This window comes from Salvelinus fontinalis, chromosome 40 (assembly GCF_029448725.1).
Source record: "Salvelinus fontinalis isolate EN_2023a chromosome 40, ASM2944872v1, whole genome shotgun sequence".
Lineage (NCBI taxonomy): Eukaryota > Metazoa > Chordata > Actinopteri > Salmoniformes > Salmonidae > Salvelinus > Salvelinus fontinalis.
The window spans coordinates 6,633,697-6,922,054 of NC_074704.1; the positions used below are offsets into that span (position 1 = coordinate 6,633,697).

A 288,358-nucleotide genomic window follows, 5' to 3' on the forward strand; every position below is an offset into this window, starting at 1 on the left:
CACATTGTATAACCACGATTTGTGCCGCTAAATATGCACATTTTCGAACAAACCCTATATGTATTGTGTAATATGATGTTACAGGACTGTCATCTGATGAAGTTTATGAAGGTTAGTCAAAAATTATATATCTTTTGCTGGTTTGTTACGATCGCTAACCTTTGCTGCTGGTAAATGGCTTGTGTTTCTGGCTATTGTGGTAAGCTAATATAATGCTATATTGTGTTTTCGCTGTAAAACACTTAAAAAATCGGAAATATTGGCTGGATTCACAAGATGTTTGTCTTTCATTTTCTGTACACCATATATTTTTCAGAAATGTTTTATGATGAGTATTTAGGTATTTGACGTTGGTCTCTGTAATTATTCTGGCTGCTTCGGCGCTATTTCAGATTGCAGCTGCAATGTAAAACTGTGATTTATACCTGAAATATGCACATTTTTCTAACAAAACATATACTATACAATAAATCTATTATAAGACTGTCATCTGATGAAGTTGTTTCTTGGTTAGTGACTATTTATATCTTTATTTGGTCGAATTTGTGATAGCTACCTATGCAGTAAAAAAATGGTGGAAAAAAAAGTTGTGTCTTTTGCTATCGTGGTTAGCTAATATAAATACATATTGTGTTTTCCCTGTAAAACATTTTAAAAATCGAAATTTATGGCTGGATTCACAAGATGTTTATCTTTCATTTGGTGGCTTGGACTTGTGATTTCATGAACATTTTATTATATGATATCCCTGTCGCTTTAGGCTAGGCTATGCTAGTCAGCTTTTTTGATGGGGGGATCCCGGATCCGGGGTTGTGACTCGTTAGAGGTTAACTTCCTGACTGATGTCTTGAGATGTTGCTTCAATATATCCACATCATTTTCATTCCTCATGATGGCATCTAATTTGTGAAGTGCACCAGTCCCTCCTGCAGCAAAGCACCCCCACTACATGATGCTGCCACCCCCGTGCTTCACGGTTGGGATGGTGTTCTTCGGCTTTCAAGCCTCCCCCTTTTTCCTCCAAACATAATGATGGTCATTAAGGCCAAACAGTTCTATTTTTGTGTCATCAGACCAGAGGACATTTCTCCAAAAAGTACGATCTTTGTCCCCATGTGCAGTTGCAAACCGTAGTCTGGCTTTTTTATGGCGGTTTTAGAGCAGTGGCTTCTTCCTTGCTGAGCGGCCTTTCAGGTTATGTCAATATAGGACTCGTTTTACTGTGGATATAGATACTTTTGTACCTGTTTCCTCCAGCATCTTCACAAGGTCCTTTGCTCTTGTTCTGGGATTGACTTGCACTTTTCACATCAAAGTACGTTCATCTCTAGGAGACAGAACGCGTCTCCTTCCTGAGCGGTATGACGGCTGCGTGGTCCCATGGTGTTTATACTTGTGTACTATTGTTTGTACAGTTGAACGCGGTACTTTCAGGCGTTTGGAAATTCTTCCCAAGGATGAACCAGACTTGTGGAGGTCTACAATTTTTTTTCTGAGGTCTTGGTTGATTTCTTTTGATTTTCCCATGATGTCAAGCAAAGAGGCCCTGAGTTTGAAGATAGGCCTTGAAATACATCCACAGGTACACCTCCAATTGATTCAAATGATGTCAACTAACCTATCAGAAGTATCTAAAGCAATTTCCAAGCTGTTTAAAGGCACAGTCAACTTAGTGTATGTAAACTTCTGACCCACTGTGATACAGTGTGATACATTGAAAGTCCTAACCGACTTGCCAAAACTATAGTCTATTATCAAAAAATTTGTGAAGTGGTTGAAAAACAAGTTTTAATGACTCCAACCTAAGTGTATGTAAACTTCCGACTTCAACTGTATATTTACATCTCACTGAGGATGACATTTCAAGTGGAGTCATGTAAGTTTCAATCTTATCAAAGAACTCAGGCAATCTCAGATTACGGAAAAACTTGAATAGATCTATCTAGACGTCAAATTCATTAATGTATTCAGTGGGTACAAATTATAACCCCTTATTAAGAACACTGAGGTGAGCTGATGTCAGGGTCATAACCCCTTATTGAGAACACTGAGGTGATCTGATGTCAGGGTCAAGACCCCTTATTGAGAACACTGAGGTGAGAGGATGTCAGGGTCATAACCCCTTATTGAGAACACTGAGGTGATCTGATGTCAGGGTCAGAACCTCTTATTGAGAACACTGAGGTGAGAGAATGTCAGGGTCATAACCCCTTATTGAGAACACTGAGGTGAGAGGATGTCAGGGTCAAGACCCCTTATTGAGAACACTGAGGTGAGAGGATGTCAGGGTCAAGACCCCTTATTGAGAACACTGAGGTGAGCTGATGTCAGGGTCATAACCCCTTATTGAGAACACTGAGGTGAGAGGATGTCAGGGTCATAACCCCTTATTGAGAACACTGAGGGGAGCTGATGTCAGGGTCATAACCCCTTATTGAGAACACTGAGGTGAGCTGATGTCAGGGTCATGATCCCTTATTGAGAACACTGAGGGGAGCTGATGTCAGGGTCATAACCCCTCATTGAGAACACTGAGGTGAGAGGATGTCAGGGTCAAGACCACTTATTGAGAACACTGAGGGGAGCTGATGTCAGGGTCATAACCCCTTATTGAGAACACTGAGGTGAGAGGATGTCAGGGTCATGACCCCTTATTAAGAACACTGAGGGGAGCTGATGTCAGGGTCATAACCCCTTATTGAGAACACTGAGGTGATCTGATGTCAGGGTCATAACCCCTTATTGAGAACACTGAGGGGAGCTGATGTCAGGGTCATAACCCCTTATTGAGAACACTGAGGTGAGAGGATGTCAGGGTCAAGACCCCTTATTGAGAACACTGAGTTGATCTGATGTCAGGGTCATAACCCCTTATTGAGAACACTGAGGTGAGCGGATGTCAGGGTCATAACCCCTTATTGAGAACACTGAGGTGAGAGGATGTCAGGGTCTTAACCCCTTATTGAGAACACTGAGTTGAGATGATGTCAGGGTCATAATCCCTTATTGAGAACACTGAGGTGATCTGATGTCAGGGTCATAACCCCTTATTGAGAACGCTGAGGTGAGCTGATGTCAGGGTCAAAACCCCTTATTGAGAACACTGAGGTGAGCTGATGTCAGGGTCAAGACCCCTTATTGAGAACACTGAGGGGAGCTGATGTCAGGGTCATAACCCCTTATTGAGAACACTGAGGTGAGAGGATTTCAGGGTCATAACCCCTTATTGAGAACACTGAGTTGATCTGATGTCAGGGTCATAACCCCTTATTGAGAACACTGAGGTGAGCGGATGTCAGGGTCATAACCCCTTATTGAGAACACTGAGGTGAGAGCATGTCAGGGTCATAACCCCTTATTGAGAACACTGAGGTGAGCTGATGTCAGGGTCATAACCCCTTATTGAGAACACTGAGGTGAGCTGATGTCAGGGTTTTAACCCCTTACTGAGAACACTGAGTTGAGATGATGTCAGGGTCATAATCCCTTATTGAGAACACTGAGGTGAGAGGATGTCAGGGTCATAACCCCTTATTGAGAACACTGAGGTGAGCTGATGTCAGGGTTTTAACCCCTTATTGAGAACACTGAGGTGATCTGATGTCAGGGTCATAACCCCTTATTGAGAACACTGAGGTGAGCTGATGTCAGGGTCATAACCCCTTATTGAGAACACTGAGGTGAGCTGATGTCAGGGTCAAGACCCCTTATTGAGAACACTGAGGTGAGAGGATGTCAGGGTCATAACCCCTTATTGAGAACACTGAGGTGAGCTGATGTCAGGGTCATAACCCCTTATTGAGAACACTGAGGTGAGCTGATGTCAGGGTCATAACCTCTTATTGAGAACACTGAGGTGAGCTGATGTCAGGGTCATAACCCCTTATTGAGAACACTGAGGTGAGAGGATGTCAGGGTCATAACCCCTTATTGAGAACACTGAGGTGAGAGGATGTCAGGGTCTTAACCCCTTATTGAGAATACTGAGGTGAGCTGATGTCAGGGTCATAACCCCTTATTGAGAACACTGAGGTGAGCTGATGTCAGGGTCAAGACCCCTTATTGAGAACACTGAGGTGAGCGGATGTCAGGGTTATAACTCCTTATTGAGAACACTGAGGTGAGCTGATGTCAGGGTCATAACCCCTTATTGAGAACACTGAGGTGAGCTGATGTCAGGGTCATAACCCCTTATTGAGAACACTGAGGTGAGCTGATGTCAGGGTCATAACCCCTTATTGAGAACACTGAGGTGAGAGGATGTCAGGGTCATAACCCCTTATTGAGAACACTGAGGTGAGAGGATTTCAGGGTCATAACCCCTTATTGAGAACACTGAGGTGAGCTGATGTCAGGGTCATAACCCCTTATTGAGAACACTGAGGTGAGAGCATGTCAGGGTCATAACCCCTTATTGAGAACACTGAGGGGAGCTGATGTCAGGGTCATAACCCCTTATTGAGAACACTGAGGGGAGCTGATGTCAGGGTCATAACCCCTTATTGAGAACACTGAGGGGAGCTGATGTCAGGGTCAAGACCCCTTATTGAGAACACTGAGGTGAGAGGATGTCAGGGTCATAACCCCTTATTGAGAACACTGAGGTGAGCTGATGTCAGGGTCATAACCCCTTATTGAGAACACTGAGGTGAGCTGATGTCAGGTTCATAACCCCTTATTGAGAACATTGAGGTGAAAGGATGTCAGAGTCATAACCCCTTATTGAGAACACTGAGGTGAGCTGATGTCAGGGTCATAACCCCTTATTGAGAACACTGAGGTGAGCTGATGTCAGGGTCATAACCCCTTATTGAGAACACTGAGGTGAGCTGATGTCAGGGTTATAACCACTTATTGAGAACACTGAGGTGAGAGGATGTCAGGGTTATAACCCCCTACTGAGAACACTGAGGTGAGAGGATGTCAGGGCCATAACCCCTTATTGAGAACACTGAGGTGAGCTGATGTCAGGGTCTTACTTGATAAGTTGAATACATTTATCTCCTGTTGGACTGGGGGCTCGTCCTGGGTCTCAATTGGTAGGTATCGCGGGGAGGTAGTGGATTTCCTATTCCCCCGACGTATGAGCCGAACCCTCTTACATGCTGGGAGTGTTGTCCCCGGTGTCTCCGCCCTCTGTTGTAGAAAAAATGCTCACCGTAGTTACAGGAGCCAGAGTTAGAGCTGTCTGTGGATACACAGGCACTGAGCATGTTGCTCTACCAAGGAGAGGAGGTAACATCGAGATCCTACTACTACAAAGAGAGGCTTACTGGATATCCTCTCTAAAAACATTGACCCCTAGTGGTCTGAATATTGACTTTGATCTCAGGCTGACTTCTTATGAACAATTCTTTCTTTTATGAACAAGTCTTATAAATGGATATATGATTTCTACAGCTTATCAGCGTAAACCCAATATGTTCCCCCGTTGATGATGCTTATTATACATTAAGGTTGAACCAAAAGATTACATGCAACAAAAAAATGAAATGAAATAGAAACAATTCAATATGTGAAATTGAATTTAACAATAATGTATGTTGATGCTTTTATTATGCACAATATTCAAGTATGTTTCCATAGGATAACAATAGCCTAATATATTCAATATGCCATAAACTATTGTTTTTTTAAACAGTATCACTCAATTAATTATAATTAAAGTAATAATTATGACACACTATTGTCATTGTTTGCTACTAATTGCACTGTTTGTCTACATAACCTGGTTCAAGCATTCATGACATCACCCTGAAGAAGGCACAGAGATGAAGAAACGTTGGTGATTTACCCAATAAATGACTGGGAGTTTGTATATGGAGTGTGTGACTCTCTTTATTTTTATAGCTTATAGTTTATTCGCCATTAGTCAGCACCTCTACATAAAATACGTTTCTCTGGGTGTGCGTCAGCTCATGTTTTTTATTTGACTAATAACAGCTTAATAACATATGATGTGATTTATGAAGACATTTTGAAAAGTTCCATTAAATTAGAAAAACTGTACAGCTATAAATCTGAACCTGATATACAATTAGACATGTATTGTTTTATGTTTACAACAGTTCCTTTACTTGAGGAGGAAGAGATGCCAGACTTCGGTGAGTATGGCTCGTTTTTATTGTCAGAAAGATGGTCAGATAATTAATAAACCCCAATTCCTTCTGTTGTCAAACAGTTGAAAGGTAAAAAATATATATACTAGTGAATACAGTATATGTACAGCGTCACCAAGCCAACCAATGTACAGAAATCCAGATCACATTATTCTCTCATGAATAATACATATTTTAGAGTGTACTATGCAATCCTTGAATCAATGTTGCAAAGCTATTAGGACAAAACATTTCATTTCAGGTTCTGTAAATGGATTCAGCCTACGTGAAAGATCCACAACCATAGGTGTTTCATCACCCTATCCCGTGGAGAATGACAGCTCTGCAGGTAAGATCACAAATACAACTAGTGATGCAATAGCTAGGCTTCACTGTTGCTGTTATAAATAAATGTTGTAAGAAATGAGTAGATCTGTGTAGAGATAGAACATTAGGAAGAAAGAAAGGACAGGTTGTGTGTGTGTGTAGGCAGAGCTTCCAGAAGAGGGAGCGCGCAGCCCTCCTGTGACAGAGTAGAAAGTTGAGGAAGGGTGCCTCTAACTACTGTTAGGCAGAGGTAGCGGAATTAAGAAACATCGAAGTAAAATAAGTTGTAATCAAGGATAAAAACACTGATGTGATAAAGTGGTAAGAGACCGCGGTAAAAATAACAAAAAGGTGTCAAAACAAATAATAAATAAAAATACTTAAAAAGGCGTTAACCGAATAGTATAAATACGGATAGAACAGTGGGTAACAAAAGAGAAAACAGAATTGCCGATAAATTGAAATTATACTATAAAGTTAAAAACGAATCTAGGTTAGTTAAGATAAATAGTGGAATCCAGGAAACTATTACCTGATAAACAGGATGAATAGAATAAGGGAGGCACAGTCGCATGGGACCAAAATGTGAAGCTCGATTTGCAGGCGTTCTGATGTCAACATTCTATCATCAGAAAATACATTGCGATGAGGTACAAATGTGGTTCCTCTAGTCCTCGCAGACGTGCGGGTGATTAGCAGAACTATTGACAATATTTAAGAACGAATAAGAAAATAGCTCTCTGTTTTGAATATGGGTATAGCGGGTATGGGGAAAATTAGTGTAATGTGACACTAGAACTTAGTGCGGTAGCAGGAAATGCCGCTATACAAGAGTTTATATCCTTGTCAAAATAACAAACAACTAATTGGTTTGAGGTTAGTGAGAATGGAATTTTTTACTTGGCGGTGTGTAGTCTCTGAGCGAACAATGAGTGTTTCATAGAGATTACAGTTTATATGTGGTCAAGAAGAAGTATTAGATCACGTTTGACTTGACATCTAGTAGAGTACAGATGGAATTTTAATTGTTAGGCATTCTATACCGTCATTCTCTGAAAACTGTTAAGACGTTTATGGAATAAAAACTATTTGCTGATTAAAAGGTAACATTGTGAATATTAACGATATGTATACTTTCTTTTCCAGAAAAAAAGGGTTTAATCTTCTCTGGTCAAAATGTCATTGGAGACTGCATTACTGTGGAAAGCAGTTCTTAAAGTCAGTTGCTTTAAAAATAAAAATATCTGGATAAGGCTAAAAAATGGAGTTCTGGATGAGTGAGTCCAGTCCCTTTGCGATATTGGCTTATGGTTCACTAGTAAGTACACCATGTACTGGGAATGAATATGCATTAGTAGATTTATTGGAAGGGTTTTTTCCAATTCAGTTTCAAATTGGGTATGCAAAAGGATGGAAATGTTTTTGAAAAATGTATTTAAGTTGTTCCTAAAGAAAGGGGGAGTGGAAACATATTAATGGTGTCAAAATGCCCTGAATCCTACGAATTTCCTGTGAAAGACTGATCACCTTTTACTAGAAATTGTTGGAACAGGTGGGATTTACTTATAAAATGTTTAAAAGACACCAGACTCTATTTAAACTGTATAATTACTTTGAAAAACTATTATGTCCCTGGGAAAATTATGAAGAGTTGTACCCTTAAATTGAATAACTTATTCAAATAGGTTGTATTTTAATTTTAATTTTGATATAACATGAGTTCATAGGAAAAATTATCAGTTCCTTGGGGTTATGGTCTTTGGGTAAATACACAAATGTGCTTTGTTCATTATGCATATAAAAAGTGTTGAAAGTTATTCCAAAGGGTTTATTGGAGTGTGGGTTTCTATGAGGGTTTTGTTGATTAATACCTCATCTGTAATTCATCTGAGAGATCACCAGTAGAATAAGGGAGTTATCATAAAAGGTGACGTCAGAATGCTTTAAGGCATGGGAGAGAATATCACCACAAGTGGGTGTGGAGCTCAAACCCACCCTAACCGACTGAACAGTGAGGGACAACTGTGTCTGATGACCTGTGAACTGTATCTAAAAATAGACATGCTGACATTATATTTGTTGGGAGAATAATGACTTAAAGGAATTGGGGTACTGACCTTTTTATTATCAGGCCACTCATGAGAGAAAAACTGAGACAAAAGGGCTATTGTAAAATAGATAATACTGGTATTTAAAGTGTTTAGTATAAATGTTAATTATTAAAGGGATGTTGTGTATTGAATAGATAAGGTCAAATTTGAGTTAAAGTAAACACTAAGGACTGTTATCCTGAATATTGGGTTGGAAAATGTATTTAAAAAAATAAAAATAAAAATAGCTGTTTAGTTATTTAGATATAGAACTGTTTAAATTAATAGGCCTAGGGAAGCTCTGGAAACTAATCCTGAGACAAGGAGGTTGACAAAACTTACAGAATTTTAGATTAAAGGTTTTTTGTTTCTTTTGTTTTATAATGTCATTGGAATTGTAATGATAAAATGTAATGTTTAATTGAATAAAAAGGTAGTCTGTTATGCGATGATACCCAAGAATGAAGAAGAAAGAGACCTATAGTAACATGGGCATAGAATGAAACAGCTGGACGTTTTCTCCAGGTTTAATTACATTACAAATAGTGGTAATTTCTTGCAAATGAGTAATTATTATAATTTTTTATTTTTTTTTCTCTCTTTTTCTCGTTTGGTCAATTTATTTTTGTTTTGAGGAACATAAGGTTGTGTATATGTTCCTGAGGAGGGACTGATACTGATATAAATGATATATAAATTGACTTAAGGATGTTTTAAGTATGTATCAAACAATGGCTGTTATGGGTTAGGGGACTCATAAATGAAGGTAATGGTAGTGAAGGGGTGTTATTTCTAGAAACTATGTATAAAAATAGAGATAATTCACAGAAAAGGAAAGACAGCTGGCTGTGTAAAATATAGGGACAATTCTAAAGTAAATAGAACAATTCACATATCTAAAGATATGGTAAAAAGAATAAGTGGTGGCATTTTGAACATTAGAGCAAAAGTTTAAGAAACTTATGACTTAGTTTTGTTAGGATTGGATATTAATCCAACTGGAAGACACTTGACTGATTATATGTTATTTTACATTTGACTATCATTATGAATATTTCTGTGGCAGGAGGCCAGGTATTTGAGGCAGAATTGTTACATAGGGCTGTTATTAAAAATTAAGATTTAGTGATCTTGCTATAAGAAGAAAGTCTGTCAGGGAATAACCCATGTGTTAGTGTGTATGTCCTCAGGAAAAAACAGCCAGAAATGGAAGGGCTTGGGCTGCATTCTGGAGACTGAGTGTACATCAAGATACACCAGGCTGGTGGTATACTTCTTACAACACTGCAGTGGTAAAGATCTTCATGTCTCTCTTTGGTGGGTGCATAAGTCTCACGAGAAGTGAGGTCCAGCTGAATAAGGGGTGAGCTTGAAAACACCATGACAGAGGACGTGGAATCAGAGAGAGAGAGAGAGACTAGATTCCACTATAGACATACTGGGTTGAGTTTGGGGGCTACTTGTTTCATTTTTTAATGCATCATGTGAAAAAGAATAGATGATAGGATATTATACTCTAAACAAACATGTTAAAGGAATTGATGTGAAAGCATATATAGTGTTGAATTACGTCAAGAAGAGATCATGTTGATTAAGGTTATGCACATGATTATCAGTTAAAATGGAGCAGATGGGAAACTAAGTAAAAAATGACATGATTTGGGAACACCTCTCAGAACCTGGGGCCGAAAGGGGAAGACTGGGTGGAAGCATGAGGAAGCTTTTTAGGGCTTTTATTTTTGTGGAGTCCAGCAGAAAAGTATCCTGGAGGCATAGAGTCAGGTAAAGAGAGAGTGGGAATTGTCATGGTCTCAGATTTCAGTTTGCATGAATATATTTATGCATAACACATAACATTGTCAATGCTGTTATGTTTTGTCTGTTGTTTTCCAAGTCTTATGTTTAGGAAACCAGAAGGAGAGGGGTTCGCCAGCTTCAGCTGGAATGTCAGTTTGTTGTGTGATGAGTGATGGAAGTAAGAGGATGTATGGTGCAATCATAGAATAGAGGCCATAAGTCTCTAAGTATGAATGCCTCACAGAAAGTAGGCAGAAACCTGAACCAGGACGAGAGGTTCTGCGTCTGATGATCCAAGGGGACCAGAAGGACCTCTTCCAGTGATACCAGGAGATCTAGTCCACGTTCGAGTGTTCCGGAGGAAGTGGGATCAACCGAGGAGAGAAGGACCCTATGAGGTGGCCAAAGCAACAAGAATGGCCGTCCAAGTGAAAAGAAGCCAGACGTGGTACCATCTGAACCACTGCAGCTGAGTCCCAACAGAGAGAAGGATACAACCACATAGAGATGAGGACACAGAGGATGCTGATTCACCAGGAGGGAGCCCGGAGGGAGCAGGAGCAGCGGAAACGATTGAGACGCCAGGGAGGAGCCAAGAAAACAGCAAATCAAGTGAAAGCCAAAATGTGACAGGTGCACCGACTAATGCACCCAGAAGAGGAGGAGAGGCCTCACAAGGAACAGAATGAGAACATTTCTTCCCTAAAATTGAAACCCTTCCAGATGGAAGCTAAGTCCGGCCTGAGGAGGGAGCCTCAGGTGAAGAAAGAGGAGGAAAAGTCCCGCAAGCTGAAGAAAATGGGGATTTCCTCACAATTGACTTTTAAACTTTTGAATGGCCTGCTTTACAGACAATTGAAGGTAGAACAACAAAAGAATAATGACATTGACATAAACAAAAGTAACAGTGAACACTAGTACAGAAACAACAGACTCACGCACAATCAAGATGTATGGTGGAAGCAGGAAGAGAAGAAAGGAATCAGCTGAACAATCCAAAAAGACTGACAAGGTTAGAATCTCTGTTCCACCTCAACTTATAACAGAAGCAGGATAACTGAAGTCTATCTCAATCATAAGGATCAAACCCTTACCGGAGATGGCACTCTGTGGATGGACACATCACCAAACAAAGGGACAAGTCGTTTGGGATCCGAAAGGATGTGACCTGACATTAATCAAAGAAAAAGACGAGAGGGTGCTCATCATGAATCAGATTGAACCAGTTGAAGGTGAAGAATTAATAGTTGAAATAACAAGAACAACAGTGACCGAAGGGAGTAGCACCACGGTCATTAAGATTGATCCTACCCCTGCACCTGAACAGGAAGAACCTGTGACAACAACAAGAGTGGCGGCTGCTGTGACGACCACAGTAGCTACCACTAAGATGACATCGACTGCCCTTACCAAGCAGACCACCGTACCCACAAAGCAACCTGAGACATCAGAGTCAGGAGAATTTTTTACTGACATTTGGAACTTTCTGATAAACTCAAATACAACTAGTGATGCAATAGCTATGCTTCACTGTTGCTGTTAGTGTAGGAGTAAAATGAGACACATGGATGGCATGTGGAGGCATAGGACAGCTGAACATTGAAGTGGCAGACCACATGACGAGAAGAGACACATAGTCTGCTGATTCCACTAAAAGCACACATACCAGACAAATAGGCGCCTAAAACAATTGGACACACTAGACTTATAGTCTACCCATTCCACTAAAAGCACACATACCAGAGAAATATGCCTAAGGCAACTGGACACTAATGATAGAAGAGACACATAGTCTGCCAATTCCAATAAGGACACATACCAGAGAACATGCTGGGGCACTGAGTTAAATACAGGGTTGAGTCATAGGCCTATAGGAGAGATGGACATATATTATTTTTACGACAAGCACGGGTCTGGCCACTATTATAATTTAACTGAAAGCAGATAATGGGCGTTAGTAGGCGTGAACAAGCAGGAAGCCTGAACTAAAAAGATAATAATGGCAGGAAGAATTAGGGGAAGTATGCTTATTTGCATATGGGGTGGACCCATATGCTATTTGTGTATAAATGTTGGAGCCGGGGCTGGGAAGCGGTGTGTGTTTCGCGGGACATGCCAGTTTAATACAATTGTATTAAAAATCACGTTTGAGTTCACAAGTTCTTTTATAGTTATATTTGAATTGATTATCCACGACATTAGCTGAATATGATTCCTGTGATTCCTGTGAATCTAATTTAATTAATTTAGTAACTAACAATGATGAAACTGCATTACAGTTTGTATTTCCACAGATTCAGAGCAGCCAGCTGATCTGAGGATAGTTTTGTTGGGGAAGACTGGAGCAGGGAAGAGTGCAACAGGAAACACCATCCTGTGGAAAGATGCCTTTACAGAAGAGGCCTCTCTTGTGTCTGTAACTGCAAAGTGTGAGAAACAGAGTGGAGTGGTCAATGGGAGTAAGATTGATGTCATCGACACCCCGGGGCTCTATGACACAACAATGTCTAAAGAAGAGATGAAAAGTGAAATAGAAAAGGCCATCTACATGTCAGTCCCAGGACCCCACGCCTTCCTGCTGGTGATCAGACTGGGGAGGTTCACAGAGGAGGAGAGGAACACTGTGAAGTGGATCCAGGAGAACTTTGGAGAAGAAGCCTCAAAGTACACCATCGTTCTGTTCACTGGAGAAGATCAGTTGAAGGGGAGAACAATTGAAAAGTGTCTGAATCCTTGTGTTGCACTTCAGGAACTGATCAAAAGCTGTTTGGGAAGGTACCATTGTCTCAATAATGATCAGAGGGATGACCGTCTTCAGGTCAAAGAGCTGCTGAGGAAGATAGACGAGATGGTGGAGATGAATGGAGGAGAGCACTACACCAATGAGATGTACCAGGAGGTTCAGAGGAAATTGAGAGAGGAGGAGGAGAGAAAGAAACAGGAGATGAAGGAGGAGAGGAGGAAAAGGGAGGAGGAGATACGGGAGCAAGAAAGGAGGAGACAGGAGGAAGAAAGGAGGAGACGGAGAAGAGCAACAAAAGAAAATATTGGGATAGGTTTAACTTCTACAGTAGCTGCTGGGGGAGTAGTAGCTGGGACTGCAGTACTTATTGCTGCTGTAGTCCCAGTGGCTGTGGTAGCAGGACCAATTCTGTTGGTTGGGGCAGCTGGTTTTGGTATAGCAGCTTTTGCCATTTGGGTAAAGAAGAGAGTAAGAAACAGTAGGACCACAGATGGAAATTAGCTTCTGTTTTTTATTTCACCAGGCAAGTCAGTTAAGAACAAATTCTTATTTACAATGACTGCCTAGGATCGACAGATTTTTACATTGTCAGCACAGGGATTCGATCTTGCAACCTTTCGGTGACTTGTCCAACGCTCTATCCACTAGGCTACCTGCCGCCCCTACTGTATGCAGAAGCTGGTATAATATTTACAATACTAATGTTAGGCATGGTCCTTGATTAATTACTAAACACATTAGGCGATAAATATTAACATGTATACTGTAGGTGATTAAAAATAATAAAATTAAATACAACTTTTTGGGGTAATTTAATTAATCTATTTGTGATTTAAAAGGGGTTAAAGAGGTAAAGTTCTAATGTACATAGAAATATGGAAACTTTGTCAGTAGACAATTGTGTTTTTAATCGTCTATGATACATGTATTCTACTCGGCTAAGGAAACTTTATATGTATTTTACATTTGTCAAATAAAATCAATTAATTCATTAAATCTTCATGACTTGATACTGTAACTGTTTAGTAATACCAATTTGGAGCCTTTTGAGAAGTGCAACTTGGTAAAAAAATTATACTTTATATTTCACCAAATTTTAACATTCAAAGTGCCTATTAAGTGCCAAATAAAGTAACAGGGTTGACTAAAACAGGGTTGACTAAAACAGGGTTGACTAAAACAGGGTTGACTAAAACAGGGTTGACTAAAACAGGGTTGACTAAAACAGGGTTGACTAAAAAAGGTTAAATAAAACAGGTTGACTAAACCAGGGTTGACTAAAAAAGGTTAAATAAAAAAGGTTGACTAAACCAGGGTTGACTAAAACAGGGTTGACTAAAACAGGGTTGACTAAACCAGGGTTGACTAAAACAGGGTTGACTAAAACAGGGTTGACTAAAACAGGGTTGACTAAAACAGGGTTGACTAAAACAGGGTTGACTAAACCAGGGTTGACTAAACCAGGGTTGACTAAAACAGGGTTGACTAAAACAGGATTGACTAGAACAGAGTTGACTAAACCAGGGTTGACTAAACCAGGGTTGACTAAACCAGGGTTGACTAAACCAGGGTTGACTAAAACAGGGTTGACTAGAACAGAGTTGACTAAACCAGGGTTGACTAAAACAGGGTTGACTAAAACAGGGTTGACGATTTCATCTTAAATCAGCCATAAATCCCTTTGAGACAGGGGGAATGGATGCATAGTGTGTGCAATTGAATTAAAGCTTCACACATATAATTCATATAATCTAATTAGCATAATAATAAAACAAAATCCCACATAAAAACCTTTCTGTTTAAGGTAGAGATATCTGTTTCTCAATACACGTCAGATGAGTCCTGTGGGGCTTGTGGGGGTCGTAGAGCAAAACGGACAAAAAAAGAGAGTCTTATCCTTTCATAGAGTTTGTAGGCCAAACCGTTCCTATGCTACAGACGTTTTTGTGAGTAGACCGATTATCGGGATGTCTCACGGTCTGACAAACACCGCTGTAGCTCGGCAGCCTTGCAGAAGGGAGATGCAGTGGATTGAAACACATGCATTGCCAAAACACTTATACAAAAAAAACATCTTTAGCTTAAACCGATTTTGATGATTTTTTTTATTATATGACTTAGAATGATGCACCAGTGTGCCAATAGACTCTACGGGGATTTATACACTGAGTATACAAAACATTATGGACACCTGCTCTTTCCATGACAGACTGACCAGATGAATTTAGGTGAAAGCTTTGATCCCTTTTTGATGTCATTTGTTAAATCCACTTCAATCCGTGTAGATGAAGGGGAGGAGACAGGTTAATTAAACAAGGATTTTTAAGACTTGAGATAATTGAGACATGGATTGTGTATGTATGCCATTCAGAGGGTGAAAGTCAAGACAAAAGATTTATATGCCTTTGAACAGGGTATGGCAGTTGGTGCCAGGGTCGCCGGTTTGAGTCAAGAACTGCAACGCTGCTGGGTTTTTCACGCTCAACACTTGCTGTGTGTATCAAGAATGGTCCATCACCCAAAGGACATCCAGCCAACTTGACCCAACTGTGGGAAGCATTGGAGTCAACATGGGCCAGCATCCCTGTGGAATGCTTTTAACACCTTGTAGAATCCAAACCCTTGAGGCTGTTCTGAGGGCAAAAGGGGGTGGAACACAATATTAGGAAGGTGTTCCTAATGTTTTGGACACTCAGTGTATCATTTATAGTTGGACAGAGAATTAAAAGTATTAGGTGTAAAAATATTTCCTAATCACAATACTTCAACTATGGCCTTTTAATGATTCATATAATTTTTTCACCACTAAGTTATTTGCCTAGAGCAGGCTGATTCCGCCAAATTGGGAAACTTGGGATCCGAAATTCCGTCTAGGTTTGCAAAGTTTACTAGTTCCGACTGACACGTGAACACTGCAATTCAATAAGAGGTCAGGAGTCAGGGTACTTAAGGTCAAAGAGTCAAAAGTTCATAATCACTGTCAGTGGTCTCTCCTCATAGACAGTTAGTATCCAGACAGACAGTGGTCTCTCCTCATAGATAGTTAGTATCCAGACAGTGGTCTCTCCTCATATATAGTTAGTATCCAGACAGTGGTCTCTCCTCATAGATAGTTAGTATCCAGACAGACAGTGGTCTCTCCTCATAGATAGTTAGTATCCAGACAGACAGTGGTCTCTCCTCATAGATAGTTAGTATCCAGACAGACAGTGGTCACTCCTCATATATAGCTAGTATCCAGACAGTGGTCTCTCCTCATAGATAGTTAGTATCCAGACAGTGGTCTCTCCTCATATATAGATAGTATCCAGACAGACAGTGGTCTCTCCTCATAGATAGTTAGTATCCAGACAGTGGTCTCTCCTCATATATAGTTAGTATCCAGACAGACAGTGGTCTCTCCTCATAGATAGTTAGTATCCAGACAGACAGTGGTCTCTCCTCATAGATAGTTAGTATCCAGACAGTGGTCTCTCCTCATAGATAGTTAGTATCCAGACAGACAGTGGTCTCTCCTCATTGATAGTTAGTATCCAGACAGACAGTGGTCTCTCCTCATAGATAGTTAGTATCCAGACAGACAGTGGTCTCTCCTCATAGATAGTTAGTATCCAGACAGACAGTGGTCTCTCCTCATAGATAGTTAGTATCCAGACAGACAGTGGTCTCTCCTCATAGATAGTTAGTATCCAGACAGTGGTCTCTCCTCATAGATAGTTAGTATCCAGACAGACAGTGGTCTCTCCTCATAGATAGTTAGTATCCAGACAGTGGTCTCTCCTCATAGATAGTTAGTATCCAGACAGACAGTGGTCTCTCCTCATAGATAGTTAGTATCCAGACAGTGGTCTCTCCTCATAGATAGTTAGTATCCAGACAGACAGTGGTCTCTCCTCATAGATAGTTAGTATCCAGACAGACAGTGGTCTCTCCTCATAGATAGTTAGTATCCAGACAGACAGTGGTCTCTCCTCATAGATAGTTAGTATCCAGACAGACAGTGGTCTCTCCTCATAGATAGTTAGTATCCAGACAGACAGTGGTCTCTCCTCATAGATAGTTAGTATCCAGACAGACAGTGGTCTCTCCTCATAGATAGTTAGTATCCAGAAAGACAGTGGTCTCTCCTCATATATAGTTAGTATCCAGACAGTGGTCTCTCCTCATAGATAGTTAGTATCCAGACAGACAGTGGTCTCTCCTCATATATAGTTAGTATGCAGACAGACAGTGGTCTCTCCTCATAGATAGTTAGTATCCAGACAGTGGTCTCTCCTCATAGATAGTTAGTATCCAGACAGACAGTGGTCTCTCCTCATAGATAGTTAGTATCCAGACAGACAGTGGTCTCTCCTCATAGATAGTTAGTATCCAGACAGTGGTCTCTCCTCATAGATAGTTAGTATCCAGACAGTGGTCTCTCCTCATAGATAGTTAGTATCCAGACAGACAGTGGTCACTCCTCATAGATAGTTAGTATCCAGACAGACAGTGGTCTCTCCTCATATATAGTTGGTATGCAGACAGACAGTGGTCACTCCTCATAGATAGTTAGTATCCAGACAGACAGTGGTCTCTCCTCATAGATAGTTAGTATCCAGACAGACAGTGGTCTCTCCTCATAGATAGTTAGTATCCAGACAGACAGTGGTCTCTCCTCATAGATAGTTAGTATCCAGACAGACAGTGGTCTCTCCTCATATATAGTTAGTATCCAGACAGTGGTCTCTCCTCATATATAGCTAGTATCCAGACAGTGGTCTCTCCTCATAGATAGTTAGTATCCAGACAGTGGTCTCTCCTCATAGATAGTTAGTATCCAGACAGACAGTGGTCACTCCTCATAGATAGTTAGTATCCAGACAGTGGTCTCTCCTCATAGATAGTTAGTATCCAGACAGTGGTCTCTCCTCATAGATAGTTAGTATCCAGACAGACAGTGGTCACTCCTCATAGATAGTTAGTATCCAGACAGACAGTGGTCACTCCTCATATATAGTTAGTATCCAGACAGACAGTGGTCACTCCTCATAGATAGTTAGTATCCAGACAGTGGTCTCTCCTCATAGATAGTTAGTATCCAGACAGTGGTCTCTCCTCATAGATAGTTAGTATCCAGACAGACAGTGGTCTCTCCTCATAGATAGTTAGTATCCAGACAGACAGTGGTCTCTCCTCATAGATAGTTAGTATCCAGACAGACAGTGGTCTCTCCTCATAGATAGTTAGTATCCAGACAGACAGTGGTCACTCCTCATAGATAGTTAGTATCCAGACAGACAGTGGTCACTCCTCATAGATAGTTAGTATCCAGACAGTGGTCTCTCCTCATAGATAGTTAGTATCCAGACAGACAGTGGTCTCTCCTCATATATAGTTAGTATCCAGACAGACAGTGGTCTCTCCTCATAGATAGTTAGTATCCAGACAGACAGTGGTCTCTCCTCATATATAGTTAGTATCCAGACAGTGGTCTCTCCTCATAGATAGTTAGTATCCAGACAGACAGTGGTCTCTCCTCATAGATAGTTAGTATCCAGACAGACAGTGGTCTCTCCTCATAGATAGTTAGTATCCAGACAGACAGTGGTCTCTCCTCATAGATAGTTAGTATCCAGACAGACAGTGGTCACTCCTCATAGATAGTTAGTATCCAGACAGTGGTCTCTCCTCATAGATAGTTAGTATCCAGACAGACAGTGGTCTCTCCTCATAGATAGTTAGTATCCAGACAGACAGTGGTCTCTCCTCATAGATAGTTAGTATCCAGACAGTGGTCTCTCCTCATAGATAGTTAGTATCCAGACAGACAGTGGTCACTCCTCATAGATAGTTAGTATCCAGACAGTGGTCTCTCCTCATAGATAGTTAGTATCCAGACAGACAGTGGTCTCTCCTCATAGATAGTTAGTATCCAGACAGACAGTGGTCTCTCCTCATAGATAGTTAGTATCCAGACAGACAGTGGTCTCTCCTCATAGATAGTTAGTATCCAGACAGTGGTCTCTCCTCATAGATAGTTAGTATCCAGACAGACAGTGGTCTCTCCTCATAGATAGTTAGTATCCAGACAGTGGTCTCTCCTCATATATAGTTAGTATCCAGACAGACAGTGGTCTCTCCTCATAGATAGTTAGTATCCAGACAGACAGTGGTCTCTCCTCATAGATAGTTAGTATCCAGACAGACAGTGGTCTCTCCTCATAGATAGTTAGTATCCAGACAGTGGTCTCTCCTCATAGATAGTTAGTATCCAGACAGACAGTGGTCTCTCCTCATAGATAGTTAGTATCCAGACAGTGGTCTCTCCTCATAGATAGTTAGTATGCAGACAGACAGTGGTCTCTCCTCATAGATAGTTAGTATCCAGACAGACAGTGGTCTCTCCTCATAGATAGTTAGTATCCAGACAGTGGTCACTCCTCATAGATAGTTAGTATCCAGACAGTGGTCACTCCTCATATATAGTTAGTATCCAGACAGACAGTGGTCTCTCCTCATAGATAGTTAGTATCCAGACAGACAGTGGTCACTCCTCATATATAGTTAGTATCCAGACAGACAGTGGTCTCTCCTCATATATAGTTAGTATCCAGACAGACAGTGGTCTCTCCTCATAGATAGTTAGTATCCAGACAGACAGTGGTCTCTCCTCATAGATAATTAGTATCCAGACAGACAGTGGTCTCTCCTCATAGATAGTTAGTATGCAGACAGACAGTGGTCACTCCTCATATATAGTTAGTATCCAGACAGACAGTGGTCTCTCCTCATAGATAGTAAGTATCCAGACAGACAGTGGTCTCTCCTCATAGATAGTTAGTATCCAGACAGTGGTCTCTCCTCATATATAGTTAGTATCCAGACAGACAGTGGTCTCTCCTCATAGATAGTTAGTATCCAGACAGACAGTGGTCTCTCCTCATAGATAGTTAGTATCCAGACAGACAGTGGTCACTCCTCATAGATAGTTAGTATCCAGACAGACAGTGGTCTCTCCTCATAGATAGTTAGTATCCAGACAGTGGTCTCTCCTCATAGATAGTTAGTATCCAGACAGTGGTCTCTCCTCATAGATAGTTAGTATCCAGACAGACAGTTGTCTCTCCTCATAGATAGTTAGTATCCAGACAGTGGTCTCTCCTCATAGATAGTTAGTATCCAGACAGACAGTGGTCACTCCTCATAGATAGTTAGTGTCCAGACAGTGGTCTCTCCTCATAGATAGTTAGTATCCAGACAGACAGTGGTCACTCCTCATAGATAGTTAGTATCCAGACAGACAGTGGTCTCTCCTCATAGATAGTTAGTATCCAGACAGACAGTGGTCACTCCTCATAGATAGTTAGTATCCAGACAGACAGTGGTCACTCCTCATAGATAGTTAGTGTCCAGACAGTGGTCTCTCCTCATAGATAGTTAGTATCCAGACAGACAGTGGTCACTCCTCATAGATAGTTAGTATCCAGACAGACAGTGGTCTCTCCTCATAGATAGTTAGTATCCAGACAGACAGTGGTCACTCCTCATAGATAGTTAGTGTCCAGACAGTGGTCTCTCCTCATAGATAGTTAGTATCCAGACAGACAGTGGTCACTCCTCATAGATAGTTAGTATCCAGACAGACAGTGGTCTCTCCTCATAGATAGTTAGTATCCAGACAGACAGTGGTCTCTCCTCATAGATAGTTAGTATCCAGACAGACAGTGGTCTCTCCTCATAGATAGTTAGTATCCAGACAGACAGTGGTCTCTCCTCATAGATAGTTAGTATCCAGACAGTGGTCACTCCTCATAGATAGTTAGTATCCAGACAGTGGTCACTCCTCATAGATAGTTAGTATCCAGACAGACAGTGGTCTCTCCTCATAGATAGTTAGTATCCAGACAGACAGTGGTCTCTCCTCATAGATAGTTAGTATCCAGACAGTGGTCTCTCCTCATAGATAGTTAGTATCCAGACAGTGGTCTCTCCTCATAGATAGTTAGTATCCAGACAGACAGTGGTCACTCCTCATAGATAGTTAGTATCCAGACAGACAGTGGTCACTCCTCATAGATAGTTAGTATCCAGACAGACAGTGGTCTCTCCTCATAGATAGTTAGTATCCAGACAGTGGTCACTCCTCATAGATAGTTAGTATCCAGACAGACAGTGGTCTCTCCTCATAGATAGTTAGTATCCAGACAGTGGTCACTCCTCATAGATAGTTAGTATCCAGACAGACAGTGGTCTCTCCTCATAGATAGTTAGTATCCAGACAGACAGTGGTCTCTCCTCATAGATAGTTAGTATCCAGACAGTGGTCTCTCCTCATAGATAGTTAGTATCCAGACAGTGGTCTCTCCTCATAGATAGTTAGTATCCAGACAGACAGTGGTCACTCCTCATAGATAGTTAGTATCCAGACAGACAGTGGTCTCTCCTCATAGATAGTTAGTATCCAGACAGTGGTCTCTCCTCATAGATAGTTAGTATCCAGACAGTGGTCTCTCCTCATAGATAGTTAGTATCCAGACAGACAGTGGTCTCTCCTCATATATAGATAGTATCCAGACAGTGGTCTCTCCTCATAGATAATTAGTATCCAGACAGACAGTGGTCTCTCCTCATATATAGATAGTATCCAGACAGTGGTCTCTCCTCATAGATAGTTAGTATCCAGACAGACAGTGGTCACTCCTCATATATAGCTAGTATCCAGACAGTGGTCTCTCCTCATATATAGTTAGTATCCAGACAGTGGTCTCTCCTCATAGATAGTTAGTATCCAGACAGACAGTGGTCACTCCTCATAGATAGTTAGTATCCAGACAGACAGTGGTCACTCCTCATATATAGTTAGTATCCAGACAGACAGTGGTCACTCCTCATATATAGTTAGTATCCAGAAAGACAGTGGTCTCTCCTCATAGATAGTTAGTATCCAGACAGTGGTCTCTCCTCATAGATAGTTAGTATCCAGACAGACAGTGGTCTCTCCTCATAGATAGTTAGTATCCAGACAGACAGTGGTCACTCCTCATATATAGTTAGTATCCAGACAGACAGTGGTCTCTCCTCATAGATAGTTAGTATCCAGACAGACAGTGGTCTCTCCTCATAGATAGTTAGTATCCAGACAGACAGTGGTCTCTCCTCATAGATAGTTAGTATCCAGACAGACAGTGGTCTCTCCTCATAGATAGTTAGTATCCAGACAGACAGTGGTCTCTCCTCATAGATAGTTAGTATCCAGACAGTGGTCTCTCCTCATAGATAGTTAGTATCCAGACAGACAGTGGTCTCTCCTCATAGATAGTTAGTATCCAGACAGACAGTGGTCTCTCCTCATAGATAGTTAGTATCCAGACAGACAGTGGTCTCTCCTCATAGATAGTTAGTATCCAGACAGACAGTGGTCTCTCCTCATAGATAGTTAGTATCCAGACAGTGGTCTCTCCTCATAGATAGTTAGTATCCAGACAGACAGTGGTCTCTCCTCATAGATAGTTAGTATCCAGACAGTGGTCTCTCCTCATAGATAGTTAGTATCCAGACAGACAGTGGTCTCTCCTCATAGATAGTTAGTATCCAGAAAGACAGTGGTCTCTCCTCATAGATAGTTAGTATCCAGACAGACAGTGGTCTCTCCTCATAGATAGTTAGTATCCAGACAGACAGTGGTCACTCCTCATAGATAGTTAGTATCCAGACAGTGGTCTCTCCTCATAGATAGTTAGTATCCAGACAGTGGTCTCTCCTCATAGATAGTTAGTATCCAGACAGTGGTCTCTCCTCATAGATAGTTAGTATCCAGACAGACAGTGGTCTCTCCTCATAGATAGTTAGTATCCAGACAGTGGTCTCTCCTCATAGATAGTTAGTATCCAGACAGTGGTCTCTCCTCATAGATAGTTAGTATCCAGACAGACAGTGGTCTCTCCTCATAGATAGTTAGTATCCAGACAGACAGTGGTCTCTCCTCATAGATAGTTAGTATCCAGACAGACAGTGGTCTCTCCTCATAGATAGTTAGTATCCAGACAGACAGTGGTCTCTCCTCATAGATAGTTAGTATCCAGACAGTGGTCTCTCCTCATAGATAGTTAGTATCCAGACAGTGGTCTCTCCTCATAGATAGTTAGTATCCAGACAGTGGTCTCTCCTCATAGATAGTTAGTATCCAGACAGACAGTGGTCACTCCTCATAGATAGTTAGTATCCAGACAGACAGTGGTCTCTCCTCATAGATAGTTAGTATCCAGACAGACAGTGGTCTCTCCTCATAGATAGTTAGTATCCAGACAGACAGTGGTCTCTCCTCATAGATAGTTAGTATCCAGACAGACAGTGGTCTCTCCTCATAGATAGATAGTATCCAGACAGACAGTGGTCTCTCCTCATAGATAGTTAGTATCCAGACAGACAGTGGTCTCTCCTCATAGATAGTTAGTATCCAGACAGTGGTCTCTCCTCATAGATAGTTAGTATCCAGACAGACAGTGGTCTCTCCTCATAGATAGTTAGTATCCAGACAGTGGTCACTCCTCATAGATAGTTAGTATCCAGACAGACAGTGGTCTCTCCTCATAGATAGTTAGTATCCAGACAGACAGTGGTCTCTCCTCATAGATAGATAGTATCCAGACAGACAGTGGTCACTCCTCATAGATAGTTAGTATCCAGACAGTGGTCTCTCCTCATAGATAGTTAGTATCCAGACAGACAGTGGTCTCTCCTCATAGATAGTTAGTATGCAGACAGACAGTGGTCTCTCCTCATAGATAGTTAGTATCCAGACAGACAGTGGTCTCTCCTCATAGATAGTTAGTATGCAGACAGACAGTGGTCTCTCCTCATAGATAGTTAGTATCCAGACAGTGGTCTCTCCTCATAGATAGTTAGTATGCAGACAGACAGTGGTCACTCCTCATAGATAGTTAGTATCCAGACAGACAGTGGTCTCTCCTCAAAGATAGTTAGTATCCAGACAGACAGTGGTCTCTCCTCATAGATAGTTAGTATCCAGACAGTGGTCTCTCCTCATAGATAGTTAGTATGCAGACAGACAGTGGTCACTCCTCATAGATAGTTAGTATGCAGACAGACAGTGGTCTCTCCTCATAGATAGTTAGTATCCAGACAGTGGTTTCTCCTCATAGATAGTTAGTATCCAGACAGTGGTCTCTCCTCATAGATAGTTAGTATCCAGACAGTGGTCTCTCCTCATAGATAGTTAGTATCCAGACAGACAGTGGTCTCTCCTCATAGATAGTTAGTATCCAGACAGTGGTCTCTCCTCATAGATAGTTAGTATCCAGACAGACAGTGGTCTCTCCTCATAGATAGTTAGTATCCAGACAGACAGTGGTCACTCCTCATAGATAGTTAGTATCCAGACAGTGGTCTCTCCTCATAGATAGTTAGTATCCAGACAGACAGTGGTCACTCCTCATAGATAGTTAGTATCCAGACAGACAGTGGTCTCTCCTCATAGATAGTTAGTATCCAGACAGACAGTGGTCTCTCCTCATAGATAATTAGTATCTCACACCCCCAGCTGGTCCTGACAGTAACCCCTCAACAACCTGCCAACCTCCTGATTGACCCTCTCCACCTGTCCATTAGCTTCAGGACTGTACCCAGAGGTGAGACTGACGAGACCCCTAGGCGTTCCATGAATGCTATCCATACATGTGAGGTGAACTGAAGGCCATGGTCTGACACAATGTCCTCCGGGATCCTGTAGTGCCGGAAGACATGTGTAAAAATAGCCTCCGCAGTTTGCCTAGCTGACGGGAGCCCAGGCAGAAGAATGGTGAGAATGGTGGAGTTCCCCTGGGAAGGGGGAAGATCAGTGACAAAGTTCACCAAGAGGTGAGACCAGGGTCATTGTGGAACCAGCAGGGGAAGGAGCTTTCTATAAGGGAGGTGTCTGGGTGTCTCTTAGACTGGACACAGATGGAGCAGGAAGAGACGTAAACCCGGGAGTCCCTAGCCAAGGTGGGCCACGATTACCTCTCCGTCAGGCAAGCGATGGTATGGCTTATCCCAGGATGACCCGACACAGTCACCGTGTGAGCCCAGGCAGGCAGTCCCGCATAACTGTGGGCACATAGGTGCGGTTCTCCAGGCGCTGGGTTCCATGCCGTATATCGCTGTATATCGGCGTCCACGGTCCCACACCACTGGCGCAATGTTATGGAATGGAGGGATGATGGGGGTCTCTCCCTCTCTCTACTCCATGTCATAGAGGCGAGACAGGACGTCCGCCTTCACGTTCTTCAAGCCTGGCCTATAAGAAAGTGTCAATTGGAACCTGACGAAGAAAAGAGCCCACCTGGCCTGTCTTGTGTTTAGCCTTTTCGCTGGCCTGATGTGTACCAGGTTGCGGTGGTCTGTCCACACCAGGACAGGGTGTTTGGACCCCTCCAGCCAGTGCCTCCACACCTTCAGAGCCTTCTTGAACGCCAAGTGTTCCCGGTCCCCAACATCGTAGTTCTTCTGGGCGGGGCTCAGCTGCTTGGAGTAGAAGGCGCAAGGCCGCAGCTTTGGAGGGGTTCACCACTGCCAGCACAGGAGCAGTGGTGAAGCGTGCCTTCAGTGTCTCGAAAGCCCTCTTTGCCTCCACCGTCCAACAAAACCGCTGGGGACCTCCTCTCAGCAGGGAGGTAAGAGGCGCAACAGCTGTGCTGAAGCCCTGGATGAACCTCCTGAAATAGTTGGCGTACCCCAGGAATCACTGGACTGCTTTCACGGAGTTGGGGATGGGCCATAACCTGACTGCGCCGACGCATTGCTCTTCCATCTCCACTCCCTCCGTGGATATGAGGTAGCCCATAAAGGACACAGACCGCTGGAAAAAACAAACACTTCTTTTGTTTAACCTCTTGCGGATCGAATCCCGTTCGAATCCCGGGATAGATTGGACAACATCCGGTGAAATTGCAGGGCGCCATATTCAAAAATACTAAATTCGTAATATTAAACAGTTATGAAAATACGTGTCTTACATCATTTAAAAGCTTAACCTGTCTCACTCCCCCGTTCCGCTAGCGGAACTCCTCCCACATTCCACTGAAAAGGCAGAGCGCGAAATTCAAAATCTATTTTTAAAAAATATTTAACTTTCACACATTAACAAGTCCAATACAGCATATGAAAGGTAAACATCTTGTGAATCAAGCCAACATGTCCGATTTTTAAAATGTTTTACAGGGAAGACAAAATATGTAAATCTATTAGCTAACCACGTTAGCAAAAGACACCACTTTTCTAACTACATCAGTTTTTTACTCCATCACCAGCTATCACTAATTCGACCAAATAAAGATATATATAGCCACTAACCAAGAAACAACTTCATAAGATGACAGTCTGATAACATATTTATTGCATAGCATATGTTTTTTTTGAAAAATGTGCATATTTATGGTATAAATCATAAATTACATTTCAGCTACAATCAGAAATTGCACCGAAAGCAGCCATAACATTTACAGACACCAACGTCAAATACCTAATTACTCCTCATAAAACATTTCTGAGAAATACATACTGTGCAATAATTGAAAATCAGGATTCTTGTGATTCCAGACATTATTTCCGATTTATTAAATGTTTTACAGCGAAAACAAAATGTAGCGCTATATCAGCATAGCCACAATAGCCAGACACACTTGGGCGCGCACGACCAGTTGACATGCACGACAGATATATGAAATAACATTATAAATTGGGTCTTACTTTTGATGATCTTTCATCAGAATGTTGATCAATGTGTCCTTTGTCCAGATGAGTCGTTGTTTGGATTCAGAATGGCAACTTTCCCTCTTCATATAGCATAGGTACTGGTCGACTGGCACGGATCTGTCCAACGTAAAAAAGTCAGAGAACGGAACACGGCAAAACTCCCGAAAAAAATTCAAATAATCTGATTAACCTGTTGGGGATGGGGGCGCTGTTTAGACTATTTATGCTAATGTGGCTAATTTTTTAAACGGCTTCCCACAAAATCCTTGATCGTACAATATGCATATTATTATTATTATTGGATAGAAAACAGTCTATAGTTTCTATAGGAGTTGAAATTTTGTCTCTAAGTGGAACAGAGCCCATTCTACAGCAATTTCCCTGACATGGAGTCAGATTTGAGAAATGTTGGCCACTTTTCTGAAGTCAGTTAAAAGGGCACTGTCGTTGCTATGACTATACGGACACTTCTTACGTCTTCCCCTGGATGCCTTTACGTGATGACGATTCCAACGGGCTCGATTGCTCGTTCACAGGCCCTACAAATGAAAAAAACCTTTAGCTAGCAAGTCTTTTCTTGCTGCGTAACGCGCGTGGAAGACACCGACCCTCTCCTGTTCCAAGCGTTAGTTTAGCCTGTTATATTTCTCCGGTCATCTTTTCACTCGTTATAGGAGTTACAAACATCATAAAGTAGTTAATTTAAAGCGTTTTATAGCAATTTATATCCGTTTAGTGCGATTTTGGGACATTTATTTTTGCAACGATGTGAAAAGTTGGGCACGCTTTTCAGTTCATCCCGAACGTAGTTGACATTTCCACATGGCAAGAGGACAGCTTTCCACCAAAAGACGATTTCTCCCAAGAAAGGATCCTTTGCCCAAGATACTGATGGAAGAACAGCTCAAGGTAGGACATTTTTATTATGATAAATCGTGTTTCTGTCGAAACATTTTAGTGGCTTAGGACGCCATGTTTTTTGACGTAGCTTCGCTTGGCGCAAATTGTATTGAAAAGTAAGGATAAATTAAAAAATGTAATAACGCAATTGTATTAAGAATTAAATTGTCTATCAATCCCTGTCCACCCTATATTTTTTAGTCACGTTTATGAGTATTTATGTATAAGAGTAGATCACTGTCTAAGTGGCGCAAGGACAAATTCTGACCAGCTGAGTTACATTTCACATTGTCTAACCATGATTTTGGTGGCTAAATATAAACATTTTCGATCAAACTGTATATGCATGTTGTAATGTGATGTTACAGGAGTGTCATCGGAAGAATTCTGAGAAGGTTAGTGAAAAAATTAATATCTTTTGGCGATGTTGACTTTTATCGCTCACTTTGGCTAGAATCAATGCTGGGCTGCTAATTGCTATGTGCTAAGCTAATATAACGATTTATTGTGTTTTCGCTGTAAGACACTTAGAAAATCTGAAATATTGTCTGTATTCACAGGATCTGTGTCTTTCGATTCGTGTATGCTGTGTATTTTTACGAAATGTTTGATGATTAGTAGTTAGGTAAACACGTTGCTCATTGTAATTATTCTAGTCCATTTGTGATGGTGGGTGCAATTGTAAACTATGCCATCTACCTGAAATATGCACTTTTTTCTAACAAAACCTATCCCATACCATAAATATGTTATCAGACTGTCATCTAATGAGTTTTTTTGTTGGTTAGGGGCTATAAATATCTTAGTTTAGCCGAATTGGTGATGGCTACTGGTGTTGGTGGACAAATAAAAGATGGTGGATTATGCTAATGTGTTTTTAGGTAATAGATGTACATCTTTACATATTGTGTCTTCCCTGTAAAACATTTTAAAAATCGGAAATGTTGACTGGATTCACAAGATCTGTGTCTTTCATTAGCTGTATTGGACTTTAATGTGTGAAAGTTAAATATTTTAAAAAGATATTTTTTTTGAATTTCGCGGCACTGGTTTTTCAGTGGGGGGGGGGGGGGTGTGCCGCTAGCGCCACGCTGATCCTAGACAGGTTAAACTATATTGAAAAAACATACATTACGATGATATGGTCACATTTATCAAATAAAATCCGAGCAGGAGATTGTTGACGTCCGAAACGGCAGCAAAACAGAACGCAATCTTACTTCCAAGTCGCGCGCTTCAGAGTTCCGGAAGTGGACGGTCACGTCAAAGAAATAGCTTTTATTCCACCTCAGAACAAGATGAACACAAAATTTCTTCTCTCACATCCTCTTGAGACCCAGAGGAAGGCGTATGAAGTGTACGTAGGGTCATACGTATCATGACCATGTATAGGCATAACGTTGAAGAGAGCATAGATTTCTGACATTCTACTTCCTGGTCAGGGAAGGTGCTGCCAAATGACTTCTGTTCCACTCAGAGAAAAAATTCAAACGTTTTTAGAAACTAGAGGTTGTTTTCTATCCAATAGTAATAATAATATGCATATTGTACGAGCAAGAATTGAGTACGAGGCCCTTTAAATTGCATACGATTTTTCCCAAAGTGAAAACAGCACCCCCTGGTCCTGATCAGGTTAACTTCTTGTTAATCCAGCCGCTTTGTCAGATTCTAAAAAGGCTTTACGACGAAAGCGATTATATGAGGACAGCTCCCCGCATACATTACATTCATTTTCCAATAAAGCAGATGCATCGCGAAAGTCAGAAATAGCGATAAAATAAAAAATTCTCCAAACAAGTCAAACAACGTTTCTAATCAAACCTCAGGTACCCTAATACGTAAATTAACGATAAAATTTAAAACGGAGAATAGTTATTGTCATTACTGGAGATAAACAAGGAAGTATGCGCATTCACCGGAACACGTAAACAAACACTACAGCCAAAATGGGAGCCTCTTAGAAAACTACAAATTCTAGCAAATTTTTCCACAAACGAGGCTGAAACTCGTTATAAAGACTGTTGACATCTAGTGGAAGCCCTAGGAACTCCAATCTGGGAGGATTTCCCTTCATATTAAAAAAGACAGCTATTGGATTCAATCGTGGGCTGAATTTTATTTTATGGTTTGTCCTTGGGTTTTCGCCTGCCATATCAGTTCTGTTATACTCACAGACATTATTCTAACATTTTTGGAAACTTTAGAGTGTTTTCTATCCAATACTGCCATGCATATGCATATCCTAGCTTCTGGACCCGAGTAAGAGGCAGTGTACTTTAGGCACCTCATTCATCCAAACTTCCAAATACTGCCCCCTAGCCTTAAGAAGTTAACATATAGATCATGCTCCAACAGTCTTCCCAGCACAAACCTGACTAACGAGACATGCTGGGCGCGGTCAGTAGAATAGACCACTATGCCCCGTCCCAGCATGTCCCGAAAAACCTTGTTGATAAAGGCCTGGAAGACTGAAGGAACATTAGATAGTCCAAAAGGTATCACGGGATACTCGTAATGGCCCGTGGTTGTGTAAAAGGCCGTTTTCCATTTGTCACCTGAACGAATGTGCACAGATTGTAGGCGCTGCTCATGTCCAGTTTTGTGAAGTACTGCACCCCGTGCATTTGTTTGATAATGTTTGGGATGAGGGGTAAAGGATAGCTGAACTTGAAGGTAAATTTATTCAGAGTTTGATAATCAATGCAGGGGCGCAGTCCCCCATCTTTCCTTTTAACAAAGAAGATGCTTGAGGGAGACTGGGGGCATAGAGAGGCAGATAAAACTCTGATGGAGGCTCTCCTGTACGTAGGTCTCCATTGCCTCGGTCTCCGCATAGGAGAGGGGGTAGATGTGTCCACTCCGGAGGGCTGCGTCAGACAGCAGGTCAATGGCACAGTCACAGGGGCGATGAGGAGGCAGGCGTGTAGCCTGGGTCTTAGAGAAAACCCGGTGCAGATCCTGGTATTCCTCCGGTAACTCCACTTGAGGGGCGTGGTCCGGACTTTCCACCGTGTTGGACACCGCCAGACACCTCCACTGACACTCCTGGGTTGGTGCAGGAGAATTCCCTGGCTTGTCACCTCCTCGCCTATTTGTGGATAGATGGCAGTTCGGGGAGAAATGACCCCTTTCTCCACAATAGGAGCTGAGGCCCAGATTCCTCCTCCTTATCCTACACTCTGCTTCGGGCAAAACGTGCAGAGCCCACCTCCATCGGCTCTGGCCACGAAGCAGATGTAGCCATAAGCTCCAGATTCTGCGCATGTCTTCGTCGGGACCGCAGGAGGTTGTCCAAATGAATCGCGATGCTGTTGAGCTGGTCGAGTGCCAGGTTGTCATCAGAGCAGGCTAATTCAATCTGTACCTCCTCCTGCAGTCCGCTGCGGAACACGGTGACCAGAGCCGACTCATTCCATCCGATGGAGGCAGCGATGGTCAGGAACTCCAGGAAAACCACTGAGGCAGTCCTAGATTCCTGGCGTAGTTGGAGTAGGCGCTCATCCCCCTCTTGGCTCTCCACAACATGATCAAACACCGAGCAGAAGAGGTGGATGAAGTGCTCGTAGGACTCGACCTCGGGTCCCCCCATTTCCCAGACCACGGCCCCCCAGTTTAGGGCTCATCCGGTCAGTGCCGAGATGACAGTGGAAACCCTGTCTCTCCTTGAGACAGCCTCGTCGTGGCGAGTGAGGTACAGGTTGCATTGCAGAAGGAATCCCTTGCATCTCGCTGGCGTGCCGTCAAAGCGCTCAGGGAGGGACAGGGGTATTCAGCGGGCCGGCTCAGATGGGACGGAGGCAGGTCGTGGTGTGGGGGCTGGTGCCGGAACCGGTGCTGGAGACTGGAGGCACTGCACACTTCCCTCACGACGCAGGATGGTTGCCAGCACGCTCTCCATGGAGCTGCCGAGTCTGGATAGACAGTCCTCGTGATGCTGGACTGTCCCTCCGATGGTCTCCAGCTCGGCCTTTCCCGCTGTCTCCATTAGATGGGTTGGTTATTCTGTCACGTTGTCTAAAGATTGGAGACATGCACAGGAATACATAATAGGGTTTTTTATTTTCTCCACCCAAACAAAACAGAGAGGTGTAAACCTCTAAATAATACAAAGGACGAGACCTGGGGGAGATATTTTTTATTACGTTACTTAGATTGACACAGGCGGATCAATTGACTATTATTAGTATATTATTAATGACCTTGAAGAGATCAGAGTACTTGATCCTGAATCGATAACCGTCACAGCCATTCTCCAATCACAAAGGTTATGCAAATATTAGAACTATATCAGATTTTTTTTTGCTCCATGGAACTCGTTGGTGTCTGGTTGCGAGGGTGTGGAGGATATAATGGCACAGATGAGATAAAGTCAAGGACCGGTAAACCATGCCTGTATATCCTCCAAACACCAGCTTCGAGGGTATTATCACTTTTATACAACTGGTTACCAACATATTCACATTTTGATTCACATATTTTCATTTAAAAAGGTTATTTTGATGAATTTATTCATACTATTTAATCTTTCCACAATATATAGTTCCGACACAAATCTAGGGTTGCTACCCAAGCCGGCTGGACGTTTGTTCTATCGCTTTTGTTGCTAGAGACAACCAACTGGCTGGCAACGTTCTTATCCCTTGCTTGCTAGCTAGCAAACTACGGCTAACTTATAGTCACGTCAAAAATTGCAAGCAGAATAACAGCAAAGTAGCTGCATTTGCATTTGCTTAAAGTCACGCCCTGGCCGTAGAGAGTTTTTTTCCCTCTATTTTGGTTAGGCCAGGGTTTGACTAGGGTGGGCATTCTATGTTCTATTTTCTATGTTCTTGTATTACTTTGTTATGGCCAGGTATGGTTCTCAATCAGGGACAGCTGTCTATCGTTGTCTCTGATTGGGAACCATACTTAGGTAGCCCTTTTTCCCTCCTTTCTTTGTGGGATCTTGTCTTTGTGTTGTGTGCATTAGTTTACACAACAAAGCTGTTTGTTCGTCGTACTGTTTATTGTTTTTGGTGGACGTCTTAATAAAGAAGAATGTACGCCTACAACGTTGCACCTTGGTCTCATCATTCCGACAAACAACGTGACACTTAAGTTGTTTTCTTGAGACATTTATTTGGATACATCCATAACAATGAGCTAATGCTCACTCGTCAGGACACTTTTGTTCAGGTGAGAAAGATGTAGAGTTTGAGAGCAGCATGTTATTAGGCACACCTGTTTAAAATGGTATGCATGTGTTCAGTGCGTGATATTGGAAATACAGTGGGGAGAACAAGTATTTGATACACTGCCGATTTTGCAGGTTTTCCTACTTACAAAGCATGTAGAGGTCTGTAATTATCATAGGTACACTTCAACTGTGAGAGACGGAATCTAAAACAAAAAAACAGAAAATCACATTGTATGATTTTTAAGTAATTAATTTGCATTTTATTGCATGACATAAGTATTTGATCACCTACCAACCAGTAAGAATTCCGGCTCTCACAGACCTGTTAGTTTTTCTTTAAGAAGCCCTCCTGTTCTCCACTCATTACCTGTATTAACTGCACCTGTTTGAACTCGTTACCTGTATAAAAGACACCTGTCCACACACTCAATCAAACAGACTCCAACCTCTCCACAATGGCCAAGACCAGAGAGCTGTGTAAGGACATCAGGGATAAATTGTAGACCTGTACAAGGCTGGGATGGGCTACAGGACAATAGCCAAGCAGCTTGGTGAGAAGGCAACAACTGTTGGCACAATTATTAGAAAATGGAAGAAGTTCAAGATGACGGTCAATCACCCTCGGTCTGGGGCTCCATGCAAGATCTCACCTCGTGGGGCATCAATGATCATGAGGAATGTGAGGGATCAGCCCAGAACTACACGGAAGGACCTGGTCAATGACCTGAAGAGAGCTGGGACCACAGTCTCAAAGAAAACCATTAGTAACACACTACGCCGTCATGGATTAAAATCCTGCAGCGCACGCAAGGTCCCCCTGCTCAAGCCAGCGCATGTCCAGGCCCGTCTGAAGTTTGCCAATGACCATCTGGATGATCCAGAAGAGGAATGGGAGAAGGTCATGTGGTCTGATGAGACAAAAATAGAGCTTTTTGCTCTAAACTCCACTCGCCGTGTTTGGAGGAATAGAAGGATGAGTACAACCCCAAGAACACCATCCCAACCGTGAAGCATGGAGGTGGAAACATCATTCTTTGGGGATGCTTTTCTGCAAAGGGGACAGGACGACTGCACCGTATTGAGGGGAGGATGGATGGGGCCATGTATCGCGAGATCTTGACCAACAACCTCCTTCCCTCAGTAAGAGCATTGAAGATGGGTCGTGGCTGGGTCTTCCAGCATGACAACGACCCGAAACACACAGCCAGGGCAACTAAGGAGTGGCTCCGTAAGAAGCATCTCAAGGTCCTGGAGTGGCCTAGCCAGTCTCCAGACCTGAACCCAATAGAAAATCTTTGGAGGGAGCCGAAAGTCCGTATTGCCCAGCGACACCCCCGAAACCTGAAGGATCTGGAGAAGGTCTGTATGGAGGAGTGGGCCAAAATCCCTGCTGCAGTGTGTGCAAACCTGGTCAAGAACTACAGGAAACGTATGATCTCTGTAATTGCAAACTAAGGTTTCTGTACCAAATATTCAGTTCTGCTTTTCTGATGTATCAAATACTTATGTCATGCAATAAAATGCAAATTAATTACTTAAAAATCATACAATGTGATTTTCTGGATTTTTGTTTTAGATTCCTTCTCTCACAGTTGAAGTGTACCTATGATAAAAATTACAGACCTCTACATGCTTTGTAAGTAGGAAAACCTGCAAAATTGTCAGTGTATCAAATACTTGTTCTCCCCACTGTATGTATCTGATTGGATGCGCATGGTTTTATTGGCAGGCCTCATTGATTGTTGGCCATGGTATTCAATTGTTTTTCCTTTGAACAGGTGCAGATGGACTCAGCTTGGAATCTGCTATGTAGAATACACTGTCATCTTGGAAATTAACCTCTTTGTGATGTTAATGCTTATACTGACAAATTTCTCTTTACAATAACTAGAACGAACCCGCTTATCTTAACCTGTCTAGGATCAGCGTGGCGCTAGCGGCACTCCCCCCCCCCCCCCCCACTGAAAAACCAGTGCCGCGAAATTCAAAAAAAATATTTTTTTAAAATATTTAACTTTCACACATTAAAGTCCAATACAGCTAATGAAAGACACAGATCTTATGAATCCAGTCAACATTTCCGATTTTTAAAATGTTTTACAGGGAAGACACAATATGTAAAGATGTACATCTATTACCTAAAAACACATTAGCATAATCCACCATCTTTTATTTGTCCACCAACACCAGTAGCCATCACCAATTCGGCTAAACTAAGATATTTATAGCCCCTAACCAACAAAAAAACTCATTAGATGACAGTCTGATAACATATTTATGGTATGGGATAGGTTTTGTTAGAAAAAAGTGCATATTTCAGGTATATGGCATAGTTTACAATTGCACCCACCATCACAAATGGACTAGAATAATTACAATGAGCAACGTGTTTACCTAACTACTAATCATCAAACATTTCGTAAAAATACACAGCATACACGAATCGAAAGACACAGATCCTGTGAATACAGACAATATTTCAGATTTTCTAAGTGTCTTACAGCGAAAACACAATAAATCGTTATATTAGCTTAGCACATAGCAATTAGCAGCCCAGCATTGATTCTAGCCAAAGTGAGCGATAAAAGTCAACATCGCCAAAAGATATTAATTTTTTCACTAACCTTCTCAGAATTCTTCCGATGACACTCCTGTAACATCACATTACAACATGCATATACAGTTTGATCGAAAATGTTTATATTTAGCCACCAAAATCATGGTTAGACAATGTGAAATGTAGACAAGCTGGTAAAGAAAACGTCCTTGCGCCACTTAGACAGTGATCTACTCTTATACATAAATACTCATAAACGTGACTAAAAAATATAGGGTGGACAGGGATTGATAGACAATTTAATTCTTAATACAATTGCGTTATTACATTTTTTAATTTATCCTTACTTTTCAATACAGTTTGCGCCAAGCGAAGCTACGTCAAAAAACATGGCGTCCTAAGCCACTAAAATGTTTCGACAGAAACACGATTTATCATAATAAAAATGTCCTACCTTGAGCTGTTCTTCCATCAGTATCTTGGGCAAAGGATCCTTTCTTGGGAGAAATCGTCTTTTGGTGGAAAGCTGTCCTCTTGCCATGTGGAAATGTCAACTACGTTCGGGATGAACTGAAAAGCGTGCCCAACTTTTCACATCGTTGCAAAAATAAATGTCCCAAAATCGCACTAAACGGATATAAATTGCTATAAAACGCTTTAAATTAACTACTTTGTGATGTTTGTAACTCCTATAACGAGTGAAAAGATGACCGGAGAAATATAACAGGCTAAACTAACGCTTGGAACAGGAGAGGGTCGGTGTCTTCCACGCGCGTTACGCAGCAAGAAAAGACTTGCTAGCTAAAGGTTTTTTTCATTTGTAGGGCCTGTGAACGAGCAATCGAGCCCGTTGGAATCGTCATCACGTAAAGGCATCCAGGGGAAGACGTAAGAAGTGTCCGTATAGTCATAGCAACGACAGTGCCCGTTTAAATGACTTCAGAAAAGTGGCCAACGTTTCTCAAATCTGACTCCATGTCAGGGAAATTGCTGTAGAATGGGCTCTGTTCCACTTAGAGACAAAATTTCAACTCCTATAGAAACTATAGACTGTTTTCTATCCAATAATAATAATAATATGCATATTGTACGATCAAGGATTTTGTGGGAAGCCGTTTAAAAAATTAGCCACATTAGCATAAATAGTCTAAACAGCGCCCCCATCCCCAACAGGTTAACCGGAGATGCAACACTAGCCAACAACACAGTTAAATGAATCACTTCAAACTGATGCTGGAAAGACGGCAAACTAGTTTCATTTTACCTTTTTTAATTGACATTTCTTTGTATAAATCCATAATAATTATGCCAGCTGATTCATGAATTCGACTCATTGATAAACGCTGCCTGTCTGTCTTGTCCCGACTCCAAACACGTTCAATATTATGGGACAGCTGGAGATCGAATTTGAATATTGAAACAATGTTGCAAATGTCAGAGAGACAGACAGCAACGTTTATACAAATCTCCACTGTTGAAAACCAAATGTCTACTATACATGTGACATAATGTGTAGATAATATCTAGGTTAGTAAAATGGCGGCGGAGCAGGAAGCAGACGTTTTACGTGCCCCCAACCGACCTTATTCTTATCAGTATTTTTGAAACTGCTGTTGGTTAGGAACTCCTAAGTAAGAATTTCACTGGAAGGTCTCTACACCTGTTGTATTCGGCGCATGTGACTATTAACATTTGATTTGATTTGATGCTTTTAATGGTGGATATCAAGTTTACTAATTGCTTGTCTGGGCTGATGTGACAGTCAGATGGAACAGAGTAAAAAGGAATTTTAATGTCACAGATTTAGCCGGTGGTAACACGTGGAATTGGTTTTAATAATCAGCATTTAGGATTAGACCCACCCATTAATATGTAATGTTAGCTAAACAGACTGGTACCAAAGATACACTGCCACACCCTTTACTGGAAATGCACCTCCTTATGAGAAGGACTGTGAGTCTAGAATAAATGAAGTCATTAAATCAAAACCGTGCTCAGCATAAAACCACTGGAGCTGGCAAACTACAGTACAGACTGCAGCTATTTCAAGTGCAGACGCAAGGAAGAAGATGAACAGAAGTGATCCTCCAAGTGAGTACTACTGTTGTGCTTTTATACCTGTCTATTATGTCAGTTTCTAGATTATTTAACTGTTATACTGGTTTACTACTCAGACCATATACCACAGCCCATCGGGCATTATTGCCTAGCCCTTTACAATCGTACCCATATACAGGTTGAATATGGAAGACTTGGGCGCTGATAAGCACCTACATTGGAATGCAGTGGCTGTACAGTAACATGCTGTACATGACATCAGAGCTCAGGGTCTCTGCTTTACAGCTCTGTATTGGTATTGACTGACAGCCGTTCTGAATTGGAGCTCCGTGCAAGACAAGACATTTACCTACTGCTATTTGGGCAACTTTTGTACATTTAGGGGTCAGAGTGAGGGAAATTCTGTAAATTAAGAGGACTCGATGTATTTCGAAAGAGGAGACATTGAGGATTATAATAAATACCACTTTGATGTCTTACAAGCAAGCCAAACATCCGTGAGTCCAAATGTGCACTTCACATTTCCATATCATTAAACTAAACATTTATTAACACTGTTTGCAGTGGACCACACATCTGAATGCACTCATGACTCCATTCTATGCGAACCAAAATTACGATCTGCTTCTCTGAATTGCCTTGTGAAAGACTAACACTAAGATCGTATTTTATCATGTTGGCAATAGAACAAGCTTTTAAATAAAGCCCACCTGACACAGATTGTGATTTATCATGGGGTGTTTTTGAATTGCGTAAACAGTTATTGTGTGAAGGCGGGGATGAGGGGCTGTGTTCCAAACCAAACAACTACAAGTGTCCTTGTTCTAGTTCCTCAACAGACCAGATAGGAGAGAAAAAAATCACCTTATTGTTGATGACTGTTCCTGGAGTCATAAAAGTGCAATGACGTTACTTAGGAACATTGCACATTTTGGAGAGGTGTGTTGCCTCTTGGAAACACCAGATAGACCTCTCACTCAAACCCTTGTAATGTTTTTGTCTCATGTTGCACCTACCCGAATTTCCAATAACATTCTTATGTTACTGAATGTATCCAGAGTATTTCAGATTTAGAAAAGTACAGTAAATGTAAAAAGCACATAAATTCAACAGAGTAATCTCACTGGGAACATTTCAACGTCTACTCCATGTTGGTTCGTCGAAATTTCATTGAAATCATTCCTTTATCCTATCTACCAGTTTGTTCAGTGGTTGATGCAGTTCCAGATATGATGTGGCATGTTTTATTTGGCTTGTTTTATTTGTCTCAGTCTCCACTCAATAGCCCAACCATCAACCACATAGTAAAAGTAGCCATGCAGGTATTACATGGAATCACCAATCTCCTGGAACACAGCGTATACATTATGTCTGTAGTGCAATCATGCTCTTGTTAATTATTTTCACTAACTGTTATAATTTTATATTTTAAAGACCATTTTAAAACCTGTGTGTTTCCACAGATTCAGGGCTGCTCTCTGACCTGAGGATAGTTTTGGTGGGGAAGACTGGAGCAGGGAAGAGTGCAACAGGAAACACCATCCTTGGGAAGGAAGATGCGTTCAATGCAGAGGCTTCTCCAGTGTCTGTCACTGCAGAGACTAAGAAGGAGACTTTAAAATTGGATGGGAGGAAGATTGAAGTCATCGACACCCCAGGGCTCTTTGACACATCAGTGGATGCAGTGACGATGAAGGGAGAAATAGAAAAGTGTATTGAGAAGTCAGTCCCAGGACCCCACGCCTTCCTGCTGGTGATCAGACTGGGGAGGTTCACAGAGGAGGAGCAGAACACTGTGAAGTGGATCCAGGAGAACTTTGGAGAAGAAGCCTCAAAGTACACCATCATTCTGTTCACTGGTGAAGATCAGTTAAATGATAAATCAGTCAATGAGTTCCTTAAAGATAGCAAAGAGCTTCAGGGACTCATCAAGGAAAATGGAGACAGATACCATTCATTAACGATACCACCTCTCATTAACGATGGCAGATGTGACCGTACTCAGGTCTCAGAGCTGCTGAGGAAGATAGAGAAGATGGTGGAGGAGAGCACTACACCCATGAGATGTACCAGAAGGCTCAGAAATGGTTGAAAACCCCACACATCATCAAGATGGTTTTGACAGTTTTAGAAACATTCAGAAATAAAACGAAATCAGTGATTTCAAGTCCAGGACGTTTTTTGAAACGAATGGAAGAGGATTTGACACAACAGTTTAAATATTCAACTCAAGTAATGGTAGCAAAGGCTCTGAAATGGGTGATAGGGGCAGTGGTATTCCTGGTAGTGTGGCAGGCAGCAGAAGCCCCCAACTGGGAAGATGCATTGTGGTCCTTGACAAGAAGACTAGTATTTCTATGTGTAGTTCTGTCTCTATATGCAGTCTATTGTTGGTGGACTGGGAAGATAGACAGACTAAAAAGAAGGTGAATATCCAGGGAGAGGTCAAAAAATGTAGTGTTTCAATAGAGCAAGGTTATAAAGAACTTGTAGATAAAGGTAGATAGGATAAAGGAATGATTATGTTGGTGGCAGCATCACACACTGAAAGAACTGGTAGGCTCCCAGATATCATTCATTCTTAGGTCTAAATCAGTGGTTTTCAAACCTCTCCTCGGGGACCCCCAGATTTTTCACAATATTGTTGTAGTCCTGAACTAGCTAACCTGATTCACATAATGAAGAGCTTGATAACCAGTTGACAAGTACATGGAACAGCTGGGGGTCCCGGAGGAGAGGCTTGAAAATCCCTGTTCCAAATGTCTGTATTCATTTTCTACAAATGCATTCAATAGAACTGTGTCAATTTTATTAGAATAATTTAAAAAATGAATTGTGTCATGTATGTGTCCTTTACAGTATACTACATCCCATTTATCTTGTGATATTCCAATCTTTGATGATTAGATAACAGTTATTTAATGTTAGTGTCATAGTGTGTATTCAGTGTCTGTGATTTCCTTGATAATCAACAAGAATATAATAAAATTATATTATAATTAACTGATGTTGTCAACCGGCCAATTGGCTTGTTTTATTTGTCTCAGTCTCCACTCCATAGCCCAACCATCAACCACATAGTAAAAGTAGCCATGCAGGTATTACATGGAATCACCAATCACCTGGAACACAGCGTTTACATTATGTCTGTAGTGCAATCATGCTCTTGTTAATTATTTTCTTTAACTGTTATAATTTTATATTTTAAAGACATTTTTATAAACCTGTGTGTTTCCACAGATTCAGGAAAGACATCTGGAATAGTTCTGGTGGGGAAGACTGGAGCAGTCTTTCAACAGGAAACACCATCCTGGGGAGAAAGAGGTGTTTAAAGCAGAGGCGTCTCCAGTGTCTAGATAGAGGAGATGGTAGAGGGGAATGGAGGACAACACTACACTAGTGAGGTGTTTGAGAGGGCCCAGGAAATGCTTGTGTGGGTTATCAGTACATTGGTAAAAACGGTAGCATCGTGGTCTAAACCTTATATGATATTCACCCCAAGTAAATACATGTCCCTTGGAGAAAAGGTTAAACATTTGCGCTGATTAATAAATATCAGGGATGTGATGCAAAAAATGAATCAAGAAAATATAGTGGATTCAGGAGCAAATACAGGTTTTGATGTTTTTGTATCAACCCAAACCGTTTCAGTATCAAACCAAGCTGTTTCAGTATCAACCCAAGCTGTTTCAGTATCAACCCAAGCTGTTTCAGTATCAAACCAAGCCAGTTTCAGTTTCAACACAAGCCGTTTCAGTATCAACCAAGCTGTTTCAGTATCAAACCAAGCTGTTTCAGTATCAAACCAAGCTGTTTCAGTATCAACCCAAGCTGTTTCAGTATCAACCCAAGCTGTTTCAGTATTAAACCAAGCCAGTTTCAGTTTCAACACAAGCCGTTTCAGTATCAACCAAGCTGTTTCAGTATCAAACCAAGCTGTTTCAGTATCAAACCAAGCTGTTTCAGTATCAACCCAAGCAGTTTCAGTATCAAACCAAGCCATTTCATTATCAACCCAAGCCGTTTCAGTTTCAACCAAGCCTCCCCAGTTGCCCATATCCCAGCCACCATGGCAGCCACATTTACAAGCAATATTCCACCATTTGCAAGGACATCACTATATCTGACAGTGTGAACTGTTCTAGTAACTGCATATTTGCAGTGAATATAGGCTTAATGTTGATTAGTTAGAAGTACCAATAGATATATTTGCAGTATATACAGGCTTAATGTTGATGGGTTTGAAATACCAATAGATAGGGGAGATAAAATCCTGGTGATTCCACTGGTAATGATTTGATTGTGTTGACGTTGATTAGAGTACTGTACTGTTGATTAGAGTACTCTATTGTTGATTAGAGTACTGTACTGGCAGCGTCATTAAATAGTACCCGCAAAACACCAGTCTCAACGTCGACAGCAAAAAGGCGACTCCGGGATGCTGGCCTTCTAGGCAGAGTTCCTCTGTCCAGTGTCTTTTGCCCATCTTTTATTTTTTGGGGCCCGTCTGAGATATGGCTTTTTCTTTGCAACTCTGCCTAGAAACCAGCATCCCGGAGTCGCCTCTTCACTGTTGATGTTGAGACTGGTGTTTTGCGGGTACATGTCCTCTCACTCAGTTGTACATTGGGGCCTCCCACTTCTCTTTCTATTCTGGTTAGAGACAGTTTGCTCTGTTCTATGAAGGGAGTAGTACACAGTGTTGTACGAGAGCTTCAGTATCTTGGAAATTTCTAGCATGGAATAGCCTTAATTTCTTAGAAGAATAGACTGACGAGTTTCAGAAGAAAGGTCTTTGTTTCTAGCCATTTTGAGCCTGTAATCGATCCCACAAATGCTGATGCTCCAGATATTCAAGTAGTCTAAAGAAGGCCAGTTTTATTGCTTCTTTAATCAGATCAACAGTTTTCAGCTGTGCTAACATAATTGCAAAAGGGTTTTCTAATGATCAGTTAGCCTTATAAAATGCTAAACTTGGATTAGCTAACACAACATGCCATTGGAACACAGGAATGATGGTTGCTGATAATTGGCCTCTGTACGCCAATGTATGTATTCCACATTAAAAATCAGCCATTAACATTAACAATTAACATCAACATTAACAATGTCTAAACTGTATTTCTTGTCATTTTGATGTAATTTTTTTAAAGGACATTTCTAAGTGACCCCAAACTTTTGAACGGTATTAGATAAATGGTTCTATCCACCCCGTCTGATCTCCTGGACCCATATAGTGACAGATTTGAATCTACTTCCAGATACTGCTTTCTTCACCCTAAATGGTTCACAAGCTCCCTCTAGTGTAACACTTGTACCACACCACATGTGTAGGTCTGTAGTGAGTAATGTTATAATGTACTTACTCTATGGTGCATCACCAAAGAGCAGGACTATTATAACTTGACATTGGGAGATCAGCCATGTTGATTACCAGTATCTACATACCAATGGGTTTATTCCAGCATGCAATTGTTCGTGTTTGTTTATGGGGAGTACTTATTTTTTCATCAATCAGTTATTTTTCCATCAAACTTTATTTCAAATATCTACAATGCGTTCGGAAAGTATTCAGACCCCTTGAATTTTTCAATAATCTTCATACAACACCCCATAATAACAAAGCGAAAACAGGTTTTTAGACATTTTAGCAAATTTATTAAAAAATAAACAGAAATAACTTATTTACACATGTATTCAGACCCTTCCCTATGAGACTTGAAACGGAGCTCAGGTGCATCCTGTTTCCACTGATCCTCCTCACACCCCCATCCCTAGTGCCTGCATCAGAGTACGCCACATGGCCTTAAAATGTACCAATTTGCTTTTCTCTGTCACCCATGATATTTCAATAATAAATCATTAGATTTTTCCATTGTGTTAATGATGGCAGATTGACTTCCAAGTCTTTAGTACACATTTTTTTCTCAAGATGAGTGGTGAGAAGAGAATCTTCCAGCCCATTGGCTATCTCACTACACCCCTATATGACATGTCTTGAAATATGCTGGATTAAAGTACGTTTACATTGTAATACTTCTGTCAGCCAACTTTCTAGCTTCGCCCACAACTTTTTAACTTCTTAGCAATCCCAGAAAGCTGTGATTATTGAGTCATTGTCAGTTTTACACTTAAGACTTGACTTTGCCATTGTGTTGTAGAATTTGTGAATTTTGTCTCTTGTATAATAAATTCTATACAATAGTTAATACTGGATTAAGCTTACATTTTTGTTAAACTAATAGCCTGAGTGAAACTAATAGCCTGAGTGTCAGACTGTTTATGCCATCGGTCCAACTCCTTGTCACTCATTGTCATGGCTTGATAGTGAGCATATCAGACCTCAAGATAATACCCAGATGCAGACAGTTCGAATCACAGAGATTTATTTACAAAACAGGGGGCAGGCAAAGGGCAGTAATCCAGGGCAGGGTCCGTAAGGTACAGAACAGCAAGCAGGCTCAGGGACAAGACAGGCAGACTGGTCAAAACCTGGAGGACTAGAAATCAGGGACTGGTAGACTTGACAAGACGAACTGGCAACAGACAAACAGAAAACACAGGTATAAATACACTGGGGATAATGGGGAAGATGGACAACACCTGGAGGGGGGTGGAGACAAGCACAAAGACAGGTGAAACAGATCAGGGTGTGATAGAGCAATAACGTTGGAACGACTACAAACTAATCTGGGACCAGGAAAGACAACTCTATAGTTCCATTTTTAAAAAGCTGTTTGAATTGAAGTTTTTATCCTGAAGAACAAATTTGTCAGACACATTTCATTATTCTGTGGTCTACCTTCTGAATCTGGGAAGACAGCCAACGCTGTGAGGAGGAGGTTGATAACAGTGACCAGTCATCCAATCAGAATTCACTCTGCCTGTCCTGAATAATTATTTTTCTGCCTAGCAACACTCTTTGGTCTGCTGGGTCCCTCTAGAGGTGACCATGAACACAACAATAGATGAGAACAGTGCGTTATGTTGTTGCAATGCGTCTGTGTTTTGAAGGCCAGTGGTTCTCAACCTTTTCTGTTGCTGTACCACCAAATATATTTTGTTCTGCCTGGAGTAGCCCTGAGGTACTCCCTCGTGATTTTACCAGTAAACCTATGGTCTCATGAGTTCTCAAGTACCCCCTGTGGAGAGGCCCAGGGAGTAACCGTAGGGGCCCAATCAGTCCTGGTTGATATCCACTGGTACACTGCTGCCGTCTAGTGACCAAAGTCTAAATTGTGTCTGGGGTCGACTATTTCATGATAGCCTTTCTCTTGCATTTCAAAGATGGTACAATTTTTATTTTTTTAAACGTATGATTATCTTTTACCAGATCTAATGTGTCATTTCCTCCTACATTCATTTCACATTTCCACAAACTTCAACATGTTTATTTTCAAATGGTATCAAGAATATGCTTCATGTCCTGAGCTACAGGCAGTTAGATTTGGACATGTTATTTCATGCAAAAATTGCAAAAATGGGCGGATCCTTATCAAGCACGTAGAGTGACGAGAAGGATTCTTTATACTCACAAGAAAAAGTGATCGCTTTTAACAAAAACATGTGCATTACCATTGAATTGTAGTTAGAAATTCTAACATGTTTTATGGAATAGAGATGTTGTATGTTTTTGAACGATGTTAACATGACTGAGCAGAGTAGATTACTGTTCTATTTTATCTGTTCACGTAACGGGCAAAAGCCCTGTGCACCACGGTTCATGTTAATCAAACTCCCTCAGTGGAGGACTCAGGTAATCAAGACAATGTAACTGAGATCCTCCTTCAGAAGTGTGGACCTTTTAGAAAACACCACCGCCTATTCTGTCCACCACCTCCCTCTTCCTCTATTCACTCCCCTTCTTCTGAATCAGCACCATCTACAGGACAATAAGCAATACTGCAGACCAGCTATGATTTCAGGTCTTTTTGTGTGCTAATTAGGATGACATAAGTTTTAAAATGTAAAGAAATAGCCTAAATTCTTCAGCTTTTGCTCATGGGCGTGGAGAGGTGTGCCCCTTTCTGTCCTATAACGCCCAATTTCTGTGACCCTGTTAATTTGGTCGGGCACTTGTGAGCCAAAAAGGGTCCCAGAAACAGTGCTCCTGTCTTGAGGAGCAGACAGATAGGGAAGCCCTGGCTGCACAGACCAGAGTCTGAGGGACCTTTTCTTGTAAACAAGCTGTTGTTTTAGACACTTCCCCTCTTTCTGGTCTTTTAGAGGTCACTGTAGAGCGTATGTGTGGTCTTTTAGAGGTCACTGTAGAGTGTATGTGTGGTCTTTTAGAGGTCACTGTAGAGTGTATGTGTGGTCATTTAGAGGTCACTGTAGAGTGTATGTGTGCTCTTTTAGAGTTCACTGTAGAGCGTATGTGTGGTCTTTTAGAGGTCACTGTAGTGTAGAGCGTATGTGTGGTCTTTTAGAAGTCACTGTAGAGTGTATGTGTGGTCGTTTAGAGGTCACTGTAGAGTGTATGTGTGGTCATTTAGAGGTCACTGTAGAGAGTATGTGTGGTCTTTTAGAGTTCACTGTAGAGCGTATGTGTGGTCTTTTAGAGGTCACTGTAGAGCAGGGGTGTCAAAGTCAAATGGACGGAGGGCCAAATAAAAAATTTAGCTACAAGCCGAGGGCCGGACTGTTCGAATGTTCATTGAAATTTTTTTAAATGACGCATATAGTCTAGTGAACCTAATTGAACCTACTGAAAACCTAACAAATATATTCCAATATGATCAGATAAATAAAGCAATATTTTCTTATGGCTCTGTCAGTAATCTTTAATTTTCAACAGACACAAAATACAAATTTCCTTTATATAAAAATCCCCATAACATGAACATTAAATGAAAGAAACCGGTATTCAAGGCACCATCAGTAGCCTATATTTTCTATTTTAGCAAAAGTGGGCTAAATTTACTTCAAAGAAAAAAACAATAATAGCAATTTTCTATCATCCACTCAACTGAAATATTTTTAAAATATAATTGGATTGAAATACAATAAAATAAAGTGCAAAAATCTATTAATCAAAAACAACACTTTGTTTAAGGAGAAGTAACATGCAGTGAAAACAAATATTAAACTTTAACTTTTAAACTTGAACTGAGTAAAAACTCTAAATATGTGATTGCACAGTAATGTTCACTTGTTTGAGGTTGAGGGTGATACTTGGTGGTGTCCCATCTTTTCCACAAGTTCATCAATGTTCGGGGTAAGGCTCTGAGCTGAGGAAATCCTCAGAATTGAGTGGAGGTGTTCAGCAGTAAGTCGACTTCTGTGTGATGTTTTGTTCAGGTTCATCAAAGAAAACAGTTGTTCACACAGGTATGTGCTGCCAAACATAGACAACGTTTGAGCAGCCTGGATGCGCAGCTGGGGCATTGTGTCGGGGAGGAAACGGGCGAACTCCGCAGCACCCACTGCCGCATATTTTGCCCTCAGTGCATCATTGCATTGGAGGTCAATCAACTCCATTTGGAGGTTTGGTGGTGAGCTTTCCACGTCAACAGCAAATGGGTTACCGAGCAGTTCCAACCTGCTTTTTTGTGCTTCAAAGTCAGCAAATCGGCGTCGAAAGTCAGCGGCAAGCATACCTATTTTATCAGCCAACTGTGCGCTCGGGAACGCACTGGTAGAGAGCTTCTCTTTCATGGTCTGGCAGCTGGGAAAGTGGCTCAAATTTTCTTTCCGCATCTGCGTCTCCCACAGAGTCAGTTTGGTTTTAAATGCCTTCACTGTACTGTACATATCAGAGATGACATGATCCCGACCCTGCAGCTGCAAGTTCATTGCATTCAGATGACTCGTAATGTCACACAGAAAAGCCATTTCACACAGAAACATTTCGTCTCGGAGTTGTGTTGTGTCTTTCCCTTTGCTGTCCAAGAACAGACAAATCTCCTCACGAAGCTCGAAACATCTTTGAAGCACCTTTCCCTGGCTTAGCCATCGCACCTCTGTGTGATAAGGCAAATCACCATGCTCCGTTTCTAACTCCGTCAGAAATGCCTTGAACTGGCGGTGATTCAAACCTTTGGCTCTGATAAAGTTAACTGTGCGCGTGATGATGCTCATTACATGCTCCATTTTCAAGGCTTTACCGCACAACGCTTCCTGGTGTATGATACAATGATAAGCTGTCAGCTCACCTGTCGCGTTTTCCTCTTGCATCTTTTCCCGTATCTTCGCCACCAGTCCGCTCCTGTGTCCACACATCGCAGGTGCTCCGTCGGTTGTCAAACCCACGAGTTTTTCCCAAGGCAGCTCCATCTCATTTACACATCTTGACACCTCTTCATACAAATCATGCCCCGTAGTTGTGCCATGCATAGGACGTAAAGCCAAAAACTCCTCTGTCACGCTTAGGCTGGAGTCCACTCCGCGGATGAAAATTGACAACTGGGCAATGTCAGAAATGTCGGTGCTCTCATCCACAGCCAAGGAATATGCAATGAAATCTTTTCCCTTTTTCACAAGCTGCTCTTTTAGATTGATGGACAACTGGTCTACTCTCTCGGCAATGGTGTTTCTGCTCAGACTCACATTTAAAAAGAGTTGCCTTTTTTCTGGGCAAACTTCGTCACAAACTTTAATCATGCAGTTTTTGATGAAATCCCCCTCCGTAAATGGCCGGGCTGATTTAGCGATCTCTTCTGCCAAAATAAAACTGGCCTTGACAGCAGCCTGGCCTTGTGATTTGGCTTTTTTGAACAGAGCCTGTCGAGATTTGAGGCCTCGTTTTAATTCCTCTGCCTTTTGTAGCCTTTGTTCCATGTCCATATTCTTGTTTTTGTCCGCATGTTTCGTTTCATAATGTCGTCTCAGATTATACTCTTTCAGTACCGCCACACTTTCTCCACACAGAAGACACACAGGTTTTCCAGCTACCTCCGTGAACATATACTCCGACTCCCACCTTGTTTGAAACCCCCGGTTCTCAGTGTCCACCTTCCGTTTTGCCATTTTTGATGGGTATCTGAAAGTTAATTTTACTGTGATGCTGACGACTGCTGTGCCAATAAATATTGAAATGAAGCAGCCTACTGCTCGGTGCGTCACCGTTGCATTGTGGGAAATGTAGTATTGGTGCGTGTAAAAGATCTGCGGGCTGCCGGCTTGCTGCGGTCTGCGGGCCGGTTCTAATAATAAATCAAGATCATCCCAGGGGCCGTAAAAAACCTTCTCGCGGGCCGGATGTGGCCCGCGGGCCTTGACTCTGACATATGTGCTGTAGAGTGTATGTGTGGTCTTTTAGAGTTCACTGTAGAGCGTATGTGTGGTCATTTAGAGGTGACTGTAGAGCGTATGTGTGGTCATTTAGAGGTCACTGTAGAGCATATGTGTGGTCTTTTAGAGTTCACTGTAGAGCGTATGTGTGGTCTTTTAGAAGTCACTGTAGAGTGTATGTGTGGTCTTTTAGAGGTCACTGTAGAGCGTATGTGTGGTCTTTTAGAGGACCAAACAACAGCTAGAAACCCCCACCTGACATGAAGGTGAGAAATGTTCTGATACCTTCCAACCAGAGAGAGACCTGAGATGTTATGATGACATAGTTGTTATTGTGTTATTATGATGACATAGTTGTTATTGTGTTATTATGATGACATAGTTGTTATTGTGTTATTATGATGACATAGTTATTTTTGTGTTATTATGATGACATAGTTGTTATTGTGTTATTATGATGACATAGTTGTTATTGTGTTGTTATGATGACATAGTTGTTATTGTGTTATTATGATGACATAGTTGTTATTGTGTTGTTATGATGACATAGTTGTTATTGTGTTGTTATGATGACATAGTTGTTATTGTGTTGTTATGATGACATAGTTGTTATTGTGTTCTTATAATGAGATAGTTATCTACTAAGCTGTATGACATTTGACATTTTGATTTGATTTTGAATTTTAAAAACCGTTGAAGTATACCAAAAAAATGAAAATAAATGATTAGCCCATACATAGGCATCGCATAACTGATTCACTACATGGATCTCAAAAATCTAAATGAAGTTTGTTCTGAAGTGTCTGTCCTATATCTGAGAAAGATCAGAAAAATTTTGTTAAGATTTTGTTTTACTTGTATTTAACCCCTTAGTTTTGGAACTAAACAGTCTCCATATATACTTCTATTAATTATTTCAACTGATACCGGGGGACATTCAGATGAGGTGTGTGAGGCCTGTGTGCGTCCTAGAGCAATCCTACCAACATGCACCTGTTCAGAGGGTAGATTACTCGTTAGATATTACTGCATGGTCGGAACTAGAAGCACAAGCATTTCACTACACCCGCAATAACATCTGCTAACCATGTGTATGTGACCAATACATTTGATTTGATTTGAGAGGTGATAATAGTGTGTAGCCAAACTGTTCGGACGCTACAGACAGAAGTTGGCAGATCAGCTGTACCAAGGTCAGACGAGTCCCAAGACGCTTGTGGAGGTCGTAGAGCAAAACGGAGAACATCATTTTGTTCGCCGTGTGAGTCTCATCTTTCTATAGAGGGGTCATAATAGTTTGTTGGTAATACAGGACATTTCCACGACAGGGTCATAATAGTTTGTTGGTAATACAGGACATTTCCACGACAGGGTCATAATAGTTTGTTGGTAATACAGGACATTTCCACGACAGGGTCATAATAGTTTGTAGTTTGTTCGCCGTGTGAGTCTCATCTTTCCATTAAGGGGTCATAATAGTTTGTAGTTTGTTCGGATGCTACAGACGGTGTTGCGAGAAGACCGATTTTCAGGACATCTCATGGTCTGACAAACACTGCTCTAGCTCTGTCACATTTCACAACAGATGGGGAAGTGTGACATAGGCTTTATAAAAAAAACATTGTGTTACACGAGCATTGTATAAAACAATATAAAGCTATCACATATAAAAAAAAATGTTAATAAACAATAGATATATAAATAATAAATAAATCCAGAGAGACACAAAAATTATGCTACGCGACAGACAAGTTACATTTTGACAAATACAGTAGACACTTAGATAGTTGATAATTTGGTATTTATACCTTTGTAGTTGTAACAGACCTCATTCAGTTTGGGTGCATTCATAGGATGGAGCATAATTGGCACAGCATTGTCCAGGGTAGAGTTTGGCCGGGGTGGGACGTAATTTTAAAGAAGAATTTGTTCTTAACTGACTTGCCTAGTTAAATAAAGGTTAAATAAATAAAATAAATATATCTGAATTGACCTAGATTTCACGGCTGTTGAAAGGAGAGGACCAAGGTGGAGCGTGGTGAGCGTTCATTTTCTTTATTTTAATCAAAAATGACGCCGAACAAAAACAATAAACACTACAAAAACAAACCGTGAAGCTCAAAGGCTATGTGCCCTAAACAAAATCAACATCCCACAAAGAAAGGAGGGAAAAAGGGATACCTAAGTATGGTTCCCAATTAGAGACAACGATAGACAGCTGTCCCTGATTGAGTACCATGCCCGTCCAAAACATAGAAATACAAAATCATAGATAACAAACATAGAATGCCCACCCTAGTCACACCCTAGCCTAACCAAAATAGAGAATAAAAACCTCTCTATGGCCAGGGCGTGACACTGTCTTTGTAAATAATATTTTTTCTTATCTGACTTGCCTAGTTAAACAGAGGTCAAATTAAAATTAAAAATAGGCACCAAAACATAAATGTTTAGAGAAGCTTGGAGATTATTCCACAAGTAAGGTGCAAAGAGCTGATTTACCTAACTCTGTACTGACCAAAGTAATTTTCAGAGATAGCCATCCCTGAGAATGTGATGATAACTCCAACTCGTACGTCTAATGGTTTTTGTAGATCTTACCTACAGATGGAGTTTACAGTATGTCAAAGAGCTTTATAAAGGCAAAGAGAGAAAATTATTGACCTACGTCACCTCAAAGAGGGTCAGCCTACTTTATGATAGAGAATGCAGTGATGTGTACTGAACCTGTACCCATAATAATACAAAGTTCTCTATGGTCAAATGCATCTAATGGCTTTAATAAAGTGGCACCTGCATTCATAAAGATGATTTCGCCATAGTCTAGGACCAGTAAGAACATTGATTAAATGATCTGCTTTGTACTATTAAGCAAGAGGCCTGACCTATTTCTATAGAAGACCCTTTTCATACTCAGCATCTTATTAAAACCTGTTAGGGCTGCAAGCCCGAGGCCGGTACACTTATGACAACATCCAGCTCATGTGCAGGGCGCGAAATTCAAAATCTATTTATTTTTAATATTTATTAACTTTCACACATTAACAAGTCCAATACAGCATTTGAAAGATAAACATCTTGTGAATCCAGCCAACATGTCCGATTTTTAAAATGTTTTACAGCGAAAACACCACGTATATTTATGTTAGTTCACCACCAAATACAAAAGAGGACAGACATTTTTCACAGCACAGGTAGCATGCAGGTAGCATGCACAAAGCCAACCTAACTAACCTAGAACCAACCAAACTAACCTAGAAACAACTCCCTCAGATGACAGTCCTATAACATGTTACACAATAAATCTATGTTTTGTTCGAAAAATGTGCATATTTGAGCTATAAATCAGTTTTACATTACTGCTACCATCATAGCTACAGTCAGAAATAGCACGGGAGTAGCCAGAGTAAATACAGACACCAACGTCAACTGCCTAATTACTCATCATAAAACATTTCAGAAAAATATATGGTGGATAGCAAATGAAAGACACAGATCTTGTGAATACAGCCAATATTTCCGATTTTTTAAGTGTTTTACAGCGAAAACCCAATATAGCGTTATATTAGCTTACTGCAATAGCTAACACACAGCAGCATTGATTCCAAGTAATCGGTAGCGATAGCACAGTTCGACAGATATATGAAATAGCATCCCAAATCGGGTCCTACCTTTGTTGATCTTCCATCAGAATGTTGTACAATGGGTCCTTTGTTCAGAACCGTCTTTATTTGGACCCAGAACGAACTCTTTCCCTCTTGAATTAGCAAGCACACTGGCCATGCGACGCTAACCTCTCCTTCCTGAGCAAAGTCATACAACGCATCACGCCTAAACTCCCGAATAAATTTCAATAATATAATAAAACTATATTGAAAAAAACATACTTTAGGATGATATTGTGACATGTATCAAATAAAATCTAAGCCGGAGGTTGTATTCGCCCATAACGACGGGTTTCCAGAAGGTGATTCCAGGTCCTACTTCGCGCTCTCGAAAAAAATAATAATGGCGGACCTCTCATTCCAAGAGGGTGTATTCAATCTCTGAACAAGATAATCAACTAATTTCTGCTCTCACTTCCGCTTGACACCCAGGGGAAGGTGTATGACGTGTATCTATAGTCCTAAGTGACATGCCCTTTTATAAACAAGCTCTTGAACAAGGACCTCGCTTTTGGAAATCTCACTTCCGGATAGGAAATGGGCTGCAGAAAGAGTTCTGTTTCACTTAGAGAAATAATTCAAACGGTTTTAGAAACTAGAGAGTGTTTTCTATACAATAGTAATAATAATATGCATATTGTACGAGCAAGAATTGAGTACGAGGCCGTTTGAAATGGGCACCTCTTTCCAGGTTACTCAATACTGCCCCTTCAGCCATAACAGTTACTAACTCATCAATATGTTTTTAGAAGACAGATTAACGTCTGTATTGTACATATACACCATACTAGGTACATACACTTCAATCAGAATCATTTTGTGAACTCTAGAAAAAAAACATATACTTAGTTTTACATGTCTTCAATAATGATTTAAGATCAATAAAGGTTTCACTGCAAAATAATGTAAGCAAAATGTAGTTCAGATAGAGCATGATCAGCAGGTAACAGGTTATTATTATTATTATTATATTTATATTGTTTTGACCCAAAAATATTGCTAATGTATACAATATAGTTCTTTATTAGACATTCTAACATTTAACACACTGCGTAGGTTGTCACGTTGTCTAAATATTGGAGACAGGTGCAGGAATACGTAATAGGGTTTTTATTTTCTACACCCAAGCAAAAGAGCGAGGTGTAAACCGAGGTGTACACGTAGCATGGAAGCCGATACAATTAACACAGGTACTCACAGGACCAACGGACATGGTAACAGAGGGCACATATATAACATACTATATAACATACTAATCAGGCGGAATGGGAACCAGGTGTGGTAATAACAAGACAGTCCGGGGTCGGTGGTAATGAATCCAGTTCAGTGAAGTACATCTCCTGGAGCTGGTGATTGGTATGAGCAGCAGTACCGGGGGGATCCGTGACAGTACCGCCCACTCCCGCCCCCGACGCGCTGCACTAGCAGGGGGACGACCCCAGGGATGCGGTGCCGGTCGGTCAGGGCGCCGAAGGTGAAAATCCCTGGTCAGTGAAGCGCTCAGGATGTCCACCGCAGGAACCCAGCACCGCTCCTCTGGGCAGTACCCCTCTCAGTCGATGAGGTACTGGAGACGCCCGACACCTCGAATCCAAGTACGCCGGACCTCCCTCAATGTCCAGAGGACGAGGCGGGGCTTCACTGGGACCAGCCTCAGCGAGGACACCAGGCACTAGTGGCCCGAGGAGATGTACATGAAAAGTCGGGTTAATGCAATAATCAGCAGGGAGTTGCAAACGGTACGTTACCTCATTAAGCCTCCTTAAGACATTAAACGGCCCCACAAACCGCAGGCTCAGCTTCCGGCAGGGCAGGCAGTGGGGCAGGTTCTGGGTGGAGAGCCAGACCTGGTCATCTGGAGAGAAGATAGGCGTCTCACTGCGGTGGCTGTCGGCCTATTCCTTGTGCCGATGCACAGCCCACTGGAGACAAGTGTGCTGCCAGCGGTCCAGGTCTCCTCCGCATGCCGAAACCACTTGTCCACCACAGGGGCCTCGGTCTGGCTCGGATGCCAAGGTGCCAGGGCCTGCTGATACCCGAACACACACTGGAAAGGAGTGAGGTTAGTTGAGGAGTGGCGGAGGGAGTTCTGCGCGTACTCAGCCCAAGGTTGATATTCCGCCCACTCCCCCAGCTGGTCCTGACAGTAACCCATCAAGAACCGGCCGACCTCATGACTGACCCTCTCCACCGGCCCATTAGCTTGAGGACGGAACCAAGAGGTGAGACTGACGTGACCCCCAGGCATTCCATGAACGCTTTCCACACGCGTGAGGTGAACTGAGGGCCATGGTCTAACTCAATGTCCTCCGGGATCCTGTTGTGCCGGAAGACATGCGTAAAAAAGAGCCTCCGCAGTTTGCATGGCCGAGCCCAGGCAGAGGAAGGAGGCGACAAGCTTTGGAAAACTGGTCCACAACGACGAGAAAGGTGGTGTTTCCCTGGGAAGAGGGAAGGTCAGTGACAAAGTTCACCGAGGGGTGAGACCAGGGTCATTGTGGAACCAGCAGAGGAAGGAGATTTCCATACGGGAGGTGTATGGGTGTCTTAGACTGGACATAGATGGAGCAGGAAGAGATGTAATCCCGGCAGTCCCTAGCCAAGGTGGGCCACCAGTACCTCTCCGTCAGGCAGGCGATGGAATGGCTAATCCCAGGATGACACGACACAAGCGCAGTGTGCGCCAAGGCAGGCGGTCCCGCATACGTGTGGGCACATAGTCGCGTTTCTCCGGGCACTGTGCAGGTGTGGGTTCCGCGCGCAGGGCCTGCCGTATATCAGCGTCCATGTCCCACAACACTGGCGCAATGATACAGAATGGCGGGATGATGGGGGTTTCTCTCTCTCTCTACTCTACGTCAAAGAGGCGAGACAGGGCTTCCGCCTTCACGTTCTTCAAGCCTGGCCTATAAGAAATTGTGAATTCGAACCTGGCAAAGAAAAGAGCCTCCCTGGCCTGTCTTGGGTTTAGACTTTTCGCTGGCCTGATGTGTTACAGGTTGCGGTGGTTCATCCATACCAGGAAAGGGTGTTTCGACCCCTCCAGCCTGTGTCTCCACACCTTCAGAGCCTTCTTGACTGTCAAGAGTCCCGGTTCTCAACATGGTAGTTCCTCTTGGTGGGGCTCAGCTGCTTGGAGTAGAAGGTGCAAGGCCGTAGCTTTGGAGGGGTTCCGATGCGCTGGGACAGCACAGCCCGACTCCTACTTCGGAGGCATCCACCTCAACGATGAAGGGAAGTGAGGGGTCGGGATGTGCCAGCACGGGAGCAGTGGTGAAGCATGCCTTCAGTGTCTCGAACGCCCCTCTCTGCCTCCACCGTCCAACGAAGCTGCTGGGGACCTCCTTTCAGCAGGGAGGTAAGAGGCGCGACTGCCGTGCTGAAGCCCTGGATGAAACTCCTGAAATAGTTGGCGAAATCCAGGAATTGCTGGAATGCTTTCACGGAGTTGGGGATGGGCCATGACCTAACTACGCCGACACATTGCTCCTCCATCTCCACTCCCTCAGTGGATATGAGGTAGCCCAAAAAGGACCCGTACCTCTGGAAAAACAAACACTTCTCTTGTTTAACATATAGGTCATACTCCAACAGTCTTCCCAGCACAGACCTGACTAACTAGACATGCTGGGCGCGGTCAGCAGAATAGACCACTACGCCCCGTCCCAGCATGTCCCGAAAAACGTTGTTGAGAAAGGCCTGGAAGACTGAAGGAGCATTAGACAGGCCAAAAGGCATCACGGGATACTAGTAATGGCCCGTGGTTTTGGAAAAGGATGTTTTACATTCATCACCTGAACGAATGTGCACCAGATTGTAGGCGCTCCTCAAGTCCAGTTTCGTGAAGTACTGCACACCGTGCATTTGTTTGATGATGTTTGGGATGAGGGATAAAGGATAGCTGAACTTGAAGGTGACATTATTCAGAGTTCGATAATCACTGCAGGGGCGCAGTCACTCATCTTTCTTTTTAACAAAAAATAAGCTTCAGGAGGCTGGTGACGTAGAGGGGCGGATAAAATTCTTGTGGAGGCTCTCCTGTACGTAGGTCTCCATTGCCTCGGTCACCGCATAGGATAGGGGATAGATGTGTCCACTCCGGAGGGCTGCATCAGACAGCAGGTCAATGGCACAGTCCCAGGGTTGATGAGGAGGCAGGCGTGTAGCCTGGGTCTTAGAGAAAACCTAGTACCTAGTATTCCTCCGGTAACTCCACTTGAGGGGCGTGGTCTGGACATTCCACCATGTTGGTGTTGACAGACACAGCCAGACACCTCCACTGACACTCCTGGGTTGGTGCAGGAGAATTCCCTGGCTTGTCACCTCCTCGCCTATTTGTGGATAGATGGCAGTTCGGGGAGAAATGACCCCTTTCTCCACAATAGGAGCCGAGGTCCAGATTCCTCCTCCTTCTCCTACGCTCTGCTTCGGGCAAACGTGCAGAGCCCACCTCCATCGGCTCTGGCCACGGAGCAGATGTAGCCATACGCTCCGGATTCTGCGCATGTCTTCGTCGGGACCGCAGGAGGTTGTCCAAATGAATCGCCATGCTGTTGAGCTGGTCGAGTGCCACGTTGTCATCAGGCTAATTCAATCTGTACCTCCTCCTGCAGTCCGCTGCGGAACATGGTGACCAGAGCCGACTCATTCCATCCGATGGAGGCCGCGATGGTCAGGAACTCCAGGGCAAACACTGAGGCAGTCCTAGATTCCTGGTGTAGTCGGAGTAGGCGCTCATCCCCCTCTTGGCTTTCCACAACATTATCAAACACCGAGTAGAAGAGGAGGATGAAGTACTCGTAGGACTCGACCTCGGGTCCTCCCATTTCCCAGACCAGTTTAGGGCTCATCCGGTCAGTGCCGAGATGACGGTGGCAACCCTGTCTCTCCTGGAGACAGCCTCGTCGTAGCGAGTGAGGTACAGGTCGCATTGCATCTCGCTGGCGTGCCGTCAAAGCGCTCAGAGAGGGACAGGGGTATTCAGCAGGCCGGCTCAGATGGGACGGAGGCAGGTCGTGGTGTGGGGGCTGGTGCCGGAACCGGTGCTGGAGACTGGAGGCACTGCACACTCCCCTCACGACGTAGGATGGTTGCCAGCACGCTGTCCATGGAGCTGCCGAGTCTGGATAGACAGTCCTCGTGATGCTGGACTGTCCCTGCGATGGTCTCCAGCTCGGCCTTTCCCGCTGTCTCCATTAGATGGGTTGGTTATTCTGTCACGTTGTCTAAAGATTGGAGACACGCGCAGGAATACGTAATAGGGTTTTTTATTTTCTCCACCCAAACAACAGTTGTAGTGTTTGAGAGATAAGCAGCATGTTATTATGCACACCTGGTTAACTTCTTGGTGACAAGGGGGCGGTATTGAGTAGTTTGGATGAATAAGGTGCCCAGAGTAAACTGCCTGCTCCTCAGTCCCAGTTGCTAATATATAACATAGTATTATTCGTATTGGATAGAAAACACTCTGAAGTGTCTAAAACTGTTTGAATAATGTCTGTGAGTATAACAGAACTCATATGGCCATCAGAAACCTGAAAAAAATCCAACCAGAAAGTGGGAAATCTGAGCTTTGTAGGTTTTCAACTCATCGCCTATCGAATACACAGTGGAATATGGGTCATGTTTCACTTCCTAAGATGTCAACCGTCTTTAGAACCTTGTCTGAGGCTTCTACTGTGAAGTGGGGCCGAATGAGAGGGGAATGAGTCAGAGGTCTGCCAGCAGCCACGAGCTGGTCACGCGCATTCACATGAGAGGTAGCTCCCGTTCCATTTGCTTTTCTGAAGACAAAGGAATGATGGCAGGCAATGAAAAAAAGTCAGATGGAACAGGGTAAAAAGTAATTTGAATGTCACAGATTTAGCAGGTGGTAACACGTGGAATTGGTTTTAATAAATCAGCAATCAGGATTAGACCCACCTACTTCATCACCCTCCCGGATCCGGGATCCTCCTCATCAAAAAAGCTGACTAGCATAGCCTAGCCTAACGGGACAGGGATATCATATAATATAATTTTCATGAAATCACAAGTCCAATACAGCAAATGTAAGATAAACATCTTGTGAATCCAGCCATCATTTCCGATTTTTAAAAGCGAAAACACAATATGTATTTATATTAGCTAACCACAATAGCCAAAGACTCAACCTCATATTTTCACCATGTTTCTACCGCATAGGTAGCTATCACAAAACCGACCAAATAGAGATATAATTAGTCACTAACCAAGAAACAACTTCATCAGATGACAGTCTTATAACATGTTATACAATACATTTATGTTTTGTTCGAAAATTTGCATATTTGAGGTATAAATCATAGTTTTACATTGCAGCTACCATCAAAAATATCCCCAAAGCAGCCAGAATAATTACAGAGAGCAACGCAAAATACCAAATACTCACCATAAAACATTTATGAAAAATACATGGTGTACAGCAAATGAAAGAAAAACATCTTGTGAATCCAGCCAATATTTCCGATTTTTTAAGTGTTTTACAGCGAAAACACAATATATATTTCTATTAGCTCACTACAGTAGCCAAACACACAACGCAATTTACTCCCCGCCAAAATAGCTTGCGCAAAACCGACAGAATAGAGATAAAATTAATCACTAACCTTGAACAACTTCATCAGATGACAGTCTTATAACATCAGGTTATACAATAAACTTATGTTTTGTTCGAATATGTGCATATTTAGAGCTACAAATACTGATTATACATTGTGAATACGTAGCATCGATTCACCAGAATGTCCGGAGCTATCTTGGACACTCACCTAATCTGACCAAAGAACTCATCATAAACTTTACATACAAATACTTGTTGTATGGCAAATGAAAGATACACTGGTTCTTAATGCAACCGCCGTGTTAGATTAAAAATAATAACTTTACCATAACGTACAGCTTGCGTTATTGTGAGACAGCACCACCAAAACGGCGGAGAATAGGACTCAACAATTTACACAGAAATACGAAATAACATCATAAATGTTTTCTTACTTTTGTTGATGTCACGTTCCTGACCTTATTTCCCTTGATTTGTATTTATTTAGTATGGTCAGGGCGTGAGTTGGGGTGGGCTGTCTATGTGTGTTTTTCTATGTTGGGGTTTTGTGTTCGGCCTGGTATGATTCTCAATCAGAGGCAGCTGTCAATCGTTGTCCCTGATTGAGAATCATACTTAGGCAGCCTGGGTTTCACTTTTGGTTTGTGGGTGATTGTTGCTGTGTCTGTGTTTGTTTCGCCACACGGTACTGTTTCGTTCGTTTGTTCCTGTTCGTGCGTTCATGTTTTATATGTTCTCAAGTTCAGGTCTGTTCACGTCGTTTATTGTTTTGTAGTTTGTTCAAGTGTTTTTTCGTCTTCGTTTAATAAACGATAGTATGTATTCAAACCACGCTGCGCTTTGGTCCGATCCTTGCTCCTCCTCAGACGAGGAGGATTACGACGAACGTTACAGTTGAGCTTCCATCAGAATGTTGTACAAGGAGTCCTTGGTCCAGAATAAATCGTTGTTTGGCTTTAGAATGTCCATTTCTTCTGTCGAATTAGCAACCTTAGCTAGCCATGTGGCGCGAACATGCCCATCTTCTCTTGACGCAAAGAACGGAAAATTCCAAAAGTCCCAATAAACGTTGAATAAACTGATAAAACTCGGTTGAAAAAACCTACTTTATGATGTTATTATCACATGTATCAAATAAAATCAGAGCCGGAGATATTCGCTGTGTATACCGAACGCTTATCAGAAGAAAATGTCGAGGTACTTCGCGCGCCCGAGAAGAGAAAGAAATTTCCAGACCTGTCACTCCAAAAGCTCTTGTTTGGCCTCAGATCAAGCTAGACACCCCATTCCACCTTCCACTGCCGTGTCGACATCTAGTGGAAGGCGTATGAAGTGCATGCATATCGATAAATAATAAGGCATTTGAATAGGCAGGCCCTGGAACAGAGCATCGTTTTCAGATTTTTCACTTCCTGTATGGAAGTTTGCTGCAAAAGGAGTTCTGTTTTACTCACAGATATAATTCAAACAGTTTTAGAAACTTGAGAGTGTTTTCTATCCAATAGTAATAATAATATGCATATTGTATGATCTAGAATAGAGTACGCGGCAGTTTAATTTGGGCACGATTTTTTCCAAAGTGAAAACAGCGCCCCCTATTGACAAGACGTTTTAATATGTAATGTTAGCTAAATAGACTGGTACCAAAGCTACACTGCCACACCCTTTACTGGAAATGCACCTCCTTATTAGAAGGACTGTGAGTCTAGAATAAATGAAGTCATTAAATCAATACCGTGCTCAGCATAAAACCACTGGAGCTGGCAAACTACAGTACAGACTGTAGCTATTTCAAGTGCAGACGCAAGGATGAAGATGAACAGAAGTGATCCTCCAAGTGAGTACTACTGTTGTGCTTTTATACCTGTCTATTATGTCAGTTTCTAGATTATTTAACTGTTATACAGGTTTACTGCTCAGACCATATACTACAGCCCATCGGGCATTATTGCCTAGCCCTTTACAATCGTACCCATATACAGGTTGTATATGGAAGACTTGGGCGCTGATAAACACCTACATTAGAATGCAGTGGCTGTACAGTAACATGCTATACATGACATCAGAGCTCAGGGTCTCCGCTTTACAGCTCTGTACGGGTATTGACTGACAGCCGTTCTGAATTGGAGCACCATGCAGGACAAGACGTATAACTCCTGCTAATTGGGCAACTTTTGTACATTTTTGGGTCACAGTGAGGGAAATGCTGTAATTTAAGAGGACTGAATGTGTTTTGAAAGAGGAGACGTTGAGGATTATAATAAATACCACTTTGATGTCTTACAAGCAAGCCAAACATCCGTGAGTCCAAATGTACACTTCACATTTCCATATCATTAAACTAAACATTTATTAACGCTGTTTGCAGTGGACCACACATCTGAATGCACTCATGACTCCATTCTATGCGAACCAAAATTACGATCTGCTTCTCTAAATTGCCTTGTGAAAGACTAACACTAAGATCGTATTTTATCATTTAGCTTGTCATGTTGGCAATAGAACAAGCTTTTAAATAAAGCCCACCTGACACAGATTGTGATTTATCATGGGGTGTTTTTGAATTGCGTAAACAGTTATTGTGTGAAGGCGGGGATGCAGGGCTGTGTTCCAAACCAAACAACTACGTGTGCTTGTTCTAGTTCCGCAACAGACCAGATAGGAGAGAAAAAAATCACCTTATAGTTGATGACTCTTCTTTAAATCATAAAAGTGCAAAGACGTCATTTAGGAACCATGCACATTTTGGCGAGGTGTGTTGCCACTTGAAAACACCAGATAGACCTCTCACTCAAACCCTTGTAATGTTTTTGTCTTATGTTGCACCTACCCCAATTTCCAATAACATTCGTATGTTAATGAGTGTATCCAGAGTATTTCAGATTTAGAAAAGTACAGTAAATGTAAAAAAGCACATCAAATCAACAGAGTAATCTCACTGGGAACATTTCAACGTCTTCTCCATGTTGGTTCGTCGTAATTTCATTGAAATGATGTGGAAACAACATTGATTCAACCAGTGTGTGTCCAGTGGGATGTTTGGATTCAGTCTTGTTGTCAGGTGAACTGTTAAATCCTCACCTTTAGTCTAATCATTTTCCCATAACATTTCAATTTAGCCCTATTCATATAGGCCAATTCCCACGAGTATAAAGGGCTAAGGTCAATGACATCATGAACTCTACAGTACCTTCTACTAGGACATTCTAGACAAACACCTGGTTGCCTCTACCAGGAACCTAAAACGGGCGTAAGGAGGTAAACAATAGTTATTATACACTGAGTGTAGCAAATATTAAGAACACATTAAGACAGTTGTGGGAAGCATTGTTGTCAACCTGGGCCAGCGTCCCTGTGGAACACTTGGCACCTTGTAGAGTCCATCACCTGACAAATTGAGGCTGTTGTGAGGAAATAAGGACAACTATAGAAGATGTCAATCTGAGCCTGCAAGTAGATACAGTATGAATATATGTGTTTAATGTTGTCTTCTACAGCTCTTCTACATGGGGAGGAAGATGAGGCATCAGGTGTTGGTGAGTATGTCGCAATTATTTTATGGTCGGAAAGATGTTTTTTGATTTCACAGGGAAAGCCAACAAATGCACAGAAATCCAGATCATATTTCATTATTCTGTCATAATTAATCATTAATAACATATAACAAACAGATTATTGTTGGATAAGGTAGTCAAAGCAGACCTCAACTTGGTTCAATGTCGTGGAAACAGATCACGCTACAACAGGATTCATACAAATATATAATTAATCACACAGTTCTGGCAATGTTATTATTACAGTTTCAATAAAAGGAAGGAAGCATAAATGGGAAGCAACATGAAGGTTGTAGCTTCTGTAGATCACAAAGTAAGGAGCTTAATGAATAGAATGGCTTAATGTGCTTAAGTTACAGCAAAGGTAACTCTGGGTCTTCCATTCCTGTGGCGGTCCTCATGAGAGCCAGTTCCATCGTAGCGTTTGATGGTTTTTGTGACTGCACATGAAGAAACTTTCAGAGTTCTTGAAATGTTCCATTTTGACTGACCTTCATGTCTTAAAGTAATGATGGACTGTCATTTCTCTTTGCTTATTTGAGCTGTTCTTGACCTAATATGGACTTGGTCTTTTACCAAATAGGGCTATCTTGTCACGATCGTCTTGCGGTGAGAGATTGGACCAAGGCGCAGCGTGTGAAAAATACATCTTCTTTTATTAGAAGAGAGTAAACACGAAACGAACACTATACACAAACTAACAAAATAACAAACTGACGACCGTGAAGCTATATAGAGAAATAGTGCTCACACAAGCTACTAACGTACAACATAGACAATTACCCACAAACACCTAATGCCTATGGCTGCCTTAAATATGGCTCCCAATCAGAGACAACAATAACCAGCTGTCTTTGATTGAGAACCAAATCAGGCAACCATAGACTTTCCTAAACACCTACACTGAACACAACCCCATACATACTACAAAACCCCCTAAACAATACACACACCCTAAACTAGACAAAACACACAAACATCCCCCATGTCACACCCTGACCTAACTAAACTAATCAAGAAAATATATATAACAAAGGCCAGGGTGTCATCTTGTCACGACACAACTGATTGGTTCAAACACATTAAGGAAAGCAATTCCACAAATTAACTTTTAACAAGGAGGCACACCTGTTCATTGAAATGCATTCCAGGTGACTACCTCATGAAGCTGGTTGAGAGAATGCCAAGTGTGTGCAAAGCTGTCATCAAGGCAAATGGTGGCGAATATATTTTGATTTGTTTAAAAACTTCTTTGGGCTGAAATCCCGTTAACGGGATCGATATGACAACAGCCAGTGAAAGTGCAGGGTGCCAAGTTCAAAACAACAGAAATCTCATAATTAAGATTCCTCAAACATCCATGTGTCTTATGCCGTTTTATAGGTAACCTTGATGTTAATCACACCACAGTGTCCGATTTCAAATAGGCTTTACAGCGAAAGCATCACAAACTATTATGTTAGGTCACCACCAAGCCACAGAAAAACACAGCCATTTTTCCAGCCAAAGATAGGAGTCACAAAAAGCACAAATAGAGATAAAATTCATCACTAACCTTTGATGATCTTCATCAGATGACACTCATAGGACTTCATGTTACACAATACATGTATGTCTTGTTTGATAAAGTTAATATTTTTATAAAAAAATCTGAGTTTACATTGGCGCGTTACTTTCAGTAGTTCCAAAAACATCCAGTGATTTTGCATAGCCACATCAATTTTACCGAAATACTCATCATAAATGTTGATGAAAATACAAGTGTTACACATGGAATTATAGATATACTTCTCCTTAATGCAACCGCTGTGTCAGATTTCAAAAAAGCTTTACGGAAAAAGCAAACCATGCAGAACGGCGCTCAGAAAACAAATACATTTATCCGCCATGTTGGAGTCAACCAAAATCAGAAATAACATTATAAATATTCCCTTACCTTTGATGTTCTTCATTCTGATGATCTTCAGAATGCACTCCCAGGAATCCCAGTTCAACAATAAATGTTTGATTTGTTCGATAATGTCCATCATTTATGTCCAAATAGCTTATTTTGTTAGCTCGTTTAGTCCACAAATCCAATCGCGTGTGCAGGTCCAGCCGAAAGTCGGACGAAAAGTTAAAAAAGTTATATTACAGGTCGTAGAAACATTTCAAACTAAGTATAGAATCAATCTTTAGGATGTTTTTATCATAAATCTTCAATAACGTTCCAACCGGAGAATTCCATTGTCTGTAGAAAAGCAATGGAACGCAGGTCGCTCTCATGTGAAATGCACTTGACCAGCGCGTGACTGTGCCAGACCACTGACTCAAAGAGCTCTCATCTTGCCCCAACTCACAGTAGAAGCCTGAAACAAGTTTCTAAAGACAGTTGACATCTAGTGGAAGCCTTAGGAAGTGTGTTTTTGATAGGGGCTGAGTTGAAAATCAACCAACCTCAGATTTCCCACTTCCTTTTTGGATTTTTTCTTAGGTTTTTGCCTGCCATATGAGTTCTGTTATACTCACAGACATCTTTAAAACAGTTTTAGAAACTTCAGAGTGTTTTCTATCCAGATGTACTAATAATATGCATATATTAGCAACTGGGACTGAGGAGCAGGCCATTTACTCTTGGCACCTCTGGGCACCTTATTCATCCAAGCTACTCAATACTGCCCCCAGCCATAAGAAGTTTTAACACTTTTTTAATTACTATATGATTCCATTTGTGTTCTTTCATAGTTTTGATGTCTTGACTATTATTCTACTATGTAGAAAATATAAAAAATATGAATACCCTTGAATGAGTAGGTGGTCTAAAACTTTTGACCGGTAGCGTATATATTTTTTAGCTGACATGGGCTCAATGAGTGACTGTCAGTGACTGACATAACAAGAGGAAAACTGCTGATGAGCAACCACATTTCGAAATTGTATTCTGCTATTATAACTCTCCACAGTAAGTTGAGACCCCGAGTGAGTTCCTAGTTTTATTTGATTAACTTCTACTTGGTCACAATCCCGGATCAGGGAGCTCCCTCATCAGTAAAAAAGCTGACTAGCATAGCCTAGCAGAGCACCAGAAGTAAATACTAGCATCTAAATATCATGAAATCACAAGTCCAAGACACCAGATGAAAGATACACATCTTGTGAATCCAGCCATCATTTCCGATTTTTAAAATGTTTTACAGTGAAAACACAATATGTATTTCTATTAGCTAACCACGATAGCAAAAGACCCAACTTTGTTTTTCACCATTTTCTTACTGCATAGGTAGCTATCACAAATTCGACCAAATAAAGATATATATAGTCACTAACCAAGAAACAACTTCATCAGATGACAGTCTTATAACAGATTTATTGTATAGCATATGTTTTGTTTGAAAAATGTGCATATTTCAGGTATAAATCATAGTTTTACATTGCAGCCACCATTACATGTCTCACCAAAACAGCTAGAATAACTACAGAAACCAACATGAAATACCTAAATACTCATCATAAAACATTTATGAAAAATACACGGTGTACAGCAAATGAAAGACAAACATCTTGTGAATCCAGCCAATATTTCAGATTTTTTAATTTTTTTACAGCGAAAACACAATATAGCATTATATTAGCTAACTACAATAGCCTACCACACAACCACATTCATTCAAGGCACGTTAGCGATGGCGAATAAACCAGCAAAAGATATACATTTTTATCACAACCTATCCCTCAACATAACCAAGATTAAGGAGATTATTGTGGACTACAGGAAAAGGAGGACCGAGCAGGCCCCCATTCTCATCGACGGGCTGTAGTGGAGCAGGTTGAGAGCTTCAAGTTCCTTGGTGTCCACATCACCAACAAAATAGAATGGTCCAAACACACCAAGACACGACAAAGCCTATTCCCCCCAAGGGAACTAAAAGGATTTGGCATGGGTCCTCAGATCCTCAAAAGGTTCTACAGCTGCAACATTGAGAGCATCCTGACTGGTTCCGTCACTGCCTGGTACGGCAATTGCTCGGCCTCCAACCGCAAGGCACTACAGAGGGTAGTGCGTATGGCCCAGTACATCACTGGGGCTAAGCTGCCTGTCATCCAGGACCTCTACACCAGGCAGAGGAAGGGCCTAAAAATGGTCAAAAACCCCAGCCACCCCAGTCATAGACTGTTCTCTCTGCTACCGCATGGCAAGCGGTATCGGAGTGCCAAGTCTAGGACCAAAAGGCTTCTCAACAGATTTTACCCCCAAGCCATAAGACTCCTGAACAGGTAATCAAATGGCTACCCGTACTATTTGCATTGTGTCCCGACACCCCCCACCCGCCAACCCCTCTTTTACACTGCTGCTACTCTCTGTTTATCATATATGCATAGTCTCCATAACTATACCTACATGTACATATTACCTCAATTAGACCGACTAACCAGTGCCTGTATATAGCCTCGCTACTGTATATAGCCTCGCTACTGTATATAGCCTCGCTACTTTTATAGCCTGTCTTTTTACTATTGTTTTTATTTCTTTACTTATCTATTGTTCACCTAATACCTATTTTTTACTTAAAAATTGCACTGTTGGTAAGTAAGCATTTCACTGTAAGGTCTACAACTGTTGTATTCGGCGCACGTGACAAATACACTTTTATTTGATTTGAAGCTGGAAAACTATAGACTTCCACTATTTCTAGTTACAGAAAAACCACTGGAGCTGGAAAAATATAGACTGTAGCTATTCCAAGTGCATACGCAAGGACGATAATGACAATATGTGACGCAAGTTTGTATTGTTGTTTGTACTATTGTACTTTTATACATGTCTATCCTGTCAGTAATTTGGAAAGTGTTACAAGTTTGTTCTTTTTTGATGTGCTAACTCTTTATTCACCTCTGCTCAGGGAGTCAGTCATCTGAACTAAGATACCAAACTAACTTTAAATCATACCTTGAAACAGTGAAGGCTCTACCATTAGGTTGTTAAGGGTGGAGCTCCACTAGATTTAATCAATGAAATGTTACATATAATTAGTAACAAAAAATTATTTCCCTCAAAAATGTTCCTAAATTTGTTGGAGATATTAAGTTTAAACTCCTCATATGCTATTGTTATCAGTTATTGATCAAATACAGTAAGATATTATCAGTGAACATTGGTGAAATAGAAAGTTATCAACTAGAGTACGATATTATTAATGAACATTTGGGAAATATAATGTTTTCAACTACTGTAAGATATTACGCTCTCACTGGCTGGAGTCTGAACTTGGACACATAGGTTTACATTGAAACCTAGCTGCCACTGTAGGAAAGTTCAGTGGAGAGAAGACTGTTTGTTATTAACTTTGGCTTTATACCTTTTCAAACAACACACTCTAGGTGGCACTGTGCACCCTTTCAGTTTGTTTACTAACTCATAGAAGTAGTAGTAGAAGATTATTGACCACTTCCTAATGGAGATGGCCTCAATGGCACTGCCTAGTTCAGGGGTGGGCAAACTTTTTGGCTCAAGGGCCACATTCAGCTTTTGAAACCAAGTGAAGGGCCACATACTATATGCGAGACAAAGCATATGAATACTTTGTTCAAGTTGACACACAACAGGTAGTGTACTGTAGGTGTACCTATGCTGCTAAGACTGCAGAACAATTATGTCACTGTACTATTTCTACCTACAATCGAACTCACAGCCACAAAAAGTAAGTGCAAACTTTTGAAATATAAAAACATGGTTAATTGACTGGAAACAGCAGATGTCTAATAAAGACCATCTCCATTCGTAAAGTAAAATCTGAGTGACACAAATAATAGCCAAAAGTATATAATTTGAGTTCATATTGAGTGGGCTGTTTATGACAGCATATTACGGAAGAGTTTTCATTTGAACTCCATCCTAAAAAAGAACATTGTGAGCCACATACAGAACATACTCAGAACAACATTTGGCTTCATGTTGATATGTAGATGGTCTATAACTCTTTATATTATTAAAGCAGATTACTGAACAGTTCTCAAATAATCTCAGTCCAAACAAAATACAATTTGAGCCATTGTAGTAAGTGTTCAATGTCAAATGAATGGGGACAAGTGCATTGCTGGTTAATTCTCACTGCAATAACCATCACCATAATAATAATATAAGACAGTTGAAAACAGGCAAAGAAAACTTTAGCCTGACTCTTGGTGCCTGACAATTTCCCTGCAGTTTCACATTTAGATCGTTCAGATGCCCCAATATGTCCATAACGAAAGCAAAGTCGCCCTGCCAGTCTGTGTCTTTCAACTCAGAGAAGTCATCATTTTTACCAACCGTATCAAGGAATATACCGATCTCCCTTCTCAGTTCCCACTCACAGCAAAATACTTTTCCCAGGCTTAGCCAGCGCACATTTGAAGTGTCCTGGTGCTCTGCCTCTGTGACATTGAGCAGCTGAATGAACTGATGATGGTTAAGCCCCCTTGCCATGTAAAGTAGACAAGTTTTACAACCACTTTGACAACATTTTCCAGCTTCCACACAATTTTACACAGGGCTTCCTGATGAATAATCAGTTCCTCCGTTTTAGGGCTTTCTTCTTTTACTCTGTCTTGTAATCTTTCTAGTAGGCCAATGTTTTTACTGGTTAGATTTGCTTATCTGTCTGTTGAAAATCGCACACTTCCTCAACCTGAGACATTGTTGCATTGTGTTGTGACAAAACTGCACATTTTAGACTGTCCTTTTATTGTCCCCAGCACAAGGTGCACCTGTGTAATGATCATGCTGTTTAAACTTCTTCTCTACATGCCACACCTGTCAGGAGGATGGATAATCTTGGCAAAGAAGACATGTTCACTAACAGGGATAATAAGCTTTTTGTGCATATGGACAATTTCTGTGATATTTTATTTCACCTCATTAAACATGGACCAACTCTTTACATGTTGCATTTATATTTTTGTTCATTGTAATATTGTGAGTTGCCTTGTATTAGTTCTGGATTGTCTTTAAGCTTTTTCTAAAATATTTTAATTGAAAGTTGTAATTTGTATTAGTTTCCCAGATATACAGTAACTGACTATTCCTTGGGGAGTATGTTTTGTTGTCATGTACTGTACTATAAGCTGTTTCCCTTTAGATGTTTCTATCATAGTTGCTTAGTTGAGATTTAATTGATGTTAGTGTGTATTCAGTGTCTGTAATTTCCATGATAATACACAATAATTGAACAAAACTAAATTATGATTAACAAAAACATTTCCCTTTCTCAAATTTCCTGTAAAAACAATTATGATGTTGTCGACCGGCCAATTGGCTTGTTCTATTTGTCTCAGTCTCCACTCAATAGCCCAACCATCAACCACATAGTAAAAGTAGTCACGCAGGTATTACATGGAATCACCAATCTCCTGGAACACAGCGTATACATTATGTCTGTAGTGCAATCATGCTCTTGTTAATTATTTTCACTAACTGTTATAATTTTATATTTTAAAGACCATTTTAAATCCTGTGTGTTTCCACAGATTCAGGGCTGCTCTCTGACCTGAGGATAGTTCTGGTGGGGAAGACTGGAGCAGGGAAGAGTGCAACAGGAAACACCATCCTGGGGAGGGAAGATGCGTTTAAAGCAGATGCGTCTCCAGTGTCTGTCACTGCAGAGACTAAGAAGATGAGAGGAGAGATGGAAGGGTGGAAGATTGAAGTCATCGACACCCCAGGGCTCTTTGACACATCAGTGGATGCAGTGACGATGAAAGGAGAAATAGACAAGTGTATTAAGATGTCAGTCCCAGGACCTCATGTGTTCCTGCTGGTGATCGGACTGGGGAGGTTCACAGAGGAGCAGAGGAACACTGTGAAGTGGATCCAGGAGAATTTTGGAGAAGAAGCATCAAAGTACACCATCATTCTGTTCACTGGAGAAGATCAGCTGGGGATGAAATCAGCTGAGGTCTTTGTGAAGGAGAGTGAAGAGCTCCAGGCTCTCATCGCTCAATGTGGCGGCAGATACCACTTTTTCAATAACACTAAGAGAGTTGACACCACTCAGGTCACAGAGCTGCTGAGGATGATAGAGAAGATGGTGAAGGAGAATAAAGAAAAATACTACACCCATGAGATGTTCGAGAAGGCCCAGGAAATACTGGACTGGGAAAATACTACGGTTGTGAAATTTTTAAAATCGTGGCCTGTACCTTTAAAAATAGCAACAACACCAGTATGGATCCTTTTTGTTCTGAAACAGAAAAAGAAAAGAATTAGCATGAAAAAAAAGCTCTATGATCTTCTATGGGGAACAGATAAGATCAGGGATGAGATCAGAGAAATGGCAGATTTATCGAATCAAGATAATATAGTGGACTCAGGAGCAAATACAGGTTCTGATGTTCTTGTTTCAACTCCAGCCGCCACTGCTTCCCCTATCCTAGCCACCCCTACCCCAGCCGCCACCATGTCATCCACCTTTACAATAACCATTCCACCACTTGCAAAAGCATCTCTTTATCTGACAGTGGGAGCTGTTGTAGTGTGCATCTTTGCAGTATTTGTAGGTCTATCTTTGATGGGTTAGAAGTAACAATAGATACAGTGCATTCGGAAAGTATTCAGACCGTTTCTCTTTTTCCACATTTTGTTACGTTACAGCCAGTTTCTAATATGGATAAAAAAAAAAATCCTCATCAATCTACACACAATGCCCCATAAAGACAAAACGAAAACAGGTTTTTAGAATTTTTTTCAAATGTATGAAAAATAAAAAACAAAAATACCTTATTTACATAAGTATTCAGACCCTTTGCTATGAGTCTCAAAATTGAGTTCAGGTGCATCCTGTTTCCATTGATCATCCTTGAGATGTTTCTACAACTTGATTGGAGTCCACCTGTGGTAAATTCAATTGATTGGACATTATTTGGAAAGGCACACATCTGTCTATATAAGGTCCCACAGTTGACAGTGCATGTCAGAGCAAAAACCAAGCTATGAGGTTGAAGGAATTGTCTGTAGAGCTCAGAGTCAGGATTGTGTCGAGGCACAGATCTGGGGATGGGTACCAAAAAACGTCTGCAGCATTGAAGGTCCCCAAAAACACAGTGGACTCCATCATTCTTAATGGAAGAAGTTTGGAACCACCAAGACTCTTCCTAGAGCTGTCCGCCCGGCCAAACTGAGCAATCGGGGGAGAAGGGCCTTGGTGAGGGAGGTGACCAAGAACCCGATGGTCACTCTGACAGAGCTCCTCTGTGGAGATGGGAGAACCTTCCAGAAGGACAACCATCTCTGCAGCACTCCATCAAGCAGGCCTTTATGGTAGAGTGGCCAGACGGACACCACTCCTCAGTAAAAGGCAAACATTTATATTAACATACAATATATTCCTCTTATAATTCTAGCATTAACTTTCTCATCAGATCAGTATCTCAATGCATTCTTAGTCTAAATTACTATACATTATAAAGTGTGTAGACCTCCACAATCAACCTGATACCCCAAAATATACAATTTTAGACAAGTCTAAATCAATGACGGGTACATTTGACCAACCCCCCCCCCCTTCAGCCACTCATTCTTCTGGCGTCTCTTCAATGTCTTCTTCAGATAGCTTCACAGTTCAAAGTGGATGGCCCATGATAATGTCCCAATTCCAATGTCTCACCTGGACCGCCACCACCTTATGTATTTTCCATTTGCTAACCAGTATACCAGCAACATGAGAGAAGTTTGGAACGGATCTCTCTCCATGCTCACTCCACGTGGACTCCTGTCGCACTCTTGAGAGAAAAGGCATGAGAGAAAAGGCAGTTGATACCTTCAACTGGATACTGTGTACAGGTTGCTTGCTCTGACTCAGGTCTCATGGTAGAAGTGGTGAAGGACAGGGCCGTAGTGAACGCCATTGTTGCCCTTACTTCAGCCGGTTAGAGGGGGTTTGAGGCTCACACTGTTCTAGGCCAAATGATCCCTGCCATGCATCTAGATACCACCTGGGGTCCCTATCGCCATAACCAGAACAACAGTTTAGTTTAGGGCATTTCTGATTCAAACAGATCAGATGATACAGTGTCCCTTTTAAGCGGAATAACCACCTTCTATAAAAAAAAACTATCTCAGAGCCCCTTTCAAGTAATCCTATCTTTCCAACCTGTTGGAATTTAGTCAAAATATAATACCTGTTGTTTTTCAAATCTAGGACCTTCAAAAAAGTTGGTGCGGTCTTATCAGCTTAATATTCGGTACTAAAACATTTACTTGGATCTACTTTAACTTGAAACACTGTTCCACATAATGGAAACCAATTATCGTTTTAGATTACATTACCTTCTTGCTTAAATCACTGGTGAAGCTGTAAAAATCATCTCCCATTCTTCTGCACCAAATGTCCCACTGTGTCCCTTACAGCCCACTCGAGCCTAGCAGGCACCACTCGCTTTCACCCGCAGACTAAAACATTTCATTATTAGAGTCTATTCAAAAACCACTAATAACATATTCCCATTCAAATACTGTTAACAATCATTACATTTTAAGTGGCTGCTGGCTGCTGTATCTAGCTAAGCAAACCATAGCAATAGTTGAGTTACAATCAGAAACCCAGGTTTTAGTAACATAGACCCTATGCCTATGGAAATGACAAGTCAAAATGACAAATCCTGCAAATAGACCAATTATAATGGTTTGTAGTTTTAACATCTGGCACATAATAATGACACAATTACCAGAAAATAGCCTTAAAGTTCATCCAAGTGTTTCTTTGCAAAAATTTCACATGCGCAAATGGGATTTAGCAGTCAACAAGTTGAATCGACATTCATTGATTTGGAAACGGATCTGCCGAGTTTAATTAAAGTGGATTGTCTTTTCCTTTTCTCCCCAATGATTATTATTTTGATGTAAAACCTAATTTGGCTTCTTACGTCATTCCAAGTTACACAATATTCTGTGTTAATTCGCTCTAACTTTATGGAAAAAGGGTTTATTTGATAAACATAGCAACTCTTCTCTTGCTGCGGGAATAAATAAACACATTTTCAAGCTTCATGGGCAGGCTTTCTTTCCCCGAAATGTATAACCAGGACAGAGAAAATACCATAAGCGTTTATATTTGTTTTAGTTAGGGGAACCTAAACTGGATATACGCCAATCTTTTTCTGAGCATATTTCCCAGACCTTTTTAGACAGTCATAGAATGTAAAACCTTATTTTTATCGAATGATCCATAAAGGGACCACACTGAATACTTTCACACCCCTTACGTAGGTCTAAGTATGGATGTTCAAGTTCTATATTATTATAATTTTCCCATTGTTACTTTATCAAATCTCTAGTAATCAATTATACCCACATACAATTTCTCATGTGCTCATATCTTCACAGAATAGCCGTATAAGTTATACATCGAAACTTATTATCCAAATTTCAATTAAGTTATTATGTAAATTTCTATATCTTATTATCCAAATTTCTAATGATCCAAATTTCAATCTCTTATTACCCAAACTCCAGGTTAACAATTATTTCCACCCTCACACAACTCTCATATCACATTCACACAGTACTGTTCCCAAACATACACAATCAATATTTTTTCTAACTTCTATGAGTTTCTAATTCAGGACTAGTTCCTGGAATTACATAATTTGCACAGTTGCATCTTACTATACAAACCCAGGGCATTATAATACATTTCACTCCTCTCCTTACAACGGCAGTATGTTCACGACTCTGTGTTTTCTCCTCCTAGGACAGTATCATCATCATTCCTTTTTATTATAACAATATTTTCAGAATCTCATAACCTGAAAGCGGAGGTACGTTCACGACTACATATTTCTACGGTCACGATTTCCTTTCTATTATGACGATTTCTTCCCTCACACAAATCTTATCATTGTAAGCACAGCAGTACGGTCAGGTCTTCTACTCTAGGGCAGTACGGTCACGACTCCCTCATTATTATGACAATACCATCAGGATCTCATAATCTCTAAAACGTCAGTACGTTCACGACTTCGTTTTTATTGAATTGTTTCCGAGAAATGTTACCCTATTGTTACCCTAATGTTACCCTAGTCTCACCCTATTCGATTTGTCTTTGTTTGGGATCCTGTATCCGTCCACCGGCCCCATCTGGAGGACCCTGGGCGGGTTGCCTTGAATCACACCTAGAGTGATTCCCATGCACGGTTGACCCTGGTCCTCAGGAGTGGTCAGCAGACAGATAAGGATTCCATCCTCGTCACCTTGAATGTCGTGGAAAAATCTTCATTAAGTGAGAGAGACTTTGTTAACCCCCCCCCGCCCCCGGCTAAATTTCTCAGATGCAAAGACGATTAGAAACAAAGAGAGATTTGTTATACTCCTACTATCTTTATCTCAGGTTACAAACACCAACTCATTCTATGGAATACAGGCTGTAGGTTTAATCACCAAGCCATCACAGATAAATGTTTAGCGCCAAGTCCCAGAGGCCCAACTAAGTCACACTCACACAGAAGAGAGAGTTCTCATCAAAGCAATTCGATCCACAAACAGTATTAAAACATCATCTTGTATTTTTCTACCATAATGGGGAGAAGGTTCGCCTTCCAACAGGACAACGACTGTAAACGCACAGCCAAGACAATACAATACAGGAGTGGCTTCAAGACAAGTCTCTGAATGTCATTAAGTGACCCAGTCAGAGCCTGGACTTCAACCCGATCTAACATTTCTGGAGAGACCTGAAAGTAGCTGTGTAGCGACACTCCCCATCCAACCTGACAGAGCTTGAGAGGATCTGCAGAGAAGAATGGGAGAAACTCCCCAAATACAGGTGTGCCAAGCTTGTAGCATCATTTGTAAGTCGCTCTGGATAAGAGCGTCTGCTAAATGACTTAAATGTAAATGTAATACCCAAGAAGACTCGAGGCTGTGATCACTGCCAAAGGTGTTTCAACAAAGTACTGAGTAAAGGGTCTGAATACTTATGTAAATGTGATTTTTCAGTGTTTATTTTTTATACATTTGAAAAAGAATCTACACAACTGTTTTTGCTTTGTCATTAAGAGGGCATTGTGTATAGATTGATGAGGGGGAAACAACAATTTAATCAATTTTAGAATATTGCTGTAACGTAACAAAATGTGGAAAAAGTCAAGGGGTCTGAATACTTTATGAATGCCCTGTATATTTACAGTATATACAGGCTTGATGTTGATGGGTTAGAAGTACCAATAAATGGGGGAGGTTGAGAAATCCACTATAGATAATTTAGTGATGCAGTTGATTAGAGTACAGTAGCGAGTAATGTTATAGTGGACTCCATGTGGTCTCTAGTAGTAATGTTATAGTGTACTGTATGTGGTCTGTAGTAGTACTGATATAGTGTACTGTATGTGGTCTCTAGTAGTAATGTTATAGTGTACTGTATGTGGTCTGTAGTAGTACTGATATAGTGTACTGTATGTGGTCTGTAGTAGTACTGATATAGTGTACTGTATGTGGTCTGTAGTAGTACTGATATAGTGTACTGTATGTGGTCTGTAGTAGTACTGATATAGTGTACTGTATGTGGTCTCTAGTAGTAATGTTATAGTGTACTGTATGTGGTCTGTAGTAGTACTGATATAGTGTACTGTATGTGGTCTGTAGTAGTAATGTTATAGTGTACTGTATGTGGTCTGTAGTAGTACTGATATAGTGTACTGTATGTGGTCTGTAGTAGTACTGATATAGTGTACTGTATGTGGTCTGTAGTAGTAATGTTATAGTGTACTGTATGTGGTCTGTAGTAGTACTGATATAGTGTACTGTATGTGGTCTGTAGTAGTACTGATATAGTGTACTGTATGTGGTCTCTAGTAGTAATGTTATAGTGTACTGTATGTGGTCTGTAGTAGTACTGATATAGTGTACTGCATGTGGTCTGTAGTAGTACTGATATAGTGTACTGCATGTGGTCTGTAGTAGTACTGATATAGTGTACTGCATGTGGTCTGTAGTAGTACTGATATAGTGTACTGCATGTGGTCTGTAGTGATAATGTTATAGTGTACTGCATGGGGTAGAGGCTCATCAAAGAGAAGGACAATTTAAATAAAATTGAGCACACAGCCATGCAAACTCCATAGACAAGCTCAGTGATTTTCCATGTGGCACCGTCATAGGATGCATCCTTTCCAACAAGTCAGAGAGCAGGACAATTATAACTTGACCTTGGAAGATCAGCCATTGATTACGAGTATCTATATTTCAATAGGTTTATTCCAGCATGCAATTGTTTGTGTTTGTTTATGGGGAGTATTTTTTTAAATTAATGAGTTCAACTTAATTTCACATATATACTTTTATTATGTATTCAATAATTCTATGATAATAATCTATTTAAAAATAACATACATTTACCAGTTAGCCATCTGTATGTTATGGTTGATTACTTAATTAAGTAGGGTTAAAAAAAAAAGTGTTTTAGATCAATGAAGCTGTTTTGATTTTAATATCTTTGATGATTTGAGGTGACAGTTGTATCTAGTGTTGTATGATGTTTCCATACTGTCAACAAGAATATAATTAAATGAATTGATCTTCTACACTTCATGTATATACTCTTTGTTTATTGCTAAAGTCTGTTTGTTCAGGGAAGTGGAGGAAAGAACAGGAGACAGAATGAGTGGATATGATTACGAATATCCACATTGAGGTCAAGAAATCAAGAAGGTGGATATTTAAGGTGGCTTGTTGACAGCCACTGCAGTAGTTTTGTTGGATGGCAGAAGCACCAGTAGTAGTTCAGACGGTGGTACTGTAGCAGCACCAGTAGTAGTTCAGACGGTGGTACTGTAGCAGCACCAGTAGTAGTTCAGACGGTGGTACTGTAGCAGCACCAGTAGTAGTTCAGATGGTGGTACTGTAGCAGCACCAGTAGTAGTTCAGAAGGTGGTACTGTAGCAGCACCAGTAGTAGTTCAGAAGGTGGTACTGTAGCAGCACCAGCAGTAGTTCAGAAGGTGGTACTGTAGCAGCACCAGTAGTAGTTCAGAAGGTGGTACTGTAGCAGCACCAGCAGTAGTTCAGAAGGTGGTACTGAAGCAGCACCAGTAGTAGTTCAGACGGTGGTACTGTAGCAGCACCAGCAGTAGTTCAGAAGGTGGTACTGTAGCAGCACCAGTAGTAGATCAGATGGTGGTACTGTGGCAGCACCAGTAGTAGATCAGAAGGTGGTACTGTAGCAGTACCAGTAGTAGTTCAGAAGGTGGTACTGTAGTAGCACCAGTAGTAGTTCAGAAGGTGGTACTGTAGCAGCACCAGTAGTAGATCAGAAGGTGGTACTGTAGCAGCACCAGTAGTAGTTCAGAAGGTGGTACTGTAGCAGCACCAGTAGTAGTTCAGAAGGTGGTACTGTAGCAGCACCAGTAGTAGATCAGAAGGTGGTACTGTAGCAGCACCAGTAGTAGTTCAGAAGGTGGTACTGTAGCAGCACCAGTAGTAGACCAGAAGGTGGTACTGTAGCAGCACCAGTAGTAGTTCAGAAGTTGGTACTGTAGCAGCACCAGTAGTAGTTCAGAAGGTGGTACTGTAGCAGCACCAGCAGTAGTTCAGATGGTGGTACTGTAGCAGCACCAGTAGTAGTTCAGAAGGTGGTACTGTAGCAGCACCGGTAGTAGTTCAGAATGTGGTACTGTAGCAGCACCAGTAGTAGATCAGAAGGTGGTACTGTAGCAGCACCAGTAGTAGATCAGAAGGTGGTACTGTAGCAGCACCAGTAGTAGATCAGAAGGTGGTAGCAGCACCAGTAGTAGATCCTCTTGCAGCTTGTTTAACGGGGTACATTTTCATGGTTCAATGCCTTTAAAAAGACTGAAAGACCCTGACATATAAAGATGTGGAAGATAAGAGGTTGGAGTGGGGAAACACTCAGAGTGATTTAAGTGTAGCAGTAGAGTAGATTAATACTGTACAATGAGAATCAACAGACGTCAGATACAATGAGTGCAGACACACGTATTTTCTTTTTCCACACAATGATTGGTAACACTTTACTTGACATTCAGCATCATAACAGGTTATGACACGGTCATAATCATGTATTAATATGTCCTAAAAGCTGACATAACGTGTCATAATAGGGTCATAACACTGTCATCACAGATATATATAGATCTGTTGTAACATATATTGCAATATTTTATGGCTGGTTACGACACCTACATAAGAGTGTCAAAACCCACAAAACCTACCACACAAGACAAACAATACATTACACCATAGCCTACTTGTCAACAGTAGGTTTATGTTAGATAACATTTTCTGAAAGGTACCATATTAAATTATCATTGTAATTGCTCACACGTTGATGTCAGACATGTACCTACCCCAATGCTCTGTTGCTGATGACTGTGATCAAGAGCCTCACAAACAGTATATTATTTGCCACAGAATGAATTGGGAGCAAGGCCTCAAATAATCTTTATATACCAGAGCGGCGAGAAAAGTTTTCTATATTATTGAAACAATGTTGCGATTGTTTGTGAGAATGCCAACAGGTGTGGTTCCCGTTGGGGAAAGATTATATTGGGGAAAGGTTCCCGTGGGGGATGCCATGGAAGCCAAGAAGGGGAGTGAGGTGTGTGTGTGTGTGTGTGTGTGTGTGTGTGTGTGTGTGCGTGTGTGTGTGTGTGTGTGTGTGTGTGTGTGCGTGTGTGCGTGCGTGCGTGCGTGTGTGTGGGGGGGTCTGGGAGAGGAAGTGAGTCCATCTGAGTATGTGCCTGAACTCAATGTTATACACTAGTTGTCGTGTCGCCCATTCATTTCTAATGACCCGTCATTTTTGACTCACTCATTTTTCAAAATAAAAAAAACAAGACAAAACACGTGGAAAATGAAAAATGGATCGATGATGGCTAGAAGACCGGCGACGCCGACCGCTGAGCGCCGCCCGAACAAGGAGAGGACCCGACTTCGGTGGAAGTCGTGACAGTACCCCCCCTTGACGCACGGCTCCAGCAGCGCGCCGACGCCGGCCTCGGGGACGACCCGGAGGGCGAGGCGCAGGGCGATCCGGACGGAGACGGTGGAGATGGTGGCAGGATCCGGGTCGAGAGCCAGACCCGGTCCCCCGGTGCGAACACCTGGGCCTCACTGCGGTGATGGTCTGTGCTGGCTTTTTGGCTCAGCACGTCCCGCTGGAGGTGAACATGGATGGCGTCCCATGTCTCCTCCTCGCACCTGAACCAGTCGTACACTGCAGGAGCGGCTGGTACACACTGGAAGGGGGAGAGGTTAGTGGAGGAGTCGTGGAGCGAGTTCTGAGCCTTCTCGGCCCAGGGCACGAACGCTACCAACTCCCCCGGCCGATCCTGGCAATACGACCGCAGAAACCTGCCAACATCTTGGTTCACTCTCTCCACCTGTCCATTACTCTCGGGATGAAACCCCAAGGTAAGGCTGATCGAGACCCCCAGATGTTCCATGAGCGCCTTCCAGACCCTCGAAGTGAAATGGGGACCTCGATCAGACACTATATCCTCAGGCACCCCGTAGTGCCGGAAGACGTGCGTAAACAAGGCCTCCGCAGTCTGTAGGGCTGTAAGGAGACCGGGCAGAGGGAGGAGACGACAGGACTTAGAGAACCGATAAACAACGACCAGGATCGTGGTGTTTCCCTGTGAGGGGGGAGGTCGGTAACAAAATCCACTGACAGGTGCAACCAAGGCCGCTTGGAACGGGTAAGGGGTATAGCTTCCCTCTGGGCAGGTGCCTAGGAGCCGTACACTGGGCGCACACCGAGTAGGAGGAAACATAAACCCTCACATCCTTGGCCAAGGTAGGCCACCAGTACTTCCCAACAAAACAGCGCACCGTCCGACCGATCCCAGGATGACCAGAGGAGGGTGACGTGTGGGCCCAATCGATCAACCGGTCACGGACAGCAGACGGAATGTACAGACGCCCAGCGGGACACTGGAGGTTACGTGCGGGCTCTGCACGCCTGCTCAATGTCCGCGTCCAGCTCCCACACTACCGGCGCCACCAGGCAGGAGGCCGGGAGTATGGGAGTGGGATCCATGGGCCGCTCCTCTGTGTCATACAGTCGGTACAGTGCGTCTGCCTTCACGTTTTGGGAACCTGGTCTGTAGGAAAGGGAAAAAACAAAAATGGTGAAAAACATGGCCCACCTTGCCTGGTGAGGGTTCAGTCTCTTCGCTGCTCACATGTACTGCAGATTGCGGTGGTCAGTCCAGATTAGAAAAGGGTGTTTAGCCCCCTCAAGCCAATGTCTCCAGGCCTCCAGAGCCTTGACGACAGCCAACAGCTCCCGGTCCCTCACGTCATAGTTTCGCTCCGCAAGGCTGAGCTTTTTCGAGAAGAAGGAACAGGGGTACCACCACTATGAACGCCAAAGAGGGATCCGGATGGGCCAGCACGGGAGCCGAGGTAAACAGAGCCCTCAGGTGACCAAAAGCCCTGTCCACCTCAGCTGACCACTACGAACGTACCGGGCCCCCATTCAGCAGTGAGGTAATGGGAGCCGCTACCTGACCAAAACCCCGGATAAACTTCCGGTAGTAATTGGCAAACCCTAGGAACCGCTTCACTTCCTTTACCGAGGTGGGAGTCGACCAATTACGCACGGCTGAAATGCGGTCACTCTTCATCTCCACCCTCGAGGTGGAAATGCGGTACCCTAGGAAGAAGACGGACTGCTGGAAGAACAGGAATTTCTCAGCCTTGACGTACAGGTCATGCTTCAACAGTCGACCAAGCACCCTGCGCACCAGGGACACATGCTTGGCGCGTGTAGCGGAGTATATCAGAATGTCATCAATATACACCACTACACCCTGCCCGTGCAGGTCCTTGAAAATCTTGTCAACAAAGGCTTGGAAGACTGATGGAGCATTCATCAACCCGTACGGCATGACGAGGTACTCATAATGCTTTGAGGTCGTACTGAACGCCGTCTTCCACTCGTCTCTCTCCCGGATACACAACAGGTTGTTAGCACTTCTGAGATCTAGTTTGGTGAAGAAGCGCGCCCTGTGCATTTACTCAATCGCCGTGGCGATAAGAGGTAGCGGGTAACTGTACCTCACCGTGATCTGATTTAGGCCTCGTTTTTCAATACACGGGAGCAGACCTCCCTCCTTCTTCACAAAAAATAAACTCGAGGAGGCTGGTGATGTGGAGGACCAAATGTACCCCTGACGCAGGGATTCGGAGACATATGTTTCCATAGCCGCCGTCTCCACCACTGAGAGGGGATACACGTGACTCCTGGGAAGTGCAGCGTCTACCAAGAGATTTATCGCACAATCGCCCCGTCGATGGGGTGGTGATTGAGTCGCCTTCTTTTTGGAGAACGCGAGAGCAAAATCTGCATTTTCAGGGGGAATGCGCACAGTGGAGACCTGGTCCAGACTTTCCACTCTAGTAGCACCAACGGAAACCCCTAAACACCTCCCGAGCACTCTCGCGACGACCCCGTGAGAGCCCTCCGTCGCCAAGAAACAATGGGGTCATGACAAGCTAACCAGGGTAGGCCTAGCACCACGGGAAATGCAGGAGAGTCAATGAGGAAGAGACAGATTTTCTCCTCGTGACCCCCCTCCGTCACCATACTCAGAGGAGTGGTGGCCTCCCTAATCAACCCTGACCCTAATGGTTGACTGTCTAAGGCGTGAACGGGGAAGGGCACAGCCACGGGAACAATGGAGATCCCTAAACTAAGGGTGAACAATCTGTCTATAAAATTCCCAGCCACGCCTGAATCGACGTGCGCCTTATGCTGGGAATGCGGGGAAAACTCCGGAAAAGAAACATACAAAAACATGTGTGCAACAGAGGGCTCTGGATGAGAAGGGTGCCGGCTCACCTGGGATGACGCCAGAGTGCCCTGCCTGCTTGCTCGATCCCCAGAGGATCGAACCAGCTTCACCCGCTGCTCTTCCCTCGGGTGGATGGTCGAAATCCTCAAAATGGTCCAGGGCCAGATTTCCTTCTCCCCACACGGTGTTGGCCCACTCCAAGGCTTTCCCAGAGAGGCACCAGACATGGGCGTACACCTTCTCATGACCTGAAGGAGCCGGGTGGACGGATGCCAGGTAGAGGTCGAGCTGCAACAGGAAACCCTGGCAGCGTGCAGCCGTCCCGTCATACTCCCGGGGAAGGGCGAGACGAATCTCACTGGGACCGGGTGATGGGGGGGGGGGGGGGGGGGGGGAATAGTAGAGTCCCTGGTTGTGCAGGTGGAGGCGCTGGAGGAACTCCCTTTCTCTCTACATATTGCCACTTTAACCTAAGTCATCACAATTTTCTATTCATCACTGAGTTAACACTCAGTAAGGAGCACCAGGGCCAAAGCATGCACAGTAATTAGGGCATTCATCATACTCTTATTTTATTCAAAGTAGTGCTACAAATAACCAATAAAGATCTCAGCAGGAAATCGTGCATTACAAACTACACAATATTATTATTCACTGGTGTAGATCAGCGAGAGGGGGAACCAGAAGAGGAAGAAACTTTTCCTCTTGCTGATCTGGAGAGTCAGGAGCTTCAGACACTAGACAATATGTGGAGGCAGATATCATGTCTTCAACAATAGAGAGAAGAGAGACTGTACTCAGGTCAGAGAGCTGCTGAGGAAGATAGAGGAGATGGTGAAGAGGAATGGTGGAAAATACATCACCAATGAGATGTACCAGGAGGTTCAGAGGAAGATCGAAGAGGAGGAGGAGAGGAAGAGAGAGGAGGCGAGGACACACTACACCAATTATGAGAAAGAGATCAAGAAAAATCAGTTGTTAGTGTTGGTTAAACAAGCCGCTATAGGAGTCGTCTGCACAATTACAATAGAAGGACCAGGTCTTATTGCAGCCGCAAAAGAGGTTGCAGTTGTAGGGACAGTGATGGGGGAAGGAGCAATAACAACTATACAGCTATAGGACGAGGGATAACAAACAGGCAACAAAATCGAAACTCTCGGGAGGCGGGATGAGACAGACAGGCAGTGTTTCTCAGCCAGTCAAAATCATGAAACAGCAACATTTTTATGGATATATACAAAGAAATGTCAATTGAAAAAATGTCAAACGAAACGAAGTGCAGCTTGTTTGCAGTCTTTCCAGCTTCAGTATGAAGTGATTGTGTTATCTGTGTTGTTGGCTAGCTCCTCTGTTGTTGGCTAGCTCCTCTGTTGTTGGCTAGCTCCTCTGAACAACAGTGTCCTGATGAGAAAGTACATTTTCTATGCCAGGTAAAATCGCGCATCATTAGCTCATTGTCATGGATGTCTCCAAATAAATATCACTAGAAAAAAGTTTAAACAAATGCAAATGCAGCTACTTTGTTGTTATAAAAGTGATAATGTGTTTGGAGGATATAAACAGCATGTGCACGGTTTGTCTCGGGCCTAACACCCGTACCAGCATCCTCTTAACACGGGAACTTCACGGGAATCACTATACTTCGTTACTATATTTCTACTGTACTTTATTACTGTATTTCAACTGTATCTCATTACTGTATCTCTACTGTACTTCATAATCCAGGGGAAGGGATGGGGGCTCAGAACTGTAGGACAATTATTACTAAAACAATAACATTAGATTAACTTCTATTTGTATTACTATAACAATTGCAATAGAGGGATTTCTACATTGTAAATCTACAGAGAGGGATTTTGTATTGTATACCTACGGAAAGAGAGAGAGAGATTTACATGAAATGAGCCAAAATGTGTTACTGTGTCAAACCTAGGTTCATAATTTTCTGGACTTCAGCTACTCCGACTGCATACACACATCTTTTAATTTTACATACAAAATTACTTTTCAAGAAAATAAAATACCTGATAACAGCTGAACTCAATGTTCTTGGGCTATTTTTCCTATTTGATCTGATACATCCCTCTCGTCGTGACCTTGAACACAACACTCTCTGGTCTGATACATCCCTCTCGTCGAGACCTTGAACACAACACTCTCTGGTCTGATACATCCCTCTCGTCGTGACCTTGAACACAACACTCTCTGGTCTGATACATCCCTCTCGTCGTGACCTTGAACACAAAACCATCTGGTCTGATGTGTCCCTTTAGTGGTGACCTTGAACACAAAACCATCTGGTCTGATGGGTCCCTTTAGTGGTGACCTTGAACACAAAACTCTCTGGTCTTATGGGTCCCTTTAGTGATGACCTTGAACACAAAACTCTTGTCTGATGGGTCCCTTTAGTGGAGACCTTGAACACAAAACTCTCTGGTCTTATGGGTCCCTTTAGTGATGACCTTGAACACAACACTCTTGTCTGATGGGTCCCGTTAGTGGAGACCTTGAACACAAAACTCTCTGGTCTTATGGGTCCCTTTAGTGATGACCTTGAACACAACACTCTCTGGTCTGATGGGTCCCTTTAGTGGTGACCTTGAACACAAAACTCTCTGGTCTGATGGGTCCCTTTAGTGGTGACCTTGAACACAACACTCTCTGGTCTGATGGGTCCCTTTAGTGGTTACCTTGAACACAACACTCTCTGGTCTGATGGGTCCCTTTAGTGGTGACCTTGAACACAAAACTCTCTGGTCTGATGGGTCCCTTTAGTGGTGACCTTTAACACAAAACTCTCTGGTCTGATGGGTCCCTTTAGTGGTGACCTTGAACACAACACTCTCTGGATCAGTGGCGTTGGAAAGAGAACAAACAGATCTGGGAACTGATTCAGGCTTTCAGTCAAAACAGACAGTCATAAAATAAATTATAAGGAACAATATTTTGAAATGTCTGTCCTATATCGAGGCCATATAAGAAAGCTGAAAAAATATATATATTAATTTTGGACACATACTTAGCTTGTTTTTTTGTTGTTAGCACAAAACTACTTCCATTCTTTTTTTAAAACCGGTACGGGGTTACCTTCAGACTAGTCCAATGACACTTGTGGGTGTCGTAGAGCAAAACGGAGAACACCAATGTATAACGCCATAACAAAACCATAATAACAGTGCAATTACAGTTGTGATCACTAATATTGGCACGCTTGCATGATTCAATATTTGTTTTAATTGAGTTGAAATTGAAAAAACGTTGTGTTCACATGTATTTGTTTGACTTACAACTGTACAGGACCAAGAAAAAAATATTCTGAATTAATTAGTTTACAACTTAAACATGCAGAACTAGTTCATCATCGTTCCATTGGATAATAATGGACATGTGGAAACATGCGGAACGAGTTCATCATCGTTCCATTGGATAATAATGGACATGTGTGTCACGTTCCTGACCTGTTTTCTGTTGTTTTTGTATGTGTTTAGTCGGTCAGGGCGTGAGTTGGGGTGGCATTCTATGTTATGTGTATCTATGTTGGTTTATGGGTTACCTGATATGGTTCTCAATTAGAGGCAGGTGGTTTTCATTTCCTCTGATTGAGAACCATATTAAGGTAGGATGTTCTCACTGTTTGTTTGTGGGTGATTGTCTCCTGTGTTTGTATGTTGGTACCACATGGGACTGTATCGTTCGTTCGTTTGTTTTGTAGTCTGTACCTGTTCGTACGTTCTTCGTTGTATGTAAGTTCTAAAGTCCAGGTCTGTCTACGTCGTTTGTTGTTTTTGTAGTTTGTTTAAGAGTTTTTTCGTCTTCGTCTGTTTTTTGTAATAAATTCATTATGTCAACTTACCACGCTGCATTTTGGTCATCTGATCCTTCTCGCCTCTCCTCGTCTGAGGAGGAGGACGAAGTAGACGATCGTTACAATGTGGTAACATGCAGAACTAGTTCATCATCGTTCCATTGGATAATAATGGACATGAGGTAACATGCAGAACTAGTTCATCATCGTTCCATTGGATAATAATGGACATGTGGTAACATGCAGAACTAGTTCATCATCGTTCCATTGGATAATAATGGTCATGTGGTAAAAGATCAGATAAGTATCTAAAGAGACATCGGCACATGTGGCAGGCGTCACAAATGGCACCATTTTCCCTTAATAGTGGACTACTTTAACCAGGACCCTAGTACACTACTTTAACCAGGACCCTAGTGCACTACTTTAACCAGGACCCTAGTGCACTACTATAACCAGGACCCTAGTACACTACTTTCTACCAGGACCCTAGTGCACTACTTTAACCAGGACCCTAGTACACTACTTTAACCAGGAACCTAGTGCACCAGGAAAATAGTGCACTACTTTGACCAGGACCCTAGTGCACTACTTTGACCAGGACCCTAGTACACTACTTTAACCAGGACCCTAGTGCACTACTTTGACCAGGACCCTAGTACACTACTTTAACCAGGACCCTAGTGCACCAGGACCATAGTGCACTACTTTGACCAGGACCCTAGTGCACTACTTTGACCAGGACCCTAGTACACTACTTTAACCAGGACCCTAGTGCACTACTTTGACCAGGACCCTAGTACACTATTTTAACCAGGACCCTAGTGCACTACTTTAACCAGGACCCTAGTACACTACTTTAACCAGGACCCTAGTACACTACTTTGACCAGGACCCTAGTACACTATTTTAACCAGGACCCTAGTGCATTACTTTGACCAGGACCCTAGTGCACTACTTTGACCAGGACCCTAGTGCACTACCATTTAGAGTTTCTGTAATACACATGATATACAGTGTGCTATATATGACACTCAAGGTGCAGGTTTATAGTCACCAGACTTGTTCTGGTTTGTTCTCATATCTGTTGATATAGTGAATGACCATGACATCCAAGACTATACAAAAATGAATTGTTCCTGTTCTACACTTCATGTATATACTCTTTGTTTGTTGGTAAAGTCTGTTTGTTCAGGGAAGTGGAAAGAACAGGAGGCAGAATGAGTGGAAATATAAAGTGAAGAAGGAGATTTAAGATGGCGTGTTGACAATAACAGCAGTTGTTCTGTCGGAGGTAGCAGCACCAGCAGTAGTTCAGAAGGTGGTACTGTAGCAGCACCAGTAGTAGTTCAGAAGGTGGTACTGTAGCAGCACCAGTAGTAGATCAGAAGGTGGTACTGTAGCAGCACCAGTAGTAGTTCAGAAGTTGGTACTGTAGCAGCACCAGTAGTAGTTCAGATGGTGGTACTGTAGCAGCACCAGTAGTAGATCAGAAGGTGGTACTGTAGCAGCACCAGTAGTAGTTCAGAAGGTGGTACTGTAGCAGCACCAGTAGTAGTTCAGATGGTGGTACTGTAGCAGCACCAGTAGTAGTTCAGAAGGTGGTACTGTAGCAGCACCAGTAGTAGTTCAGAAGGTGGTACTGTAGCAGCACCAGTAGTAGATCAGAAGGTGGTACTGTAGCAGCACCAGCAGTAGTTCAGAAGGTGGTACTGTAGCAGCACCAGTAGTAGTTCAGACGGTGGTACTGTCGCAGCACCAGTAGTAGTTCAGAAGGTGGTACTGTAGCAGCACCAGTAGTAGTTCAGAAGGTGGTACTGTAGCAGCACCAGTAGTAGATCAGACGGTGGTACTGTAGCAGCACCAGTAGTAGTTCAGAAGGTGGTACTGTAGCAGCACCAGTAGTAGTTCAGACGGTGGTACTGTAGCAGCACCAGTAGTAGTTCAGAAGGTGGTACTGTAGCAGCACCAGTAGTAGTTCAGACGGTGGTACTGTAGCAGCACCAGTAGTAGTTCAGAAGGTGGTACTGTAGCAGCACCAGTAGTAGTTCAGAAGTTGGTACTGTAGCAGCACCAGTAGTAGTTCAGATGGTGGTACTGTAGCAGCACCAGTAGTAGATCAGAAGGTGGTACTGTAGCAGCACCAGTAGTAGTTCAGAAGGTGGTACTGTAGCAGCACCAGTAGTAGATCAGAAGAAGGTACTGTAGCAGCACCAGCAGTAGTTCAGAAGGTGGTACTGTAGCAGCACCAGTAGTAGATCAGAAGGTGGTACTGTAGCAGCACCAGTAGTAGATCAGAAGGTGGTACTGTAGCAGCACCAGTAGTAGTTCAGAAGGTGGTACTGTAGCAGCACCAGTAGTAGTTCAGAAGGTGGTACTGTAGCAGCACCAGTAGTAGTTCAGAAGGTGGTACTGTAGCAGCACCAGTAGTAGTTCAGAAGGTGGTACTGTAGCAGCACCAGTAGTAGATCAGAAGGTGGTACTGTAGCAGCACCAGTAGTAGATCAGAAGGTGGTACTGTAGCAGCACCAGTAGTAGTTCAGACGGTGGTACTGTAGCAGCACCAGTAGTAGATCAGAAGGTGGTACTGTAGCAGCACCAGTAGTAGATCAGAAGGTGGTACTGTAGCAGCACCAGTAGTAGTTCAGACGGTGGTACTGTAGCAGCACCAGTAGTAGTTCAGATGGTGGTATTGTAGCAGCACCAGTAGTAGTACAGAAGGTGGTACTGTAGCAGCACCAGTAGTAGTTCAGATGGTGGTACTGTAGCAGCACCAGTAGTAGATCAGAAGGTGGTACTGTAGCAGCACCAGTAGTAGATCAGAAGGTGGTACTGTAGCAGCACCAGTAGTAGTTCAGATGGTGGTACTGTAGCAGCACCAGTAGTAGTTCAGAAGGTGGTACTGTAGCAGCACCAGTAGTAGTTCAGAAGGTGGTACTGTAGCAGCACCAGTAGTAGTTCAGAAGGTGGTACTGTAGCAGCACCAGTAGTAGTTCAGAAGGTGGTACTGTAGCAGCACCAGTAGTAGATCAGAAGGTGGTAGCAGCACCAGTAGTAGATCCTCTTGCAGCTTGTTTAACGGGGTACATTTTCATGGTTCAATGCCTTTAAAAAGACTGAAAGACCCTGACATATAAAGATGTGGAAGATAAGAGGTTGGAGTGGGGAAACACTCAGAGTGATTTAAGTGTAGCAGTAGAGTAGATTAATACTGTACAATGAGAATCAACAGACGTCAGATACAATGAGTGCAGACACACGTATTTTCTTTTTACACACAATGATTGGTAACACTTTACTTGACATTCAGCATCATAACAGGTTATGACACGGTCATAATCATGTATTAATATGTCATAAAAGCTGACATAACGTTTCATAATAGGGTCATAACACTGTCATCACAGATATATATAGATCTGTTGTAACATATATTGCAATATTTTATGGCTGGTTACGACACCTACATAAGAGTGTCAAAACCCACAAAACCTACCACACAAGACAAACAATACATTACACCATAGCCTACTTGTCAACAGTAGGTTTATGTTAGATAACATTTTCTGAAAGGTACCATATTAAATTATCATTGTAATTGCTCACACGTTGATGTCAGACATGTACCTACCCCAATGCTCTGTTGCTGATGACTGTGATCAAGAGCCTCACATACAGTATATTATTTGCCACAGAATGAATTGGGAGCAAGGCCTCAAATAATCTTTATATACCAGAGCGGCGAGAAAAGTTTTCTATATTATTGAAACAATGTTGCGATTGTTTGTGAGAATGCCAACAGGTGTGGTTCCCGTTGGGGAAAGATTATATTGGGGAAAGGTTCCCGTGGGGGATGCCATGGAAGCCAAGAAGGGGAGTGAGGTGTGTGTGTGTGTGTGTGTGTGTGTGTGTGTGCGTGTGTGTGTGTGTGTGTGTGCGTGTGTGCGTGCGTGCGTGCGTGTGTGTGGGGGGGTCTGGGAGAGGAAGTGAGTCCATCTGAGTATGTGCCTGAACTCAATGTTATACACTAGTTGTCGTGTCGCCCATTCATTTCTAATGACCCGTCATTTTTGACTCACTCATTTTTCAAAATAAAAAAAACAAGACAAAACACGTGGAAAATGAAAAATGGATCGATGATGGCTAGAAGACCGGCGACGCCGACCGCTGAGCGCTGCCCGAACAAGGAGAGGACCCGACTTCGGTGGAAGTCGTGACAGTACCCCCCCTTGACGCACGGCTCCAGCAGCGCGCCGACGCCGGCCTCGGGGACGACCCGGAGGGCGAGGCGCAGGGCGATCCGGACGGAGACGGTGGAGATGGTGGCAGGATCCGGGTCGAGAGCCAGACCCGGTCCCCCGGTGCGAACACCTGGGCCTCACTGCGGTGATGGTCTGTGCTGGCTTTTTGGCTCAGCACGTCCCGCTGGAGGTGAACATGGATGGCGTCCCATGTCTCCTCCTCGCACCTGAACCAGTCGTACACTGCAGGAGCGGCTGGTACACACTGGAAGGGGGAGAGGTTAGTGGAGGAGTCGTGGAGCGAGTTCTGAGCCTTCTCGGCCCAGGGCACGAACGCTACCAACTCCCCCGGCCGATCCTGGCAATACGACCGCAGAAACCTGCCAACATCTTGGTTCACTCTCTCCACCTGTCCATTACTCTCGGGATGAAACCCCAAGGTAAGGCTGATCGAGACCCCCAGATGTTCCATGAGCGCCTTCCAGACCCTCGAAGTGAAATGGGGACCTCGATCAGACACTATATCCTCAGGCACCCCGTAGTGCCGGAAGACGTGCGTAAACAAGGCCTCCGCAGTCTGTAGGGCTGTAAGGAGACCGGGCAGAGGGAGGAGACGACAGGACTTAGAGAACCGATAAACAACGACCAGGATCGTGGTGTTTCCCTGTGAGGGGGGAGGTCGGTAACAAAATCCACTGACAGGTGCGACCAAGGCCGCTTTGGAACGGGTAAGGGGTATAGCTTCCCTCTGGGCAGGTGCCTAGGAGCCGTACACTGGGCGCACACCGAGTAGGAGGAAACATAAACCCTCACATCCTTGGCCAAGGTAGGCCACCAGTACTTCCCAACAAAACAGCGCACCGTCCGACCGATCCCAGGATGACCAGAGGAGGGTGACGTGTGGGCCCAATCGATCAACCGGTCACGGACAGCAGACGGAATGTACAGACGCCCAGCGGGACACTGGAGGTTACGTGCGGGCTCTGCACGCCTGCTCAATGTCCGCGTCCAGCTCCCACACTACCGGCGCCACCAGGCAGGAGGCCGGGAGTATGGGAGTGGGATCCATGGGCCGCTCCTCTGTGTCATACAGTCGGTACAGTGCGTCTGCCTTCACGTTTTGGGAACCTGGTCTGTAGGAAAGGGAAAAAACAAAAATGGTGAAAAACATGGCCCACCTTGCCTGGTGAGGGTTCAGTCTCTTCGCTGCTCACATGTACTGCAGATTGCGGTGGTCAGTCCAGATTAGAAAAGGGTGTTTAGCCCCCTCAAGCCAATGTCTCCAGGCCTCCAGAACGTTGACGACAGCCAACAGCTCCCGGTCCCTCACGTCATAGTTTCGCTCCGCAAGGCTGAGCTTTTTCGAGAAGAAGGAACAGGGGTACCACCACTATGAACGCCAAAGAGGGATCCGGATGGGCCAGCACGGGAGCCGAGGTAAACAGAGCCCTCAGGTGACCAAAAGCCCTGTCCACCTCAGCTGACCACTACGAACGTACCGGGCCCCCATTCAGCAGTGAGGTAATGGGAGCCGCTACCTGACCAAAACCCCGGATAAACTTCCGGTAGTAATTGGCAAACCCTAGGAACCGCTTCACTTCCTTTACCGAGGTGGGAGTCGACCAATTACGCACGGCTGAAATGCGGTCACTCTTCATCTCCACCCTCGAGGTGGAAATGCGGTACCCTAGGAAGAAGACGGACTGCTGGAAGAACAGGAATTTCTCAGCCTTGACGTACAGGTCATGCTTCAACAGTCGACCAAGCACCCTGCGCACCAGGGACACATGCTTGGCGCGTGTAGCGGAGTATATCAGAATGTCATCAATATACACCACTACACCCTGCCCGTGCAGGTCCTTGAAAATCTTGTCAACAAAGGCTTGGAAGACTGATGGAGCATTCATCAACCCGTACGGCATGACGAGGTACTCATAATGCTCTGAGGTCGTACTGAACGCCGTCTTCCACTCGTCTCTCTCCCGGATACACAACAGGTTGTTAGCACTTCTGAGATCTAGTTTGGTGAAGAAGCGCGCCCTGTGCATTTACTCAATCGCCGTGGCGATAAGAGGTAGCGGGTAACTGTACCTCACCGTGATCTGATTTAGGCCTCGTTTTTCAATACACGGGAGCAGACCTCCCTCCTTCTTCACAAAAAATAAACTCGAGGAGGCTGGTGATGTGGAGGACCAAATGTACCCCTGACGCAGGGATTCGGAGACATATGTTTCCATAGCCGCCGTCTCCACCACTGAGAGGGGATACACGTGACTCCTGGGAAGTGCAGCGTCTACCAAGAGATTTATCGCACAATCGCCCCGTCGATGGGGTGGTGATTGAGTCGCCTTCTTTTTGGAGAACGCGAGAGCAAAATCTGCATTTTCAGGGGGAATGCGCACAGTGGAGACCTGGTCCAGACTTTCCACTCTAGTAGCACCAACGGAAACCCCTAAACACCTCCCGAGCACTCTCGCGACGACCCCGTGAGAGCCCTCCGTCGCCAAGAAACAATGGGGTCATGACAAGCTAACCAGGGTAGGCCTAGCACCACGGGAAATGCAGGAGAGTCAATGAGGAAGAGACAGATTTTCTCCTCGTGACCCCCCTCCGTCACCATACTCAGAGGAGTGGTGGCCTCCCTAATCAACCCTGACCCTAATGGTTGACTGTCTAAGGCGTGAACGGGGAAGGGCACAGCCACGGGAACAATGGAGATCCCTAAACTAAGGGTGAACAATCTGTCTATAAAATTCCCAGCCACGCCTGAATCGACGTGCGCCTTATGCTGGGAATGCGGGGAAAACTCCGGAAAAGAAACATACAAAAACATGTGTGCAACAGAGGGCTCTGGATGAGAAGGGTGCCGGCTCACCTGGGATGACGCCAGAGTGCCCTGCCTGCTTGCTCGATCCCCAGAGGATCGAACCAGCTTCACCCGCTGCTCTTCCCTCGGGTGGATGGTCGAAATCCTCAAAATGGTCCAGGGCCAGATTTCCTTCTCCCCACACGGTGTTGGCCCACTCCAAGGCTTTCCCAGAGAGGCACCAGACATGGGCGTACACCTTCTCATGACCTGAAGGAGCCGGGTGGACGGATGCCAGGTAGAGGTCGAGCTGCAACAGGAAACCCTGGCAGCGTGCAGCCGTCCCGTCATACTCCCGGGGAAGGGCGAGACGAATCTCACTGGGACCGGGTGATGGGGGGGGGGGGGGGGGGGGCGAATAGTAGAGTCCCTGGTTGTGCAGGTGGAGGCGCTGGAGGAACTCCCTTTCTCTCTACATATTGCCACTTTAACCTAAGTCATCACAATTTTCTATTCATCACTGAGTTAACACTCAGTAAGGAGCACCAGGGCCAAAGCATGCACAGTAATTAGGGCATTCATCATACTCTTATTTTATTCAAAGTAGTGCTACAAATAACCAATAAAGATCTCAGCAGGAAATCGTGCATTACAAACTACACAATATTATTATTCACTGGTGTAGATCAGCGAGAGGGGGAACCAGAAGAGGAAGAAACTTTTCCTCTTGCTGATCTGGAGAGTCAGGAGCTTCAGACACTAGACAATATGTGGAGGCAGATATCATGTCTTCAACAATAGAGAGAAGAGAGACTGTACTCAGGTCAGAGAGCTGCTGAGGAAGATAGAGGAGATGGTGAAGAGGAATGGTGGAAAATACATCACCAATGAGATGTACCAGGAGGTTCAGAGGAAGATCGAAGAGGAGGAGGAGAGGAAGAGAGAGGAGGCGAGGACACACTACACCAATTATGAGAAAGAGATCAAGAAAAATCAGTTGTTAGTGTTGGTTAAACAAGCCGCTATAGGAGTCGTCTGCACAATTACAATAGAAGGACCAGGTCTTATTGCAGCCGCAAAAGAGGTTGCAGTTGTAGGGACAGTGATGGGGGAAGGAGCAATAACAACTATACAGCTATAGGACGAGGGATAACAAACAGGCAACAAAATCGAAACTCTCGGGAGGCGGGATGAGACAGACAGGCAGTGTTTCTCAGCCAGTCAAAATCATGAAACAGCAACATTTTTATGGATATATACAAAGAAATGTCAATTGAAAAAATGTCAAACGAAACGAAGTGCAGCTTGTTTGCAGTCTTTCCAGCTTCAGTATGAAGTGATTGTGTTATCTGTGTTGTTGGCTAGCTCCTCTGTTGTTGGCTAGCTCCTCTGTTGTTGGCTAGCTCCTCTGTTGTTGGCTAGCTCCTCTGAACAACAGTGTCCTGATGAGAAAGTACATTTTCTATGCCAGGTAAAATCGCGCATCATTAGCTCATTGTCATGGATGTCTCCAAATAAATATCACTAGAAAAAAGTTTAAACAAATGCAAATGCAGCTACTTTGTTGTTATAAAAGTGATAATGTGTTTGGAGGATATAAACAGCATGTGCACGGTTTGTCTCGGGCCTAACACCCGTACCATCCTCTTAACACGGGAACTTCACGGGAATCACTATACTTCGTTACTATATTTCTACTGTACTTTATTACTGTATTTCAACTGTATCTCATTACTGTATCTCTACTGTACTTCATAATCCAGGGGAAGGGATGGGGGCTCAGAACTGTAGGACAATTATTACTAAAACAATAACATTAGATTAACTTCTATTTGTATTACTATAACAATTGCAATAGAGGGATTTCTACATTGTAAATCTACAGAGAGGGATTTTGTATTGTATACCTACGGAAAGAGAGAGAGAGATTTACATGAAATGAGCCAAAATGTGTTACTGTGTCAAACCTAGGTTCATATATTTTCTGGACTTCAGCTACTCCGACTGCATACACACATCTTTTAATTTTACATACAAAATTACTTTTCAAGAAAATAAAATACCTGATAACAGCTGAACTCAATGTTCTTGGGCTATTTTTCCTATTTGATCTGATACATCCCTCTCGTCGTGACCTTGAACACAACACTCTCTGGTCTGATACATCCCTCTCGTCGTGACCTTGAACACAACACTCTCTGGTCTGATACATCCCTCTCGTCGTGACCTTGAACACAACACTCTCTGGTCTGATACATCCCTCTCGTCGTGACCTTGAACACAAAACCATCTGGTCTGATGTGTCCCTTTAGTGGTGACCTTGAACACAAAACCATCTGGTCTTATGGGTCCCTTTAGTGATGACCTTGAACACAAAACTCTTGTCTGATGGGTCCCTTTAGTGGAGACCTTGAACACAAAACTCTCTGGTCTTATGGGTCCCTTTAGTGATGACCTTGAACACAACACTCTTGTCTGATGGGTCCCGTTAGTGGAGACCTTGAACACAAAACTCTCTGGTCTTATGGGTCCCTTTAGTGATGACCTTGAACACAACACTCTCTGGTCTGATGGGTCCCTTTAGTGGTGACCTTGAACACAAAACTCTCTGGTCTGATGGGTCCCTTTAGTGGTGACCTTGAACACAACACTCTCTGGTCTGATGGGTCCCTTTAGTGGTTACCTTGAACACAAAACTCTTGTCTGATGGGTCCCTTTAGTGGAGACCTTGAACACAAAACTCTCTGGTCTTATTGGTCCCTTTAGTGATGACCTTGAACACAACACTCTTGTCTGATGGGTCCCGTTAGTGGAGACCTTGAACACAAAACTCTCTGGTCTTATGGGTCCCTTTAGTGATGACCTTGAACACAAAACTCTCTGGTCTGATGGGTCCCTTTAGTGGTGACCTTTAACACAAAACTCTCTGGTCTGATGGGTCCCTTTAGTGGTGACCTTGAACACAACACTCTCTGGTCTGATGGGTCCCTTTAGTGGTTACCTTGAACACAAAACTCTTGTCTGATGGGTCCCTTTAGTGGAGACCTTGAACACAAAACTCTCTGGTCTTATGGGTCCCTTTAGTGATGACCTTGAACACAACACTCTTGTCTGATGGGTCCCGTTAGTGGAGACCTTGAACACAAAACTCTCTGGTCTGATGGGTCCCTTTAGTGATGACCTTGAACACAAAACTCTCTGGTCTGATGGGTCCCTTTAGTGGTGACCTTTAACACAAAACTCTCTGGTCTGATGGGTCCCTTTAGTGGTGACCTTGAACACAACACTCTCTGGATCAGTGGCGTTGGAAAGAGAACAAACAGATCTGGGAACTGATTCAGGCTTTCAGTCAAAACAGACAGTCATAAAATAAATTATAAGGAACAATATTTTGAAATGTCTGTCCTATATCGAGGCCATATAAGAAAGCTGAAAAAATATATATATTAATTTTGGACACATACTTAGCTTGTTTTTTTGTTGTTAGCACAAAACTACTTCCATTCTTTTTTTAAAACCGGTACGGGGTTACCTTCAGACTAGTCCAATGACACTTGTGGGTGTCGTAGAGCAAAACGGAGAACACCAATGTATAACGCCATAACAAAACCATAATAACAGTGCAATTACAGTTGTGATCACTAATATTGGCACGCTTGCATGATTCAATATTTGTTTTAATTGAGTTGAAATTGAAAAAACATTGTGTTCACATGTATTTGTTTGACTTACAACTGTACAGGACCAAGAAAAAAATATTCTGAATTAATTAGTTTACAACTTAAACATGCAGAACTAGTTCATCATCGTTCCATTGGATAATAATGGACATGTGGAAACATGCGGAACGAGTTCATCATCGTTCCATTGGATAATAATGGACATGTGTGTCACGTTCCTGACCTGTTTTCTGTTGTTTTTGTATGTGTTTAGTCGGTCAGGGCGTGAGTTGGGGTGGCATTCTATGTTATGTGTATCTATGTTGGTTTATGGGTTACCTGATATGGTTCTCAATTAGAGGCAGGTGGTTTTCATTTCCTCTGATTGAGAACCATATTAAGGTAGGATGTTCTCACTGTTTGTTTGTGGGTGATTGTCTCCTGTGTTTGTATGTTGGTACCACATGGGACTGTATCGTTCGTTCGTTTGTTTTGTAGTCTGTACCTGTTCGTACGTTCTTCGTTGTATGTAAGTTCTAAAGTCCAGGTCTGTCTACGTCGTTTGTTGTTTTTGTAGTTTGTTTAAGAGTTTTTTCGTCTTCGTCTGTTTTTTGTAATAAATTCATTATGTCAACTTACCACGCTGCATTTTGGTCATCTGATCCTTCTCGCCTCTCCTCGTCTGAGGAGGAGGACGAAGTAGACGATCGTTACAATGTGGTAACATGCAGAACTAGTTCATCATCGTTCCATTGGATAATAATGGACATGAGGTAACATGCAGAACTAGTTCATCATCGTTCCATTGGATAATAATGGACATGTGGTAACATGCAGAACTAGTTCATCATCGTTCCATTGGATAATAATGGTCATGTGGTAAAAGATCAGATAAGTATCTAAAGAGACATCGGCACATGTGGCAGGCGTCACAAATGGCACCATTTTCCCTTAATAGTGGACTACTTTAACCAGGACCCTAGTACACTACTTTAACCAGGACCCTAGTGCACTACTTTAACCAGGACCCTAGTGCACTACTATAACCAGGACCCTAGTACACTACTTTCTACCAGGACCCTAGTGCACTACTTTAACCAGGACCCTAGTACACTACTTTAACCAGGAACCTAGTGCACCAGGAAAATAGTGCACTACTTTGACCAGGACCCTAGTGCACTACTTTGACCAGGACCCTAGTACACTACTTTAACCAGGACCCTAGTGCACTACTTTGACCAGGACCCTAGTACACTACTTTAACCAGGACCCTAGTGCACCAGGACCATAGTGCACTACTTTGACCAGGACCCTAGTGCACTACTTTGACCAGGACCCTAGTACACTACTTTAACCAGGACCCTAGTGCACTACTTTGACCAGGACCCTAGTACACTATTTTAACCAGGACCCTAGTGCACTACTTTAACCAGGACCCTAGTACACTACTTTAACCAGGACCCTAGTACACTACTTTGACCAGGACCCTAGTACACTATTTTAACCAGGACCCTAGTGCATTACTTTGACCAGGACCCTAGTGCACTACTTTGACCAGGACCCTAGTGCACTACCATTTAGAGTTTCTGTAATACACATGATATACAGTGTGCTATATATGACACTCAAGGTGCAGGTTTATAGTCACCAGACTTGTTCTGGTTTGTTCTCATATCTGTTGATATAGTGAATGACCATGACATCCAAGACTATACAAAAATGAATTGTTCCTGTTCTACACTTCATGTATATACTCTTTGTTTGTTGGTAAAGTCTGTTTGTTCAGGGAAGTGGAAAGAACAGGAGGCAGAATGAGTGGAAATATAAAGTGAAGAAGGAGATTTAAGATGGCGTGTTGACAATAACAGCAGTTGTTCTGTCGGAGGTAGCAGCACCAGCAGTAGTTCAGAAGGTGGTACTGTAGCAGCACCAGTAGTAGTTCAGAAGGTGGTACTGTAGCAGCACCAGTAGTAGATCAGAAGGTGGTACTGTAGCAGCACCAGTAGTAGTTCAGAAGGTGGTACTGTAGCAGCACCAGTAGTAGTTCAGAAGGTGGTACTGTAGCAGCACCAGTAGTAGTTCAGAAGGTGGTACTGTAGCAGCACCAGTAGTAGTTCAGAAGTTGGTACTGTAGCAGCACCAGTAGTAGTTCAGATGGTGGTACTGTAGCAGCACCAGTAGTAGATCAGAAGGTGGTACTGTAGCAGCACCAGTAGTAGTTCAGACGGTGGTAGCAGCACCAGTAGTAGTTCAGAAGGTGGTACTGTAGCAGCACCAGTAGTAATTCAGAAGGTGGTACTGTAGCAGCACCAGTAGTAATTCAGAAGGTGGTACTGTAGCAGCACCAGATGTAGATCAGACGGTGGTACTGTAGCAGCACCAGTAGTAGATCAGACGGTGGTACTGTAGCAGCACCAGTAGTAGTTCAGAAGGTGGTACTGTAGCAGCACCAGTAGTAGATCAGACGGTGGTACTGTAGCAGCACCAGTAGTAGTTCAGAAGGTGGTACTGTAGCTGCACCAGTAGTAGTTCAGAAGGTGGTACTGTAGCTGCACCAGTAGTAGTTCAGAAGGTGGTACTGTAGCAGCACCAGTAGTAGTTCAGAAGGTGGTACTGTAGCTGCACCAGTAGTAGTTCAGAAGGTGGTACTGTAGCTGCACCAGTAGTAGTTCAGAAGGTGGTACTGTAGCAGCACCAGTAGTAGTTCAGAAGGTGGTACTGTAGCAGCACCAGTAGTAGTTCAGAAGGTGGTACTGTAGCTGCACCAGTAGTAGTTCAGAAGGTGGTACTAAAGCAGCACCAGTAGTAGTTCAGAAGGTGGTACTAAAGCAGCACCAGTAGTAGTTCAGAAGGTGGTACTGTAGTAGCACCAGTAGTAGTTCAGAAGGTGGTACTGTAGCTGCACCAGTAGTAGTTCAGAAGGTGGTACTGTAGCAGCACCAGTAGTAGTTCAGAAGGTGGTACTGTAGCAGCACCAGTAGTAGTTCAGAAGGTGGTACTGTAGCAGCACCAGTAGTAGTTCAGAAGGTGGTACTGTAGCAGCACCAGTAGTAGTTCAGAAGGTGGTACTAAAGCAGCACCAGTAGTAGTTCAGAAGGTGGTACTGTAGCAGCACCAGTAGTAGTTCAGAAGGTGGTACTGTAGCAGCACCAGTAGTAGTTCAGAAGGTGGTACTGTAGCAGCACCAGTAGTAGTTCAGAAGGTGGTACTGTAGCAGCACCAGTAGTAATTCAGAAGGTGGTACTGTAGCAGCACCAGTAGTAGATCAGAAGGTGGTACTGTAGCAGCACCAGTAGTAGATCAGAAGGTGGTACTGTAGCAGCACCAGTAGTAGTTCAGACGGTGGTACTGTAGCAGCACCAGTAGTAGATCAGACAGTGGTACTGTAGTAGCACCAGTAGTAGTTCAGAAGGTGGTACTGTAGCAGCATCAGTAGTAGTTCAGAAGGTGGTACTGTAGCAGCACCAGTAGTAGACCAGAAGGTGGTACTGTAGCAGCACCAGTAGTAGTTCAGAAGGTGGTACTGTAGCAGCACCAGTAGTAGTTCAGATGGTGGTACTGTAGCAGCACCAGCAGTAGTTCAGAAGGTGGTACTGAAGCAGCACCAGTAGTAGATCAGAAGGTGGTACTGTAGCAGCACCAGTAGTAGATCAGATGGTGGTACTGTAACAGCACCAGTAGTAGTTCAGATGGTGGTACTGTAGCAGCACCAGTAGTAGATCAGAAGGTGGTACTGTAGCAGCACCAGTAGTAGTTCAGAAGGTGGTACTGTAGTAGCACCAGTAGTAGATCAGAAGGTGGTACTGTAGCAGCACCAGTAGTAATTCAGAAGGTGGTACTGTAGCAGCACCAGTAGTAGTTCAGAAGGTGGTACTGTAGTAGCACCAGTAGTAGATCAGACGGTGGTACTGTAGCAGCAACAGTAGTAGTTCAGAAGGTGGTACTGTAGCAGCACCAGTAGTAGTTCAGACGGTGGTACTGTAGCAGCACCAGTAGTAGTTCAGACGGTGGTACTGTAGCAGCACCAGTAGTAGTTCAGAAGGTCGTACTGTAGCAGCACCAGTAGTAGTTCAGACGGTGGTACTGTAGCAGCACCAATAGTAGTTCAGAAGGTGGTACTGTAGCAGTACCAGTAGTAGATCCTCTTGCAGCTTGTTTAACAGGGTACATTTTCATGGTTCAATGCCTTTAAAAAGACTGAAAGACTCTGACATATAAAGATGTGGAAGATAAGAGGTTGGAGTGGGGAAACACTCAGAGTGATTTAAGTGTAGCAGTAAAGTAGATTAATACTGTACAATGAGAATCAACAGACGTCAGATACACTGAGTGCAGACACATGTATTTTCTTTTTACACACAACGATTGGTAACACTTTACTTGACATCCAGCATCATAACAGGTTATAACACGATCATAATCATGTATTAATTTGTTATAACAGGTTGTAACACGATCATAATCATGTTTTAATATGTCATAACAGCTGACATAACGTGTCATAATAGGGTCATAACACTGTCATGACACATGTATTTAGATCTCTTGTAACATATATTGCAATATTTTATGGCTGGTTATGACACCTACATAAGAGTGTCAAAACCCACAAAATCTACCACACAAGACAAACATTCCATTACACCATAGCCTACTTTTCAACAGTAGGTTTATGTTAGATAACATTTTCTGAAATGTACCATATTAAATTATCATTGTAATTAGTCACACATTGATGTCAGACATGTACCTACCCCAATGATCTGTTGCTGATGACTGGGATGAATGCAGGAGCAGATTTCAGGAGCAGGACAAAACACACTCTTTTTGACTGATGACTGACATACTGTAAGGGTATGATAGGCCTATCTGGCATAAATGATTATGATGACCATAATGCCTTATCACAGTGTCACAATGCTTTATCACAGTGACATAATGCCTTATCACAGTGTCATAATGCCTTATCACAGTGTCATAATGCCTTATCACAGTGTCACAATGCTTTATCACAGTGACATAATGCCTTATCACAGTGACATAATGCCTTATCACAGTGACACAATGCTTTATCACAGTGACATAATGCCTTATCACAGTGACATAATGCCTTATCACAGTGACATAAAGCCTTATCACAGTGACATAATGCCTTATCACAGTGACATAATGCCTTATCACAGTGTCGCAATGCTTTATCACAGTGACATAATGGCTTATCACAGTGACATAATGCCTTATCACAGTGACATAATGCTTTATCACAGTGACATAATGCTTTTTCACAGTGACATAAAGTGTATTTTCTTAGTCCAAGTAAAGGGACACAGGAGTGACATAATGCTTTATTTTGAGACACTGTTTAATTTAAAATATGATTTAAAAAAATAATTCATTACAACAACAAAGGACTTAAGAAACACTTTCAAACGAAAGGAAACTTCTTGGCAGGGTCATAACCAGTCATTAAATAACGCAATATACGTCACAAGAGGTGAAATTTATGGGTCATAACAGTGTTAAGACCATATTATGACAGGTTATGACAATTTATGTCAGCTGTTATGACATTCTATGACATGGTTATGAACATGTCATAACTTGTTATGATGCTGGGTGTCAAGTAAACTGTTACCAAATTATTTATCAAGAAAATGCAAGCTATGTGCTTGCAATTGTGAGATCAGTGAGTTACAGTGTGTTATTGTACTGTGCTGTGAAGGCCAGTTGTTCTCCAGCTTTAAGTTACTGTGCCACCATCTCCAGGTCCCCCCCCCCCACCCCCCCCCAAAAGGAAAACAGCCAACGTCCTGCATTTCAACACATTTTGACATTGGGCAAAGAGAAAAACATTTCAAATCAAATGTTATTTGTCACATACACATGTTTAGCAGATGTTAATGTGAGTGTAGAGAAATGCTTGTGCTTCTAGTTCTGACCATGCAGTAATATCTAACAAGTAATCTAACAAATTCACAACAACTACCTTATACACACAAGTGTAAAGGAATGATTAAGAATATGTACATATAAATATATGGATGAGTGATGGCCGAACGGCATAGGCAAGATGCAGTAGATGGTGTAGAGTACAGTATATACATATGAGATGAGTAATGTAGGGTATGTAAACATTAAATAAAGTGACATTGTTTAAAGTGACTAGTGATACATTTATTACATCCAATTTTTTATTATTAAAGTGACGAGAGATTTGAGTCAGTATGTTGGCAGGAGCCACTCAATGTTAGTGATGGTTGTTTAACAGTCTGATTGCCTTGAGATAGAAGCTGTTCTTCAGTCTCTCGGTCCCAGCTTTGATGCACCTGTATTGACCTCGTCTTCTGGATGGTAGCGGGGTGAACAGGCAGTAGCTCGGGTGGTTGTTGTCCTTGGTGATCTTTTTGGCATTCCTGTGACATTGGGTGGTGTAGGTGTGCTGGAGGGCAGGTAGTTTGTCCCCGGTGATACGTTGCGCAGACCTCACTACCCTCTGGAGAGCCTTACAGTTGTGGACGGAGCAGTTGCCGTACCAGGCGGTGATACATCCCGACAGGATGCTGTCGATTGTGCACCTGTAAAAGTTTGCGAGTGTTTTTGGTGACTAGCCAAATTTCTTCAGCCTCCTGAGGTTGAAGAGGCTCTGTTACGCCTTCTTCACCACACTGTCTGTGTGGGTGTACCATTTCAGTTTGTCCGTGATGTGTACGCCGAGGAACTTAAAACTTTCCATCTTCACTGCTGTCCCGTCGATGTGGATAGGGGGTGCACCCTCTGCTGTTTCCTGAAGTCCACAATCAGCTCCTTTGTTTTGTTGACGTTGAGTGTGAGGTTATTTTCCTGACACCACACTCCGAGGGCCCTCACCTCCTCCCTGTAGGCCGTCTCGTTGTTGTTGGTAATCAAGCCTATAACTAGTGTTGTGTACTAGTGTAGTGTCGTCTGCAAACTTGATGATTGAGTTGGAGGTGTGCATGGCCACGCAGTCATGGGTGAACAGGGAGTACATGAGAGGGTTGAGAACGCACCCTTGTGGGCCCCAGTGTTGAGGATCAGACGGGTGGAGATGTTGTTTCCTACCCTCACCACCTGGGGGTGTCCCGTCAGAAAGTCCAAGACCCAGTTGCACAGGGCGGGGTCGAGACCCAGGGTCTCGAGCTTAGTGACGAGTTTGGAGGGTACTATGGTGTTAAATGCCTAGCTGTCGTCGATGAACAGCATTCTTACATAGGTATTCCTCTTGTCAAGATGGGTTAGGGCAGTGTGCAGTGTGATTGCGATTGCGTCGTCTGTGGACCTATTGGGGCGGTAAGCAAACTGGAGTGGGTCTAGGGTGTCAGGTAGGGTGGAGATGATTTGATCCTTGACTCGTCTCTCAAAGCACTTCATGATGACGGAAGTGAGTGCTACGGGGCGATAGTCGTTTAGCTCAGTTACCATAGCTTTCTTGGGAACAGGAACAATGGTGGCCCTCTTGAAGCATGTGGGAACAGCAGACTGGGATAGGGATTGATTGAATATGTCCGTAAACACAACAGCCAGCTGGTATGCGCATGCTCTGAGGACACGGCTAGGGATGTCGTCTGGGCCGGCAGCCTTGCGAGGGTTAACATGTTTAAATGTTTTATTCATGTTGGCTGCGGTGAAGTAGAGCCCACAGGTTTTGGTAGCGGGCCATGTCGGTGGCATTGCATTGTCCTCAAAGCGAGCAAAGAAGTTGTTTAGTTTGTCTGGGAGCAAGACATCGTGGTCAGCGACGGGGCTGGTTTTCTTTTTGTAGTCCGTGATTGACTGTAGACCCTGCCACATACCTCTCGTGTCTGAGCCGTTGAATTGCGACTCTACTTGCAGCTATTGTAATGCTATTTTAAACATTTTGTCATGAGGCTGAGAGAAAACAGTCATGTGTTTTCAACATACTCTTATGTAGGTGTCATAAAATAACTACAGTGGTCGGTTCTGTGGGTTTTAAGTCTTATGTAGGTGTCATAACCAGCCTTAAAAGGATGCAATATATGTTACAAACGGGTCTAAATATATGTCATGACAGTGTTATGACCATATTATGACATGACATGATTATGACCGTGTCATAACTGTCACGACTTCTGCCTAAGTCGTTGCCTCTCCTTGTCCGGGCGGTGTTCGGCGGTCAACTTCACCGGCCTTCTAGCCATCATCGATCCATTTTTCATTTTCCATTGGTTTTGTCTTGTCTTCCCACACACCTGCTGTCAATCCCATTCATTACCTGTTGTGTATTTAACCTGTCTAGGATCAGCGTGGCGTTAGCGGCACACCCCCCCCCCCCCCCACTGAAAAACCAGTGCCGCGAAATTCAAAAAAAATATTTTTTTAAAATATTTAACTTTCACACATTAAAGTCCAATACAGCTAATGAAAGACACAGATCTTATGAATCCAGTCAACATTTCCGATTTTTAAAATGTTTTACAGGGAAGACACAATATGTAAAGATGTACATCTATTACCTAAAAACACATTAGCATATTCCACCATCTTTTATTTGTCCACCAACACCAGTAGCCATCACCAATTCGGCTAAACTAAGATATTTATAGCCCCTAACCAACAAAAAAACTCATTAGATGACAGTCTGATAACATATTTATGGTATGGGATAGGTTTTGTTAGAAAAAAGTGCATATTTCAGGTAGATGGCATAGTTTACAATTGCACCCACCATCACAAATGGACTAGAATAATTACAATGAGCAACGTGTTTACCTAACTACTAATCATCAAACATTTCGTAAAAATACACAGCATACACGAATCGAAAGACACAGATCCTGTGAATACAGACAATATTTCAGATTTTCTAAGTGTCTTACAGCGAAAACACAATAAATCGTTATATTAGCTTAGCACATAGCAATTAGCAGCCCAGCATTGATTCTAGCCAAAGTGAGCGATAAAAGTCAACATCGCCAAAAGATATTAATTTTTTCACTAACCTTCTCAGAATTCTTCCGATGACACTCCTGTAACATCACATTACAACATGCATATACAGTTTGATCGAAAATGTTTATATTTAGCCACCAAAATCATGGTTAGACAATGTGAAATGTAGACAAGCTGGTAAAGAAAACGTCCTTGCGCCACTTAGACAGTGATCTACTCTTATACATAAATACTCATAAACGTGACTAAAAAATATAGGGTGGACAGGGATTGATAGACAATTTAATTCTTAATACAATTGCGTTATTACATTTTTTAATTTATCCTTACTTTTCAATACAGTTTGCGCCAAGCGAAGCTACGTCAAAAAACATGGCGTCCTAAGCCACTAAAATGTTTCGACAGAAACACGATTTATCATAATAAAAATGTCCTACCTTGAGCTGTTCTTCCATCAGTATCTTGGGCAAAGGATCCTTTCTTGGGAGAAATCGTCTTTTGGTGGAAAGCTGTCCTCTTGCCATGTGGAAATGTCAACTACGTTCGGGATGAACTGAAAAGCGTGACCAACTTTTCACATCGTTGCAAAAATAAATGTCCCAAAATCGCACTAAACGGATATAAATTGCTATAAAACGCTTTAAATTAACTACTTTGTGATGTTTGTAACTCCTATAACGAGTGAAAAGATGACCGGAGAAATATAACAGGCTAAACTAACGCTTGGAACAGGAGAGGGTCGGTGTCTTCCACGCGCGTTACGCAGCAAGAAAAGACTTGCTAGCTAAAGGTTTTTTTCATTTGTAGGGCCTGTGAACGAGCAATCGAGCCCGTTGGAATCGTCATCACGTAAAGGCATCCAGGGGAAGACGTAAGAAGTGTCCGTATAGTCATAGCAACGACAGAGCCCTTTTAAATGACTTCAGAAAAGTGGCCAACGTTTCTCAAATCTGACTCCATGTCAGGGAAATTGCTGTAGAATGGGCTCTGTTCCACTTAGAGACAAAATTTCAACTCCTATAGAAACTATAGACTGTTTTCTATCCAATAATAATAATAATATGCATATTGTACGATCAAGGATTTTGTGGGAAGCCGTTTAAAAAATTAGCCACATTAGCATAAATAGTCTAAACAGCGCCCCCATCCCCAACAGGTTAACCCTCTGTTTCCCTTCATGTGTTTGTCAGAGATTGTTTTATGTCAAGTGTTGTTTTATTGGTGTATAGGTGCGCGACGGGTCCTCGTACCCATTTTTATTTGATGTATGTATATTTCTCGTGTTTGGAGCATGTCATGGACATTTATTAAAAGTCTCCATCTACACTTCGTTTACTCTCCTGCGCCTGACTTCCCTGCCACCTATACACACGACGTTGACAGAATCTCTGACCTTAAAAATGAAGTCAGCAGGAGGAGGCACTTCGCTAATGGAGGTTGAGGAACGCGTCATGGAACAAGCGGAGGAGATTGACAGTCTGTGCGCTGCCATGGATCGCATTGTCCAGAATATGAACCGCTGGGAGAGACAGGGAGCTTTTCCAGCACCTCCACCACCACCTGGAATTCCTTTGAACGCTTTTTCTCCTCCGGAACAGAACAGGATCCAGTTATCCCTACCCACGGGATACAATGGAGATACTGCCAGCTGCCAGGGTTTTCTCCTAAAACTGAACTTGTATCTGGCCACGGTCTCTCCAGTACCATCAGACCGTGAGAAAAGCTCCGCCCTCGTCTCATGCCTTACCGGGAAAGCCCTGGAGTGGGCCAACGCTGTGTGTGGAGAGGATAAGGCGTTGGACCATTTTGAGGAACTCATCTGCCATTTCCGGAAGGTATTCGACCACCCATCCGAAGGCAGAGCAGCAGGTGAGCTCCTCTATCATCTGAGGCAGGGGACGAGGAGTGCTCAGGAGTTCGCTTTGGAGTTTAGGACTTTGGCTGCCGGCGCTGGATGGAGCGACAGGGCCCTGATCGACCACTACCGTTGTAGTCTACGCGAGGACGTCCGTCGGGAGCTGGCCTGTAGAGACACCACCCTCAACTTCGACCAGCTGGTGGATATGTCCATCAGGCTGGACAACATGCTGGCTACTCGGGGACGTCTAGATCGGGGTCTGGTTGTTCCATCCTCCCGCACTCTCTCTCCCAAACCTATGGAATTGGGAGGGATGGTGCGCAGGGAGACCGGAGGGGGTACCCGCTCGAGCACCATCTATGATCGCAGAGATCACACTGCTGATCGGTGCCGGGTTGGTTCCTCTGGGAATAGAGAAGGCAGGCAGGGCACTCTGGCATCACCCCAGGTGAGTAGGCACCATACTCATCCAGAGCCCTCTGCTGCACTTATGTTTGTCTCTGTCACTTTTCCGGATTTTTCCCTGCATTCCCAGTATAAGGCACTAGTAGATTCAGGCGCGGCTGGGAATTTCATTAATAAAAATTTTGCTCATAGTTTAGGGATTCCTATTGTTTCTGTGGTTATGCCTTTCCCTATTCATGCCTTAGATAGTCGACCAATAGGGTCAGGGTTTATCAGGGAGGTCACCGCACCTTTGTCTATGATAACGCAGGAGGGTCACAAGGAGAAGATTAGTCTTTTCCTTATTGATTCCCCTGCGTATTCTGTGGTGCTAGGCCTACCCTGGTTAACTACTCATAACCCCACTGTTTCTTGGCCACAGAGGGCTCTCACGGGGTGGTCGCGAGAGTGCTCAGGTAGGTGTGTAGGGGTTTCCGTTGGTGCTACTACGGTGGAAAGTCCAGACCAGGTTTCCACCGTGCGCATTCCCCCAGAATATGCCGATTTGGCACTCGCCTTCTGTAAAAAGAAGGCGACTCAATTACCACCCCATCGACAGGGGGATTGTGCGATAGATCTCCTGGTAGACGCTGCATATCCCAGGAGTCACGTGTATCCTCTGTCGCAAGCGGAGACAGTGGCTATGGATAATTATATCTCTGAATCCCTGCGTCAGGGGTTCATTCAGCCATCCATTTCACCCGCCTCTTCGAGTTTCTTTTTTGTGAAGAAGAAGGATGGCGGTTTACGCCCGTGCATTGATTATCGAGACCTTAATAAAATCACGGTAAAATATAGTTACCCGCTACCTTTGATCAGTACAGTAATGGAGTCAATGCGCGGGGCCCGCTTCTTCACAAAATTGGATCTCAGGAGTGCGTACAATCTGGTGCGTATTAGGAGGGGTGATGAGTGGAAGACGGCATTTAGCACCACCTCAGGTCATTATGAGTACCTGGTCATGCCATATGGGTTGATGAATGCTCCATCAGTCTTCCAATCATTTGTAGATGAGATCTTCAGGGACCTGCACGGGCAGGGTGTAGTGGTGTATATCGATGATATTTTGATATACTCTGCTACACGCGCCGAGCATGTGTCCTTGGTGCGCAGGGTGCTTGGTCGCCTGTTGGAGCATGATCTATATGTCAAGGCTGAGAAATGCTTGTTCTTCCAACAATCCATCTCCTTCCTAGGGCATCAGATTTCCACTTCAGGAGTGGAAATGGAGAGCGACCGCATTACAGCCGTGCGTAATTGGCCGACTCCAACCACGGTAAAGGAGGTGCAGCGTTTTTTAGGGTTTGCCAATTACTACCGGAGATTTATCCGGGGTTTTGGTCAGGTTGCAGCTCCCATTACCTCACTGCTAAAGGGGGGACCGGTGCGCTTGCAGTGGTCGGCCGAGGCGAATAGGGCTTTTGGACAACTGAAGGCTCTGTTTACCTCGGCGCCTGTGTTGGCTCATCCGGATCCCTCTTTGCCATTCATAGTAGAGGTGGACGCATCCCAAGCTGGGATAGGAGCAGTGCTCTCTCAGCGTTCGGGTGTGCCACCGAAGCTTCGCCCCTGTGCTTTCTTTTCGAAGAAGCTCAGCCCGGCGGAGCGTAACTATGATGTGGGGGACCGAGAGCTGTTAGCTGTCGTAAAAGCCTTGAAGGTGTGGAGGCATTGGCTTGAGGGGGCTAATCACCCTTTTCTCATCTGGACTGACCACCGCAATCTGGAGTACATCCGGCAGGCGAAGAGACTAAATCCTCGCCAGGCAAGGTGGGCCATGTTTTTCACTCGTTTTGTGTTTACGCTTACTTACAGACCAGGCTCCCAGAACGTCAAGGCAGACGCATTGTCTCGGCTGTATGACACAGAGGAGCGACCCATGGATCCCACTCCCATACTCCCAGAGTCGTGTTTGGTGGCGCAAGTAGTGTGGGAGCTGGACGCGGATATTGAGCGGGCGTCACGTGCAGAGCCCTCTCCTCCTGAGTGTCCAGCTGGTCGTCTGTACGTTCCGTCTGCTGTCCGCGACCGATTGATTTATTGGGCTCACACATCACCCTCCTCTGGTCATCCTGGGATAGGTCGGACGATGCGCTGTCTTGATGGGAGGTACTGGTGGCCCACTTTAGCTAAGGACGTGAGGATTTATGTTTCCTCCTGTTCGGTGTGCGCCCAGTGCAAGGCTCCTAGACACCTGCCTAGAGGTAAGCTTCTACCTTTACCCGTTCCTCAACGGCCGTGGTCGCACCTGTCAGTGGATTTTTTGACTGATCTTCCACCTTCACAGGGTTACACCACGATCCTGGTCGTTGTGGATCGGTTCTCTAAGTCCTGTCGTCTTCTCCCTTTGCCCGGTCTCCCTACGGCCTTACAAACTGCGGAGGCCCTGTTTACACAGGTTTTCCGGCACTATGGGGTGCCTGAGGATATAGTGTCTGATCGGGGTCCCCAGTTCACGTCAAGGGTCTGGAAGGCGTTTATGGAACGTCTGGGGATCTCGGTTAGTCTTACCTCAGGTTTTCACCCCGAGAGTAATGGGCAGGTGGAGAGAGTTAACCAGGATGTGGGCAGGTTTCTGCGGTCCTATTGCCAGGACCGGCCGGGGGAGTGGGCGAAGTTCGTGCCCTGGGCAGAGATGGCCCAGAACTCGCTACGTCACTCCTCCACTAACCTTACCCCTTTTCAATGTGTATTAGGGTATCAGCCGGTTCTGGCTCCTTGGCATCAGAGTCAGACCGAAGCTCCTGCGGTGGACAATTGGTTTCGGCACGCTGAGGAAACCTGGGAGGCAGCCCACGTCCACCTTCAGCGTGCCATAAGGCGCCAGAAAATTGGCGCAGACCGTCGCCGCAGTGAGGCCCCGGTGTTCGTACCAGGGGACAGGGTCTGGCTCTCGACCCGAAACCTGCCCCTCCGCCTGCTCTGCCGGAAGCTGTGTCCGCGGTTTGTGGGGCCGTTTAAAGTCCTGAGGAGAGTGAACGAGGTATGTTATAGGTTACAACTGCCCACTAATTACCGTATTAACCCCTCGTTCCATGTGTCTCTCCTCAGGCCGGTGGTGGCTGGCCCGATCCAGGAGGCTGAAGTGCGTGAAGTTCCTCCGCCTCCTCTAGACATCGAGGGGGTCCCGGCGTACTCTGTTCGATCCATTTTGGATTCGAGACGTCGGGCGAGGGGCCTTCAGTACCTCGTGGACTGGGAGGGATACGGGCCGGAGGAGAGATGCTGGGTTCCGGTGGAGGACGTTTTAGATCCTTCCATGTTAAAAGAATTCCACCGCCTCCATCCGGATCACCCTGCACCTCGCCCTCCGGGTCGTCCCCGAGGCCGGTGTCGACGCGCGGCTGGAGCCGCGCGTCAGGGGGGGGATAATGTCACGACTTCTGCCGAAGTCGTTGCCTCTCCTTGTCCGGGCGGTGTTCGGCGGTCGACTTCACCGGCCTTCTAGCCATCATCGATCCATTTTTCATTTTCCATTGGTTTTGTCTTGTCTTCCCACACACCTGTTGTCAATCCCATTCATTACCTGTTGTGTATTTAACCCTCTGTTTCCCTTCATGTGTTTGTCAGAGATTGTTTTATGTCAAGTGTTGTTTTATTGGTGTATAGGTGCGCGACGGGTCCTCGTACCCATTTTTATTTGATGTATGTATATTTCTCGTGTTTGGAGCATGTCATGGACATTTATTAAAAGTCTCCATCTACACTTCGTTTACTCTCCTGCGCCTGACTTCCCTGCCACCTATACACACGACGTTGACAATAACATGTTATGATGCTAGGTGTAAAGTATAGTGTTACCATTTTAAGTGTTTCTATAATCCTCTATGTGAAAAAAGAATGGTGAAAAAACGATTGGAACCATTTCCGTGTTTGACAGCTGAGTTTTATGGGGATTATGACTCATACTGTGGTAATCTATGGAGTTGGAAGGAGAACAAACAGATCTGGGACCAGGTTAGACAAGTATAACATTATATTTGAAAATGTAGTTTAATTTGTTATTTAATTTGTAACCATTTTCTCCCAGAAGGAGACGTCTATGTTTTTCATTTTACCCAAAGATGTGGCCTATCTTCAGATTCTGGCAAGCAGCAAAGTTTAAAAAGCGACACCCAATCATAATTCAGATCCTTCCTGTCAAGAGTAGAATAATGTTTGCCTAGCAACACTCTCTCATTGGCTAGAAATGACTAGTTGCTGGGAAAATGAAACTTGACAGAAGGTAAGGTGCAGCACATTGGGCGCTTTAGTTTCGCATGAGTTTTAGACCATTCCATTGGTCGTTGAGGTAAATCTCCATCCACCTGTGTCACCTGGCTATGCAAAACCAGCAGGACCACTGCTTCAGCTCTCTGTGACAACAGCAGACAACACTATACAGATCCGTGCAACCACACTAAAAGTGAGTATTCAACTTAACTATCTTACTAATTAAATGTTGTACAACAATCTACTCTACAGTATTTGAATAACTGTAGCGCAATATTAAGTAGACATTTTATTGATACCAGGTCTGTTAACATTTATGCATAAATAATCATATGATTGCATTACTTATCATCAAAATGTCAAAACAAATCATGTAGCTGTTAGCAATCACATTCTGCTATATGTGTGTATTCATACACATGTTTTAAAATTATAGAACAGTGAAAGTAGACAGTACAGTAGGTTTGTATTTATACACGTTTTAATATTGTAGAACAGTGAAAGGAGAAACATGGTTAAACTTTCACCTGAAACATTGACCTTGTTTAGTGCAGAGATAGTGCAGTATACTGTACCTTGTTTAGTGCAGAGATAGTGCAGTATACTGTATCTTGTTTAGTGCAGAGATAGTGCAGTATACTGTACCTTGTTTAGTGCAGAGATAGTGCAGTATACTGTATCTTGTTTAGTGCAGAGATAGTGCAGTATACTGTACCTTGATTAGTGCAGAGGTAGTGCAGTATACTGTATCTTGTTCAAGGGGGGCGATCTTGGGTCAACAGCCATCTTATAGCAGGTTGTTGCTGTGAGGGACACACCTGCAGGTTTTTGTCAGTACTGACTAATGCTTCGAACACACCGACAGCGTCGTTGCATTTTGGTACACCAGAATTACATTCATTTCCAATGAAACGCTGCATTGGCCTTGCAACATTAGCAGAGGCAGATCGAGAGTTATACGTTGCGTTCATCAACCAATGGTTAACTGACAGATTGCTGAAACACATGATGTGGTTAGCTGATATGTAAAATACCTATCCAGGCGTAGTAAGATCTGGTGTCGGCAACGTCTGAGCAGAGAAACAGAGGAACAGAGGAACACGTACTTTGTGTTCAGACACCTCCTGATTTACACGTTGTTTGTGTTCACCTCTAACTGGTCTATCTGGTTTTAACAGCTGCAGCCAGGCAACGGTAGAATAATAACCATGTTTAGAATGTCATTTGATACGCATGTGAGTACGTTATGTTCACCTGATGTAGGCTACTTTGTTAAGGAATGTATTGTGTTTATCCACAGTTATACCACATATCATCACTCTTTTTATAGTTTATAGTTTAATCGTTTTTATTGTTTGAAAGTCAAATAGCTGAGAAAATTATAATTTAGTTCACCCTCATCTATAAACGTTGGAACTTTGCAGAACACTGCATGAGTCACCGAAGAAATGTGGACTTTTTATTTTGTAATGAGGTCATTGTCTGTTTCCATGTTTTTGATTGGCTGCAGTTGTAGTAATGGCACGAGGAAGAGGAAGGACTCTGAGGATTCTGTTCCTGTTGACACTCTGTCTGCAAGACTTCACTGGTGAATGCCAAGGTACAACACACACACACACACACACACACACACACACACACACACACACACACACACACACACACACACACACACACACACACACACACATACACACACACACACACACATACACACACACACACACACACACACACACACACACACACACACACACATACACACACACACACATACACACACATACACACATACACACACATACACACACATACACACACACACACACACACACACACACACACACACACACACACACACACACACATACACACACACACACACACACACACACACACACACACACACACACACACACACACACACACACACACACACACACACACACACACACACATACACACACATACACACACACACACACACACACACACACACACACACACATACACACACACACACATACACACATACACACACATACACACACATACACACACACACACACACACACACACACACACACACGCACACACACACACACACACACACACACACACACACACACACACACACACACACACACACACACATACACACACACACACACACACACACACACACACACACACACACACACACACACATACACACACATACACACACACACACACACACACACACACACACACACACACACACACACACACTTGATGTTTGTTTGTTTGGATCACATGATCTTTTCCAGAGGCAGCAGATTATTTTCCTGGGGTCAACAGAAATCACAAAACATGACAAGTAACAAAACACTGATAGACAAGGACAGTCACACAAATACATGTATAAATAGATATAATAATAATAATACTGTCACGTTCCTGACCTGTTTTCTATTAGTTTTTATGTGTTAGTTGGTCAGGACGTGAGTTTGGGTGGGCAGTCTATGTTTTCTGTTTCTATGTTGGTGAATGGGTACCTAATATGGTTCTCAATTAGAGGCAGGTGGTTTTCATCTCCTCTGATTGAGAATCATATTAAGGTAGGTAGTTTCACAGTGTTTGTTTGTGGGTGGTTGTCTCCTGTGTCTGTGTCTATGTTGCACCATACGGGACTGTTTCGTTCGTTCGTCGTTTTGTGTAGTCAATACTTGTTCGTTCGTTCTGCGTTACATGTAAGTCCTTACGTTCAGGTTTGTCTACTCCGTTTGTTGTTTTTGTTTAGTTAAGTGAAGTTCGTGTTTTCGTCTTTACTTTAATAAATATAATGTCAAATCACAAGTCTGCATTTTGGTTCGATCCCTGCTCCTCCTCTTCGTATGAAGAGGAGGAGGAACGCCGTTACAAATACAATACAATAAAAATAATTATGATTGTGTTCCTGACATTCAATGAGAAGTTGCTTAATCTTTTATTTATTTATTAGGGGCGGCAGGCAGCCTAGTGTTTAGAGCGTTTGGCCAGTAACCAAATGGTTGCTGGATCGAATCCCCGAGCTGACAAGGTCCAAATCTGTCATTCTGCCCCTGAACAAGGCAGCTAATTTACTGTTCCCCGGTAGGCCGTCATTGTAAATAAGAATTTGTTCTTAACTGACTTGTCTAGTTAAAAAAACGTTAAATAAATAAAAAATCTTTTTGGATTTGGGGACTGTGAAGAGACCTCTGGTGGCATGTCTTGTGGGGTATATATGGGTGTAAAAGCTGAATGTTATTTGATTTTTTGACTAGAAGAGAAACAGTTCATGTCTCATCAACCCTCAACCAGGAAAGACACAGACACACACATTAGCCTTTTATCAAGACACTATCAACTCAAGCACTTCTTGTCTGTTTTCACAGATTCAGAGCAGCCCTCTGACCTGAGGATTGTTCTGGTGGGTAAGACTGGATCAGGGAAGAGTACAACAGGAAACAGCATTCTGGAAGGAGATGCATTTACAGCAAAGTCATCTCCAGTGTCTGTGACTGTACAGAGTAAGAAACAGAGTGGAGTGGTGAATGGGAGGAAGATTGATGTCATCGACACCCCGGGGCTCTATGACACAACACTGTCTAAAGAAGAGATGGAAAGTGAAATAGTCAGGTGTATAGAAATGTCAGTCCCAGGACCCCACGCCTTCCTGCTGGTGATCAGACTGGGTGTGAGGTTCACAGAGGAGGAGCAGAACACTGTGAAGTGGATCCAGAAGAACTTTGGAGAAGAAGCCTCAATGTACACCATCTTGCTGTTCACACATGGAGATCAACTGGAGGGTAAATCAGTCAAAGGGTTTCTGGCCGAGAGCCCAGAGCTACGGAAACTCATCAATATCTGTGGGGGCAGATATCACTCCCTAATCAATGACAAGAGAAAAGACAACACTCAGGTTAGAGAGCTGCTGGAGAAGATCGATGAGATGGTGGAGAACAATGGAGGGAAACACTACATCACTGAGATGTACCAGGAGGCCCAGAGGAAGATCGAAGAAGAAAAGCTGAAGAGGAGGAGGCAGGAAGAGAACAAGAGAGAGAGAGAGAGAGAGAGGACTGTGGAGGAAATTCTAATCAGGTGAGAGAGACTTTAATTTCTTCAAATAATCATCTTTTTATATTGTTTAATTATTGCAATAATGAAACTGGTCGACCGCAGACTCTGATCCACGAGCAGAATTGAGCTACAATACTTTATAGCGAAGTCCATCCTCCTGGGTGTGCATGACAGTCAACAGATGTGTAGAATTATAAAAAAGGTACATTGTGATATCAAGTAACAGACAATAAGATTTACATTGCACCATGTTTCTGTCTCTAGGTCATTTACTGCTTGTTTATACATAAATACTAATGTAACATAGACACTAGGTCCTCCCCTCAAATGATGAAGTCCAGAATGAATCTGCCATGTTGGAGAAATAAACTGGAGGGAGGGTCTGCCAGGCACCGGTAGACAGGCGCACATACACTAATCATGGAATGGAATGCAGTCTTGAGGTTTTATCACCAAATCAATTGCCAGCCCAAGCTTCAGAAGCTCAACTCAGTCCCACAGACACAGATGAGACAGTACTAAGGAACCTTATTCGATGCATAAACAGTATTAAAACATAATCTTGTAATTTCTCTACCATAGGATGCAGGAGGAGGAAGAAATAAGAAGAAGAGAAGAGAAATTGAATGACTGCAAGTGGTCAGCACTTGCCAGTACGGCTGCATTGGGGTTGGGAGCCATGTTCAGCTCTCCATGGTCGTTAACAGCAGGGGCTACATTAGCCGCTGTTAAAGGTTATGAATGCATGGGCACCTATTTCAAATCAGGTAGTTCCAACTCAGAAGACCAGAAGAAGTAAAATTTCCACATCCACCATCTCAGATTGTTTTGAAATTAAGATTCATTATGGTGTTATATAATATAAATATAATTTGATCTCTGAGAAATTTTAATTGATAGGACTCATATACTATTCAATAAATATAGTACCCAACATCTGATCTGGATCCAATTGTTCCCCAACAATGATTAAGAACATGGAATGGTCAAAGCCTCAGATCAGATGTTGGCTATTATTTCAAACTAACGCCTTGTTATCTGGAGGGCGGCCATTTGCATCTCCCCAATGGTCCTATTGTGGAATCCGTAACCATGCCGATATCATGGACAGTAATGGTTTGAGAACATTCCAAGATTTGGAAGATACATATACATTACCAGATACATATACATTACCAGATACATATACATTACCAGGTACATACACATTACCAGATACATATACATTACCAGATACATACACATGACCAGATACATATACATTACCAGATACATACACATTACCAGACACATACACATTACCAGATACAAACACATTACCAGATACATACACATTACCAGATACATACACATTACCAGATACATACACATTACCAGATACATACACATTACCAGATACATACACATGACCAGATACATACACATTACCAGATACATACACATTACCAGGTACATATACATTACCAGATACATATACATTACTAGATACATACACATGACCAGATACATACACATTACCAGATACATAAACATTACCAGATACATACACATTACTAGATACATACACATGACCAGATACATACACATTACCAGATACATAAACATTACCAGGTAACTCTTGTTGTTTATATTTACAACTCAGGTCAGGTATGTTAGCCTATAGAGTACCTTGGGAAACCCAACTACCAAACCATCCAATGATTTGATTTATAAATAAATGATCTGGGCTCCTGAAAGGACTGATCTCTATAACACATGTGCTATAAATGCTAACTTCTGTAAAGTGGTAAAATATTTTAAACAACTCCTCCCCCTTGGGGGTGGCAGAGTGCCAAGTGGTTAGAGCATTGGGCCAGTAACTGGAAGGTTACTGGATCAAATCCCTGAGCTGACAAGGTATAAATCTGTTGTTCTGCTCGTGAACAAGGCAGTTAACCCACTGTTCCCCAGGTGCTGAAGATGTGGCTGTTGATTAAGGCAGCCCTCTGCACTTCTCTGATTCTGAAGGGTTAAATGTGGAAGACACATTTCATTTGTACAACTGACTAGTATCCCCCTTTCCCTTGTTGTCCCAGCAGGGTTTCACAGCCTCTGGTCCCATACTAGAATACATTTACATTTGTGGTACTTTTAATAACCATTTATCTTCAGCTGGACAATTATTAGAAAGGATAAACTCTGAAAATGCATATCATTCTACTAGAGTCCCCTAGTCACATGACCTTGTAGAGAACGATGCACTAACAGACTCACAGACTGTATCTTCATTTCCCCATTTGATGTCTATGATGTACTAAGTGTTGTGATAAAGAGTGTAAATATATATATATATATATCCAGAGCTGATTCACATAATCCCTTCTTACTCTGCACCAGTTATCACAGAACCATTGACCTATATATTATATCTTGACAGTTGTTTCTGGTGATGTCCCTAAGTTCTGTAAAGCAGGACATGTCATCCCTCTACATAAAGGAGGAGATCCTTCTGACTTAGATAACTACCGTACAATTTGCTTTTTATCTTGCCTTTCCAAAGTTCTAGAATCCCTGGCCAACTGTCAACTACGAACTTTTTAAACTTCCCACTCTATTATTAATGTGAACCAATCAGGTGTTACAATCCCACTCTATTCTTAATGTGAACCAATCAGGTGTTAGAATCCCACTCTATTCTTAATGTTAACCAATCAGGTGTTAGAATCCCACTCTATTCTTAACGTGAACCGATCAGGTTTTAGAATCCCACTCTATTCTTAATGTGAACCAATCAGGTGTTAGACCTGGACAGAGCAGGTTCAGCTGCTACACTTGTTTTAGATGTTCAATTACTTAGATCAGAAACATGATAAAGACTTGGACACTGTTGACCATCACACTCATTTAAAGGTTGACTGAAATAATCCTGGATCAGGCTTGTTGAAAGTGGTTTGAGAATGATCTGTCAGACAGGACTCAATGTGTGATTTCTGATGGTGTCATGTCCAGTTTCCTGCTACTGGGACCTGTTCTCTTTACTACTAATATAAATAATATTGGTTTATCTGTTAAGACTTGTAATATTCATCTGTATGCAAAGTGGGCTTCTGTTTTAGGACTAGATCTTGCCTCTCCATAAATAGCAGGAAGCAGATTGTGCAGTCAACTTTCCTGACAGTTCTTGACTATGGTGACACCATTTACCAGATTGCAGCAGCCACTACTCTCACCTTTGGCTGCAGTCTACCATAGTGCCCTTTGCTTTATCACAGGTGACAGGTTTAATACTCACCACTACATCCTGTATTAAAAGGTTGGCTGGTCCTCATTAAAGTCCTGTAGATCACTTCATTACTCCCTTTTTGTTTACAAAGCTCTACTACAGCAGCTTCCAACGTACCTAACTGTGTTACTAATGTATGAAAGAATGAGCTACCAAAGCCGCTCGTAAGATTAGTTAACTCTTGAGGTCCCTCTGGTCTCCAACATTTAAGTAAATACTCCTTTAGTTTTATTGCCCCATTGTTGGAATAACCTACAACATTCCGTGCATCTTGTTGCCCTGGTGCCTCTAGTGTAGGTTTGGACTCTGGTGTTGAATTATTTCAATGAAGATTGTATTTTACCCCTTTTTTCTCCACAACTTCGATATTGTCTCATCGCTGCACCTCCCCAATGGGCTCGGGAGGCGAAGGTCGAGTCATGCGCCCTCTGAAACATGACGCACCAAACCGCGCTTCTTAACACCCGCCCGCTTAACCCAGAAGCCAGCCGCACCAACGTGGCGAAGGAAACATTATTCAACTGACGACCGGGGTCAGCCTGTAGGCGCCCGACCCGCCACAAGGAGTCGCTAGAGCGTGATGAGCCAAGTAAAGCCCCCCAGCCAAACCCTCACCTCACCCGGACGACGCCGGCCTATTGTGTGCCGCCCTATGGGGACTCCCGATCACAGCCAGTTGTGATACAGCCTGGGATCGAACCCGGGTCTGTAGCTACACGCCTAGCACCCCTAGGAGGCGGATTGCAGTTCTTTTGATTGATTGTGTTGGTTTGTATGGTTGAGGTTGTTCTTTGTGCTTATTTATATTCTCCTTGTTCTATTTGTCATGTTAGTTTTTCTTCCTGTTTGTATTCAGGGCACCATTGGGAATGAGACCCTGGTCTCATTTGGGCTACCCTCAATAAGTAAAAGTTAATAAAAAAAAATGAATAAACAACTTTTGGAAATGTCTTATTCTGAGCTAACCATTAAAAAAGTATGGTCCACAGATCTAATTGAATCTGAACAACCCTTTAACTGGAACAGAATATGGAAAGAAATGGCATCCTGTAATCTGAAACATCAATTTATACATTGTGTGCAACCCAATCATCACCAAGTTGTACCAGGATGCTGGTGGTATGAACGAAGGCATGACTGGTGGTCCCCAGTGCTGGTGGTATGCCTGAAGGCATGACTGGTGGATTCCCCGGTGCTGGTGGTATGCCTGAAGGCATGGCTGGTGGTCCCCGGTGCTGGTGGTATGCCTGAAGGCATGGCTGGTGGTCCCCGGTGCTGGTGGTATGAACGAAGGCATGGCTGGTGGATTCCCTGGTGCTGGTGGTATGAACGAAGGCATGGCTGGTGGTCCCCGGTGCTGGTGGTATGCCCGAAGGCATGGCTGGTGGATTCCCTGGTGCTGGTGGTATGAACGAAGGCATGACTGGTGGATTCCCTGGTGCTGGTGGTATGCCTGAAGGCATGACTGGTGGATTCCCCGGTGCTGGTGGTATGAACGAAGGCATGGCTGGTGGTCCCCGGTGCTGGTGGTATGCCCGAAGGCATGGCTGGTGGTCCCCGGTGCTGGTGGTATGCCTGAAGGCATGACTGGTGGATTCCCCGGTGCTGGTGGTATGAACGAAGGCATGACTGGTGGATTCCCTGGTGCTGGTGGTATGCCTGAAGGCATGACTGGTGGATTCCCCGGTGCTGGTGGTATGAACGAAGGCATGACTGGTGGTCCCCGGTGCTGGTGGTATGCCTGAAGGCATGACTGGTGGATTCCCCGGTGCTGGTGGCTCTTATCCTGCACGCGGTGTATCATCTGGACCAATTATTGAGGAAGCCAAATAAACCGTTCCAACGTTCCTGCAACTACCTCCCCTAACAAGCAACGTTTGGAATGCTGCTTTGAGTCAATGACTATTATCATTGTGACTCCAGTTCACACTGACTGTGGTAGTAGTCCATCACAACTTGTACCCACTGATCGTTGTCTATAGCGTCTGCTGAATTCAAGGCAGCAATGTTGTTGAGAGCAGTCCATTGCTAACGTTATATCTTTTTAAAAAGCTGCTCAGTATCTTCACATAGTGAGCAGCTCACGTTATAGACAGAAGCATGCTACATGGCAGACCAATCCAAACTCATCGCTCGGCATATCCAGCCCAGCCATTATCTCAGCCAATCATGGCTAGTGGGAAGGTTCCTGGCTTTTTCTGTGGCTAACCCGACTGGGCCTGTATTTGCAGTTGGCATACAAGTTTGTTTTTTTAAGGCATTTCTGTCAAACAAGCAGTGAAGTAGTGCCTAGCTTCTTGAATCGGGTCACATATGAACATTCTATCATTAATGAGCTCGAACAGATAAGAGGATTTATCCTGATTTAAAAACCCTCACATATATCCTTATCACAGGGGTTGTGTAAATACAGTAAGTCTTTCACAGATCACGTTTTGTCCAACAGATCACATTGGTGTCCGGTTACAAAGCAACTGTTTCGTAAGCTAAACTGACTGTTACACACAAAGAAATAGGATCCGGGTTCACACGCTACGTTGCCACACCTTTTACTGGAAATGACATTAGACACACACCTCGTGATGAGAAGGACGTCATTCCATCAAAACACACCTCGTGATGAGAAGGACGTCATTCCATCAAAACACACCTCGTGATGAGAAGGACGTCATTCCATCAAAACACACCTCGTGATGACAAGGACGTCATTCCATCAAAACACACCTCGTGATGAGAAGGACGTCATTCCATCAAAACACACCTCGTGATGAGAAGGACGTCATTCCATCAAAACACACCTCGTGATGAGAAGGACGTCATTCCATCAAAACACACCTCGTGATGACAAGGACGTCATTCCATCAAAACACACCTCGTGATGAGAAGGACGTCATTCCATCAAAACACACCTCGTGATGACAAGGACGTCATTCCATCAAAACACACCTCGTGATGACAAGGACGTCATTCCATCAAAACACACCTCGTGATGAGAAGGACGTCATTCCATCAAAACACACCTCGTGATGACAAGGACCGTGAGGGAAGTCAGTGCATCATGTTGATGACTGCAGAACAAAGCAGACATTTCATACACCTGTGGTAAGAGACAGGTATCTGAATAGGAAGGACAGTCTGAAACACATCAGCACCTGTGGTAAGAGACATGTACCTAAATAGGAAGGACAGTCTGAAACACATCATCACATGTGGTAAGAGACAGGTATCTAAATAGGTAGGACAGTCTGAAACACATCAGCACATGTGGTAAGAGACAGGTATCTAAATAGGAAGGACTGTCTGAAACACATCAGCACATGTGGGATGTGTCACAAATGGCACCCTATTCCCTTTACAATACTTTTCACCAGGACCCTAGTGCACTATAAAGTTTACTGGGTGCCTTTTGGGACAAACCTCACAGGTACCTCCCACAACACAAAGCTAATGGGGAAATGTAAGTTCCCTAAATCTCATATTTAGTATAGAGTGATCATCACAATATTTAGCATATATAAAGTTTCTTTAATACACATTATATACAGTGTTCTATATGTGACACTCAAGGTGCGGGTTTATAGTCACTAGACTTGTTATGGTTTGTTCTCATATCTGTTGACATAGTACATGACACCAGAGCAATAGAACTCAGAGAAGACCAAATAGAACTCAGAGAAGACCAAATAGAACTCAGAGAAGACCAAATAGAACTCAGAGAAGACCAGATAGAACTCAGAGAAGACCAAATAGAACTCAGAGAAGACCAAATAGAACTCAGAGAAGACCAGATAGAACTCAGAGAAGACCAAATAGAACTCAGAGAAGACCAGATAGAACTCAGAGAAGACCAGATAGAACTCAGAGAAGACCAGATAGAACTCAGAGAAGACCAGATAGAACTCAGAGAAGACCAGATAGAACTCAGAGAAAACCAGATAGAACTCAGAGAAGACCAGATAGAACTCAGAGAAGACCAGATAGAACTCAGTGAAGACCAGATAGAACTCAGAGAAGACCAGATAGAACTCAGAGAAGACCAGATAGAACTCAGAGAAGGCCAGATAGAACTCAGAGAAGACCAGATAGAACTCAGAGAAGGCCAGATAGAACTCAGAGAAGACCAGATAGAAGACCAGCTTCTGTGCTGGATGGTGTTTCCCTGTTGTAACTTGTATTAAACCAGATAGACATTTGAGCTGACATCTGCAGTGTTTACAGTAAATGACACCAGAGTAAGTTACTGAAAGTCCAAGTTCAGGAACCGAGGACACTGATTATTCACTGTTGTATTATAGTGATGACATTCTGTGGACACTGTCTGATGATCTGATTAGTTTACAACTACTGTTTGATGTAATTGATTACTAATGATATTTTGACTGTAGTGATTGCTTTAATACTGTTTAATATCTACGTAACAGCTGATGTTTATAACTCTATAACAGCTGATGTTTATAACTCTGTAACAGCTGATGTTTATAACTCTGTAACAGCTGATGTTTATAACTCTGTAACAGCTGATGTTTATAACTCTGTAACAGCTGATGTTTATAACTCTGTAACAGCTGATGTTTATAACTCTGTAACAGCTGATGTTTATAACTCTGTAACAACTGATGTTTATAACTCTATAACAGCTGATGTTTATAACTCTGTAACAGCTGATGTTTATAACTCTGTAACAGCTGATGTTTATAACTCTGTAACAGCTGATGTTTATAACTCTATAACAGCTGATGTTTATAACTCTATAACAACTGATGTTTATTCCTCTGTAACAGCTGATGTTTATTCCTCTGTAACAGCTGATGTTTATAACTCTGTAACAGCTGATGTTTATAACTCTGTTACATCTGATGTTTATAACTCTGTAACAGCTGATGTTTATAACTCTGTAACAGCTGATGTTTATAACTCTGTAACAACTGATTTTATAACTCTGTAACAGCTGATGTTTATAACTCTGTAACAGCTGATGTTTATAACTCTGTAACAGCTGATGTTTATAACTCTGTAACAGCTGATGTTTATAACTCTATAACAGCTGATGTTTATAACTCTGTAACAGCTGATGTTTATAACTCTGTAACAGCTGATGTTTATAACTCTGTAACAGCTGATGTTTATAACTCTATAACAGCTGACGTTTATAACTCTGTAACAGCTGATGTTTAAAACTATGTAAAACTTTCCAAGCATCTGCCTCTAACCCTAGGAAGCTCTTTGCCACCTTCTCCTCCCTCCTGAATCCTCCCCCCCCCCCCTCCCCCCTTTCTGCGGATGACTTCGTCAACCATTTTGAAAAGAAGGTCGACGACATCCGATCCTCATTTGCTAAGTCAAACGACACCACTGGTTCTGCTCACACTGCCCTACCCTGTGCTCTGACCTCTTTCTCCCCTCTCTCTCCACATGAAATCTCGCGTCTTGTGACGGCCGGCCGCCCAACATCCTGCCCGCTTGACCCTATCCCCTCCTCTCTTATCCAGACCATTTCCGGAGACCTTCTCCCTTACCTCACCTCGCTCATCATCTCATCCTTGACCGCTGGCTACGTCCCTTCCATCTTCAAGAGAGCGGGAGTTGCACCCCTTCTGAAAAAACCTACACTCGATCCCTCCGATGTCAACAACTACAGACCAGTATCCCTTCTTTCTTTTCTCTCCAAAACTCTTGAACGTGCCGTCCTTGGCCAGCTCTCCTGCTATCTCTCTCAGAATGACCTTCTTGATCCAAATCAGTCAGGTTTCAAGACTAGTCATTCAACTGAGACTGCTCTTCTCTGTGTCACGGAGGCGCTCCGCACTGCTAAAGCTAACTCTCTCTCCTCTGCTCTCATCCTTCTAGACCTATCGGCTGCCTTTGATACTGTGAACCATCAGATCCTCCTCTCCACCCTCTCCGAGTTGGGCATCTCCGGCGCGGCCCACTCTTGGATTGCGTCCTACCTGACAGGTTGCTCCTACCAGGTGGCGTGGCGAGAATCTGTCTCCGCACCACGTGCTCTCACCACTGGTGTCCCCCAGGGCTCTGTTCTAGGCCCTCTCCTATTCTCGCTATACACCAAGTCACTTGGCTCTGTCATATCCTCACATGGTCTCTCCTATCATTGCTATGCAGACGACACACAATTAATCTTCTCCTTTCCCCCTTCTGATAACCAGGTGGCGAATCGCATCTCTGCATGTCTGGCAGACATATCAGTGTGGATGACGGATCACCACCTCAAGCTGAACCTTGGCAAGACGGAGCTGCTCTTCCTCTCAGGGAAGGACTGCCCGTTCCATGATCTCGCCATCACGGTTGACAACTCCATTGTGTCCTCCTCCCAGAGTGCTAAGAACCTTGGCGTGATCCTGGACAACACCCTGTCGTTCTCAACTAACATCAAGGCGGTGACCCGTTCCTGTAGGTTCATGCTCTACAACATTCGCAGAGTACGACCCTGCCTCACACAGGAAGCGGCGCAGGTCCTAATCCAGGCACTTGTCATCTCCCGTCTGGATTACTGCAACTCGCTGTTGGCTGGGCTCCCTGCCTGTGCCATTAAACCCCTACAACTCATCCAGAACGCCGCAGCCCGTCTGGTGTTCAACCTTCCCAAGTTCTCTCACGTCACCCCGCTCCTCCGCTCTCTCCACTGGCTTCCAGTTGAAGCTTGCATCCGCTACAAGACCATGGTGCTTGCCTACGGAGCTGTGAGGGGAACGGCACCTCCGTACCTTCAGGCTCTGATCAGGCCCTACACCCAAACAAGGGCACTGCGTTCATCCACCTCCTGCCTGCTCGCCTCCCTACCTCTGAGGAAGTACAGTTCACGCTTAGCCCAGTCAAAACTGTTCGCTGCTCTGGCACCCCAATGGTGGAACAAACTCCCTCACGACGCCAGATCAGCGGAGTCAATCACCATTTTCCGGAGACACCTGAAACCCCACCTCTTTAAGGAATACCTAGGATAGGATAAAGTAATCCTTCTAACCCCCCCCCCCCCTCCCCTTAAAAGAGTTAGATGCACTATTGTAAAGTGGTTGTTCCACTGGATATCATAAGGTGAATGCACCATTTTGTAAGTCGCTCTGGATAAGAGCGTCTGCAAAATGACTTAAATGTAAATGTAAATGTAATGTAACAGCTGATGTTTATAACTCTGTAACAGCTGATGTTTATAACTCTGTAACAGCTGATGTTTATAACTCTATAACAGCTGATGTTTATAACTCTGTAACAGCTGATGTTTATAACTCTGTAACAACTGATTTTTATAACTCTGTAACAGCTGATGTTTATAACTCTGTAACAGCTGATGTTTATAACTCTATAACAGCTGATGTTTATAACTCTGTAACAGCTGATGTTTATAACTCTGTAACAACTGATTTTTATAACTCTGTAACAGCTGATGTTTATAACTCTGTAACAGCTGATGTTTATAACTCTATAACAGCTGATGTTTATAACTCTGTAACAGCTGATGTTTATGATGTTTACTGAAGTAAAAGCCACCCATTAAAAAGTTACCCATGTGTGTTTGACACTTATGTAGGTGTCATAACCAACCATAAAATAATGCAAGATATGTCAGGTATGTCAGGTCTAAATATGTGTCATGACAGTGTTATAACCATGTTATGATAGGTTATGACAAGTTATGTCAGTTGTTAATAAGACATATTATGACATAGCATTTTAAGTAAAATTTTTCTAAAATCCTCTATGTGAAAAATGAATGGTGGAAAAATGATTGGAACCATTTCCCTGTTTGACAGCTGGGTTTTATGGGTATTATGACTCATACTGTTGTACTCTATGGAGATGGAAAGAGCAGAAACAGATCTGGGACCAGGTTAGGCAACTATAAAGTTACAGTATACAGTTACATTTCAAAATGCAGTTTTATTTGTTATTTAATTTTTAACCTATTTTTTCCCAGTAGGCTTCTATGTATCCAACACATTCCATTTTATCCAAAGACGTGGCCTATCTTATGATTCTGGCAAGCAGCCATGGTTGAACAGCGAAACCCAATCAAAATTCAGATTTAGCCTATCCTGAGTAGAACAATGTTTGCCTAGCAACATTCTCTCATTGGCTAGAAATTATTAGTTGCTGGGAAAATGAAACTTAACAGAATGTAAGGTGCAGCACATTGGGCGCTTTAGTTTTGCATGAGTTTTAGACCATTCCATTGGTCCTTAAGGTAAATCTCCACCCACTTGGGGCATCTGGCTATGCAAAACCAGCAGGACCACTGCTTCAGCTCTCTGTGACAACAGCAGACAACAATATACAGATCTGTGCAACCACACTAAAAGTGAGTATTCAACTTAACTAATTTACTAATTAAATGTTGTACAACAATCTAAAGTATTTTAATAACTGAAGCACAATATTATGTAGACATTTTATTGATAACAGGTATGTTAATATTTGTGTAAATAATCATATGATTACAATTTGTTTGTATTTATACACATTTTAATATTGTGAACAGTGAATGGAGAACCATGGTTAGACTTTTACCTGAAACATTGACCTTGTTTAGTGCAGAGACAGTGCAGTATACTGTACCTTGGTTAGTGCAGAGATAGTGCAGTATACTGTACCTTGTTTAGTGTGGAGATAGTGCAGTATACTGGACCTTGTTTAGTGCAGAGATAGTGCAGTATACTGTACCTTGTTTAGTGCAGAGATAGTGCAGTATACTGTACCTTGTTTAGTGCAGAGATAGTGCAGTATACTGTACCTTGTTTAGTGCAGAGAGAGTGCAGAATACTATACCTTGTTTAGTGCAGAGATAGTGCAGTATACTGCACCTTGTTTAGTGCAGAGATAGTGCAGTATACTGTACCTTGGTTAGTGCAGAGATAGTGCAGTATACTGTACCTTGTTTAGTGCAGAGATAGTGCAGTATACTGTACCTTGTTTAGTGCAGAGATAGTGCAGTATACTGTATCTTGTTTAGTGCAGAGATAGTGCAGTATATCGTTTAGTGCAGAGATAGTGCAGTATACTGTACCTTGTTTAGTGCAGAGATAGTGCAGTATACTGTACCTTGTTTAGTGCAGAGATAGTGCAGTATACTGTACCTTGTTTAGTGCAGAGAAAGTGCAGTATACTGTACCTTGTTTAGAGATAGTGCAGTATACTGTACCTTGTTTAGTGCAGAGATAGTGCAGTATACTGTACCTTGGTTAGTGCAGAGATAGTGCAGTATACTGTACCTTGTTTAGTGTAGAGATAGTGCAGTATACTGGACCTTGTTTAGTGCAGAGATAGTCCAGTATACTGTATCTTGGGTCAACACCCATCATATAGCAGGTTGTTGCTGTGAAGGACACACCTGCAGGTTTTTATCACTACTGACTAAGGTCACACTGCTTAGAGGTTGCATGCATCAACCAATGGTTGACTGACAGATTGCTGAAACACCTGATGTGGTTAAGCTCTTTATCCTTTATTAGCCTGTGTGTTTATGCAACTTTCAAAATGATTCCACCTATTCACTCTGGGTGGAAGTCAGTGACAGAAACTACCACAAAAGTGTATTTTAAACACTCAAATATCTGGGCACAACAGAGCTTCAGTGTCACGCCCTAACCATGGAGAGCCCTTTGGCTCCAAAAATAAAATGGTATATTTGAAAAAATAAATTTTATCCCATTTTCTCCCCAATTTTCGTGGTATCCAATCGCTAGTAATTACTATCTTGTCTCATCGCTACAACTCCCGTACGGGCTCGGGAGAGACGAAGGTCGAAAGCCATGCGTCCTCCGAAGCACAACCCAACCAAGCCGCGCTGCATCTTAACACAGCGCGCCTCCAACCCGGAAGCCAGCCGCACCAATGTGTCGGAGGAGACACCGTGTACCTGGCCCCCTTGGTTAGCGCGCACTGCGCCCGGCCTGCCACAGGAGTCGCTGGAGAGCGATGAGACAAGGATATCCCTACCGGCCAAACCCTCCCTAACCCAGACGACGCTATGCCAATTGTGCGTCGCCCCACGGACCTCCCGGTCGCGGCCAGCTGCGACAGAGCCTGGGCGCGAACCCAGAGACTCTGGTGGCGCAGCTAGCACGGCGCAGCTAGCACCTTTGGGTTCTCTATGGGGTATAGGTCAGAGTGTGACTAGGGGGGTTTCTAGCATTTGTATTTCTATGTTGGTGGTTTGTATGGTTCCTAATTAGAGGCAGCTGGTAATTGTTACCTCTAATTATTATACCTTTATTTCAACAAGGAACACAGACTGAGACCAATGTCTCTTTTACAGCTGGGCCCTGCGTATACATGTTTACACATACAGTTTAGGTACAATGATTAAAAAAAATAAACAAGACAAACAAAACCATCATATTTAGGTAGCCCTTTTTCCCACCTCCGTTTGTGGGATATTGTTTTGTGTGAGTGCTGCAACACGTAGTTCACGTTCTGTTGTTTGTTTATTGTTTTTGTTTAAGTTTCACTTTGAATAAAGATGTGGAACTCAACTCACGCTGCGCCTTGGTCCGTCCATTATCACGACTGTGACATTCAGAGTAGGTGCGTAGAGAGACTATAACGGGAAACAAGATCCCGGACGAGCCCCCATGTTGTTATATTCCCCAGCAAGAAACCAAAAATTGACGCTCAAAAAAAAGGGGGAACTAACAAAGCGTCAATAACAACAACCCAAACAAAACAGGAAGGGTTCTGAAGGACACACATGTGGGAGTCCACCGAATTGACTAGCAACAACAAATGGGACCTAAAATACACCCTCCATGAGCACCCACTAAATTTGCCCTAGAAGAGGTAAAACAAAAAGAAAAACCCACACCAAACTTAAAAACAGGAAGAAAAACTAAAAGTGGAGTAAAACAAAGACAGGGATGACCAGGTAAAGGACTGTTAATTATTATTCTATTCAAAAAGTGTAAACCCTCCACATCTTTCAAGCCACCTGGAGCTGAAATATCACCTGGCCAGCACAGGTGAAAAACCTTTGGACAAATGACATGACAAGCCAGCACAGATGTAACTCAGACTGACTAAAGACATGAAACCAATCAGATAAATACTTCTTAAAGTCGCAGATGGGCTACTGCAAGAAACGATAAGATACTTTTCCAGTTAACATCCATTATTGCCATTTGTTTTAATTTTAAACACTTTTTTTGAGTTTAGGATCCTTTACTCTGGACACTGGGATTTCCAGGCATAGGGACAAATGGAAATTAATAATATTTAAAGGATTTAGAAAATTCCCTAAACAAATCTTTTCCGTTATAAAATTTGCCTAAATGTATATTTTAAAGTCAAATAATGCAACAAAGTCCCCAAAACTAAACTGAACTATAAAGATGAAGTTTCCCTACCAGACAAGGATTCAACATCAATAATCTCTGAGCTAATTTCTTGCTATTCTACACATTTTTCCATTAGACTGAGAGAAAATTGTGCGCATTTAAAGATCATTTCCTGTAATTCCAAACATGAATTTTATGGTTAATAACATGTTCATATGCTTTCTGGGGGTCCTGACCTCCGCTGGGTGTGAGCTACGCCAGAGTCTGCATTCACATACTAGTGGCAAATTAACATTACTATTGTTTAATGGGACAACATTATCAATGGATGATGATGAGGATTTCTGCTGTTCAAAATACTGACAATTCCAATGCAACTAAATAAATATATTTTGCATTAAGTTACAGCTCGGTTTACTCTGTTCATAATTACATAAATACACCTGTTAAATAAATGGAATGTTAGAAGTTGCTGCTATCTGTTTCTGCTGTGTGTCTTTTTGTAGGACGTTTCTGCCATCTGTTTCTGCTGTCTGTCTTTTTGTAGGACGTTTCTGCCATCTGTTTCTGCTGACTGTCTTTTTGTAGGACGTTTCTGCCATCTGTTTCTGCTGACTGTCTTTTTGTAGGACGTTTCTGCCATCTGTTTCTGCTGTCTGTCTTTTTGTAGGACGTTTCTGCCATCTGTTTCTGCTGTCTGTCTTGTTGCAACATATTCATTCCAGGGTTGGCTCACTGGAAAACCTAAAGCGTTTCTCCTTGGCTTGCTTTATATTGGTTACATGGAAAGTCAAAAGTGTTTATCACCTCATTAAAAAATAAAAACATATCTGAAAAGCCTTAGTGCTTTCTGCAAGAATTTCGTCCGTCTCTAAGTGATAGTGAACAGATTAAGCAGGAAAAGGGGAGGGATGAAATGTAACTCACTTCTACATCATGGTCTAGAGCAGTGACAATCTTGATTAGTGAAAGGCGTCCCCGTTAAACTTCACAGTGTTGTAAGGAGTTTATTATGCTGTCTGTCTTGTTGTACCACATTCATAGTAGTGTTGGCTCACTGGAGAACTTAAAGTAATTGTTCCTGTTTGTCTTTAGTATGATTCTATTCTGTGCCAAGATATGTTCTGTATTTTATAGGCCCCACCTATGTAAGTAGGTCATTATGGGCCCCACCTGTTTATACAGTAGGCCGGTAATGAACTGAACATTCACTGATCGTGTCACCTGAGGTTAGTGGAAGGTGGAATCTTTGCTGCATAGATGTCAGTTTCACAGAAATTTATTATTTTGAGGGAAGAAAACGGGCGGTTTGATTCTCTGCCCCACCCATGACACATCACAATACTGATCATAATAGTCACCAGGCCTGACACCTATCAGATCTCACAACGCCTGGATAGGTGTTTAACCTATCAGGGTCGTTCCATGAAAAGAGTGCCTTTTTATTTTGTGCACCAATTTTGAAAGCCTGTTATATTACAGGAAGTGCCCTTTAATATAGACCACATTGAGAATTCAATCAATCTGAATAATATGAATATTCCTATTATGAGTAAAGTCTTGCTAAATTGCCAGCATTCCCTCTGTCAACCCTGTGTCACTTCTAGGAAGATTTCAACCCACTTAATCAAAAAATGTCTACAAGTTTGACCTTCATTGTGAAAGCCCTGTCACGAGGGGATTGATGGCTGATTTAAGATGAGGTCGTTAACCCTGTTACAGTCAACTTTGTTACAGTCAACACTGTTTTTTTATTTGCCACTTAACAGGCACTTACTATAGTACTTTTCTTGAGATGGGAAAATGTGTTTTTTATGAAGTTGAACATGTGCTCTTTATAACAATTAAGTAAAATCATATATTATTTTACAAAGTAACACTTCTCAAAAGGCACTGAATTGGTGGAACAACACATCAGCTAACCACATCACATGATATAGCAATCTGATGATCGATGCAATGCACCGTCAGCAATATAGTCAGCCTGGAATGTGATGAGTGTTACGCCCATCATACAAGTAAGTATGTCTGGAGGTGTTTTAGGCACACTGCATCCAAACCTCCAGGAGTGTGTGTGTAGAGGACTGAGGACTGCAGGTTTTTCCCTCTCAGGTGAACACAATCAAGGAAGAGACAGATGAAAATGACAGTCAACAGCAATCAAGGTAAAAGGCAGTACTAAAAAGCCAGTACTTAATGCTGTGTATTCTGTCATTTGAAATTAGATAGGGGGGAATATGAAATGTGCTAAGATATTTTCGAGACCAAACAATTGACAAAAATAACATTTAAACAACGTCCTTTGATTGTACTAGTTATTGCATTCATTGAATCCTCATAGTGTGCATTTTCTGGCAATCAACGCATTTTAACTTCCTACTCTGTGTAATTGCAAATAATTCAGTTTTGTCATTGCAATTCTAATGATATAATAACATCTCATTGCAAACATTTTTTTAAATAGAGTTCATCTGTTGAATTCTTTAACTTCAGCATTTGGCTTAGTGCCAAAGCCAAAAGACAATGAGACAGGTTTATCTGGTTTGGCATAACAAACACGTAAATAACAATTCTAATCTGTTAACAGCTTTACATTGACCTTTACACTGTTGTTGACTATCGGCTCATCAGTTTCCCAGGTGCCTCTAAGAGGAGGAAGAAGAGGAGGAAGAAGCTCATGGTTCCCATTCCTGTTGATACTTGCAGGTTAGGAGACATTTTTTTTCAATGTTTGAAAAAAAAAGCAAAACAAAGACAATAGATTAATTATGTGATTCTGGTGATAAGGGGGTGAATCCTAACTTCCACTTAGGTCAGATCTTCTCTTTGTTATGCATTGATTGGCACAAAGTGAAACATTTATTAAAAGAGCAAGTTAAGATTCACCCCTAAAACATGACGATCTTGTATCTGTGGAATTAATTGTCCAAAATAAGTGTATTAATCTCAACCATGTAATATTATTTTGGCTTCAAAGTTCATTCATTTGGCTTTATAACCAAGTTACGTTTGATTGCAGTATTGCTATTCTAATATAGTCAGATACACAATTACTTACATATCATTTCTCATTATGTGTAATTGTTCTGTTCTTGCTATATCTATAGTGTGTGTGTTACACTCAATGAGGACAATTGTAAGGAGTCAGGCGCAGAGAGCAAAGGTAATGGGGAAAACCACTCTTTAATGTCCAACCAGAATAACAACTGGTAACGTCAAAAACATTGGCGTAAAACTCCGACTTGAATAAAGTCCAAAACTGGAAAATAAATCCAGACTGTGGAAAAACCCCAATGAAAATAACAACCTCATATACAAAACAGAGAGACAAGCCCGCACAAACATAAACGGGCTAAACAAACTTAAATAACACCACCCTAACAACCAAACAATAAACAGGTGAAATCAATTAGTCAAAACCAAACGAAAAGGAAAAAGGGATCGGTGGCAGCTAGTAGACCGGCGACGACGACCGCCGAGCGCCACTCGAACAGGAAGGAAGGCCACCTTCGGTAATACTCGTTACAGTACCCCCCTCCTGACGCGCAGCTCCCGCAGCGCGCCGACGCCGGCCTCGAGGACGACCCGGGGGCCGAGGCGCAGGGCGATCCGGATGGAGGCGATGGAACTCTCTCAGCATAGATGGATCCAATATATCCCCCACCGGGACCCTGCACCTCTCCTCCGGACCGTACCCCTCCCAGTCCACGAGGTACTGCAGGCCCCTCACCCCGCGTCTGGAATCCAGAATAGACCTTATCCTGTACGCCGGGGACCCCTCTATATCCAGAGGGGGTGGAGGGACCTCCGGTACCTCACCTTCCTGCATGGGACCAGCTACCACCGGCCTGAGGAGAGACACATGAAATGAGGGGTTAATACGATAATAAGAAGGAAGTAACAATCGGTAACACACCTCATTTATTCTCCTCAGGACTTTAAATGGCCCTACACACTGCGGACCCAGCTTCCGGCAGGGCAAGCGGAGGGGCAGGTTTCGGGTCGAGAGCCAGACCCTATCCCCCGGTGCAAACACGGGGGCCTCACTGCGGTGACGGTCAGTGCTCTTCTTCTGCCGTCTACTCGCCTGACGCAGAGACTCCTGGACGGCTCTCCAAGTCTCCTTAGAGCGCTGTACCCACTCCTCCACCGCAGGAGCCTCGGTCTGACTCTGATGCCATGGTGCCAGAACCGGCTGATACCCCAACACACACTCAAATGGTGACATGTTGGTAGAGGAGTGGCTTAGTGAGTTCTGAGCAATCTCTGCCAAGGGGATGTATCTTGACCACTCCCCTGGCCGGTCCTGGCAATACGACCGCTGAAACCTACCCACCTCCTGGTTCACTCTCTCCACCTGCCCATTACTCTCCGGGTGATACCCCGATGTAAGGCTGACCGAGACCCCCAAATGCTCCATAAACGCCTTCCATACTCTGGAAGTGAACTGGGGACCCCGATCAGAAACAATATCCTCGGGCACCCCGTAGTGCCGGAAGACATGGGTAAATAATGCCTCCGCAGTCTGCAGGGCCGTAGGGAGACCGGGCAACGGGATAAGACGGCAGGACTTAGAGAACCGATCCACAACGACCAGGATCGTAGTGTTCCCCTGAGATGGAGGTAAGTCAGTCAGAAAATCTACCGAAAGATGGGACCACGGCCGTTGTGGAACGGGGAGGGGTTGTAACTTCCCTCGAGGCAGGTGCCTAGGAGCCTTACTCTGAGCGCACACCGAACAGGAAGAGACATAGAATCGCACATCCCTCTCCAAGGTGGGCCACCAGTACTTCCCCCTAAGACCTCGCACTGTCCTCGAAATACCCGGGTGACCTGACGAGAGTATACCATGAGCCCATCGAATCAATTGATCACGAACAGCGAGCGGTACATACCTACGCCCCTCCGGGCACTGTGGAGGCGCAGGTTCCTCCCTTAACGCCCGCTCGATGTCCGCGTCCACCTCCCATACTATCGGTGCCACCAACTTGGCCGCCGGAATGATGGGAGTAGGATCGATGGACCGCTCCTCTGAGTCATAGAGGCGAGACAGCGCGTCGGCCTTAGTGTTAAGGGAACCTGGTCAATACGAGATCGTAAAACGAAATCTGGTGAAATACATGGCCCACCTTGCCTGACGCGGATTCAGTCTCTTAGCTGATCGGATATACTCCAGGTTACGGTGGTCAGTCCAGATGAGGAAAGGGTGCTTAGCCCCCTCAAGCCAGTGTCTCCACACCTTCAGGGCTTTAACCATAGCCAACAACTCCCTATCCCCCACATCATAATTCCGCTCCGCTGGCCCGAGTTTTTTCGAAAAAAAGGCACAAGGGCGGAGTTTTGGTGGCACACCCGAGCGCTGTGAGAGCACCGCTCCAACCCCAGCCTCGGATGCGTCCACCTCTACTATAAACGCCAAAGAAGGGTCCGGATGCGCCAACACTGGCGCCTCGGTAAACAGCACCTTCAATCTACAGAAGGCCCTGTCTGCCTCTGCCGACCACTGCAAACGCACCGCCCCCCCCCTTCAGTAGTGAGGTAATAGGGGCTGCTACCTGACCAAAACCCCGGATAAACCTCCGGTAGTAATTGGCAAACCCTAAGAACCGCTGCACCTCTTTTACCGTGGTCGGAGTCGGCCAATTACGCACGGCTTTTACGCGGTCACCCCCTATATCCACCCCCGAGCTGGAAATGCGGTAACCCAGGAAGGAAACGGCTTGTTTAGAAAACTCACATTTCTCCGCCTTCACGTACAGGTCATGCTCCAGCAGTCGCCCAAGAACCTTGCGCACCAGAGACACATGCGCGGCGCGTGTAGCGGAGTAGATCAAAATATCGTCAATATACACCACCACACCCTGTCCGTGCAGGTCTCTGAGAATCTCGTCAACAAAGGATTGAAAGACAGCTGGAGCATTCTTTAACCCGTACGGCATGACGAGGTACTCATAATGGCCCGATGTAGTACTAAACGCGGTTTTCCACTCATCTCCCTCCCGAATACGCACCAGATTATTCGCGCTCCTGAGATCCAGTTTCGTGAAGAACCGTGCTCCGTGGAATGATTCCATCGCCGTAGCGATGAGAGGTAGTGGGTAACTAAAACCCACCGTGATGGAATTGAGACCTCGATAATCAATACACGGACGCAACCCACCATCCATTTCTTCACAAAAAAGAAACTCGAGGTGACGGGTGACATGGAGGGCCGAATGAGTCCCTGTCCTAGAGCTTCCGTAACATATGTCTCCATAGCCAACGTCTCCTCCTGGGACAAAGGATACACATGACTCCTGGGAAGTGCAGCGTTTACCTGGAGGTTTATCACGCAATCCCCCTGTCGATGGGGAGGTAATTGGGTCGCCTTCTTTTTACTGAAAGCGATAGCCAAATCGGCATACTCAGCGGGAATGCGCACGGTGGAAACCTGGTCTGGACTCTCCACCGTTGTCGCACCGATGGAAACTCCTACACACCTGCCTGAACACTCATCAGACCACCCCTGTAGAGCTCCCTGTTTCCACGAAATCGTCGGATTGTGAATAGCCAGCCAAGGAATCCCCAACACCACCGGAAACGCAGGTGAATCGATAAGAAACAGACTAATCCGTTCCTTATGATTCCCCTGCGTAATCATCTCCAAAGGAATTGTGGCCTCCCTGACCAGCCCTGACCCTAACGGTCGACTATCTAAGGAGTGCACAGGAAAAGGGGGGTCTACCTTAACTAACGGAATCCTCAACCTCTGAGCGAGTCCGCGATCTATAAAGTTCCCAGCTGCGCCTGAATCGACTAGCGCCTTATGCTGGAGAGAGGGAAAAAATTTAAGGAAACATATTAACAAAAACATGTGACCAACAGGAAGCTCTGGGAGAGTGTGGTGCTGACTCACCTGAGGTGACCGAGGAGTGTTCTGCCTGCCCTCTCGATTCCCAGATTAACTCCTCCAGCACCGACCGGAAGTGTGCCCTCTTCGGCCACAACTGGTACAGGAGGAGCCTCCTCCGATCTCCCTAGATGCTGCCCCTCCTAGCTCCATAGGGATGTGAGCAGGAGGGTCAGGAGATGGAACGGACAGGACCCTTTCAGAACGTCCGCGAGCAGCTAGCAGATGGTCTAACCGGATAGACATGTCTATTAGTTCATCCAAGCTGAGCGTAGTGTCCCGATAAGCCAGCTCCCTGCAGACGTCCTCTCTCAGGTTACACCTGTAATGGTCTATCAGGGCCCTGTCGTTCCACCCTGCTCCAGCGGCCAAGGTCCGGAAATCCAGCGCGAAGTCCTGCGCGCTCCTCGTCCCCTGTCGTAGATAGAACAATCTCTCACCCGCCGCTCGGCCATCTGGAGGGTGATCGAACACGGCCCGAAAACGGCGGGTGAACTCCGGGTAGTGGCCCCTCGCTGAGTCGGCCCCGTTCCAGACCGCATTGGCCCACTCTAGGGCTCTACCCGTCAGGCAGGAGACGAGGACACTCACGCTCTCTTCGTCCGAGGGAGCTGGTCGGACGGTGGCCAGGTACAGATCTAATTGTAGCAGGAATCCCTGGCACCCCGCCGCCGCTCCATCGTACTGGCTTGGAGGCGTAATACGCAAAGCGCTGGTACCGGGTCCCGCTGGAGGAGATGGTATAGTTGCTGGAGGGAGGGTAGGTGGGTTAGTAGGGAGACCACTCCTCTCCCAACGATCCATCCTCTCCATCATAAGATCCATAGCTGATCCGATGCGATGGAGGATGGACGTGTGATGAAGGACTCTCTCCTCCATCGTGGGGAGAGGGGTGGTCGCTGCTCCTGCTGGCTCCATAATTAGGTGCGGGCTTCTGTTACACTCAATGAGGACAATTGTAAGGAGTCAGGCGCAGAGAGCAAAGGTAATGGGGAAAACCACTCTTTAATGTCCAACCAGAATAACAACCGGCAACGTCAAAAACATTGGCGTAAAACTCCGACTTGAATAAAGTCCAAAACTGGAAAATAAATCCAGACTGTGGAAAAACCCCAATGAAAATAACAACCTCATACAAAAACAGAGAGACAAGCCCGCACAAACATAAACGGGCTAAACGAACTTAAATAACACCACCCTAACAACCAAACAATAAACAGGTGAAATCAATTAGTCAAAACCAAACGAAAAGGAAAAAGGGATCGGTGGCAGCTAGTAGACCGGCGACGACGACCGCCGAGCGCCACTCGAACAGGAAGGAAGGCCACCTTCGGTAATACTCGTTACAGTGTGTGCATATGTATATATATATATATGTGTGTTGTCAGCTTAATTTCACCAGGTAACATTCCTGGTGCATGTAAATGTACTTCAAATTAAATGTTATTGGTCAAATGCACAGGATACGGGGTAATAAATGGTACAGTGAGATGCTTACTTACAAGCTCTCATCAACAGTGCACTACACATTATCAACAAAAGAAAACACAAACAAGTAATGAGATGTAGTAAACATTTTAAGAAATTGTAATGTTCGGTAGAAATATATACACAATAAGAACATGTATATACTATGATAAGTGCTGAAGTGAATAGTGACATGGTTGAGCAGCTCAGATACGTGGTAATAAATAGTACAGCAATGGTGACTGTGTGTGAGTGATTCTGATTTAAACCCTCTTTTGAAAATGCCCAGGTTCTCTAGTGTCCACTGCTGGGTCAGAACATGAGGACAAGACAAAAGGTAAAATATGGACCCAGCAGACAAAACACAAATGTTGATTTCTGCATGTAAAAGAAGGGAAAGGGGATACTTAGTCAGTTCCACAACTGAATGCATTCAACCAAAAATGTCTTCCGCGTTTAACCCAAACTGTCTAAATCACAGAGGTGTGGGGGGCTGCCTTAATCTACGTCCATGGCACCCGAGCACCCGGTGAACAGTTGTTGCTTGGGGTTAACTGCCTTGCTCGAGGGCAGAACGGCAGATTTTTCCACCTTGCCGGCTCGGGGATTAAAACCAGAGACCTTACAGTTACTTGCTCAACACGTTTAACCACTAGGCTACCTGCTGCCTGAACCAACTAAACCACAGAAAACAAAAAATGAATGGGATAAACTTTATTGATGTTGTACCCTTGTTTTCTTGCACACCACAGCTACATACAGTACTGTATCTCTGTACTTTGCTGTTGATGCTTACAGAGCCTTGGATAAGTCCCACGCAGTCATATCATTCAATAGATATAATCACCTGCATGCAGAGATGCAAATATGTCCTTTTCCAAATCTAAACTTTCTCCTCTTTCCTCTTCATCTATTTAATTCAAAGTTTGAGCATTTCTGTCAGAGTAAAGATCTTATATCTATAAAATCTTAAATATATTTGTTTTACAATTACATATACTGTACGATCAGAGTACAGTGTTTTGTTTTGCCACCAGTGAATGAAAACACAAAATATTGTTATAATGATTTGGGGAAGTTACTTTTTATGGATCTGTTTCATCCTGTCCTTGTGATTGTCTCCACCCCCTCCAGGTGTCGCTTATTATTCCCAGTGTATTTATCCCTATGTTTCCTGTCTCTCTGTGCCAGTGTATTACCCCTGTGTTTCCTGTCTCTCTGTGCCAGTGTATTTATCCCTATGTTTCCTGTCTCTCTGTGCCAGTGTATTTATCCCTGTGTTTCCTGTCTCTCTGTGCCAGTGTATTTATCCCTGTGTTTCCTGTCTCTCTGTGCCAGTGCATTTATCCCTGTGTTTCCTGTCTCTCTGTGCCAGTGTATTTATCCCTGTGTTTCCTGTCTCTCTGGGCCAGTGTATTTATCCCTGTGTTTCCTGTCTCTCTGTGCCAGTGTATTGATCCCTGTGTTTCCTGTCTCTCTGTGCCAGTGTATTTATCCCTGTGTTTCCTGTCTCTCTGTGCCAGTGTATTGATCCCTGTGTTTCCTGTCTCTCTGTGCCAGTGTATTGATCCCTGTGTTTCCTGTCTCTCTGTGCCAGTGTATTTATCCCTGTGTTTCCTGTCTCTCTGTGCCAGTGTATTGATCCCTGTGTTTCCTGTCTCTCTGTGCCAGTGTATTTATCCCTGTGTTTCCTGTCTCTCTGTACCAGTGTATTTATGTATTTGTGTATTTATGTGTATTTAGAGGAGGAGTAGGGATTGGACCAAAGCGCAGCGTGTAGTGAAGACATAATGAAGTTTATTAAGGTAAAGACGAAAGACGAAAACACTTAAACAAACTACAAAACAAAATAAACGATGTAGACAGACCTGGACTTGAGAACTTACAATAAACGAAGAACGCACGAACAGGAACACACCACATACATGAACGACAAAACTAAACAGTCCCGTGTGGTAAACATACAGACACAGGAGACAACCACCCACAAACAAACAGAGTGAAACAGCCTACCTATATATGATTCTCAATCAGAGGAAATGAATAACACCTGTCCCTGATTGAGAACCATATAAGGCTAACAAACAATGAACCTAAACATAGAAACACGTAACGTAGAATTCCCACCCCAACTCACGCCCTGACCAACTAAACACATACAAAAATAAGAGAAAACAGGTCAGGAACGTGACATAACCCCCCCCCTCAAGGTGCGAACTCCGGACGCACCAACATAAAGTCTAGGGGAGGGTCTGGGTGGGCATCTGTCCACGGTGGCGGCTCAGGCTCTGGGCGTGGTCCCCACCCCACCATAGTCAATCCCCGCTTTTGTAGCCCCCTCCCAATGACCACCCTCCAAATAAACCCACCTAAATTAAGGGGCATCAGCGGGATAAATTGCAGCACCGGGATAAGGGGCAGCACCGGGATAAGGGGCAGCACCGGACTGAGGGACGACAGCTCCGGACTGAGGGACGGCAGCTCCGGACTGAGGGACGGCAGCTCCGGACTGAGGGACGGCAGCTCCGGACTGAGGGACAGGAGCTCCGGACTGGCTGACGGCTCTCGCTGCTCATTGTTCGCTGACGGCTCTGGCTGCTCATGGCTCGCTGACGGCTCTGGCTGCTTTTTGGATTTAATAAACTTCAAAGGCTCTACCATCTGCCTCCTGTGTCTGCATCTGGGTCTCGCCTTGTGCCCTTATAGTACAAACTGGCCATGACAGACCCAGCAGACTTGGACCAGCTCAGTCACGCTGTCTCCCTGCAGGGAGCCACCATTGGGAGACATGAGGAGCTTTTACCGTACCTTCTGGACGGGCTCCGTTCTTTGACGGAACGCCACGACCAAGAGTTTAAGGCTATTATGGAGCAAATCAGGGAGTTAGCTCAGAGGCAGCCTGCCACCTCTGAGAAACCCCAACCACCCAGCATCTACTTCCGGCGCCGACGGAGATGGCCGCCTCGCTTCGCGTTCCTAGGAAACTATGCAGTATTTTGTTTTTTTATGTGTTATTCCTTACATTGGTACCCCAGGTAATCTTAGGTTTCATTACATACAGTCGGGAGGAACTACTGAATATAAGAGCAACGTCAACTCACCATCGTTACGACCAGGAATATGACTCTCCCGGTGCGGATCCTTCGTTTTGCCTTCCACCCAGTACAATGGATCTGATCCCAGCCGGCGAACCTAAACAACGACGCCGTAAAAGGGGAAAACGAAGCGGTCTTCTGGTCAGGCTTCGGAGACGAGCACATCGCGCTCCACTCCCTAGCATGCTACTCGCCAATGTCCAGTCTCTTGACAACAAGGTTGATGAAATCCGAGCAAGGGTAACATTCCAGAGAGACATCAGAGATTGTAACGTTCTTTGCTTCACGGAAACATGGCAGCCTGCCACCTCTGAGAAACCCCAACCACCCAGCAACTTTTTCCTATTAGTGGTGAGTTTGTACAGCCTACCCCGGCTCCCCGAGAACCCTGCTTACCTCCTCTGGAGCAATATTCTGGGGATCCTGGTACCTGCTGGGGTTTTCTTTCTCAGTGCTCTCTTATTTTTGAGCTACAGCTTTCTTTGTTTCCTTCAGACCGATCTAAGATAGCGTATATTATTACGCTAATGTCGGGTAAGGGTGCTCTCCTGGGCTATGGCAGTTTGGGAGCAACAATCCGCCATTTGTTGTCATCTGGAGGATTTCATGGCAGAGGTGAGGAAGGTATTCGAGTCTCCGGTATCCGGGAGAGAGGCGGCCAGTAAACTTCTTGAATTACGTCAAACCTCCCATAGCGTGGCAGACTACGCTGTTGATTTCTGCACGTTGGCTGCCAATAGTGCCTGGAATCTGGAGTCTCTTTTCGATACCTTTCTTCACGGATGATATGAGGTGGTAAAAGATGAGCTAGCTGCCCGGGAATTGCTGGTGGACCTCGACTCCCTCATCGCCCTAACCATTAGAATTGATGGACGCCTAAGGGAACGCAGGAGTGAGAGGAGGTCTGGCCTTGGGCACACTCGTTCATCCGCTATGGCTCGCTCACCTTCGAAGGAATTCGGAAGTTCCTAAAGGCAGGTTTTCCGAGAGGATCCGAAGCCACCCGAGTTCCCTCGTGAATCATCAACGACGGGTGAGTTGGATACTCCTGAACCTATGCAATTGGGAAGAACTAGGTTATCGGTTGGGGAACGCTCACGTAGGCTGAGTTCCAACTGTTGTCTGTACTGTGGAGGGGCAGGACATTATTTAGCTACCTGCTCTGTTAGGAAACCCTTGTCTCTGGTACAAGTACTCTGGTGAGCCAGACTGGGAGTTCCCTAATTCCCATCACCCGCACACCTTTTTATGTGCTTTTGCTGTGGGGAGACCAATCTAAGTCTCTTCGAGTGCTCATTGACTCTGGGGCTGATGAGAGTTTTATGGATGCTACTACTGTTTCTAAGCTTGGTATTCCCACTCTACCTCACTCGGTTCCAATGGATGCTAGGGCACTGGACGTCCGCTCAATAGGTGGAGTCACCCATAGTAATGTGCCCGTTCATATACGGGTTTCAGGTAACCACAGTGAGACCATACAGTTCTTCCTCATTGCATCTCCCCAAGTTCCTGTTGTCTTGTGATTTTCCTGGCTCTAAAAACACAACCCTGTTATTGACTGGACCACGAGCGCCATCCTGGGTTGGAGCACATTTAGCCACTCCCACTCTCTTCAAGCTGCACAGCCTTCCCGAGACGTCTTCCTTAGGATGTTAGCAAGGCTTTGGCTGTTTCGTCCATTCTCACAGAATACCATGACCTCCTAGAAGTGTTCAGTAAGGCACGTGCTATTTCCCTTCCCCCGCACCGTCCTTATGATTGTGCCATTGATCTTCTCCCGCACCACACCACCTCGGGGTTGGCTATATTCTCTATCCGGGCCGGAGACCAAGGCTATGGAGGAGCACATAAAGGAGTCTCTGGCTACTGAACTGGTTATGACCTTTTGCCTGTACACGACCATTCTTTTGCCTACCCCTTTTTCGATTTAATAAACTTCAAAGGCTCTACCATATGCCTCCTGTGTCTGTATCAGGGTCTCGCCTTGTGCCCTTATAAAAAGTAAAAAAATTTTTTACACATTTCAGCCCCTAAATTGAAATATTCAATTCAACAACTGAATTGGCTGAACTAAAATGGAATTGACCCGACACTGTTGAATTATTACTCATTGTTATTCTTTATACTTTATATAGTGTCACTACCCTCTGACCTGAGGATAGTTCTGGTGGGGAAGACTGGAGCAGGAAAGAGTGCAACAGGAAACACCATCCTGGGAGGAAAGGTGTTTAAAGCAGAGGCCTCCCCAAAGTCTGTGACCAAACACTGTACGAAAGGTGAAAGGAATGTTGCAGGAACAAAGGTAACAGTAATTGACACCCCAGGCCTCTTTGATACAACACTGTCTGAAAAGGAGATGAAGAGGGAAATGGATGAGTGTATTAAGATGTCAGTCCCAGGACCCCATGTGTTCCTGCTGGTGATCAGGCTGGATAGATACACAAAGGAGGAGAGGAACACTGTGAAGTGGATCCAGGAGAACTTTGGAGCAGACGCTTCACCCTTCACAATCGTACTGTTCACTCGGCCCGATCAGCTGGAGGGCAAACCAGTGATGACATTCCTGTCAGAGAGTGATGAGCTTCAGAAAGTCATCAATGTCTGTGAGAACAGGTTTCATGTCTTTAACAATAGAGAGAGGGAGGACCGTACTCAGGTCACAGAGCTGCTGCAGAAGATAGGGAAGATGGTGGAGAAGAATAGAGGACAACACTACACCAGTAAGATATACGAAGAGTCTCAGAATAAGATAAAAGAGGAGGAGAGAAAGAGACAGGAGGAGGAGAGGAAGAAACAGGAGGATGAGAGGAAGAAACAGGAGGAGCAGGAAAGGATCATAGCACAGTTTAAGGAGAAGGAGAAGAGAGCAGCAAACAAAGATTTTCGAAGTTCTCTATTACAAATAGGTGGTGCAGTTGTTACAGGTCTGGGAGGTATTTTGGGATTTCCACCTTTAATAGCAGCTGGAGTTGCTATATCAGGTACAGTGATAGTTGAGAAAATTGCATCAGATAATGACTAGTAGGGAATTCAGGACACTCACCTAAAGTTGACTTGAGATGTATGAGTCATCAGAAATATAGGGACTCTTTTTCCTGTTTGCCAAAATTCTTGTTGCTTGGTATCATTAAAAAGGTAATGTTGAGGGGTCAACGATCAGGAAATGGTCAAGGGGTAAAGAGGGCAAAATCAGAGCCAGTTGAGGATTAGCTGTCAAGGGAGATGAATGCCAAGTATCTTGCTGTTGTATATCATTGTTATCATTAATATTTTCTTTCAAAATACACTACGTTGCCTCCCGGGTGGCGCAGTGGTCTAGGGCACTGCATCGCAGCGCTAACTGCGCCACCAGAGTCTCTGGGTTCGCGCCCAGGCTCTGTCGCAGTCGGCCGCGACCGGGAGGTCCGTGGGGCGACGCACAATTGGCATAGCGTCGTCCGGGGTAGGGAGGGTTTGGCCGGTAGGGATATCTTTGTCTCATCGCGCTCCAGCGACTCCTGTGGCGGGCCGGGTGCAGTGCGCGCCAACCAAGGGGGGCCAGGTACACAGTGTTTCCTCCGACACATTGGTGCGGCTGGCTTCCGGGTTGGAGGCGCGCTGTGTTAAGAAGCAGTACGGCTGGTTGGGTTGTGCTTCGGAGGACGCATGGCTTTCGACCTTCGTCTCTCCCGTGCCCGTACGGGAGTTGTAGCGATGAGACAAGGTAGTAATTACTAGTGATTGGATACCACGAAAATTGGGGAGAAAATGGGATAAAAAATAAATAAAATAAAAAATAAAAAAAATAAAAATAATACACTACGTTTTAGAACACCTACTCATTGAAGGTTTTTTCTTTATTGTTAACTATTTCATGCATTGTAGAATAATAGTGAAGACATCAAAACTATGAAATAACACGTATGGAATCATGTAGTAACCAAAAAAGTGTTAAACAAATCAAAATATATTTGAGAATTGAGAGTATTCAAATTGCCACCCGTTTCCTTGATGACAGCTTTGCACAGTCTTGGCATTCTCTCAACCAGCTTCATGAGGTAGACACCTGGAATGCATTGCAATTAACAGGTGTGCCTTGTTAAAAGTTAATTTGTGAAATGTCTTTCCTTCTAAATGCATTTGAGCCTATCAGTTCTGTTGTGACAAGGTAGGGGGGTTATATAGAAGATAGCCCTATTTGGTAAAAGACCAAGTCAATATTATGGCAAGAACAGCTCAAATAAGCAAAGAGAAACAACAGTCCATCATTACTTTAAGACATGAAGGTCTGTCAATACGGAAAATGTCAAGAACTTTGAACGTTTCTTCAAGTGCAGTCGCAAAACCATCAAGCACTATGATGAAAGTGGCTCTCATGAGGACTGCCACAGGAATGAAAAACACAGAGTTACCTTTGCTGCAGAGGATAAGTTCATTCGAATTACCAGCCTCAGAAAATGCAGCTCTTCCTCTCAGCATCAGCTGTTCAGAGCTAATTGTGTGAATCAGGCCTTCATGGTCGAATTTCTCCAAAGAAACCACTACCAAAGGACACCAATAATAAGAAGAGACTTGCTTGGGCCAAGAAACATGAGCAATGGATATTAGACCGGTAGACATTTTTCCTTTGGTCTGGAGTCCAAATTGGAGAATTTTGAATGCAACCGCCGTGTCTTTGTGAGATGCGGTGTGGGTGAACGGATGATCTCTGCATGTGTATTTCCCAACGTAAACCATGAAGGAGGAGGTGTTATGGTGTGGGGGTGCTTTGCTGGTGACACTGTCTGTGATTTATTTAGAATTCAAGGCACACTTAACCAGCATGGCTACCACAGCATTCTGCAATGAGCCGCCATCCCATCTGGTTTGGGTTTAGTGGGACTATCATTGTTTTTCAACAGGACAATGACCCAACACACCTCCAGGCTGAGTAAGGGCTATTTTACCAAGAAAGGGAGTGATGGAGTGCTGCATCAGATGACCTGGCCTCCACAATCACCCAACCTGGTTGGGGATGAGTCTAACCGCAGAGTGAAGGAAAAGCAGCTAACAAGTGCTCAGCATATGTGGGAACTCCTTCAAGACTTTTGGAAAAGCATTCCAGGTGAAGCTGGTTGAGAGAATGCCAAGCTGTGATCAAGGCAAAGAGTGGCTATTTGAAGAATATCAAATCTAAAATATATTTTGATTTGTTTAACACTTTTTTGGTTACTACATGATTCCGTATGTGTTATTTCAATCTTTTGATGTCTTCACTATTATTCTACAATGTAGAAAATAGTAAAAATAAAGAAAAACCCTTGAATGAGTAAGTGTTCTAAAACTTTTGACCGGTAGTGTGTGCACTCTACATCCATATACTTTTTCACCAATTTTTAATTGAGATAATATTTTCAAAAAATGTAATGTTTTTTGTTTTATGTTCCTAAAAAAAAATTCCTTATGAATAGATTTTATTGCTTCCTGCTTGTGTTTTATCTCCTGAATTGTATCGTTTTTCCTTTAAAGTGTGTTGAGACTTTAAATTCACTTTAAATTTAAAAAAGTTTGATTTGAGTTTGATTTGGAATTAAGAATTCTTATACAAATGCATTTCCTTTGTTAAAAAAATCGAAAAAATACCTGTTCTTATAGTTCTGTAACTTCAAGGTTTATAAAATTGACCAGGTTTAGATATTTAATAGTAAAAAAACAGAAGCAACTTACAATGAGATAGGCCCCGATTCCGACCCTAGTTAAGCGCATGCAAATGGAACGTGAAATCCATTTTTATGCACGTTCACTCTTTGCATATTCTGACCTTGAACTTAAGCATTGTATTTTTTATTCATCAATATACAATATTTTGTGCGTAAAGGCTCTCCCAAAAAATGTAAGATACTTTCCTCCCCCTAAAATGTGCCTAAATAGTAGTATTTCTAAATCTACAGTACCAGTTGGTACCGAAACAGAGATGAATTTGCATAGATGGCTTTTGTTTGTTGATCCCTATACTCTGTTCCTGTTTTCTGTGTTTTCTATTGAGTCTGTCAAAAAATGTTTAAATTAAAGGTGCACCGTATTTAAAGGGATGGTTTAAGATAAATGAACAAGCAAGTGGGAGTGTTGAATTACGTTTATTCAGAGTGAGCAAGGTAGCCACACCTGCAGAGAGTGTTACACGACTGAAAAAGCTCAATCTGAATACCAAATACTGAGATGTGCATGTGTAGGACAGGCATAGATTAATAAATCGGGATTGGGACGATTTATACATTTTTATCATAGTTTGAACTCAATCACTGGAATCACTTTTTTACGTAAGTCTTTGCACCTCCAATAAGTATGATATGTTATGTTTGGTATGGTTACTAAAGACAGTAGGTTAGTTAAGACAGAAACAATAGTATGATATGTTATGTTTGGTTTGGTTACTAAAGACAGTAGGTTAGTTAAGACAGAAACAATAGGAGGGAGGTTGGGGATTATGGGTGGGCGTATACCACAACCATCTAGCAATGTAAAGGTTGTGTGATCGAGAAGCATCGGGAACAATTGTAACATTTTAGCTAACCCTTCCCCTAACCATTATTCTAACCTTAACCCAGTTCACATAACAACTGATGTTGATTATCTTAGTTATCCTAACCACCACCGTTAATTATTCCCATAATTATCTTTTGTTGTTATGACCCAACACCTCGTCTCAGGAGAGACATCTAATACTGGCTGCGTCACAACCGTCCGTGACCGGAAGCCCCAAAAGACGGCACACAATTGGCCCAGCGGCGTCGTCCGGGGTAGGGGAGGGTTAGGCCGTTGGGGCTTTCCTATGATCATCATGCTCTAGCATCTCCTTGTGACAGGGCTGGGTGCCTGCAAGCTGACACCTGTTGTCAGTCGAACGGTGTTTCCTCCGACATATTAGTGCGGCTGACATCCTGGTTAAGTGAGCAGAAGTAGGCGGTGTCGTGGCAATTTCCTGTATTACCAAATGAGGAGAGTTACAAACCACACAATTCACCTTTAATAATAATTAAGCTTTTGCAATAGCATTTGACTTTCAACAATTCACTATCTCTAATGAAAAGTTGAGAGTGTCAACATAATGGCAACTGAGATCTTTAATAGCAAAGATCCACCCCCTAGTCGACATGACAAACCACAGGAATAGGAACTGTTCAGAAAGAAAGACTTTTACTTGAGAGAGGAGTATCCCATAGCCAGATAGCATTCGCTATAAACTATCGTTCAGTTTGGTCTCTAAGACGAGGTTCTAATCTCGTTCCTGGTACTTCATAGTACAAAAACACCAACTCATCCAATGGCATATATCAATTGTCAACTCTAGATACGCCCATCTCAAGTACACCCCACTCCTGGACAAGCTCACTGAGGGGAGTGAGCCTCTAGGTCAAATACTATCTCAAGATAAGTGCAACATCAAACGGGACATACAATGGTTCCAGACACTGCCATACTCCTCCCCCCAATGGGAAAAGGAGGAAGTGACTGGCGTACAGACATTGTGGAGACAACTAACTGGTTCCCCATTAATCACGCCATCCCTTCGCATGGTTTAAGAATAGGTAAAGACACATTCACATAAGAAGACAATGTTCCATTCTGTCCTCCTCCCCTTCTGATATTCTGCATTGCACCAGATGGTTTAACAGATACATTCACATATGAAGACAAGCCTGACCTCTCCACACTCTGGGCCCCAAGTGACTGAGCCCTAGCTGAGAAGGGATAAGTGCAACTGCCAACCCTATAGTCCAAAGGGAAACATTCCAATGACAAGTATCTCACATAAGCATATTATGAAAATAAAACATCTTATCTATGTTACCCAACTAATTCTGATTCAGCCGCCACAGCGGCCAGGCGGGTCATGTTTCGGAGGACGGATGACTCAACCTTCGCCTCTCCCGAACCCACTGAGAAGATGGTGAGATGAGTCAAGGGACCTAATTCAAGGGAGAAAATGGGGTAACAAAAAAACATACTTGTGGCCGCACCCCCTGAACACACATGTTGGTTAGTACTGGGACGGGAGACCGCCTGGGAATGGGAGGATGTTTTTCAACAACAGGGACTGGGAGACTAGGCAGGATCGAGGGAAAGCTGAACAGAGCAAAATACAGAGAGATCCTTGATGAAAACCTGCTCCAGAGCGCTCAGGACCTCAGACTGGGGCGAAGGTTCACCTTTCAACAGGATAACTACCCTAAGCACACAGCCAACACAACGCAGGACTGGCTTCGGGACAAGTCTCTGAATGTCCTTGAGTGGCCCAGCGAGTGCCCAGACTTGAACCCGATCGAGCATCTGAAGAGACCTGAAAATAGCTGTGCAGCGATGCTCCCCATCCAACCTGACAGAGCTTGAGAGGATCTGCAGAGAAAAATGGCAGAAACTCCCCATATACAGTTGTGCCAAGCTTGTAGCGTCATACCCACTAAGACTCAAGGCAGTAATCGCTGCCAAAGGTGCTTCAACAAAGTACTGAGTAAAGGGTCTGAATACTTACGTAAATGTGGTATTTCATTTATTTATTTTTATTTTTAGTTTGCTAACATTTCTAAAAACCTGTTTTTGCATTTTGTCATTATGGGGTATTAGGTGTATATTTATGAGGGGATCATATTTTTTAGAATCCATTTTAGAATAAGGCTGTGACATAAAAACAAGTTAAGGGGTCTGAATACTTTCCGAATGCACTGTATATCAGTCCTTTGATTATAATGATTAGCAAGACGTGCCGCTCTGTTCTGGGCCAGCTGACTATGTTGCTCTATCACTAGGTCTTTCCTTGCAGCACTCGACCACACGACTGGACAATAATCAAGAAAAGACAAAACTATAGCCTGCAGGACTTGCTTTTTGGAGTGTGCTGTCAAAAAAGCAGAGCATCTCTTTATTACGGACAGACCTCTCCCCATCTTTACAACCATTGAATCTATATGTTTTGACCATTACAGTTTACAATCTAAGGTAACACCAAGTAATTTAGTCTCCTCAACAGCCACACCATTCATTACCAGATTCAGCTGAGGTCTAGAACTTAGGGAATGATTTTTACCAAGTACAATGCTCTTAGTTTTAGAGATGTTCAGGACCATTTTATTACTGGTGACCCGTTCCAAAACAGACTTCAACTCTTTATTAAGGGTTTCAGTGACTTTGTTAGCTTTGGTTGCTGATGTGGAGATGGTTAATTCATCAGCATAAATGGAAACACATGCTTTGTTTAATGCCAGTGGCAGGTCATTGGTAAAAATGGAAAAGAGTAGAGGGCCTAGAGAGCTGCCCTGCGTAACACCACACTTTACTGGTTTGACATTATAGAAGCTTCCATTAAAGAAACCCCTTTGAGTTCTATTAGATAGATAGCTCTGAGTCCATGGTATGGCAGAAATTGAAAAGCCATAACACATAGTTCTTTTCAACAACAGGTTGTGGTCAATAATATCCAGTGGTGGAAAAGGACTCAATTGTCATACTTGTCATACAGTAAAAGTAAAGTAAAGATACCTTAATATAAAATGACTCAAGTAAAAGTGAAAGTCAGCCAGTAAAATACCACTTGAGGAAAAGTCTAAAAGTATTTGGTTTAAATATACTTAAGTATAAAAAGTAAATGTAATTGCTAAAATGTACTTAAGTATCAAAAGTCAAAGTAAAAGTATAAATCATTTAAAAATCCTTATATTTAGCAAACCAGATGGCACAATTTTATTTAAATTTTTTTACTGACGGATAGCCAGGGTCACACTCCAACACAGTCCGCCAGATCAGAGGCAGTAGGGATCAGCGGGGATGTTCTCTTGATAAGTGTGTGAATTGGACCATTTTCCTGTCAAAATGTAACGAGTACTTTTGGGTGTCAGAGAAAATGTACGGAGTAAAAAGTATATTCTTTTTTTTAGGAATGTAGTGAAGTAAATGTACAAGTTGCCAAAAATATAAATAATAATGTTAAGTACAGATACCCCCCAAACGACATAAGATGTACTTTAAAATATTTTTACTGAAGTACTTTAGACCACTGATAATATCAAAGGCTGAACTGAAATCTAACAGTACAGCTCCCACAATCATCGTATTATTAATTTCTTTCAACCAATCATCAGTCATTTGTGTCAGTGCAGTCCATGTTGAGTGCCCTTCTCTATAAGCATGCTGGAAGCCTGTTGTGAATTTGTTTACACAGAAAAAGCATAGTATTTGATCAAACACATTTTTTTCCAACAGTTTGCTCAGAGCTGGGAGCAAGCTGATAGGTCTGCTGTTAGAACCAGAAAATGCTTTTCTTTTACTATTTTTTATTTTATGCAGGAATACGATGGCTCACTGTTCATTGGTGGTATTTCCTGCCTAAATTTGTCGTCTTTGCAAATGAAGTAATCATGAAAATAATTGGCAACATCAAATGGTTTTGTGATGAATAAGCCATGATCCGATGAAAGATGGAGTTGAATTTGTCTTTCACTACTGTTAAAAAGCTCCACCACTATTCAAAACATCTCCATCACTACTGAAAACAGCCCCCATCACTACTCATTACAGGATCTATCACTACTGATATCATTCTCCATCACTACTGAAAACAGCCCCCATCACTACTCATAACAGGATCTATCACAACTGATATCATTCTCCATCACTACTGAAAACAGCCCCCATCACTACTCTTAACAGGATTTATCACTACTGATATCATTCTCCATCACTACTGAAAACAGCCCCCAACACTACTCATAACAGGATCTATCACTACTGATATCATTCTCTATCACTACAGAAAACAGCCCCCATCACTACTGATATCATTCTCCATCACTACTGATATCATTCTCCATCACTACTGAAAACAGCCCCCATCACTACTGATATCATTCTCCATCACTACTGATATCATTCTCCATCACTACTGAAAACAGCCCCCATCACTACTGATATCATTCCCCATCACTACTGATATCATTCTCCATCACTACTGAAAACAGCCCCCATCACTACTGATAACAGGATCTATCACTACTGATATCATTCTCCATCACTACTGAAAACAGCCCCCAACCCTACTCATAACAGGATCTATCACTACTGATATCATTCTCTATCACTACTGAAAACAGCCCCTATCACTACTGATATCATTCTCTATCACTACTGAAAACAGCCCCCATCACTACTGATATCATTCTCTATCACTACTGATAGCCCCCATCACTACTGGGAACAGCACCTGTCACTACTGGCAACAGCCCCCATCACTACTGAAAACAGGCTCCATCACTACTGAAAAAAGGCTCCATCACTATTGATAACAAGCTCCATCACTACTGATAACAGACCCCATCACTACTGATAACAAGCACCATCATTACTGATAACAGTCCCCATCACTGCTGATAACAGGTCCCCATCACTGCTGATAACAGTCCCCATCACTACTGATAACAGTCCCCATCACTGCTGATAACAGTCCCCATCACTACTGATAACAGCCCCCATCACTACTGATAACAGGCCCCATCACTACTGATAACAGCCCCCATCACTACTGATAACAAGCACCATCACTGTTGATAACAGTCCCCATCACTACTGATAACAGTCCCCATCACTACTGATAACAGTCCCCATCACTGCTGATAACAGTCCCCATCACTACTGATAACAGCCCCCATCACTACTGATAACAGTCCCCATCACTACTGATAACAGCCCCCATCACTACTGATAACAGGTCCCATCACTACTGATAACAGCCCCCATCACTACTGATAACAGCCCCCATCACTACTGATAACAAGCACCATCATTACTGATAACAGGTCCCATCACTGCTGATAACAGTCCCCATCACTACTGATAACAGCCCCCATCACTACTGATAACAGCCCCCATCACTACTGATAACAAGCACCATCACTACTGATAACAGTCCCCATCACTACTGATAACAAGCACCATCACTACTGATAACAGTCCCCATCACTACTGATAACAGTCCCCATCACTACTGATGTAGATTGATGACTCCTGACACGTAAGTACGGTTTAGTATTTAATTGTAACTTAGAATAACATTTGCCAATGCACCTGGCTTAAGCTACCTGAAGCTTTCTTAATCACGGTTATATAGGCAGACATAGGAAATGGCTACGGATAGCGGGAAGCAAACCCCCGTTGAGTCAATACCACCATCTATTGGTAAACATAAATATACCTTGTTACTACATTCCCCCCTTTAAAGCTAATAACACAATGTAATTCCATTCTGAGCTATGCTATTTTTCATATTTACATTGTTTCTTTAGGATCGGATATTTAGAGATATTTACAGTCTGGCGGACGTCTCTCTCTAATAGAGCGTCTCAGAGGTGGTGTAGCTGGTGCCACCAGATCGTCACCCCTTGATGGTGAAACAAGGTCTTTTTGTGGAGACTTCACAGGAGGAGGTCTTCCCAGACTGGTGGTCTCAGGAAGTCGAGCATTGTTGGTCTCAGGTGGTTTGTCCAACTGCAACTCTGGTGAACGTTCCAATGTCCTGTCCTGCTCGTTTACGCATTGATCCAGATCCCCAGATGGAACTGGAATTCTAGCTCGGATCTGATCCACGTGTCTCCTTAGTCTTTGTCCATTTCCGATGATCACAGTATAGGACACTGGTCCTGAGCAATCCTCAATGGTAGCTGGAATCCATTTAGGACCAAACCCATAGTTTCTGTATAGACATCATCTCCAGGTGAGAAACTTCTGAGTTTGGCTTGGTTGTCATGATTCCATTTTTGATTCCATTGCCTTTGATGTATTTTCACTTTCAGGTCTAGTCTGATGAGATCCAAGGTTGACCTTAACCTCCTTGACATCAACATTTCTTCAGGTGACAACCCAGTTGTAGCTTGAGGAGTAATCCTGTAGCTAAACAAGAATCTTGAGACATTTGTTTCAATGATGGGCCCTTGCATCTTCCTCATCCCCTCCTTCAAGGTCTGAACCACACGTTCTGCTAATCCGTTTGAAGATGGGTGAAAAGGGGCCGACGTTACATGTTGAATTCCATTTTGTTTCATGAAACTTGTGAAATCAGTGCTTGTAAAACAAGTAGCATTGTCACGAACCAATATTTGAGGCAATCCCATAACACTGAAGCTTTGTCTCAACTTCTCAATCGTAGCGTACGACCTAGGAAAGGTCCAGCATAGTCCACATGTAGTCGTGTCCATGTTTTTCCCGGCCATTCCCATGGATGTAATGGTGCGGTGGGGAGTGACTTCCTGTTACTCTGACAATCTGCTCACCGGCTAACCTCAGTTTCCACATCGTGGTCCATCTTTGGCCACCAGACGTATGACCTCGCTAGGCATTTCATTCTCGACATACCTGGATGCGACTTATGCAACAACTTCAGGGCGGCAGGTAGCCTAGTGGTTCGAGCGCTGGACTAATCACCAAAGGTTGCAAGATCGAATCTCCTAGCTGACAAGGTAAAAATCTGTTGTTCTGCCCCTGAAGAAGGCACTGTTCCTAGAAGGCACTGTTCCTAGGCCGTCATTGAAATAAGAATATTTTCTTAACTGACTTGCCTAGTTAAATAGGCAATCTCACTCCAATAGCTTGACTTTGTTGTCCTTAAGCCATTTTGCCACAACTTTGGAAGTATGCTTGGGGTCATTATCCATTCGGAAGACCAGTTTGCGACCAAACTTTAACTTCCTGACTGATGTCTTGAGATGTTTCTTCAATATATCCATGTAATTTTCCATCCTCATGATGCCATCTATTTTGTGATGTGCACCAGTCCCTCCTGCAGCAAAGCACCCCCACAACATGATGCTGCCACTCCCATGCTACACGGTTGGGATGGTGTTCTTCGGCTTGCAAGCCTCCCCTTTTCCTCCAAACATAACGATGGTCATTTTGGCCAAGCAGTTATATTTTTGTTTCATCAGACCAGAGGACATTTCTCCAAAAAGGACAATCTTTGTCCCCATGTGCAGTTGCAAACTGTAGTCTGGCTTTTTTATGGCGGTTTTGGAGCAGTGGTTTCTTCCTTGCTGAGCGGTCTTTCAGGTTATGTCAATTTAGGACTCGTTTTACTGTGGATATAGATACTTTTGTACCGGTTTCCTCAAGGTTATCTTCACAACGTCCTTTGCTGTTGTTCTGGGATTGATTTGCACTTTTCAGAGTCAAAACCCACAGAACCTACCACACAAGGCAAAACATGGGATGAATGCAGGAGCAGGACAAGACACCCTCTTTTTGACTGATGATTGACATAAGGGCATGATAGGCCTATCTGGCTTATATGATTAGGATGGTCATAATGCTTCTTGATAGTGTCATTAAGTGTATTTTCTACAAGTTTAATTTAAAATATGAGGGAAAAAAACATGACTGTTTCTCTCAGCCTCATGACAAAATTCTGCATTCATCCCAGTCATCAGCAACAGAGCATTGGGGAAGGTGCATGTATGACATCAATGTGTGGGCAATTACAATGATAATTTAATGGTCAAAGGTCAATTTCAAAAAATTATATGCTATGTTGTAATGGAATGTTTTGCCCTGTGTGGTAGGTTCTGACTCTTATGTAGGTGTCATAACCAGCCATAAAATAATGTAAGATATGTCACAACAGGTCTACATATATGTATCATGACAGTGTTGTGACCATATTATGACACATTATGTTAGCTGTTATGACATATGACATGGTTATGACTTTGTCATAACATGTAATGATGCTGGGTGTCAAGTGAAGTGTAACCATTTTAAATGTTTCTAAAATCTATGGGACAAATGAATGGTGGAAAAACGAATGGAACCATTTCCATGTTTGACAGCTAGGCTTTATGGGTAATATGACTCATGCTGTGGTACTCTATGGAGTTGGAAAGAGCAGAAACAGATCTGGGACCAGGTTAGGCAACTATAAAGTTACAACTACAGTATAAAGTTACATTTCAAAATGCAGTTTTATATGTTATTACATTTGTAACCTTTTTTTGTGTCCCATGTGTCCAACACATTTCATCTAACCTAAAGATGTGGCCTATCTTCTGATTCTGGCAAGTAGCCAAGGTTAAAGTTAAAAAGCAACTTCCAATCAGAATTCAGACCCTACCTGTCCTGAGTAGAATAATATTTGCCTAGCAGCACTCTCTCATTGGCTAGAAGTGATTTGTTGCTGAGAAAATGAAACTTAACAGAATGTAAGGTGCAGCACATTGGGCGCTTTAGTTTTGCATGAGTTTTAAACCATTCCATTGGTCCTTAATGTAAATCTCCACCCACCTGCGGCACCTGGCTATGCAAAACCAGCAGGACCACTGCTTCAGCTCTCTGTGACAACAGCAGACAACAATATACAGATCTGTGCAACCACACTAAAAGTGAGTACTCAACTTAACTATCTTACTAATTAAATGTTGTACAACAATCTACTCTACAGTATTTGAATAACTGTAGCACAATATCAAGTAGACCTTTTATTGATACCAGATCTGTTAACATTTATGCATAAATAATCATATGATTACATTACTTATAATCAAAATGTCAAAACAGTAAAATCATGTAGCTGTTAGCAATCACATTCTGCTATGTGTGTATTTATACATACTCTTTAATATTGTTTAACAGTGAAAGGAGAAACATGGTTAGACTTTAACCTGAAATATTTACTGTGTTTAGTGCAGAGATAGTGCAGTATACTGTATCTTGTTTAGTGCAGAGATAGTGCAGTATACTGTACCTTGTTTAGTGCAGAGATAGTGCAGTATACTGTACCTTGTTTAGTGCAGAGATAGTGCAGTATACTGTACCTTGTTTAGTGCAGAGAGAGTGCAGTATACTGTATCTTGTTCAAGTCGGTCGATCTTGGGTCAACACCCATCATATAGCAAGTTGTTGCTGTGAGGGACACACCTGCAGGTTTTTATCAGTACTGACTAAGGTCACACTGCTTAGAGGTTGCATGCATCAACCAATGGTTGACTGACAGATTGCTGAAACACATGATGTGGTTAGCTGATATGTAAAATACCTATCCAGGCGTTGTAGGATCTGATGTCAGCAATGTCTGAGCAGAAGAACAGAGGAACACATGCTTTGTGTTCAGACATCTCCTGATTTACACATTAAGTACTGGTTTCAGTTATACTGATTACACTTAAAAATTGTTTGAACTCTTCCTGTCTGTCTACACAGTAGATGTGATGTAATGTAATGTAATTATTGTCTGAACTCTTCCTGTCTGTCTACACAGTAGATGTGATGTAATGTAATTATTGTCTGAACTCTTCCTGTCTGTCTACACAGTAGATGTGATGTAATGTAATGTAATTATTGTCTGAACTCTTCCTGTCTGTCTACACAGTAGATGTGATGTAATGTAATGTAATTATTGTCTGAACTCTTCCTGTCTGTCTACACAGTAGATGTAATGTAATGTAATGTAATTATTGTCTGAACATTTCCTGTCTGTCTACACAGTAGATGTAATGTAATGTAATGTAATTATTGTCTGAACTCTTCCTGTCTGTCTACACAGTAGATGTGCTGTAATGTAATGTAATTATTGTCTGAACTCTTCCTGTCTGTCTACACAGTAGATGTGATGTAATGTAATGTAATTATTGTCTGAACTCTTCCTGTCTGTCTACACAGTAGATGTAATGTAATGTAATGTAATTATTGTCTGAACTCTTCCTGTCTGTCTACACAGTAGATGTGATGTAATGTAATGTAATTATTGTCTGAACTCTTCCTGTCTGTCTACACAGTAGATGTGATGTAATGTAATGTAATGTAATTATTGTCTGAACTCTTCCTGTCTGTCTACACAGTAGATGTGATGTAATGTAATTATTGTTTGAACTCTTCCTGTCTGTCTACACAGTAGATGTAATGTAATGTAATGTAATTATTGTCTGAACTCTTCCTGTCTGTCTACACAGTAGATGTGATGTAATGTAAAGTAATTATTGTCTGAACTCTTCCTGTCTGTTTACACAGTAGATGTGATGTAATGTAATGTAATTATTGTCTGAACTCTTCCTGTCTGTCTACACAGTAGATGTGATGTAATGTAATGTAATTATTGTCTGAACTCTTCCTGTCTGTCTACACAGTAGATGTGATGTAATGTAATGTAATTATTGTCTCAACTCTTCCTGTCTGTCTACACAGTAGATGTGATGTAATGTAATGTAATTATTGTCTGAACTCTTCCTGTCTGTCTACACAGTAGATGTGATGTAATGTAATGTAATTATTGTTTGAACTCTTCCTGTCTGTCTACACAGTAGATGTGATGTTTGATGGTAATGGGACACCACCTCTAACTGGTTTATCTGGTCTTAACAGCAGCAGCCAGGCAACAGTAGAATAGTAGCCATGTTTAGAATGTCATTTGAAACGCCCTATATAAGTACATTATGTACGTCCTATCTTAGGGAATGTACTGTGTTTCACAACAGTTGTATAGCATATCGTTACTCTTTTTATAGTTTATAGTTTTATAGTTTTTATTATTTAAAAGTCAAATAGCTGAAAAAATAAATTATTTAGTCTTTCCTCATCTGTGAATGTTAGAACTTGGCCAAACACTTTGGATGAGTCACTGAAGAAATGTGGACTTTGTATTTTGTAATGAGGTCATCGTCTGTTTCCATGTGTTTGATTGGCTGCAGTAGTAGAGATGGAACAAGGGACAGGAGGGACTCTGAAGATTCTGTTCCTGTTGACACTCTGTCTGCAAGACTTCACTGGTCAATGCCAAGGTACACACACACACACATACTGTGCATGAACACACATAGTGTCTTGATAAATGGCTACTGAAAACGATCAACTTCTTGTCTGTTTCCAGTTTCAGGGCATCCTTCTAACCTGAGGATAGTTCTGGTGGGGAAGACTGGATCAGGGAAGAGTACAACAGGAAACACAATCCTGGGTAAAAAGGTGTTTAAAGTGGAGGCTTCTCCAGAGTCTGTGACTGCACAGACTGAGAAACAGAGTGGAGTGGTGAATGGGAGGAAGATTGATGTCATCGACACCCCGGGGCTCTATGACACAACAATGTCTCAAGAAGAGATGAAAAGTGAGATAGAAAAGGCCATCTACATGTCAGTTCCAGGACCCCATGTGTTCCTGCTGGTGATCAGACTGGGGAGGTTCACAGAGGAGGAGAGGAACACTGTGAAGTGGATCCAGGACAACTTTGGAGAAGATGCCTCAATGTACACCATCTTGCTGTTCACACATGGAGATCAACTGGAGGGCAAAACAGTCAAAGAGTTTCTGGCTGAGAGCAAAGCGCTACGGAGACTCATCAATATGTGTGGGGGCAGATATCACTCCCTAATCAATGACAAGAGAAGAGACAACACTCAGGTTAGAGAGCTGCTGGAGAAGATCGAGGAGATGGTGGAGGAGGACAATGGAGGACAACACTACACCAGTGCTGACTATGAAGAGGCTCAGAGAAAGATCAACGATATTACTTTTTACTGTAAACTGGCAGCGTATGGCGGTCTAGCCGCAGCAGGACTAGGGATGGTGTTTGCTTCACCAGTATTGGTGGCAGCAGGTGTAGCTGTAGGTGTCAGCCAAGGGTTAGAATGCACTAAGGAGATGCTAGGCTTTTAAAACACCCGGGGTACGTTCAGTTGGTCTTAACGTTTTGCTACGTATGGCAACGGTACTTACTGAATGACATAACAGTTCTTTCAAAACCATTTGCAATGTTATAGATATGCTAGCCGTGTGGCAGGATGGTCCTAGTAGGGTGTGAACGTGGAAAATGTTAACAAAACGCTGCTGCACTGTACACAATCACCCTCTCATCACCTATAGTTACAATGTTCCTCAACTCAAATCATGACCGTTTTTGAAAGCAGCCCAGGTGTTGACCAATTTTATCTTAGTGCATGTATTTAGTGTGGATATATAGTATTGTCGTGTCTTTACTATGGAGTAATAGATATGACATGCTATTTTATCAAATCAATTCTCTGTAATTAATATTACCTGATTAAACTAATCATGTAAATGTAATTATCTAGGAAGTCAGGGCACCACAGAATAATGTTTATAGAGCTGTTGTCTTCCTAATAAACTCTTAAAGACCTGGTAATCTTTTACATCAATAGCAGTCAATTATTAATCGTCACCTTATTCAGTCTTATCTGAACGTCGTAAACTTATTGGTTATCTTCCCGAACCCTGGCTAACAAGTTGAATCTGCAATACAACATGTGGTTTAATTATGTATTTACTAAATACCTAAATAGTCACACAGAACGAGCAGAGATCTATTCTGGGCGGACACATTGTAGTCGTTCGTCTGGTGGTAGAACGGATACGATGTAGTACCCTGTCGTTCCTTAGAGATTCTACGTCCCTTCCCAGGCCACGCATGTCCACAGCTGCTGCTGAAAACTCGAAGGCCAGGATGTATCACTTCTTTAGTGAACATAAGTCCCCCCTTGTTGGGTTCGATCTTGCTATTAACCTGCACGTTGCAAACCAACATAAAAATGACCGTGGGTTGTCCTGGTTGTGGACCATTGTTGTGGTCCCCCTCTGGTGGTTGACCCGGGTAGGGTTTATGCGAATGAAGCAGGCCACTCCAAGGCTGGGCAGCGGATGTCCAGCTGGTGATCACTGTTGCGGTCCCCACTCTGGTGGTCTACCTTGGTAGGTATTCTGGCAGCTGCAAAGCATCACAGGAATCGCCAGGAGATGTCCGGATTGGGGATCGACATTGCAGTCCCCCTCTGGTGGTTGACCCGGGCAGGACTTCTGCAAATGAAGAATTCCGCTCCAAGGCTGGGCAGCGGATGTCTGGATTGGGATCGTCGTTCCGGACCCATCGTCTGGTCGTCCAGACTGGAAGATCTGGGCAGTAACTTAGACAGATGTTAAATAAAGGTGAAATAAAAAATACAAGAATAAAAAAGTACACACCCCTGAGGGGCCCGTGTTGAGGATCAGCGTGCTAGACGTGTTGTTGCCTACCCTTAACACCTGGGGGCGGCCCTTAAGGAAGTCCAGGATCCAGTTGCAGAGGGAAGTATGTCGTCCCAGGGTCCTTAGCTTAGTGATGAGCTTTGTGGGCACTATGGTGTTGAACGCTGAGCTGTAGTCAATGAACAGCATTCTCACATAGGTGTTCCATTTTTCCAGTTGGGAAAGGGCAGTGTGGAGTGCGATTGAGATTGCGTCGTCTGTGGATCTGTCGGGGCGGTATGCGAATTGGAGTGGGTCTAGGGTTTCCTGGAGGATGCTGTTGATATGAGTCAGCCTTTCAAAGCACTTCATGGCTACCGAAGTGAGTGCTACGGGGCGTTCATCATTTAGGCAGGTTACCTTCGCTTCCTTGGGCACTGGGTACATACACGTCTTATCTTTATATATATTAAATTATTGGTAACACTTTACTTGACACCCAGCGTCATAACATGTTATGAGACGGTTATAACCATTTTTTATTTTTATTGATCCTTTATTTAACTAGGCAAGTCAGTTAAGAACAAATTCTTATTTACATTGAAGGCCTACACCGGCCAAACCCGGATGACGATAGGCCAATTGTGGGCCGCCCTATGGGACTCCCAATCACGGCCGGTTGTGTTCCAGCCTGGAATCGAACCAGGGTGTCTGTAGTCTGCACCTGACAATAATGGGCTACTCTCCCTTTTTATTTACCTGTCACTCTCCTGTCATGTCTCTGATATGAGCTGAGACGGCAAGGAAGGAATCCATTGGACTCAATATGATCGATATGACAACAGCCAGTGAAAGTGCAGGGCACCAAATTCAAAACAACAGAAATCTCATAATTAAAATTCCTCAAACATACAAGTTTCTTATACCGTTTTAAAGGTAATCTTGTTGTTAATCCCACCACAGTGTCCGATTTCAAATAGGCTTTACAGCGAAAGCACCACAAACAATTATGTTAGGTCAGAGCCAAGCCGCAGAAAAACAGCCATTTTTCCAGCCAAAGAGAGGAGTCACAAAAAGCACAAATAGAGATAAAATGAATCACTAACCTTTGATGATCTTCATCAGATGACACTCATAGGACTTCATGTTACACAATACATGTATGTTTTGTTTGATAAAGTTCATATTTATATCAAAACATCTGAGTTTACATTGGCGCATTATGTTCAGTAGTTCCAAAAACATCCGGTGATTTGGCAGAGAGCCACATCAATTTACAGAAATACTCATCATAAATGTTGATGAAAATACAAGTGTTATACATGGATCTTTAGATACACTTCTCCTTAATGCAACCGCTGTGTCAGATTTCAAAAAAGCTTTACGGAAAAAGCAAATCATGCAATAATCTGAGATCTGCTACCTCCTTTTCCTCCTCTACCTGTACTACCACTGTCTCGATCAGGTGATCAGGCAAATGTTTTCTTTCATTCACTGCTTTTCTCGTATTGGCTTACTGAGATCGCCTATTTTTATTCACATACTGTCGGTATATTCTTGTAGATTTTCTCCTTTTGTCTCTCTTTACGTGGATTCTTTGCGGGAGATATTTTCAAACAAGAAAGTGCTGCGCGGGACGCGAGGAATTTTAACCAATCAGATTGCCGGAAAGGGCATTTAAATACCAGTAACCAATCGGATATCTGGAAATTACTAGTCTTTCAGTGTGAAGTACTACGTCTACAAAGGATATATCCATTTATGGACCAAAACGCACCTGAAAACTAGCTTTTAAAAATAATGGTTGATATGCTACATGACGTCGTTGGTGGAAGGAGAAGAGGACCAAGGTGCAGCGTGGTAAGTATTCATATTTTTTTATAAAATACGAAACACTTGACAAAACAAAAAAAATTACAAACGAACAGTCCTGAAAGGTGAAACAAACACTAAACAGGAAACAACCACCCACAAACACAGGTGGGAACAGGCTACCTAAGAATGATTCTCAATCAGATACAACGACAGACAGCTGCCTCTGATTGAGAGCCACACACGGCCAAACACAAAGAAATAGACAACATAGAACACCAGACATAGAATGCCCACCCAAACTCACCAACCAAATACCAACCAAAATAGAGACATAAAAAGGATCTCTACGGTCAGGGGGTGACACTACATGAAACATGCTAACAAAAACTAAATGTATGCTAGATGTAGTTGACGGAGTTGGGATACAAATATACAAATCAAGTATTTATATAAATATTTGTCGATTTATTTGTACATTTTATGGAAGTTGTAGTTGCAAAATATCCCCAAATCTGAAAATTGACAGATGGAAGCAAAATCGAAATGTTTGCCTGTGGTGCCTGGCCTTAATATGTCATAACAGCTGACATAACTTGTCATAACCTGTCATAATATGGTCATAAGACTGTCATGATACATATATTTAGACCTGTTGTGACATATCTTACATTATTTTATGGCTGGTTATGACACCTACATATGTGAAAAATGAAAGGTGGAAAAATGAATGGAACCATTTCCCTCTTTGACAGCTAGGTTTTATGGGTAATATGACTCATGCTGTGGTACTCTATGTATAAAGTTACAACTACAGTTACATTTCAAAATGCAGTTTTATTTGTTATTTCATTTTATCCAAAGATGTGGCCTATCTTATGATTCTGGCAAGCAGCCAAGGTTGAACGTCGATACCCAATCAAAATTCAGTTTTTGACTATCCTGAGTAGAATAACGTTTGCCCAGCAACATTCTCTCATTGGCTAGAATTGAGTACGTGCTGGGAAAATGAAACTTAACAGAATGTAAGCTGCAGCACATTGGGCGCTTTAGTTTTGCATGAGTTTTAGACCATTCCATTGGTCCTTAAGGTAAATCTCCACCCACCTGTGGCACCTGGCTCTGTAAAACCAGCAGGACCACTGCTTCAGCTCTCTGTGACAACAGCAGACAACAATATACAGATCTGTGCAACCACACTAAAAGTGAGTACTCAACTTAACTATCTTACTAATTAAATGTTGTACAACAATCTACTTAAAGTATTTGAATAACTGTTGCACAATATTAAGTAGACATTTTATTGATAACATGTCTGTTAATATTTATGTGTAAATAATCATAATCATCATAATCAATCAATCATCATCAATCAATAATCATATTTATGTGTAAATACAGATTGCTGAAACACATGATGTGGTTAGCTGATATGTAAAATACCTATCCAGGCGTTGTAAGATCTGGTGTCAGCAACGTCAGAGCAGAAGAACAGAGGAACACATGCTTTGTGTTCAGACACCTCCTGATTTACACATTAAGTAGTGGTTTCAGTTATACTGATTCCACTTGTTTATTGTCTGAACTCTTCCTGTCTGTCTACACAGTAGATGTACTGTTTGATGGTAATGGGACACCACCTCTAACTGGGCTATCTGGTCTTAACAGCAGCAGCCAGGAAACTGTAGAATAGTAGCCACGTTTAGAATGTCATTTGATACGCCCCATATGAGTACATTATGTTCACCTGATGTAGGCTACTTTGTTAGGGAATGTAATTTTTCTTACAACAGTTATACCACATAACATTACTCTTTTCATAGTTTGTAGTTTAATAGTTTTTATCAGTTGAAAGTCAAATAGCTGAGAAAAATATATAATTTAGTTTATTCTCATCTGTAAACATTGGAACTCTGCCAAACACTCTCAGATGAGTCATTGAAGAAATGTGGACTTTTTATTTTGTAATGAGGTCATCGTCTGTTTCCATGTTTTTGACTGGCTGCAGTAGTAGTAATGGCACGAGGAAGAGGAAGGACTCTGAGGATTATGTTCCTGTTGACACTCTGTCTGCAAGACTTCACTGGTCAATGCCAAGGTACGCACACACACACACAGACACAGACACACAAACACACACACACACAGTGTTCAGAAGCCTTTTATCAAGACACTATCAACTCAAGCACTTCTTGTCTGTTTCCAGTTTCAGGGCAGCTCTCTGACCTGAGGATAGTTCTGGTGGGGAAGACTGGATCAGGGAAGAGTGCAACAGGAAACACCATCCTGGGGAGGGAGGGGTTTAAAGAAGACTCCTCCCCTGAGTCTGTTACCTCACACTGTATGAAGCAGAGTGGAGTGGTGGCTGGAAAGAAGATTAATGTGATTGACACACCAGGACTCTTTGACACAAAATTGACTGATACGGAAATGAAAAGTGAAATAGAAAAGGCCATCTACATGTCAGTCCCAGGACCCCATGTGTTCCTGCTGGTGATCAGACTGGGGGTAAGGTTCACAGAGGAGGAGCAGAACACTGTTAAGTGGATCCAGGAGAACTTTGGAGAAGAAGCCTCAATGTACACCATCTTGCTGTTCACACATGGAGATCAACTGAAGGGAAAATCAGTGGAGGAGTTTCTGGCTGAGAGCAAAGATCTACGGAAACTCATCAATATCTGTGGGGGCAGATATCACTCCCTAAATAATGACAAGAGAAAAGACAACACTCAGGTTACAGAGCTGCTGGAGAAGATAGAGGAGATGGTGAAGAAGAATGGAGGAAAACACTACACCAATGAGATGTACCAGGCGGCCCAGATAAAGATCGAAGAAGAGGAGGAGAGGAAGAAACAGGAAGAGGATAAGATAGAGAAAGAGAGGCAACAGAAGGAGAGAGAAAGGATCAAAAGAGAAGAAATATTGTCTCGATGCAAGATATCAGCATTGGTCAGTTCGGCCGTATTGGGGTGGGGATACAAATTCTCCTCTCCATTGTGGTTAGCAGCAGGGTCTGTATCAGCCATTTTTGAAGGTTATCAATGCATGGACGCCTATTTCAATTGGGGCGGTTCTGACTCAAAAGAGCACGAGGAATAGAACTTCACCATCTCAGATTGTTCTGAAGTTAAGATTAGTTTTCAAGCTATTTTTTTGGGGGGGGTGGAATTATAATTTGATCACTGAGAAATGATGCTAATTGACTGCACCCAAATTGGCTATTTTAATTGATAAGATATTCAATAAATATACACTACATATACAAAAGTATGTGGACACCCTTTCAAATGAGTGGATTCGGCTATTTCAGCCACACCCGTTGCTGACAGATTTATAAAATCGAGCACACAGCCATGCAATCTCTATAGACAAATATTGGCAGTAGAATTGCCTTACTGAAGAGCTCAATGACTTTCAACATGGCACCGTCATAGGATGACACCTTTCCAACAAGTCAGTTCTTGAAATTTCGGCCCTGCTTGAGCTTCCCTGGTCAACTGTAAGTGCTGTTATTGTGAAGTAGAAACGTCTAGGAGCAAAACAACAGCTGAGCCGCGTCTCTGTCCTCGGTTGCTCGTCTCTGTCCGTCTCTGTCCTCGGTTGCTCGTCTCTGTCCTCGGTTGCTCGTCTCTGTCCTCGGTTGCTCGTCTCTGTCCTCGGTTGCTCGTCTCTGTCCTCGGTTGCTCGTCTCTGTCCTCGGTTGCTCGTCTCTGTCCTCGGTTGCTCGTCTCTGTCCTCGGTTGCTCGTCTCTGTCCGTCTCTGTCCTCGGTTGCTCGTCTCTGTCCTCGGTTGCTCGTCTCTGTCCTCGGTTGCTCGTCTCTGTCCTCGGTTGCTCGTCTCTGTCCTCGGTTGCTCGTCTCTGTCCTCGGTTGCTCGTCTCTGTCCTCGGTTGCTCGTCTCCTTACCGAGTTCCAGACGGCCTCTGGAAGCAACGTCAGCACAGGAGCTGTTTGTCGGGAACTTCATGAAATAGGTTTCCATGGCCGAGCATCCGTACACAAGCCTAAGATCACCATACGCAAAGCGTCGGCTGGAGTGGTGTAAAGCTCGCCGACATTAGACTCTGGAGCAGTGGAAACACGTTCTCTGGAGTCTTGAATCAAGCTTCACCATCTGGTAGTCCGACAGATGAATCTGTGTTTGGTGGATGCCAGGAGAACACTACCTGCCCAAATTCTGTTAGAATTTTGTTTGTTTCCATTCCTGTCATAACATTTTTTTATCTGACCTGGACTTTACTTGCATAAAAATGTTGGATATGAAATCAAAGGAATTCACGCCTCGACATCAACCAGAGTTACAGTGACCTAAAATCACAAAACATTACAAATATTCATATCATGTGTAATAGTACAGTATAAACACCATTAATCATATCAACTTTATAAGTCTAAAAACACTATTCTTTACATCTGCCAAGAGAAACAGAGATTCGTCCTCCTCTTTGAAGTGGGGCATCAACAAAAGAATGGCAGAATGGTCTTTTGGCTTTTAAAAATGTTGACAATTTTCTTACTCTTGTTCAGGAGAGCTTGAGTCAGGCGACTGTCAATCACGATGCAAGGGAGGGTTTTGAAGTGGTCGCAGGGCCATAACTTGGTGAAAAGGAAAGGCCACTGTTCCTGGAGGTCACTGATGCTTGGAGGAGGACAAGAGTCCTATCCATTGTTACAGATAATATCCATTCTTCATTTTCTTTTAAAAATTTCAAAGAAAAGAATGTTAGGCTATGTGCTGCACTCCATACCAGCACAAGAAGACAAACAAACAATTTAAAGAAACATTTGTATTTTTTTGTACTTTTATGTATTTTTGGCATTTCTGTCCCTTTCATTACATTTGTCTCGCTCCCTCATAGCATAAACCATTTATTTTGAGGGCAAACAAATTAACTATTTACAGAACCTTTTTAACCTTGTGTGTGTGTGTACACTTAGAAAAAGGGTTCCGAAAGGGTTCTTTGGCTGTCCCCATAGGAGAACCCTTTTTGTTTCCAGGTAGAACCCTTTTGGGTACCATGTAGAACCCTCTGTGGAATGGGTTCTACATGGAACCCAGAATAATTCTACCTGGAACCAAAAGGGTTATACATGTAACGTTACCTGGAATCAAAAAGGGATCTTCAAAGGGTTCTCCTATGGGGACAGCCAAATAACCATTTTACGTTCTAGATACCACCTTTATGTAAATTTGTTACATTCGCCAATCAAGATCTCACCTCTTTGGTTGAAGGACTGAAGCAATTCCCGGCACTATGTTGGCGTCAAATGGTCTTTTATGTCCTCCGGTTGAACATAGTCAAGGTCTTTAATATTCTCCACTCCAACATTTGCCCTCAGATGCTCTGACAAAGATCTCACCGTCTCGGTCTCCAACTTGGGCAATTGGTGTTTTATTGCATCTTGAAGACCCTCCATGCCTACACTGGTTTAAAACCTCTCTGGGATATGTGGGACGGTAGCGTCCCACTTGGCCAATAGCCAGGGAAAATGTAGAGCGCCAAATTCAAAAAAATGATATAAAATCAAACTTTCATTAAATCACGCATGTAAGATACCAAATTAAAGCTACACTCGTTGGGAATCCAGCCACCATGTCAGATGTCAAGAAGGCTTTTCGGCGAAAGCATAAGATGCTATTATCTGATGATAGCACAACAGTAAACAAAGAGAGTGTAGCATATTTCAACACTGCAGGCACGACACAAAACGCAGAAATAAAATATAAATCATGCCTTACCTTTGACGAGATTCTTTTGTTGGCACTCCAATATGTCCCATAAACATCACAAATGGTCCTTTTGTTCGATTAATTCCGTCCATATGTATCCAAATTGTCTATTCATTTGGCGCGGTTGATCCAGAAAAAAACAGCTTCCAATTTGCACAAAGTCACTACAAAATATCAAAAAAATGACCTCTAAACTTTGACAAAACATTTCAAACTACTTTTTTAATACAACTTAAGGTATTTGTAAACGTTAATAATCGATCAAATTGAAGACGGGTCTATCTGTTTTCAATACAGGAGATCAACAAACTAACGCTACTTTTCTAGTCTTGCTCAACTCTCAAACAGTACACATGACGTTACACTGTTTCCAGGTGGCCTTACTTCTTCATTGCACAAAGGAATAACCTCAACCTATTTCCAAAGAGTGGTGACATCCAGTGGAAGCGGTAGGAACTGAAAACAGGGTGATTAGAAATCCACTATTCCAATGAAATCTCATTGAACAGACAGTGACCTAAAAAAAATAAAAAAAATAATGGTTAGTCCTCGGGGTTTTGCCTGCTACATAAGTTCTGTTATACTTACAGACATGATTCAAACAGTTTTAGAAACTTCAGAGTGTTTTCTATCCAAATCTACTAATAATATAAATATCTTATATTCTGGGGATGAGTAGAAGGAAGTTGAAATTGGGCACGCTATTTATCCAATAGTGAATTTGCTGCCCCCTATCCTAGAGTTAAGAAGAACACACTAAGGGATTCAGGGAAACAGAGAAACCTGAAAGATCAATGCAACAGACAACATGTCAACTTGGCTACTGTTGGCTAACACAATCCTAACAAGCTAACGTTAGCTAACACAATCCAAACAAGCTAACGTTAGCTAGCTAGTTAGCAGCTTAGTTAAGAAAACCTGCAGAAGGTATATATAGAAGAATATAGTATATGGAATTACTACATACTAATCAGCTGCACAAAAATATTTAGGCGACTTTTCCACAACAATAAAATAGCTAGAGTAGAACATAGAGCTTATTTTCTCATGAGTCTTCCCTCACAGACCGTTTGGCGAGGCGCATCGCATTAGTGGAAATCAAGTCTTTTATTGAAGTTATTGAAGTTAGTCATTCGATGTTAGCCATATTTGTTCGGTAACATTGAAAATGTTGGCACTGAAGATTATAGTCATTGCGGTTGTATTGATTCATGTGTGGGCAGTAGCAGCAATTTCATTGCAGTGAAAATCTGCTCTACTCAATAAAGGGCAAATAGTTAACCTGTCTAGGATCAGCGTGGCGCTAGCGGCACACCCCCCCCCCCCCCCCACTGAAAAACCAGTGCCGCGAAATTCAAAAAAAATATTTTTTTAAAATATTTAACTTTCACACATTAAAGTCCAATACAGCTAATGAAAGACACAGATCTTATGAATCCAGTCAACATTTCCGATTTTTAAAATGTTTTACAGGGAAGACACAATATGTAAAGATGTACATCTATTACCTAAAAACACATTAGCATAATCCACCATCTTTTATTTGTCCACCAACACCAGTAGCCATCACCAATTCGGCTAAACTAAGATATTTATAGCCCCTAACCAACAAAAAAACTCATTAGATGACAGTCTGATAACATATTTATGGTATGGGATAGGTTTTGTTAGAAAAAAGTGCATATTTCAGGTATATGGCATAGTTTACAATTGCACCCACCATCACAAATGGACTAGAATAATTACAATGAGCAACGTGTTTACCTAACTTCTAATCATCAAACATTTCGTAAAAATACACAGCATACACGAATCGAAAGACACAGATCCTGTGAATACAGACAATATTTCAGATTTTCTAAGTGTCTTACAGCGAAAACACAATAAATCGTTATATTAGCTTAGCACATAGCAATTAGCAGCCCAGCATTGATTCTAGCCAAAGTGAGCGATAAAAGTCAACATCGCCAAAAGATATTAATTTTTTCACTAACCTTCTCAGAATTCTTCCGATGACACTCCTGTAACATCACATTACAACATGCATATACAGTTTGATCGAAAATGTTTATATTTAGCCACCAAAATCATGGTTAGACAATGTGAAATGTAGACAAGCTGGTAAAGAAAAAGTCCTTGCGCCACTTAGACAGTGATCTACTCTTATACATAAATACTCATAAACGTGACTAAAAAATATAGGGTGGACAGGGATTGATAGACAATTTAATTCTTAATACAATTGCGTTATTACATTTTTTAATTTATCCTTACTTTTCAATACAGTTTGCGCCAAGCGAAGCTACGTCAAAAAACATGGCGTCCTAAGCCACTAAAATGTTTCGACAGAAACACGATTTATCATAATAAAAATGTCCTACCTTGAGCTGTTCTTCCATCAGTATCTTGGGCAAAGGATCCTTTCTTGGGAGAAATCGTCTTTTGGTGGAAAGCTGTCCTCTTGCCATGTGGAAATGTCAACTGAGTTCGGGATGAACTGAAAAGCATGCCCAACTTTTCACATCGTTGCAAAAATAAATGTCCCAAAATCGCACTAAACGGATATAAATTGCTATAAAACGCTTTAAATTAACTACTTTATGATGTTTGTAACTCCTATAACGAGTGAAAAGATGACCGGAGAAATATAACAGGCTAAACTAACGCTTGGAACAGGAGAGGGTCGGTGTCTTCCACGCGCGTTACGCAGCTCCCAAAGAATGACTAGCTTCAGAGTTTTTTCATTTGTAGGGCCTGTGAACGCGCAATCGAGCCCGTTGGAATCGTCATCACGTAAAGGCATCCAGGGGAAGACGTAAGAAGTGTCCGTATAGTCATAGCAACGACAGTGCCCTTTTAACTGACTTCAGAAAAGTGGCCAACATTTCTCAAATCTGACTCCATGTCAGGGAAATTGCTGTAGAATGGGCTCTGTTCCACTTAGAGACAAAATTTCAACTCCTATAGAAACTATAGACTGTTTTCTATCCAATAATAATAATAATATGCATATTGTACGATCAAGGATTTTGTGGGAAGCCGTTTAAAAAATTAGCCACATTAGCATAAATAGTCTAAACAGCGCCCCCATCCCCAACAGGTTAACTGACAAAAGCTTTCTACAGCTCAAGGTCTCAGAGTAATATCCTGGCTGATGGTTACCTCATAGCTTGCAATGCCCGTTTCTAATCTCATATGAAAATATATGTACTTAATTAGGGTCAGTTAACCTGCCTGGTTGTAGATAGATTCGAGTCACTTCGGGGACATTGTTAGTATTTTAGCTTTCCCTAACCTTTACCTAATTCTCCTAACCTGCTACGAAAAGTATATTCTGCTAGTCAAATCCGACAGAGCTGCCCTGAGAACAGTCTTGGTTTCAACTATGAGATAACAGCTCTCTTTCTCTCTCTCACACCACAGACCGTTTGGCGCCGCCAACTACAGCAGTGTTCCTGCACTACTGTAAAGAAATACAGTAAGTTAGAGTAATTTTTTACAGGAGGCTTACATTTAAAGTTAACAGTATTTTTCAGCATTTTACCCATGATGCAATGCAATCTACAGTATTAATGCTGTAAAACACATTTAAGTTATTTTACTGTGAATTCTACCGTGTTTTACTGTTGAAATTACAGAAGAGTCTTACAGTGTACAGCATGGTCCAGAAGGTTAATGTTTTCTACAGTTTACTAAACCACTACTGATTTAGAACCATGAAGTTACCTCAAGTCAGCACAAAGACAACAGGAGCACCGCCTCCGCTATTCCAGCACCATTTACACTTAAACATTTAAACGTCATCAAATCAAGAAAGCTATATCTGCATAGTATAATACACAGAAAGCACACTTAAAGGTACCAAAAACAATTTAGTCCAATCAATGTTGCTAAATATCATGTGGCTTCCCTTGGTACTGATTTCTGTGTGCGCAAGTAAAACAAAACATGTTGACTCACCCTACTTGAAGACTAGTTGAACGCCAATGTCATCCTCCTTTCTTTCATGTTGGCTAAACGGTCTATGACTCTGTCATACAGTACACCATTCATTTTTTGTTGTCATATGCTACCTAGCTAAAATGCTTGCTAGCTTAAATTCCTCACATTGGCAACAATGAACCAGCTAAGTTAGCTAGCTAGTTAAAGTGAGCCTACTAGGCTACATCTAGGCTAAGATAGAACTTCAATCTTCTTAGGCCAGTGGCACAACATATTAATTTCTGGTTAGATCAGAATGCTGTCATAATCATTGACCTGTACAGAGAATTAAGTCAAAACTAGTCTCCATCCATGGCTTAGGAAAGGGCCAATTTAGCAAGCTAGCTACTGCAGGACATCAACACAAACAGACCAGAAACAGAGACGTTTTTATGAAGATTAGGTTTTTCTTAGGATGTGATTTGATTGGTGTATCCCTTGGGGCCGTTTTGCTGCACCAGCACAACCCACATTTCAGCTCAACGCTGATCAGCAAATTATTTTATAATGTTTTTATCAAGAGAGGCTAAATGCTTGCTGGCATCAATCAAATTCTATGGCGTCAACATGTTATATATTCTATTTTGGTCCAGACGGCATCAGACACATGGACTACACATCCTGAGACAGAGGGGCATTTTACTCGCTCGGATCATTTCTCTGTTGAGATTCAGCCACTTGCAAATTAACGGAAAATGATGTTGACATGGGTGAAAAGTGATGGCATTCGTTTTAGAAGAGGCTGCTTCCCGGGCCTCACTTTCAACAAAAGTGACGAAAGTTATGCACGTAGAGTTAAGAAAGATGCCCCTCCTTTTCCCCTTTTATCCGTTCACGTCACGGAACAAAGCCCGATGCACCACGGTTCAGGTTAATCAAACTCCCTCAGTGGAGGACTCAGGGAATCAAGCAATGTAACTGAGATCCTCCTTCAGAAGTGTGGGCCTTTTTGAAACCAGCACTGTTCTGTCCTCCACCTCCACCTCCCTCTTCCTCTCTTCTCTTCTTCTTATTCCATCCAGCACCTCCCTCCTCCTCTCTTCCCTCTTATTCCGTCCAGCACCTCCCTCCCCCTCTCTTCCCTCTTAATCTGTCCATCACCTCCCTCCTCCTCTCTTCCCTCTTATTCTGTCCACCACCTCCCTCCTCCTCTCTTCCCTCTTATTCTGTCCATCACCTCCCTCCTCCTCTCTTCCCTCTTATTCCATCCAGCACCTCCCTCTGCCTCTCTTCCCTCTTATTCCGTCCAGCACCTCCCTCCCCCTCTCTTCCCTCTTAATCTGTCCATCACCTCCCTCCTCCTCTCTTCCCTCTTATTCTGTCCACCACCTCGTTCCGCCTTTCTTCTCTTCCCTCTTATTCTGTCCAGCACCTCCCTCCTCCTCTCTTCCCTCTTATTCTGTCCACCACCTCCCTCCTCCTCTCTTCCCTCTTATTCTGTCCACCACCTCCCTCCTCCTCTCTTCCCTCTTATTCTGTCCATCACCTCCCTCCTCCTCTCTTCCCTCTTATTCTGTCCACCACCTCGTTCCGCCTTTCTTCTCTTCCCTCTTATTCTGTCCACCACCTCGTTCCGCATCTCTTCAACACCATCTACAGGACAATAAGAAATACTGCAGGCCAGTTATGGTTTATTTTTCTGTGCTAATTATGATGCCATATTTTTTAAATTTACACAAATAACCTAAATTCTTCAACTTTTGCTCGTGGGCGTGGAGAGGTGTGGCCCTTTCTGTCCAATAAGATCACATTTCTGGGGCCCGATCAAATGAACAGGGTCCCAGTGCTCCTGTCTTGAGGAGCAGACAGATAGGGAAGCCCTGGCTGCACAGACCAGAGTCTCAGGGACCTTTTCCTGTAAACAAACTCTTGTTTTAGACACTTCCCCTCTTTCGGGTCTTTTAGAGGTCACTGTAGAGCGTATGTGTGGTCTTATAGAGGTCACTGTAGAGTGTATGTGTGGTCTTTTAGAGTTCACTGTAGAGCGTATGTGTGGTCTTTTAGAGGTCACTGTAGAGCGTATGTGTGGTCTATTAGAGTTCACTGTAGAGTGTATGTCTGGTCTTTTAGACTTCACTGTAGAGCGTATGTGTGGTCTTATAGAGGTCACTGTAGAGTGTATGTGTGGTCTTATAGAGGTCACTGTAGAGTGTATGTGTGGTCTTATAGAGGTCACTGTAGAGTGTATGTCTGGTCTTATAGAGGTCACTGTAGAGTGTATGTCTGGTCTTTTAGAGGTCACTGTAGAGTGTATGTGTGGTCTTATAGAGGTCACTGTAGAGCGTATGTGTGGTCTTTTAGAGGTCACTGTAGAGCGTATGTGTGGTCTTTTAGAGGTCACTGTAGAGCGTATGTGTGGTCTTTTAGAGGTCACTGTAGAGCGTATGTGTGGTCTTATAGAGGTCACTGTAGAGCGTATGTGTGGTCTTATAGAGGTCACTGTAGAGCGTATGTGTGGTCTTTAAAAACTTGTTACGGCTGTCTGAATACTTTTCGAAGGTACTATAATTATGTGACAACATCTTTGACAGAAATGTCACATATTTTTGGACTCTTTAAGTGTTAAGAGTTCACATTTTACAATATTCACTACCAACCCTGACACTTGAGTGAATTGCTGTACAGTATGTATGGCTACTGGAACCTGATTTTCATTTCTCAAATACAGGGTTGTATCGTCGGCTATCTGGGAAATCTTCACCTCTTAATCACATACAACAATTCCTTCAAATTGACTCTTGGTGACCATTGAACAAAGAGTTAGTGATACTAACAGGAATAGAAAGGGTGATGCTGGACAGCCCTGACGAGTCCCTTCATAATGATCAAGTCTAGGTGAGGATCCATGGGAAAGTTTATTACCACCATTATAAAGAGTTTTAATCATATTGATTAGAAAAAGACAAATTTGAAAGAGTGCAATGTTTAAAAAATGTACTCATGATGACTAACAGTATCAAATGCTTTTTTGAAATCCAATAATAGAATAACAGGATTGTCATCTAATTAATCGTTATATTCCATCAAGTCCAAGACCTGCCTGATATTTGTTTTTAGATTTGACGCTCTTTCAAATATCCAGATTGGCACTCATTAATAAAACTACACAGACCAGATTTCTTGCATTTTGCTGGAATGGAAGCGAGTATCTTATCTTTGTTTAGGAGTGTGATTGGGCCTCAATTATCAAGAAAGAATGTATCCTTATGTGGTTTAGGGGTAAGAGTTATAACACCTTATTTTAATGACGCTGGAAGCTCTCGTTTTCCGATGTCTTTCTTAAATGTGGCAAGTAAGAATTAGAGGTTTGCCCATCAGTACCAGGGGATGTGATATTCTTTAACTGTGTGACATCAAATCTGATCTCCTTTGTGGTCAAATCTTCGCAGAAAACTTTATTGAATTCCTCATCAACAGATTTGCCATCAGGAATGGAGCTGAATAATTGATTTGAATTCAATCAGGCAAGAGTCATATTAGTATCAATTCTTCTAAAAGTTTCCAGTGAAGTCTAATATTGATTTATTATCCACAGTGACTATGGCATCAATGCTAAGTCTCCTAACCATATTCAGGTGACCTCTTCTCATCAATGTTGAGTCTCCTAACCATATTCAGATGACCTCTTCTCATCAATATTGAGTCTCCTAACCATATTCAGATGACCTCTTCTCATCAATGTTGAGTCTCCTAACCATATTCAGTTCACCTCTTCTCATCAATGTTGAGTCTCCTAACCATATTCAGTTCACCTCTTCTCATCAATGTTGAGTCTCCTAACCAAATTCAGTTCACCTCTTCTCATCAATGTTGAGTCTCCTAACCATATTCAGTTGACCTCTTCTCATCAATGTCGAGTCTCCTAACCATATTAAGATGACCTCTTCTCTTTTACAAAATAAATACCTGCTGTTCTTTTCTAACCACTGTTTTCTAGATCTTATAAAAGCACCTCTATCTTTAAACGTGACATAGGAGAATATAGGTTGATTGAGATGCACCCAAAGAAAAAAAGTGCAACATCGGAGAATGCAGAGGATTGAGACGCATCCAATGCAACAAAGAAAACATATATGTCTAGCTTAAATTGAGAGATTTTTATGGGGATTTTGGTATTATGCTAATTTGATTTGCGTGGGGCATTGACCTTAGTGGGTTAAGATCTGAAATGGAAATAAAGTGCAATGAATTTAGGAAAATGTAGGAATCAACTGTCTGCCATACAGGAAGTGCAGATTACTAATAGTTAATGTAGGAATCAACTGTCTGCCATACAGGAAGTGCACATTACTAATAGTTAATGTAGGAATCAACTGTCTGCCATACAGGAAGTACACATTACTAATAATTAATGTAGGAATCAACTGTCTGCCATACAGGAAGTGCACATTGCTAATAGTTAATGTAGGAATCAACTGTCTGCCATACAGGAAGTACACATTACTAATAGTTAATGTAGAAATCAACTGTCTGCCATACAGGAAGTGCACATTACTAATAGTTAATGTAGGAATCAACTGTCTGCCGTACAGGAAGTGCACATGTCACGACTTCTGCCGAAGTCGATGCCTCTCCTTGTTCGGGCGGTGCTCGGCGGTCGACGTCACCGGTCTTCTAGCCATCATTGATCCATTTTTCATTTTCCATTGGTTTTGTCTTGTCTTCCCACACACCTGGTTACAATCCCATTCATTACCTGTTGTGTATTTAACCCTCTGTTTCCCCTCATGTCTTTATCAGAGATTGTTTTATGTCAGTGTTGTTTATGGTTGTATAGGTGCGCGACGGGTCCTCGTACCCATGTTTATTTTATGTATGTACATATTAGTGTTTGGAGCATGTTAAGTGGACATTTATTAAAACACTCCATTTACACTCCGTTTGACTCTCCTGCGCCTGACTTCCCTGCCACCTATACACACGACTCTGACAGCACATTGCTAATAATTAATTATATCTATATGATGTGTATTTTTAGAGAGAGAGAGAGAGAGAGAGAGAAAGAAAAAAAGAGAGAAAAAACAAAACACACATGTCTAGCTACTTCCCTTACAGGTTCAGCAACACCTACCCCAGAAAGTCAGAGAAGTTTGAATCATCATTTTTTTGATGTAAAATCTTAATTTGACCAATATTACTGTAGCAAAATAACACTGCGGCAACAGGATTTAAAAGTTTTGTCGATAATGTTGCTTGATCGGTGGTTAGGCTATTAGCTGGACAAAAGTACTGTAGTACTGAGCAATAGTGTTAATATGACCATGTGTTAGGGTGGGTTTTCAGTTCATTTATGTTAATCACAAAGCAGGACAATTCTCAGCAACAAAACAGTGATTCAATTAAGATCCTACAGCTATATGCATTGTTGTACGTGGCTGAATCAACTCTATATGTATTCAAATCTGTCAATTTTTTAAAATTAATTCTTCAGAACTTGGCCTACATTGTCACTACCCACCCTCTTGGGTCTCCAGGCCCAGTCCAGATTCAATCAACCCCTAGTCTGGCCACTGCCTGCCCACTACAGCCTGGCCCCTAGCCTGGCCTTGGCATGGCCCCTAGAGCCTGGCCCCTTACAACCAACCCCTAGCCTGACCTCAAGCCTGTTCCTTACAGGCTGGCGCCTTACAACCAACCCCTAGCCTCATTACTACAGCCGACATACTTCCTGTAGATCTGGAGGAGTTGGACAGGTATAAGCAACATGGTAGTGACTCTACCTTGCCTTCTGATAGGTTAGGTGGAACTTCCACCATACTGCTGATACCTACCCAAGCCTTTCAGATCTACTCCAGTCCCTGGGGGGTTGGGGCGAGGGGATGCAGAGTGTAGGGCAAGTTTAGAGAAACAGTCCACGTGTTCGTACCAAATGGCACTCTGTTTCCTATACAGTGCACTACTTTTGACCAGGGCCCTGCTCTAAAGTAGCAGACTATGAGGGGAATAGGGTGTCATTTGGGACGCAGGCCATGTTTGTCAGAACTGTAGACAATCCAGGGAAGCAGGAACCTCCCCTCCATTCTGCCAGATGCACAGGATATTCCTTTCTTTGTTTGTGAGAAAACTTCAGTACTCAGACCGCTGGGTCAACACAGGCAGGGGAGCTGAACGAGCTGGTTGAACACAGGCAGGGGAGCTGAGAGAGCTGGTTGAACACAGGCAGGGGAGCTGAGAGAGCTGGTTGAACACAGGCAGGGGAGCTGAGAGAGCTGGTTGAACACAGGCAGAGGAGCTGAACGAGCTGGTTCAACACAGGCAGGGGACCTGAACGAGCTGGTTCAACACAGGCAGGGGAGCTGAAAGAGCTGGTTGAACACAGGCAGGGGAGCTGAACGAGCTGGTTCAACACAGGCAGGGGACCTGAACGAGCTGGTTGAACACAGGCAGGGGACCTGAACGAGCTGGTTCAACACAGGCAGGGGACCTGAACGAGCTGGTTCAACACAGGCAGGGGACCTGAACGAGCTGGTTCAACACAGGCAGGGGAGCTGAAAGAGCTGGTTGAACACAGGCAGGGAAGCTGAGAGAGCTGGTTGAACACAGGCAGGGGAGCTGAACGAGCTGGGTCAACGCAGGCAGGGGGGCTGAGAGAGCTGGTTGAACACAGGCAGGGGAGCTGAACGAGCTGGGTCAACGCAGGCAGGGGAGCTGAGAGAGCTGGTTGAACACAGGGGAGCTGAACGAGCTGGTTCAACACAGGCAGGGGAGCTGAAAGAGCTGGTTGAACACAGGCAGGGGACCTGAACGAGCTGGTTGAACACAGGCAGGGGACCTGAACGAGCTGGTTCAACACAGGCAGGGGACCTGAACGAGCTGGTTGAACACAGGCAGGGGACCTGAACGAGCTGGTTCAACACAGGGGACCTGACGAGCTGGTGACATTTGACAATATATTGGCAAAGAAGGACAGAACCATGACTGAAGGTAAAACTCAATATTTGGTTTAATATCTTATATTATATAATGAAATATCATATACATTAACTGTTTGAGAAGGATGTAGCAGACTGATCTGTTCATTAAACCTGGAACACGTGTAGCTATCACAATGATTCTGTACTTCAAATTCAGCTGTTTAACATTTAACTGAAATATACTTGTTATGTTATCCTAACAGCTATACCACTCAGAGAGATGGAGCTGAAACGGCTGCCTGAGTCTGATGGGTGTGGCTCAACAAATCATGATGGTATGTACTCTGTTTGGACTGTGATGTTATGGTCTCTAATGGTTGAGTCAAATCATAATGGTATGTACTCTGTTTAGACTGTGGTATGTACTCTGTTTGGACTGTGATGTTATGGTCTCTCGTGGTTGAGTCAAATCATGATGGTATGTACTCTGTTTGGACTGTGATGTTATGGTCTCTCGTGGTTGAGTCAAATCATGATGGTATGTACTCTGTTTAGACTGTGATGTTATGGTCTCTAATGGTTGAGTCAAATCATGATGGTATGTACTCTGTTTGGACTGTGATGTTATGGTCTCTCATGGTTGATACTAACTTTACTAGTAACTTATAATACTAACTCTACTAGTAACTTATAATACTAACTCTACTAGTAACTTATAATTCTAACTATACTAGTAACTTATAATACTAACTATACTAGTAACTTATAATACTAACTATACTAGTAACTTATAATACTAACTTTACTAGTAACTTATAATACTAACTCTACTAGTAACTTATAATACTAACTCTACTAGTAACTTATAATACTAACTCTACTAGTAACTTATAATACTAACTCTACTAGTAACTTATAATACTAACTCTACTAGTAACTTATAATACTAACTATACTAGTATCTTATAATACTAACTCTACTAGTAACTTATAATACTAACTATACTAGTAACTTTGAGCAGGATGTTATGGTTAAAATAATCATTGAATGAATCATTGAATCAATTGAATGAATTAAATGAATCAACATACATTATCTCTATTTTACAGTGTGATACTTGAATTACTTTTAATGTTTTGTTGTTGTTATAGTTACTGGTAGCTACATTGACTTTATCTGTGTGGTTTTTACAGGGTCTGGTTTGACTGCTGACCTGAGGATTGTGTTGCTAGGGAAGACTGGAGCAGGGAAGAGTGCAACAGGAAACACCATCCTGGGGAAGAATGTATTTAAAGTCGACTCTTCGCCTGCGTCAGTGACCGGACAGTGTGAGAGACAGAGTGGAGAGGTCAACGGGACGACGGTTCATGTGGTTGACACACCGGGCCTCTTCGACACAGCCAGGTCGGACGAAGAAGTGAAAGAGAAAATAGAGGAGTGCGTTAACATGTCCGTCCCGGGACCCCACGCCTTCCTGCTGGTGATCAGGCTGGGGGTGAGGTTCACAGAGGAGGAGAGGAACGCCGTGAGGTGGATCCAGGAGAACTTTGGAGAGGACGCCTCCATGTACACCATCTTGCTGTTCACCTGTAAAGACCAGCTGAAGGGGAAACAGGTGACAGATTCTCTGAAGATGTGTAAAGAGCTACGGAGACTCTCCATCACTTTAGGCGGCGGGTATCACTCGTTCAACAACGACGCCAAAGACGACCCCGCTCAGGTCCCAGAGCTGCTGGAGAAGATCAAAGAGATGGTGGAGCTGAACGGAGGAGAGCACTACACCAACGAGATGTACCAGAAGGCTCAGAGGAAGATCAGAGAGGCGGAGGAGAGGAGGAAGGAGGAGGAGAAAAGAAGGAAGGAGGAGGAGGAGAGAAAATTAAAAGAAGAGGTAAAAGTAGAGATAGAGAAAGAAAAGGAGGAAGAGAAAAGGGAGAAGGTAGATAAAACGAGGAATCTCCACATCGCTCTCGCAGTAACAGTAGTGTGTGTAGTAGTAGGGGTGATCATAGCAGCTGCTGCTGATACCACAGTGGCCCTGGCTCTAGCTCCACTCTTACTGGTGCTGGGAGCAGCCAGTGGAATAACGGCTATCTGCCTAAAGAATGGAAGGTGTGGAGCTAAAACACCTGTCTCTGTAGCTGTATAACATTCACATACTGTATACCTCATTAAGGCTGTTTTTACACAGGCAACCCAATTCTGATCTTTTGCCACTAATTGGTCTTTTGACCAATCCGATCTATTATCAATAATTGGGCAAAATATCAGCATTTGTCTGCCTGTGTAAAGATCAGAATTAGGCTGCCTGTGTAAAGATCAGAATTAGGCTGCCTGTGTAAAGATCAGAATTAGGTTGCCTGTGTAAACGAAGCCGAACAAGACCAAACAACAGAAACATAGATTGAATGATAGATAGATAGATAGATAGATAGATAAAAATTGTCTTAAATCTGTTCCCTTAAGTATTTCTCTGGGTGTCCAGTGATCTATTTATTTAATCATGTGTTCAGGGATAACATTTATGAACACTTAATAAAGAGAAGTAAAGAGTCTGACTGATGACTAATGTTTTTATTACATTTCTCTGATATGCTTTAGAACATGTTTCATCCCTGTATTATGTCAGAGTGACTGTCTGCCTTATAGTTTCACTATCTAGGTTTCAAACCTCGAGAGGAACCAGGCTCTGAGGGGTGTGCCGGGTGGAGATTATAACAGAACATGGCCAAGATGTTCAAATGTTCATAGATGACCAGCAGGGTCAAATAATAATAATCACAGTGGTTGTAGAGGGTGCAACAGGTCAGCACCTCAGGAGTAAATGTCAGTTCGTTTTTCATAGCCAATCATTGAGAGTGTCTCTACCGCTCCTCTTGTCTCTAGAGACTTGAAAACAGCAGGTCTGGGACAGGTAACACGTCCGGTGAACAGGTGAGGGTTCCATAGCCGCAGGCAGAACAGTTGAAACTGGAGCAGCAGCACGACCAGGTGGACTGGGGACAGCAAGGAGTCATCAGGCCAGGTAGTCCTGAGACATGGTCCTAGGGCTCAGGTCCTCCGAGAGAGAAAGAAAGAAAGAAAGAATTAGAGAGAGCATACTTAAATTCACACTGGATAAGACAGGATAAATACTCCAGATATAACAGACTACCCCTAGCCCCCCGACACATAAACTGTTGCAGCATAAATACTGGAGGCTGAGACAGGAGGGGTCGGGAGACACTGTGGCCCCGTCCGACGATACCCCCGGACAGGGCCAAACAGGCAGGATATAGCCCCACCCACTTTGACAAAGCACAGCCCCCACACCACTAGAGGGATATATATAGCCTGCTATGAGGACAGCAGGAGGAATGAATGGATATCACAACATATATAGCCTGCTATGAGGACAGCAGGAGGAATGAATGGATATCACAACATATATAGGCTGCTATGAGGACAGCAGGAGGAATGAATGATGTCACAACATATATAGCCTGCTATGAGGACAGCAGGAGGAATGAATGGATATCACAACATATATAGCCTGCTATGAGGACAGCAGGAGGAATGAATGGATATCACAACATATATAGGCTGCTATGAGGACAGCAGGAGGAATGAATGATGTCACAACATATATAGCCTGCTATGAGGACAGCAGGAGGAATGAATGGATATCACAACATATATAGGCTGCTATGAGGACAGCAGGAGGAATGAATGGATATCACAACATATATAGCCTGCTATGAGGACAACAGGAGGAATGAATGGATATCACAACATATATAGGCTGCTATGAGGACAGCAGGAGGAATGAATGATGTCACAACATATATAGGCTGCTATGAGGACAGCAGGAGGAATGAATAGATATCACAACATATATAGGCTGCTATGAGGACAGCAGGAGGAATGAATGATATCACAACATATATAGCCTGCTATGAGGACAGCAGGAGGAATGAATGGATATCACAACATATATAGCCTGCTATGAGGACAGCAGGAGGAATGAATGGATATCACAACATATATAGACTGCTATGAGGACAGCAGGAGGAATGAATAGATATCACAACATATATAGGCTGCTATGAGGACAGCAGGAGGAATGAATGGATATCACAACATATATAGCCTGCTATGAGGACAGCAGGATGAATGAATGATATCACAACATATATAGCCTGCTATGAGGACAGCAGGAGGAATGAATGGATATCACAACATATATAGGCTGCTATGAGTACAGCAGGAGGAATGAATGATGTCACAACATATATAGGCTGCTATGAGGACAGCAGGAGGAATGAATGGATATCACAACATATATAGCCTGCTATGAGGACAGCAGGAGGAATGAATGGATATCACAACATATATAGGCTGCTATGAGGACAGCAGGAGGAATGAATGATATCACAACATATATAGGCTGCTATGAGGACAGCAGGAGGAATGAATGATATCACAACATATATAGCCTGCTATGAGGACAGCAGGAGGAATGAATGGATATCACAACATATATAGGCTGCTATGAGTACAGCAGGAGGAATGAATGATGTCACAACATATATAGCCTGCTATGAGGACAGCAGGAGGAATGAATGGATATCACAACATATATAGCCTGCTATGAGGACAGCAGGAGGAATGAATGGATATCACAACATATATAGGCTGCTATGAGGACAGCAGGATGAATGAATGGATATCACAACATATATAGCCTGCTATGAGTACAGCAGGAGGAATGAATGATGTCACAACATATATAGGCTGCTATGAGGACAGCAGGAGGAATGAATGGATATCACAACATATATAGCCTGCTATGAGGACAACAGGAGGAATGAATGGATATCACAACATATATAGCCTGCTATGAGGACAGCAGGAGGAATGAATGGATATCACAACATATATAGGCTGCTATGAGGACAGCAGGAGGAATGAATGGATATCACAACATATATAGCCTGCTATGAGGACAGCAGGAGGAATGAATGGATATCACAACATATATAGCCTGCTATGAGTACAGCAGGAGGAATGAATGGATATCACAACATATAGAGCCTGCTATGAGGACAGCAGGATGAATGAATGGATATCACAACATATATAGGCTGCTATGAGGACACCAGGAGGAATTAATGGATATCACAACATATATAGCCTGCTGTGAGGACAGCAGGAGGAACGAACACATAAGCTCTAAAGCAGGTCACATCAGGGATATTGTCCCTGCGTATTGAAACAGGTAGGATCAGGGATATTGTCTCTGCGTATTGAAACAGGTTGGTATTGTGATGAAATGGAAGAGGAAAGACGATGTACCTGTGTAACTGCTGTGAATGTTGTATTGTCAATTTGTTGTCTGTTGTATTGAAACGGCACTTTAAACGTGTACGTGTACTGCAACGTTTCCCCATGGGGACAGTGAAGTCAGTAAAGTGAAGTATATCACCTCGGAGAGATACATTTTCTCCTCTATTGCCCTTTCTACCACAATATACAATGTGAAATATTGTGATTAGTATATCTGTATAATCACGTATTGTTCCCCTATTATACAGTCTGAACGTAGTGAAAAGTGGATCCTTTTTCGGGGTACATTTGAAACCCCATTGGAGCTCACAGGACTATTTATTCTCTCTTTTCTCATACCTTCTCTCTTTTCTCATACCTTCTCTCCTTTTCTCATACCTTCTCTCTTTTCTCATACCTTCTCTCTTTTCTCATACCTTCTGTCTTTTCTCATACCTTCTGTCTTTTCTCATACCTTCTGTCTTTTCTCATACCTTCTGTCTTTTCTCATACCTTCTGTCTTTTCTCATACCTTCTGTCTTTTCTCATACCTTCTGTCTTTTCTCATACCTTCTGTCTTTTCTCATACCTTCTCTCTTTTCTCATACCTTCTCTCTTTTCTCATACCTTCTCTCCTTGCTCATACCTTCTCTCTTTTCTCATACCTTCTGTCTTTTCTCATACCTTCTGTCTTTTCTCATACCTTCTGTCTTTTCTCATACCTTCTCTCTTTTCTCATACCTTCTGTCTTTTCTCATACCTTCTGTCTTTTCTCATACCTTCTCTCTTTTCTCATACCTTCTCTCCTTGCTCATACCTTCTCTCCTTTCTCATACCTTCTCTCCTTTCTCATACCTCTCCATCCAGAACTGACACCATTCAGCCAGCAGCAAACCACCCTGCATCCCACAGCTGGCTTGCTTCTGATGCTAAGCAGCGTTGGTCCTGGTCAGTCCCTGGATGGGAGACTAGCTCCTGCTGGAAGTGGTGTTGGAGGGCCAGTAGGAGGCAGCCTTTCCTCTGGTCTAAAAAAAAATCCCAATCCCCAGGGCAGTGATTGGGGACATTGCCCTGTGTAGGGTGCTGTCTTTTGGATGGGATGTTAAACGGGTGTCCTGACTCTCTGTGTTCACTAAAATATCCCATGGCACTTATCATAAGAGTAGGCGTGTTAACCCTGGTGTCCTGGCTAAATTCCCAATCTGGCCCTCATACCATCACGGTCACCTAATAATCCCCAGTTTACAATTAGCTCATTCATCCCTGTAACTATTCCACAGGTTGTTGCTGTAAATGAGAATGTGTTCTCATTCAACTTGCCTGATAAAATAAGGGATAAATAAATAAAAGCAGGCAATATTTTAGCTCTGGATATTCAAGATTAGTAACACTGTAAATGCAATTAGGAATGATGAATACATTGTCTTATAAACCAATGTGGGCTGGGCATTCTGAAGACGCTTAATAATACAATCAATCAAATCACATCTACCTTAAGTTTGTGTGTGAGATGAATTCAAACTCAAAGGCTGTCTGTGATGTTCCTGCATCATCATTCCTTAAATCACAGACAGTATTCAGAGCTGGTTACTTGTGGAATAGACACCAACTGGAATGCGGTTTTAACCAATCAGCATTCAGGATTAGACACACCCATTGTATAAAAGGGCATAACTGTCCTGAATCTCTAGTACATCTGTAGTTCTCTGAGTCTCAATAAAATACCAGAGGGGAAAACTCACTAGAATTCTGGATGATTTCATTTGTTTTTACGTCAGCAAGTAGAGAGTGAATTACATCTCATATGTAAATACAAACAAAGTAAGTCTGATGTTGACAAACAAACAGGATGAGACAAGCACAAGTAGCCATGAAACCAGGAAATCAACCAGAAGGTGGGAACCATTCTTTAATAACATTGGTGGACAGTGGACACTAATGAACAGAAAAACATTAGTTTAGGTGGGAGATGGTGCTGGTGACTGAAGCTCAAAGGAGGGTTAGGGTACGTTTATCATTAGCTGAGCCATAAAAAAGATGTCGTGTCTGTGACTATCATTAAATGTGAAGACTGCTTTTTTATCAAATAAATTCTCTATGTGTAATTATTATTACATTGATGATTAAACTAATCATGCACACTTTAATTAACTAGGAAGTCGGGGCACCACGGGAAATGTTTATAGAGTCTCTATTTCCCGAATCGACTCTTCAGATATTTTCATATCTTATCGAGTACAGTCTTGTATTAATGTATTATTATTACCTCATCACTTGTCATTATTGAACATCGCAAACCCATGGATGTCTGCACGAACCCTAGCATAAATTATGAATCAGCGATATACAAATTGGCTTAATTATTTATTTACCGACTAACTAAATAAGCACAGAAATACATAACAAACAGTAGATATTGGTTACTAACACAATGCATTGATAAGTCCCTAGTGGGCTAAACCGGTATGACGGCTTGGTAGACAATGGAAAGGGGTAGGGACAGATAAAAGAGTGGGAAAGACAAAATGGATTCACTACACAGTTGATAATTAATGAATTAAAATGCTAATCGTTTGCACATGAACCGCCGCTCCTTCGAGAATAATTGCAATGTATACATTTACGCCCATATGTCGTTGTTGTCTTCTCTGTTGGAATCCGGTCCGTCTGCTGGAGAGTCAGTTCATCAGAGTCTCTGGTTAACTTCCCCAGAAGTCACAATGTCTTTTGTGGTTGTAACTTCCTCAGTGGCTCTGGATAGTGTACAGTGGGTTAACTGCCTTGTTCAGGGGCAGAACGACAGATGTTTACATTGTCAGATCGGGGATTCAATCTAGCAACCTTTCGGTTAATGGCCCAACGCTCTATCCACTAGGCTACCACACCCCCTTGTGTGTTATTGCTTAAATAACATTGGTGGACAGTGGACAGTAATGACCAGAAAAAAACATTCGTTTAGGTGGGAGATGGTGCAGGTGACTGAAGCTCAAAGGAGGGTTAGGATACGTTTATCATTAGCTGAGCCATATACAGTCATAGAAACAGACAGCATATTTTTTTTATCCAGAGTCAATTACCTTCCTACAGAGAGTAAAGTCTAAAATCAACGACCCAGTTAAGTAATAGTCAGCATGTTTTTGTATTTATTGAATAACAGGGATTTAATGTGAGAGGTAAGTTGAAGATTGGTATGATTATGGAATGTTATGACGGTAAAAGTCTGGTTAATGTTTGTATAAAGATGAAAGTACACACAGTTCCGCTCATTGGGTTAGAGCATGGTGCTGGCCACAACAAGGTTAAAGGTTTAAAACCCGCTCGAACCAATTTCTCCTGCTCCTCTTCCTCCTCTCCTCTTCCATCTTCCCCCTCTCCTCTTCCATCTTCCTCCTCTCCTCTTCCATCTTCCTCCTCTCCTCCTGTCTCTCCTCTTCCATCTTCCTCGTCTCCTCTTCCGTCTTCCTCCTCTCCTCCTGTCTCTCCTCTTCCATCTTCCTTCTCTCCTCCTGTCTCTCCTCTTCTATCTTCCTCAACTCCTCCGCTCTCTTCATTTCCTCCTCTCTCCTCACCTCCTCTTCCCGTTTCCTGATCGCCTCCTCTTGTTTCTTCATTTCTTCCTCTTTTTTCTTCCTCTCCTCCTCTCTCTTCCTTTCCTCCTCCTCTTCGATCTTCCTCTGGACCTCCTGGTACATCTCATTGGTGTAGTGTTGTCCTCCATTCCTCGTCACCATCTCATCTATCTTCTTCAGCAGCTCTGGGACTTGGTCAGGGTTGGCGCTACTGTCACTGTCATTGATGACAGAGTAATATCCACCTCCACATTTGCTGATGAGATCCTGGAGGTTAACACTTTCTCCTACAAACTGCTCAACAGATTTTTTTCTCAGCTGGTCTCCTCCAGTGAACAGCACCATGGTGTACTTTGAGGCTTCTTCTCCAAAGTTCTCCTGGATCCACTTCACAGTGTTCTTCTCTTCAGGTGTGAACCTCCCCAGTCTGATCACCAACAGGAACACGTGGGGTCCTGGGACTGACATATAGAAGCACCTTTCTAGTTCACATTTCATTTTCTCTATAGTGACTGATGTGTCAAAGAGTCCTGGCGTGTCAATCACATCAATCTTCCTTCCATTCACCTCTCCACTCTGTTTTTCACACTGAGCAGTCACAGACTCAGGGGAGGAGTCTTCTTTAAACCCCTCCCCACCCAGGATGGTATTTCCTGTTGCGCTCTTCCCTGCTCCAGTCTTCCCCACCAGAACTATCCTCAGATGAGCTAGACCAGTTTCTGTGAATTAAAAAAAAGAACATAGAGGCACCATTATATGCTGAACAAATTATCAAGTAAAGTATTCAAATAATGTAATTTACAGTACATAGTAATGTTGATGATTATAACAACAAAAAATTTACTTACTCTGTCTCTCTCTCTCCTCCTCCTGTCTCCTCATCCTCTCCTCCTCCTGTCTCTCTCTCTCCTCTTCCTCCTGTCTCCTCATCCTCTCCTCCTCCTGAGAGAGAGAGAGAGAGAGAGAGAGAGAGAAAAGGTGGCACTAAAATGAGGAGTTGATCAGTTCTGTTGCTATAAGTGAATGTTACACATATAGAACGGGAGGCTTTGAATCAGAGTGTCTTGTACAGTACCAGTTTAAGGAGCACTTGATGGACAACGTCGTTTATTGATTGCTTGTGCCTCTCATATGTTCTCTCTGTCACAGTGAGGCAATCTGAATAATAAGCAAAAAGAGTTAACAACCAAATAGTCTCCTGTGACAGACCGCTGACATAAATGTCCAATCAGTATTTGGTCCTGGGATCCAATACGAACAACCAAACAACATACCAATGTATACAAAAAGGTTCATTATCATGATTAATGACACCTGTTACACATCAAGTTACAGGGCAAAGTATAAACAACCTTCCTGTAGTCTCACCCAGGAAATGGGGTCTATTAGAAGGCTGTTGGTCCCAGCAATTCACCATGAGGTCCACCATCTCCCCCAGCCCACTAGCCTGGTCCCTGTCCACTGCCTCCAGAGGGGGCCTGTCGCCCAAGGGGACCCGGAACCTCACCATACTGGACTGGAGATCTACAGGAGAGTGAATTAAGAGAACAAGAAAGTCTAAATAATAGTGAGAAGTGAGGGGTGAGATGGATGAGAGACGGAGAAGATGTGTTAATGTGTGTGTGTTAATGTGTGTGTTAATGTGTGTGTGCTTAACAGTGACACTACCACTTACGAGGGTTATCTGCATAATAGGGCTCTTTTCCAGTGAAGATGGACCACAGCAGTATGCCGTAACTGAGAGAAAAATAGAGAGAGTTATCGAATGCCCACGGTGCTTTCTGAGTGCTGTCTCTCTCTGTGTTGTACCTGTAGATGTCAGTGGTGCTTTCTGAGTGCTGTCTCTCTCTCTGTGCTGTACCTGTAGATGTCAGTGGTGCTTTCTGAGTGCTGTCTCTCTCTGTGGTGTACCTGTAGATGTCAGTGGTGCTTTCTGAGTGCTGTCTCTCTCTGTTGTACCTCTAGATGTCAGTGGTGCTTTCTGAGTGCTGTCTCTCTCTGTTGTACCTCTAGATGTCAGTGGTGCTTTCTGAGTGCTGTCTCTCTCTGTGTTGTACCTGTAGATGTCAGTGGTGCTTTCTGAGTGCTGTCTCTCTGTGTGTTGTACCTGTAGATGTCAGTGGTGCTTTCTGAGTGCTGTCTCTCTGTGTGTTGTACCTGTAGATGTCAGTGGTGCTTTCTGAGTGCTGTCTCTCTGTGTGTTGTACCTGTAGATGTCAGTGGTGCTTTCTGAGTGCTGTCTCTCTGTGTTGTACCTGTAGATGTCAGTGGTGCTTTCTGAGTGCTGTCTCTCTGTGTTGTACCTGTAGATGTCAGTGGTGCTTTCTGAGTGCTGTCTCTCTGTGGTGTACCTGTAGATGTCAGTGGTGCTTTCTGAGTGCTGTCTCTCTCTGTTGTACCTCTAGATGTCAGTGGTGCTTTCTGAGTGCTGTCTCTCTATGTTGTACCTGTAGATGTCAGTGGTGCTTTCTGAGTGCTGTCTCTCTCTGTGTTGTACCTGTAGATGTCAGTGGTGCTTTCTGAGTGCTGTCTCTCTGTGTGTTGTACCTGTAGATGTCAGTGGTGCTTTCTGAGTGCTGTCTCTCTGTGTTGTACCTGTAGATGTCAGTGGTGCTTTCTGAGTGCTGTCTCTCTGTGGTGTACCTGTAGATGTCAGTGGTGCTTTCTGAGTGCTGTCTCTCTCTGTGTTGTACCTGTAGATGTCAGTGGCTCGAGTTGGTTCATATGATGATTCAAAAGCCTCAGGGGGCATGTAGCTTAGAGTGCCTCCTTCTGTCCCAGGCTCCTCTCTGGGCGTCTTCAAAGCACTATGGGAGACTTCAGCAAGGCCAAAATCTGTAAGCTAGAGAGAGAGAGAGAGAGAAAGAGAGTGAGCGTGTGAGAAAGATAGAGAGAGAGAGAGATGGGCTTCACATAGACTAAAGAGAAATAGTCATGTTCAGTAAATATGTATACTGCCAGTTGGTAGTGATGACTGCACATAGTTCAGACGTATCTCACCACTAGTAGAGACTCAGGATCTTGGGACTTGCCTTTGCATTAAGGTTGTCATCCAGCAGCACGTTATTGGGCTTCAGGTCGCGATGCAGAAGTGGCTGAGGGAGGTTGTGAAGGAAGTTAATTCCCAGAGCGATCTGGTGGGCCAGGCGAAAGGCCAGGGGCCAGGGTGGGGGGCCAGAGAGGCTGGCCTGGAGGGTGGCCAGTGAACCTATCTTCATTAACTCCATCACAATACCCAGCTGGGTGGAGAGGCCTCTACCTGGAGATGGAGGGCACCCCTGGTACACCCCCAGAATCCTCACCACGTGGGGGCTCCCTCCCTTCTGCATATTTTTTACCTCCTTAAGCAGGGAAGTGCTAGAGCTGGAATGAGGTGTGTGTGTGTGTGTGTGTGGGGGCGGGGGGGGGGGGGGGGGGGGGGTGATAAAGACAGGGATTATTGTCCATGAGCCAGACCAACTAGTTATTGATCACATACTGCACACCCTTTAAGAAAGATTTGAGTCACAGCTATCCATCAGACTCATTTTCGGGAAAAGTTCAGGTTACATATTAGAATAACCTGTATAAATTGCTTTAAAAAAGAAACATACATTTTAACTTTGTTTGACAAGTGGTACTGAAAGGTCATGAAATTACCTTTCAAATGATATATAACATAACCCACTTTGAAAGGAGCAGCTACAACTATTGTTTAAAAATCAGCCATATTGTGCCATTGACATTAGAATGTTGGAAGCTCAGCCATAGAATTCCACGAAGAGGGGAAGCTATGTTTTTGGATTGTACACTTTGTCGATAGAGGCACCGCATTTCACACACACGGCTAGAACAGGGTTTAAAAAAAGATTTGTAGATACAGGGCCATCACAGGATTTACACAATAACCCGACAGAAGACTCATTCCGATATGACCGCCAAACAACTCAATGGGGTCTTATTGGATTCATTTTGAATGACCATACCTGTATGAAATATAATTGTAGTACGCCCAATAATGTCTTAAAATGTCCATAGTGATGTAGAACACACAACCACATGACCCAGATATATAAAGATGTCACATTATGATGTCACATTATGATGTCATATTATGACGTCACAGTATGCTGTCACATTATGCTGTCACATTAAGATGTCACACTATGACGTCACATTATGATGTCACATTATGATGTCACATTATCCACAGAATTGTGGTAACAAGGTGTCTTAAAAGCTGTACGAATTGATAACTTCTGAATATTTTCCTTCAAACATTTTAAAATGGATATGTACAAGTGAATAGTCATGGATGTGAGCTTATTCAAATGACATACAATGTTATCCTATCAACTGTTTTCATAAAAGGTGAAAGAAAAGAGCAGAAGCTCTGAATGATCCGTTCAGACTCCAGTTCTACCGACCTACAGGTTATGGAAAATGTGCTGCTTTAATATTTCACCAGTCGGTTTCCTCAAGTAGAAAGCCTGCACTTCTATGTAAAAAAAAACCCAACAACAACTAAAACACTTTAGTGAAAGCTACGGTAATGGACGCAATAACAACAACAAATATTAAATACTACAGTATACTACAAATAGCAAAAACACCACATTAATTACTATGGTATATACTACATTTTCTTTCACTACAGTGTTTATACTCTTAGAAAAAAAGGTGCTATCTAGAACCCTAAAATGGTGCTCTACCGACTGAGCTACACTGGACCAGTTTACCCCAGTATTTCACTGAGCTACACGGGACCAGTTTACCCCAGTATTTCACTGAGCTACACGGGACCAGTTTACCCCAGTATTTCACTGAGCTACACGGGACCAGTTTACCCCAGTATTTCACTGAGCTACACGGGACCAGTTTACCCCAGTATTTCACTGAGCTACACGGTACCAGTTTACCCCAGTATTTCACTGAGCTACACGGGACCAGTTTACCTCAGTATTACACTGAGCTACACGGGACCAGTTTACCCCAGTATTACACTGAGCTACACGGGACCAGTTTACCCCAGTATTTCACTGAGCTACACGGGACCAGTTTACCCCAGTATTACACTGAGCTACAAGGGACCAGTTTACCCCAGTATTTCACTGAGCTACACGGGACCAGTTTACCCTAGTATTTCACTGAGCTACACGGGACCAGTTTACCCCAGTATTGCACTGAGCTACACGGAACCAGTTTACCCCAGTATTTCACTGAGCTACACGGGACCAGTATACCCCAGTATTACACTGAGCTACAAGGGACCAGTTTACCCCAGTATTTCACTGAGCTACACGGGACCAGTTTACCCCAGTATTTCACTCAGCTACACGGGACCAGTTTACCCTAGTATTTCACTGAGCTACACGGGACCAGTTTACCCCAGTATTTCACTGAGCTACACGGGACCAGTTTACCCCAGTATTTCACTGAGCTACACGGGACCAGTTTACCCTAGTATTTCACTGAGCTACACGGGACCAGTTTACCCCAGTATTGCACTGAGCTACACGGAACCAGCAGTGACGATGACCGAAGAAGGTTGGGAGGTAATACAGGCGCCGTTTGATGGTGAGGTATTCCAGATCGAGAGAACAAAAGAACTTGACTTCTTGTACGTTACTACGGTGACTTAATCATGAAACAAACACCTTCTATTCTTTTCCCCCAGAGGGTTCTTTCTTCCTGTCCGTGTGATGGACGGAGAACCCCGCTGGCTGAATGGACGGGGACGGTATATCCGGAGAGAGCCATGATTACGTAAAACAGATTCCCTGATATCTTTCTGTACCCTAGGGGAAAATACTGTACCCTAACCGTAACCTCATTTCTAAGAGTGTAGATTCACCCCTTCCACATATTCTAGACTGACCCTTCAGCCCTGCGTCTACAGATGCTTTTTAAACCCTGTTCTAGCTGTGTGTGTGTGAAATGTGGTGCCTCTATCACCAAGGTTACAATACAAAAACCTAGCTTACTCTCTTCGTGGAATGCCAATGGTACAATTTTTGCAATGTTTTAATAGTTGTAGCTGGTATTTTCAAAGTAGGTTATATTACATATAAGTTGAAAGGTAATTTCATGATCTTTTAGAACTACTTGTATGAGGGTTTTTCTTGGTTAAAGCAATTTATACAGGTAATTCTGATGTGTACCCTAGAGGTCAAAGGTAACATTTCTGTTGACCTGAACATTCCGAAAATGTGTCTGACGGATAGCTGTGAATCTTAGCTTTCCAATGATGAGGGAATACGTGATCAGTAACTTCATGTATACTGGCATTGTTTGTCATAGGGTAAAATCCCTATGGGAAAAATGGATGGGATGGATGAATAAAAGAGTGATAACAGAGAAAAGCTCCCATTGCTACACTGCTATCACACATTTTCAAACTTGAGGGAATTAGACCTTCAACAAAAATCTCAGAGATATCGTCACCCCAAGTGAGCCGGTCCGACCCCCCTGGCTCATGAACTAGAGCAGGGGTGTCAAACGCATTCCATGGAGGGCCTAGTGTCTGCAGGTTTTTGTCCTTTCAATGAAGACCTAGACAACCAGGTGTGGGGAGTTCCTTACTAATTAGTGACCTTAATTCATAAATTACGTACAAGGGAGGAGTGAAAACCTACAGACACTCGGCCCTCTGTGGAATGAGTTTGACACGTGGACTAGAGCCTTAACGAATCCTTTACTTCCCCTAGTGGTACCTTGACGTAAATACATTTGACCTAAGATCAACAACAACAACAAAAATATTTAACAAAGACTGCAGGGGCAGCACTTTAAACCAGAAATAAATTACAGATTGCACCTTTAATCAAAATGGTTGACATCATTAACACACTACCGTTCAAAAGTTTGGGGTCACTTAGAAATGTCCTTGTTTTTGAAAGAAAAGCACATTTTTTGTCAGTTAAAATAACATCAAATTGATTAGAAATACAGTGCAGACATTGTTGGACAAATGGACAAAAAATGTGCTGTTCTTTCAAAAACAAGGACATTTCTAAGTGACCCCAAACTTTTGAACGGAACGGTAGTATATATTATTTTTTAAATGTAATTCAGTTCAATTAGTTTTCTTTCATATTGGCCAGGGCCCTTATTTAGAGATTGTGAATGCACCAGAGCAAACAGAATGAACAGATTGTCTTATGTACGGCTGTGGGATGGTCATATTTACCCATCATCATAATGCAGTAACTTGATGGCCACATCAAACCTCCACTTTATATGCCTGGCCTTGTGGATCTGTCCAAATCCCCCTCCACCGATCACTTCCCAGTCCTGCAGGCTGTCATTACCCATCAAGTCCAGTGCCGGGCTGCTGGGCAGTGGCAGCGCCATCTTTCATTCAAAAAAATATTTAAAAACACTGATGTTAAATACTTTAACTCAGACTTATCAAAATAGCATGAAAACATTTACAGTCAAGATATGGAGTTGATACAAAAAGTAGATAACAGACTATTGCAACAGTTATTTGGCCAAATTAGTTTGTTTATATATATATATATATATATATATATATATATATATATATATAGTTTAATTGTTTAGACTCTGTGTTGGGATTCGCATGCCAATAACCTGTGAAATGAACCTTTCGCTTCACTTCAGTATCATGTCCTAAAGGTCGTGTTAACCAGCTCAGCGGTTGCATTCATCAACCAATGGTTGAGTAGCATATCATCAACTGTGCCGTTGGGCACCAGACTGTTATAATATATGATGTGGTTAGCTGATATATAAAATAGCTATCCAGCCGTTGTAAGTTCTGGCACGTGTCAGTAAAGTCTGACCAATGGAACATGACCATAATTTATTTAATATATATATATATATATATATATATATATATATATAAAATTACATTCATATTGGGTGGGGGGGTTCTGAATTAATGTACATTTAGAAAATGCAAAAATATAGTTGTTTTAGACCGGCAAACTGTGGAAAGAGAGACATTATACAGCTGGTGGGAGTTGTAGTTCATGTTTGTAGTTCTAAATAAACAAATGTAACTTTTCGGCTTCGCGTTTCTTCTTGGCAGTCAAATACAGAGTTTCGAAACCCAGAGGTGCAAGACTAGACTTCCGGGAAAGATTGCGATACACACCAAACAGACCAGCCCGGGGTTTGGGGTTTCAGAAGTCAATTAGAGAAGTGAAAGATTCTTCCGAAGTTGTTAACTTTCTCGAAATCTAAAGGCACAACCTAGATTGGAGCCAATGTCTTAAGTAGTTGAACATGGTATTACTCCAACCTCTGAAAGTAAAAACGGACACGTTTTCATTTTCGAAAAAACTTTATATTGAAGTAGTGCCTTTGATTTGACGGTCCGCACATGCGCAGTTTGCCTTAGACTAGACTCATCAGTTTGAATAGCTTCATACTGTACGTCTTTGTCAAATACTTTGAAAACCGGCAAATAAAAGTAAATTCACCCGGAAACACTTACACATTTTAATATTTATCTTAATATGATCGCGTTTTCATGTCTTTGACAATGCAAACTTTTAGACTCATTTTTAGCGTACAAAATAAAAATACGGAAGTTACATTTCAGGATCTGACAGTTTCTTCGACGTAAATAATGTAAATGTTGTTCAATAGAAAATGTTATTAGCGATCATTATGAAACAACCACGTACCTGCATTTGGTGTGATTTGTTGAAACTGTTGGACAATCGTGTGCAAATCGATGTAGACTTCTTTGTTCAGTTTAGCGAAGCGTGAATTACTCACTGACAGTTTATTGGAAAAGAGTCTGGCTGCTCTGTCTGGGATTAGGGGGGATTTCCACTCTTATGCCATTTTCTATCACGTCATTTCTGGTGAAATATAATTCTTATAGGATTTACTGATTCTGTTACACATAAAGGCAACAACAATAACAACATTGTTGAGATTTGTAGTGACCTGATATTAGCCTTTAGCTGTTGGGTGGACAGTCCCTGGGTTCGTGCCCCATTTGGGGCTCACTATTTTTGTGTTCATAAATGATTCTTTGATCGTGTATATTTGGTTGATCTAGACATGCACAGTGCTTCGTAATTGTAAAACGTAGATTTTCAGCCTGCGCCTGATATTCTTAGAATTCATTCGTGTTGGGCCGGCCCGGTCTTATGGTTTGCGCATTATTATAGACTATGTTTTTGAGACCAACGCGTAGCCGTTGCTGCGGTGAGAGAGAGATCTATGATCTCGCTCCCTCTTTCTGCTCTAATAGACACGCAACTCTCATCTCTTATCGGTTGCACTTCATCATTTATACACTTATAGAATCATACCGCGGCAAGGTGCTGGAGGAGCTGCAGCACCCCTGATTCATTTAAATACATTTGCCGAAGTTATAAAATTACTGCTTTCTGTTCAGAAAGAAATTCAATTATTCTGAATACTACACCAGGAGTAGGTCTATAATTTAGCCACAGAGGAACAATAGCTTCTTTAAACAATAGACTAGCTGTGGATTGTGTTTGTGTAGCCCAATCATAAGGCATATAGACCTAACCCAGGAACGCGCTGCAAATCTGTCAGTAAACAGCATGCAGCCAGAACAAACCTTTCCCAGTATTTCAAATAGGCTACAATCGCAGGAAAACACAGGTTGGAAAGCAAATGTCTCCTGCTTAAAACAGAAGACTCTACTCTGACTGTAGGCTAACATAATATTGTAAAAACTTCCAAGTAGGCCTAATGAGCAAACATTGTTTTACAAAGTATTACAAAAGAGAGAGGCTTTTGGCAAGAGACTATTGGCCATCTCCAATGAGTGAGCTGTGCATCATTGAGTGAGTCAGTGAAAGTGGAAAGCTTTTCTAGCTCAGGAGGTTGGTGGCACCTTAAATTAGGGAGGACGGGTTTGTGTTAATGGCTGGAGCGGAATCAGTGGAACGTATCAAATACATCAAACACATGGTTTCCAGGTGTTTGTTGCCATTCCATTTGCTCCGTTCCAGACATTATTATGTGCCGTCCTCCCCTCAGCAGCCTCCACTGTTTTCTAGGACTATCATTTCCTCCTCATATTGTACAGTATGTCACACCTAGGCCTAGGTTATTGATATAGTCAAGACAAGTTTACTTTATTGACCTCAGTTTGCCAGTGTCAAAGTAGCCTGTCATTTAGATCTTTATGCGGAGAAAATATTCTGCTCGTCTCCAGCCATATAAAATGAGTTAGAATTGCATGAAATGTGTTCATAAAAGGCATTTCTTCCCGGACCAAAGTAAAAATGTATAAACGCCATGAGTGCAACTTCTGTAAGTGTAACTCTACTTTAATGCTTTATGCCACGATGCAAATGCTATGATGTGCATTGCTTTATTATAAAGGAAATATATTTTTTAATCTGTTCCATTACCTCAGAGCCCCTCAGGTCATTTTCTGTTCTGGCACCACCCGATGTACAACGTAAACACTGGTCATGTTCTGTTCTGGCACCACCCGATGTACAACTTAAACACTGGTCATGTTCTGTTCTGGCACCACCCAATGTACAACTTAAACACTGGTCATGTTCTGTTCTGGCACCACCCGATGTACAACTTAAACACTGGTCATGTTCTGTTCTGGCACCACCCAATGTACAACTTAAACACTGGTCATGTTCTGTTCTGGCACCACCCAATGTACAACTTAAACACTGGTCATGTTCTGTTCTGGCACCACCCGATGTCCAACTTAAACACTGGTCATGTTCTGTTCTGGCACCACCCGATGTCCAACTTAAACACTGGTCATGTTCTGTTCTGGCACCACCCAATGTACAACTTAAACACTGGTCATGTTCTGTTCTGGCACCACCCGATGTACAACTTAAACACTGGTCATGTTCTGTTCTGGCACCACCCGATGTCCAACTTAAACACTGGTCATGTTCTGTTCTGGCACCACCCGATGTCCAACTTAAACACTGGTCATGTTCTGTTCTGGCACCACCCGATGTCCAACTTAAACACTGGTCATGTTCTGTTCTGGCACCACCCGATGTACAACTTAAACACTGGTCATGTTCTGTTCTGGCACCACCCGATGTACAACTTAAACACCGGTCATGTTCTGTTCTGGCACCACCCGATGTCCAACTTAAACACTGGTCATGTTCTGTTCTGGCACCACCCGATGTACAACTTAAACACTGGTCATGTTCTGTTCTGGCACCACCCAATGTACAACTTAAACACTGGTCATGTTCTGTTCTGGCACCACCCGATGTACAACTTAAACACTGGTCATGTTCTGTTCTGGCACCACCCGATGTACAACTTAAACACCGGTCATGTTCTGTTCTGGCACCACCCGATGTACAACTTAAACACTGGTCATGTTCTGTTCTGGCACCACCCGATGTACAACTTAAACACTGGTCATGTTCTGTTCTGGCACCACCCGATGTACAACTTAAACACTGGTCATGTTCTGTTCTGGCACCACCCGATGTCCAACTTAAACACTGGTCATGTTCTGTTCTGGCACCACCCGATGTACAACTTAAACACTGGTCATGTTCTGTTCTGGCACCACCCGATGTACAACTTAAACACCGGTCATGTTCTGTTCTGGCACCACCCGATGTACAACTTAAACACCGGTCATGTTCTGTTCTGGCACCACCCGATGTCCAACTTAAACACTGGTCATGTTCTGTTCTGGCACCACCCGATGTACAACTTAAACACCGGTCATGTTGTTGTTATTGTTGTTGTTACTGTACAAGTGATGGTTTTACAGGATAGAGGCGTATCATTGGCCTGGCCATAACTCCTGTCACACAATATCTGAATACTTTGAATAATTTAATTTAAGTTAAAGGTCGGGTGAAAACACACCGAAATGCCTTTCACGTCATCCACTTTTTACAAAACCAATCGTTGTTTGCTTGAAATGACGTGGAAACAACGTTGATGCAACCAGTGGGTTGAATCAGGATTATCTGATCATGTGTTTTTGGTGAACTAGTCATCAATTCTGGTTAATGTTATTTTTAAGGATTTTACAGGGTAGGATAAAGGCCTTTAATTCAGTGGCCTGGCCTGTAACTCTCGTCACACAATATCTGAATACTTGGTCAGATGAAAATCAGGGAAAGATATTTCTGGATGAATCTCTGTTTTAATCCCTTCATGACTAACAGGGTCAGACCCATATCAGGACTGACTTCACAGAAGTGGGTTAGCACTGGTGATGAATATGAGAGATCCATCTCTCTTTAAAAAAATAATCAATATATTCTCTGTTTCTTTTCTCTCTTTATTTGGATTTTATTCTCTTCCAAATTATTCATAATTAAAGTTTCATAATTGCATCAAGAAACATGATCCATCACCAAAATCCTTCCATGTATATACATCAGAATAGGTCCGTTTTGTGTTTTTGACCTATGAAGGGGGCCTGATAGAAATGGATAGGGGAAATCAAGGTGTGGGATTGTCCACATACTGTATCCTTTAAAAGAGTAAGGTGAAACTACAGTACAACTTTAATACAGGTCATAATGGTTGTCCTAGGATCAGATTACCCTGACTAAATACTAACCAAACCATTCAAGAGTAAGGTGGAACTACAGTACAGCTTTAATACAGGTCCTAATGGCTGTCCTAGGATCAGATTACCCTGACTAAATACTAACCACACCGTTAAAGAACTAAATCATAGCAGATATATAGGGGCCAATATGAAATGTAGTATGTTGCTTTATGATGAGTCACTCACACACTGTAGGTCTCTGAATCACAGGAGTACTCTGTGCAGCTCTGGCCAGCTTCTCTTTGTAGTAAGTCAGCAGTTGTCTCTGGACTCTTTCTCCCATGATCCTTTGCTGATACTCCTCTGGGTTCTCCCCCAGTGAAACTGGCTGGTGAGGTGGGAAATGTAGTCATTGGAGTTTTGTTCTGCTATGTAACATTCTCCACATTGGAGTTTGGCCTGAGCAAGGCACTACAACAGGATATTTAGTGATCTTTAGTATTGTTTAATATAAGGAAATAAGCAAGTCAAGGAAAGTTCAGAACTTACTCTGGTGAACGTCCATCTCAGCTCAGCCGGGGAAAAGGAGACTCTCACAACAAGTAATGTTATCACACCACACTGAGGAAGTTATGGAAAACACTATTACTGACGTGGTTTTAGTGATCTGCGCTGTATGGCTATCCCCTGTCCATTCTTATAGAACTGTGTGTGTGTGTGTGTGTGTGTGTGTGTGTGTGTGTGTGTGTGTGTGTGTGTGTGTGTGTGTGTGTGTGTGTGTGTGTGTGTGTGTGTGTGTGTAAATCAGCAAGCCGTGCAGCAAGTCAACTAAACACTCACCTAATATTCCTATTGCTGTGTGCTCCAGTCCTTCTCTCTCTCAGGTGAACCAACACTTGTAGGCTACACACATTCTAGACTGGTGCCGTAGTAAGTATGTGAGGTCACCCTCCCTCCCTCCTGGGTCTCTTACCTCAAAGAATCTAAACGTTGTATTATCTCAAATTACCTGTGCCAGTTGTCAAGACAACACCAGATAAAAACCTGTAAGGACACACCCCTCTAATGCTCCAGAGTGAGTTAATATACCATGTGACTACAGATCTCTCTAACAGAATGATATTAATATACCATTTGACTACAGGTCTCCCTAACAGAATGATATTAATATACCATGTGACTACAGATCTCTCTAACAGAATGACATTAATATACCATGTCACTACAGGTCTCTCTAACGGAATGATATTAATATACCATGTGACTACAGATCTCTAACAGAATTATATTAATAGACCATGTCACTACAGATCTCTCTAACAGAATGGTATTAATATATCATGTGACTACAGATCTCTCTAACAAATACAAGAGGAGATAGTGAGTACATGAGAAAAGCAACAAAGTGAAAATAACGTTCTATTGGACATCCCTTCATTTTAGAACAAAAACTGTGACTGAAGGGGACTTCCAGGTTGGTGGAGTCATAACTGTACTGTTTGTGTTTTTATCCTGTGTTAGTAATGGGTTGTATCTGTCACTTAGCAGTAGGTTGGTGTAGTGATAACTGTACTATTTGTGTTATTGTCCTGTGTTAATAATGGTTTGTATCTGTCACTAAGCAGTAGGTTGGTGTAGTGATAACTGTACTGTTTGTGTTATTGTCCTGTGTTAATAATGGTTTGTATCTGTCACTAAGCAGTAGTGAACTATGAATGGGGGTGGTGCCTCTCATCTTGGTTTCAGGTCAGGGAAAATGAAACTTAAATCTTCACCATCACAATATCATCAACTGAGGCAGCAGAGACAAACGAGACAAAGTAACGGGTAGGTGTTGAATGGTTTAGTATGATTCATTTTTTTTAAAAATGGTACCAGTTACTTTAGATGAGTCCCGTCACATACCATCGTGCTTGTGAGAATCTCCCCTTGCCATAGTGGAGTCATATTAGTTTGTAGTCCAAACCATTCAGACGCTACAGACAGAAGTTGGCACATCGGCGGTACAGACTTCAGGCGAGTCTGGTAACACTTGTGGGGGTCGTAGAGCAAAACGAAGAACATCGTTTGTAAGCCAAACCGTTCGGACGCTACAGCCGTTTTAGTGAGAAGACCGATTTTCGCGATGCCTCATGGTCTGGTCTGACAAACATCGCTGTATCTCGGCCACCTTCCTCCACCGCAGATGCAGAAATCCGATATAGCCGGATTTGGTAGATTGAGAAGCAGTGGAAAACAGAAAGGAAAATGCTGCACACTTTTCCATGAGTTTGCCTACAACTCCAGCGCCTGCGGAAAGTGCTTGGACGTGCGTATGTTCTTCCGTTTTGAGTTTGAGAAGCAGCCCATACAAAACAACACACACAGTATCTTTAACTTAAACTGAAGGATTTTAATGGGGATTTTTAAATTATTTTTACTTTGATTGAAGCAAGGATGAATCAATAGACTCGTTGTTTATTGTGAAACAGTCTGTTCTGTTTAAATCTGTTATTGTGTTCTATGTTTATTCTGTTCCATATTTATTATCTTCTGTCCTGTGTTTATTCTGTTCTATGTTAATTATGTTCTGTGTTTATTATGTTCTATGTTTATTCTTCTCTATGATCTATGTTTATTCTGTTCTATTTTCTGTGTTTATTATGTTCTATGTTCTATGTGTATTCTTCTCTGATCTATGTTTATTTTGTTCTATGTTTTATGTTTATTCTGTTCTGTTTTCTATGTTTACTCTGTTCTATGTTCATTGTTTAACTAGTAAACAACCTCACTTCGTTGTCTAATTTCTGTGCTTTATTGTAGACACCCTCTTCATTGAGTTGAATTGAGTTCAGGATCAACAACAGAGGAAAAGTACAACAACATGACGACTTCAGGTGAGTGCTTTACCGTGATTAAAACCCAAACTTCCCTATCCTATAGGAGAGGACAGTTCAGTAGTGATGCTGTACTATTGTAGTGTAACAGCTTCCCTATCATGGAGGAGAGGACAGTTTAGTAGTGATGCTGTACTATTGTAGTGTAACAGCTTCCCTATCCTATAGGAGAGGACAGTTCTGTAGTGATGCTGTACTATTGCAGTGTAACAGCTTCCCTATCATATAGGAGAGGATAGTTCAGTAGTGATGCTGTACTATTGTAGTGTAACAGCTTCCCTATCATATAGGAGAGGACAGTTCAGTAGTGATGCTGTACTATTGCAGTGTAACAGAATGGGGAACATAGAACTGACAGAGATGCCAAAGGAAAAGATAACCACTTGTTTTGTTTTTATTCTTTCAAGAATCATTAAATGACAGATCTGCTGAATAATGTAAAATACAGCAGATTCTAAATGATTAATACTCGGTGTGTATGTGTGTCACAGCTCCTGATAAGCCAGATTGTGGGCCGATGGTGATTACTGTTGGATTGTTGACGTTGGTCATTGGAATCGCTGTTGGAGTGAAACTGAAGGAGGCCACAGACCAGTTCATTCAGCAACATAAATGGAAGCTCATTGCCTTTGTCCCTGTTTTATTTTTTGCTTCTATCATGCTGCTTCTTTCTGTCATGGTGCTTCTGAACTTGAAGAAACAGGAAGTATAGAGGGATACTGAAGCATGGCTCCTACAATTAGCAAACACTTCTCAGTCAGTCACACACAAGTATTGAATGAATGACTGATTTGTACGTTGTTATGTACATTTGTTACACATAGCAGTAAAATACTTTTCCAAAAATGCATGTGTCCATTGTTGATGAAAAGGTGGCGGCAGGTAACCTAGCTGTTGAGATTGTTGGGCCAGTAACTGAAAGGTTGCTGGTTTGAATCCCCAACCCGACTAGGTGAAAAATCTGCCGATGTGCCCTTGAGCAAGGCACCTAATTCCTCCTGCAAGTCGCTCTGGATAAGAACATCTGCTAAATGACTGAACTGTAAACAACATTTGGAAAAAGTGATTCATAGTTGGCTAGATGTATTTGTCTAAGATTGTATTTGTCATCCCATTTTAATGTGAAGAAGATCCCTTTCCATCTCTGGCCATCTGTGTACTCGTACTTTTCTTGTACTTTGTCACTATGTGTGATTTATAGTTGTAAGTGCCTTATAGATCAGTTGAACATAGACTTAGTATGTTTTCTAACCACTCAGTTGAATGCATGTTTCTCTTCAACTCATTTGTTTCTGGTCATCAACATGTCAGTATCTCCAGGGCTCATTGAAACAAATAAAGCAGATTTTAACTAACGTGGTCTATTATTTTAGATATTGACCTTTAAACTTCGACCCAGTGACTAAAGAGATGTAGTAAAAAAAAGCATTTCAATTCTAAAAACACAAATACAAGTATAACAGTATCATGTAGAGTGTGTATCATAGTTTAAACACAATAAACACACGTTGCATTATTCTGACAAGACAAACTCATAGTTGATGATTTGTTAGCACACACACTAGGTTATTTGTTTCAGGAAACAGAAATATACTTGAAAAGTTGTAAATGAAACAAAGAAAATAAACATACAAGGAAGGTTGAGGACTGGTTTGAAAGATGATCCAGTCCCATCAACTACAGCAGATGGCATCATATACAATGCCTTGGGAAAGGATTCAGACCCCTTGACCTTCTCCACATTTTGTTAGGTTACAGACTTATTCTAAAATTGATTGAATTGTTTTTTCCCTCATGAATCTAATCTCATGAATCTACACACAATTATTTTTTGCTAATTTATTGATAATAAAAAACGGAAATATCACCTTTACATAAGAATTAACCAATTACAGCCTTGAGTCTTCTATAATGTGACACTACAAGCTTGGCACACCTGTATTTGGGGAGTTTATCCCATTTTTCTCTGCAGATCCCCATTTTCCCATGCTTCACCGTAGGGATGGTGCCAGTTTTCCTCCAGAAGTGAGGCTTGGCAATCAGGCCAGAGAATCTTGTTTCTCATGGTCTGAGAGTCTTAAGGGGTCTTTTGGTAAACTCCAAGTGGTCACTCTACCATAAAGGCCTGATTGGTGGAGTACTATAGAGATGGTTGTCCTTCTGGAAGGTTCTCCCATCTCTACAGAAGAGCTCTAGAGCTCTGTCAGAGTGACCATTGGATTCTTGGTCACCTCCTTGACCAAGGCCCTTTTCCACTGATTGCTCATTTTGGTCTGGCTGCCAGCTCTAGGAAGAGTCTTGGTGTTTCCAAACTTTTTCCATTTAAGACCTGTTTTCGCTTTGTCTTTATGGGGTATTGTGATGTCATCGTGGGGTATTGTGTGTAGATTGCTGAGGACATGTTTTTATTTAATCCATTTTAGAATAAGTCTGTAACGTAACAAAATGTGGAAAAGTCAAGGGGTCTGAATACTTTCCGAATGCACTGTACCTGTGTAAAAGTCAGTTTAGCTTACAAAACACTTGCTTAGCAACCGGACACCAACACAAAAATGAGGTAAATGTTCCAATATTTGCATAACCCTTGTGATTTAAGGGCATCGATGAGGGTTATTGAATCAAGATCAAATCCTCTGTTCTCTTCCAGCTCATTAATGATAGAATGTTCATATGTGAAGGTTACTGAAAGGCCAGTGTGTTTGGCAATGACACAGATTATAAGCCGGCCTCCTTCAGCTCTCTTGTCTGCCTCACAGATACCTAGGTGAAGTTGACTTTCAGAAGGATGTTTGTGTTGTGGAGGTACATGTGGGTTTCTTCCCAAAAGGCACCCTATTCCCTTTATAGTGCACTAGGGTCCTGGTAGAAAGTAGTGAACTAGGGTCCAGGTAGAAAGTAGTGCACTAGGGTCCAGGTAGAAAGTAGTGCACTAGGGTCCTGGTAGAAAGTAGTGCACTAGGGTCCTGGTAGAAAGTAGTGCACTAGGGTCCTGGTAGAAAGTAGTGCAGTATTAAGGGAATATGGTGCCATTTATGACTCATCCTACATGTGTCACGATCGTGTTGACATGAACGAGAGGACCAAGGCGCAACATGATTTGGATACATCTTCTTTTTAATAACGACGAAGATGAACACGACACACTATTACAACACTAACGAAAAACAACAAACGATCGTGAAAACTTCAAACGTAAGTGCACACACAAACTACTTACGTTGAACTATACATATACACAAACAATGACCCACAAACAGCTAAAGCCTATGGCAGCCTTAAATATGGCTCCCAATTAGAGACAACCGAAATCAGCTGTCTCTAATTGAGAACCCATTCCGGCCACCATAGACTTTCCTAGAACTACACCCAACATAGACACAGCTAGACACATACACTCAACACCAAACCATAAACTACACCAAACACCCCCTCTACCATATAATACCCCAAAATACACACATACCCCATGTCACACCCTGATCTAACTAAAATAATAAATAAAACAAATAATACTAAGGCCAGGGCGTGACATAACCCCCCCCTTAAGGCGCGAACTCCGGACGCACCAACACATAGTCTAGGGGAGGGTCTGGGTGGGCTTCCTTCCACGGCGGCGGCTCCGGCACTGGTCGTGGTCCCCACCCCACCATAGTCATAAGGGGCAGCACCGGGATAAAGGGCAGCACCGGGATAAGGGCCAGCACCGGGATAAGGGGTAGCACCGGGATAAGGGGCAGCACCAGGATAAGGGGCAGCACCAGGATAAGGGGCAGCACCAGGATAATGGGCAGATCCTGGCTGGACGGCTCATGGCTGGCTGACAGATCTGGCTGCTCATGGCTGGCTGACGGATCTGGCTGCTCATGGCTGGCTGACGGATCTGGCTGCTCATGGCTGGCTGACGGATCTGGCTGCTCATGGCTGGCTGACGGGCCTGGCTGCTCATGGCTGGCTGACGGATCTGGCTGCTCATGGCTGGCTGACGGATCTGGCTGCTCATGGCTAGCTGACGGATCTGGCTGCTCATGGCTGGCTGAAGGATCTGGCTGCTCATGGCTAGCTGACGGATCTGGCTGCTCATGGCTAGCTGACGGATCTGGCTGCTCAAGGCTAGCTGACGGGTCTGGCTGCTCATGGCTAGCTGACGGATCTGGCTGCTCATGGCTAGCTGACTGATCTGGCTGCTCATGGCTGGCTGACTGATCTGGCAGATCCTGTCTAGTTGGCGGCTCTGGCAGATCCTATCTGGTTGGCGGCTCTGGCAGATCCTGTCTGGTTGGCGGCTCTGGCAGATCCTGTCTGGTTGGCGGTTCTGGCAGATCCTGTCTGACGTACGGCTCTAGCGGCTCCTGTCTGGCTGGCGGCTCTAGCGGCTCCTGTCTGGCGGACGGCTCAGTAGGCTCATGGCAGACGGGCGGCTTTGCAGGCTCATGGCAGACGGGCGGCTTTGCAGGCTCATGGCAGACGGATGGCTCAGATGGCGCTGGGGAGACGGATGGCTCAGATGGCGCTGGGGAGACGGATGGCTCAGATGGCGCTGGGGAGACGGATGGCTCAGATGACGCCTGGCAGACGAGCAGTTCAGGCATCGCTGTGCAGACGGCAGACTCCTGCCGGCTGAGGCGCACTGTAGGCCTGGTGCGTGGTGCCGGGACTGGTGGCACCGGGCTAAAGGCACGCACTTTCAGGCTAGTGCGGGGAGAAGGAACAGGGCATACTGGACCCTGGGGACGCACATTAGGCCTAGTGCGTGGGGCCGGAACTGGTGGTACCGGACTGGGGACACGCATCTCAGGGCTAATGCGGGGAGCAGCAACAGGATGCACAGGACTCTGGAAACGCACAAGATGCTTAGTGCGTGGTGCCGGAATTGGTGGTACCGGGCTGGAGACACGCACCATAGGACGAGTGCGTGGAGGAGGAACAGGGCTCTGGAGACACACTGGAAGCCTGTTACGTGGTGTAGGCACTGGTGGAACTGAACTGGGGCGGGGAGGTGGCGCCGGAAATACCGGACCGTGCAGGCGTATTGGCTCCCTTGAGCATTGAGCCTGACCAACCTTACCTGGTTGAATGCTCCCCGTTGCCCGACCAGTGCGGGGAGGTGGAATAACCCGCACCGGGCTATGTAGGCGAACCGGGGACACCATGCGTAAGGCTGGTGCCATGTAAACCGGCCCGAGGAGACGCACTGGTGGCCAGATATGTAGGGCCGGCTTCATGACATCCGGCTCAATACTTAATCTAGCCCTGCCAGTGCGGGGAGGTGGAATAACCCGCACCGGGCTATGCACACGTACAGGAGACACCGTGCGCTCTACTGCGTAACACGGTGTCTGCCCGTACTCTCGCTCTCCACGGTAATTACAGGGAGTAGGCGCAGGTTTCCTACCTGACTTCGCCACTCTCCCTTTAAGCCCCTTCCCAAGAAATTTTTGGGGTTTTCCCACAGGCTTCCTACCGCTTCGTCGTGCTGCCTCCATTCGCCGGTATCCCTCCTCGCACTGCGCCAGAGAATCCCAGGCGGGCTCCGGCACTCTCCCTGGGTTGATCGCCCACCTGTCGATCTCCTTCCACGTAGTGTAGCCCAGATCCTTTGTAGGTTCCTTTTCCTGCCTCCTAGCAAGCTCCTCATATCGCCGCCTCTCTGCTTTCGCTGCCTCCAGCTCAGCTTTGGGGCGGTTATATCCTCCTGGTACCTCCCGGTCTAAAATTTCCTCCCATGTCCATGAATCCTTGCATTGCTCCTGTTGCCGCTGGTCATGTTGCTTGGTCGTATATAGGTGGGTCATTCTGTCACGATCGTGTTGACATGAACGAGAGGACCAAGGCGCAACATGATTTGGATACATCTTCTTTTTAATAACGACGAAGATGAACACGACACACTATTACAACACTAGCGAAAAACAACAAACGATCGTGAAAACTTCAAACGTAAGTGCACACACAAACTACTTACGTTGAACTATACATATACACAAACAATGACCAACAAACAGCTAAAGCCTATGGCAGCCTTAAATATGGCTCCCAATTAGAGACAACCGAAATCAGCTGTCTCCAATTGAGAACCCATTCCGGCCACCATAGACTTTCCTAGAACTACACCCAACATAGACACAGCTAGACACATACACTCAACACCAAACCATAAACTACACCAAACACCCCCTCTACCATATAATACCCCAAAATACACACATACCCCATGTCACACCCTGATCTAACTAAAATAATAAATAAAACAAATAATACTAAGGCCAGGGCGTGACAACATGTGCCGATGTCTTTTCTAAATCCAACACAACACATCCCTGAGTAGCACTCTTAATATTTTCAAGCATGGTGATGGTTGCATCATGTTATGAGTATGCTTGTATTTGAATTCACCTTTCAGCAGGACAACAACCTAAAACAAAAGGCCAAATATACCCTGGAGCTGCTCACCAAGTCAACATTAAATGTTCCTCAGTGGCCTAGTTCCAGTTTTCACTTAAACAGGCTGGAAAATCTATAGCAAGACTTGAAAATGGCTGTCTACATCAACCAACTTGACAGAGCTTGAAGAATTAAAAAAACGAATCATGTGTGCAAATAGTATACAATCCAGGTGTGTAAAGCTCTTAAAGACTTACCCAGAAAGACTACAGCTGTAATCGCTGCCAAAGATGATTCGAAAATATATTTACTCAGGGAGCTGAAAACGTATGTATGTGTAATATTTCTACATTTTGTTTTTAATACATTTGCAAAAATCTCTAAAAACAAGTTTTCACTTTGTCATTGTGGGGTAAGTGTGTAGATGGGTGATACAATTTTCAATTCAGTTTTTAATACAACAAAATGTGGAATACTTTCTGAACAGGAAGAGGAGAAGAAGTTAAGAGAAGATCAAAATAAAATGGAAGAAAGAGAAAGTCTGAAGTCGGAAATAACAAACTTTAAAAGCCTTTTTAAAGCTGTATTTAAAAAAACACTATAAGTTTGCATTTTCTGCATTGCAGGAAAATTCTCAGCAATAAAGAGTGATAATATTAAGATCCAATATCTGTGCATAGTTAAATTCTTAAAGTAAACCATGTTTCAAATAGTAGACTAGTTTAATAAAAACCACTGTCCTCTTTATTAGAATATGTTAATGATTCTGGGAAATCAGAGATCAGCAAAGAACAGGAGGAACTATAGAGGTGTGGTTTGCATGTTGCTGGAGGAACTGGTTTTATGGTGACGACATATCAGACGTAGCGAACAACTCTCCAGTTTTGGAGCTGACGGCTTGACACACACACACACACACACACACACACACACACACACACACACACACACACACACACACACACACACACACACACACACACACACACACACACACACACACACACACACACACACACACGCATACACACACACACGCACACACACACACACAAATACAAATACAAATGCCCACAGAGTTTAGGAAAACCCCTAGCTTCGCCTTATTAATAATCTTGTGGTATCTACCTGTAGAGTCATTGTTAGGTATGACAGCAGCATTTCAAGAGAAACAAACCAATACATTTGTCACGTACTCATTTGTGTTGCCTTTAAGTTTGCTACCAACGTGTCAGATGTTTCTGGGCTGATTTTGTTAAAATTACAAAACAAATATGCCTATTTTATTTGACACGATATCCAATATCAATGACTAAGGAGATGCAGTACTACGTATTGTCTACTGAAGAAATGCACGTTGTGTCGTGTGTCAAACACAAAAGTGTTGGTAGAACATGAAACCGTTAATCTGACATAAATTCATATCATACTACATTTGAAGTATTTAGCAGATCATCTTTTCCAGAGCAACTTACAGGAGCATTTAGGGTTAAGTGCCTTGATCAAAGGCACATAGACAGATTTTTCACCTAGTCGACTCAGGGATTCCAACCAGCAACCTTTTGGTTACTGGCCCAACGCTCTTAACAGCTAGGCTACATTTCACCCTCATATCACAATACCTTAAATAACTTCTGTGGTAAGGAGAGATGAAACATTGAATCAGCATTCAGCATTCAATCAAACACCTTCTTCAATCTTCTATTGTTTGGCCGAAAAACACGCTGCAGCTAGTAATGCTAACCCACCTGTAACAGTTGCTAATAACAAGAGTTCCTTCTGCTCCTCTCTCTTCCTCTCTTCTATTTTCTTCTTCTCCTCTCTCTTCTGCTCCTCTCTCTTCCTCTCCTCTATTTGCTTCTTCTCCTCTCTCTTCTGCTCCTCTCTCTTCCTCTCCTCTATTTTCTTCTCCTCCTCTCTCTTCTGCTCCTCTCTCTTCTCCTCCTCTCTCTTCTGCTCCTCTCTCTTCTGCTCCTCTCTCTTCTCCTCCTCTCTCTTCTCCTCCTCTCTCTTCTGCTCCTCTCTATTCTGCTCCTCTATTTTCTTCTCCTCCTCTCTCTTCTGCTCCTCTATTTTCTTCTCCTCCTCTCTCTTCTGCTCCTCTCTCTTCCTTTTGTATATCTCTCTCTTCATCAATTCCACTATTTTCTTCTTCTCCTGTGTACTCTGCTCACTCCTCCTCTGCTCGTCTCTCTTCATCACTTCCTCTATTTCATTCACCTCTCCTGCCATCTTCCTCACATGTTCCTGTGCTAGCTTCAAGTCTTCCTCTATTTCCTTTACTTTGTTCTCTTGCTTCCTTGCCTCTTCCTTTACCTTTTGAAGATTCTCTTCTCTCTTCTGCTGCTCCTTTTCTATCAATTTATCCTCCTCCTCTTGTCTTGTTCTCTTCTCCACTTTCTTAAACTCCTCTCTCTTTTCTTGTAACTCTTTCTGTCTCTCCTTCAAATCTTCTTCTATCCTCTTTACCCCCTCCAGTGACTTCCTCAACTCCTCCTCCATCCTCCTCACCTCTTCTTCTCTCCTCTCTAATTTCCCCTTCCTCTCATTTATCTCCTCCTTTCTCTTCTCCCTCTCCTGCTCCTCTCTGATCTTTCTCTGAGCCTCCTGGCACCTCTCCTCGAGGTAGTGACCTCCTCCATTCCTCCCCACCATCTCTTCTATCTTCCTCAGCAGCTCTGTGACCTGAGTGGTGTGGACCTCTGGCTTACTGTTGAGGACAATATGCCCTCCCCCACACACACTGATTGGTTGTTTAGTTGTTTCAGTCCTCTCAAAGTCCTCCCATTGGTTCCTGGTTAGTTTTTCTCTTCCGGTGAATAAGACCATGGTGTAACTCAAGGCCTCCTCGCCAAAGTTTTTCTGGATCCATGACAAAGCATTCCTGTCTTCCTGTGTGAATCTCTCCAGCCTGATAACCAGAAGGAACACGTGGGGGCCCGGAGAAGTGAGAGAGATGCACCTTCTCATTTCCTCATTCAGTTGTTCTTCAGTCAGTGTTACTGGAGTGTCAATCACAGTGATGCTCCTCCCCTCCACCTCTCTCTTCCCCAACACACTCCTCCCTGATCCAGTCTCTTCTCTAAACACCTCTCTCCCCAGGATGGTGTTTCCTGTTGCACTCTTCCCTGATCCAGGCGTACCCAGCAGAACAATCCTCATGTTGGTGGAATCTGTTGTGGGACCAGTTTATGAAAGGACATAAACGAATGAATAGGTCAATGTGACAGGTATAAACAGGTCCATGTGACAGGTATGAACAGGTCAATGTGACAGGTATGAACAGGTCAATGTGACAGGTATGAACAGGTCAATGTGACAGGTATGAACAGGTCAATGTGACAGGTATGAACACGTCAATGTGACAGGTATGAACAGGTCAATGTGACAGGTATGAACAGGTCAATGTGACAGGTATGAACACGTCAATGTGACAGGTATGAACAGGTCAATGTGACAGGTATGAACAGGTCAATGTGACAGGTATAAACAGGTCAATGTGACAGGTATGAACAGGTCAATGTGACAGGTATGAACAGGTCCATGTGACAGGTATGAACAGGTCAATGTGACAGGTATGAACAGGTCAATGTGACAGGTATAAACAGGTCCATGTGACAGGTATAAACAGGTCAATGTGACAGGTATGAACAGGTCCATGTGACAGGTATGAACAGGTCAATTGGAAAACATAACCTCAATATAGTTTTTTTTGTTTATTCAAAGGCAACACTTAAGTGACTACAAACTAACACGTACCTTTGCTGCATGTTGCCGGCATCTTGTCTTGTGGTCAGATGAGAATAGCTGAAAAAAGTCCAGCAAGTTCCGCTGTAGAATCTGATTATTGCCAGTCTTGGACTGCTGAGGTAACAAATGTATTATACACAATACACAAAGGTGTTGCTGCTTGGCATCTCACATCTCTCTCTCTCTCTATGACAGCACAACAGCGATTCCTGGAAATCACAGACTAGAAAAGAAGAGGAGGCGTTATGCAGATTAGGTGTTTTTCCTGTAACTATAGCGACCTGTACCTGAAGAAGGGCAGAGTACAGGCTTACATACATTCCTGCCATGCCAGTGTCTAATTGGGTGAAGTCAGCACACAGCAGTGATGGCCCTGATGAATCATCTGTGCTTTGTGGTGACTTTAGTGTTAATCTCGGGTTAAAGGGGCAGTCTGGGGTTGGTACATCAACAACAACAAAATATTAGCAATATATCAATTTATTCTTGAATAGTCAAATTCATAATTGCATCATGGTGCCGATTCAGACTTAGTAAATGTATCCCTTTTTTACGCGTTTTGGTTCAAGCACTTCTAAGTATTTGGTATTCAGACTTACAGTTGAAGTCGGAAGTTTACATACACTTAGGTGGGAGTGATTTAAAACTAGTTTTTCAACCACTCCACAAGTTTCTTGTTAACAAACTATAGTTTTGGCAAGTCGGTTAGAACATCTACTTTGTGCATGACACAAGTAATTATTCCAACAATTGTTTACAGACGGATTATTTCACTTCTAATTCACTGTATCACAATTCCAGTGGGTCAGAAGTTTACATCCACTCAATTAGTATTTGGTAGCATTGCCTTTAAATTGTTTAACTTGTGTCAAACGTTTTGGGTAGCCTTCCACAAGCTTCCCACAATAAGTTGGGTGATTTTTGGCCCATTCCTCAGAGCTCATGTAACTGAGTCAGGTTAGTAGGTCTCCTTGCTCGCACACACATTTTCAGTTCTGCACACAAATTTTCTATAGGATTGAGGTCAGGGCTTTGTGATGGCCACTCCAATACCTTGACTTTGTTGTCCATTTTTCCACAACTTTGGAAGTATGCTTGGGGTCATTGTCCATTTGGAAGACCCATTTGCGACCAAGCTTTAACTTCCTGACTGATGTCTTGAGATGTTGCTTCAATATGTCCACATCATTTTCCATCCTCATGATGCCATCTATTTTGTGAAGTGCGCCAGTCCCTCCTGCAGCAAAGCACCCCCACAACATGATGCTGCCACCCTCGTAATTCACGGTTGAGATGGGGTTCTTCGGCTTGCAAGCCTCCCCCTTTTTCATCCAAACATGACAATGGTCATTATGGCCAAACAGTTCAAAAATGTTTTTGTCAGACATTACATTACATTTACATTTAAGTCATTTAGCAGACGCTCTTATCCAGAGCGACTTACAAATTGGTGCATTCACCTTATGACATCCAGTGGAACAGCCACTTTACAATAGTGCATCTGAATCTTTTAAGGGAGGGGGGGGTCAGAAGGATTGCTTTATCCTATCCTAGGTATTCCTTAAAGAGGTGGGGTTTCAGGTGTCTCCGGAAGGTGGTGATTGACTCCGCTGTCCTGGCGTCGTGAGGGAGTTTGTTCCACCATTGGGGTGCCAGAGCAGCGAACAGTTTTGACTGGGCTGAGCGGGACCTGTACTTCCTCAGTGGTAGGGAGGCGAGCAGGCCAGAGGTGGATGAACGCAGTGCCCTTGTTTGGGTGTAGGGCCTGATCAGAGCCTGAAGGTACTGAGGTGCCGTTCCCCTCACAGCTCCGTAGGCAAGCACCATGGTCTTGTAGCGGATGCGAGCTTCAACTGGAAGCCAGTGGAGAGAGCGGAGGAGCGGGGTGACGTGAGAGAACTTGGGAAGGTTGAACACCAGACGGGCTGCGGCGTTCTGGATGAGTTGTAGGGGTTTAATGGCACAGGCAGGGAGCCCAGCCAACAGCGAGTTGCAGTAATCCAGACGGGAGATGACAAGTGCCTGGATTAGGACCTGCGCCGCTTCCTGTGTGAGGCAGGGTCGTACTCTGCGGATGTTGTAGAGCATGAACCTACAGGAACGGGCCACCGCCTTGATGTTAGTTGAGAACGACAGGGTGTTGTCCAGGATCACGCCAAGGTTCTTAGCGCTCTGGGAGGAGGACACAATGGAGTTGTCAACCGTGATGGCGAGATCATGGAACGGGGAGTCCTTGCCCGGGAGGAAGAGCAGCTCCATCTTGCCGAGGTTCAGCTTGAGGTGGTGATCCGTCATCCACACTGATATGTCTGCCAGACATGCAGAGATGCGATTCGCCACCTGGTCATCAGAAGGGGGAAAGGAGAAGATTAATTGTGTGTCGTCTGCATAGCAATGATAGGAGAGACCATGTGAGGTTATGACAGAGCCAAGTGACTTGGTGTAAAGCGAGAACAGGAGAGGGCCTAGAACAGAGCCCTGGGGGACACCAGTGGTGAGAGCGCGTGCTGAGGAGACAGATTCTCGCCACGCCACCTGGTAGGAGCGACCTGTCAGGTAGGACGCAATCCAAGCGTGGGCCGCGCCGGAGATGCCCAACTCGGACAGGGTGGAGAGGAGGATCTGATGGTTCACAGTATCGAAGGCAGCCGATAGGTCTAGAAGAATGAGAGCAGAGGAGAGAGAGTTAGCTTTAGCAGTGCGGAGCGCCTCCGTGATACAGAGAAGAGCAGTCTCAGTTGAATGACTAGTCTTGAAACCTGACTGATTTGGATCAAGAAGGTCATTCTGAGAGAGATAGCAGGAGAGCTGGCCAAGGACGGCACGTTCAAGAGTTTTGGAGAGAAAAGAAAGAAGGGATACTGGTCTGTAGTTGTTGACATCGGAGGGATCGAGTGTAGGTTTTTTCAGGAGGGGTGCAACTCTCGCTCTCTTGAAGACGGAAGGGACGTAGCCAGCGGTCAAGGATGAGTTGATGAGCGAGGTGAGGTAAGGGAGAAGGTCTCCGGAAATGGTCTGGAGAAGAGAGGAGGGGATAGGGTCAAGCGGGCAGGTTGTTGGGCGGCCGGCCATCACAAGACGCGAGATTTCATCTGGAGAGAGAGGGGAGAAAGAGGTCAGAGCACAGGGTAGGGCAGTGTGAGCAGAACCAGCGGTGTCGTTTGACTTAGCAAACGAGGATCGGATGTCGTCGACCTTCTGTTCAAAATGGTTGACGAAGTCATCTGCAGAGAGGGAGGAGGGGGGGGGGGGGGGAGGAGGATTCAGGAGGGAGGAGAAGGTGGCAAAGAGCTTCCTAGGGTTAGAAGCAGATGCTTGGAATTTAGAGTGGTAGAAAGTGGCTTTAGCAGCAGAGACAGAAGAGGAAAATGTAGAGAGGAGGGAGTGAAAGGATGCCAGGTCCGCAGGGAGGCGAGTTTTCCTCCATTTCCGCTCGGCTGCCCGGAGCCCTGTTCTGTGAGCTCGCAATGAGTCGTCGAGCCACGGAGCGGGAGGCGAGGACCGAGCCGGCCTGGAGGATAGGGGACATAGAGAGTCAAAGGATGCAGAAAGGGAGGAGAGGAGGGTTGAGGAGGGAGAATCAGGAGATAGGTTGGAGAAGGTTTGAGCAGAGGGAAGAGATGATAGGATGGAAGAGGAGAGAGTAGCGGGGGAGAGAGAGCGAAGGTTGGGACGGCGCGATACCATCCGAGTAGGGGCAGTGTGGGAAGTGTTGGATGAGAGCGAGAGGGAAAAGGATACAAGGTAGTGGTCGGAGACTTGGAGGGGAGTTGCAGTGAGGTTAGTGGAAGAACAGCATCTAGTAAAGATGAGGTCAAGCATATTGCCTGCCTTGTGAGTAGGGGGGAAGGTGAGAGGGTGAGGTCAAAAGAGGAGAGGAGTGGAAAGAAGGAGGCAGAGAGGAATGAGTCAAAGGTAGACGTGGGGAGGTTAAAGTCACCCAGAACTGTGAGAGGTGAGCCGTCCTCAGGAAAGGAGCTTATCGAGGCATCAAGCTCATTGATGAACTCTCCGAGGGAACCTGGAGGGCGATAAATGATAAGGATGTTAAGCTTGAAAGGGCTGGTAACTGTGACAGCATGGAATTCAAAGGAGGCGATAGACAGATGGGTAAGGGGAGAAAGAGAGAATGACCACTTGGGAGAGATGAGGATCCCGGTGCCACCACCCCGCTGACCAGAAGCTCTCGGGGTGTGCGAGAACACGTGGGCAGACGAAGAGAGAGCAGTAGGAGTAGCAGTGTTATCTGTGGTGATCCATGTTTCCGTCAGTGCCAAGAAGTCGAGGGACTGGAGGGAAGCATAGGCTGAGATGAACTCTGCCTTGTTGGCCGCAGATCGGCAGTTCCAGAGGCTACCGGAGACCTGGAACTCCACGTGGGTCGTGCGCGCTGGGACCACCAGGTTAGGGTGGCCGCGGCCACGCGGTGTGAAGCGTTTGTATGGTCTGTGCAGAGAGGAGAGAACAGGGATAGACAGACACATAGTTGACAGGCTACAGAAGAGGCTACGCTAATGCAAAGGAGATTGGAATGACAAGTGAACTACACGTCTCGAATGTTCAGAAAGTTAAGCTTACGTTGCAAAAATCTTATTGACTAAAATGATACAGTACTGCTGAAGTAGGCTGGCTAGCAGTGGCTGCGTTGTTGGCTTTGTTTGAATGTGTAGCTGGCTAGGTAACCTCGATAGCTGGCTAGGCAACCTCGGTAACTGGCCAGATAATTAGTCTAAAACTACACAATTGTCTTAGATACAAGGACAGCAAAGACAACTATGTAGCTAGCTAACACTAGCTAGCTAACACTACACTATTCAAATCGTTCCGTTGTAATGTAATAGTTTCTACAGTGCTGCTATTCGGTAGAAGTTGGCTAGCTAGCAGTGTTAGCAGTGTTAGCAGTGTTGACTAGCAGTATTGACTAGGTAGGAGAACGGCAGCGCGCCGTACGAAAATAGCTGGCTAGCTAACCGAAAATTACTCTAGACTCCAGTTATCTTAGATACAAGGACAGCAAAGACAACTATGTAGCTAGCTAACACTACACTAATCAAGTCGTTCCGTTGTTCCGTTGAATGTAATAGATTCTACAGTGCTGCTATTCGGTGGCTAGCTGGCTAGCTGGCAGTGTTGATTACGTTACGTTACGTTAAAAGGACGAAAATAGCTGGCTAGCTAACCTAGAAAATCGCTCTAAACTACACAATTATCTTTGATACAAAGACGGCTATGTAGCTAGCTAAGATCAAACAAATCAAACCGTTGTACTGTAATGAAATAAAGTGAAATGTGATACTACCTGTGGAGCGAAGTGGAATGCGACCGGGTTGTTGAATGGCAACACTTCCGCATTCAGACCAGAGGACATTTCTTCAACGATCTTTGTCCCCATGTGCAGTTGCAAAGCAGTGGCTTCTTCCTTGCTGGGCGGCCTTTCAGGTTATGTCAATATAGGACTCGTTTTACTGTGGATATAGATACTTTTGTACCTGTTTCCTCCAGCTTCTTCACATGGTCCTTTGCTGTTTCTTTCGGGGAGAAGTATGTCCAATAGGAAACCGATTTTAGCAGGTGCGTCTTGTCTTCATGGCGTGCGTAATGTCTTCATGACGTGCGTAAACACGAATTTCCAAGACCGTGCCCCTCTACTAAAATTGATATTTCTTATTCATTTATGAAGTTACAAGACTGAAACCTTGAACATAGACTGCTGACACCCTGTAGAAGCCATAGGGAGCTATTTTACAACATTACCTTTCTCTTGCATTTCTAAGAGGATTTTCTCCTACCAAATCTATTGTGTTATATTCTCCTACATTATTTTAACATTTCTACAAACTTCAAAGTGTATTCTCTCCAATGGTACCAATTATATGCATATCCCGGCTTCAGGGCCTGAGCTACAGGCAGTTTCCTTTGGGCACGTCATTCAGGCAGGAAGTGGAGAAAAAAGGGGCCTAGCCCTAAGAAGTTATTAATTAGAATTTGATACGGCAAAATATTAGAATGTAGTCTATGGAGAATATATTCAGAATGGAGACCAATGAAAGGTAGCCATCAAACAACACAATATTAGAATGTAGCCATCAAACAACACGATATTAGAATGTAGCCATCAAAACAACACAATATTAGAATGTAGCCATCAGAACAACACAATATTAGAATATAGCCATCAGAACAACACGATATTAGAATGTAGCCATCAAAACAACACAATATTAGAATGTAACCATCAAACCCACTGGGCACAGACGTACTTCAGTTCAACGTCTAGTTTTGATTTACGTTGGATCGAGTTGTCAACTAACTGTGAATTTGGCGTGAAATCAAAAAACAAATGCCATCATGTCATTCAATTTAAGTTAGAAGTTGGGTGAAAAAAACGACGAAATGCCCTTACGTTTTGCAAATCAAATCGGTCATCCACGTTGAATAAAGGTCATCACATATATTTTTTTACTTGCAATGACATGGAAACAACGTATATTCAACCAGTGGCCACATGCTCCAGGCTGCAGTAGGTCACAGCATTCCATAAGGTCACAGCATTCCATAAGGTCACAGCATTTTTAGGGCCTTCCTCTGACACCGCCTGGTATAGAGGTCCTGGATGGCAGGAAGCTTGGCCCTTGTGATGTACTGGGCCATACGCACTACCCTCTGGAGTGCCTTGCGGTCGGAGGCCGAGCAGTTGCCATACCAGGCAGTGATGCAACCCGTCAGGATGCTCTCGATGGTGCGGCTGTAAAACCCTTTGAGGATCTGAGGGCCCATGCCAAATCTCTTCAGTCTCCTGAGGGGGAATAGGTTCTGTCGTGCCCTCTTCATGACTGTCTTGGTGTGCTTGGACCATGTTAGCTTGCTGGTGATGTGGACGCCAAGGAACTTGAAGCTCTCAACTTGCTCCACTACAGCCTGTCGAGGAGAATGGGGGCGTGCTCGGTCCTCCTTTTCCTGTAGTCCACAATCATCTCCTTTGTCTTGGTCACGTTGAGGGAGAGGTTGTTGTCCTTGCACCACACGGTCAGGTCTCTGACCTCCTCCCTATAGGCTGTCTCATCGTTGTCGGTGATCAAGCCTACCGCTGTTGTGTCATCAGCAAACTTAATGATGGTGTTGGTGTCATGCTTGGCCATGCAGTCATGAGTGAACAGGGAGTACAGGAGGGGACTGAGGGCCCACGTTTTGAGGACCAGCGTGGCGGATGTGTTGTTGCCTAACCTTACCACCTGGCGGCAGGCCGTCAGGAAGTCCAGGATCCAGTTGCAGAGGGAGGTGTTTAGTCCCAGGGTCCTTAGCTTAGTGATGAGCTTGAGGGCACTATGGTGTGAAAGCTGAGTTGTAGTCAATGAATAGAATTCTCACATAGGTGTTCCTTTTGTCCAGGTGTGAAAGGGCAGTGTGGAGTGCAATAGAGATCTGTGGATCTGTTTGTGAGGTATGCAAATTGGAGTGGGTCTAGGGTTTCTGGGATAATGGTGTTGATGTGAGCCATGACCCGCCTTTCAAAGCACTTCATGGCTACAGACATGAGTGCTACAGGTCGGTAGTCATTTAGGCAGGTTACCTTAGTGTTCTTGGGCACAGGGACTATGGTGGTCTGCTTGAAACATGTTGGTATTACAGAGTCAGACAGGAAGAGGTTGAACATGTCAGTGAAGACACTTGCCAGTTGGTCAGCGCATGCTGGCAGTATACGTCTTGGTAATCCGTCTGGCCCTGCGGCCTTGTGAATGTAGACCTGTTTATTAAAACCTGTTAAGGCTAGGGGGTGCTGTTGTCACTATTTCTGGAAATCGTGTAATTTTTAAACGGCTTCCTACTAAATTCTTTATCGTACAATATGCATATTATTATTATTATTGGATAGAAAACAGTCTCTAGTTTCTATAGCCGTTGAAATTTTGTCTCTGAGTGGAACAGAACTCATTCAACAGCAATTTCCCTGACATGGAGTCAGATTTCACACATTTTGGCCCCTGATCTGGAGTCAGTTTAAAGGCCACTGTTATTGCTATGAGTATACGGACACTGCTTACGTCTTCCCCTGGATGTCTTTACGTGATGCCGCTTTGAATGGCTTCGATTGCGCAATCACAGCCACTATAAAACAAAAACACGTGTAGGTAGGAACTCTTTTCCAGATGCGTCGGGCGCACGGTGGCCACCGACCTGCACTTTTTCCAAGCATTAGTGTAGCCAGTTATATTTCTCCGGTCATGTTTCTACTCGTTATAGGAGTTAAAAACATCATAAGGTTGTTAATTTAAACCGTTTTATAGCAATTTATATCCGTTTAGTGCGATTTTGGGACATTTATTTCTGAGACACTGTGAATCTCTGGGCACCAGTTCAATGGGCACGGTTCCAGACGCAATGGGCATTTCTACATGGCAAGAGGACAGCTTTCGACCAAAAGACGATTAGACCCAAGAAAGGATTCTTTGCCAAGATTCTGATGGAAGAACAACTCAAAGTAGGAACAATTTATTATGATAAATCGTGTTTCTGTCGAAAAATGTTAATCGCTTAGGACGCCATCTTGTTAGACGTAGCTTCGCTTGGCGCAAACTGTATTGAAAAGTAAGGATAATTAAAAAAATATAAATCAGCGATTGTATTAAGAATTAAATTGTCTATCAATCGCTGTCCACCCTATATTTTTTAGTCACGTTTATGAGTATTTATGTATACGACTAGATCACTGTCTAATATGGCGCACGACATTGTCTGACCAACTGGGCAACTTTTGTCATTGTCTAACCATGATTTTGGTGGCTAAATATGCACATTTTCGAACAAACTGTATATGTATGTTGTAATGTGATGTTACAGGAGTGTCATCTGAAGAATTCTGAGAAGGTTAGTGAAAAAATTCATATATTTTGGCGATGTTTACGTTATCGCTCTCTTTGGCTAGAATCAATGCTCTGGTAACGTTTGCATATGTGGTATGCTAATATAACGATTTATTGTGTTTTCGCTGTAAGACACTTAGAAAACCTGAAATATTGTCTGTATTCACAGGATCTGTGTCTTTCGATTCGTGTATGCTGTGTATTTTTACGAAATGTTTGATGATTAGTAATTAGGTAAACACGTTGCTCGATGTATTTATTCTAGTCCATTTGTGATGGTGGGTGCAATTGTAAACTATGATATGTACCTGAAATATGCACATTTTTCTAACAAAACCTATCCTATACCATAAATATGTAATCAGACTGTCATCTGATGAGTTTTTTTCTTGGTTAGTGGCTATCAATATCTTAGTTTAGCCGAATTGGTGATAGCTACTGGTGTTGGTGGACAAAGAAAAGATGGTGTCTTATGCTAATGTGTTTAGCTAATAGATTTACATTTTTACATATTGTGTCTTCCCTGTAAAACATTTTAAAAATCGGACATGTTGGCTGGATTCACACGATCTGTGTCTTTCATTAGCTGTATTGGACTTTAATGTGTGAAAGTTAAATATTTAAAAAAATATATTTTTTTTGAATTTCGCGGCTCTGCCTTTTCAGTGGAATGTGGGGGGGGGGTGTGCCGCTAGCGGCACCCCAGTCCTAGACAGGTTTTAAAGGTCTTACTCACATCGGCTGCGGTGAGCATGATCACTCTGTCACTGTGGGGACAACGTTTTTGATGCACTTATTGATAAAGGCAGTGACTGATGTGGTGTACTCCTCAATGCCATCAGAAGAATCTCGGAACATATTCCACTCAGTGCTAGCAAAACAGTCCTGTAGTTTTGCATCTGCTTCATCTGACCACTTTTTTGTAGACCGAGTCACTGCTGCTTCCTGCTTTAATTTTTGCTTGTAAGCAGGAATCAGGAGGATAGAATTATGGTGAGCTTTGACAAATGGAGGGGGAGGGAGAGCTTTGTACGCGTCTCTGTGTGTGGAGTAGAGTTGGTCTAGAGTTTTTTTCCCTCTGGTTGCACATTTAACATGCTGATAGAAATGAGGTAAAACTGATTTAAGTGTTCCTGCATTAACGTCCCCAACCACTAGGAGCACCGCCTCTGGATGAGCATTTTCCTGTTTGCTTATGGCGGTATACATTTCACTGAGTGCTTTTTTAGTGCCAGCATCGGTCTGTGGTGGTTTATAGACAGCTACGAAAAGTACAGATGAAAAGAGTCTAAGTAGATAGTGTGGTCTACAGCTTATCATGAGATACTCTACCTCAGGCGGGCAAAAACTTGAGACTTCCTTAGATATCGTGCCATAGCTGTTTTTTACATAATGTGAGCGGACCAAGTAATTTGGTGTCACTCTAAAGCGGAAATGTGGAATAAACGAGTCAGGAGTAGTTTTTTTTGATTGAACACAGTTCTCTACTGAGGGATTTCGTGGATAGCTCCCGTCTCTTGGTGGCCATCCTCCAGATATAGTTTATCTTCTTCTTCTCTCCTTTTTGCTGGTTCCCTCCTCCCTCTTGTAGGGAAAAGAGAGTAAGTCATTAGTACCGCCAGCTGTGCTTTATTGCCTCTGGTCACGTTGACTCACATGCCTGGTTGGACTACTATCCATGATCCAAGCCTGCCCTCTGGTGGTCCTTCCACAATAAATACATAGGCACACACCATGTCTTACCAGAGGATGCTGTTCTGTCCTGCCGATAGAGTATATAACACGCCAGCTGTATGTTCTTAATGTCATCGTTAAGCCACGACTCGGTGAAACGTAATATATTACAGTTTTTAATGTCCCATTGGACATTAAGGTCACACCATTTCATAAGGTCACAGCATTCCATACTTTACAGTGGAAAAGGGGCACTTGTTGGTAGCCTTGAATGTTCAGTTTTCTTCCATTGATGTTTTCACATTCATCTAAAACAATCTGTTTGTATTTAATCCCCTTCTCCAAACAGATTAGAACCTACTCATTTACCTAGCTGACATTTTACATCTATTTATATATTTTTTAACATTTTAGTCATTTAGCAGACACTCTTATCCAGAATGATTTACAGCAGTGAGTGCATACATTCTCTTACTTCTTGCTAGGTCTTATCAATAGTTCTTATCAATTTATATACACACTAACCCTAACCCATACTCAAGTTTAAGGTCAGAATGTGTCACGTTCTGACCATAAAGAGCACTCAGGGTTCTCTATGGTGTAAGAGGTCAGGGCGTGAATAGGGGGATTTCATGTTAGTTTATTTCTATGTTGGTGTATGTGTGTGGTTCCCAATTAGAGGCAGCTGATAATCGTTACCTCTAATTGGGGATCATACTTAGTGTGTTCTAATTCCCAGCTGCGATGTGGGATATTGTTTTGTGTGAGTGCCTTTGTGTGCTACGTTTTGCATGATCGTTATATCTTTGTTGTTGTTTTTAAGTTTCATGAGAAATAAAATGTGGAACTCTACTCACGCTGCACCTTGGTCCAGTTATTTAAGCAACGATCGTGACAGAATGTGCATAGAGAGAAACGTGCATAACAAGGGAATGAAATTCAATTTACACACGCACAACTCTGGTCTAAATTTTCCCTCATGAGCTTAGTTAAAATAATAATTGTGAACAAACACTATAGCTTGTTTGTTTAAAAATAGCATAACATGGTTAAAACTATAATTGTCATGTCATGGTCAGTCCTTACACCCATAGCCCTGTTTATGAATGTGTGACAGATATCTCCAGACCCATTCCTCAGCTGTTCAACAAAAACGTGGCAGAGTAAGAGCTTTTTTTATCATTTGAATCCAAGATTACACCTTGCGAATGCCTTTAATATCATGAGTTAATAACTCATAATGATTTCAATCAAAGTTTTGTTTGCCTTAAAATCATGTAGATAGTAAATGACATTTCATATACATTAATATAAACACAATAGGTTTGAGGACAAGAACTACGTGATCGGGTAAAACACATTTGGCTTTTGAAGACTTGAATTTGATTTGAAGATGATAATAGTTGAATTAAAGGAAGGTTGGGGACTGGTTCAAAGATCATGTAATCCCATCAACATACAGCAGGGGGCACCAGTCAACTCTTATAACTCAGCAAGCTTCATCTCTACTGATAACAGGCTTTTGGAAATCCTCAAGTCAAAAGTCTTACATCATTTACAGTACCAGTCAAAAGTTTGAACACACCTAGTAATTCTTTACTATTTTCTACATTGTAGAATAAAAGTGAAGACATCAAAACTATGAAAGGACAATCATGTAGTAACCAGAAAAGTGTTAAACAAAGTAGCTACCCTTTGCCTTGATGACAGCTTTGCACATTCTTGGCATTCTCTCAAACAGCTTCATGAGGTACTTGCCTGGAATGCATTTCAATTAACAGGTATGCCTTGTTAAAAGTTAATTAGTGGAATTTATTTGCTTCTTAATGCGTTTGAACCAATCAGTTGTGTTGTGACATGGTAGGGGCGGTACACAGAATATAGCCCTATTTGGTAAAAGTCCATATTATGGAAAGAACAGCTCAAATAAGCAACGAGAAATGACAATCCATCATTACTTTAAGACATGAAGGTCAGTCAACACGGAACATTTCAAGAACTTTGAAAGTTACTTCATGTGCAGTCACAAAAACCATCAAGTGCTGTGATGAAACTGTCTCTCATGAAGACCACTACAGGAATGGAAGACCCAGAGTTACCTCTGCTGCAGAGGATAAGTTCAGTAGAGTCTCCAGCCTCAGAAATTGCAGCCCAAATAAATGCTTCACAGAGTTCAAGTAACAGACACATCAACTGTTCAGAGGAGACTGCGTGGATCAGGCCTTCATGGTCGAATTGCTGCAAAGAAACCCCTACTAAAGGACACCAATAACAAGAAGAGACTTGCTTGGGTCAAGAAACCCGAGCAATGGACATTAGACCGGTGGAAATCAGTCCTTTGGTCTGATGAGTCAAAATTTGAGTATTTTGGTTCCAACCGCTGTGTCTTTTTGAGATGTAGATTATGTGAATGGTGGATTTCTGCATGTGTGGTTCCCACCGTGAAGCATGGAGGAGGAGGTGTGATGGTGTGGGGGTGCTTTACTGGTGACACTGTCAGTGATTTATTTAGAATTCGAGGCACACTTAACCAGCATGGCTTCAACAGCATTCTACAGCGATACGCCTTCCCATCAGGTTTATGTTTAGTGGGACTATCATTTGTTTTTCAACAGGACAATGACCCAACACACCTCCAGGGCTATTTGACCAAGAAGGAGAATGATGGAGTGCTGCATCAGATGACCTGGCCTTCACAATCACCGACCTCAACCAAATTGAGATGGTTTGGGATGATTTGGACTGCAGTGTGAAGGAAAAGCAGACAACAAGTGCTCAGCATATGTGGGCACTGCTTAAAGACTGTTGGAAAAGCATTCCAGGTGAAACTGGTTGAGAGAATGCCAAGAGTGTGTAAAGCTGTCATCTAGGCAAAGGTAGGCTATTTGAAGAATCTAATCTGTAAAATATATTTTGATTTGTTAAACACTTTTTTTGGTTGCTACATAATTCCATATGTGTTATTTCATAGTTTTGATGTTTTGACTATTATTCTACAATGTAGAAAATAGTAAAAATATAGAAAAACCCTTGAATGAGTAGACGTTCTAAAACTTTGGACCGGTAGTGTATATACTTTCTTATCCAAAAATGTACCTAAATAATCTACAGGATTAGAGTATTTTTTTCAGCCAATTGTTGCTGAAACTGAGACAATATGCATATACTTCTTTCATTGATCCCTGTATTCTGAACACGTTCTCTTTATGTATTCTATTGAGTATGTTGACAATATTATTATTAAAGGTACACTGTATTTAAAGGGATGGCTTAAGATAAATGTACTAAAAACCCTATAAAATGAAACTCCATGACAAAATATGTTGGCCAGCAAGTGGGAAAGTTTTCAGCAGTTTAATTAAATCTATTCAGTGAGTCCTGAAACTCGTTATGCACGTTATTAAGGAATGTCTGAATACCAACTACTGAGAAGTGCGTAGGAAAGTCGTGCATAGGAAAGGTGTGCATAGGAAATACATTACCACGACAACCCCAATGTGTGAGAGAGAGCGAGAGCGGGAGAAGATACTTAGAAAAATTAAGTAAACCACCTGGGCTGTTGTATGCATAATGTTTTTTGAACAAAATATGAAATGATAATTTTCTTGATTTCACTTTATTATATATTGTTGAAATCTGGGTAAATTATACTCTAACAATGACTAAATATCCTTTAAGAATCCAAGGTTGGCATCTAAGCACACACTTGCAATGATTAAATCTCCTTTAAACATCCACACAGTTGGCAAATCATGAAACATCATATGCAGCACAAGCATGAAACAAACAAATATATAATAATCGATGTATCTTAAAGCGGCAATCAGCAGTTAAAACAATGAAGTTGGCTCCCCGCCTCTGTTTCAGTAAAAACCTGAGGGATGGAGCTGGAGAAATGTAACCACTATCCCATTCATAGACAGAGCTCTGGATACAAGGACTGACCATCCATGATATCAACATTATAGTTTTGATGTTTTAAGGGCTAGTGTGTGTTTACATTTACTTTGATCACAAACATTAGATTAAAACAAGATTATATTTTTGGTTATTTGATGGGGTATGACAGTTGAACTAAGCTCCTGAGACATTTGTAAGTTCAATTCTTCAAGAACAAATGGGTACGTTTAATTAATTTCTAAGTCTTAAAATGGATGAGGCAGCTGCACATTTCCCCTTTAACCTGGGCATGTTTTATCATTAAATACAGGTCAACACACTTCCCCTTTAACCTGGGCATGTTTTATCATTAAATACAGGTCAACACATTTCCCCTTTAACCTGGGCATGTTTTATCATTAAATACAAGTCAACATCAAGGTTTCAATCAATCAACAAAATCTTACATTTCTCTATTTTGTAAATAATCTAAAAGTATTACAAAGTTTAAATAAATATATTATTATGTAATGAAAGACAGTAAAGATGGGCATCAATATTGATAATTCAATATGATATCATTTGATATCAATATGAGCAAGGCATATCTTGATATAGCCTTATCCTTGCTGTTAACCTTCCTGTATGTTAAAGAGCATACATGACTGTTCCTACAGGCACAATACCGTCTCACAGGCTCTCAACATATCATACATGACTGTTCCTACAGGCACAATACCGTCTCACAGGCTCTCAACATATCATACATGACTGTTTCTACAGGCACAATACCTTCTCACAGGCTCTCAACATATCATACATGACTGTTCCTACAGGCACAATACCTTCTCACAGGCTCTCAACATATCGTACGTGACTGTACCTACAGGCACAATACCTTCTCACAGGCTCTCAACATATCATACTGTTCCTACAGGCACAATACCTTCTCACAGGCTCTCAACTTAGCTTACTGCTGCCTGCTGATGGCCATCAACAAGCTTCATATTGTAATACAACTGGTTGGGTAGGTTGGAAACAATACAACTGGTTGGGTAGGTTAGAAACAGTACAACTGGTTGGGTAGGTTAGAAACAATACAACTGGTTGGGTAGGTTAGAAACAATACAACTGGTTGGGTAGGTTAGAAACAATACAACTGGTTGGGTAGTTTAGAAACAATACAACTGGTTGGGTAGGTTAGAAACAATACAACTGGTTGGGTAGGTTAGAAACAAAACAACTGGTTGGGTAGGTTAGAAACAATACAACTGGTTGGGAAGGTTAGAAACAATACAACTGGTTGGGAAGGTTAGAAACAATACAACTGGTTGGGAAGGTTAGAAACAATACAACTGGTTGGGTAGGTTAGAAACAATACAACTGGTTGGGTAGGTTAGAAACAATACAACTGGTTGGGTAGGTTAGAAACAATACAACTGGTTGGGTAGGTTAGAAACAATACAACTGGTTGGGTAGGTTAGAAACAATACAACTGGTTGGGTAGGTTAGAAACAATACAACTGGTTGGGTAGGTTAGAAACAATACAACTGGTTGGGTAGGTTAGAAACAATACAACTGGTTGGGTAGGTTAGAAACAATACAACTGGTTGGGTAGGTTAGAAACAATATAACTGGTTGGGAAGGTTAGAAACAATACAACTGGTTGGGTAGGTTAGAAACAATACAACTGGTTGGGTAGGTTAGAAACAATACAACTGGTTGGGTAGGTTAGAAACAATACAACTGGTTGGGTAGGTTAGAAACAATACAACTGGTTGGGTAGGTTAGAAACAATACAACTGGTTGGGTAGGTTAGAAACAATACAACTGGTTGGGTAGGTTAGAAACAATACAACTGGTTGGGTAGGTTAGAAACAATACAACTGGTTGGGTAGGTTAGAAACAATACAACTGGTTGGGTAGGTTAGAAACAATACAACTGGTTGGGTAGGTTAGAAACAATACAACTGGTTGGGTAGGTTAGAAACAATACAACTGGTTGGGTAGGTTAGAAACAATACAACTGGTTGGGTAGGTTAGAAACAATACAACTGGTTGGGAAGGTTAGAAACAATACAACTGGTTGGGTAGGTTAGAAACAATACAGCTGGTTGGGTAGGTTAGAAACAATACAACTGGTTGGGTAGGTTAGAAACAATACAACTGGTTGGGAAGGTTAGAAACAATACAACTGGTTGGGTAGGTTAGAAACAATACAACTGGTTGGGTAGGTTAGAAACAATACAACTGGTTGGGTAGGTTAGAAACAATACAACTGACGTCGATATAGATGTTCCATATCAGTGCCCATCATTACCTAACAGCATGTTAAAGGTACTTAACAAAAGACTATAAATAAATGTGATTAGCGAGCAGCACATTAAACTAGATTACAACCATGATTACAGCTTCAACACATCAGGTATGGAAGCCATGTTGTACAAATGTACTGTCTCTTCCTTTATGTGAAGTAAAACAATAATTAACTTAATAACTTTAATGAATGATTTAGTCATTTGGTTAAATGCAGTATGCAGTGACATAACCACATGAGGGTAAAGGTTAAACGATATCAAAGAAATAATAAATCAAACAAAGGAAAAGCAATAATCATTTTGGTTCTTCAGGCCTTATTTACAGACACGAACCCTGCAGTTAATTATTGGTTTTCTTCTTGGTTACATGTTTAGTTATCCCTCCTGCTATAGCTGTTGCTGCTCCTCCTGCAATCACTATCCCTCCAACTACAGCTTTTATTGGGGCTAAGATAAGACCTAGTCCTACTACTGTGGTTGTGCAGCCAACTACTATAGCTTCTTTTGCTGCTTGTTCACCCAACTCCAACAACTGTCTGTTCCTGATCTCTTTCTGAGCCTTCAAATACATCTCATTGGTGTAGTGTCCGTTGAACTTCACCATATTGTCTATCTTCCTCAGTAGCTCTCTGACCTGGGTACTGTCTCTCCGCTCTCTGTTGTTAAAGACATGATATCTCCTTCCACAGCTATTGACCAGTGTCTGAAGACTCTTACTCTCCTTCAGAAACTCCTCTACTGTTGTGTTATCCAGCTGATCTGCACCAGTGAATAATACCATAGTGAAGTCTGAGGCCCCTTTTCCAAAGTTCTCCTGGATGTACTCCACAGCTTTTCTTTGCTCCTCTGTGTATTTATCCAGTCTGATCACCAGAAGGAACACATGGGGTCCTGGGACTGACATCTTGATGCATCTCTCTATTTCTACTTTATCTGTTCTCTGAAACTGTTTCCATATTTTGCCAATCAAATTTGTTTCTGTAAGTGATATGTCACCGATCGCAGAAGTGTCGAGGACATCAATCTTCTTCCCATCCACCACTACACTTTGTTTCTCACACTGTTCAGTCACTGGATTTGGACTTGACTTAGAAGGAAACCCCTCCCTCCCCAGGATGGTGTTTCCTGTTGAACTCTTCCCTGCTCCAGTCTTCCCCAGCAGAACTATCCTCAGATCAGCTGGAAGCAATAAACCTGTGGAAAAACAAAATGTAAAGCAGTTTCATCATTATCATTTACTAAATTCAGAAAATTAGACTCAAATTCACATCATTATCATTTACTAATAATGTCAAATCAAATCAAACGTTATTGGTCACATGCACATATTTAGCAGATGTTATTGCGGGTGTAGTGAAATGCTATTGTTCTTAGCTCCAACAGTGCAGTAGTATCTAACAATTCAGTTGTATCTAAGAAAATAATGGAAGTAAGAAATGTATGAATATTAGGACTGTGACGTATACGCAGTGAGTCAGGAAGCAGGTGCAGAAAGAGAGTTTAATAATCTGTAGCAGACCAGGTGGTTTGGTCAAGACGTTTACATAGATCAGACACGGACAGAGTACGATTAACTCTGTTTCAAGGGTGTTTCTTAAATAATAAATCAAAAAGAAAAGAACAGGTCTCCCCCATGAGACCCTCTCCGGGATACCTTCTCCTGGGCTCCGGGTCTTCCTGCACACAAACTCAACTCCCTCGGGTAACCGTATCCAACCACATGGAAGTCACCTCACTTCCCCTAGTCCTCTCCCTGTGTGCTGCCCTTTTGGCAGATTTATGGGACTCGCACAGCTGGTGAGAAATCCGCCCTTGATTACTCACCAGCTCCCAATCAGCCCCAATTAGTCCTGGGCGGAGAGCCCATGGAGACCTGGCACGTCCAGCAGATGGAGCCATCATCTCGTGATGTATACTCCATCTGTTACCAGGCCTCGACGAGTCTCCCCCAGGTGGCTGACCTGCTCTATGCCACAAATCATACAAGGCAGATGAACAAAACAGGAGTCGCGTACTGAACATGAAAACAAACCAATATTGCCTGATGACTGAGGCTACTGAGGGATAAATAAAGGGAAGGTAATCAAGGTGATGATGAAGTCCAGGCTTGTTTAATGATGGGGAGTAAGTGTATTTAATGATGGGGAGCAGGTATGTTTAATGATGGGGAGCAGGTGTGTAATGATGGGGAGCAGGTGTGTAATGATGAGGAGAAGGTGTGTTTAATGATGGGGAGCAGGTGTGTTTAATGATGGGTAGCAGGTGTGTTTAATGATGGGGAGCAGGTGTGTAATGATGGGAAGCAGGTGTGTTTAGTGATGTGGAGCAGGTGGGTTTAATGATGGGGAGCAGGTGTGTTTAGTGATGTGGAGCAGGTGGGTTTAATGATGGGGAGTAAGTGTATTTAATGATGGGGAGCAGGTATGTTTAATGATGGGGAGCAGGTGTGTTTAATGATGGGGAGCAGGTGTGTTTAATGATGGGGAGCAGGTGTGTTTAATGATGGGGAGCAGGTGTGTTTAATGATGGGGAGCAGGTGTGTTTAATGATGGGGAGCAGGTGTGTTTAGTGATGTGGAGCAGGTGGGTTTAATGATGGGGAGCAGGTGTGTTTAGTGATGTGGAGCAGGTGGGTTTAATGATGGGAAGCAGGTGTGTTTAATGATGGGGAGCAGGTATGTTTAATGATGGGGAGCAGGTGTGTTTAATGATGGGTAGCAGGTGTGTTTAATGATGGGGAGCAGGTGTGTTTAATGATGGGGAGCAGGTGTGTTTAGTGATGTGGAGCAGGTGTGTTTAGTGATGTGGAGCAGGTGGGTTTAATGATGCGGATGGTACAGTGCAGGTGTGTAATGATAGGGTGCAGGTGTGTTTAATGATGGGGAGTAGGTGTGTAATGATGGGGAGCAGGTGTGTGTAATGATGGGGAGATGGTGTGTAATGATGGGGAGTATGTGTGTGTAATGATGGGGAGCAGGTGTGTGTAATGATGGGGAATAGGTTTGTGTAATGATGGGGAGCAGTTGTGTAATGATGGGGAGCAGGTGTGTAATGATGGGGAGCAGGTGTGTAATGATGGGGAGCAGATGTGTAATGATGGGAAGGAGGTGTGTATTGACGGGGAGCAGGTGTGTTTAATGATGGGGAGCAGGTTTGTTTAATGATGGGGATCAGGTTTGTTTAATGATGGGGATCAGGTTTGTTTAATGATGGGGAGCAGGTGTGTTTAATGATGGGGAGCAGGTGTGTAATGATGGGGAGTAGGTGTATAATGATGGGGAGCAGTTGTGTAATGATGGGGAGTAGGTGTGTAATGATGGGGAGCAGGTGTGTAATGATGGGGAGTAGGTGTGTAATGATGGGGAGTAGGTTTGTTTAATGATGGGGAGCAGGTTTGTTTAATGATGGGGAGCAGGTGTGTAATGATGGGGAGCAGGTGTGTAATGATGGGGAGCAGGTGTGTAATGATGGGGAGCAGGTGTGTTTAATGATGGGGAGCAGGTGTGTTTAATGATGGGGAGCAGGTGTGTAATGATGGGGAGAAGGTGTGTTTAATGATTGGGAGCAGATGTGTTTAATGATGGGGAGCAGGTGTGTAATGATGGGGAGCAGGTGTGTAATGATGGGGAGCAGGTGTGTAATGATGGGGAGCCGGTGTTTAATGATGGGGAGCCGGTGTTTAATGATGGGGAGCAGGTGTGTAATGATGGGGAATAGGTGTGTGTAATGATGGGGAGCAGGTGTGTAATGATGGGGAGCAGGTGTGTAATGATGAGGAGAAGGTGTGTATAAATGGGGAGTAGGTGGGTAATGATGGGGAGCAGGTGTGTAATGACTGGGAGCAGGTGTGTAATGACTGGGAGCAGGTGTGTAATGATGGGGAGCAGGTGTGTAATGATGGGGAGCAGATGTGTAATGATGGGGAGCAGATGTGTGTAATGATGGGGAGCAGGTGTGTAATGATGGGGAATAGGTGTGTGTAATGATGGGGAATAGGTGTGTGTAATGATGGGGAATAGGTGTGTGTAATGATGGGGAGCAGGTGTGTAATGATGGGGAGAAGGTGTGTAATGATGGGGAGCAGGTATGTAATGATGGGGAGCAGGTGGGTAATGATGGGGAGGAGGTGTGTAATGATGGGGAGCAGGTGTGTGTAATGGTGGGGAGAAGGTGTGTAATGATGGGGAGCATGTGTTTAATGATGGGGTGCAGGTGTGTAATGATGGGGAGCAGCTGTTTAATGATGGGGAGCAGGTGTGTAATGATGGGGAATAGGTGTGTGTAATGATGGGGAGCAGGTGTGTAATGATGGGGAGCAGGTGTGTAATGATGGGGAGCAGGTGTGTAATGCTGAGGAGCAGGTGTATAATGATGGGGAGTAGGTGTGTAATGATGGGGAGCAGGTGTGTAATGATGAGGAGCAGGTGTGTAATGTTGAGGAGCAGGTGTGTAATGTTGAGGAGCAGGTGTGTGTGTAATGATGAGGAGCAGGTGTGTGTAATGATGAGGAGCAGGTGTGTGTAATGATGGGGAGCAGGTGTGTAATGATGAAGAGCAGGTGTGTAATGATAAGAGCAGGTGTGTATAATGATAAGGAGCAGGTGTGTAATGATGGGGAGCAGGTGTGTAATGATGAAGAGCAGGTGTGTAATGATGTGGAGCAGGTGTGTAATGATAAGGAGCAGGTGTGTGTAATGATGGTTGCAGGAACAGTGGTTAGTAGACCGGCGACGTTGAGTACAGGAGAGGGGGAAAGGGAGTAAGCGTAGCAAGGACGAGCAATGTTGGAGCGGCATTGACTAAAATCCAGTATATACATATGAAATGAGTAAAGCAGTACGTAAACATGATTAAAGTGACTAGTGTTCTATTATTAAAGTGGCCAGTGTTTCCATGTCTATTTATATAGTACAGCAGCCTCTAAGATGCATGGTTGAGTTACCAAGTGGTAGCCGGCTAGGGATGGCCATTTAACAGTCTGATGGCTTTGAGATAGAAGCAGTTTTTCAGTCTCTCGGTCCCTGCTTTGATGCACCTGTACTGACCTCACCTTCTGGATGATAGCGGGGTGAACAGGCAGTGGCTCATGTGGTTGATGTCCTTAATTTTGACATCGGGTGCTGTAGGTGTCCTGGAGGGCAGGCAGTGTGCCCCTGGTGATGCTTTGGGCAGACCGCACTACCTACTGGAGAGCCCTGTAGATGCGGATGGTACAGTTGCCATAGGTGTCCTTAGCGGCCAAGCCGAATTTCTTCAGCCACCTGAAGTTGAAGAGGCGCTGTTGTCTGTGTGGGTGGACCATTTCAGATTGTCAGTGATGTGTACGCAGAGGAACTTGAAGCTTTTGACCTTCTCCACTGCGGTCCCGTCGATGTGGATGGGGGGTGCTCCCTCTGCTGTCTCCTGAAGTCCAGGATCAGCGCCTTCATTTTTTTGACATTGAGGGAGAGGCTATACAGTGGCAAGAAAAGGTATGTGAACCCTTTGGAATTACCTTGATTTCTGCATTAATTGGTCATAAAATTAGATCTGATCTTCATCTAAGTCACAACAACAGACAAAAGGGTTCACATACTTTTTATTGCCACTGTATGTAAGAATGCTGTTCATTGACTATAGCTCATCCTTCAACACCATAGTACCCTCCAAGCTTATCATTAAACTCTGGCCTGGGTCTGAACCCCACCCTGTGCAACTGGGTCCTGGACTTCCTGACGGGCCGCCCCCCAAGTTAGAGGGGTGCGCGCTAATAGTGTTTCAATTGGTGACGTCACCTGCTCGGAGACCTTGAAGTAGTTGTTCCCCTTGCTCTGCAAAGGCTGCGGCTTTTGTGGAGTGATGGGTAACAGTGCTTCGAGGGTGAATGTTGTCGATGTGTGCAGAGGGTCCCTGGTTCGAGCCCAGGTGGGGCGAGGAGAGCGATGGAAGCTATACTGTTACACCACTCTGTGATGAATGTGATAGGTGATCCATTATGTTTGTCTCACTGCTTGCAGGTTAACATGGTGATTGAGCACAGCTCTGCCCTTCCCTTTAAAAGTAGAGCATATGGTGTTCTCTGGGCGCAAGACAGATCAGAGAGAGGTAGCTGCTGGACTCCAAGCTGCCACCTTAAAAGCTCTTGAGTGTAGGGTGCAATATTTAGATTTTTGGATGAAAAACGTACCCAAATTTAACTGCCTATTTCTCAGGCCCAGAATCTAGAATATGAAAATAATTCAGATTAGGATAGAAAACACTCTAAAGTTTCCAAAACTGTCAAAATATTGTCTGTGAGTATAACATAACTGATATTGCAGGCGAAAACCTGAGGAAAATCAAACCAGGAAGTGGCTTCTATTTTGAAAGCTCCATGTTACATAGCCTGCCATCGCTCCATTTAAAGGGATATCAACCAGATTCCTTTTCCTATGGCTTCCCCATGGTGTGAACAGTCTTTAGACATAGTTTTAGGCTTTTATTTTGAAAAATGAGCGAGAAAGATCACATCGCGTCATTGTATGGCTGGGTGCCAGCAGCGTTTTGTATGCGCAACAGAATGGAGCATCCATTTTCTCTCTCTCTCTCTCTGAAGAAGCAACATTCCCGGTTGATATATTATCGATTATATATTGTAAAAACAACCTGAGGATTGATTATAAAAAACGTTTGACATGTTTCCTCGATCATTACGGATACTATTTGAAATTTTCGTCTGCAATGTCGTGACCGCTCGAGCCTGTTGATTTCTGAACATAACGCCAAACCAAATGGAGGTATTTTGGATATAAAAATAATTTTTATGGATCAAAAGGAACATTTATTGTGTAACTGGGAGTCTCGTGAGTGCAAACATCCGAAGATCATCAAAGGTAAGCGATTTAATTTATTGCTTTTCTGACTTTTGTGACCAATCTAGTTGGCTGCTAGCTGTTTGTAATATTTTGTATCCTGAGAGAGATGTGTTTACATAAATGCTTGGATAGCTTTCGCCGAAAAGCTTTATTGAAATCTGACACGCCAGGTGGATTAACAACAAGCTAAGCTGTGTTTTACTATATTGCACTTGTGATTTCATGAAAATTGAATATTTTTAGTGATTTAATTTGAATTTGGCACTTTGCAATTCAGCGGTGGTTGACGAAAATGATCCCGCTAACGGGATGGGTGCATCAAGAAGTTTTTAAAGGTTGGGTTTTATTGAATTGTTGCAGGGTCATTTGGTGAATAAAAATAAAAGGGCAGGAAGGAAGCACAAAGGGAAGGAAGCACAAAGGGAAGGAAGGTAAAGACAACAACAATTGTCAGTTATGAGGTCATATGAGGTGATGGTGGCGGATGAATGTCACAACAATGGACATCAGCAAACCACTTTCCCACACAATGCCATACACGTGGTCTGTGGTTGAGAGGCCGATTGGACGTACTGTCAAATTCTCTAGAACAACAGAGAGGGCTTATTGTAGAGAAATTAACATTTAATTCTCTGGCAACAGCTCTGGTGGACATTCCTGCATTCAGCATGCCAATTGCACACTCCCTCCTCTTGAGACATCTGTGACGTTGTGTTGTGTGACAAAACTGCACATTATAGAGTGGCCTTTTATTGTCCCCAGCACAAGGTGCTCCTTTGTAATGATCATGCTGTTTAATCAGCTTCTTGATATGCCACACCTGTCAGGTGGATGGATTGTCTTGGCAAAGGTGAAATGCTCACTAACAAGAATGTTAACAAATTTGTGCACAAACTGAGAGAAATACATTTTTTTGTGCGCATGGAAAATGTCTGTAATATATTCAGGCTCAGATTGAAATCCTGTATAGTTTTACATATTTAATGGAACTTTTCCAAATGTTTTTTTGTGAATCACATTACCTAATAACTATTGTTCACCCCTTACACTAATTTCAGCCTCTTGGCAGAGGCAACCAGGTTTCTGGCTAATATGACCTGATACTTGGTAGAGTTCATGATGCCGCTGACCTTAACGCTCTACACTCGTGGGAATTGAATTCTTGATTGTATTTTTTCCATATAAAGACACAACCTATGTGTTTTAATAAAATCAACTATTTGCACTGAGCTGATGCTTTAAGCGCACTGTTTTATGAAATTATTAAGACACAAATGACAGTATTTATTTTGTGAAATTGCTTTATCCAACATACTGTGGTTGTGTGAGGCTTGGAGCTCACAGAATCATTAGGCTATTAATCCTTAAGAGTCTATTGATTCACCCGTGCGTCAATCTAAGTAACACAATAAAAATATCCCTATCAAAATCCGTCAGTTTAAGCTAGAGATATGATTTTTTTTGCATGTGGGCTGTGTCTCAATTCACCACATCCCCCGATATCGGCCTTCTGCATCTGCAGTGGAAGGTAGCAGAGCTAGGGCTATTTCAGAGGCAGTCTGGAACTCGGTAGTGAGTGTTGCAACCTGGGACAGACAAATCCACTAATTTAAAAGGGTGTCCACATACTTTTGGTGATGTAGTGTATCCCTAGAAAACTTACGGATTTTGATGGGGATTATTTTATGTTACTTAAATTGACGCAGTGGTGCCGGCCATTACCGTGGGATGGGCCATTACCGTGGTAACTTGGGGCACTCGCTTGTCTGTGATGAAAATAATCTCTAACTACAATGTCCTAGCAGCAGACAGTTGCCGCAAACTCAAACTAACAACTGCGTTGCGTCGTGCCTAAGAACAGCCCTTAGCCGTGGTATATTGGCCATATACTACACATTCCTGAGGTGTCTTATTGCCATTATAAAATGGTTATCAACACAGTTAGAACAGTAAAAATAAATGTTGTCATACCCGTGGAACACAGTTTTCAGCCAATCAGCATTCAGGGCTCGAACCACACAGTTTATAATTATGCCATGATGTGGTCTAGTCATTTCAACTCAGTAAAAACACGTTGTCTAATCTTCTTTTCTTTTTTTTGCCGTTCAACAGTGAAAGTTATGTGTTGTTGCAAATTCCCTTGAACCGCTTATTATTTCAGTGCCATTGGTAGCCAAGTGGTTAGAGCGTTGGATTAGTAACCGAAAGGTTGCTAGAACGAATCCTCGAGCTGACAACTGTCGTTCTGCCCCTGAACAAGGCAGTTAATCCACTGTTCCTAGGCCGTCATTGAAATAAGAATTTGTTCTTAACTTGCCTAGTTAAATAAAGAAACATTGCTGTTACATCTTTATGGTGTTGCTGCTGGAAATGTGTTCATATTTTAATTTAGAAAGATTTGTGAATAAATTTGTGAATAAACGTTCTTACCGTTCTCATCTGACATCTTCTCTTCTTCCTGGATGTACTTAGAAAAGCTGTGCTGTTCTGTAGTTCATCAGCTCCACTTCTCAATAAAACTCTGGTTAGCTGGAGGTGAAGACAAATAATGATCTCAGATTCAACTCTTCAGTCTTTTAATGTTGCTTGAAACTAGTGACTACACCCTCTACTGCTGTTTTACCTGAACAGAGACGTTTCCGAGAAACAGGTGTGTGTGTACGTGCAATTATGAAGGTGTTCATCAACTCCAGTTCTCAATGAAACTCTGGTTAGTTGGAGGTGAAGACAAACAATGATCTCAGATCCCAACTATTCAGTCATCTTTTGATGGTGCTTCAAACTAGTGACTACACCCTCTACTGCTGTTTTACCTGAACAGTGACGTTTCCGAGAAACAGGTGTGTGTGTGTGTATGCTGGTTATGGCTTTCAGCGTAGTCACAGTCTCAAACAACAGGATGTGGTACTCTCAACTGATCTTTTACTAGAACAGAGATGTTTCAGAGAAACATGTGGGTGTGTACATGCAATTACGCAGGTGTGCATACCTGTCCTTATCTCAGTTCTATTCTCTTCCATGCCGCTGTGAACCACAGGCTGATTGGAATGTTGAGTAACATACACTCAAATGCATACAAACACACTTACACATACTGACAGACTCACACACACGCAGACAAAGAAAGGCCTATGTCCCAGATCAGGGTTAGGTTCCCTCGACGTGGTCAGGATCAGAGACATGAGGGTCAGAGACATGAGGGTCAGAGGCATGAGGGTCAGAGGCATGAGGGTCAGAGGCATGAGGGTCAGAGACATGAGACATGAGGATCAGAGACATGAGACATGAGGATCAGAGACATGAGACATGAGGATCAGAGACATGAGACATGAGGATCAGAGACATGAGACATGAGGATCAGAGACATGAGGTTCAGAGATATGGGATGACACTATTCCCTCAGATACACTCCACCTACCACTACACCCACTCCACCTACCTACCCTTTATCTATCCTAGATAGGTGACCCCCTAGCAGCATCTCTGGGTTGGCATTATGCCCATTATCTCAACACCACTGACCCCGGCCTACACCCATTGTTCCCTCAGATACACCCCACCTACCCCTAAACCCCACCCCATTCTAAGTCTCAAGAACAAAACCTGTGGTTTAATGTACAGTTGAAGTCGGAAGTTTACATACACCTTAGCCAAATACATTTAAATATTATCGTTTATTTAGATATTAGAATACCGTAGGATTAATTAGAAACATCGTTTGACTTGTTTGGATGAACTTTACCAGCAACTTTTGGGATTTGTTTGTATGCATGTTGAAGGAGTGGATTACTGAATCAAGCGCCCCAACTAAACTGACATTTTTGGGATATAAAGAAGGACTTTATCGAACAAAACGACCATTCTATGTGTAGCTGGGACCCTTGGAATTGCAAACAGAGGAAGATCTTCAAAGGTAAATGATTTAATGAATCGCTATTTGTGATTTTGTGATGCCTGTGCTGGTTGAAAACGTATTTTGTTGTGGGGCGCTGTCCTCAGATAATCGCATGGTATGCTTTCGCCGTAAAGCCTTTTTGACATCTGACAACGTGGTTGGATTAACAAGAAGTTAAGCTTTTAAATTATGTATGACACTTGTATTTTCATGAATGTTTAGTATTGTTATTTTTGTATTTTCAACTTCGCACTCTTCAATTTCACCGGATGTTGTCGTCGGTGTCCCGCTAGCGGTTCATGCGCTCAAAGAAGATTTAAAAGGTGGAAATAGACCAAATTATTAGGTTGAAGCAAATGGGCTACTAACAGTTTACTACTCAACATACACTTAGTGTTACTTTCTTAGCTACAGTATACTTATCTAATAATTAATTAGATAATTTATGCAGCAGCATATAAGACATTTTTGGACTCACCTTGTTGTGATGTTTTCACTTGAACAGGAAGGTGGCGCGGAGGTCCTTCGTGGGCAAATTTTGTCATCAAAGAAAGAGAAAGATTTACAACTCCGAGTTGCATGACCGTTCAAATCGTGCTTTACCAGTCTGAGCTAATTTATCCCCGACTTTCAAGTTGCAATGCTTGTGGTTAGTCAATGTCACGATTCCTTCCAAACCAATCATTGTTGAATTTGCGATTTCCCACTTGTGTAATGTTTATGTCCAATGGCCGATGAGCACCGATACGTTTTATCTATAATTTCTCTTCATTATTTTTCTTAATTTGGCAAGGATTTAAAAGGATTTGCCAGTAGATTGTTGACTTGATTCATTATGATGACTGCTAGCTAATACTTTGAAAGTAAGATGTTCACATGATCAGTCCAATCACAGCTACTGTACAACGTTATTTGACATCATTTTATCTGTGGCCAATGACCTTGAGTCTTCTTGGAAGGTCACTTGTAATATAACTCTATGGCAGGACCCAAAGGGTTGAAATTTTGTACTTCAACTTGGCGATGATGTTGTGTCCCCATGAGTGACAGAACACTGAGCCAATCACGGCACAATTCTCCTATTTTCTGCTGTCTCGCCCCACCGCCACAGAAAGCACTGAAACACCTGCATTCTGGAGCTGCCTCATTCAAGAAAGCAAAAAAGAGACCATGTTTGTATGTGGCTTTATTAACTCAATTATACATATCATTTTTTGCAAACTGGTATCTGACAGGTATTAATGCCAAAATAGCACGCAAAACTGTCAAGCCTCCCCCAAAAAGGGAGGGAGAACACAGACCAGGGAGGGAGGCTAGAGGAGAGAACACAGACCAGGGAGGGAGGCTAGAGGAGAGAACACAGACCAGGGAGGGAGGCTAGAGGGAGAACACAGACCAGGGAGGGAGGATAGAGGGAGAACACAGACCAGGGAGGGAGGAGAGAGGGAGAACACAGACCAGGGAGGGAGGGTAGAGGGAGAACAGACTAGGGAGGGAGGGTAGAGGGAGAACACAGACCAGGGAGGGAGGATAGAGGGAGAACACAGACCAGGGAGGGAGGATAGAGGGAGAACACAGACCAGGGAGGGAGGGTAGAGGGAGAACACAGACCAGGGAGGGAGGGTAGAGGGAGAACACAGACCAGGGAGGGAGGGTAGAGGGAGAACACAGACCAGGGAGGGAGGATAGAGGGAGAACACAGACCAGGGAGGGAGGATAGAGGGAGAACACAGACCAGGGAGGGAGGGTAGAGGGAGAACACAGACCAGGGAGGGAGGGTAGAGGGAGAACACAGACCAGGGAGGGGGAGTAGAGGGAGAACACAGACCAAGGAGAGAGGGTAGAGGGAGAACACAGACCAGTGAGGAAGAGAAGAGGGAGGATAGAGGGAGAACACAGACCAGGGAGGGAGGGTAGAGGGAGAACACAGACCAGGGAGGGAGGGTAGAGGGAGAACACAGACCAGGGAGGGAGGGTAGAGGGAGAACACAGACCAGGGAGGGAGGGTAGAGGGAGAACACAGACCAGGGAGGGAGGATAGAGGGAGAACACAGACCAGGGAGGGAGGGTAGAGGGAGAACACAGACCAGGGAGGGAGGGTAGAGGGAGAACACAGACCAGGGAGGGGGAGTAGAGGGAGAACACAGACCAAGGAGAGAGGGTAGAGGGAGAACACAGACCAGTGAGGAAGAGAAGAGGGAGGATAGAGGGAGAACACAGACCAGGGAGGGAGGGTAGAGGGAGAACACAGACCAGGGAGGGAGGATAGAGGGAGAACACAGACCAGTGAGGAAGAGAAGAGGGAGGATAGAGGGAGAACACAGACCAAGGAGAGAGGGTAGAGGGAGAACACAGACCAGGAAGGGAGGGTAGAGGGAGAACACAGACCAAGGAGGGAGGGTAGAGGGAGAACACAGACCAGGGAGGGAGGGTAGAGGGAGAACACAGACCAAGGAGAGAGGGTAGAGGGAACACAGACCAGGGAGGGAGGATAGAGGGAGAACACAGACCAGGGAGGGAGGATAGAGAGAGAACACAGACCAAGGAGGGAGGGTAGAGGGAGAACACAGACCAAGGAGAGAGGGTAGAGGGAGAACACAGACCAGTGAGGAAGAGAAGAGGGAGGATAGAGGGAGAACACAGACCAAGGAGAGAGGGTAGAGGGAGAACACAGACCAGGAAGGGAGGGTAGAGGGAGAACACAGACCAAGGAGGGAGGGTAGAGGGAGAACACAGACCAGGGAGGGAGGGTAGAGGGAGAACACAGACCAAGGAGAGAGGGTAGAGGGAACACAGACCAGGGAGGGAGGATAGAGGGAGAACACAGACCAGGGAGGGAGGATAGAGAGAGAACACAGACCAGGGAGGGAGGATAGAGGGAGAACACAGACCAGGGAGGGAGGGTAGAGGGAGGGTAGAGGGAGAACACAGACTAGGGAGGGAGGGTAGAGGGAGAACACAGACCAGGGAGGGAGGATAGAGGGAGAACACAGACCAGGGAGGGAGGGTAGAGGGAGAACACAGACCAGGGAGGGAGGCTAGAGGGAGAACACAGACCAGGGAGGGAGGATACAGAGAGGGTAGAGGGAGAACACAGACCAGGGAGGGAGGATACAGAGAGGGTAGAGGGAGAACACAGACCAGGGAGGGAGGATACAGAGAGGGTAGAGGGAGAACACAGACTAGGGAGGGAGGGTAGAGGGAGAACACAGACCAGGGAGGGAGGATAGAGGGAGAACACAGACCAGGGAGGGAGGATAGAGGGAGAACACAGACCAGGGAGGGAGGGTAGAGGGAGAACACAGACCAGGGAGGGAGGAGAGAGGGAGAACACAGACCAGGGAGGGAGGCTAGAGGGAGAACACAGACCAGGGAGGGAGGCTAGAGGGAGAACACAGACCAGGGAGGGAGGATACAGAGAGGGTAGAGGGAGAACACAGACCAGGGAGGGAGGGTAGAGGGAGAACACAGACCAGGGAGGGAGGATAGAGGGAGGATAGAGGGAGAACACAGACCAGGGAGGGAGGATAGAGGGAGAACACAGACCAGGGAGGGAGGGTAGAGGGAGAACACAGACCAGGGAGAGAGGGTAGAGGGAGAACACAGACCAGGGAGGGAGGATAGAGGGAGAACACAGACCAGGGAGGGAGGGTAGAGGGAGAACACAGACCAGGGAGGGAGGAGAGAGGGAGAACACAGACCAGGGAGGGAGGATAGAGGGAGAACACAGACCACGGAGGGAGGAGAGAGGGAGGATAGAGGGAGAACACAGACCAGGGAGGGAGGATAGAGGGAAGGTAGAGGGAGAACACAGACCAGGGAGGGAGAATAGAGGGAGGGTAGAGGGAGACTAGAGGGATAACACAGACCAGGGAGGGAGGATAGAGAGAGAACACACACCAGGGAGGGAGGATAGAGGGAGAACACAGACCAGGGAGGGAGGATAGAGGGAGAACACAGACCAGGGAGGGAGAGTAGAGGGAGAACACAGACCAGGGAGGGAGGATACAGAGAGGGTAGAGGGAGAACACAGACCAGGAAGGGAGGACAGAGGGAGAACACAGACCAGGGAGGGAGGGTATAGGGAGAACACAGACCAGGGAGGGAAGAGAGAGGGAGAACACAGACCAGGGAGGGAGGGTAGAGGGAGAACACAGACCAGGAAGGGAGGATAGAGGGAGAAAACAGACCAGGGAGGGAGGGTAGAGGGAGAACACAGACCAGGGAGGGAGGATACAGAGAGGGTAGACGGAGAACACAGACCAGGAAGGGAGGACAGAGGGAGAACACAGACCAGTGAGGGAGGAGAGAGGGAGAACACAGACCAGGGAGGTAGGAGAGAGGGAGAACACAGACCAGGGAGGGAGGATAGAGGGAGGGTAGAGGGAGAACACAGACCAGGGAGGGAGGGTAGAGGAAGAACACAGACCAGGGAGGGAGGAGAGAGGGAGTACACAGACCAGGGAGGGAGAGTAGACGGAGGGTAGAGGGAGGGTAGAGGGAGAACACAGACCAGGGAGGGAGAGTAGACGGAGGGTAGAGGGAGGGTAGAGGGAGAACTGTCACAAGCCGGCTCATAGCCTGTGACAAATGAGAGGACACGAACAACAGGTATAGGCCAATTCAAAAGTGTTCTTTATTATTAAGCAAACTATTAACTTAAACTAAGAAATAGGAATGAGGTGTGGATGTATCATAATGTAAGGTGTATGTAAAGTGCATGGGTGCATGAATATGTGTGTGTGAACATGACTGAGTGGAAACTATGCAAAACTAAAAAGGAACAAACAAATCATGAGCATACCTGGAGGAGCAGAGAGAGAGAGCAAGAGAGAGAGGTGATTAGTAAGCAGTTTTATACCCTGAGCCCAGGTGGCTCCAATCACTTAACGACCCTCCTCTGCCTGCAGGAGGAACCGCCCCCTGCACTGCAGAGGAGGAGCCGTGACACCCCCCTCCTTAAAATGAGGGTCCCACCCTCAACCCAACTTCCTCCAACATATTCAAAATAATTCAAATTTCCCAAAAAACAAATAAACAACAAAAATACCAATCCCGGCTCCTAGCAGTAGCCCCGTGTCCCCCAGCTGACTGTCCGTTCCTCAAACTCGGCAGCCCTGGTACCTGGGGAGCAATTTAAGAGGAAAGAGGCACAGACAGCCCGTAGGGGTCAACAGAGAAAAGGTACAAGCTAGGTTAAAGGAGCACGGGACAGAGCATCAGCAATGATATTATCCTTACCCTTAATGTGCCTAATATCAAGGTTGAATGGTTGCAAGAACAAAGCCCAACGCATCAGGCGCTGGTTGGGGTTTTGCAGGGACCTCAGAAAAACCAGTGGGTTGTGGTCAGTGAACACAGTTAAAGGGGTCAAACCAGAACCAACATAGACCTCGAAGTGCTGTAAAGCCCAAATGAGACCTAAAGCCTCCTTTTCAATTACAGAATAGTTTTTCTGATACTTATTAAATTTTCGGGAGAAGAAACTGACTGGACACTCAACCTTGTCGTCATTCTCCTGGAGAAGCACAGCCCCAGCACCGATTTGACTGGCGTCTACCTGCAATTTGAAAGGTTTCCCAAAATTTGGTGCTGCCAACACAGGTGCCAAATACAAAAGAGTCTTAACTGCATCAAATGCCTCTTGACACTGGGTGGACCAGATAAATTCAGCCTTGGCCTTCAACAGATTGGTCAGTGGGGACACTACTACCGAAAAGTTTACAAAAAGCACGGTAGTACCCCGCCATTCCCAGGAAGCGCATCAGTTCTTTCTTTGTAGAGGGCTGTGGGAACTGCCTCACAGCCTGAACCTTGGCTTCCACGGGACAGACAAATCCCTGACCAACAACCTTGCCAAAGTATGTGACTTTGGCAAACTCACTTTGGCAAACTCACATTTTGCCAAATCAATACCTGTGTCCAACATAGACTGCATCTCTGTTTCCAGTTTTAGTCTCTTCTCCTCAGATACACGATAAAATCTGTGTTTGATAGGCTTAGCATCTCCGATGTCTATATCATGTTCAATTAAGTGGGTTTGTGATGGAGTGTCAGAAAACAAAACAGGGTAGTTTCTAATAAGAGCTACCAATTCATCACATTTCTCAGAGTCTAAATGATCTACCAAAACCCCAAGGTTTTGCAAAGTCTGAGAGTTTTTCAACCGACCTTGTAAGACCTGGTTTGGCTTACTTGTACACTGACACGTATGACAAGTTTTAATAAACTGAGATACATCCCGCTTTAAATGTGGCCAGAAAAAATAACGAAGTATACGATCATACGTTTTACGAACACCCATATGACCTGCCACATCACCATGTGAAGTTTGCAACACTTTATTTCGCAAAGTAGTAGGTACAACTATTTGAAAGACTGGTTCTCCTAGACCCTGATCATAGTGTGGAACCCATTTCCTGACCAACAGCCCATCAAGAAGAAAATAACACTGAGCACTATTCCTCACCACTGAATCAGGAACCACTTTATCAAACAGATCAGCCAAAGTAGTATCGGCTTTTTGCTCAGCCATCAATGAATCTCTAGAACTAGTCAACTGTTCTGTCTGGAGTTTGACTGGCAACTCAAGACTTTCTGGCTTACTCTCAATCTCCTTACGAGAGGCTGCGCGGGTAACCGCACAAACTGGAAATACCTCAGGAGACACACAGTTCTGATCCGGAGATTCCCTTGCAGGGGACACTGAAGGTTGCTTCTTACAGATGTTTAATTTGCCATCTGCCCACACCTTACTACCTGCCAAGTCATTCCCCAAAATCATGTGCACTCCCTCTACTGGCAACTGAGGTCTAACCCCAACATCTACATCACCCTCTACCAGACCACATTTTAGGGTAACTTCATGTAAAGGACAAGAGAATGGAACTAAACCCATACCACATACCATTACACAACGGCCAGTATCAGACTCTTTAGAGAACGGCAAAACAGATTCCAGAATAAAAGAATCTAAAGCTCCAGTGTCTCTTAGGATCTTGATTTTAACATTCTGGTTGCCATCTACCAGGGACACTACACCATCTGAAATAAAGGCTGAAAAATCACAGCGGGAAAACTGAGAATCAAACTCAACTAGTGGCTGAAACAGCTCACCCTGGTGGTCAGAGGCTGTAACAGGACTTGCCATCACAACAGGTTTAACTTGAACTGACTGTTTTGATTTAAGCAGAGGACAATTTCTTCCAATGTCCTTCAACTAAACAGTAGCGACAGGTATTAGCATTAACCGGTGCTTTAAGTCCTCCAGACCCAAACTTCTGCTGAGGCCTTTGGAAAGATGCCCCCCAAAAAGGTGACCTACTATTCCTAGGAGTAAAGTTATTCTTATGGTACATATCACTGTTTGACTCAAAATGGCTTTTATGTGTTAGCCTGTACTCATCTGCAAGGATTGCTGCATCACTTGGAGACTTAACTTTACGTTCATTCATGTATGTAGCAACCTGGTCAGGAACAGAATTTTTGAACTGTTCTAACACAATCAAATTAGACAGACCCTCAAAAGTACTAACTTCAGAAGCTGTACACCAACGATTAAATGCAGAAGTTAAATCACAAACAAACTCAGAATAGGTTTGTGAATCTAACTTTTTCCTGTAACGAAAACGTTGACGATATGCCTCTGGCACAAGCTCGTAGACCTTCAGAACTGCTGATTTAACTTTAGCATAAACTTTACTGTCAGCTACACTCAGTGCTGCAAAAGCCTCACGTGCTTTACCTGTAAGTACACATTGCAACAACATAGTCATGTCCAAATCTGACCAAGCTCTAGCTTCCGCAATACGCTCAAATAAAGTAAAGTATGTGTCTGGATCTGACTCATCAAATTTAGGCAACAAACGAAGATTCTGTGAAACATCAAACTGTGGTAGTCTTTCCGGTCTATTAGCATTTCTCAATCGCTCTCTCTAATTGCATTTGCATTTGCTCTAATTGCATTTGCAACAGTTCCCTCTGCTGCTCAAAAGTTAATGAAGGGCTAGCCTGAAAACTTGCACCCTCACTACTAGCAGACTGACCGCCAAAAACACCCATTTCCCTAAGACCCTGCTTTAAGCTAGTTTTAACAGTCTCTAATTTTTTTATCAACAATCTCAATCTGATAATGTTCAGCAATTTCAATTAACTGCTCCTTAGTACACAACTCTAAGGCTACCTCTGAAGGAGCTTGAACAAAACTACTCAAAATGGAAGACATTCTCCTCAACCAATACAACTATTACAAATGCTCAAAAAAAAAACACAACTCACCTGCTGTCAATTTGGGTTCAAGGACAGGAGCCACACCCCACTATCCTCCAAAAACTACTAACTAACTGGCCCTGGTCTTCGTGCAGTCACATGTGGTGGGGTTTTATGCACACAAAACCAGTGGAGTGGAAAAGACAACCAGAAACTGGCGGCCCTCCCATAACCACGGAGGTGCTCCCGAGCCGATGTAGGGGAAAAGGGAAAGGGATGCTCTACCCACGTTCACTGCCACCTAAAACAAAAACACCACAAGCCTCCTATGGACACTTGCTGATATGCCTGAACAGGAGAGGACTCCCACCTGAACAAAACCCAGAAAAACACAGAGTGAATTGCTTAGCTACCAAGCTAACTGAACCAAAAGAACACATGGCTCTCAACTCTCTCTTAAACAAAAATTGGCCCAACCAAAACATCCACTCAAACAAAAAAAATTGTCAAACTAAACTAACCCAAGTTAACTACTATCCCGGATGAGCCCCCACTTGTCACAAGCCGGCTCATAGCCTGTGACAAATGAGAGGACACGAACAACAGGTATAGGCCAATTCAAAAGTGTTCTTTATTATTAAGCAAACTATTAACTTAAACTAAGAAATAGGAATGAGGTGTGGATGTATCATAATGTAAGGTGTATGTAAAGTGCATGGGTGCATGAATATGTGTGTGTGAACATGACTGAGTGGAAACTATGCAAAACTAAAAAGGAACAAACAAATCATGAGCATACCTGGAGGAGCAGAGAGAGAGAGCAAGAGAGAGAGGTGATTAGTAAGCAGTTTTATACCCTGAGCCCAGGTGGCTCCAATCACTTAACGACCCTCCTCTGCCTGCAGGAGGAACCGCCCCCTGCACTGCAGAGGAGGAGCCGTGACAGAACACAGACCAGGGAGGGAGAACACAGACCAGGGAGGGAGGATAGAGGGAGGGTAGAGGGAGAATACAGACCAGGGAGGGAGGGTAGAGAGAGAACACAGACCAGGGAGGGAGGGTAGAGGGAGAACACAGACCAGGGAGGGAGGGTAGAGGGAGAACACAGACCAGGGAGGGAGTGTAGAGGGAGAACACAGACCAGGGAGGGAGGATAGAGGGAGAACACAGACCAGGGAGGGAGGATAGAGAGACTAGAGGGAGTACACAGACCAGGGAGGGAGGAGAGAGGGAGGGTAGAGGGAGAACACAGACCAGGGAGGGAGAGAAGAGGGAGAACACAGACCAGGGAGGGAGTGTAGAGGGAGAACACAGACCAGGGAGGGAGGATAGAGGGAGAACACAGACCAGGGAGGGAGGATAGAGAGACTAGAGGGAGTACACAGACCAGGGAGGGAGGGTAGAGAGTACACAGACCAGGGAGGGAGGATAGAGAGACTAGAGGGAGTACACAGACCAGGGAGGGAGGGTAGAGAGTACACAGACCAGGGATTATTTTTGGGCCTTAATGCTTTTATCCCACAGAAATGCATATATGGAAAAACATATATTTTTTACTATGTAAAGAGGTTTGTTTTTAAGTGTCTGTACTATATCTGAGATATATAAAAAACTTTTTTTTACACATTTTTAACCACTTTTTTAAAACCCTCTAGAGTCTAACCCCTGTCTAAACCAGGGTGACGGGGTTCTAAGCTGACATATGGAATTGTTTTAAGATGATCATACCATGGATCATTTATATATTTGATTTAGAATTTTAAGACCTCTTAAGATATAAAAACATATATATATTTAAAAATTATTGGATGAAACATTGAATCTGGCATTACTGCTATTAGCCAATTGAAACACATTGAATACCAGATTCACTTCATGGAACAACAGATCGTCCCCCAAAAAATGTTAAGGAAGCTATTTCTGAAGTGTCTGTCTGTAACGGCTGTCTAATGCCTCCTCCTCGGATGAGGAGGAGGAGTAAGGGTCGGACCAAATGCAGCGTTGAATGTAGACATAATGAATTTATTTGACAAGACGAACACTGACACGAACTACACTTGAATATAAACAAAATAACAAACAAACGACGTAGACTGACCTGAACATAAGAACTTACATAAACACGAAGAACGCACGAACAGGTACAGACTAGCCAAACGAACGAACAAACGAACGAACGAAACAGTCCCGTGTGGTGCACAGACACAAACACAGGAACAATCACCCACAAACAAACAGTGAGAACAGCCTACCTTAATATGGTTCTCAATCAGAGGAAACGTCAAACACCTGCCTCTAATTGAGAACCATATCAGGCAACGCATTTAACCCAACATAGAAACACATAACATAGAATGCCCACCCCAACTCACGCCCTGACCAACTAAACACATACAAAACCAAAGGAAAACAGGTCAGGAACGTGACACTGTCCTTTATCTGAGAAATTTAAGTTCAGGAACCAATTCCCCCACCCCAAAATTGACATGCACTAAATCTCCATTTAAACTTCTATTTTGTTTTTAAAACTGGTACCGGGGACCTTCAGATTAGTCTTGTGAGGCTTGGGAAAAACAGAGAATACCAACGTGTTCATGAGAGTCTCACCTTTCCACAGAGGGGTCATATTAGTGTGTATCTCAAACCGTTCGGACGCTACAGACAGAAGTTGCAGAAGAGGCTGTACCAACTTCAGACCTGTGTTGTGGGCGTCCTAGGGCAAATGGAGAACACCATTGTGTTCGTGAGAGGAGGCCATACCGTTCGGATGCTACAGACGTTTCAGTGAGAAGACTGAATTTCAGGATGTCTCATGGACTGACAAACCGCTCTAGCTCTGCCACCTTTCACCACAGAAGTGGAAGGGCGATATTGGCGGATGCGGTGGTTTGAGACATGCAGCTTTGGCAAAATAACACGTATCTCTAGGTTAAACAGACAGATTTTGATGGGGATTATTTTATTCTATTCATTATATTGACTCTTAATTAACTTCCTGTTCCTGCTCTTTCCTCCTCCTCTCCCTCTCCTAATGTTGTCTTTTTACCTGCTACTGCTTTTTCCTGCTCAGGTTTCTCGTTCCACTTCCATCTCCTATCTCTCCTCCAATCTCTTATTCATAACATGTGTTATTCCTCCTCCTATAGCTGCTCCTATAGCTGTTGCTGCTCCTACCCCTATCACTGGCCCTGCAACGGCAGGGATTCCAAGAAGACATAGTCCTACTACTGTAGTTGTGCAGCCAACTCCTATAGCTGCTTGTGTACCCAACTCCAATCAATCAATCAATCAATCAATTTTATTTTATATAGCCCTTCGTACATCAGCTAATATCTCGAAGTGCTGTACAGACACCCAGCCTAAAACCCCAAACAGCTAGTAATGCAGGTGTAGAAGCACGGTGGCTAGGAAAAACTCCCTAGAAAGGCCAAAACCTAGGAAGAAACCTAGAGAGGAACCAGGCTATGAGGGGTGGCCAGTCCTCTTCTGGCTGTGCCGGGTGGAGATTATAACAGAACTATGCCAAGATGTTCAAAAATGTTCATAAGTGACAAGCATGGTCAAATAATAATCATGAATAATGTTCAGTTGGCTTTTCATAGCCGATCATCAAGAGTTGAAAAACAACAGGTCTGGGACAGGTGGCGGTTCCATAACCGCAGGCAGAACAGCTGAAACTGGAATAGCAGCAAGGCCAGGCGGACTGGGGACAGCAAGGAGTCACCACGGGCGGCAGTCCCGACGCATGGTCCTAGGGCCCAGGTCCTCCGAGAGAAAGAAAGAGAGAAGGAGAAAATTAGAGAGAGCCAAGATTTTCAAAATGTTCATAAATGACAAGCATGGTCAAATAATAATCAGGAATAAATCTCAGTTGGCTTTTCATAGCCGATCATTAAGAGTTGAAAACAGCAGGTCTGGGACAGGTAGGGGTTCCGTAACCGCAGGCAGAACAGTTGAAACTGGAATAGCAGCAAGGCCAGGCGGACTGGGGACAGCAAGGTGTCATCATGCCCGGTAGTCCTGATGTATGGTCCTAGGGCTCAGGTTCTCAGAGAGAAAGAGAGAACGAGAGAATTAGAGAGAGCATACTTAAATTCACACAGGACACTGGATAAGACAGGAGAAGTACTCCAGGTAACCAACTGACCCTAGCCCCCCGACACATAAACTACTGCAGCATAAATACTGGAGGCTGAGACAGGAGCGGTCAGGAGACACTGTGGCCCCATCCGAAGAAACCCCCGGACAGGGCCAAACAGGAAGGATATAACCCCACCCACTTTGCCAAAGCACAGCCCCCGCACCACTAGAGGGAAATCCTCAACCACCAACTTACAATCCTGAGACAAGGCCGAGTATAGCCCACAAAGGTCTCCACCACAGCACAAACCAAGGGGGGGCGCCAACCCAGACAGGAAGATCACGTCAGTAACTCAACCCACTCAAGTGACGCACCCCTCCTAGGGACGGCATGAAAGAGCACCAGCAAGCCAGTGACTCAGCCCCTGTAACAGGGTTAGAGGCAGAGAATCCCAGTGGAGAGAGGGGAACCGGCCTGGCAGAGACAGCAAGGGTGGTTCGTTGCTCCAGAGCCTTTCCGTTCACCTTCACACTCCTGGGCCAGACTACACTCAATCATATGACCTACTGAAGAGATAAGTCTTCAGTAAAGACTTAAAGGTTGAGACCGAGTCTGCGTCTCTCACATGGGTAGGCAGACTGTTCCATAAAAATGGAGATCTATAGGAGAAAGCCCTGCCTCCCGCTGTATGCTTAGAAATTCTAGGGACAATTAGGAGGCCTGCGTCTTGTGACCGTAGCGTACGTATTGGTATGTACGGCAGGACCAACTCGGAAAGATAGGTAGGAGCAAGCCCATGTAACGCTTTATAGGTTAACAGTAAAACCTTGAAATCAGCCCTTGCCTTAACAGGAAGCCAGTGTAGGGAAGCTAGCACTGGAGTAATATGATCAAATTTCTTGGTTCTAGTCAGGATTCTAGCAGCCGTATTTAGCACTAACTGAAGTTTATTTAGTGCTTTATCCGGGTAGCCGGAAAGTAGAGCATTGCAGTAGTCTAACCTAGAAGTAACAAATGCATGGATTAATTTTTCTGCATCATTTTTGGACAGAAAATTTCTGATTTTTGCAATGTTACGTAGATGGAAAAAAGCTGTCCTTGAAACAGTCTTGATATGTTCGTCAAAAGAGAGATCAGGGTCAAGAGTAACGCCGAGGTCCTTCACAGTTTTATTTGAGACGACTTTACAACCATCAAGATGAATTGTCAGATTTAACAGAAGATCTCTTTGTTTCTTGGGACCTAGAACAAGCATCTCTGTTTTGTCCGAGTTTAAAAGTAGAAAGTTTTCAGCCATCCACTTCCTTATGTCTGAAACACAGGCTGACAACTGACTTCTCTGGATCTCTTTCTGAGCCTTCTCATACATCTCATTGGTGTAGTATCCATTCCCCTCCACCATCTCCTCTATCTTCCTCAGCAGCACCCTGACCTGGGTATGGTCTCTCTGCTCTTTATTGTTAAAGACATAATATCTGCCTCCACAAACTCTGACCAGTTTCTGAAGCTCCTGACACTCTTTCAGAAACTCCTCTACTGGTTTTCCCTCCAGCTGATCTGCACCAGTGAATAATACTATAGTGAAGTCTGAGGCCCCTTTTCCAAAGTTCTCCTGGATGTACTTCACTGCTTTTCTTTGCTCCTCTGTGTATCTATCCATTCTGATCACCAGCAGGAACCCATGGGGTCCTGGGACTGACATCTTGATGCAGCTCTCTATTTCCTTTCTCTCTTTTCCCCCTTTCTTGTTCATCAATTTTATAAGGACATGGGATTCTTTCAATAATATGTCACAGATTCCTGGACTGTCAACCACCTCAATCCTCTTCCCATACACCTCTCCACTCTGTTTCTCACTCTTTGTAGTTACAGGCACTGGAGAAGCATCCACTTTAAACACCCTTGTCCCCAAGATGGTGTTTCCTGTTGCACTTTTCCCTGCTCCAGACTTCCCAACCAAAACTATCCTCAGATCAGCAGACTGTAGTAATTCTGTTGAAACACAAAATACAGTATGTAGCTGAATCATTTTCAATGACACAAGTGGTTAAATTTTGTTCACTTCACTGACCATATTCAGAGCATATTCATTGTAAGGTTAAAGGGCAATTCCACCACTTTTCAAAACTCATATTCAATAAGGGGTGGGTCTACTCAATATTAGGACGGTGTTCTTAATGTTTTGTTCAGTGAGTATATGCATGTCTCCACACATGGGGCGGCAGGTAGCCTAGTGGTTAGAGCGTTGGACTAGTAACCGAGAGGTTGCAAGATCAAATCCCTGAGCTCACAAGGTACAAATCTGTTGATCTGCCCCTGAACAAGGCAGTTAACCCACTGTTCCTAGGACATCATTGAAAATAAGAATGTGTTCTTAACTGACTTGCCTAGTTAAATAAAGGTAAAATGAAAAACATGTTGTGAATATATGTTGCATACATGTTGAAATATACAAACATTTTCAATTTTAATATATGTGTAACATATTTCTGGCTTATTGTCTCGTCTGCTCCTGCTCCTCCCCTCCGGCGTACGATGTCACCAAAGTACCAACCACCGGTCCTGGGTTCATGATTACGCACACCTGGCACTCATCATCACGCGTGATCATCACACGTTAATCATTATGATTCACACCTGGACTCCATTACCTTCATCATCTCTTCCACTTTATATGTCACTCTCCCATGTTCACTCACCAGTTGGTATTGTTTTTGTGCATCGACATTATGTTAGTGTCGTGTTCTTGGTTTTGTTGTTTAATTAAAACATTTCACCTGCACCTGCTTCTGACTCACCGCTCCATCATTATAGAATACCAACTCAAAATATGGAAGCAGCAGGACAACCGGACATCTCCCAGACAATCGATGAACAAGGTGACCTTCTTCGTCAACACCATGATCAGCTGGCTCAACTGGGGACGGCCATGAAAGATGTTCTCTGCAGTCTACAACGTCTCAACAGCGGAGGATAATCTGGAGCCTGTCCGCCCAACGAGCCCGTCCACACACCAGCCCATCCAGCAACCCGCTCAGGTCAGAGATGCCTGCCTTCCCTCCCGGAGAAATATGATGGGACACCATCCAAATGCCATGGCTTCTTCCTTCAGTGCTCCCTCTTTTTCGCACATCAGATGGGAGCCCCCACCACTGATAGGTCTAAGGTTGCAACGATTATTTCTCTGCTGAATGGCCGGGCATTGGAATGGGCTACGGCCATCTAGGAGAGAGGAGAAGAGGAGTTTGAGTCTTATGAGGGGTTCATGTTTAAATGTACTTTCGATCATCCGGCAGAGAGGGAGGTGAGCGTCTGCTTTAACTCCAGCAGGGGAATCAGACGGCCGCTGAGTATGCGCTCACCTTCTGGACAGTAGCAGCTTCCTGTGGATAGAATGAGCCGGCATTCAGCATGTTACTTGGAAGAGGTCTGTGCGAGGAGGTCAAGACGGAACTGGCCTGCTAAGATGACAACCTCACCCTGGACACACTCATTACGATGGGTATCCGTCTGGATAACCTCCTCCGGGAGCGTCGGCATCTTCATCACCTCTCCCTTCTTTGGCGAGTGTTCGGGATCAGAGCCTGAACCCATGGAGGTTCACATGCCTTCCCGCGGCGGAACGACGCAGACGGATACAGCTGGGGCTCTGTCTGTACTGTAGCCAGGGAGGGCTCAAGCACCAGAGGTGTCCTTTACTTCAGAATCCGCAATCCACTAGAGCAGAGGGACGGTCACGTGATGTTACGTCCCCTGGACCAGGAATGAGTATTCCATCTACTACTCTTCCTGTTAGACTCTTTGTAGTACCCATCACCCTGGCTGACTGTCCCTCCTGCCCTGTGTCTACAGCTTTAGTGGATTCCGGAGCCGCGGAACTTAATGGATCAGACCCTTGCCTCTTCTCTCAATATTACTACCTACCCGCTCTCCTCTCCTTTTCAAAGTCTTGACTGTCGGCCTCTAGGATCCGGAACCATCACCCAACCATCACATCACCCAACTACTCACCCTCACCGTGGAGCCCAATCCCCAGGAAAACATCCCCTTCTTCATCAACAGTGCACCAGTTCACAAGATCATCCTCGGCCTACCTTGGTTTCTGTGCCATAACCCCACCATCTCATTGTCGAGGATGAGAATAACCGACTGGTCACCTGAATTCCGGACAACCTGCTTCCCTGTCCCCTGTGGTTCCACGTTGGTTGATTGTCCTGTGGTTGCCCTCCAGCCCAACATCCCACAGGAATATCAGGATCTAAGGGAGGTATCCTCCAAGACCCGCGCTACCCGTCTCCCTCCTCATCGCCCCTGGGACTGAGCCATTGACCTGTTTTCTGGTGCTACACCTCCGTGCAGATGCATCTACCCTGTCGGTAGCTGAGACCCAGGCCATGGAGGACTACATTCAAGAGACGGTCCAATAGGATTTCATCCGCAGGTCCACGCCCCCTGCATCAGCTGATTTCTTCTTCGTGAACAGGTTCCCATGTCTCGACCGGGAAGGTCTCAGCCGGCTCATCAGGCTCTCACGCCTCAGCCGATTCGTAAGGCTTCTGCGCCTCAGCAGAGGCGACCGGTCCGCTCCGGATCCCCGGGATCATCACTTTGGTTGGCGTCCTGCAGCTGGAGCCGAACGTGCCGTGGAGTTGGTACCGTCATGTATGCGCTCTCTCCGGGGCCCTAGGTCGCCATGCTCCCGTGTCTCACCAGGCTGCTTGTTATAGCGCACACCTCTCAGACTCACCTGGACTCCATCACCTCCTTGATTACCTGCCCTATATATGTCACCCCCCTTGGTTCCTTTCCCAGCCGTCAATGTTTCTGTTTCAGTGTCCTGTCTGTGCGTTGTTCGTGTTTCTTGTTTTGTTAATTTGTTTATTAAATTATGCACTCCCTGAACTTGCTTCCCGACTCCCAGCGCACACGTTACACTTATATACATATATGTACATATCAGTGGTGGTCGGTGACATTTAAGATGAGGGAGGAATATTATTTTTTGATGAACATGGGCTTATTTGCATTACAGCATATTGGATGACTCTCATTCATATTCCATTCACCCAGCTCAATGTAACAGTGATAGGTTTAGGCTACTACATGATATTAACATTTTCAATAATACCTATCAATACAACCTAGCCTATGATTGACAGTTTTCAACAGGTGCACAGGTCGAGAGAAAAATGAGAGTAATCAAGGTGAGAGACAGTGATACATTCAATACCGCCTTGCCCACTCTTGCCTGAGTCTAGCTGATCTAGGTTGTAATCATTAGTCCAAAAGTTTGAAATTAGAGTTTCTATTGGACAAATTCCGATGTGTTTGTCCCCGTTCCATTTAAGAAATGTTTTTAAACAGAATCGGCCAATGGCTACTGCAGACCTTCATTGCAAAACAGTGTGTTTTAATCAATTATTGGATGGTATGTGAATATATTTAGTATAGTTTTATCTAAAAAGGAAAACTGCTTAAATGTTTAAAAAAATATATTTTTAGGAAATACACTGAGAAGGATGGTTCTCCCCTTCCTCCTCTGAAGAGCCTCCACTGCATATGTGTATAATACTTATATGGCTGTCACGCTCTGGCCTTAGTTATCTTTGTTTTCGTTATTATTTTAGTTAGGTCAGGGTGAGACATGGGGGATGTTTGTGTGTTTTTGTCTAGTCGAGGGTGTTTGTATTGTCTAGGGGGTTTTGGTAGAGTTTGTGGGGTTGTGTTCAGTGTAGGTGTTTAGGTATGTCTATGGTTGCCTGAGTGGTTCTCAATCAGAGACAGCTGTCTATCGTTGTCTCCGATTGGGAGCCATATTTAAGGCAGCCATATTAGGCAGGTTGTGGGTAATTGTCTATGTCTAAACGTTAGTAGCTTGTGTCTGCACTTTCGTTTTGTAGCTTCACGGTCGTTTGTTGATTTTGTTAGTTTGTAAAAGTGTTTCGTTTCGTGTTCATCTTCTCTCAATAAATAGGAAGATGTATTCGTATCACGCTGCGCCTTGGTCTCCTCACTATGACGGTCGTGACAATGGCAATATATGTAAATTACTTATGTTTTATTTAGGCATATATGGTGGATACTGTATATGTTATTAAAATAGATGATCATATATTTTAAAATGTATGTCACATTTAGAGATGGGTTTAAAATATATTATATCTTTTAAAATATATGTCACGTTCTTTGATATATATGACCATATATTACTTTTCCAGATGGGATTGTAGCGGCAGCAGCAGCCTATCAAGAGAAGAGTTTATTCAGGGTGTGGCTTTAAGTTTGTTATTTTAACCACCTGTCTGACTGAATGTCATTCAAGTTAATCTAGTATGTTGTATTTACCATGCAGAATTTTGATGCACCATGCACTGTCCACACGGAATCTGTAATGATACTAGCATAAGTTCATGTGATTCTTAGGATTTTTGTAAAAATCAATTTGGAATAATTTTTACATGTCAATGAAACATGGAATTGATGGAATTGCTCTTATGCCAGTTGAAATAATTGAAGGAAGGTAGTTCCAAAGTGAAAAATATACTTGCGACAAGATAACAAAAATGGCTGTATTTACAGGAAATATTTATTTGAATTTGTTATTCTTTAGATTTAACCAAAATGAGGAAATTAAGTTGAGTGTTGAAAGAAATAGGTTGCTCCTACTGGAAAAATAGGTTTGGTAATAATCAAATGAAACAGTTGGAATTGAATCCTATGTTAATGTTCAACATATGTAATATTTTCCCTTGAGAACCTAACATATTTACAGGACCAGTCAAAAGTTTGGACACACCGCCTCATTCAAGGGTTTTTCTTAATTCTCACAATTTTCTACATTGTAGAATAATAGTGAAGACATCAAAACTATGAAATAACACATATGGAATCATGTAGTAAACAAAAAAGTTTTAAACAAATCACAATACATTTTATATTTGAGATTCTTCAAAGTAGCCACCCTTTGCCTAGATGACAGATTTGCAAACTCTTGACATTCTCTCAAACAGCTTCACATGGATAATAGCAATAAGGCCCCTCAGGGGTTGGGGTACATGACCAATATACCATGGCTAACTGCACGTTGAGTCGTGCTTAAGAACAGCCCTTAGCTGGGGTATATTGGCCATATACCACACCAGTGGAGGCTCTTCAGAGGAGGAGGTTGAGGACTATCCTCCTCAGTGAATTTCATGAACATAAATTGAGAAACATTTAACAATGTATCCTTTTTAGATAAAACTACACTAAATATAATCATGTTACCAAATAACTGATTAAAACCCATTATTTTGCAAAGAAGGTCTACATTAGCTTCAACAGCACTCTGTAGGGTAGCACCATGGTGTAGCCGGAGGACAGCTAGCTTCCGTCCTCTGGGTACATTGACTTCAATACAAAACCTAGGAGGCTCGTGGTTCTCACCCCCTTCCATAGACTTACACAGTAATTATGCTAACTTCCGGAGGACGTCCTCCAACCTATCAGAGCTCTTGCAGCATGAACTGACATGTTGTCAACCCAATCAAAGGATCAGAGAATGAATTTAGTACTGAAAGCATAAGCTACAGCTAGCTAGCACTGCAGTGTACTGTATACAATGTGGTGAGTAGTTGACTCAGAGAAAGACAATAGTTTTACAGTTTTTATCAAATTAATTTATTCCAAAATGAAGGAGAAGCAAGAGAAAAAGAGAGAGTCATTTTTTTCCACTTTCTGTTTCACTTACTTAGCAAGCAAATTCAGCTAGCTAGTTTAGCCTACTGAAACACCCAGCTCAAACAGAGGTATGCTATGTTAGCTAACGTTAACTAACTCACTTTTGTACATCGCGCTGGTCCACACAATTGACTCTTATTTTAGCGCCAAAAACATAATACTTCCAGATCAATACCATTGTAAAGCACAACTTTTTAAAAAAGCACTCCCTTTTTCAACAAAATCAATGACGAGACCTTCATGATACCCATCTCTGCATGATTCAAGAAGGCAATGAAGAGAAGAGAAGGCTCTTTTTGAAAATGGCGGGTGAGGAAGCGAAACCTATTGCGTGATAGTGAAAAGGAGAGATGTCGTGTTGGGAAACGGCTTTTTTCACTCAATCTGTCCAACTTATCACCTTATCACCTCTAAAATGTAAATAAAACACTATAAAGAGTTTATATGATGTGTCATTACATACGTATTTGAAGGTTTGTGTCGAATTTGAATCAGGTTTTTAGGGCGGTGCTAAAGTGATCTTCAGAAGTAAACAGCGGCTTTTGAGAGTCATGATAACTTGCAGTGATGACGCAGAAAATGACTAGGTATCCCCCTTACCCTGTCCTTGTCCCTTTCTTGTTTTTGTTTTTGGTCATCCCCAAAGCCAACTCTTCCTTTGGCCGCCTTTCCTTCCAGCTCCCTGCTGCCAATGATTGGAATGAATTGCAAAAATCACTGAAGCTGGAGTCTTATATCTCCCTCACTAACTTTAAGCATCAGCTGTCAGAGCAGTTTACCGATCATTGCACCTGTACACAGCCCATCTGTAAATAGCCCACCCAACTACCTCATCCCCATATTGTTATAAATTTTTTTGCTCCTTTGCACCACAGTATCTCTACTTGCACATTCATCTTCTGTATATCTATCACTCCAGTGTTAATTGATAAATTGTAATTATTTCGCCACTGTGGCCTATTTATTGCCTTACCTCCCTAATCTTACCACATTTGCACACACTGTATATAGATGTTTCTATTGTGTTATTGACTGTACATTTGTTCATGTGTAACTTTGTGTTGTTTGTGTCGAACTGCTTTGCTTTATCTTGCCGAGGTCACAGTTGTAAATGAGAACTTGTTCTCAACTGGCCTCAATAAAGGTGAATTAAAATAGAAACATAGTTCACACCCCAGATTTTGACAGTCGCAACAGTCCCATTAGTTTTCATTGCAGCCTTGTTTGAATGTCGCGGTTGTGCAAATTTGTACGGGGTTAGTCACCATTAGCTGGCTATGACTTTCCAACACAACACTGGAACTCTTCCAAGTCAAGGTAAGAGTTTGGTTTTATTAATATATTGCCACCGGGGCCCGACGTTGTAACTGCTTACTGACTGTACACTGACTGTACAATTACTGCATGATTGTAGCATGTTTACTAACGCGTTAGTTCTATTAGCTAAGCTGACTACGACCTTACTTTAGTTAATATGGTGACAACGATGTAGGCTGTGTGTAGCTGTTTGGGCTGGATTTTTTTTCTTCATCTGGTCACATACAGCTGATTTGCTGTCCATTGAAGTCCACATGCGAAGGGAATAGGTGAGAGAAGGAGAGCGCATAGGACGTGGCTGCCATGAAAGTGAACTGTATTTACGCGTGATCAGGGGTGAATTCATTGCACCGATTCTGTTGAAAAAACGTTTCTTAAATGGAAGCAAACGGAAACAAAATGTGTGTGTCACTGTCTGTCACCTCAAATGTATCTCTCAACCCGTTGTAAACTACTTGTTAGGGCTAGGGTCCTTTTTCTCAATTTCCACCTGACTGACGTGCCCAAAGTAAACTGCCTGTTCCTCAGACCCTGAAGCCAGGATATGCATATAATTGGTACCATTGGAAAGAAGACACTTTGAAGTTTGTAGAAATGTTACAATAATGTAGGAGACTATAACACACTTGATATGGTAGGAGAAAATCCAAAGAAAAACCAACCAGAATCTTTTTTTTTGAGAGCACATGCTCTTACAATGGAAAGTATTCGGGCATTCTGAAATCTAGCTCTCAGGATGCAATTCCTATGGCTTCCCCTGGGTGTCAGCACTCAATGTTAAAGGTATCTGGCTTGTTTCTTCCAAAACGAGGAAGAATAACACAGACTTGGAAATTTGTGTATGCGCGCGAGGAGGAGGGCATGCACCTGCTAATATCGTTTTCCTATTGAACATATTTCTTTACGTATTAAATATTATAGTTTAATTACATTTTCGGGTATCTGAGGATTAAATAGAAACGTAGTTTGACTTGTTGAAACAAAGTTTAGGGGAAGATTTTCGGATTCCTATCTTGGCATGTTGAACAAGTGGATTACTCAAATCGATGGCGCCAACTAAACAGACGCTTTTGGGTAATAAAGAAGGATTTTATCTAACAAAACAACACTACATGTTATAGCTGGGACCTTTTGGATGACAAATCAGAGGAAGATTTTCAAAAAGTAAGTGAATATTTAATCGCTATTTGTGAATTTATGAAACATGTGCCGGTGGAAAAATATTTAGATCTGGGGCGCCGTCCTCAAACAATCACATGGAATGCTTTCGCTGTAACTGTAAATCAGACAGTGCAGTTAGATTAACAAGAATTTAAGCTTTTAACGGATATAAGACACTTGTATGTTCCTAAATGTTTAATATCCATAATTTGTATGATTTTCTTAGAATTTTGCGCCCTCCAGTTTCCCCCGGAAGTTGTCCCGCCAATCCTTTTAATTCATAGGCTAGATTGTAGCAACCTCATGATGGCTATAGGGAAAATGATCATGTAGTAGCCTAAACCTATTGCTGTTACATTGAACTGGGTGTATGGAATATGAATGACAATATGAATGACCACTGTAATAGAAATAAGGTCATGCTCATAAAAAACGCCACTGACCACCACTGGTAGAGAGAGGGAACGATTATGAGGTTGAAAATTGGTGTAATTCCACTGCAATTGTTTTATTCTATTGTCCAGCTTGTATCATACCTGCCTTGCTGGCATTCTTGGGTGGAATGTGATTGGGTGAAGCAGGACCAATGGGTGAGGATATTTCACCAAGGTATAATTCATAATTAGAACCTGTAGTGGAAATTGATAAGACTGTAATGAAAATGTGTCAACAGGCCAAATCCTGCCCATTACACATTTCTGTCCGGACCAGGTTGTCAATTCATTTTGTGCAGCTTCCATATTGCCCGCGATGCGCTACACTGCAAGTCAGAGGAAAAACTGCCAACGTGCTCACGTCAAAAGACAGTTACATTGCCACCCACAAACCACTCCTCTCAGACACACCCACTCATGAGCCAGTCAATGTGCTGTATCATACCATCACCAATGCCACTGACCAAATCTTCTACCAACCCCAAAGTTTAATTGTGTTGTAGGCTAAATGCTGATGGCAAGTTTCGGTTCCTACTATTCATTGCCGTAGCCTACAGAAAATGTCATCTTGGTGGTCAAAAAGTTATAAGATAGAGGACAAACAAGCGAGTATACATTTGTCAACAATTAAGTAATCTACTTCATGAAATTTCAGCCTGATGCGCTTGCATTGGTGAAATCAACTTTAATTGCGCTTCTTTTATGTGTCCCGTTTACAGCGTACAGCGGAGGGAAAGTGTACAGGCACTTGATACAGTCCTAGCTAGGCTAAATATTGCTGTCTGGAGTCGCTTTCTAAAGCTTGACAATGAATAACAATAAAACGAAACCTGCAACAAAACACCACACAAAGGAGAAACATTTAGGCCTATTACAGTAACAGAGCTATAGCCTATGTGGCTACTCAACTACAATACATTTTGAGTGCACCATTCAGCAATGCTGCATTCAACCACACTGGTAATTCATGCAGTCTAAAACAATTAAACGTGTTTTAAGTTTAAATGTTACCACAACCTATAGCTATGTTTTTGTTGTTTGGAGTTAATATATACTTTTTGATTAGGGTCGCAGCATATTTAAAAAAATAAATAATTAAACAACAATATTTGTAAAAACAAATCTATGTCTGGCCCACAAATTCATTGTGTTTTTTCAATATGGCTTATGCGCTGATTGATTTTGACACACCTATAATGCATGATAGAAATACAACCATTATTATTTGAAAACAAACTTATTAATTATCAGGTTTTTTTTACTAAACATATAGTAATCAAGCCATACTTACCAGAATCTGATGTAATATCTTCCTCCTGGAGTAAAGGGTCTGTAGTAGACATACAAATAAAGAGACTCATGTCTACTTGCATATCAGGCTCAGAGTGACGTTCTGTATAGTTTAATTTAAGCAAACTTTTCAAAATGTTTTTGGAAATCATATTATATAATAAATACAAAACAATGTGTACTCACTATACTCATAATCATCTGCCATGCTTGTTTTTTGTGTACCGAACATTTGTGTTCCGTAGATTATCCCAGGAAAGGTAATTCAGTTCTCTTGTCTGCCTCACGGATGTCCAGGTGAAGTTGACTCAGGCTAAATGCTTCACTCTCTTGTCTTTAAAAAGTGGGTTTCTGCGAACAGGGAAAATACACGGCTTTATAACTTCCTGGATTTGCCTACAGGTGTGGCCTGAAGTACATTAAACATTGTAGTTGGTGTTGATGGAATAACATCACCTAGACTCACAGTCCTCCTCAGGAGGTGCATTTCCAGTAAATGGTGTGGCAATGTAGCCTGTGTACACAGATTCTATTTCTATGTGTGTACCAGTCAGTGTAGATAAAAAAAAACAGTTGTTTGGAACTGGACACCAATGCAATCTTTTGAACAAAAAAACATTGCGTTTAGGAAACTCTGTTATAGAGCAGCACACTAGACAGCTGGCAAGTTACAACAGGGAGACAACATCCCAGCAAAGAAGCAGAGAAAATGTCCAACAGGCCTTCTCTGAGCAGGCCCTTATATACTAACAAGAAAATAATGCTGTTCTATCAACAATAGATCTGGAAACTGGTAGGAAGTCCAAATAAGGCAGTAACCTTCATCAGCTGTTACAGAGTTATAAAACATCAGCTGTTCAAGTTTTATAAACATGATCTGTTATAACGTTATAAACATCAGCTGGTACAGAGTTATAACCATTAGCTGGTACAGTGTTATATACCTGCTGTTACAGAGTTATATACCTGCTGTTACAGAGTTATATACCTGCTGTTACAGAGTTATATACTTGCTGTTACAGAGTTATAAAACATCAGCTGTTCAAGTTTTATAAACATGATCTGTTATAACGTTATAAACATCAGCTGGTACAGAGTTATAACCATTAGCTGGTAGAGTGTTATATACCTGCTGTTAGAGAGTTATATACCTGCTGTTAGAGAGTTATATACCTGCTGTTACAGTGTTATATACCTGCTGTTACAGAGTTATAACCATTAGCTGTTACAGAGTTATATACCTGCTGTTAGAGAGTTATATACCTGCTGTTACAGAGTTATATACCTGCTGTTACAGAGTTATATACCTGCTGTTAGAGAGTTGTATACCTGCTGTTAGAGAGTTGTATACCTGCTGTTACAGAGTTGTATACCTGCTGTTACAGAGTTATATACCTGCTGTTACAGAGTTATATACCTGCTGTTACAGAGTTATATACCTGCTGTTACAGAGTTATATACCTGCTGTTAGAGAGTCATATACCTGCTGTTAGAGAGTTATAAGCATTAGCTGTTAGAGTTATAAACCTGCTGTTACAGCTTTATACCCATTAGCTGTTACAGAGTTATAACAATGAGCTGTTACAGAGTTATATACCTGCTGTTAGAGAGTTATATACCTGCTGTTAGAGAGTTATATACCTGCTATTAGAGAGTTATAAACATCAGCTGTTACAGAGTTATAAACATCAGCTGTTACAGAGTTATAACCATTAGCTGGTACAGTGTTATATACCTGCTGTTACAGAGTTATATACCTGCTGTTACAGAGTTATATACCTGCTGTTAGAGAGTTATACACCTGCTGTTACAGTGTTATATACCTGCTGTTACAGAGTTATATACCTGCTGTTACAGAGTTATAACCATCAGCTGTTAGAGTTATAGACATCAGCTGTTACAGAGTTATAGACATCAGCTGTTACAGAGTTATAGACATCAGCTGTTACAGAGTTATAAACATCAGCTGTTACAGAGTTATAAACATCAGCTGTTACTGAGTTATAAACATCAGTTGTTACAGAGTTATTAACATCAGCTGTTACAAAGTTATATAACAGTATTGACACAGTCACAGTTGTCAAAGCATCATTAGTAATCAATTACACCAAACAGCAGTAGTAAAATAATCAGATCATTATTGTCCACAGAATGTCATCAATATAATACAACAGTGAATAATTGCTGTGTCCTTGGTCGTTGAACATGGACCTTCAGTAACTTGCTCTGGTGTCAATCACTACATCAACAGATATGAGAACAATCCATAACATTCAGCATCAAGTCTAGTGACCATCAAACTGCTCTTTGAATGTCACATAGAACACTGCAAATAATGTTTATAACAGAAACTCTGAATATGCTAAACATTGTGTTGATCACTCTACACTAAATATTAACTTCAGTGATAAAAAATAATTTCCATTGGGGTTGTGTTGCAGGAGGTACATGTATAGTTCGTCCCAATTGGCACCCTATTCACTTCATAGTGGACTAGGGCCCTAGTCAAAAGTAGTGCACTATAAGGGGAATAGGTTGCCATTGGTGATGTGTCAGTATGTACAGAGCTCTTTCAGACCAATCTTCTTAGATACTTATCTTATCTTTTATCACAGCTGCATGAATGTCTGCTATTTTTGACGCCATCAACATGTCTGAGCGTGAATCATAACAGAGAAAGAGAAACTGTAGACAGACTAAAAACACAAATTATTCAGGGGCTATTTCAGGTCAGGCTCACTGTAGTAGTAGTAGAGAACAAGACTATGGCCTGGATTCAATTCAAGGTGTGTTATAGAGTAGGGTTGGTGATGAGCTTGATGATGAGTTGGGGGGTGCAGGAGAAGTTTTAGGAAACCCTGCATACAGAGCAGTGCACTAGACAGACAACAATGCACCTCTTATAGTCAAGTTTGGTTTATTACAACAGGAGACAACATCCCAGCACAGAAGCAGGTAAAAGTTCCAACAGCCTTCTCTGAGCAGGCCCTTAAATCCTTCACCTGCTAAATACTTATCAGTCATCAGCTTTTACATGGTTATAAACCTCAGCTGCTACAGAGTTATAAACATCAGCTGTTACAGAGTTATAAACATCAGTTGTTACAGAGTTATAAACATCAGCTGTTACAGAGTTATAAACATCAGCTGTTACAGAGTTATAAACATCAGCTGTTACAGAGTTATAAACATCAGCTGTTACAGAGTTATAAACATCAGCTGTTACAGAGTTATAAACATCAGCTGTTACAGAGTTATAAACATCAGCTGTTACAGAGTTATAAACATCAGCTGTTACAGAGTAATAAACATCAGCTGTTACAGAGTTATAAACATCAGCTGATACAGAGTTATAAACATCAGCTGATACAGAGTTATAAACATCAGCTGATACAGAGTTATAAACATCAGCTGTTACAGAGTTATAAACATCAGCTGTTATAGAGTTATAAACATCAGCTATTACAGAGTTATTAACATCAGCTGTTACAGAGTTATAAACATCAGCTGTTACAGAGTTATAAACATCAGCTGTTACAGAGTTATAAACATCAGCTGATACAGAGTTATAAACATCAGCTGGTACAGTGTTATATACTTGCTGTTACAGAGTTATATACCTGCTGTTAGAGAGTTATATACCTGCTGTTAGAGAGTTATAAACATCAGCTGTTACAGAGTTATAAACATCAGCTGTTACAGAGTTATAACCATTAGCTGGTAGAGTGTTATATACCTGCTGTTACAGAGTTATATACCTGCTGTTAGAGAGTTATATACCTGCTGTTAGAGAGTTATATACCTGCTGTTACAGAGTTATATACCTGCTGTTACAGAGTTATATACCTGCTGTTACAGAGTTATAACCATTAGCTGTTACAGTGTTATACACCTGCTGTTACAGTGTTATATACATGCTGTTAGAGAGTTATATACCTGCTGTTAGTGAGTTATAAACATCAGCTGTTACAGAGTTATAAACATCAGCTGTTACAGAGTTATAACCATTAGCTGTTACAGAATTATATACCTGCTGTTACAGAGTTATATACCTGCTGTTACAGAGTTATATACCTGCTGTTAGAGAGTTATATACCTGCTGTTACAGAGTTATATACCTGCTGTTAGAGAGTTATATACCTGCTGTTAGAGAGTTATATACCTGCTGTTACAGAGTTATATACCTGCTGTTACAGTGTTATATACCTGCTGTTACAGAGTTATATACCTGCTGTTAGAGAGTTCTATACCTGCCGTTACAGTGTTATATACCTGCTGTTAGAGAGTTATATACCTGCTGTTACAGAGTTATAAACATCAGCTGTTACAGAGTTATAACCATTAGCTGGTACAGTGTTATATCCCTGCTGTTATAGAGTTATATACCTGCTGTTAGAGAGTTTTATACCTGCTGTTAGAGAGTTATAAGCATTAGCTGTTAGAGAGTTATATACCTGCTGTTACAGAGTTATTTACCTGCTGTTAGAGAGTTATAACCATTCGCTGTAATAGAGTTATATACCTGCTGTTACAGAGTTATATACATGCTGTTAGAGAGTTATATACCTGCTGTTAGAGAGTTATAAACATCAGCTGTTACAGAGTTATAAACATCAGCTGTTACAGAGTTATAACCATTAGCTGTTACAGAATTATATACCTGCTGTTAGAGAGCTATATACCTGCTGTTACAGAGTTATATACCTGCTGTTACAGTGTTATATACCTGCTGTTAGAGAGTTATATACCTGCTGTTACAGAGTTATATACCTGCTGTTACAGTGTTATATACCTGCTGTTAGAGAGTTATATACCTGCTGTTACAGAGTTATATACCTGCTGTTACAGTGTTATATACCTGCTGTTAGAGAGTTATATACCTGCTGTTACAGTGTTATATACCTGCTGTTAGAGAGCTATATACCTGTTGTTAGAGAGTTATATACCTGCTGTTACAGTGTTATATACCTGCTGTTAGAGAGTTATATACCTGCTGTTACAGAGTTATAAACATCAGCTGTTACAGAGTTATAACCATTAGCTGGTACAGTGTTATATACCTGCTGTTATAGAGTTATATACCTGCTGTTAGAGAGTTATATACCTGCTGTTAGAGAGTTTTATACCTGCTGTTAGAGAGTTATAAGCATTAGCTGTTAGAGAGTTATATACCTGCTGTTACAGAGTTATATACCTGCTGTTAGAGAGTTATAACCATTCGCTGTAATAGAGTTATATACCTGTTGTTACAGAGTTATATACATGCTGTTAGAGAGTTATATACCTGCTGTTAGAGAGTTATAAACATCAGCTGTTACAGAGTTATAAACATCAGCTGTTACAGAGTTATAACCATTAGCTGGTACAGTGTTATATACCTGCTGTTAGAGAGTTATATACCTGCTCTTAGAGAGTTATATACCTGCTGTTACAGTGTTATATACCTGCTGTTACAGAGTTATATACCTGCTGTTACAGTGTTATATACCTGCTGTTAGAGAGTTATATACCTGCTGTTACAGAGTTATAAACATCAGCTGATACAGAGTTATAACCATTAGCTGGTACAGTGTTATATACCTGCTGTTACAGAGTTAAATACCTGCTGTTAGAGAGTTATATACCTGCTGTTAGAGAGTTATATACCTGCTGTTACAGTGTTATATACCTGCTTTTAGAGAGTTATATACCTGCTGTTACAGAGTTATATACCTGCTGTTAGAGAGTTATATACCTGCTGTTAGAGAGTTATAAACATCAGCTGTTACAGAGCTATAAACATCAGCTGTTACAGAGTTATAACCATTAGCTGGTACAGTGTTATATACCTGCTGTTACAGAGTTATATACCTGCTGTTACAGAGTTATATACCTGCTGTTACAGTGTTATATACCTGCTGTTACAGTGTTATATACCTGCTGTTACAGTGTTATATACCTGCTGTTACAGAGTTATATACCTGCTGTTACAGAGTTATATACCTGCTGTTACAGTGTTATATACCTGCTGTTACAGAGTTATATACCTGCTGTTACAGTGTTATATACCTGCTGTTACAGTGTTATATACCTGCTGTTACAGAGTTATATACCTGCTGTTGCAGTGTTATATACCTGTTGTTAGAGAGTTATATACCTGCTGTTGCAGTGTTATATACCTGCTGTTGCAGAGTTATATACCTGCTGTTAGAGAGTTATATACATTTACATTTATTTTTAAGTCATTTAGCAGACGCTCTTATCCAGAGCGACTTACAAATTGGTGCATTCACCTTATGATATCCAGTGGAACAACCACTTTACAATAGTGCATCTAACTATTTTAAGGGGGAGGAGGGGGTTAGAAGGATTACTTTATCCTATCCTAGGTATTCCTTAAAGAGGTGGGGTTTCAGGTGTCTCCGGAAGGTGGTGATTGACTCCGCTGACCTGGCGTCATGAGGGAGTTTGTTCCACCATTGGGGTGCCAGAGCAGCGAACAGTTTTGACTGGGCTGAGCGGGAACTGTACTTCCTCAGAGGTAAGGAGGCGAGCAGGCCAGAGGTGGATGAACGCAGTGCCCTTGTTTGGGTGTAGGGCCTGATCAGAGCCTGAAGGTACGGAGGTGCCGTTCCCCTCACAGCTCCGTAGGCAAGCACCATGGTCTTGTAGCGGATGCGAGCTTCAACTGGAAGCCAGTGGAGAGAGCGGAGGAGCGGGGTGACGTGAGAGAACTTGGGAAGGTTGAACACCAGACGGGCTGCGGCGTTCTGGATGAGTTGTAGGGGTTTAATGGCACAGGCAGGGAGCCCAGCCAACAGCGAGTTGCAGTAATCCAGACGGGAGATGACAAGTGCCTGGATTAGGACCTGCGCCGCTTCCTGTGTGAGGCAGGGTCGTACTCTGCGAATGTTGTAGAGCATGAACCTACAGGAACGGGTCACAGCCTTGATGTTAGTTGAGAACAACAGGGTGTTGTCCTGGATCACGCCAAGGTTCTTAGCACTCTGGGAGGAGGACACAATGGAGTTGTCAACTGTGATGGCGAGATCATGGAACGGGCAGTCCTTCCCCAGGAGGAAGAGCAGCTCCGTCTTGCCGAGGTTCAGCTTGAGGTGGTGATCCGTCATCCACACTGATATGTCTGCCAGACATGCAGAGATGCGATTCGCCACCTGGTTATCAGAGGGGGGAAAGGAGAAGATTAATTGTGTGTCGTCTGCATAGCAATGATAGGAGAGACCATGTGAGGATATGACAGAGCCAAGTGACTTGGTGTATAGAGAGAATAGGAGAGGGCCTAGAACAGAGCCCTGGGGGGCACCAGTGGTGAGAGCACGTGGTGCAGAGACAGATTCTCGCCACGCCACCTGGTAGGAGCGACCTAACAGGTAGGACGCAATCCAAGCGTGGGCCGCGCCGGAGATGCCCAGCTCGGAGAGGGTGGAGAGGAGGATCTGATGGTTCACAGTATCAAAGGCAGCCGATAGGTCTAGAAGGATGAGAGCAGAGGAGAGAGAGTTAGCTTTAGCAGTGCGGAGCGCCTCCGAGACACAGAGAAGAGCAGTCTCAGTTGAATGACTAGTCTTGAAACCTGACTGATTTGGATCAAGAAGGTCATTCTGAGAGAGATAGCAGGAGAGCTGGCCAAGGACGGCACGTTCAAGAGTTTTGGAGAGAAAAGAAAGAAGGGATACTAGTCTGTAGTTGTTGACATCGGAGGGATCGAGTGTAGGTTTTTTCAGAAGGGGTGCAACTCTCGCTCTCTTGAAGACGGAAGGGACGTAGCCAGCGGTCAAGGATGAGTTGCTGAGCGAGGTGAGGTAAGGGAGAAGGTCTCCGGAAATGGTCTGGAGAAGAGAGGAGGGGATAGGGTCAAGCGGGCAGGTTGTTGGGCGGCCGGCCGTCACAAGACGCGAGATTTCATCTGGAGAGAGGGGAGAAAGAGGTCAAAGCACAGGGTAGGGCAGTGTGAGCAGAACCAGCGGTGTCGTTTGACTTAGCAAACGAGGATCGGATGTCGTCGACCTTCTTTTCAAAATGGTTGACGAAGTCATCCGCAGAGAGGAAGGAGGGGGGAGGAGGGGGAGGAGGATTCAGGAGGTAGGAGAAGGTGGCAAAGAGCTTCCTAGGGTTAGAGGCAGATGCTTGGAATTTAGAGTGGTAGAAAGTGGCTTTAGCAGCAGAGACAGAAGAGGAGAATGTAGAGAGGAGGGAGTGAAAGGATGCCAGGTCCGCAGGGAGGCGAGTTTTCCTCCATTTCCGCTCGGCTGCCCGGAGCCCTGTTCTGTGAGCTCGCAGTGAGTCGTCGAGCCACGGAGCAGGAGGGGAGGACCGAGCCGGCCTGGAGGATAGGGGACATAGAGAGTCAAAGGATGCAGAAAGGGAGGAGAGGAGGGTTGAGGAGGCAGAATCAGGAGATAGGTTGGAGAAGGTTTGAGCAGAGGGAAGAGATGATAGGATGGAAGAGGAGAGAGTAGCGGGGGAGAGAGAGCGAAGGTTGGGACGGCGCGATACCATCCGAGTAGGGGCAGTGTGGGAAGTGTTGGATGAGAGCGAGAGGGAAAAGGATACAAGGTAGTGGTCGGAGACTTGGAGGGGAGTTGCAATGAGATTAGTGGAAGAACAGCATCTAGTAAAGATGAGGTCAAGCGTATTGCCTGCCTTGTGAGTAGGGGGGGAAGGTGAGAGGGTGAGGTCAAAAGAGGAGAGGAGTGGAAAGAAGGAGGCAGAGAGGAATGAGTCAAAGGTAGACGTGGGCAGGTTAAAGTCACCCAGAACTGTGAGAGGTTAGCCATCCTCAGGAAAGGAACTTATCAGGGCGTCAAGCTCATTGATGAACTCTCCAAGGGAACCTGGAGGGCGATAAATGATAAGGATGTTAAGCTTGAAAGGGCTGGTAACTGTGACAGCATGGAATTCAAAGGAGGCGATAGACAGATGGGTCAGGGGAGAAAGAGAGAATGTCCACTTGGGAGAGATGAGGATCCCAGTGCCACCACCCCGCTGACCAGAAGCTCTCGGGGTGTGCGAGAACACGTGGGAGGACGAGGAGAGAGCAGTAGGAGTAGCAGTGTTATCAGTGGTAATCCATGTTTCCGTCAGTGCCAAGAAGTCGAGGGACTGGAGGGAAGCATAGGCTGAGATGAACTCTGCCTTGTTGGCCGCAGATCGGCAGTTCCAGAGGCTGCCGGAGACCTGGAACTCCACGTGGGTCGTGCGCGCTGGGACCATCAGGTTAGAGTAGCGGCGGCCACGCGGTGTGAAGCGTTTGTATGGTCTGTGCAGAGAGGAGAGAAGAGGGATAGACAGACACATAGTTGACAGGCTACAGAAGAGGCTACGCTAATGCAAAGGAGATTGGAATGACAAGTGGACAACACGTCTCGAATGTTCAGAAAGTTAAGCTTACGTTGCAAAAAATCTTATTGACTAAAATGATATAGTACTGCTGGCTGGTGAAGTAGGCTAGCTAGCAGTGGCTGCGTTGTTGACTTTGTTTGAAAGTGTAGCTGGCTAGGTAACCTCTAACTGGCTAGGTAACCTCGACAATTACTCTAAACTACACAATTATCTTGGATACAAGGACAGCAAAGACAACTATGTAGCTAGCTAACACTACGCTAATCAAGTCGTTCCGCTGTAATGTCAGTTTCAACAGTGCTGCTATTCGGTAGAAGTTGGCTAGCTAGCAGTGTTAGCTAGCAGTGTTGACTAGGTAGGAGAACGGCAGCGCGGCGGACGAAAATAGCTGGCTAGCTAACCGATAATTACACTAAACTACACAATTATCTTAGATACAAAGATAGCAAAGACAACTATGTAGCTAGCTAACACTACACTAATCAAGTCGTTCCGTTGTAATGTAATCGTTTCTACAGTGCTGCTATTCGGTGGCTAGCTGGCTAGCTGGCTAGCTAGCAGTGTTGACTACGTTACGTTACGTTAGGATGAAAATAGCTGGCTAGCGAACCTCAATAATTACTCTAAACTACACAATTATCTTTGACACAAAGACGGCTATGTAGCTAGCTAAGATCAAACAAATCAAACCGTTGTACTGTAATGAAAATGAAATTAAATGTAATACTACCTGTGGAGCGAAGCGGAATGCGACCACTCGCTCCAACCCGGAAGTGCTTATACCTGCTGTTACAGAGTTATATACCTGCTGTTAGAGAGTTATATACCTGCTGTTACAGTGTTATATACCTGCTGTTACAGTGTTATATACCTGCTGTTACAGAGTTATATACCTGCTGTTACAGAGTTATATACCTGCTGTTACAGAGTTATATACCTGCTGTTACAGAGTTATATACCTGCTGTTACAGTGTTATATACCTGCTGTTACAGTGTTATATACCTGCTGTTACAGTGTTATATACCTGCTGTTACAGAGTTATATACCTGCTGTTACAGTGTTATATACCTGCTGTTACAGTGTTATATATCTGCTGTTACAGTGTTATATACCTGTTGTTAGAGAGTTATATACCTGCTGTTACAGAGTTATATACCTGCTGTTACAGAGTTATATACCTGCTGTTACAGTGTTTTATACCTGCTGTTACAGTGTTATATACCTGCTGTTACAGTGTTATATACCTGCTGTTACAGAGTTATATACCTGCTGTTACAGTGTTATATACCTGCTGTTAGAGAGTTATATACCTGCTGTTACAGAGTTATAAACCTGCTGTTAGAGAGTTATATACCTGCTGTTAGAGAGTTATATACCTGCTGTTACAGAGTTATATACCTGCTGTTACAGTGTTATATACCTGCTGTTACAGAGTTATATACCTGCTGTTACAGAGTTATATACCTGCTGTTACAGAGTTATATACCTGCTGTTACAGAGTTATATACCTGCTGTTACAGTGTTATATACCTGCTGTTACAGAGTTATAACCATCAGATGTTACAGAGTTATAAACATTAGATGTTGCAGAGTTATAAACATCATCTGTTACATAGTTATAAACATCATCTGTTAAATGATTATAACCATTAGCTGTAAGAGTTATAAACCTGCTGTTACAGAATTATAACCATTAGCTGTTACAGAGTTATAAACATCAGCTGTTACAGAGTTATAAAACTGCTGTTAAATGATTATAACCACTAGCTGTTACAGAGTTATAAACCTGCTGTTATAGCATCATAACCATTAGCTGTTACATAGTTACAAACATCAGCTGTTACAGCATTACAACCAATAGCTGTTACATAGTTATAAACGTCAGCTGTGACAGAGTTATAAACCTGCTGTTATAGCATCATAACCATTAGCTGTTACATAGTTACAAACATCAGCTGTTACAGCATTACAACCATTAGCTGTTACATAGTTATAAACATCAGCTGTTACAGAGTTATAAACATCAGCTGTTACAGTGTTATAAACATCAGCTGTTACATAGTTATAAGTATCAGCTGTTATAGAGCTATAAACACCAGCTGTTACAGAGTTATATACATCAGCTGTTATAGTTATAAACATCAGATGTTAAATAGTTATAAGTATCAGCTGTTACAGAGTTATAAACATCAGCTGTTACAGAGTTATAAACATCAGCTGTTACAGAGTTATAACATCAGCTGTTACAGAGTTATAACCATCAGCTGTTACAGAGTTATAAACATCAGCTGTTACAGAGTTATATACATCAGCTGTTATAGAGTTATAAACATCAGATGTTACAGTTAAAGACATCAGCTGTTACAGAGTTATAGACATCAGCTGTTACAGAGTTATAGACATCAGCTGTTACAGAGTTATAACATCAGCTGTTACAGAGTTATAACCATCAGCTGTTACAGAGTTATAAACATCAGCTGTTACAAAGTTATAAACATCAGTTGTTACAAAGTTATAAACATCAGTTGTTACAAAGTTATTAACATCAGCTGTTACATAGTTATAAACATCAGCTGTTACAGAGTTATAAACATCAGCTGTTATAGAGTTATAAACATCAGTTGTTACAGAGTTATAAACATCAGCTGTTACAGAGTTATAAACATCAGCTGTTATAGAGTAATAAACATCAGTTGTTACAAAGTTATTAACATCAGCTGTTACAAAGTTATATAACAGTATTAACACAGTCACAGTTGTCAAAGCATCATTAGTAATCAATTACACCAAACAGCAGTAGTAAAATAATCAGATCATTATTGTCCACAGAATGTCATCAATATAATACAACAGTGAATAATTGCTGTGTCCTTGGTCGTTGAACATGGACCTTCAGTAACTTGCTCTGGTGTCAATCACTACATCAACAGATATGAGAACAATCCATAACATTCAGCTTCAAGTCTAGTGACCTTCAAACTGCTCTTTGAATGTCACATAGAACACTGCAAATAATGTTTATAACAGAAACTCTAAATATGCTAAACATTGTGTTGATCACTCTACACTAAATATTAACTTCAGTTATAAAAACTATTTCCATTGGGGTTGTGTTGCAGGAGGTACATGTATAGTTCGTCCCAATTGGCACCCTATTCACTTCATAGTGGACTAGGGCCCTGGTCAAAAGTAGTGCACTATAAGGGGAATAGGTTGCCATTGGTGATGTGTCTGTATGTACAGAGCTCTTTCAGACCAATCTTCTTAGATACTTATCTTATCTTTTATCACAGCTGCATGAATGTCTGAAATTTTTGAAGCCATCAACATGTCTGAGTGTGAATCATAACAGAGAAAGAGAAACATTAGACAGACTAAAAACACAAATTATTCAGGGGCAATTTCGGGTCAGGCTCACTGTAGTAGTAGTAGAGAACAAGACTATGGCCTGGATTCAATTCAAGGTGTGTTATAGAGTAGGGTTGGTGATGAGCTTGATGATGAGTTGGGGGGTGCAATAAGAGGTTTTGGGAAACCCTGCATACAGAGCAGTGCACTAGACAGACGACAATGCACCTCTTATAGTCAAGTCTGGTTTATTACAAGTTACAACAGGAGACCCCAGCACAGAAGCAGGTAAAAAGTTCCAACAGCCTTCTCTGAGCAGGCCCTTATATCCATCACCTGCGACATAGTTTTCAAATCATCAGCTTTTACATGGTTACAAACATCAGCTGTTACAGAGTTATAAACATCAGCTGTTACAGAATTATAAACATCAGCTGTTACAGAGTTACAAACATCAGCTGTTACAGAGTTATAAACATCAGCTGTTATAACATCAGCTGTTACAGAGTTATAAACATCAGCTGTTATAGAGTTATAAACATCAGCTGTTACAGAGTTATAAACATCAGCTGTTATAGAGTTATAAACATCAGCTGTTATAGAGTTATAAACATCAGCTGTTATAGAGTTATAAACATCAGCTGTTACAGAGTTATAAACATCAGCTGTTATAGAGTTATAAACATCAGCTGTTATAGAGTTATAAACATCAGCTGTTATAGAGTTATAAACATCAGCTGTTACAGAGTTATAAACATCAGCTGTTATAGAGTTATAAACATCAGCTGTTATAGAGTTATAAACATCAGCTGTTATAGAGTTATAAACATCAGCTGTTACAGAGTTATAAACATCAGTTGTTACAGAGTTATAAACATCAGCTGTTACAGAGTTATAAACATCAGCTGTTACAGAGTTATAAACATCAGCTGTTACAGAGTTATAAACATCAGCTGTTATAGAGTTATAAACATCAGCTGTTACAGAGTTATAAACATCAGCTGTTACAGAGTTATAAACATCAGCTGTTACAGAGTTATAAACATCAGCTGTTATAGAGTTATAAACATCAGCTGTTACAGAGTTATAAACATCAGCTGTTACAGAGTTATAAACATCAGTTGTTAGAGTTATAAACATCAGCTGTTACAGAGTTATAAACATCAGCTGTTACAGAGTTATAAACATCAGCTGTTACAGAGTTATAAACATCAGCTGTTACAGAGTTATAAACATCAGCTGTTATAGAGTTATAAACATCAGCTGTTACAGAGTTATAAACATCAGTTGTTACAGAGTTATAAACATCAGCTGTTACATAGTTATAACATCAGCTGTTACATAGTTATAAACATCAGCTGTTACAGAGTTATAAACATCAGCTGTTACAGTGTTATAAACATCAGCTGTTACATAGTTATAAGTATCAGCTGTTATAGAGCTATAAACACCAGCTGTTACAGAGTTATATACATCAGCTGTTATAGTTATAAACATCAGATGTTAAATAGTTATAAGTATCAGCTGTTACAGAGTTATAAACATCAGCTGTTACAGAGTTATAAACATCAGCTGTTACAGAGTTATAACATCAGCTGTTACAGAGTTATAACCATCAGCTGTTACAGAGTTATAAACATCAGCTGTTACAGAGTTATATACATCAGCTGTTATAGAGTTATAAACATCAGATGTTACAGTTAAAGACATCAGCTGTTACAGAGTTATAGACATCAGCTGTTACAGAGTTATAGACATCAGCTGTTACAGAGTTATAACATCAGCTGTTACAGAGTTATAACCATCAGCTGTTACAGAGTTATAAACATCAGCTGTTACAAAGTTATAAACATCAGTTGTTACAAAGTTATAAACATCAGTTGTTACAAAGTTATTAACATCAGCTGTTACATAGTTATAAACATCAGCTGTTACAGAGTTATAAACATCAGCTGTTATAGAGTTATAAACATCAGTTGTTACAGAGTTATAAACATCAGCTGTTACAGAGTTATAAACATCAGCTGTTATAGAGTAATAAACATCAGTTGTTACAAAGTTATTAACATCAGCTGTTACAAAGTTATATAACAGTATTAACACAGTCACAGTTGTCAAAGCATCATTAGTAATCAATTACACCAAACAGCAGTAGTAAAATAATCAGATCATTATTGTCCACAGAATGTCATCAATATAATACAACAGTGAATAATTGCTGTGTCCTTGGTCGTTGAACATGGACCTTCAGTAACTTGCTCTGGTGTCAATCACTACATCAACAGATATGAGAACAATCCATAACATTCAGCTTCAAGTCTAGTGACCTTCAAACTGCTCTTTGAATGTCACATAGAACACTGCAAATAATGTTTATAACAGAAACTCTAAATATGCTAAACATTGTGTTGATCACTCTACACTAAATATTAACTTCAGTGATAAAAACTATTTCCATTGGGGTTGTGTTGCAGGAGGTACATGTATAGTTCGTCCCAATTGGCACCCTATTCACTTCATAGTGGACTAGGGCCCTGGTCAAAAGTAGTGCACTATAAGGGGAATAGGTTGCCATTGGTGATGTGTCTGTATGTACAGAGCTCTTTCAGACCAATCTTCTTAGATACTTATCTTATCTTTTATCACAGCTGCATGAATGTCTGAAATTTTTGAAGCCATCAACATGTCTGAGTGTGAATCATAACAGAGAAAGAGAAACATTAGACAGACTAAAAACACAAATTATTCAGGGGCAATTTCGGGTCAGGCTCACTGTAGTAGTAGTAGAGAACAAGACTATGGCCTGGATTCAATTCAAGGTGTGTTATAGAGTAGGGTTGGTGATGAGCTTGATGATGAGTTGGGGGGTGCAATAAGAGGTTTTGGGAAACCCTGCATACAGAGCAGTGCACTAGACAGACGACAATGCACCTCTTATAGTCAAGTCTGGTTTATTACAAGTTACAACAGGAGACCCCAGCACAGAAGCAGGTAAAAAGTTCCAACAGCCTTCTCTGAGCAGGCCCTTATATCCATCACCTGCGACATAGTTTTCAAATCATCAGCTTTTACATGGTTACAAACATCAGCTGTTACAGAGTTATAAACATCAGCTGTTACAGAATTATAAACATCAGCTGTTACAGAGTTACAAACATCAGCTGTTACAGAGTTATAAACATCAGCTGTTATAACATCAGCTGTTACAGAGTTATAAACATCAGCTGTTATAGAGTTATAAACATCAGCTGTTACAGAGTTATAAACATCAGCTGTTATAGAGTTATAAACATCAGCTGTTATAGAGTTATAAACATCAGCTGTTATAGAGTTATAAACATCAGCTGTTACAGAGTTATAAACATCAGCTGTTATAGAGTTATAAACATCAGCTGTTATAGAGTTATAAACATCAGCTGTTATAGAGTTATAAACATCAGCTGTTACAGAGTTATAAACATCAGCTGTTATAGAGTTATAAACATCAGCTGTTATAGAGTTATAAACATCAGCTGTTATAGAGTTATAAACATCAGTTGTTACAGAGTTATAAACATCAGCTGTTACAGAGTTATAAACATCAGCTGTTACAGAGTTATAAACATCAGCTGTTACAGAGTTATAAACATCAGCTGTTATAGAGTTATAAACATCAGCTGTTACAGAGTTATAAACATCAGCTGTTACAGAGTTATAAACATCAGCTGTTACAGAGTTATAAACATCAGCTGTTATAGAGTTATAAACATCAGCTGTTACAGAGTTATAAACATCAGCTGTTACAGAGTTATAAACATCAGTTGTTAGAGTTATAAACATCAGCTGTTACAGAGTTATAAACATCAGCTGTTACAGAGTTATAAACATCAGCTGTTACAGAGTTATAAACATCAGCTGTTACAGAGTTATAAACATCAGCTGTTATAGAGTTATAAACATCAGCTGTTACAGAGTTATAAACATCAGTTGTTACAGAGTTATAAACATCAGCTGTTACATAGTTATAACATCAGCTGTTACATAGTTATAAACATCAGCTGATACAGAGTTATAAACATCAGCTGTTATAGAGTTATAAACATCAGTTGTTACAAAGTTATAGACATCAGTTGTTACAGAGTTATAAACATCAGCTGTTACAGAGTTATAAACATCAGCTGTTACAGAGTTATAAACATCAGCTGTTACAGAGTTATAAACATCAGTTGTTACAAAGTTATAGACATCAGTTGTTACAAAGTTATTAACATCAGCTGTTACAAAGTTATATAACAGTATTAACACAGTCACAGTTGTCAAAGCATCATTAGTAATCAATTACACCAAACAGCAGTAGTAAAATAATTAGATCATTATTGTCCACAGAATGTCATCAATATAATACAACAGTGAATAATTGCTGTGTCCTTGGTCGTTGAACATGGACCTTCAGTAACTTGCTCTGGTGTCAATCAATTCATCAACAGATATGAGAACAATCCATAACATTCAGCATCAAGTCTAGTGACCATCAAACTGCTCTTTGAATGTCACATAGAACACTGTATATAATGTGTATTACAGAAACTCTATATATGCTAAATATTGTGTTGATCACTCTACACTAAATATTAACTTCAGTGATAAAAATAATTTCCATTGGGGTTGTGTTGCAGGAGGTACATGTATATTTCGTCCCAATTGGCACCCTATTCACTTCATAGTGGACTAGGGCCCTGGTCAAAAGTAGTGCACTATAAGGGGAATAGGTTGCCATTTGTGATGCATCTGTATGTACAGAGCTCTTTCAGACCAATCTTCTTAGATACTTATCTTTTACCACAGGTGTATGAATGTCTGCTATTTTTGAAGCCATCAACATGTCTGAGTGTGAATCCTAACAGAGAAAGAGAAACTGTAGGTATCTGACATGGTGATAGAATAAAAACAGTCATGAGATTATTCAGGGTTTATTTTGGGTCAGGCTCACTAGCACGGTGACTACATTAGGCAGTGGTGTAAATACAAATATTTTGAAGAACTGCTTAAGTAGTATTTTGAGGTATCTGTATTTATATATTTGTTCAACTTTTACTTCCACTTCACAACATTCCTAAAGAAAATTCTGATATTCCGATACATTTTCCCTGATGCACCCAAAAGTACTTGTTACATTCTTAGTGCAGGAAATCAATATGGTCCAATACACGCACCTGTCAATTTAACACATTGTCTTTCCTACCCACTGTCCCAACTGGTTGAGTCAACATTGCTTCCACATTAGACAGGGTGGGAAATGTATGTTTTGTTCCACCATAATTACACCAAAACATCTCAAAGAAAAGGTGTTTCTGATGTTTCAAAACAATGAAATTAATAACTAGTGTTGGAGTCTAGCTTGAAATACACCATTTCACGTTACCGTACTCTAACTTATTGATTACTGCTTAAGGAATGTTTTTGTTGGGGTCAATGAAGGCGGAATAGAAACTTGGTGTATGGAAAGTTACTGAGTGAGACATTGGGAAGTTCATATACTGTTCCATGTTTCTAGTTGTCCATTTGAGTTCTTACTTTTTTTGTTCAGGACTCTAGTACACATGGGTTATATTGCTTCATTTCATTTCATTTTTGTGACCAATGTACACTACCTAAAGTTTAAGGACACCTGCTAGTCAAACATCTTATTCCAAAATCATGGGTATTAATATGGAGTTGTTCCCCCCTTTGCAGCTATAACAGCCTCTTCTGGGAAGCTGTTTTCCACTAGATGTTGGGACGTTGCTGCAGGGACTTGCTTCCATTCAGCCAAAAGAGCATTAATGTGGCCAGGCTCTGAAGTTGGGCAATTTAGGCCTGGATCACAGTTGGCGTTCCAATTCATCCCAAATGTGTTCAATGGGGTTGAGGTCAGGGCTCTGTGCAGGCCAGTCAAGTTCTTCCACACCGTTCTCGACAAACCATTTCTGTATGGACCTTAGCTTTGTGCTCGGGGGTTTGTTATGCTGAAACAGGAAAGGGCTTTCCCCAAACTGTTGCCATAAATTTGGAAGCACAGAATCATCTAGAATGTCATTGTATGCTGCAGCATTAATATTGAGATTTCCCTTCACTGGAACTAAGGGGCTCGAACCATGAAAAACAGCCACATACCATTATTCCTCCTCCACCAAACTTTACAGTTGGCAATATGCATTGAGGCAGGTAGCGTTCTCCTGGCATCCCCCGAACCCAGATTTGTCCGTCAGACTGCCAGATGGTGAAGTGTGATTCATCACTCCAGAGAACGAGCTTACACAGCTTCAGAGTCCAATGGCGTAAAGCTTTTCACCACTCCAGCCGTCGCTTGGCATTGCGCATTGTAATCTTAGTCTTGTGTGTGGCTGCTCGGTCATGGAAACCCATTTCATGAAGCTCCTGACGAACAGTTATTGTGCTGACGTTGCTTCCAGAGGCAGTTTTGAACTCGGTAGTGAGTATTGCAACCGAGGAGAGACGATTTTTACTCGATTCCTCACTCGGTGGTCCCGTTCTGTTAGCTTTTGTGGCCTACCACTTCTTCACAGAACCTTCAGTTGACTGGGAAGCTCTAGCAGGGCAGAGATTTGACAAACTGACTTGTTAGAAAGGTGGCATCCTATGACGGTGCCACGTTGAAAGTCACTGAGCTCTTCAGTAAGGCCATTCTACTGCCAATGTTTGTCTATGGAGATTGCATGGCTGTGTGCTCGATTTGATACACCTGTCAGCAACAGGTGTGGCTGGAATGGCCAAATCCAATGATTTGAATGGGTTTCCACACACTTTTGGTGATGTAGTGTATCCCTAGCTTAAACTGACAGATTTTTTTATGTTACTTAAATTGATGCACGGGAGTTAAGGGACTGATCGTTACCATGGTTACTTGGGCACTCCCTTGTCTGTAATGAAAATAACCTGTAACTGCAATGTCTTCCTAGCAGCAGACAGTTGCGGCAAACTCAAACTAACATTAAAAAACAACCGCGTTGCGTCGTGCATAAGAACAGCCCTTAGCCGTGGTATATTGGCCATATACTACACATTCCTGAGGTGTCTTATTGCCATTATAAAATGGTTATCAACACAGTTAGAACAGTAAAAATATGTGTTTTGTCATACCCGTGGTATACTGCTTCAAGCCAATCAGCATTCAGGGCTCGAACCATGCATTTTATAATTTTGTTTCTGCGGCCCAGTCATTTCAACTCAGAAAGGACAGACAAGTTGTAACGGTCCTGACCTGTTTTATGTTGTTTTTTTATGTGTTTATGGTCAGGGCGTGTGATTTGGGTGGGCAGTCTATGTTTTGTATTTCTAGGTTGGGTTTTTGTGTTCGGCCTGGTATGATTCTCAATTAGAGACAGGTGTGTATCGTTTGTCTCTAATTGAGAGTCATACTAAGGCAGCCAGGGTTTCACTGGGGTTTTGTGGGTGTTTGTTCCTGTGTCCACACATGGACGGTTGAAGGTTAGTCACGTTTGTTGTTTTGTAGTTTTGTAGTGTCTTGTTTGCTGTTTTCATTCAAAGATGGCTTATTTCCCTCAATCCGCATCTTGGTCCTATCCATGCTCCTCCTCGTTTGAGGAGGAGAACAACATTGACTACCTTTACAGAAACACCCACCACAACAGGACCAAGCGGATTGAGGAGAGAGAAAAGGACCTACAGCAATGGGGAAAAGAGGAATGGACTTGGGAGGAGATTCTGGACGGAGAAGGACCCTGGGCAGAGCCAGAGGAGTGTCGCCGCCCCAAAGCGGAGCTGGAGGCAGCAAAAGCGGAGAGGAGGTTTTATGAGGCAAAAGCAAGGCAGAGCGGCTGGAAGCCCGAGAGGCTCACCCAAAAATTTCTTGGGGGGGGGATAAAGGGGAGTGTGGCGAAGCCGGGTTGGATACCTGAGCCAACTCCCCGGGCTTGCCGTGGAGTAAGAGGGCGTCGTACTGGTCAGACACCGTGTTATGCGGAAAAGCGCACGGTGTCCCCAGTACGCGTGCTTAGCCCAGTGCGGGCTATTCCACCTTGCCGCACTGGGAGGGCTAGGTTGGGCATCGAGCCGAGTGCCATGAAGCCGGCCCAACGTATCTGGTCTCCAGTACGTCTCCTCGGGCCGGCGTACATGGCACCAGCCTTACAGGTGGTGTCCCCGGTTCGCCTGCATAGCCCAGTGCGGGCTATTCCACCTCGCCGCACTGGCAGGGCTACGGGGACCATTCAACCTGGTAGGGTTGGGGAGGCTCGGTGCTCAAGAGCACGTGTCCTCCTTCACGGTCCGGTATATCCGGCGCCACCTTCCCACCCCAGTTCAGTACCACCAGTGCCTACACCACGCACCAGGCTTCCAGTGCATCTCCAGAGCCCTGTTCCTCTTCCACGCACTCTCCCTATGGTGCGTGTCTCCAGCCCGGTACCTCCAGTTCCGGTACCACGCACCAGGCCTAGAGTGCTCCACGAGAGTCCAGTGTGCCCAGTTCCTGTTCCCCGCACTCGCCCTGAGGTGCGTGCCCTCAGCCCGGTACCTCCAGTTCCGGTACCACGCACCAGGCCTATAGTGCGTCTCAGCCGGCCAGAGTCTGCCGTCTGCCTAGCGCCAGAGCCGTCCTGCCATGACCAGCCAGAGCCGTCCTGCCATGACCAGCCGGAGCCGTCCTGCCATGACCAGCCGGAGCCGTCCTGCCATGACCAGCCGGAGCCGTCCTGCCATGACCAGCCGGAGCCGTCCTGCCATGACCTGCCGGAGCCGTCCTGCCAGGACCTGCCGGAGCCGTCCAGCCAGGACCTGCCGGAGCCGTCCAGCCAGGACCTGCCGGAGCCGTCCAGCCAGGACCTGCCGGAGCCGTCCAGCCAGGACCTGCCGGAGCCGTCCAGCCAGGACCTGCCGGAGCCGTCCAGCCAGGACCTGCCGGAGCCGTCCAGCCAGGACCTGCCGGAGCCGTCCAGCCAGGACCTGCCGGAGCCGTCCAGCCAGGACCTGCCGGAGTCCCTCAGCCAGGACCTGCCGGAGTCCCTCAGCCAGGACCTGCCGGAGTCCCTCAGCCA

General features: G+C 43.0%; 9 protein-coding genes and 1 long non-coding RNA gene across 13 annotated transcripts in view; 5 read left to right on the forward strand and 5 right to left on the reverse strand.

Moving 5' to 3' along the window:
- Positions 1-24,747, forward strand: part of LOC129839218 (GTPase IMAP family member 8-like) — a 117,379-nt gene extending 92,632 nt beyond the window's left edge. The window contains 2 exon segments of the mRNA XM_055906523.1: positions 12,632-13,382; positions 24,598-24,747. Coding sequence (XP_055762498.1) covers positions 12,632-13,382; positions 24,598-24,747 — 901 coding nt within the window.
- A 12,720-nt stretch (positions 24,748-37,467) lies between these two features.
- Positions 37,468-40,358, forward strand: LOC129839670 (GTPase IMAP family member 7-like). Its single transcript, XM_055907217.1, has 2 exons — positions 37,468-37,513; positions 38,944-40,358. The coding sequence occupies exons 1-2, from the start codon at positions 37,492-37,494 to the stop codon at positions 39,570-39,572; spliced, it is 651 nt and encodes a 216-aa protein (XP_055763192.1). The 5' UTR covers positions 37,468-37,491; the 3' UTR covers positions 39,573-40,358.
- A 17,016-nt stretch (positions 40,359-57,374) lies between these two features.
- On the forward strand, positions 57,375-84,763 carry LOC129839219 (GTPase IMAP family member 7-like). The gene is made up of 5 exons (XM_055906525.1): positions 57,375-57,458; positions 69,805-69,889; positions 69,997-70,614; positions 83,146-83,254; positions 84,733-84,763. The coding sequence occupies exons 1-5, from the start codon at positions 57,375-57,377 to the stop codon at positions 84,761-84,763; spliced, it is 927 nt and encodes a 308-aa protein (XP_055762500.1).
- Positions 84,764-93,034: 8,271 nt separating this feature from the next.
- Positions 93,035-183,180, forward strand: LOC129839220 (uncharacterized). Its single transcript, XM_055906526.1, is given in 16 exon segments — positions 93,035-93,055; positions 93,893-94,060; positions 115,649-116,262; positions 144,469-145,315; positions 157,531-157,560; positions 157,563-157,595; positions 157,597-157,634; positions 157,636-157,682; positions 159,984-160,073; positions 160,163-160,936; positions 165,147-165,260; positions 166,064-166,153; positions 166,262-167,141; positions 180,588-180,691; positions 180,885-180,956; positions 181,816-183,180. Coding segments are annotated over 16 exon segments (4,878 nt in total). The 3' UTR covers positions 182,772-183,180.
- A 5,866-nt stretch (positions 183,181-189,046) lies between these two features.
- LOC129839457 (uncharacterized) lies at positions 189,047-202,377 on the reverse strand. Of its 3 annotated transcripts, none has more exons than XM_055906935.1 (9): positions 202,202-202,377; positions 196,664-196,827; positions 192,528-192,858; positions 192,189-192,337; positions 191,171-191,232; positions 190,864-191,019; positions 190,571-190,653; positions 190,344-190,437; positions 189,047-190,214 (listed from the first exon to the last, which is right to left on the reverse strand). In XM_055906935.1, exons 2-9 carry the CDS (start codon positions 196,825-196,827, stop codon positions 189,226-189,228), a joined length of 2,028 nt encoding a protein of 675 aa, XP_055762910.1. In that variant the 5' UTR covers positions 202,202-202,377; the 3' UTR covers positions 189,047-189,225. The 3 variants fall into 3 exon arrangements, with proteins under 3 accessions (XP_055762910.1, XP_055762911.1, XP_055762909.1); XM_055906936.1 differs by lacking the exon at positions 202,202-202,377 and adding an exon at positions 198,135-198,294 and having other exon boundaries at positions 190,344-190,389; XM_055906934.1 differs by lacking the exon at positions 202,202-202,377 and adding an exon at positions 198,135-198,291.
- Positions 202,378-203,682: 1,305 nt separating this feature from the next.
- Positions 203,683-206,186, forward strand: LOC129839458 (uncharacterized). 2 transcript variants are annotated; one of them, XR_008757027.1, is made up of 3 exons: positions 203,683-203,782; positions 204,758-204,831; positions 205,323-206,186. It is a non-coding gene; the product is annotated as an uncharacterized LOC129839458 (long non-coding RNA). The 2 variants fall into 2 exon arrangements; XR_008757028.1 differs by lacking the exon at positions 203,683-203,782 and adding an exon at positions 203,850-204,263.
- Positions 206,187-212,835: 6,649 nt separating this feature from the next.
- On the reverse strand, positions 212,836-214,993 carry LOC129839221 (GTPase IMAP family member 9-like). The gene is made up of 3 exons (XM_055906527.1): positions 214,972-214,993; positions 213,378-214,385; positions 212,836-212,846 (listed from the first exon to the last, which is right to left on the reverse strand). Exons 1-3 carry the CDS (start codon positions 214,991-214,993, stop codon positions 212,836-212,838), a joined length of 1,041 nt encoding a protein of 346 aa, XP_055762502.1.
- A 17,015-nt stretch (positions 214,994-232,008) lies between these two features.
- On the reverse strand, positions 232,009-240,973 carry LOC129839224 (GTPase IMAP family member 9-like). Its single transcript, XM_055906535.1, has 2 exons — positions 240,958-240,973; positions 232,009-232,889 (listed from the first exon to the last, which is right to left on the reverse strand). Exons 1-2 carry the CDS (start codon positions 240,971-240,973, stop codon positions 232,036-232,038), a joined length of 870 nt encoding a protein of 289 aa, XP_055762510.1. The 3' UTR covers positions 232,009-232,035.
- Positions 240,974-253,321: 12,348 nt separating this feature from the next.
- Positions 253,322-258,305, reverse strand: LOC129839225 (GTPase IMAP family member 4-like). The gene is made up of 3 exons (XM_055906536.1): positions 258,191-258,305; positions 256,040-256,703; positions 253,322-253,343 (listed from the first exon to the last, which is right to left on the reverse strand). The coding sequence occupies exons 1-3, from the start codon at positions 258,303-258,305 to the stop codon at positions 253,322-253,324; spliced, it is 801 nt and encodes a 266-aa protein (XP_055762511.1).
- Positions 258,306-259,119: 814 nt separating this feature from the next.
- LOC129839226 (GTPase IMAP family member 4-like) overlaps positions 259,120-288,358 on the reverse strand; it is a 45,222-nt gene continuing 15,983 nt past the window's right edge. The window contains exon 3 of the mRNA XM_055906537.1: positions 259,120-259,295. Within this exon, the coding sequence (XP_055762512.1) occupies positions 259,120-259,295 (176 nt within the window). The remainder of the gene's footprint in view (positions 259,296-288,358) is intronic.

What these genes read in the sequence shown, in the direction of transcription:
- LOC129839219 (XM_055906525.1), top strand. Translation starts at nt 57,375, where the DNA reads ATGGGACGGAGGCAGGTCGTGGTGTGGGGGCTGGTGCCGGAACCGGTG. An exon ending in GTTCGAGAAGGCCCAGGAAA is followed by an intron (nt 70,615 to 83,145) that starts TACTGGACTGGG and finishes ACATCACCAATG; the next exon opens with AGATGTACCAGGAGGTTCAG. An exon ending in GAGATCAAGAAAAATCAGTT is followed by an intron (nt 83,255 to 84,732) that starts GTTAGTGTTGGT and finishes GGGTCCCTTTAG; the next exon opens with TGATGACCTTGAACACAACA.
- LOC129839225 (XM_055906536.1), bottom strand. Translation starts at nt 258,305, where the DNA reads ATGGGTTCAGGCTCTGATCCCGAACACTCGCCAAAGAAGGGAGAGGTG. An exon ending in TCGTAATGAGTGTGTCCAGG is followed by an intron (nt 256,704 to 258,190) that starts GTGAGGTTGTCA and finishes GTGTTTCAACAG; the next exon opens with AATTACTACAGTCTGCTGAT. An exon ending in GAGATCCAGAGAAGTCAGTT is followed by an intron (nt 253,344 to 256,039) that starts GTCAGCCTGTGT and finishes CATTTGCCCTAG; the next exon opens with GACGCCCACAACACAGGTCT.
- LOC129839670 (XM_055907217.1), top strand. Translation starts at nt 37,492, where the DNA reads ATGAACAGAAGTGATCCTCCAA. An exon ending in GAACAGAAGTGATCCTCCAA is followed by an intron (nt 37,514 to 38,943) that starts GTGAGTACTACT and finishes GTGTTTCCACAG; the next exon opens with ATTCAGGGCTGCTCTCTGAC.
- LOC129839221 (XM_055906527.1), bottom strand. Translation starts at nt 214,993, where the DNA reads ATGCCGGCAACATGCAGCAAAG. An exon ending in GCCGGCAACATGCAGCAAAG is followed by an intron (nt 214,386 to 214,971) that starts GTACGTGTTAGT and finishes GTCCCACAACAG; the next exon opens with ATTCCACCAACATGAGGATT.
- LOC129839457 (XM_055906934.1), bottom strand. An exon ending in CGAGCCACTGACATCTACAG is followed by an intron (nt 191,233 to 192,188) that starts GTACAACACAGA and finishes TTTTTCTCTCAG; the next exon opens with TTACGGCATACTGCTGTGGT. An exon ending in CTATTATGCAGATAACCCTC is followed by an intron (nt 191,020 to 191,170) that starts GTAAGTGGTAGT and finishes ACTCTCCTGTAG; the next exon opens with ATCTCCAGTCCAGTATGGTG.